The sequence below is a fragment of the Kogia breviceps genome, chromosome 11 (assembly GCF_026419965.1).
Source record: "Kogia breviceps isolate mKogBre1 chromosome 11, mKogBre1 haplotype 1, whole genome shotgun sequence".
NCBI lineage: Eukaryota > Metazoa > Chordata > Mammalia > Artiodactyla > Physeteridae > Kogia > Kogia breviceps.
This window is the reverse complement of record NC_081320.1, coordinates 64,107,469-64,395,826: the sequence shown is the minus strand read 5'-3', so window position 1 is coordinate 64,395,826 and position 288,358 is coordinate 64,107,469. Positions and strand designations below refer to the sequence as shown.

The window sequence follows — 288,358 nt, the reverse complement described above, 5'->3', positions numbered from 1 at the left end:
CTTTGCGACGGTGGGAGCTGGTTTGTGAAGACGGGAGGGAGGAATGACTTGTGTTACTGTCTTCACAGCAGCCTGCTCTTCCCCAGGGTTTCAGGCTGCTCTCATTCCCTTCCCTTGTGTGACCCTTAGCCCATACAGGAGGTCTTCTGGCCAGAGAGGTGGTCTTTTCTAATGTTCTGAGATGAACATCCAGGCCCTCACCCTGGAAAGGTAGCACCTGAAAAGCTACTCGTTGCTGGGTGGCATTGCCAGACACCATGTCCTGCAAGAAGGGCCAGGACCGCTCCAGCTGAGGACAGACACTTCCCTCTGGGACCCACTTTCAAGGAGCCGGAGGCCAGAATCAGAGTCTCCCCCTGCCCTTTCCCATCCTCCTGGTACCGAGTACTAGAATTAGTGTCCCTTTTAAATCTCCACTCTGTGTTCTGCGGCCTCCTAGGTCACAACCTCACCCCCGCCCAGCCCAGCCCCCTCTCCCTCACTTACTTAGGTCTGTGCCTACCCCCTGCTCTACGCCTGGCCTCAGGTGGGTCTGGAGCTTAGGGCCAGTGTCATAGGCTTTAGCCTTGCTGGGGGCAGCCTGGGTGGGAGCTGAATTCGGGAGTCTTTTGGCAACCTCGGCAGAGAAAGGCTGAATCTGAAGTAGCTGAAGGCCAATATTCTGCCCGTGTGAGGGATTTTTATTCCCAGGGATCCTGCTGGACCACTAGGGTGGCCTTGTTAGGCGAGCTGAAAGTTCATCTTTTTTTTCACACCTGGATGTTTACAGTGTCTATGTACTTGCCTTTTAAAAATGTCATCATCTAGATGAGTTTTATTTTATTTTATGTCTGGTCTTCCTTTTTATCTTTTAAGTGGGAAATGGAGAGCATGTGAGGGAGGAATTGAGAGGCTTGCTCCAAACAAGGGACACGAGATCCCTTCCCCCAGTTTGCCCCTGCACATTCCTTCCACAGCTCCAGAGCAGAGCTCGTGTTCCAGCCACAGATGGACCCCTTGACCTTGAACCAGGCAAGGCTGACAGCCCTGGAACAGGTGAGGCTACTGTGAAATAACACAGAGACATCTCAGAGCAGAGACCGCCCTCCTTCTCAGAGCAGAGAAGAGCTGGAAGGAGACAGGATGCTTCACATCCACAGCTTCTGGCGTACTAAACACCCAGACCTCCCCTGGGATAGGAAAAAGCCGCCGTTTCATTGAGCGTGGGCCCCTTGGTGAGCTGCCTCCATCCCAGCCTTGAGATGATAATTGATAACTTGAGATTTTTGCTAGGGTTGGTTGGAGATTCTCGCTATGCAATATGGCAGTCAGAGCCATGTGAAGGTATTTTAACCTACATTTACATAAATTAAAGTTTAAAAATCAGTTCCTGTTGCGCTAGCCACATTTCAAGTTCTCCATAGCCACACGTAGCTAGTGGCTACCTCAGTGCACAGCACAGATACAGCATGTTTCCGTCATCACAGAAGGCTCTCTTGGAGAGCACTGCAGGTGTCTGGGAGAGATGCTTGACAAAACTGATCAAATCCCCTTTACATGGACCTGTCCATTCCATCGATGTTGCATACATGCTTCTTTGACCTTTTGGTGGACATTCAGAGGCTTCATTACCACTGTTGACTCCCCCAAGCTTCTTTCTCAGCCCAGAGACCTGGCTGCCCTGGCCTTGTGAGGCCTCCGTTCTAAAAAGAACAGGTAGCCTGCCTCTGATACAGGCTGGCTAGGCAAGCCCCAAGCATTCCCAGGATCAACTAACGACCTGACATGTACTGCCCACATGAATACCACTAGGTGTCTGGCAGTGACAGTTCTCACTAGGCTATCCTCCTGTCTCACTACTAGTTAGTAACTGAATGGATGATGAAACCCGTCAGACACTCCCACGTCGGAAGATATTACCTTCCTGGCTCCTCAACGCCACCCCTCCCTTCCCCCAAGCATTACCATCTCCCCCAATAAAAATGTCTGTTAACATCCTAGGTACAGCCTGCCAAACTCCTGTATTAGGATTACTTGGTGGGAGGGGCTTGTTTAAAATGCAGGTTTCTTGGCCCTGCACCAAGCCAAGGGAATCAGGATCTCTGCAGGGAGGGGGCGTGGGTACTGAATCTGGGAACCACTGCCAGTGAGGAAGTAGCTCAGGAACCATCCTTGGAGTCCCTGGAAACTAGAAATCAACCACCTTTGTATTCTGGGGTCTCTGGTACGTTGCAGAGCACACCACCCCGGGGGCTGAAAGCTGGACGGTGGGAGCTGCTGGTGGTAGTGAGATGACCGATGTTTCCCATGCCCTCTCGTTTCTCCCCCTACCCGTCCCCCGTGCACACACGCAGGTGAGTATATGCACACTCACATGCCCCCTACTCGCCCATAAAGTCTGCTGGGTAACTAACAGACCTTAAGAAAATCCTGTTCCGGGCCCTGCCTGTGAGGCAGGAAGGAGTTCTGGGCCTTCTCTCACAGGCCCTACTGCGTGGACCTCCAGGAACTGAGCCTTCAGGGCCTGCCTTGGAGAGACCTTCTTTCTTTTCTCTAAATCAGGGTTTCATGACCTTAGCCCTGCCCCACTTTGGTGAACATAAAACTCTACCTCTGGGATTCTAATGTGCCATTGTGTCCCCTCTTCTTGTCCCTCCAAAATATCCTGTAGTTTGTGTTATAAAAATAAGGTTTCCCCCTTGCTTCCCAAACATAAAATTATATGCACATAACACCTAACAGAGCATGAAGATATAGTTCGTTACTGGTAAGAAAGTCACACCACTAGAGCAGTTTCTCTAGCATGACCATGCTCCAGAATCCCTGTAGGGCTTGTTAAACTAATCACCAGCCCCCACCCCTAGAGGCTCTGATATAGGAGGTCTGGGGTGGTGCCCAATAATTTGCACTGCTAACAAGTTTCCAGGTGATACTGCTGCTGGGTGTTGGAACCACACTTTGAGAAGCATGGCTCTAGAAAGACTATCCTCATACTCCCTCCCTTGAGCCCAAGGAAAGGCCAAGCTTTTCTTTAAAACACTGAGATCATCATATGGTCTGGTCTTTCTCTGGTCTCGCCCCGTCTTCAGATTGGAGTGTCTGAAAGACAAACCAACCCTGGTCTCAATAACGCTGATGGCCTTTCCCGGGGAATCTTTGCAGTGTTATTAGCCCAAGTCTCTGTCCCCACAAAGACTCCATCCGCCTGGGGTAGCTGTGAAGAAAGGAAAGGAAGTGAGGAATGAAGAACACTTTGTTGCCGAAGTTATACTGAGCACAGGTTTCCAAACACCACATCCAGGGGTCTGGGGGGAGTGTGGTATGGTGTGGTGTGTGTGTGTGTGTGTGTGTGTGTGCGCGCGCGCACGCGTGCATGTGTGTACACACGTGTGCACACACGTTTATCGTTCCTTATCTGTAAGTTGTCGTAACCACAGCAGAAAACTCACATGGTGAATGTGAATGGTATTGGTGGAGAATACAGGCCTCCTGTTCCAGCCAGGACTTGGAACAATTGCTCTGCTTGTGTATTTATTTGGGCCTTGGCGTCTCAGCAATGAAAAAGTTTGTGGAGTAAATGAGGAAAAGATGGAGAACTTTTCTGCTCTGTGTTTATAGGTTTTGGCTTTTCCCAAACAATCCATCTTGAGGTCTTGCTATCAAGCAGGCAAGCAGCCCGCTGATGGTCTTGTTAGAAGTTTTCCACTATTTATTTTTTGCCCAGGGAAACAATCTAGTTGTCTGCCACTGAGGCTGTCAGGCGGTAACAGTGCCTGGGCTCACTCCGTTGTTTATGGGGCTTTCTCTGACTCTCCAGCCCTTTCCCACAGATGGGAATATCAATGGAAAATCCCTCAGCAACAACCCCGAGTGGCCCATCTGTCCTCAGCTGTCCCCTAGTCGCTCTTTGTTTAGTGTCTCTCACATTGATCAGCTAGTCTCTTTCCCCTCTGGGCTGCTCAGTCTCACCTGGACATTTACACTCAGTTAAAGGAACTTTGAGAGGAGGATGGCACAGTTGGTGATGGACTTACATGCATGCCTTCCCAGGAAAGACACAGGGAACTTGGAGGATGTCACCTAGAGGAGGGTCCTCGGGGGACACCACCCCCTCTTCAAATATCCAAGCAGCTACAAGGCAGAAACATCTTGATCTTGCTTCCTGCACTCCAAAGGGAAGTCCCAAGTTGTCAGTCAGGCTCTTTGCTGGGGTTTCCTGTCCCTTGGAGCTTTTCTCTCTCTCCCCCTCCCTCTCTAGGAAATCTCACTTCTTCTTAGAGCTTTAAATGTCATCTGTAGGCTGATGACTCCCAAAAGTATATCCCTGGCCCAGATCACTTTTCGAAAATGTAAACTTATATATTCAACTGCTGACACACATCTCCACTTGATATCTCCCTGACATTTCCAACGTAAAGTGTGCAAAAGCGAACTCTTGATCGGCACCCCTAACCCAAATCTCGTCCTCCCACAGTTTTCCCCATCTCGGTAAATGGCACCAGCCTCCGCCTAGTTGTCAAGTCAGGGATCTGGGAGTCATTTTTGGCACTTCCATCTCATTCATACGCCACATCCAATCCATCACCGAGTTCTGTTTATTCTCCCTCCAAAATGTGCACTGAGCTCCTCTACTTCTCCCACCTTCATTTCTACCACCCTCAGTCAGGCCTCCACTGCCTCTCATAGGGACTGCTATAGGCATTCCAACTGGTCTTTCCTGCTTTCCCATCGCCTGCCTCTAATCAGTCCCCCCTCCCACACAACACCCAGGGAGACATCTGAAAACTCCACATCAGATCATGTCGTCCCCCACCTTAAAACACTTCAGCGGCGTCCGAGGCAGTTAGAATAAAGCCCAGGCTCCTTCCAAGACCTTCAGGGCCCTGCGTGATCAGGTCCCACCTCTCCGTCTCACCTCATCTGGTACCACGCTCTCCATCACCAGGCACTTGAGCCACGCTGACCTCTTATAGCTCCTCAAATGCACCAGGCTCTTTCCTGATCCCTCTGCTTTGGCTGGCCTTCCCCCAGGGTCCCCCTCTCCATTGCCCTCAATCTTTTAGTTCTCATCTTACACACCACCTTTCCAGAGAAGCCGTCTATTTTAGTTATCCATCGCTGCGTAACAAATCATCCTCAACCCTAGTAGCTTGAAACAACCATCTTCTTATTTCTCGCTGTGTGGTGAGGTGTCTCAGGCTTAGTGGGGTGACCCCTGTGCTGGTCTTGCTTGGGGCTCTCTCTCTCTCTCTCTCTCTTTTTTTTTGCATGATGCAATCTCGTTGTTGTTTTTTTTTTTTGGTAAAGTCATAACACATTTATGTGCCAATGTGTACACATATATACATATATATGCATTTATACATGCTTGTATATGATTACGTGTAAGTGGAGAAAAATACAGATGACACACTCTAGGTTGTTCACATATGTTAATTCAGAATAAGGTTAAGTGGGAAAAGACTGGTTTTTTGTTTATTTTTTTTAAAGTGGCCACGGTCACACGGCAGCTGGGGCTGAAACATTCAACATGGTTTCATTCACATGTCTGGCGCCTTGGCAGGAACATCTCAGCAGGCACACTGGGGTGGCTGGGCCTCTCTATATCATCCCAGGGGTTTGTCCTCTCCACATGGTCTTTCCAGGGGAATGGCCAGAGTAATTTGGGCCTGGAATGATCCCACTAAAAGCCTTTGTAGAACAGAGAGCTGTGGACAGGTATATTTGTTAGTATGACTAAATGGTTTCCAGGGGTCATGGTGTCATATAGTAGAAAAGAGCAGGACTTTGGAGCCTAAAATTCAAATTCCACCTCTGATTCTTGCTTATTAAGTAAGGCTCTTTTGGTTGCAGCAATAGAAACGGCTTGTGGCCAGCTTAAGGCAAAAGGGGAATTTGTTGGAAGGATCACATTGCAGGGCTGACAACCACAGCTCAACTGTAGAAGTCAGTGGCCTTTCTCCAGAGTGTAGCTCCTAACCTGTCTCGACCTCAGTGATTCCTTATCTTTGTGTCTCTCATTCTTTCATTTCAAGTCTCATGTCTCTCAATATTCTGTTTGACCCAGTTTGTTTTCAGTATCACATTCCTGGTCAATCAATCAGCTAAGGCCAGAGGACAGTCACATGGTACAGACAAGGCTGCTGGGGCCCCTGAGAATGGGGTGCATGGCCAGAAAAGGAAATCAGTGGGAGGCAGTTGGGGACCCTAAGAGGGGTCAATGATGCTTGGTCAAGTTTCTGGTAAGCCTCAGTTTTCCTTACAAACAAGGTAGGATAATCTACTGCTCAAAACAATGTCCAGGAACTTCCTTGGCAGTCCAGTTTATTAAGACTCTGTGCTCCCAATGCAGGGGTTGCGGGTTCTATCTCTGGTCGGGGAACTATGATCCCACATGCTGCATGGTGCAGCCAAAACAAAAAAGAAAAAAAGAAAAGAAAAAAGAAAAAAATTAAAACAAAACAAAACAGGGACTTCCCTGGTGGTCCAGTGGTTAAGAATCCGCCTTCCAATGCAGGGGACGCAGGTTTGATCCCTGGTTGGGGAACTAAGATCCCACATACCACGGGACGACTAAGCCCGCACCACGACTACTGAGCCCGTGCACTCGAGAGCCAGTGTGCCACAACTAGAGAGAAATCTCCATGCCATAATGAAGAGTACCACCGTAAAAGATCCCGCATGCCACAACGAAGATCCCACGTGACACAATTAAGACCCTACGCAGCCAAAAAAAAAAAGAAAGAAAATAAATAATAAAATAAAGTAAATTTTTTTTTAAAAGAGCCTATGCATTCCTAATTGTAATGAATATCGCCCATATCCCGCTCCACGTTGGCTTTACCGATTATAGACACTCCCACCTCAGGGAATGGTGTCCCTAAGTCAGTGTTTTATCAAACTTTCTTTTTTTTTTTTTTAATAATTCATTTGATGAAAACTGTTCTCTTATGTGGTTTTTTTAAAATATATTTATTTATTTATTTTTGGCTACGTTGGGTCCTCATTGCTGCGAAGGCTTTCTCTAATTGCAGTGAACAGGGGCTACTCTTCATTGTGGTGTGTGGGCTCCTCATTGGGGTGGCTTCTCTTGTTGAGGAGCATGGGCTCTAGGCACGCAGGCTTCAGTAGTTGTGGCACGTGAGCTCAGTAGTTGTGGCTCGTGAGCTCTAGAGCGCAGGCTCAGTAGTTGTGTTGCACAGGCTTAGTTGCTCCACGGCATGTGGGATCTTCCCAGACCAGGGCTCTAACCCATGTCCCCTGCATCGGCAGGCAGATTCTTAACCATTGCGCCACCAGGGAAGTCCCTCTTATGTAGTTTTAATTTGCATTTCTCTTATCCTTAGTGAGTCTGAACGTCTTTCAGAGAGACTCAGAAGCCAGCTGTATTGTCCTTTTCTTGGGTGGTTGGTGCACAATCTTTACGCATGTTTTTATTGGTTATCGTTCTTTTATTATTGTTATTAATTTTTATTTAAGACCTCTACAACGATGGAAATTAGCCCTAAATGAATAGTAAATATTTTTTCCAACTTGTCACTTGACTTTTTAAAGATGGTTTTCGTATAGTTTTTATTATTATGTAGGCACATTTATGAGCCTTTTTTTTAGAGCTTTTTTGGTTTTGTCTTACACCAACAAAGGATTATTCAAAAATCTTTTCCCTGTGATTTCTTCTACTATATTTTTAACTTTTATTTATTTGTACATTTCAATATTAGACACATTTGAAACTTATCCTGATCCAACTTCATTTTTTTCTCCAACTTCCTTTATTGAATAATTCCTTTTCCCCCACTGGTTTGAAATGCTGCCTTTACTGTACACTGAATTTCTCCAAGTACTGGTGTCGATGTGTGGGGTTTCTGTTCTGGCCCATGGGTCTGCTGCAAGCACCCTCTGGAGACACAGCTGGAGACACAGCCCCTCTCTTGTTTCTCACCTGTGTCTCTGGCCCCTCCTTCTCTGCCTGCTTTTCTGGCTCTTCCTTCTCTCCCCTCCTCTGTTTCATGGCACCCATCCTGTGCTATCCTAGTACATTTTCCCTTCTCTCTGCCAAACAGATCTCATCTGGCTTCACAGCTTTAAGTATCAGCTGTGCATTGATGGTATATGGTGTTATTTCTCTGGCCCAGATCTCTCCTCTGAACTCCAGACCCATGTAGCCAGCTGTCCCCTCAGTCTCCACTTGGAGGCTTCATCTGAATTTCAAACTTAACATTTCTGAATTCAAGCTCCTTATCTTTTCCAGAAGCTGCTTCTCCCACAACGTTTCCCACTCAAGAAACAGCAGCTCCACTTTTTCTATAACTCAAGTCAAAATCTTCAAGTCTTGGGCTTCCCCGGTGGCGCAGTGGTTGAGAGTCCGCCTGCCTATTTAGGGGACGTGGGTTCGTGCCCCAGTCCGGGAAGATCCCATGTGCTGTGAAGTGGCTGGGCCCGTGAGCCATGGGCTCTGAGCCTGCACTTCCGGAGCCTGTGCTCTGCAACGGGAGAGGCCAGAGCAGTGAGAGACCCACGTACAGCAAAAAAAAAAAAAAAAAAAAAAAACTTCAAGTCTTGACTTCTCTCTTCTCTACATTCACTCTGTCAAGACCTGTCAGCTCCAGAATCCAATCAGCTCCCACCACCTCCAACATGCCCATCATCCCTCACCTGAGTTATGGCAATGGCTTCCTCACCAATCTTTCTGTGACAGCCCTGATTCCACCCTGCTCTCCAAGACCATTCTCCCTTCAGCAGCCAGAGTGATCCTTTTAAAATGTAGTCATCCTGTTCTCCTCTGCTCAGAACTTTCCAGTGGCTCCCAAGTCCCACAGAAGTCTCCAAGGTCCACCTAATCTGGCCCCCAGCTACCTCTCAGAACTTTATTCTCTTCCATGCACCCACCCGCTTGCTGAACTCCAACCACACTGGTCCCCCTTCTGTTCCTTGACTAAACCAAGAGGACTCCTGCCTCAGGGCCTTACCACATGCTGTCTCCTCTACTTACAATGCTCTTTCTCCAGCTACACCTGAGGCTCTCTCCTTCACCTCCTCCATGTCTGTACTCAAATGCCACCTTCTTGGAAGGTCTTCCCTGACATCTTTATATAAAATAGAAATCCTACCCTGTACCCTGACTTTCTATTCTCTTACCCTGTACTTACCAACCTTGAAATATTATATACTTGTTTGTGCGTCCATTTATTGTCTATCTACTCTTGCACGAAAGCTCCCACGAGGGCAGAAACTTATTATTTTCTTTTCTGACACTCTTGCATCTAGAAGGGGCATATACTAAGTACTCCATAGATACTTGTTGACTAAAAGAATGAATGAATGAATCTGTTATGCTCTAGTAGCACATTTTATTTATTGTTGCTTTATAATACCTATTTTTCATTTAATCCAAGATGCCATTGATTGTAAAGTCCACCGCTATTTTACGTACTGCTGTCAAACCATAACACAATGCTTTCTTACCACTTAAAACTTTAATTTATACTTATGGAAAGAGCACTTTTAGACTTACGTGGACACAGAAGTTTATCATATATCACACTTGGACATATATAAGAAAGAAAATTTGTATGAGCAAAATAAATTGACTAAAGTAGTTCTAAAAGGTCTTCACATTCATATTTTGATTCTGACCATTGATGTCCTTGTTTTTCCAACCAATATTGTCCTCTGTGCCTTCAAGAGTCCCACTTTGATGATGCAGCATTTCTTAAAAGAATACCCCCCTACTGTCTCCAGGACTTTCTTCCAAGTTGCTGACAATCTTGGCCAGTGTTTTTGTGTATGGACAGGTGATGACAATTACCGCCTGACCGCACCTCAATGACACACCTCAATTTCAGAGATGTTAAATTGTAAAAACAACAACAAACAGAGAGCAGAATCAATGAATTATGGTACTTATCTAGTAGGACTAATTCCCCCACTTCCTCTTCTTGTCCAACTTTTTTTCTAATTTTTCTCATTTTTTCCTTATGAGTAAAGTTAGGAAATCTTATTTATACAAATAAATGACAAATAAATGATAACAGCACAAGCAGAACCAGATCTAATCACTTGGTTAATTATTTTATGCATTGGTTGTAAGGGCTGTTTGTGTTAGAGTGGAATCAACACATACTGGGTAGTCACTCGCACCCCATGTTCTTGGCAGACACTGTCAATTCATCAAGGTTCTATTTCTCATGGATCCCAGAGGAGGCCTTAAAGTCCTTTTCAACAAAGCATTCCAGGCAGCCGTTAGCAGTTGATTAGAGTCTGTACATAGATTAAACCCCTGCCAAGCCAACAGTCACCCAGGTGAAAGGGCAAAAAAGTCTCAATCTGTTATCATTTCTTCAACAAGACAAGATATGCCATTCTAAATACCACTTACCTCTCCTTTGGGAAAAATTGTGTCCCTGGATCAGTTGAAGGCTATTTAAAGACTTCCCCGTTGCACCTCCAGGCTAGCTGAGTTCAGAGCCCCAGATCAGACCACCCATGAATGGAGTTGTATAAGACTGCCTTGGGCAAATCTGACAGGCCAGCAGCTATGTTTAGTTTTGAAGTGTTCTCTTTTCCCACCCTAAGGTATTTGGCAGTTTCCAGTTAGGATCCCTCATTCATACTCAGGAGTAAATCACTGCTAGCCCGAGGGACCAACACCTTGTTCTAAGCTGTGTTTTTGAATCACCTGGGCATCCTGCTACAATACAGGCTCTGGCTGGGTGGGCCTGGGGTTGGGCTGGGAGCTGCTGGTTAGCTCAGGCTGCCGTAACAGAACACCACAGACTGAGCAGCTCAAACAGCAGAAATTTATTTCTCACGGTTCTGGGGGCTGAGGAGTCCAAGTTCAAGGTGCCAGCAAGGTAGGTTTCATTCTGAGGCCCCTTCTCTGCGCTTGTAGGCTGCCACCATCTCACCGTGGTTTGCTCACGTGACCCCTTCCTGTGAGCGCAGAGAGGGAGCCTCTGGTGTCCCTTCTGATAAGGACAATAATCCTACGGAATCAGGCCCCACCCTTATGTCCTCATTTAACCTTTGTTTTTTTGGCCTCACTGCTTGTATGCGGGATCTTAGTTCTCTGACCAGGGTTTGAACCCACGCCCCCTGCAGTGGAAGTGCAGAGTCTTAGCCACTGGACCACCAGGGAAGTCCCTGTCCTCATTTAACCTTAATCACGTCCTTAGAGGTCCCACCTTCAAAGAAAGCCTGAGGATTAGGGCTTCAGCATATGAATTTTAGGGGGACACACTCACTGGGTCCATAGCACTAAGGATCAGAACACTCAGGGGAAAACATCCTTTGTCGGGTCACCATGGAGAGCAAGTATGCCCCTGACACCTACACAGCCCTGACCTCAACACTTGAGATCATCAAGCTGAAGGATTTATCAGTGACTAAATCCAGCAATACTGTCTTGCTGGCAGGAAAAAAAATCCATTGTCTAATTATGAACCTCCACATCCCAGATTTGTGGGGCAAAGCCTTTTTTCAACTCCTTTTAACAGAGCTTCTCTTTGTGGCAATTCCAGCCAATTAAGCCTACTCTGCAGGTCCCAGGCAGAGAGGGCTCTGTGTATGGGCTATATTTAGTGCCCAGGTGGCAGATGGATATCTGCCACGCTGAGCCCAGCAGCGTCAGGATGGCTCCCGGGGCTTCTGTGGCAACACGGATCTTCCCCGCGCCTGTGTTAACCCAGGCCTCCAGCCCAGCCCCGAATGGCTTCAGAAAAGCTGACTTAGGTGGTGCAGTGCCTCTTTATGGGAACCATGCCCTGGGCCTGCTGGCTTTTTTTTTTTTTTTTTTTGGCTGCGTTGGGTCTTCATTGCTGCGCGCGGGCTCTCTCTAGTTGCAGCAAGCGGGGGCTACTCTTCGTTGCGGTGCGTGGGCTTCTCATTGCGGTGGCTTCTCTTGTTGCGGAGCACGGGCTTAGTTGCTCCACGGCATGTGGGATCTTCGCGGACCAGTGCTCGAACCCGTGTCCCCTGCATTGGCAGATGGATTCTTAGCCACTGCGCCACCAGGGAAGTCCCAGGCCTGCTGGCTTTTTAAGGGCCCCTGGAAAATACTTGAAACCTGCGTTTAAAATGCATTGGTTCCAAGAGACAAAAGTTTCTAATTTGAAATCAGTAAATGTTAATTAAATGCCCAGAATATGTCAATGGTTACCTGCAGTTCAACACTACTGTCATATAAATGGCTAATCAATAAGTAGTTATATTATTATATAATGTATTTATATTTGATAATAAGAACAATAAGATAATTTATTTTAAAAAGCTGAAAAGTATAAAAGTCCTTTCAAATTTTCTAGAGCAAAGAGATATTTAGAATGGGGTATGGGTGCCTTTTAATGTTTGCTATGATGTGGGAGTTCCCCTAAGGTCAGCAGGCCCAGGGCCTGGCCCAGGTGTTTCCTCTAATGACCAAGAGGACCCTGACATTTGGGCAAAGCTGGATTCCCAGCCCACCCGTTGCCATGTTTCTGAGGTTGCTTAGTTTGGCCCAGTTTGATCTGGGCATCACCCAGGCCCCAACACTCTACAACGAGTTTCTCACAGTGTCATCCAGGAACCACCTGCAACATTTGGGGCACTTGTGAAAATTGCAGTTTCCTGGGCCTCAGGACCTATTGGATCAGATTATCTGAGCAACGGCCCCAGGAAGCTGTACTTTGAACCAGCTCCCAGGTGATTCTGATATATGGTAAACTATAAGAACCGGAGCTCGATAAGGCCTGCTTCCTGTTTGGCAAAGAGCTGAGCAGAGCTGGTGAGAAGCAGGTCTCAGGATATGAACCAGGACTCTCGGAGGTTCATGGCAGACAACTGGGGCCAGAGCCAGGACCCAGGGAAGAGGTCTAGGACTGGAAGGGAGTTCAGGTAAGACCAACAGACTGGGACTTGTGCCCCTTCTGGCTCCTGAATTCTCCCACTTGCCCCAAGCCAGCCTGTAAGGCTCAGGGCTCAGAGCTCAGGCTCTGGCAGGAGTTCTTTGGGGCTGGATCAAAGGGAAAGGTGGGAGGAGGACCGACATGCACTCATTTATTCATTTATTCAGTGTACATTCACTCATCCAATATTAATTGAGCACCTGTTCTGCACCAGACACTGGGCTAGGCCCTGGCCATACAACAATGAACAAAAATGGATATTGTTATCTGCCTTGTGGGGCACACAGATCTGACACAGCTGCTGGGCAGATCTAACAGGGCTACTTGGGCCTGGCAAGAGCTGCTGGGAAGTGAAAATGAGATCATGTGCCCGAGGAAGGTGTCCCATTTTATTCCAGGTAGGAAAGGGCTCCAGCCAAGGCAGCCTCTGTGGAATGTCAGCTGAGGGATTCTGCATCATTAACCACTCAACCTGTAAATCTTAACCCCTGCCTTTCCCCCTTCGTCCATCCACCTCCAGTTCCTGTCCATTCTACTTTCAAAATATCTCTTGCAACTGTGTCCACTTCTCTTCATTCCCTCTGCCACTGTCCCACCCCAAGCCACTGTCCTCTCCCTCCAGGGTGATGGCAGGAGCCACTGACCATTGTCATTACACTATTTTTTTTTTATTTTATTTTTTGATTGACTGATTTTTGGCTGCATTGGGTCTTCGTTGCTGTGTGCGGGCTTTCTCTAGTTGCAGCGAGAGGGAGCTACACTTCGCTGCAGTGCATGGGCTTCTTATTGCTGTAACTTCTCTTGTTGCAGAGCACAGGTGCACGGGCTTCAGTAGTTGCAGCATGCGGGCTCAGGAGCTGTGGCTCGCGGGCTCTAGAGTGCAGGCTCAGTAGCTGTGGCGCACGGGCTTAGTTGCTCTGCAGCACGTGGGATCTTCCCTGACCAGGGATCGAACCTGTGTCCCCTGCATTGGCAGGCGGATTCTTAACCCCTGCGCCACCAGGGAAGTCCCGTCGTTACACCATTCTTAACCATCTCCAAAACATTATCCTCATAACTTCCTCCCAATGATGTGGATCCCCTGCTTGTAGACCCTCTAGTGACTGCCCAGTGCACTTAGAATAAAATCCAAGCTACCTAACATGATTCATAGAACCCCTGATGGCTGGCCCCAGGCTTCCTCGTCAGCCTTGTCACATGCCGATGTCCCCCTGGCTGGCTCTGCTTCCCACCAAAGTCTTTCAACTCCGAGGACACTCATACACCTGGAATGCCTTTCCCTGCTTCCTTTCCTGTTGCCCGAGTGATTGCTATTCATCCTTTAGGCTTCTACTTAAACATCACTTCCACAGAGAAGCCTTCCTTGACTACTCCCCACCCCCAGTGTAAATGTGGTCCCCCTGTCCGTTTTACCTTTCCTTTGTATTCATAGCATGTTCATAGTAATTACATATTTTCTTGTGATTATTATTATTTTTTTTTGGTAGGAGTTTATTAATTTTATTTATTTATCTTTGCTGTGTTGGGTCTTCGTTTCTGTGCGAGGGCTTTCTCTAGTTGTAGCAAGCGGGGACCACTCCTCATCGCGGTGTGCGGGCCTCTCTTGTTGCGGAGCACAGGCTCCAGATGTGCAGGCTCAGTAGTTGTGGCTCACGGGCCTAGTTGCTCCGCGGCATGTGGGATCTTCCCAGACCAGGGCTCGAACCCGTGTCCCCTGCATTAGCAGGCAGATTCTCAACCGCTGCGCCACCAGGGAAGCCCTCTTGTGATTATTTAATGACTGAGTCATAGGCTCCTCTAGGTAGAAAGCTGATCTATTTTGCCCCTTTTGGTACACACAGTACCTAGCACGTTGGTACTCAATAAATATTTGTTGAATGAGTGAATGAATGAACAAGTACATCCTCATGCTGTACTTGTTCCAAAGTGTCCATCTTTATGGCAAGAGTCATGGGAAATGCAAGGAGGAGGAACAAATCACAGTCCCTGCATTTTAATAGATTTGAGAAGATATTTCATGAACAAGACATTTATATTAGTTATCAGTTACTGAATAACAAATTACCCCAAAACTTAGCAACTTAAAACAATAAACATTTATAATCTCACACTGTTTCAGTAGGTCAGGTATTTGGAAGCAGTTCACTTGGGTGGTTCTGGCTCTGGGTCTCTCATGAGATTTCAGTCAGCATGTCGGCCAAGGCCACAGTCATCTGAAGGCTTGACTGGGACAGGAAGATCCACTTCCAAGGTGGCTCACTCACATGCCTGCCATTAGTACTGGTTGTTGCCTAGTAACCTCAGCTCATCACCACATGAACCTTTTCACAGGGCTGCTTAAGCATCCTCCTGACCTTGACATGGCGTTTGAATTCCTCCAGAGTAGGTGATCTAAGAGAGCACAAACCAGAATTCACACTGTCTTTTATGACCTAGCCTTGGAATTCACACTGTCATTTCTGCCACATCCTATTGGCTACACAGGTCAGCTCTACTCATGGAAGGAGAAGACTGCACAGGAGTTGAGGATCACTGGGGGCCACTGGAGAGGCCAGCTACCAAGTGCTGAAGTGTGGTCCCCTGCATATAAGTGTGAATTCAGAGAAGGGAACAATCTCTGTGATAATTAGATTTGGTTTGATGAAAGAGGTTGCTTCACTCTGTATCCTGAAGAATGACTAGCCACTGGAGAGCCCTCCATGGGTAGAGGGAAGGCAGGCCAGGTGGGAGCACAGCATGAGCAAAGGCACTGAGGCAGGGAATGGGCATCATTGTTAGAGAGTGGTCTGGCTGGAGCAGAGTGTGTGTGTAGTGAAGTAGAGGTAATAAGACAAAGTAGCTGGATGACACTGAATTAAAGAGCCTTTGGATGGTTGTAAATAGGGAACACTGTGAAGTGCTGTGATGACTGACTATGCTGACCCAGAGCTTTAAGAAGCATCACTGAAGGTCAGCATGTAGGACAGCTTGGTCTGGGGAGAGACTAAAGCAGACACAGCCTTGGCCCGGTGAGAACCTGAATTAAGATATTGGCATTAGGAGAAAAAAGGAGGAAGAATTTTAAGTATTATTACAAAGAAAGAATCAATGCTACCCAGAGAGCCCGGGAAATGGAGGATGAGGTAAGGAGATGGGTCTGGACCTCAATTTCTCCTTGTACACAATGGGACTGGGGGGTACGTGTTAGCACTTGCTCCACCCACCTGCCAGGGCTGAGATGAGCATTATGTGATATGATGGATATGAAACTACTTTGATAGGAGAGAGGTTGTAGACACTGAAGGGATTACGATTGTAGGAACACTTCACATGGTGAGCAGTGTTTATTTTAGGTCAGAGGGAGGTAAGTTTGGGAAAAGAATAGGGACTATTTGGGGCCGTGTCTGTCCAGCAAGCCATCCTTCTATCCCTTCCAGCCTGATGGATCCAAAACCCAACACATCTCTCTTCTCCTCTCTTTGTGCCCCACTGTTCTCCCAGTTACCCATCTGTAGTCTGAGCACTGACTCCATGGGTCCTGGGGAACCTGCAATCTTCCCCTTTACCTCTGCCACACTACAAGCACACAGTAGCGAGGAGACTGTGCCAGGGGAGCATAGCCACTGCTAGTGGCTGGGCAACGTGAGAGACTGCGTCTTCTGGAGCCCGAAGCTGTACCCAAAGTGGTCAGCTCAGAGGAGACGCTGACCCAGCCAGCAGACTCTGACCTGCAGTGTCAACCTCCGTGTCTAATCTCTCCTGGTCCACTTAGTTCCTTGCCCCCAAAGCGATTTGGGGAGAAAACAAAGCGGTTTCCTCTTTGCTGTGCTTATTGTACACACAGCCCTGTAGTTACTGATCCTCATTGTATTAGTAATAATGAGTTTCTGGATTTGTATTGCCATTTCCAAGGACTTTCACAAACATCATCACTAAGGGGCATATAACGAAAGATAGAGCTATTGTGGGTTAAGTATCCAGCCTCGCAAATTACCACCTGGTTACTTTCATTCCGTAGGCCTCAGTCTTCTCATCTGTTAAATGGGATAGCAGTAGAACCTACCTCCTCCAGTGACTGGGAGCATTAAATGAGGCTCAGCGCAGTGGCTGGCAGGTCCTGGTGAGAGGGCAGAAACCTCACAGGGTGCCTGCAGGCTGGTTGGAGAGACATGTGGGGAGAAAAAAAGTCTGCTTTTTTTGGGCTGCCTGGGCTTTTGTTAATAAATTTCCAGCAGGACGTTTCCGCCACTTGCCTTTTTTTAGAGACATGAAGAGAGGAGAATTGAAAACATTTCCTATGTTGAAATGAAAGGCACTATTTAATCTTGTCACCATCTGCCTGCGCTCCAGGCTGGGAGCCCACAGGCCCGGCTCCCTGTTTCCTAGCGACAGGCAGGCACACCTTCCCCATCAGAGAAAAACGCCCACTGCAAGGAATGCTTCTGCCCCAGGGAACTGGGAAAGAGGTGCCCCAGACCAGAAGGGGGCCCAGCCTTCCCTGGACGTTTGTCTTCAAACAGGCCACCCCGTTCTTCTTTCCCAGGGTCACACAGCAGCAGGGCCAGCCCTTAATTTGCGAAGTCCTTGAGGGACCCTTGGTGCCCTGAGCCCCCTCGTCGTCCTCAGCAACACTCTAAGGCTGTCTTCATTTCCAAGGGCTGCCGTAACAAAATACCACAAATTGGGTGGCTTACAACAAAAGAAATTTACTTCCTCACCGTTCTGGAGGTCAGAAGTCCAAAATGAAGGTGTGGTTAGGGTTGGTCCCTTCCAGAGGCTTCCATGCCTGCGTCTACGTTCCAGTGGCTCCCGTAAGCCATGACATTTCTTGGCTTGTAGATGCATCACTCTCCTCACGTGGCTGTCCTCTCTCTGTCTCTTATAAGGACACTTGTCATTGGGTTTAGGGCCCATCCTAATCCAGGATGATCACATCTTTCTATTTTTACCTTAATTACATCTGCAGAGACCCTCTTTTGAAATACGATCACCTCAGAAGATCTGAGGTTCCAGGTGGACATATCTTTTGGGGGGAACCACTATTCAACCCACTGCAGAAACTGTTTAGTCACCTGGGCTCCTCCTGTCCAGGTGAAAAAGTTTGATAAACTACTGTTAGAACAGTGTGTTGGGTGCCCCTTGATCCCACAGCGAAGGTGTGTATATTTTGAAAATGGAGCTTGGGACAAGGCAACACCTAAACCAAAGAGGATGAAGCCCTCTTGGTGACATAACAGGTGTAATGATTCCCCTAGGGAAATGCTTTCTGAGAAGGTGTCTTCCTGGTGACCCTGCTCAGCCCAGGGCAGCAGCCATGCCTGTGCAGCTGTACAAACGGGAGAGGCACACCTGCCCTGTCCTCCAGTTCACCAAATATCCCCCTCTGATGTTGAAACTGATGGCTGAAAACTGTCCATCTGAAACCCATCCTTTTAGCTCTTTTCCTTTTTAAAAAACATATGCAACAACCAAAAACTATCACATGCACTTTTTTTTTGAATAGGTGATGCATTCTCATAGTTTCAGCCTCCAAAGGAACAAAAGGATATTCTGTGAAGATTCTCTCCCTCCCACTCCTGTCTCCCAACCACCCAGTTCACCTCTCCAGAAGCCACTGATATTTCAGTCTCATGTATTCTCCAGAGATGCATAAATAGAGATTTTCTTTTTCCCTTTACTGCATAAGTGGTAGCTACTACACCCACTTTTGTAACTTGCTCTTTTCACCTTGCAATACATTCTGGGGATCTCTCCATAGCAGTCATACAGAGCCTGCTCATACTTTTTTAAGTGGCAGAAGTAGCCACTGTGTGGAAATACTGCAGGGCACTACCCAGTGCCCTGCTGATGGACACGGGCTGTTGCCTATGTTTCCTGCTGCTAGAAACAGCTGCCGTGAATAACTTTGCATGTGCTTCGTGTCCTACACGGGTGGGAATAAATCTCTAGGGTAAAGTGCTAGGAGTTGCCAGGCTCCCCCTCCTTCTATCACAAACCTTCTGGACTCGCAGGCCCTGGGCTGAATGGCACAGCCTCCCGAGGGCCTGGCTGGTTTATTTTAAGATGGCAAGTGCTCTGCAGGTGGAAATGTGCCATGAGCTGAAGCTTCGCCTCCAGGCACAGTCTGTGTCGAGGTCCATGGACCCAGGGTGGACTGGAGACTGCAGGCCTGCTCTCAGCCCCAGTTCTGCTCTGTGTGACTTTGGCAAATCATTCACCCTCTCTGGGACAGTGGTTACCTTAATCCCTGTCACTCCCTCTTTCCCAGGTTTGAGGATGAGATAGGCAAATGTGTTCCAGGGCTCACAGCGAGCTGCTCCAACAGCAATCACGTCCTATTTATTACTAATAACAGTGGCTGTGAAATAGAGCAAACTCCATTTCACCCCTCCTGCTTGTATGTTTCTTTCCAATCTTATGTCCTTGGATCTCTGGAAAGAAGGATAAGGTTCAGGGAACATCTTCCATTTTGGAATTACCTGGCCTGCCGGGGCAGTGTGGACCACAGACAGGCGGATCTGGGGGGTCTGGCCCCGCAGGCCCCAAGGGCAGAGGAGTGTCATGTGGGAGTTGCTATGGCCAGGTGAGGAGTGGGTGTCTGGGAGAACTTTCTGCCTGGAGGCCTTGAATACTGACAGCTAACATTTTCCTGGTACTTTACACTTTACAAAGTGCTTTCTCATATGCTTTCTCAGTTAATGTGTGATTCAGCCAGATTCTTAGTAACAGCGGATTTAAGCAGAAAAAGAATCTAGTGAATATTTTGAGTGGGAGCTCACAGAATTGCCTTCAATTTGAAGCATGCAGCTCAGAAGTCAGGTGGGAACCAGGAAAGAGGAGGTGAGGACCCCATGGCCTCAGACACTAGATGCCACCCAGGCTGGACACAGGCCACCAGAGGCTGAGGTGACCTGTTAGCACAAATTGTCACCCCTGTTGCCCAGCTCAGACACTGTCGTGGGCCCACTGGGAGTGACCTCTGTGCTGCCCTTTCAAGTCACTCCAGGATGAGCGCCCCCTTCTGCCCTGGATGCCTGATGAGTGAACCCCGGGGCAGAGCCTGTACCCTGACTACCCTGGAGGCGGAAGTGGATGGCGTTTTCAACTTTTCCAGTGGAAAGCCAGACGCTCCCATAAAGAGTTACAGAGGGGGATCCTCAGTCCTAAGGGGGGTGGGTCAGATGTAGGGCAGCAGAAGGGCGAGTGTTTATGAGTATTTGTACAACAATCTTGGGGTTTGGATTACTCTATGCATATCTTATTTATTGAGGGATGCTGGGGGCGGGGTCTTTACCTGAATCAGGGCTACTGGGATTTTTTTTTTTTTTTTTTTTTTTTTTTTGCGGTACGCAGACCTGTCACTGCTGTGGCCTCTCCCGTTGCGGAGCACAGGCTCCGGATGCTCAGGCTCAGTGGCCATGGCTCATGGGCCCAGCCGCTCCGCAGCATGTGGGATCTTCCCAGACCGGGGCACGAACCCGTGTCCCCTGCATCGGCAGGTGGACTCTCAACCACTGCGCCACCAGGGAAGCCCTACTGGGATCTTTATATCAAAATCTCTGCAAATGATCTGTCCTGACATCGTAGCTTACTGCTCACAATCAACATCCCGTTAGGGATGCAGTCCAGAGAGCCCTTCTAGAGCTTTCCTCCCCTAGAGAATTCAGAGGGATCATGACCCAGCCATCACCTTGGTTTTGGACTTCCAGCTTTCAGAACCGTGAGGCATATTTCTGTTGTTTTAAGCTGTGTTTGTAGTGATTTGTTGACAGCCTTAGGAATCTAGAGGACGGTTACTTGGTCACCCTAAAAGGTTTCCTGGCCACCACCTTTCTGGGCTCCAGCCTCATAGAGTCCCCCCCATCCGCCCCCTAACTTATGATACCTCTGCCCTCAAGGGCCTGGATCTTGCAGCCCTCTCAGGGGCCCCCTCCTGGTTGGGAGGCCCAGACTTCCCCTCTCCCAGCAGAATCTCCTCACTAAGCTGCCCCGTCAGGTAGGGGGGCCAGCAGCTGGTCCAGGCGAGACCACCTGGGTCCCTTCCTTTCCCTCTGGGCCCCTGGGTCCCTAGCGCCCATGCTAAGAGTGATGTCTGTGGCTGGCACTGCTGGTGGAGAACACAGATCTTGGAAAAAAGGGCCCTTTGTGACTCTTGGGGCATTGCTGTGGCTTCTATGAGCTGTGGAAAAAAATCGAAGAACCTGCCAGCCTAGCCTAGAAATGGTCTTCACAGGCTATGGGGCAGGGATTTCCTCCATCCGCTGGCTACTGGAGTTCTGCAGGCTGCGGTGCCCCAGGGGGTCTGCCTGGATATGGTGCCTGGGGGTTGGTTAGGGAAGGAGGCTCTGAATGAATCCTAGGGCTCCAGGAGCCAGGACACCTGTGTGACCACTAGCACATTGTTGAACTTTTCTATGCCTCAGTTGAGCCCTGCAAAATGAGAGCTTTGCCTTTGGTCACCCCTAAGTTCTCTTCTGGTAACAAAAGTCTGTAAGACCAAACCAGGTGCTGGGCTTTGGGGGTGGGGATGGCATTCATAGGGGAACAAAATTTGTCACCCCAAAATGTTTCTCTTTGGCATGAGGATTAATTTAGGCTGATTACTTTAAGGCCCAAAAGACCCAGGAAGAACCTTCGACCTTCCCCCTAACTGCCTAAAGAATGCACCTTTTGAAGGAAGGGAACTGTCCCCATGGACGACTAGGGTATGAACTAGGCGTGTAGACAGGGAGGAGCCCAGCAAATCTGTCTGTTAAAATTCCTCTCTGGGTCCTGTTGTCTCTGCAGGGCTCAGCAAACATTTGTTTACCAAACACTTGCTTTTCCTCTTTATGTCAGTTGCCTTCCTCCCCTTTGAGGTTTCGAATCACTACCCCCAACATCCTCTTTTGTCTTTAGCTGAAGATGGTATTTGAGGTGAGGGTTTCAGCAAGTTACTTAGTTTTCCTGGGTCTCTCTCATGTATACATGTTATTAAACTTTTGTTTGATTTTGCTCCTGTTAATCTGTCTCGTATCAAGTTAATTCTGAGACTAGCCACAACTTCTAAGGGTAGAGGAAAATGTCTTCCTCCCCAACAGTTTCAAAGGTAAATGAAAATCAAACCTGCCTGGAAGTACGTGCAGTCTAGTGAGGAAAGACAGACAGACAGACAGACACTCAGCTGCAAAAGACGTCCTCACAAGATGACAGGGAGAATAGGGACCCTCTCCAGCATTGGCTGTGCATCAGGATCAGCAGCCTAGACCCCAGACAAATCACTAGGGACCCTGGAGTAGAACCCGGGGGGGTCCCAGCACGCAGCCAGGGTGGAGTACCTCTCCTGGGGAGCAGGGTGCTGGAGGGCAGGGGACGGGCCTCCCAGAGGGTGGGGAAATGGTACCTAGGGGAAGACAGACTTAGCTCCACCTCGTACCTAGGTGTCTGGGCTTTTATGGTATAAATTGGAATAAAGAAGAAGTGGACACTTGGAGAGTGGCTGGATGTGATTTATATTGGAAAGGGCAGGAAGTAAGCTGGTTGAGAGCACGAAGGAGCAGGGCTGAGCCGCGGTGGACAGTGTCATCAAGCCGTCCTCTCTGCTATTATTATAATCTGCCTTTGGTATCTTATCAGATGACTGTAGTAAAGAGTTATACTGTTTTTCAGTTACTTGGGATGCCAGACTGAGGATTCCTTCAATGCTGAGACTGATGTCAAGGTAAGCAGAAGCCAGCTGAGCCTGGAGGTTGCAGGTGGGTGGAGCCTGCGTACACGGCAATGTGGGGGGCCCCAGGTGGGGAACTGGAGTAAAGGCAAAGCGATGGGCAAACACTTCGTGTTCAGGGCTGAGAAAGAGCAATCTGGCCCAAGGTGCCAGTTTGTGGTGGTGAGGAGGGGGAGGGGAGGGTGGAGGTAGCTTGGCGGCTACCTTCTGGAGCTGTTTCAATGCCAGGCTAAGGGGTGTCTACTTGGCTTTGAAGCGTGAGGAGACACTGCACGTGGAGGCACATGATGTCATCAGTGTGGCAGAAGGTTCTTCAGGTCTGTGTGCCTCCTTCCCTCCCTCCTTTCGTTGCTTCTTTCCACTGAGAATGAAACCGCCCTTCTCCTCAGATGAAACTCAAGCCCAGCCACATCTCAGACTGGGACTTGAACCCAGGGGATGGGACTCAAACCCACTGTCTTTTTAATTAAAACCGCTCACCTGGTCTGAAACTGCAGAACTCATCTCAGGACTTAATAAAGCTCAGGTTCTTTTGTCTCAGCACAGAAAGTATTCAGCGAGAGGCAAAGCCACAGGCAAGACATGATTTATTAGTACAGGATGCTTGTGAGAGATACAAGTGGGCAGGCAAGGGAGTGCCACCCTGAGAACTTAGTGGGCTACAGTTTTGTAATCAAAGGAACGTGGGGAGGGGGAGAAGACCACCTTCCTCCTCGTTCTTTGCGTCTTCCATCATTAACTCCTCCTACACATCGGGAGGGGGAGTTTTTGACCCTATGTGGCCCTGTCATGGTACTATGGAAATGAACAAAAAGGTGATGACATATATTAAAATATGGTAGATTATCTCAGGTTTCAGTATACTGTTATCTTTTCCTTATATTTTTGTTTTTAGTGCATGCAGAGAACCATGTCCTAGGAATCATTAACTTACGGACCTCATTGGGCAGGATGTGGGTCTCATTCCACCATTGTTTTGTTTGGGGACATGTCTCATGCTTCTACTGGTGGTTTTGTTGCTAAGCAAGCCCGCTTGGTTTAGCTGTTGAGCAAGCCTACTTTCTTGAGTGATCGTTAACTTCCAGGGGACTCCCATACTTTTTTCTCTACTTATAATCCCTTAGTGGGTTTAACTATTTAATCACCTACTTTGTCTCTTTACCCTGTCCCTGTCAAGAACACCTATGGGAAATCAGTCTTGATGGAGGGTGCAAGAATCACAGTGAGATCCAGCCCCACCTTCTAGGAGCTCGCCTCTGGCTGGGGAGACCAATAGACAAGAAACATCCTTTAATGTGGTCTAATGGGTGCACAGAACAAGTTGCCTGGGAGCACAGAGGAGGGATCCCCAAACACAGCCTGGCTTCTCAGAGCTGGGGTCACTTGAACTGAGTCTTAAAGAATGAGTCATTATTCCAGGCAAAGAAAGGAACAGAAAACACATCTGATGTGGGGAACGGTCATTGTTTGGGGTTGGGAGTCTGGAGTATGTGTGTGTATGTGGGGAAGAGGAGGGGGGCGGTGAGCCTAGAAATACAGAGCATGACCAGATGGAAAAGGGCCTTGAATGCCCCACAAAGGACTCTACCCTTACCTTAGAACCCTGGTAAAGGTCAAACACAGACAGAACTTTTCCCTTTTGCCCCTCACCAACTTCCAAGCTCTTTATCTCAGAATAATCAGCTAAGATTAGAACTGTTTGTCCCCCTGAAACTAGCTAGACACAGATGAGCATTACCTGTTCAGCTGATTGATACTTCTACTGATTACAAACACAAATCTAACTGTAAATCACCCCACCTTTAACTCATAGTTACAACTTGTAATGACCTCACTTGTAACGCCTCCCTATCAAAGTCTAAGGCAAACCACTGAGACACTCTGATCTTTGCATCTGGGGAGCGCTAACTTATTGTAATATCCTGAATAAGCTAATCTCCTTACAGGTTCAGTTTTTGTCTTTGACACCATGATACGCTTGCTTTTTCCAACTTCCTATCCCCTAGAAGTGTCTTCTAGGGGATAGGTGAGAAAAATATTCTTTATTCCTATTTTGTGCTTGGGGGAGAAAAATGACACTCTAGGATGTTAAAAGCAACTTTCACAAGATCACAAAACAGGAGTGGACCCGAGTCTAGAGCCTGGGTTTCCTGATTCCTGTGACGTCTAAGGCTGATGTCTGCTTCCAGCCCTGAAATCAGAGCCAGCCCAAGCCAGACTGGTAGCTTCTGCTCTTGAGATCAGGGTCTGTCAAACTGTGGCAGGGTCCTCTCCTCATCTTCCATAATCCCAAGACTGGACCATGTGTGATGATCCTAAAGCCCTGGTGCTAAAAGGGCTCCTGAGAGATGATGTGGTCCAGGCTCCATTTTTCAGAAGTGGCAACAGACTCGTGAGGTTTAGTGACTTGTCCAAGGTCACACAGCAAAACAGGTCCTCCATAGAGCAGGGGTGAGTGGTGTGAGTGGGAAAGACACTTCAGGAGGAGGTGTGACCTCTGACCTTGCAAGTTACCTCCTGGCACCTGGATCAGCAGCTGGGATACACCCTTCTTTGGGCCATGACTCAACCCATTCCTCCCAACCAGTTCTCAGGGTTTGGAGGGAAGCGTTCCCTCAAGTTTGATAGTTCAGCCCATTCAAATAAGGTGCCTAGCATCTCCCAGCCCCACAACTGCAAAGTAGAGTCTGTACATACACTGACCCCTGAGCTAGTTGATGAGATTTTGAAGGGCCAGAAATGGGTTGTTTCTAGGAAGGGGATCTGTGGTCAGCTGATAAATGGCCCCCAAAGATATCCAAAGATGTCCTCATTCCTGAAACCTGTGAATGTATTACTTTAAATGGCAGAGGGACTTTGCAGGTGTGATTTAAAGATTTTGAGACGGGGAGATTATCCTGGATGATCTGAGTGTGCCCTGAATACAATCACAAGGGTCCATGTAAGAGGAAGGACGAGGGAGATATGATGATGGAAGAGGTGGAAGAGATGTGATGGCAAAACCAAGAGGTCAGAGTAATACAAGGAAGGGGTCATGAGCCAAGGAATACAAGTAGCTTCCAGAAGCTGGAAGATGCCAGGAAACAGATTCTCCCCTTGAGCCTCTAGAAGGAACCAATCCTGCTGACATCTTCATTTTAGCCCTAAAAGGATCATTCTGGACTTTCAGCCTCCAGAACTGTAAGAGAATAAGCTGTGGTATTTTAAACCACCAAGTTTGTGGTTATTTGTTACAACAGCAGTAGGAAACTAGGGGTGCTCCAACCACATAGCACAGCTCAGAAAAGCTGGGGAGGAGAAGATGCCCCTGGCTTCCTCTACCAAGCCAGCCCTGGGGGCTCAGCAGAGGCTCAAATAGGAGCAAAGCTGTCTTTCTCCCAATCACTGGGTATTTCAGGCCTCCTGGCGTATTCCTGTATGCCAGTAATCCAGGGCATCCACCCCTGCCCAGGCCCCCTTTATACCACTCTCCTCCTTCCCAGTCCCCTGAAATCCTCTTCCCCAGCCTGTCTATCTTCTCCTTGGCCTCTGTCAGGGAGCTCCTCCTTTCTCCTCTAATGTTCAATCCCCCAAAACCCAGATTCCAATCTCATCCTTCTTGAGTTTGTAGCAGGGTGAGAAAACAGCGTGGACCATCTTAACACCACCAGAACCCTGCTTAGGGAGGAAATTGTCTTTGTGTAGGAAAATATGTCAGGGGCCATTTGGCTGTGAGAAGATAGACCCCTGGGCAGGAACTGGAAGGATGGAACTGAAGGAAGTGAGGGCCGAATTACTTTCCACAGGACGTGGCATTTGCTCACGAAAAGGAAAGAATAGAGACCCAGTGACATGGCAGGAGCCAGTTGGTAGATGCACCATTGGGACTTTTACTTTTGAACACAGGCTCTCTAAATTTAAGTTGTTTTTGTGTATATTCACCTCTTCCTGTACTTCAGTGAAGTTTTCTATGACCAAAACAGCCTTGAAGTGCTTGTGCCTTTTGCTTTTATGTTTGCCTTTGTTTTAAAATAAGCCAAGGAGAGGGGTCAGGTTCTGTGGTTGGCACAGGGTAGGACCAGCCCATTTGAGCTGGAGAGAGAATCTCTAAACGGAACCTCTGTTTAGGGAAGCTTAGAGCACTTTGCCCATAACTTCATTTAGTCCGGTCAAAGAAAAACCAGAGCTGGACAGTAGTTGAAGCAGTAAAAACACGTTTGCATTCAGAACTATTGCAATAGAGAAAAAGAGACCTCAGTATAAAACTGGCCTCAATTGTGAATACAACATAGGCAAATGGGAATTTATAGCCAAGGAGCTATGGGGTGAGGGTGGGTGTTGGAGGGGGAGTGAGTGGAAAATTACTAAGAGAAACATCAGGGGTAAGGGGGATTCTGGCTAAACTGCGACTTAAAAGTATCCTTGCAGAAGGAGGGCAGGGTGATCGCATATTACCTGGGAGATGGTGGAGGATGAGGATCCTGATCAGCTCTTGAGGGGGTTCGGATATCGAGGTAGGGGTTCTGATTAAACTGACTTAGCAGCATTCTTGCTAAAATTGGATTTTATAGGCAAGTGCACAGATGGACCTGTAAGAAGGTTCAGGAGCCTGACTAAAGTTGGGTCTCAGAAAGAATCTTTGTCAATTTTCACAATAATTCAGTGAGGTACTTGCCATTATCCTCACTTTACAGATGAGGAAACCAAGGCACAGGGAGCTTACATAACCTGCCCAAGGTCACATACTGGCAAATTAACACTCCAACCCAGACAGACTCCAAAGTCCCTGTTCCTAACCACTGGGCAATACTGCCTACTAACCCACCTCCGCCACTGCCTTGCGATTGTAAACTCTACCCCTCCCCCAAGAATACAGAGAAAGCCTGGGCAGGGTGACCCCAATTCACACTTGGGCTCACACTGTCCTTTCTGTGTCCTGAGACCTCTCCCCAACCATGTTGGGACTCCTGGAGCGTGGAGTGGCGCAATATATGGCTTTGCTAAATAATACTATACCCCACATTTGTAGAGGACTCTACTTTCTCTGTGTACTTTCCCAGGCGCAATCTAATTTTTGTTGTTGTTGTTGCATTGGGTCTTCATTGCTGCGCCTGGGCTTTCTCTAGTTGTGGCGAGCGGGGGCTACTCTTTGTTGCAGTGCGCGGGCTTCTCATTGCGGTGGCTTCTGTTGTTGCGGAGCACGGGCTCTAGGTGCGATGGCTTCAGTAGTTGTGGCTCGCAGGCTCTAGAGTGCAGGCTCGGTAGTTGTGGCGCACTGGCTTAGTTGTTCCGTGCCGTATGGAATCTTCCCGGACCAGGGATCGAACCCGTGTCCCCTGCATCGGCAGGCGGATTCAAAACCACTGCGCCACCAGGGAAGTCCCCAGTCTAATTTGATTGACACCATTGTCCCAGAAGGTAGGCAGAAATCATTGCCACCATTTAGAGACAAGGAAATTGAGATTCACAGAAGCCACGTGGCTTGCGTGGGTCACACAGCCCATAAGAGGCAGGATTCTGCACTGGAACATGAGATTTTTTCTTTCTATCTCACTGTGCTCCCTCATCGGGTTAACAACTTTTAAAAACAATACCACCACCCCTTCCAAAAGGAGCCCACTCTCTAATTTTCTTTCCATTTTGAAAGCGCAGGGCCCCATTTGCAGACAATCTTGAGCTGGAAATAGCACAGTATCAGAATGATGGTATTGGGACGATTTCCTCAGGCTTCAGGGTGGGTTCCTGGGATTCAGGACTCGCATTAACCACTAATCTTGAGCTTGTCCTTCCTGAAAAGGACTCTGGTAAGGATAATTGTTGCACATTCATCCCCAAGGCCAGTTTTATATAAATGCAGAGCCTGAAGGCCCAGCTCTCACTATTCTGATTAACACTGCTCCTTGCAAAGAAAGAAAAACGGGGCTTCCCTGGTGGCGCAGTGGTTGAGAGTCCGCCTGCCGAGGCAGGGGACACGGGTTCGTGCCTCTGTCCGGGAAGATCCCACGTGCCGCGGAGCGGCTGGGCCCGTGAGCCATGGCCTCTGAGCCTGCGCGTCCGGAGCCTGTGCTCCGCAACGGGAGAGGGCACCACAGTGAGAGGCCCGCGTACCTCAAAAAAAAAAAAAAAAAGAAAGAAAAACGGCCTTTGATTAGCTTCTGCCCCAACTCGGAGAGAGGCCAGTCCAATCCAAAACCACTTCAGCTAAGGGAGAAATGGATGTAACAGAGCCATGGTCTCCCGATCCTAATTGACTTTTCCTTTTCAATTTCTCTTTTATTTAATAACCTCTTCTTCTAAAATGACTGATGTCACTGTCCTGCATCCAGGGGCTTTCTCAGCAAAAGTATCCAAGGCTTAGAGCGAAGAGCAACTGTCCATCTATCACAAGGCGTGCCGTACCTTCCCCCAAAACCTGAATTGAGCACTTCCTGGGTACCAACGGCATGCTTCAAGCCTATCTTGATGCCCGGGGAAGCGAAGACAAGGTCCCTGCCCTCGAGGAGCTCACAGGCCTGGGGAAGAAGGGGGAACGAGAACACACAAGAAGAAATACAAGAAAAACAAATGTCTAGGCCTCCAGTACGCTCCACGTGTCAGGGCCCGGGGAAATAGCAGTATATGGACAGATCAAAATTCCTGCATCCTGGAAGTAAGAGAGATATAAGTAAACTATAGAGTCAGTTAGAAGGCAGTGAGCGTTATTGTGGGGGGCTGGGGGGCCAGATCAAGCAATGGGCAGGGTAAGGAAGTGTTGTAATTTTAAATGGGATGCTTGAGTCAAGGTCAAAGGGAGGTGAGGGAGCAAGCCCTGAAGGTACCTGGGGAAGGTGTCCTGGGAAAAGGGAACGGAGGAATGGAAGGATCTGAGCCAAGGGCAGGTGTGGAATTTCTGAGAAACAGCAAGTTTAGAAAGTGGGCACTTTTTTGGCCAGGGGTAGTGAGATGGGAAGGGCCCTTTTTAAAAGGAGTTACTCTAGGCAGCAGTACAGGTAAGCATCTCTGAACCTCCATTTCAGTTCTCTGTTCGGTGCCTGTGAGGCTGGAAGTTTGCTTGGGGAGGAGCGTGGGAGGTGGTAGGTCACAGAGGTGAGGAGGAGGGGCAAGTCACCTGGGGGTCTTAGCAGCCATTTTGCTCTTCAAGGGACACAAGTGAAAGGTTAGGCACAGGGGAGAAATGTGATCACATGTTGGTTCTAAAGGGATTACTCTGTATTAAGAATAGTCTGGACTATTCTAAGGGTAGAAGCAGGGGGAGAAGTTAGTATTGATACAATAGAGTTGATAAGTATATGCGTAATGTTCCTAGTTTCCAAAGTGGCTGTGCATTTTGCATTCCCACCAGCAATGTATGAGAGTTCACTTGTCAACATTTGGTGTTGTCAGTCTTTAATTTTAGTCATTTGAGTGGGTGTATAGTATTACCTCGTGATTTTAATTTTTTTTCCTGGATGACTAATAACATTGAGCATCTTTTCGTGTGTTTGCAGTGTAGAGTTGCTGGTGGTTTGGAGCAGGGTGGTGGCAGCAGAGATGACGGGAAGGGTCTGAGTCTGGATATGAGAGGTCTGGAAAGAATGGGGTGATGTACTTCAGATGGGAGAACCAAGGGGCTCAAGAGCTGGCATCCTTCCTGAGTCCTGTAGGAGAAGGAACCACATCCAGACAAATTATATCTCTGCTAGAATTTTTGTCCCCAATATCCCTCTTCCCCTTCTTCTGAGGTGACAGAGCCCTGATTTTGGCTGGGCACATGGCTATCCAGAATGTACTTCCCAGCCTCCCTTGCAGCTAGGAGAGGCCAGGTGACTAAGTTTTGGTCCATAAGATGTGAACAAAGCAGTTGAGGGCAGCTTCCAGAGCCTTCTTTAAAGGGCAGCTGGCAGGTACTCTTCCCTTAATGTCCTCTCCCTTCGGCCTTTTGCCTTGAACGTGAAAACCACTATAGGCCCTACCTTCAAGATGGTAGATTCCAGAACTAGAAGGACGCTGAGCCCCGGGCACCATGGAGTGCTCTGTCAGCCATAGACCACCACCTACTGACCTCTTGAATGGGAGAGACAGAGAGGAAAATACATTTCTAGTTGGTTTCAACCATCTTTATTTTATTGTTGGTGATGCTCTCAGTGAACCTAATCTAAACTGGTGTGACAGGCAACCAACAGTGCCTGTTGTCAAGAGCTTCTTGGAGGAAGGGGTACATACACTTAGCCTCCAGATGGGTAGGAGTTAGAGAATCAGTGGCCAAGGTGGTGAACACTCTAGCCTGAGGCAGGCTGAGAAGTGAGCCTGGCTTGGGGGTGAGACTACAAAGGACTTAGCAGGCGCAGAAGGCTTGGATCACCCCACTGAGACCGAGCTGGTGCTTCTAAGCCGGGAGAATCTGCACTGTGTTAAATGGCTCCTGGAGAAAGGCTATCCCCGTGTTTAACTTAAATGTATCACGTTGCAGATTAAACCCCCTTCCCTTATTCACAGGGAATGAGCCTGGCTTCACTGTTGGAAAGCTGAGCCTCTGTGTACCCTTAGACGTGATTAAATGCCACTCCATCTCTCCACACAGCCAGACAGGCAGGCAGAGCTCAGTCCTAACCTTCCTCAGTCCTAACCATCTGGTTCTCTAAATACGTTATGTTCATCCCCAAAGTCCAGCTCCCAGACCAGACAGAGTGAGCTGGCCAGGGCAGGAAGCCCATCTCCTCCCTCAGCATCCTCCTGGGCCTGGCCTGCTGGGCTCTCGCTGGTAGAATAGCTCTGTCCTTCTCCAGGCCACCTCCCAGACTCTCCCTGTTACTCTGCACCAGAGGAGCCGGGCACCAAGCACGGGACCCTCTGGCAGCTGAGCCAGGCTGAGTATGTGGCAGAGCTGCCCGGCGGGGGCCTCCTGTCTTCTCCTCCTTCCTGCCTCCCAGAAGCCTCCCTGATGTCAGTTATCTGAGATGCAGGACCACACACCACCAGAACGCCCAGTCCCAGAGCCCAGAGAACATCTTTGTTTTCTCAGACACCCAGCCTCCTGAGGCCAGATGCTGAGGATTTTCTGCACCCAGACATGCAAAACAAAAAAGTGTTCTTATTTTCATGTGGACTCCATCAGAGCGCTGTGCCGGCATTGTAGCGGGAAGAGAGGGACAGAGCTTTTCTCTCGAGGTCGATCGAGGTGCCTTGGACCCTGGTCAGGGGCGCCTGGGTGCTGGTTCTGTTCACTGTGGAGACAGTGGGAGTCAGACAGGGAGGAAGGAAGGAGGCGGAAACGAGAGGCACTGCCCTCCGCCTGGTATCTGTGGGTTCCTGTGATGAGTGTGGTTCCTTTCTTCCATCAAGGATGCCTCTAGAAGGCAAATTGGATTCTTTTCTAATAATCAAATTTTGATTACTCAGAAGTCAGTCTAGCCTCCTCTCCAAGCTTCTGGTGAGTATGAGATGAGCAAGATTGTTGCACAGATGATATAAGTCCAGCTGAAAATGAAGAAACTGGGGCTTTAGCTAGCAGTACGGCCTCGTCTCAGAGACTTTGAAGCTTTTACTTGGGCTTTTTGAAATACTGTCAGTAACCCATAACACCCCCTACCCTCACTCCCTCCCTGACTCTTGCTCAGGGCCCAGCTTGAGAACCTTCGCCAAGTCCAACAAATGCCTCTGGGACGGCAGCTCTTCGAGCAGGTGTTTCAGGGCCTCACTTGGGTCCTAGGGTCCCCCAACCATCTGCTGTGCATCGGGGTGAGTCCTGATCTGGGGCTTCCCATTCCTAGAAATTCCAGCAAAGTTCTTCGTATGCCCAGAGATGCTGATTGTGGGAAAAGTATGTGTATGTGCAGTGGAGGGTGAGGGGAGGAGCTTGGGTTTCTTGAGGAAGCTAATTTTATGACTAATTAAATCTGAGAAGATGTGGAGAATCCTAGCACTGATTTGCAACACTCCTCATGGTGCTCTTCACACCTTCAGTTTACCCAAAGGGCTGTTTTTATAGGCGGAGGAGCAAGGCAGGCATCTCAAGATTTTCTCCTTCAGTGAGAGGGACTAAGGATGCTTGGGTTTCGAGTCCCTGTCTCTCCCTTACTTACTGTGTGACCTTGGGCACATGACGCAACCTCTCAGAGCCTCATTTCCTTACCTGAAAAACAGTGTTGTTGTGAAAATCAGATGAAAAATTCACATCACGCATTTAATGTCTCTGACATATAGCAAGTGCTCAAGCCACGGTAGCTGTTGCTGCATTGTTCATCGCACATAATATTCTTTGCCCTTTTTGCATCCTCCCGCCCGCATCTCCTCCTAAGAGGTTGACTTGTGACTCCTGGGTCTGGCCAGGAACTTCCTCAACGTGGAGACAGCACCTTCCCCACTGGAGTGGGGGCTCCTGGAGGGCCAAGGGGATGTCCTCTCCTTCCTCTGGGCCACCCATCCCCCTTCCTCCCACTCCAGGCCCAGTGCCAGTCTCAGCTTGATGATGAAAGGTCCAGAAGATACCACCATTAGAGAAGAAAGAAAATTTGTCTCTTTACCCTTCTGAGTTCTTGCCTGAGACCCTTGTAATAAAAGATTAATCAGAGAGAAACAGACAGAAGTTTATGTACATGTATGCTTCATGTGTACTTGGACGATACCCAGGCCCCCCAAGATGGCTTAGTATTCAGGATTAAATACCACCTTACTAGGGAAAGGGGAGAGGGGATGTAGGCCTCTTAGAGGAGAGTAAATTTTTAGGGAAGATGAATGGGCCTCCAGAAGAGTAAATGGGAGGTATGATAATCTGTGACAAAGTTTGTCTGGGTGTGTTGTTAACTTCTAGTTTCCTCTCCTGTGATGGTTGATGAAATTCCCTGGAAGGGGATTTATGACAATTGAGTTCTTTCTGGAGGATCTGTCTTTAGGTAGATAAGGGGAGGAGTTCAGAGAAAATCCCTCCCTGCCTTTGCTGGTTTTCAAGTGCCTACAGCTCAAAATAACCAATATACCAAACCAGCATATTTTAGGGTAGCATATTCTGCTACCCATCACCACAGTGTCATAAGGATTATTTTGAGCTGAAGACATTTGAGAATTAACTGCTTCTGGAAGAAGCCTTTTTCTGAACTTCCTTTATCTTCCTAAAAGTATAGTCTCCCCAAAGAATCCCACCGTCCTAAATTCCCTCCCCAGTAGTTTCCCAATAGGGAAGACTGACTTATTACTCAAGAAGTCAGCACAGGTCAGCACCTAGATAAGAAATCACCTAAATGGACATTGTCATAAAACTATCATATCTCCCATCTATGCTCCTGAGGGCCCACTTACTTTTCGTAGAAGTCATTTGTTCTCCCAGAAGTGTCCTTATACCCCTCCCCATCCCCTATTAAGATGGTATATAAGCTCCAGATTCTACCTACCTCTTGAGTCACACTTTTCTATGAACTCCCTGATACCGGTGAGTAAAAATGTGTCTCCTTTTGCTAATCTATCTTTTGTCCATTTAACTTACAGGACCCCAATACTGAACTTAAGAGGGTAGAGGAAGAGTTTTTCCTCTCTCACCATGAGGACTCACTCACTGACTGACTGACTTACTGCCCAATATCTTATCTAAACTGCATTGAAGTTGTGAGGTTTCCCTCTAGGAACCTTAAGACAGATGGCGAGTTGAGGAAGGTCAATGCAGTTCCAACTGAGAAAAGTCCCCCAGGGACAGGGCAATGGGTGGCAAGACCTTAGTGAAGGCATCACTTTCCCATTTGGTGCTTGATTTCCTAGGCTCAGAAATTCATTGCTTGTTCACCCAGAAGTGATCAGTTTCCACAGAACGTTTCACAGTAGCCAAGCCCACAAAGATCAATGGAGAAGTCGAGCACAGTGGTCCCCAGAGGTTCCTTGGTGAGTGTTTGATGATCCTAATCGCTGGGATCAGCTGATAGCCCAATAAAAGGCCATGACATTACACAGCCCGAGGGGACGCCATTCCCATAGAGTAGCAAAGGGATCCCTCCTCCTCCCAAGTTGTGCAGTGCATCCATTCCTGGACCAGTCTAGGAGATATGTCTGTCACAATTGTGAATTTCTGGGCACCAATTCAGATCTAAGAATTGACCATCTCTGGCATTGGGCCCAGGTTATCTACAGGTTTAATTAAGTCCCCAGGTGATTCTTATAAGGCTCAGGGAAGTCTAAGGACCTCAGCTGCAGGGACACACCTGCAGGAAACATGCAGCCAGTGATTGCTTTTGCAGTTCACTCTTTGCACACAGCCCTTCCGACCTGTGGATTCCTTCTTTTGATGCGTTAATTCTTTCAATTAGGGCATTTTGGGGAAACAGGGAGCTATTTGATCTCTATAACACTTTGTATAACTCTGTTCTGATAAATATTTTATAGTTTAGCTTCAGAGGTCAATTTGATTTAGGTATATCTGGTGAAGACATTCAATTTTTTTTTTTTATCCTTTTAGCTAGAAAGGCTGCCACGGTAAAGTTGCCCCGTGCCCCTCTGTCGGTCACCCCTGCAGACCCCCACTGCCCCCTGCGCCCAAGCAGATGTAGTATGGCTGGTGCCCTTTGTTCTGGGTGAAAGGTGTATGCCGGTGTGTTTTGGTTTTTCTCTTTTTTGTTTTGCAAGACAAGAGTTTGCGCCGCCCTGTGCTTAGAGCTCTAAATCTGACTGCAGGTGAGGATGGAACGAGAGCGTACATATATATATACATATATATGTATACAATACATATATATATATATATATATAAAATTTTTTTTTAAAAAAAAGGAAGATGACACGGGGCACCCCAGGGAACTCCTTGGAAGGGAATGGGAAGGCTGCATGCAGGCCCAACGCTGGCGTGGAGCGGACCGGTTCTGGGTATTACATGGCCCTGGGGCTGCAAACCTCTCCCAGCACCCCAGCCCCACTGGCTCTGTGTGCCTGTGTGTCCTCGCTCCGTGCTCCCACTCATTCATTCATTCGTTCAGGCATGTTTACTGCACCTGTCCTGTGTCAGGCTCTGATCGCTCTGAGGGACACAGCAATGAAAAATAAATACCTTACCTTATTGGAGATTGTTTTCTAGTGAGAGTCGTAGGACATTTTTTAAAGAAGAAAGTAAAATACTGTGTCATACGGTATTAAGTGTGATCGAGGAAAACGAATCAGAGTAAAGGGGGGTGGGCAGTTATTTTACATGAAGTGGTCAGGGGAGGCCTAAGGGAAGGGAAGCTGCGGGGAGAGTTCCAGGCAGGAGGCGCAGCAGTGCAGGGGCAGGACAGGCTTCTCCGGTCACAGTGTAGCTGGAGACTGGGGGGATGCGGGCCGGGCCGGGCCTTGTAAGCAGTCGGAGAGGGAGGCAGGAAGGTAATGAAATGCTCCTTTTTATACTGTCAGGGAGGAAAAATATCTTTTTCCTCTATCCTTTGAAGTTTTTGGCTGGAACCCCTGTAATAAAAGACAGATTGAGAAAAGTATATACATTTATCTAATGTAAGTTCTACACGACTCTGGAGCCTTCTTAAGGAAATGGGAAACTGAAGAAGCAGTTAAACCTGAGTGTTTTAATGCCAGGTTTGGTGAAGAGTACAAAGTCGTGAGAAAACACGATGGGACTGATGGGGTTTAGGACACACTCCCCCAAAATATGGCACCTTGGCATCTTACATCTCTTAAGCTCAAGGAGTTTGAGAAATCGCAGGAGGAAGAAGGTCACTTTGACACCCACCCCTTCGCCCTTCTTCCCTGAGAGCAGCAAAAGGTACATGTGAAAGTTACCCTCCCTGTACCAGCGGGAAGGAAGGCATCCTTACCACCAGAGTCAGGGAATTTAGGGCTTAGAAGCTTATATAAATAAACCTTGTTTCTTCTTCACCATTACCTGCCCCCAGTCCAAGCCCCTTTGTCTTGTCAACTCTTTACAAATGTATCGTTTCCTTGTCTAAAAGGTATAAACGCTCTCTGCTCTGGTCACTTCTTTGAGTCTCCTATCTTTGTGGGGCTCTCCTATGTACACACCTAGTTAACTTTGCATTTCTCCTGTTACTCTGTCTTTTTGTTATAAGAGGGTCTCAGCTGAGAACTTAGAAAGGTAGAGGGAAAATGACTGCTCCTCCCTCACAGGACAAAGCAGGTATAAGCTCAGGGTAGTAACTGGGGGAAACTCAACAGGGCTTGTTCATTAGGATTCTTCGGGTGTCCCTCTGTCTTGGAGATTAAGCTGCTCTTTCCTCTGGGTACAGGGAGGGCACCTCACATGCAGGTCTTATGACCTGCTTCAGAAGGGAAGGGTGGGGGAAAGTCAGAGTGAACTTCCTGCATCTGCCATTTTCTCAAATTCCTTCAGCTTAAAATATTCAATACATATACCAACATGCTGTATTTTGGGGTAGCATGTTCTAAACCCTGTCAGTACTTAGGAGAAGTTTGTATACAGAAATAACATAATCTAACATGTTAAGATTTCAAAGTGGGCTTCCCTGGTGGCGCAGTGGTTGAGAGTCCGCCTGCCGATGCAGGGGACATGGGTTTGTGCCCCCGTCCGGGAAGATCCCACATGCCGCGGAGCGGCTGGGCCCGTGAGCCATGGCTGCTGAGGCTGTGCGTCTGCAGCCTGTGCCCCACAACGGGAGAGGCCACAACAGTGAGAGGCCCGCGTACCACAAAAAATAAATAAAATAAATTAATTTTTTAAAAAAGAAAGATTTCAAAGTACTTCAAAAGTAGAGAAAAAATAGTAAAATTAATTCCCATATGCTATTACCCAGATTCAACAGTTAACAGTTTCTTTGTCAGTTTCTTTGTCTCTTTCTTTTCTTTGCTGAAGTATTTTAAAGGAAATTTCAGACCTCACATTGTTTTACTCCTACTTACTTCAATGTGCATCTCAAAAAAACCACCTCATTTTCTTATAAAACCACAATGCCATTATTTCACCTGTATCAAAAGTAACGGTGATCCCTTGGTATCATATAATAGCCAGTTTGTAATAAAATCTCGCAGATTGTCTTAAACACACATTTATTTGTTTGTTTCACATTTGATGTGTTTTCATCAGTATCCAAATGAGATTCACCCAGTAGATTTGGTGGTTCTCTGACAAGTTTGAAACACTGAGTTTAACCGCTGAGTTGAGAATAAATTGCAGCAGGGCCAGAAGACTAGTTCAGAGGCCATGCTCTGATCCAATGTAGAGATGGTGGGACTCGGACCAGGGTAATAGAGGAGAAGGTAAAGAGTGGTGGATTCTGTGTACGTTTTCACCGCGGAGCACAGGCTCCAGACGCGCAGGCCCATTAGCCATGGCTCACGGCAGCTTTGAGAGCCGTGGTCCAGGTGGGCAGACTTGAGAGCCTCCGGGCACAGGCTTTTATGTCTGTATTGCTACCAGCAATCCCTCCATGACAGTCTAGGCTTTTTCTTGCATACACCTCAAAACTCTTCTGGTCTCTGCCTCTGACCAAGTTCCAAAGCTGCTTCTACAGTTTTAGGTATTTGTTACAACAGCACCCCACTTCTTTGTACCAAAGCTTGGGCTGCCATAACAATAGACCGGGCAGCTCAAACAACAGAAATTTATTTTCTCACAGTTCTGGAGGCTGGAAGTCCCAGATCAAGGTGTCAGCCAATTCTGTTCCTGGTAAGAGCTCTCTTGCTGGCCTGTAGACAGCTGCCTTCTTGTTTATCCTCACATAGCCTTTCTTCAGTATGTGGCCATGGAGAGATCTCTCTTCGTCTTGTAAGACCACCAGTCGTATCACCACCCTTATTTAACCTAAATTACCTCCTGAAGAACCTTTCTCCAAGTATAGTCATGTTGGGGGGTCAGGGCTTCAACATATGCATTTTAGAGAGGCCATAATTCAGTCCATAGCATAGGGAATCCAGAATAAAATTTTCAGGAGCCATTGGGGGTGACCTGGGTGCCAGGAACCCAGAAGGGCCCCTTCCTGGTCCTCCTCCCGCAAGCCCTCATCCCCATTCATTAGCTTAGTATTTATAGGGTATATCCCAGACATTTCCCTTGTTTGCATGCCCCTGCTCGGCTCAGAAAATTGCTTAGAAAAAGACACACAGGGACCTGGAAGAAGCGACTTGAGAACTGAGATGGCCTCATTCTGTTAAAGCTGGACTGGGGGAGGTGGGGCTCTGGGAGGCCCCATTCCACCAGCCTTAGCCCTGTGTGCATTTGTGCACTTACTGTATCTTTAGGTCAGCTGGGGATTGGGCAACCCAAAGGTACTAAAAGATACATTCTTAGGAACTCACAGTCACACCATTCGCTACCAGCAGTGCTGCCTGTGTTGGGAGAGGGGAGCAAGTGCCGAAGTAATAGGGCTTTTATTTCTTGGACAAAGAATTAGGTGGCTGAGTCCAGAGAGTGGGAGGGACTTCCAGCTCAATGATGGAACACTAAGATTCGAGAGACAGATTTTTAATTCAAAATGGGGCATGGGCTTCAATATCAAAGAAAAACCATAGGACTTGGATCTATGGCCAGGTAAAGAGTTCTTAGACTTAACACTAATAGCATGATCCATAAAGGAAAAATTGAGAAATTGGACCTCATTAAAATTTAAAAGTTTTTCTCTGTGAAAAGCCTGTTAAGAAGAAAAACATGTTAAAAAGACAAGCTACAAAGAGAAAATATGTGCAAAGCATGTGCCCCACAAAGGGCTAGTATCTAAAATATATAAAGAACTCTTGAAACTCGGTTATAAAAAAAAATACACAATCCAAGTAGAAAATGAGCACAAGACATAAAGAGACATTTCACCAAAGAGAACAGACAGATGGCAAATAAGCACATGAACAGAAGTTCAACATTATTAGTCCTTAGGGAAATGCAAACCAAGACCACAATGAGACAGCATTGCTCACCTATCTGAATGGCTAAAATAAAAAATAGTTATCACCAAATGCCAGCAAAAATGAGGAGAAAGCAAATTACTGATACATCGCTGGTGGGAATGCAAAATGGTACCAGCACTCTGGGAAAACAGTTCAGCAGTTTCTTATAAAATTAAATATGCAACTACCATACATTGCAGCGTTTGTACTTTATTTCAGAGAAACGAAAACTGACATTCGCACTAAAACCTGTACAAACTTTTAAAAATTTATTTCCTTAGTTATTTTATTTTATTTTTGGCTGCATTGGCTCTTTGTTGCTTTGCTCAGGCTTTCTCTCGTTGTGGCAAGCAGGGGCTTCTCTTCGTTGCGGTGTGCAGGCTTCTCATTGTGGTGGCTTCTCTTGTTGCAGAGCACAGGCTCTAGGTGTGTGGTCTCAGTAGTCGTGGCTCGCAGGCTCTAGAGCGCAGGCTCAGTAGTTGTGGCACATGGGCTTAGTTGCTCCTTGGCATGTGGGATCTTCCAGGACCAGGGATCGAACTCGTGTCCCCTGCATTGGCAGGCGGATTCTTAACCACTGCACCACCAGGGAAACCCCTGTACAAACTTTTATAGCAGCTTTATTTGTAGTAGTGAAAAGCTATAAGCAACTCAGATAACCTTCAAAACGTGAATGTTTAAACAAACTGGTATATCCACACCATGGACTAATACTTTGTGATAAAAAGGAACAGACTGTTAATACACGCAACAGCTTGGATGAATCTCCAGGGAATGATGCTGGTTGAAAAAAGCCAATCCCCAAGAGCTATATACTATAATTCAGATAACATTCAAAATGACAAAATTATATAGACAGAGAAGAGATTATTGGTTGCCGAAGACAAGGGTGTGGATGAGTGTGGGCGTGGCTGTAGAAGGGCAACAAGTGAGATCCTTGTGGTGACGGACAGAACTATTCTGCCTCTTGACTGTACCAGTATCAGTATCCTGGGTGTGATATTGTATCAGAGCTTTGCAAGGTGTTACCATTGGTGGAAACTGGATAAAGTACACGTGTATATCTCATGGGATCTCTCCATATTACTTATGACTACACATAAAACTATCTCAAGGGCTTCCCAGGTGGCGCAGTGGTTAAGAATCCGCCTGCCAATGCAGGGAACACGGGTTTGAGGCCTGGTCGGGAAGATCCCACGTGCTGCGGAGCAACTAACCCCTTACGCCACAACTAGTGAGCCCACATGCCACAACTACTGAAGCCCGCGCGCCTAGTGTGTGTGCTCTGCAACAAGATAAGCCACCGCAATGAGAAGCCCGCGCACCACAACGAAGAGTAGTCTCTGCTCCCTGCAACTAGAGAAAGCCTGTGTGTGTCAATGAAGACCCAATACAGGTAAAAATAAATAAAATAAATGAATTTATTAAAAAAAATTTTTTTAATGATTTTAGAAAAATCATTTTTTAAAAATTACAACCTCTTCTCTGTGTAGGGTCATCCAAACCACCTTGGAACTGTTCTGTGAAGCCACGTCATTGACTCCCTTTGTTATATAAATGTGAAACTTCTAGGCCTCTCTGACACTCTTGATTGGCTCCTGTCACCTTTTGTATGCAGAGAAATAGGAGATAATTTGCATAAGGAGCCCCAGGGCATTCTAGTAGGGAAGGTGGTAGTACCCTAACTCCTACTGTCTGATGTGACCATAGACCAAAGTCTACAGACTGCAAGGAACCCCAAGTCTCCATGAGGGTCAACAGGACCCACAGAGACTGAGGCTGGAAGGCCCTCTGGACTCAGCCACACCAGTGCAGTGATGGGCTCCAGGAACCATGAAAAGATTCGTTGGGGAGATTCTGTAATGGAGAGAGCCTGACCCGGGAGGCCAGGTGTGGGACCCTGCAAAGGCCAGCAGAGGTATGAGCCTGAGTCAGTGGACAAGTTTAGTTCTCTGTTGGTATGGGCAGGCCTGCCTTCAACAGCAAACCCCAAGTAGCATTTGTAATAATTTGAGAGAGAGAAGCCTCTAGAGGAAGATAATGGACTTTCCACTGATAAGGGCAAGTGAGAGCTGGGAAAATCAAAGAGGTATCGTTGTATTTGCACCTCATGCTCATAGAACAGATCATATTTGTTTCAAAGGAGACTGAAATTGGACCTATGAGGGATAGTCTCCATTTACCACAGCCCTGAGTTCAGCATTTCTTGACCATTGCGATTAATTTTAAACAGTCCCAACACAGAAGCCTCTCTTTTCCTCCCTGACCTTCTTCAGGGTGTTGCCTCTGTCCATTATTCTCTCTCCAACTTGCTCAGAATTCCAGGTGGAATCGATTCAGGAGCAGTCAAGGTTGCAAGCAGGCACGAAATGATCATTCTGGACCAGAATCTGCCATGCCCACCACCCCAAACCATCTAGTTACCTTAGGTCTGTGAGTTTGGAACAGTTAGGGAAGCTCTCATAGACACCAGACAGCTGTGTTCTAGATGAGCGAGGCATATAAGACATGTTTACTCTTTAGGAGACAGAAGCCTACTCTGAATGGTAAGTGCGTGGTGGTTCCCTATAAGGAGAGGGCTGTCAATCTCACAGGCATCATGGGACTAGAAAGCATGCAGCCAGGAAATCCTCATGGGGCCCCCGAACAGGGAAGCTAGGAACCATCAGGGAGGGGGAAATTTCCCCCTCTGCCCCTCTTGAGTTCCTGTGGCTGGACTAATAATAAAATCAACACAAGACAGATTAACAGGAGAAAAAGAAACACATTTTAATTCATGTGCACGGAGGTCTCACAGAAATAGGACCTAAGAAGTGGCCGAAGCAGGCAGCTTTTATACTTTTTAGACAAAAAAGACAGTAACTTCGTAAGGAGTTGACAGGACAAGGAAATGTAGGTTTTGGTGCTTAATTAGTGAAGAATCTAAACAGTTGGGGCTTGGGGTAGTAAATTAAAGTTACAAGGTTTGTTTATTCACGCTGTTGGAAGACAGAGGAAATGAAAAGTGCCCACTGAAATAAGAAGGCATCTTGAGACTGAAAAAACAAGGCAGGCAGCTCCATACCCTCATTGGATCAATTTATTATAGGGTAACTTAGAGGGTGGGGTCAGGTGGATGACAGTACAGAAGCATTTGCAGCTGCACTCCGCACTGCCGAGGGGCCATAGGGACAATTTTATAGTTAACTTAGGGTATGGGGGTACAGTCTTGGAAACAGGATGTGCATTCCTAAGTCAAGATTTATGAATGGGTAACTAACCTCGTGAGTACCGGCAATACATCAACAAAGGTCTTCATCATTGTTTGGGGACAAAAAGAGCATAGAGGCCACATGGTCCTAATGATTGTTGAACAATATCTATTAACTACAAAGCCCTTGGTACCGATAAGTGATTTACTGTACAGTCCTGAGCAGCGTCGGTAGAAGGACAGGACGAGCCATCCGGGCCCCAGACAGCATCAGTTACGCTAACAGACACACAAGGGCTTCTTGGCCCAATAAGTCCTTCTACCTTCAGGTGCAGGGAGTGCACCTTTCATGTGAGAGAGGTATTTCCTACTTCCAGGGAGACAGAGAGAAGGGTTAGTGTTCATTTTTGTTTTTTCTTCTTTTTTTGGCTGTGTTGGGTCTTCGTTGCTGTGGGGGGGCTTTCCCTAGTTGTGGCGAGCGGGGGCTACTCCTCATTGCGGTACGCAGGCTTCTCACTGCAGTGGCTTCTCTTTGCTGTGGAGCACAGGCTCTAGGTGCGCGGGCTTCAGTAATTGTGGCACGTGGGCTCTAGAGCGCAGGCTCAGTAGCTGTGGCACACAGGCTTAGTTGCTCTGCGGCATGTGGGATCTTCCCAGACCAGGGCTCGAACCCATGTCCCCTGCATTGGCAGGCAGATTTGTAACCACTGTGCCACCAGGGAAGTCCCTGTTCTTCTTGTATTGGCTGTTTTTTAAACAACTTTAATGCAGAATAATCAATACGCCGCTGAGGCATATTTTGGGGTGGCCTGCCCTGGGCCCCAACAGAACCAAAGCTTTCCCTGTCATCTCCCAGGGAGCCGCGGGGACTGGAAAAGCCTGCACCATCCTCCTGCTCTCAGCTTCTCTATGGTTTCTCTGCCCCTCAGTGACCTCACATTGTACATGACTTTGACTTAACCATAGATTGTGAAGGGGAAAATTCCAAGGAAGAAGCATGTGCTGGGTGATCACCTTGAAATCTTCCTTCTGCAGTTGAAGCCCTTTATCCACAGGCAGATTCTCTCTCTAGGGCAGGTAATCTGGATCAGGTCCTGTGCCTGCTCCAGGCTGGCCATCTCTGATGTGTATTTTGAGGGCATTGGGAAACTCACAGTTTTTCCACCTCCCTGCTCCAGAAATACTACTGTCAGAGCCTCTTTTGTGTTAAGGCCTCTCCAGGCAAGGCCTTGGTGCTGGGGAGGAGCAGGGATAGAAGACACGTCTCAGGCCCAGCTCCCTAGGTACCTATTCCCTGAAGAACTGCAATAAAAGGCAGTTTGTGATAAGTCACAGAAGAGAATCTCACTCTACAAATGTGTTTGTGTAGGGAGGTGAGTTGACAAATGTTCAGGCTGGGATGAGGGCCATCTGAACTGTAGTCTAAGAACTTTGACCACTGGGCTGGGGAGGTCAGATAAGTTGAGTTCCTGGAAGAAGTTGAACTAGAGCTCGCAGGTCGATGATGGGGCCGACTTGAGGATGCTTAGGAAGAAAGGGGGCCATTGAAGAGGGGAAATAATCCCAAAGATGTTTAAGACCCAGCTTCAAAACTTCGACTCTTCCCAGTGTCAAAGCAACTCTCAAAACAAGATTTAAAGAATTAAAAACAAGGTTCATTCAAATATAAAATGGACATGTACCAAATATTTTATTCAACTCTTTAATTAATGAGGGAAGAAGTAAGGTGGTAAGGCTGATTAAAAGAACATTTTAGGGGTCTGGGTGAGCGAGTTAGAGAGAGGAGAGGGAAATAGGTGTAAGACGGCAAGATGAGGGATTCTTATGGTGATGCTGACCATGTCAGCATCAGTATCCTGATTTGTGACAGGGTACTATAGTTTTGCAAGAAGAAGAAGGAAAATTTTTCCTCCATCCCTCTTAGGTTCAATCCTTAGGGGCCTGTGAGTTAAAGTAACAAACAACAGATTAGGAAGAAAAAAGACATTTTTATTCACGTGTGTATGTGGGAGTTCACAGAAAAATGTGACTCAAAGTGGCAGTTAGAATTTGGGGCTTATGTACCATCTTAATAGGCAAGAGTATGGGGAGAAAGGGTACTGATGGGAAAATAAATGACTTTTAGGAACGATAAATGGGCCCTCAAGAGAACAGATGGGAGATATGATAGTTTTGTGACAATGTGTGTTTAGGTGACTTCTTATCCCGGTGATATCTGGTGATAGGAACCAATCTTCCCTGATCATAAAACTCACAGAGGGGCTTCCCTGGTGGCGCAGTGGTTGAGAGTCCGCCTGCCGATGCAGGGGACGAGGGTTCGTGCCCCGGTCCGGGAAGATCCCACATGCCGCGGAGTGGCTGGGCCCGTGAGCCATGGCCACTGAGCCTGCGCGTCCGGAACCTGTGCTCCGCAACGGAAGAGGCCACAACAGTGAGAGGCCCGCGTACAGGAAAAAAAAAAAAAAAAAAAAAACAACAGAAGAGGGGATTTATGACAATTGAATTCTTTTGAGAGACTCTGCTTTTAGGCAAATAAGGGGAGTTCAGAGGGAAAAAAAACCTCTTCACAGTGATATATTCTGGATCCCTTCACAGACATCCTCTTGAACCTATTTACAGTTAAATACAGTCAGCCCTCTGTATCTGAGTGTTCCACATCCACAGATTCAACAAACCACGGATCAAAATATTTGGAAAAAAAATTCCAGAAAGTTTCAAAAGGCAAAACTCGAATTTGCCGCTCACTGGCAACTATTTCCATAGCATTTACATTGTACTCGGTATTATAAGTAATCTGGAGATGATTTAAAGAATATGGGAGGATATGTGTAAGTTATATGCAAATACTACACAATTTTATATAAAGAACTTGAGCATCCGAGGATTTTGGTATCCTTGGGGGTCCTGGAACCAGTCTCCCACCAATACAGAGGGACGACTGTATCTACACACAGTATATATACACACACACTTGGATTCCCTGTAATTCCAGCCTCCAGGACTGCCCGCCTCCTCTCTTTGCCTAGTTATTGTACGGCTACCCCTGGCCCCCAAGATGTCCAACACTCCCTTCCCACCACCATTCACCCAACCCCTGGGTTCTCATCCTATTATCTTCACTCACAGGTAACCCTCCTCATCTGAGGTTTATCTGGAGGTGGGGCTGGGGACCAGTGGCCCTTCTCACCAGAGACACCTTGGATGCTCAAGAAAGAGAAACTGAAACATTTTCCTCTTCACTTTGTCTCTCAAAAAGAAGGTAACACCAAGCCAGCAAGATATCATGCATTGCTCAGCTTCCACAGGGAAGATTATCTACACAAAAATCATTCCCTCGTTCTGCCCCCTCCCTCCAACCCTCCCTCCCCCGCTGTTTTCAGGAAAACCCAATGAGCTCTCCGTCATTGCCCCACTGGACCCTGGCATCCTCTTCCCTTCTTCCCAGACTTGCCCATGCACGGTTGACTCTACCAAACATTCATGTCCATGCCGGCAACCTTAGCCTCTGGGGCAGAGCAACAAAGGCCTAGTCTTGAAATCGAAGAGAAGCTGTTAGGGATATTAATGTGTGCAGTAACCACGGCCTCTATTTTCATTAGAACACCCTTGCTCAGGAGTGAGGAAGCTGTCCCTGTGGACAGCTTTTCTGGACAAGCATACCATCTCCGTCTTGTTTCTGAGATTAAAACTGCCTTTTTATTGGAAAAAGGGTGATTCCAGGAGAGGCTTTCTTCCTCCAGCACCACTGATATCCAAAAGGTCCCAGTTACCCCACATCTGACTCCCTTAGGCTTTGGAAGGAGGAGAGGACTCAAGGGCTGGCCTCCTGCTGGTGAGTCCTGAGCCATGGGCCTGGGTTTTGCATACCCAGGGATACAGCATCCTCCCTAGATTTTGCTCAGGGACTGGTAAGCAGTAGGTACTCACTAACGAATGAATATTTACATTTATCTGACTTGGGCCCAATCCATTTCTGGATTCTCTTCCCCACTTAAGTCTCTCAGCGTCTACCTTCTATGTGGTTCCCCCCAAAATAAATGACCACTGTCTTGTGGAGGCTCTATTACTGGTACAAGGAAACAAGACTATGTTCATTATCTTGATTATGAGGATGGCAAAGGAGAGGAAAAGTTTTCCTCAACTGTTTTAGGTCCCAGGCAGGGTCTAAACTTTTCACTGACAAAGACAGGAGAAAAAGCATACACATTTATTTAATATAAGTTTTATGTCACATGCGAGCCTTCATAAGGATGGAGACCTGAAGAAACAGTTCCATCCAAGTATTTTTATGCTGTCCACTCTTCACCCCTTAGACTTTGGAAGGAGGAGAGGGCTCAAGGGAAGGAAGAGTGGACAGTTGGGGGGGAATATGATAGGTCACATGGTATGAACTAAGTATAGTAACTGGGGGAAACTTAGCAAGGCCTGTGTGTCAGGATTCTTCTCAGCAACGCTTTGTCTTTGGGGATAAGGATGTTCCTTTACTGCAGCATAGGAAGTGCACCCTTCACCTGAGTGTTTCTGATCTGTTTCAGGGCAGAAGGGTGCTTACGCTGTTTTCTTCAACTCCTTCAGCTTAAAATATCCAATGTGCCAGGGTGTCATATTTTAGGATAGCATGTCCTGTTCTGTTCTGGTTTTTGTTCTCTCATTAAACTTTGTTTTGATGGGTCTCAAAATTCTGTGACAGATTTTTGGTCAAGCTATTTCCATTAAAAAGTACTGATATTAAAACAAATAACTTAAAACTGTAACACACACACCCCAGAAAAATGGCCCACAAAACATTCTCCTTTCCTTCTGAAGTTTCTAGAAAACATTGTTATCATAACCAGTCTTTTACTATTAAACTTTAATGGCAATTGAGACAAACACTTTTGAGACCTTTCTTCCACCACTGATTAAGCCTGGGGCAGCAGGTTTGGGGATGATATTCATTTAGCGTTCTGAGCTTTCTGGGCAGGCTTGGTGATAGCTTCAGGGGGGGATACATATGAAACTTATCAATTTGAACACTTTAAACAGACGCAGATTATTGTATGTCAATTTTACCTGAGCAAAGCAGTTAATAAAAAAGGGAGGTTTGTTGTTTTTTTTTTCTAAAAAAGAAGGGTGTTTGAGGGAGAATTCCCTGGCAGTCCAGTCGTTAGGACTCTGTGCTTCCAAGGGAGCTAAGATCCTGCATGCTGCATGGGCACAGCCAAAAAAAAAGGGGGGGCAGGTTGCGTTCGTTAGCCACCCTCAAAGGAGCCAACCACTTTGATTATACCCTTTTAAATATTGTTCCTCAACCCCCATTATAGCTTTCTTACCTTTTGGTATTAAATATTTTTACGTTTATGAATATAGTAGACGGTATACATTTTCTCTTTCCATTTTTATTTAACGTAATAAAATTTGCCAACTTTACTGAGAAAGTATAATTTTCTTTTTTTAAAAAATAAATTTATTTATTTATTTTTGGCTGCATTGGGTTTTTGTTGCTGCATGCGGGCTTGTTGCGGTACGCAGGCTTCTCATTGCAGTGGCTTCTCTTGTTGCGGAGCACAGGCTCTAGGCCTGCGGGCTTCAGTAGTTGTGGCACTCAGGCTCAGTAGTTGTGGCTTGTGGGCTCTAGAGCACAGGCTCAGTAGTTGCAGCGCATGGGCTTAGTTGCTCCACGGCATGTGGGATCTTCCCAGACCAGGGATTGAACCCGTGTCCCCTGCATTGGCAGGAAGATTCTTAACCACTGCACCACCAGGGAAGTCCCAAAAGTATAATTTTCAAAAAATTAAAAACATGAGTCTCATGCAAATAAAAAAATGAGCACATGTTAAAATCTAACTCTTTATGAGGCAACCAACAGGGTAGTAAAGCTAGTTCCCAGATAATTGGAGAGAGTGAGGTCTTTACAGTGGCAAAAAAGAAAGAATATTTACAAAAGTTTGCTAACTTAGATACAAAACTGATTTTTATCCTACATTAGCCCAGCATAACCCTAAAAGGAAAGATAGTAATAATCCCTTTTTCCTATTTCCAAGTTTTGGAACATTTTTCTTAACACAGCTTTGGTCACCTAAAGTTTTTATATATTTTAAAATTCTACTGGCCCACCTCCAAACTTTGGAACTGTTGGCTCTGGGTAATCTTTTTTTTTTTTTTTAACATAATTGGTAATTCAAGAAAAATTAAATTGTTTACAAGAGGCATTTTCCACTCATTCAACATGAAAATAACTGTACTGTATCCCAACTTCTCATAACTTTGAAAACCTGCTTCTTGGGATAGAGAGATAGTAATGAGGAAATGAGCTCTGCTTTTAACAGCTGAGTGTTTTCAAGAAGCTGCTTTTTCTAGTCTTCATCTTGAGCTGAAATCTCCAGCCCGACTTTATCCTTCTCAGCTCATGCTGGCTTGGACCCCAGTTTAAGGGATTTACTGGCAAAATTCTAGAGAAATGGGATCCCAGAGGCTGGGGTTGGGATAAGATTTGGGGAGTTAGTGGGGAAAAGGGTCCAGAAAGGAAGGTGGGATTTGGGGCATTGTAATTCTGCAGAGGTCCAGGCTAAAAGTCCAAGACTGCTTAATCAAGATCCTTAAGAGGGCAGGGGAAATTTTTTACTGAACCAGAAGCATGGAGCTTTCAAAGCAACCAGTTGGGCTTAGGGAATTTAAAAGTAAAGCATTTCATTTAAGGATCTTGTCCTTCCTAGATAACTGAGGCTAGGGAGTAAAAGGTCATAGCACCCCTTCCTCTGACTTCAAGATTTTATGGATCCAAGTGGATGGTACTAATGGTGTAGTCTCCTGGATCAATATTTTTTCCCTCTCAGATGGCACAGGTACAGGTACCTAGGGTCTTCTGAAGATAATGCTTCCATCCATAAGAGTGGCTCACAGTGGGATTTCAGACACTACATCAGGCCAGTGGTACTGATATTACTGGATAGGACAGCGAATAGCCTACCACTATTTTTACGCTGTCCGATATTTCAGCCACTCACCACGTGTCTACTGAGCATTTGAAATGCGGCTAGTCCAAAATGAATTGTGCCCTACATGTAAAATACACATCAGATTTTAAAGACTTACTGAGGAAAAAAAAAGCATGTGAAATATCTCATCAATTTTTTTATATTGATCACATGTTGAAATGATATTTTAGATATATTGAGTTTAAAATGTTATTAAGAATAAATTCCCTTGTTTCTTTTTACTTTTTAAAAAGTGTCTACCAGAAAATTTAAAAATATACCTGTGGCTTGTATCACATTTCTACTAGACAGTGCTGTCCTACCCTGTCGTTTGCCTTCCCACACAGTTCCAGAGAGGCGGCAACTCCCTAGGCTGTCATCACTTCCACCTCTCTTTTTCTTCTTTTTTTTTTTCTTTTGTGGTACGCGGGCCTCTCACTGCTGTGGCCTCTCCCGTTGCGGAGCACAGGCTCCGGACGCGCAGGCTCAGCGGCCATGGCTCACGGGCCCAGCCGCTCCGCGGCATGTGGGATCTTCCCGGAGCAGGGCACGAACCCGCGTCCCCTGCATCGGCAGGCGGGCTCTCAACCACTGCGCCACCAGGGAAGCCCAACTTCCACCTCTCTTGACAGGAGTTTGCTTTTGAGTTGCAACTCCTTTCTTCTGGTGCTCATTCATGGGATAGATGTCTCTTGTCCCCAGGTAGCAGTTACTCTATTCATGCTCCCTGAAATCAATGAAGCAGGGGCCACTGTACAGGACTGGGGAATTAGGAGACTTGCAATTTAGTCCCAGTGTTGCCCCTGATGGGTAGCAGACTATGCCACCCCAAAATATGCTACTTTGGCATAAAGATTGTTTGAGCTCAAGGCAATTGAGAAGAAGCAGATACAAGAAAAACTCTGCCCTCCCACTATCTGCCTAAAACCAGGACATAAATTTGTAGAGATGTCCTCCTCTCTTCTCTACCAGGAAGAATGGAAGTTAATCACGGGGGTTGACTCTAGACCTTTATCATCCCAGAGATGGCACCAGAGGAATGGACCTAATAAATTTTACTAACTAGCCCTTATCTTCTATTAGTTCCCACATATATTTACCTTCCCCAAATTTGCCATGCCTAGAAATTCAAAAAGTTGTTTTTTCCTCTGTCTTGTCACTCCTCTATAAATGTATTACTCTTTGGTTAAGATGCAACATAAGCCCAGTTCTAACCACCCCTTTGAGTTACTCATCACTGAGGTTTCTCTCCAGTGATGTGTTAATAAACTGCTCATTTCCTCTTGTGAATCTATCTTTTGTCAGTCTAATTTACAAGGCCACAGCCAATGAACCTACTAAGATGGGTAGAGGAAGAAGAGAATATTTCCTCCCTGATATCACTGACTTCCTGTGGGACCAGGGCAACTCCCTTAACCTCCCTGGACCCTCCCTTCCTCACTTTCTGAATGACACAGCCTGAGTGAGAGCAACACAGAAGTCCCTTCCAGCTCTATCTGCTTGAGGATGTAGGAAGATAAAGGGGCTTTTATTATATTGTTATTGTTATTTGGTGACCTTGTAGCTTTTGTTTAGAAAAACCACCACAGCAGGTGCACCAAGCCTGACCCTCTCACCCTGGTCCAGAATTGTGACTTCTAACCTTGCTGTGTTTCATCCAGGAGAAGTATTGATAGTTCCTGCCACCATGTCTTTGTCTACATTATTCCTTCTCTATTAACATTAATTCACCCAGCTTATACTGAGTGTCTAATATGTGCCAGGTACTGGGATACAAAGATGAGGACACTCGGGTCCGCTTGAGCACTTATCTTTCCATGGGATATGACCCATCCATCCACAGACGATTGTAATCCAAAGTGGATAATTTAGTGAGTGATCTGCACCTGGGAAATAGGGCAGAGAAACAAAGCGTGGGCTCGGGGGTGGGAAGGTTTCCTGGAGGAAGGACTGCCTGCTCTGGGTCTTGTGGGGTAGGTGGGAATCAGCCAGCTGAAGAGATGTGGGAGAAAGAAGGCATTCCAGGCGGTGGCAACAGCTTGAGCAAACACAGAGAAGCAAGGCGCAGCTTGGCGTGGGATGGAATTACAAATCGGCTAGTCGTTGGAGCTTAAAACTCAGTAGTGGGAGAGGAAGCTGGAGAGGTGGGTGGGAGGCTGCACCCCAGGACAGCACTAAGAATTCCTTAAGGCATCTAGGTCCCTTTCCTGTTCATTTTCCTGGCTTCCTCCCTTCCGTTTTCCTGGTTTAGTAAAGGTGCTAATTCCTCTTTGGAGCCTATTTTGGACTCCAGCTTCTGTCCTCTTGCCAAACCCCACCCATACCTCCCTAATGTCATCAGGGGTGATTCACCTGTAGGTTCTGGAATGCTGGCCGCTTCCAAAATGAGCCAGGAAGTGAGTTCTGAGTGGCTGGGAACAGTCCCCTGCTTTGAGATTTGGAGCAGGGAGCATCCATGCTGTTCTGGTGGCCCCATTCATTGTTGCTTCCTTTGGACTTGTAAGTTATTCTAGCAAACCCAGCTGCTCTGCAGTGAAATGTTCCAAATAATTAGTAGTTTTGCAGGAATTACCTTTTTAAAATATACATGCCTTTAAAAGATTGGTTACTGTGCAAGTGTTTTTGACTGCCTTTTGTAGCCCATTTTCTCCCCCAGTAGGACCCATGTATAATTTTAGGTAAAAGTAGAAAGGAAATTATGATTCTATTATCATAGTCTAGTTTTAGCAATACACCTCCTTCAGAGAATCTCAACCTCTCTGAAGCACTCCTGGGCGCAAAGAGCTCAGACATTGAATTCTGGCAGGATTTGGGCAGGATCCTCACAGGATCTGGCAGGTGACTGTCTCAGGCCTGAGACAGGTTCCACTGCTTGGAAAAGTGGAGCTGTGGACAGATCTGCTGATGTTGAAAGTGTAAGACAGGTGGGGTGCAACTAGCATAATCACTCAGACATTATTAGCCCATGACTATTCCATTTTCTGTAGCAATTCACCTCCCTTCTGTTTCTTCTCACCTGAGATACTGCTATGTCGGCTGCCAAGGCCTCAAAATGTCCAGAAACCACAAAACCATCAATATTCACAGAAACAGGTTGGTGGTCCCCCCCCCTCAGTGGTTTCCCATGATGGCAAAGGAAATGACCTGACAGTCATTCTCAACGACCATAGATTGACCTTCAGTTTCCTTTCCTTTGCTCAAGAGAAGGGAAAAGGACCTACTATGTACAGTGGGTCCTCAGTATTAGTGGGTTCCACATGCATGGAGTCAACCAACTGGGGACCAAAAATATTCATGGAAAAAAAATTCCAGAAAGCTCCAAAAAGCAAAACTTGAATTTGCTGTGTGCCATCAACTATTCACATTTATATTGTATTAGGTATTATAAGTAATCAAGAGATGATTTAAAGTATAAGGGAGGATCTGGGTTAAGTCCTGTAAGGGAGGAAGATAACTTTTTCTCTACCCTCTTAGGTTCTGTAGCTAAAGCCCTGGAACTCAAACTGACAAAAGACAATTTAACAAGAGAAAAACAGAGTTTAGTAATGCATGCAGCATGAATATGCATGGGAGAAACTCAGTGATGAGTAACTCAAAGGGATGGTTAGAACTTGCTTAGAACTTGGAATTCCCTGTCGCTCCAGTGGTTAGGACTCAGCGCTTTCACTGCTAGGGCCTGGGTTCAGTCCCTGGTCAGGGAACTAAGATCCTACAAGCTACATGGCAGGACCCAAAAGAAAGGAAAAACCAAAAAAGAACTTGGAGCTTATTTGGCATCTTAACAAAGAACAACAAATCTGTAGAGAAGGGATAAGACAAAAGAAAAGGAGTTGAGGCTTTTCGGGGTGGCAAACTGTAGGAAGGTAAATATATCAGAGGAAACTAACAGAAGACGAGTGTATTTTATTTAGTAAGGTTTGGTTTCGTAGATTCCTCTTGATGCCACGTCTGGCCTGAGTCTAGAGTTGTCTCTGGTGATTGAGTCCAATATTTGTCCTCCTCTTCCTGGCATAGAAGAGGGAGACAATTTTACAAATGAAAATTAATATCCTGCTTTTAGCCGGCTGGGGGAGGGCAGATAGCTTTTTTTCTGCATCTGCTGCTTTGTAATTGCCTTCAGCACAAAATGATCCTTATGCCAAAGTGGCATGTTTTGGGTGGCTTATTCTGGTCCCCTTCATTGCTGACTCCACCAGTTAAGTGACCTTCATCAGTTTACCCAGCCTCTCGAAGCCTCAGAGAGGCTTATAAAATGTGTTCAATAAGAGTATTTTCTTCTTCACAGAGCCGTAATGAGGATTAAATGGAATATAGCACATAAACTCTTTTTTTAATGTGCAAGTATTTATTTTAAGTACTCCTAATTGAAGGTTCTTATTTTGGGAGAACAGCAAGGCATTTTATTATTCACTTTTTCCACTCTTTTTTTTTTCTTTTTTTATGAAGTATACAGCAAAGTATTCAGTTATGTATGTGTGTGTGTGTATATGTGTGTGTGTGTGTGTGTGTGTGTGTATTCTTTTTCAGATTCTTTTCCATTATAGTTTATTACAAGAACACTCTTTCCATTCTTTAAAGGCTTCCACTGGTTATGGCAAATTCACATTTTTTTTTTTTTTTGGCTGCACTGCTTGGCTTGGAGGATCTTAGTTCCCCGACGAGGGACTGAACCCTGGGTCCTCAGCTGTGAAAGCGTGGAGTCCTAACCACTGGACCGCCAGGGAATTCCCAGCAAATTCCCATTATCCTCATGACTAAGTTTCAGAGTAATTCCAGGTGTGTCAGATTCATCATCAATCCACTTTGTATCTTTCTGTATTATTGAAGCAAATAGCACTCTGCAACTTGCATAAACAGATAGGGCAAACGTTGAGGCTCTGGCCAGCTTCTTCCAAGTGGTTGGAGCCTTGCATTGGGCAGGTCAAAGTCCAAATATGTGTCCAGTCTCATGGGTTAAAGTCTTATAGGACTGAAGCAACAAAATGCCACTTCAGAAGTGTAATAGTTAGCAAAAACCGAAAAGCCACTTGGAAGATATTTTCTGCAGCGCTTCTTCACTTTGCCTTCACAGAGTGAGATATAAAATCACTGCCATACCTGGCAAAACTAAATATCCCCACACCATCTGTCAAAGAGGCCTGTCCAGGGGCTTCCCTGGTGGCACAGTGGTTAAGAATCCACCTGCCAAGGCAGGAGACACGAGTTCGAGCCCTGGTCTGGGAAGATCCCACATGCTGCAAAGCAGCTAGGCCCGCGAGCCACAACTACTGAGCCTGTGCACCACAACTACTGAAGCCCACGTGCCTAGAGCCCATGCTTCACAACAAGAGAAGCCACCGCAGTGAGAAACCCACGCACTGCAACGAAGAGTAGCCCCTGCTGGCCACAGCTAGAGAAAGCCCGTGCGCAGCAACAAAGACCCAGCACAGCCAAAAATAAAATAAAATAAATACATTTAAAAGAAAAAAAGCAGCCTGTCCAAAGACAAAATTCCAGGAGTCTCTTGAGTAAAGATCAATCATTGTTACATCCACAGCACAGAAGGCATCTTCAGGTCCCTTCTCTTTTAAGAACTTCAGGATGTGTCCTGCATGACTTGTAGGTTTTATTTTTATTTTTATTTTGCGGTACGCGGGCCTCTCACTGCTGAGGCCTCTCTCGTTGCGGAGCACAGGCTCCAGACGCGCAGGCCCAGCGGCCATGGCTCATGGGCCCAGCCGCTCCGCGGCACGTGGGATCCTCCCGGACCGGGGCACGAACCCGTGTCCCCTGCATCGGCAGGTGGACTCTCAATCACTGTGCCACCAGGAAAGCCCGACTTGTAGGTTTTGTGTGTTCATATTGACTCTAAAGGAACACCTCATTGCAGAGATAGGAACTGGTTCTAGGGGCTTTACTCTCAAGCCATAGAAAAATGCTTTACAGTAGCCCTTGAGCCATTTAATATATTCTTCACTGATAATTCTGGTGTTTTCTAGAGATCCAATGCACTGTATATAAATACTACATTTCTCAGGAGATGGTATCTTTCTGTAAGGGTCATTGGAAAAACTCTTTAAAGTCTTGGGGAGCCTCAGGATGGGAGGTGATCCAATCTGATTGCAAATGCAAAGTAATGGGTCCAAAGAGATCACTGTCTGGCTGGAAGTCTTCTTGCATCAAATGCTGTTACACCAGCATCTAGCTTCTACTACTGTGACACAAGTGCTGGGTTCTTTGAGATGAGAGCTGTTTTTAGTTTCTGTTCAGAGTGCTGTACTGTTTGCATCTTTAGGGAGGAAGGCTCCCACTGAAGTTTTTACCTTTCAAGGACAGGCATGTCTGGGCCTGGTTGGAAAACAATTGTGTGGGGTGTCTTCACCTCTCACCCTTGGCATCAACCACAGCCTGTCGCCCGTGGCAGCCCCCGAGCCCGTGCACATAAACTCTTAGAACAGAGCCTAACATAGTTTGTTATTCTGAGGGGAAGTATGGTGCAGAAGGTAAGAGCTTGGACTTTGGAGACATGTTGCCTGGCCTTGAATCTCAGCTCTGTCACTGTGTGATCTTGGGTATATTACTTAACCTCTCTGGTCCTCAGTTTCTTCACCCATAAAATAGAAAGTATACTTCATAGGGTGTTAAGTTATTTTTAAAAATGAATGTATGTAAAGCTCTTCAAATGGGACCAGGAGTACAGGACGCTTTGTGTAAGTTTTAGCTGCTCGCGTTATCCTGGGCTCAGGAAAGGGAAAGTTAGCCAGCAGCAATGGCAGGTTGACAGATCTTCTCTGGCTGAAATCGGTGGATGGGATGAAGCCCCCTGCTGTGAGTCAGGATCCCTAAATGTATTCCCACCCACCGTGCAGGATGACCTTGAGCCGTCCCTCTATCTCCCTGGTCTCATTTCCCCTTCTGTAAAGTGTGACGGCTGGATGTGGAGGTCTCAGAGTTACGGCCCTCGCATTCAACAAGTGGGACAGAAGCAGAGGCATGGACTAACATGACAAAGCAGACATCCAGGGTGATCTTTTGGAGCACCTGAAGGTGGACCACTGAGCAGGAATACTGCTGGCCTGGAGGCAGACACCCATTCACACTGCAGGGGAAGGTTGGGTGCTCAAGTGAGGACCTAATTTCTGCTTGGATTGGAAGAAATGAGAAACCCCATCCTCTCCCATCATCTACCCACCCCAAACTCCTTGCCATCATGCAGCAGCGTGGCACCGACCATTCCTTCTTGAGCTAACACTCTAGTTTACTGCAGAAGTGTAAAATATTCATGCTTAGAAAGGCCTGGGAAGCTTCAGTAAATGCTTCCCAGGCGTTTATCTGTGCCAGGGGCTGGAATTCAGGGAGAAAATGAACTGTTTCTCCCTGCTGGGGAGCAATGCTGGAGGAGCAGGACACGGCTCTCAAGAGGACATGATGCCTCGAGAGGACAGTGAGCGGTGGTTCCCCAAAGGAGGGGCTTGGGGAAACCCTACTGAACGTCACAGTGAGGGGCTGTGGCCCCTGGGAGAAGGCTCTTCTGAGCCCACATATCCATGCTGACCCGGAGGATCCAGGAGATGAGAGGGAGGTCTCGGCTGCCTCTGAAGGGATTAACCTGCCAGTTGAATGAGGAGGAGGCGAGGATTAAGGGTCCGGGGTCACCAGCTTTCTTTGCTGGTGACCCCTTTGGGGAAGGGTCTTGGGCTAGGCCTTCCTAGGAGCAACCCTGTGGAACGGAATCCAGTTCATGACTTTTACAACATGCCAAGGACAGTGCCAGGTGCTGGATATAAAACTCAAACTAAAATGCAGCCCCTGCCCTTTCCTCCATTGAAAACATGGACACAGACAGACTATTGAAATACAAATTAGCTCAGTGGTGAAAAGCAACAAACCACACCAAACTAAAACATCCAGCTAGGGAGGAACATCCATATGGAGGAACACCAAGCAACTGTTGGAAAATGAGGCACTACCTCATTTACTCATCTGCAGAGATGTACAAGGACCACGAAGTGGAAAAAGCATTGGACACAACAGTTTGTAGAGCAGAGTCCCATCATGTAAAACCAAAAAAATATGCATGTGGTGTGTATGTGTGTGTGCACACATGCACATGCTTGCCTATGCATACAATATTTCTTGGAAAAATACTCAAGAAAATTAAAATGTCTATCTCTGGGATGGCATTAGGCTGGTGAGGGAAGAGGAGAAGTATTACTTCTCACTTGTACCCTTTTTCATTGCTTGGATATTTTAATTATATATATATTATCTTAGTCTGTTTGAGCTGCTATAAGAGAACACCCTAGACTGGATGGCTTATAAACAACAGAAATTTATTTCCCACCATTTTGGAGGCTGGGAAGTCCAAGATGAAGGCACCAGCAGATTTGGCATCTGGTGAAAGCCTGCTTCCTGGTTCATAAATGACTGTCTTCTCGGTGTGCCTTTACATGGCAGAAGGGGGAAGGCAGCCCCCTGTGATCTCTTTTATTAAGGGCACTAATCCCATTCATGAAGGCTCCACCCTCATGACATAATTACCTCCTAAAGACCCCACCTCCTAATGCCATCACACTGGAGGTTAGGATTTCTACATGGGAATTTTGAGGGGACACATTCAGTCTATAACACATGTATTGCTTTAATAATTTAAAAATAGTTTAAAAAGTTAAAGGAATGTAAATACAATCACAGAAATATACAGAGAGCACATTTTGGGGGTGCAGAAGTGGGATGTAGAGGAAGTACGAAGCTTTAGAAGAATTCTTCTATGAAATTGAAGGGGTTGGGTGAGAGCTTAAGGTGAAGAAGTTTTGTGGGGTTTTTCTATGATGTTGAAGAGGTCGGGCAGGCAATGAAGTTTTAAGAAGTCAGGGGAGGGGAGATGGAATAGGTAACCAACCCCATCAAGTAAAAGAATTCTTAAAGGCCCTAAAGCCGCAACTGAATGAGAGCAGCAGATATTTGTAGAAGCGTCAATATGCTGGGTTACAGTTAGAGTCATAGGTAAGGACCTGGAATGCTAGAGCTTTTCCCTTTAATCCTTACAACAGCCCTTAGAGATAGGTAGCACTTTTTTTTTTTTTTTTAACAGATGAGAAAACTGAGGCACAAATAAGTAATTTGCTGGTGGGTGGTAAAACTGAGTACCCCAATCAAATATGACTTCAAAACACATGCTTTTCCCAAAAAGCTCTACAGAGATGCATTGGAACCCTTCCTCTGACCATGTATACGCACAAATCCCCGATAAACAGTGACCTAGCCTCTGCTTCACTACCAGCACTACGTGTTCAGGCAGAAGTTCTGATGCACAGAGAATTCTTCTTAATATCTCTTCTGACACCTGTGCTGCTGTCCTTTCCTTTCTTGCCTTAGTTCTACCCTCTGAAGCAGCTGCCCTTCAGTATGAAAGATACCCATTGTAACCTGCCTGTATCTTCTCCAGAAAAATATCTCTACTTCTTTAAAATTTTGATATGACATAATTTTCAAATGCTTCATCATCCTGGTCTCTCATACACAATGTTCAACATACAACAAAATATTATTAGACATTCAAAGAAGGAAAATGTGAACCATAATTTAGAGGAAAATCAGTCAATAGAAATAAACCTCGAGGTGACAGAGATGATGGAATTATTAAATGTACAAACCAAGGGTCCAATCAGGAGACAGAAAGCACAGAGTAATTTGAACAGAAAATGTTTCATGTAAAGAATTATTAACTATAACAGGAGAGTAACTATAAAGGAAAAAAACGTTGGGTAGCACTCTAAAGAATACCCTAAGGCCGAGGGAGAAGGACCAAGGAAGTAACAACTTAGGAGGGAGATCTCTTCCCAAGATAGAGATCCAGACCTAATTTCAACCCACTCAAGGGTAGAAAAGTTCTCTGGGTTGCCCAGGTCAGAGCTGGTCTACAGTTGGTGGGAAAGTAGAAAACACTTGCTTCCAGGGTAGAGGTGGGCCAAAGTCTGATGGGTGGGGATGCAGAGAGAGTCAAGGCATCAGGAGCCAGCTTAGCAGCAGGGCAGTGTGAGGCCTGGGTTGTATGGTGTCCATATCAAGAGGGCCATGGGAAGCAACCACCTAGGGTACAGGGCTGAGGCTAGTAGGTGGGTGCACAAGGGAGTTGAGGTGCTGCGGGCCAGTTGCCGGTAGGGCGGCCTCAGGCCTGGGATTCATGTTGTCTACATTAGGAAGACTCTAGTGAGGAGTTACTCGGCTGGAGCCTGTCTTGCAAGCTTGCCGAGGAACTGTGTGCTTTGGACATGAGGTTGGCAGACATGCAACAGAGCAAACAAACAAAAACAGAAGCACTGGAACCAGGAGAAAACTCCCTCCTCCTGCAAAGTCTCTCCAGCTTCCTCTACTGGAGGAATTGATTTTTGACAAAGGATCCAAAGAAATTCAATAAGGAAAGGAAACTTTTTCAACATATTGTACTGAAACAACTGGATAAACATATGGGGGAGAATAAATTTACCACCACACACAAAAATTAATTTGAGCTGGTTTATGGTCCTAAAGAGAAAAGGTTAAAATACAAAAGCTTCAAGAAGAAAGCATAGGAGGACTTCCCTGGTGGAGCAGTGGTTAAGAATCCACCTGCCAATACAGGGAAGACAGTTTCGAGCCCTGATCCTTGAAGATCCCACATGCTGCGGAGCAACTAAGCACGTGCGCCACAGCTACTGAGCCCCCATGCCACAACTACTGAAGCCTACGCCCTAGAGCCCATGCTCCGCAACAAGAGAAGCCACTGCAATGAGAAGCCTGCGCACTGCAGCGAAGAGTAACCCCCGCTAGCCACAACTAGAGAAAGCCCGCGTGCAGCAACAAAGACCCAATACAGCCAATAAATAAATAAATAAATTTATAAAAAAAAAGAAGAAAGCACAGGAGAAACTCTTCATGAACTTGAGCTAGGCAAAGATTTTTTAGACTGGACTCAGAAAGCAATAACCATAAAGATTGATAAATTGGACTTCATCAAAATTTAAAACACCTGTTCATCAGAAGACACCATTAAGAAAATGAAAAGGCAGAACTTCCCTGGTGGTCCAGTGGTTGGTACTCTGAGCTCCCAATGCAGGGAGTGTGGGTTCAATTGCTGGTCGAGGAATTAGGACTCGGCATGCCACACAGCACAGCCAGAAAACAAAAAAAGAAAAGAAAATGAAAAGGCAAGCCATGGGCTAGGATATGTCTAGATCCTACTCTATGTTTGTAACTCATATTCTGCAAAGGATTTGTATCCAGATTATATAAAAATTTACACATCAATTAAAAAACAATAAATAGTGAAAGAACTTGAACAAACACTTCACAAAGAGAGATATACAAATGGCCATAAGCATGTGAAAAGCTATGTTGTGTCATTAATCATCAGAGAAATGCAAATTAAAACCAAATGATGTATATAATTTCACCACTAGAATGACTAAAACTTAAAAAACTGACAGTAACACTTGTTAGCAAAGATGTAGAGCAACTGGAATTCTCATAACTGCTCGTGGGAATGTAAAATGGTATAACCACTTTGGAAAACAGCTTGGAAGTTTCTTATACAGTTAAACATATATCTACTCTATGATCCAACAATTCCACTCCTAGGGATTTACCCAAAATAAATGAAATTTATCCAAATTTATTTATTTATTTATTTAGTTGCACCAAGTCTTAGTTGCGGCACATGGGATCTTCATTGCCGCATGTGGGATCTTCATTGTGACATGCAGGATCTTTAGTTGCAGCATGTGGGCTCTTAGTTGCAGCATACAGGATCTAGTTCCCTGACCAGGGACTGAACCCAGGCCCCCTGCTTTGGGAGCACGGAGTCTTAACTACTGAACCACCAGGGAAGTCCTTATTTATCCAAATTTGTGACCAAATGTTCATAGCTACTTTATTCCTATGAGCTAAAATCTGGAAACAACCAGCTGTCCTCCAACAGATAAACAGATTAAAAAAAAACTGTGGCATGTCCATAAAATGGAATATTATTCAACATTAAAAAGGACCAAAATGTTAATTCAAGCGACAACATGGGTAAATCTCAGAAACATTATGTTGAGTAAAAGAAGTGAGAGACAAAAGAGGACATATTGCACAATTCCATTTCTATGAAAGTCTAAAAGAGGCAAAATTAAGCCAGATGATTGAAATCATATCAGTAATTATCTGGAGGGAGTGGTCATAGATTGACCACAAAGAGGCAGGGAATAACTTTCCAGGGTGATAAAGTTCTCTACCTTGACTGGGGTAGTGATGACATGGGATTATGCATTTATCAGAATTCAATGAGTTATATACTTGAAATGCCCATTTCATTTGTAAATTATACCAGAATAAATTTGATTTTATAAAGAGATTTATTGAGCATCTACTAGATGCCAGGTTTGTGAACTGTGAAGAAAGAGTGAACATAAGTTTTCTAGAAAAAAAAAAAAAGAATGAACAAAGGGGAAGTAGTTGAAGATATACAAGAAAGGAATAAGGGAGAGGGTCCTTAAGGAGAAAGAGGGAAACTTGGAGCCCAGCTGGCCTGTGGTCAGCATGGTGGACACTGAGACACGAGAAGGAGGACAATGGAAGGAAGAACTGGTGAGAAACAAGTGGAAGGACTGTGAGGCCATGCCATTGTCCCAGCTGAGCCTGGCAATCTCAAATCTCTGATCTCCCCAAGGGTAGGATTTCTCTAGCATTGCTGGCTAACCTAGTGGAAGGGGAGGGAGAGGGTACAAATGTTGGGGCGTTTAAGAGCACGTGGCATGGAAGGGGAAAATGATAAGAGTTGGAGGCATTAAGTGGTTGAAATGATACCCAGGGGCTAAGCTGGGAGGGGAAGGAAGTGAAGCCAGGAGGGGAGCAGACGGAGAAAATTGAAGACTTGGGGGCAAGTGGAACAGGTAAGAGGGCTAGAGGCAGGGTCAGGCTGGGACTGGAGCTGACGAGTTCTGGTCTGCTCCTCTCCTACAGACAAAACACTTAGGATTTCTTTGGCACTCATCATTTCAGTGATTTCCACACTTTTGTTGAAGGCCTATTGTATAGTAGTCCAAACTGTCAAGAAAAGGAAGGTTTGTGTAGGTTGCCTCCACCTAGTAGAAGACACATTCTCCTGAGGCTGTGTTCCTACAGAGTTCTGTCTGCCCACCTCGGCAGCATACTGAACACTGTGTTTTTAAATGGAGAGCGTAAATATCTATCCAACATTAAAGTTCTCATACCCTGTAGGCAGAAATTTCACTTCTAAGAATTTATTCTTACTGGTGTGCCTGTACACGCACAGGCTATTTGTTTTAATGCCATCTGTAATGCCATTTGCAACTGTAGAAGGAATAAGGTCACCAGGAGGCTGGTTAAATGAACAAGAGTACTTCCATGTAATGAAAATGCATCCATTACAAGAAAAAGAAAGTTCTTTCAGTATCAATATGAACTGGTTTCAAATATGTATTGTTTAAAGTGAAAATGAAAATAAGGTACTGAACAGCGCGTATGATGTTTTATCATTTGTGTAAAAATAAAAGCACATGTACATCTAGAAACTGGACACAAGTCACACCTGGAACAGTTCTGCAGCTTAAGCGTGGGAGGAAGACTTACTTTTTACTGTACACCCTTTGTTCCTTTATGATTTTGTGTTATTTTACCTTTAGAATTTTGAGAATAAGAGAGAAAGAGAGATTGAGAAATGGAGAGGGAGAGAGAGGGGGGACAGGGAGAGAAATGAGAATGTGAATGAATTACTTGTTAGTGTCTGGAGGACAGAGGGAAAGTTCAACATAAGAATGAAGCCCTAAAGATGGACTTTTAGGACTTGACCGCCCAGGGTCCCTCAGTAATCACTGTGCTGCCGACCTTTCAAGCACCTCCCCAGCTCCAAACAACTGCACTTCAGAGGGCCGGCCTCTGGAAATGGGATCCACCGCTTACCTCTGTACAGACACCTCTCCATTACTCAGCTACCTGGCAACCTCACCTGCCCAGAGCACAGCTAAGAAACAGAACATATTTTTAAATGACTCTGAAGTGTCACCATAGAAGTCACTAAAGCTCATACATTTTGTTGATCCTCACTTAGAGCCCATTTCCCTTTGTAGGGACCCACTCTGGGAAGGCAGAAACAACTGTGTGTCTATATATATATATATATATATATATATATATCCTCAGAGAAGCGCAGGTCATCTGCTACTTCATATGTCTTGATGTCATGAGGGCATCTGGAGTTATCCCACAGCTCAGCCACTGGTGTCTGTAATCAAGGTCCTTGTTTTAGCACAAAGAGATAAATTCTTGTTGGGTTCTCTGATGGAGAAGACAGACAAGAGCAGTGCCTGTCAGGAAGATTTCTATATAAACCTTTTAAAACTCTCTGAGGGTTAAAGGGATAGACTCCATCACCTAGACATCTTGGCTTTTACAGAATGACTCATTCCCCCAAGGTTTCACTTCAGAGCAATGGGAGGGGGCAGGGGGAAGGTATGTTCAATGTTTAGAAGATTATAAAATCACAGAATTCAAATAGACAAAGGAAAATCGGCAGCAGTTGCCTCCGTGGGGCTCTTGAATGAGCTCAGGAGGGGAGGAGTCTGTCCTGCCCAAGAGGCAGAGGGGCTCAAAAACAGGATCCAAATTCTTACTCTGCAAAAACCTCTAGATAAACAGTCACTTAACTCTCTGAGCCTCTGTTTTATCTTCTGTACAATGGGAATAACAATCTCTAAGCTCCCAGTATTACCAAATCATTGTGATGATTTAATTCAACTCAACTCATTTCAAAAAGCATCTGTTGAGAAACTACTACATGCGCTGGCTGGTGCTAGGTAAGCCCTGTAGGGAACAGAAAAATGAATAAAACGTAATCTTTAACTTCAAAGAGCTTGTAATCTGGCAGGTCCAAATTAACTAACATATGGTGTGAGATAATAGAAAATATATGTTGGTCTCTGTTCCCCATTTTTGACACAGAGCTCCTGAAACTCTTGTAATTTCCTGGGTGATAGCAGTGAATTGTGTTCTAATGAGGAGACCCTGCTGGGTGGACTCCTACATGGCTCCTGGATGGAAGGACCAAACCATTATTAGAAGATTGGAATTTTCAGCCCTGCCTCCCATTCTCTTGAGAAGGGAGAAGGGCTGAAAATAGAGTTATTGGTGGATCGTTCAGGTGTGATGAAACCTCCATAAAAATCCCAACTGTATGGTATTTGGATCACTTCCGGGTTGGTGAACCCATGCAGATTGGGGAAGAGAGATGCACCTGGAGAGGGCATGGAAGCTCCACATCTTTTCCCCGTATCTTGTGTTATTCATCTCTTCCATCTGTCCATTCCTGAGTTACATTCTTTCATAATAAACCAGTAATCTAGTAAGTAATATGCTTCTCTGAGTTCTGTAAGCCTCTCTAGCAAATTATTAAACCCAAGGAGAGGGTCGTGGAACCTCTGATTTATAGCCAGTCAGTCAGATGTACAGGTAACAGCTGATGTCCGAAGTCCAAGGAGGTGGGCATTGGAACCTCCAATCTATAGCCAGTCGGTCAGAAACACTGGTGATAATCTGGGGATGGGGGTGGGGAATGGGGGGTGGCAGTCTTGTGGGCCTGTGGGATCTGATGCCGTCTCCAGGTAGATAGTGTCAGGATTGAAGTTGAACTGTAGGACATGCAGGTGGTGTCTCAAGAACTGCTTGTTGGTGTGGAAAGACACCCCGCTCCACACATCGAAAATTGGCCCCCGGAAAATAATTTACATAGGAAAGTGCTTCAGAAAGGAAACCCTCGTCCACAAAAGAGAAGTGTCAATACTTTTTCTGGAAGCTTGGAATTTGTAGTGACACTCTTAGGAAAGGAGCAGCATAGCATAAAACCAAGTTTAACATACAGAGGCCTGGGAGTAGCACGCTGCCCAAGCTCCAGCACCCAAGAATCCATCTTTCTTGTAAACCTTTCCAAGGAAGAGATGCAAGTCCACCCTCCAAACCAAGAGACCACTTGGTCCTGCTGATCTATCCTCTTAAAGCCTCCGGAATCAGCCCCCTGGCAAAACCGGAGTCCTGCTCACAAGTTGTTCCTATGGATAAGGTCTTAGTGGAACACAGCTATGCCCATTCATATTGTCCGTGGCTACTTCACACTTGTAACAGCAGGACCGAGTAGTTGGTAAGAGACTGGATGGTGCAAAGAGCCCAAACCATTTTCTATCTGGCCCTTTACAGTGTGGATATAAACAAGAGTTAGCCACTATCACCTGTGGTTGGCAGAGATATAAAGGCAGGATGGGAAAAGTTTATGGTGGAAAAGGTGCAGGCTTCAGGTGTGTCCTGACTGGAGGCTGCTGGCCTGGGGAAGCTGAAAATGAGGGGCTAGAAGCCGGGGGACCTATGGGACTACTTAGAGGCCCATACTGGCTTCCTCTGCTTGGTCCTAAGTTGGAAGCAGGGACAAAAATTAGGGAAACTGTCAGTTATTAATCAAATCCTAGCTGTTTGGGGCCAGTTGTTGCCAGGGTTATTTTTTGGCTCCCTGAGCTGGTGGCTATGACAGATGATGGTCTGACGCCCTGCAAGGCTTAAAGATAGCAAGCTGGCTTCCAGGGCTGGTTACTGCAGATAATGGATTGCTTTCCTGGACTGAATGCTGTAGATTATGGGTCTGGGTCCTATTTTTACACAGGGTCTGTCCATTTTCCATTTGTATATTCAGTCTCTCAACAGAAGTTTGCTTATTCCAGTGGTGATCATTTTGTAATGTATAAAGATATCAAATCACTATGTTGTATACCTGAAACTAATATAATTTTGTAAGTCAATTATGCTTCAATAAAAATAAATATAAATTTATATATCTTAAAGTTTGCCTATTCCACTATTTAAGGTGAAGTGGGTCCTAGATACCTGGGTAAGTTACTTTAGGTCTCTGTGCCTCAGTTTCTTCATCTATAAATTGGGAATCATGACAGTTCTTGCCTCATGGGGTTTTGGAAAAATTAAGTCCACATAAAATACATCCAGCAGAGTGCCTGATACACAGTGCATCTCAATGAATATTATTCACTGTATTATAATCATCCCACGAAACTCCTTCAAGGCAAGGTCTGTGCCTTTTGTCCCAATAGTCCCAGCTTCTATCAGAGGGTTTGACATATAGTAGTTATTCGATAAATATATGATAAGTAAATGAGTGAATCATAAGAAACCAGGGATGGAGGGAATCTTGGCCGCCCGTCTCAGAGAGAGGATAAACTCTTTGATTACTTTATATTTAAAAAGGCCTAAGCTTGGGGACCCCCATTCCCACCCTGAAGCTAAGGGAAGCCTGCCTTCCACCCACTCTACCCAGGGAGGCCCAGTGAGGGGGCAGTCTCTAACTCTCAATGATACTTTGACTTTACTAAATAATTCAGGTGTTTTCTGAATTACCAAAGGCTTTAAACTGCCTCTCTGTCTTTTGGGGAGCCTTCCCACTCCTGCAGTTGGTACTGTGGAAGTGGTATCAGTATTTACAATCTGACTCAGTAGTTTTCAAGGCTGCCCTGATCCTTCAATTTACTAAGAAACAACAGCCAAGCAAGGTATCTCTTCCCCCTACATCTGTAACCTTGACAGAGACTGCCTTGCAAGGAAGTGGGGCCTTGGAATCCAGTAGCTGCCACAGGTCCTCTCCCAACCTCCAGTCCCTCTGCCTGGGAGCAGCACCCTGTCCAAGCTCCACCACCCAAGAATCCATCTTTCTTGTAAACCTTTCCAAGAAAGAGATGCAACTCCACCCTCCAAAACCAAGAGACCACTTGGTCCTGCTGATCTATCCCCTTAAAGCCTCTGGAATCAGTCCCCTCCCCACCAGCCCTTCTGTATTTACCGTGCTTCAGACTCTCCTTACTCCTCCCTTGAGCTACAGCAATGTCCTTCTAACTCCAGTCTTCCTCTGCTCCATCCCAGCCCCTGGTCTAGTGAGATGACCCATGTCACTTTTCAGTTTGCAACCCTCCAAAGATTTCCCATCACCCACAGGTTAAAGTCAATGCCCTTCAAATGGCATCCATGGCTCTTCCCTGTGCTCTCCTGGCCTGCCTTGTCTCCTGTCATGTCTGCCTTGCACTTAACTGCCTAGAGCCGCCGAGCTGTCCAAGACGGTAGTCACCAGCTTCATGCAGCTCTTTAAATTTTAATTAAAATGAAATCAAATTAAAAATTTAGCTTCTTAGTTGCACTAGCCACATTTCAAGTGTTTAATCACTGGAGGCTACGAAATGGACAGCATAGAGATAGAACATTTCCATCAACACAGAAAGTTTTACTGGATTCCTCTAGAAAAAGGATTTGTGTTCCTCTGCACACATCATGAGGTTTCATCCTGCCAGGTCTTTGTTCATGCCTCTGACCAAACACCCACCCTCCCCCCTTTCCACCTGGGTGATTCTTCAAGACTCAGTTCAGGGGTCATTTCCAAGAAGGCTTATTTGAAGCCCTAAGCTAGGGTGAGTCCTAGGCTTCTGAGTTCTTCATGTTAGCTAATGCTTATCTGACCACTTACCATTTGCTGACACATCTGTCTCCTGCATGAAACTGTGAGTTCCTCCAGGGCAAAAACCATGTCTTCATGGGCCCAGTGTCCCCAGTGCCCGGCACGAAGCAGGTGTCCATTACTTTTGGCTGAACTCAGATGAACGGAACTCTCAGCAGTGCGGGACCGCGGGACAGGATTCAGCTGTGTGTCAGTGAAGACCCTCAGGTAGAAGGAAATTAGTCAAGAGGAAAGGGGACTTAATGGTTCAGTAATTGGGAAGTTTAGGGGCAGTTCTTACTCCCCACATGACCGGATCCAGGGGCTCAGAGCATGTTATCAGAGCCCTGGCCCACTTCCCAGATCTCAGCTCTATTGATTACCCTCTCTAGGCAAGATGACCACCAGTAGCCTTGGTTCTAAAATTCCCAATTTTCTAATCTCCAGGAGGAAGGAAATTCTGTCTCCCAACATCTATCTAGCGGTCTCCAGTAAGATGCTCTTTGGCCTTGCTTGGGTCGTGTGCCTTCCCTGAATGAATCACAGTGGCCTGGAGTAGTCCCCTGGCTATATCACCCTGACTCATGTGTTTGTCCTAGGGTGGGGGGTGGGATGGGATACAAGGTCATCATGATTGTGACAGCTCCCCAGGCCACTTGGAAAAGGAGGAAGTCACCCAAAGGAACCAGAAGAGGGGGGTTGAGAAATGCTGGGAGACAGGAGGGTCAGGTGGCTGGGCCGCTCACTCTAGGAGCTGGACTCCCGCTTGCTTTATGCTTCCTTTTGCACTTTCCCCGTGTAGACCAGAGCCTCAGGGGAGTCCAGCCACCCTCAGGTTTCAAGCCACCTATCAGCATCCAGCAAAGGGTCTTGAGTTTAGGTTTTTCTGGCCTGGAAATACATAGTTGATGGAGCTTCTAAGGGCATATTTCCATATTCTGGAAAGATCCCTTGTAGAATTCACCAACTCTGGTCAGCTGCTGAAACTTTCCTATTTTTTTTCCCCCATTAAAAATATTAAGGGATAATTTACATACAGTAAAATTCAGCCTTTTTAGTGCATAGTATTGTGGGTTTTGACTATAGTCATCTACCACAGTCAAGATATGGAATAGTTCCATCAGCCACAAAAAAATTCCCTGGGTCCACTTTACAGTCAACCTTTCCCCCATCCCAGTCCCTGGCAATCATTGATATGTTTTTCTGTCCCTATAGTTTTGCCTTTTCCCAAATGTCATATAAATGAAAACATGTAGTATGTAGCCTTGAATCTGGCTTCTTTCACTTAGCATAAGGCAATTGATATTCATCCGTGCTGTTCTGTATATCAATAGTTCATTCATTTTTATTACTGAATTTCGTTGTATGAATGCACCACATTTTATTTACCTATGCTCTACTTGAGGGCCATTTGGGTTGTTTCCAGTTTGGGGCAATTATGAATAAAGCTGCTATAAACAGATTTTCATTTCTCTTGGATAAACACCTAGGAGTGGGTTTTCTGGGTTGAATGGTAAATGTTTAATTTTGTACAAAACTGCCAAATTGTTTTCCAAAGAGACTATCATTTTGCATTCCTGCTAGCAATATATGAGCACTCCAGTTGCTTTGCATTTTCACCGGAACTTGGGTTTGTTGGGTTTTTAATTTTAGCCATTCTAATAGGTGTATTCTGTATCTCATTGTGGTTTAAGAATGCATTTCCCTGATAACTAATTAATTTGGACATTTTTGTATGTGCTTTTTTGCAATCTATATATCATCTTGGGGAAAGTGTCTGTTCAAATATTTTACCCATTTAGTTGAGTTGATTATTTTTATTATTATTGAGTTTTGTGAGTTCTTTATATATTCTAGATTCAGGTCCTTTATCAGATATACATTTTGCAAACATTCTCTCCCAGTTTGTGGTTTGTCTTTTCATTTTTTCAAGTGTCTTTTGAATAGCAGTTCTTAATTTTGAAGAAATGCCAGTTATTACTTTTTTCTTTTATAGGTTATGCTTTTAGTGTCATATCTAAGAAATCTCAGCCTAACCCAAAACCATAATGTTTTCCCCTAGAAGTTTTACAATTTAAGTTTTACATTTATGTCTATGACCCACTTGGAGTTCATTTTTTATAGGGTATGGAGTATGGATTGAGGTTATTTTTTTGCATATGGATATTTAATTATTCCAACACCATTCCTTGAAAAGCCTTCTCCATTGAATTATCTCTGCATCTTTGCCAAAAATCAACTGATCAAATATGTGAGGATCTATTTCTGGACTCTATTCTTTTCCACTGAAGTCTCTCCTTCCTTCTCCACCACACTGTCTTGACTACTGCAGCTTATGGTAAATCTGGAAATCAGGTAGTGTGAGTTCTCCAACACTGTTCTTTTTCAGAATTGTTTTGGCTAGTCTAGCGCTTTTGGTTGTCCATAAAATTTTAGAATCAGCTTGCTGGCTCCCCGTTTCTCTGAGGAATCCATAGGCTCACAGGGGCTGCCTGGTCAGAATCCATACCATTGTTCATGATTTATCATGAGATGGTTCTAGGGCAGGATGATGGTTAGTTGGACCAGATTGCTCAGACACGAATCCTAGCTCCAGTTCTTACTAGAACTTGGGGAAGTTACTTGATATTCCTGTGGCTCAATCTCCTCTTCTGTAAAATGAAGAAAATGGCCACACTTTATTTTATGGGATTTTTGTGAGGATGGCAATAACAGGTGGAAAACAAAACAGTACCTGGCACATAGTAAACCCCTGATAAGTGTTAGCTATTATTTATCTTATCTGTACTCATCTCAGTCTTTCCCCTTCTCTCCACACTCCCGCTAACTTTCCACAGCTGCTGAACTACTGATTTTTCTTTCAAGGACGTTTCTCAGGCTTTTAAACCACTTAATAGTCAGCTTATCACGTCGCCATGGCCCTCCTAGAAGTTCAATATATCGATATTTGCTGTTTCACCTTAGCTGTTCCTTCTCATTGTGACATTTATAGAAAATCCGCTTTGCGGGCCATATGATTTGGCTGGTAGTGAAAGGCCAGGCTGAGCTCTGCCTATTGTGTCCCTAAGGCTGAAGGCCAAGCACAATTATGACATCTGCACCTGCCAGCAAGCAAGGCCTGTGCCTCTCCTACTGAACTGGTCCATTCTTCCTCCATCAGCCTGGCATATCCCAGGGGCAGGGACTTGATCTGTCTGGTTCCAGCAGACTCTCTCAACAGTGGAATCTAATTCCCCTGTAGGACCGGGAGCTGTGCAAGAGTAAAGTCCCAGGGTCTCTGATCTACCAGGGATGCCCAGAAGTGTGCTTACCTTTCCTAGTGGAAAGGCTGGGGGCTATGTCTACTCCAATGCTGAATAACGTTTTTCTAAATATTTTAATAATTTTTACAGTTATAGTTCTAAAATGGATTGCTTTTTCACTGTCTCTTTAAAGGAAGTCACTGAGTATCATTTAACTTTTCCTTGATAATTCAAAGTCATAAGCACATACATCAATGTCTACATTGGAACTGTAGCCAAAATTCAGCCTCTGTACACTGGTACGGAATTGAATCTCAGAGGCAGAGTTTTGGGTGAAGCAGAAAAGAATAGCTTTATTGCTTTGCCAGGCAAAGGGGTCACAGCAGGCTAATGCCCTCAAAACTCACCTGGAGGGGGTAGTGAGAAGTTTTATAGTAATGATTCAGAGGAGGGTGTGATCAGCTCGTGGACATTCTTTTGATTGGTTGATGGTGAGGTAATTGGGAGTCAGCATCAACAACCTTCTGGTTCAACCGGTCTGGGGTCTAGTGCTTGTGAGAAGCGTGCAGTTAACCTCTTCCTCCTGGTGGGGTTTCAGTATCTGCAAAACAGCTCAAGGATACAGTTGTGTATATCCTTTGAGGGGGAACAAGCACCCTGCCCCAAGGCTGCACTATTGTTTCTTGACTGCTCCTCCCTTGTCTCTGCATCCCCTCCCTTCCCTGATTAGCAAACTGTTCGAACCTGCCCTTTGGAACTCAGGGAAAGTCATGGAGGCTGAATGAAGCACATTTCCTACAAACAAGAAAGGGAGGGGGACACAGAAAGGTTTTGTGGACTTCCTTGGTGGCGCAGTGGTTAAGAATCCGCCTGCCAATGCAGGGTACGTGGGTTCAAGCCCTGGTCCAGGAAGATCCCACATGATGCAGAGCAACGAAGCCCAAGCGCCACAACTACTGAAGCCCGTGCGCCTAGAGCCCGTGCTCCGCAACAAAAGAAGCCACCACAATGAGAAGCCCGGGAGCCACAACAAAAAGTAGCACCCGCTCTCCGCAACTAGAGAAAACCGCGAGCAGCAACGAAGACCCAATGCAGCCAAAAATGAAGGAAGGAAGGAAGGAAAGACTTTTGTGCCCAGGAGCCCCACAGGGTCCTGTTCAGTTTCAGGATGTCATGACTGAGGCCATTTGAGGTACATAGGCTGTTTCCACCCTGTTCTAATGTCTCTCAGACCTTCCCACATATTAAGTGCATGGGCTTCTGCCTCAGATGGTGCTTATCTGTTTCAGAGCCCATCCCTTTGGTTGTCTAAACTGAGAAATGAACCTGAACACTAGCGATGTTCCATTAGTAATGACAGAAATAATGAGAAAGAGAAAAGCAGCCCCTGGGAGCCGGGAGCTGGTGGGGCAGCTGGAGCTGGGCTGTAGTGTCCTGCTGTTGAATGTGACGGCCCCCACGTGGCATCAACACCCAACAAGACCACTGCGGGAGCCGAGTCAGAACAAGATAATGTTGGGGCCCAGGGCAGGCTGCCCCAAAATGTGCCTTGTTGGCATAGTGATTATTTTGTTTTTTGTTTTCTGGTTTTTTGTTTTGCGGTACGCGGGCCTCTCACTGTTGTAGCCTCTCCCGTTGCGGAGCACAGGCTCCGGACGCGCAGGCTCAGCGGCCATGGCTCACGGGCCCAGCCGCTCCGCGGCATGTGGGATCTTCTCGGACTGGGGCACGAACCCGTGTCGCCTGCATCGGCAGGCGGGCTCTCAACCACTGCGCCACCAGGGAAGCCCCATAGTGATTATTTTGAATTAAAGTTACCTAAGAAACAGCTAATGCAACAGAGACACCCTGACCCTCCTCTCTGTCTCCCTGGAAGCAGGAAATAAACCTTTCATGTGAAAAGTGCACTTCCTGCATCTGGAGGTAGGAGGACACCCTTATAGCCAGAGACAGGGATTATGAGAAGCCTTATGTAAACACCTTGTTACTTTTTCAGCTCACTACCCCAAGTCCAAATTCTGTTTAGGTTCTTCACTAATTAAGCACCCAAAGCCCACGTTTCTTTGTCCTGTCAATTCCTCACAAATTTATTTTTTGTCTAAAAAGTATAAAAGCTGCCTGCTTCTGCCACTTCTTAGGTCTCATTTCTTTTTTTAAAAAATAAATTTATTTATTTATTTTATTTATTTTTGGCTGCATTGAGTCTTCGTTGCTGTGAGCAGGCCTTCTCTAGTTGCGGTTGAGCAGGCTTCTCATTGCAGTGGCTTCTCTTGTTGCAGAGCAGGGGCTCTAGGCGCCTGGGCTTCAGTAGTTGTGGCACACAGGCTCAGTAGTTGTAGCTCACAGGCTCTAGAGCGTAGGCTCTGTAGTTGTGGTGCACGGGCTTTGTTGCTCTGCAGCATGTGGGCTCTTCCCGGATCAGGGCTCGAACCCGTGTACCTCTGCATTGGCAGGCGGATTCTTAACCACTGTGCCACCAGGGAAGCCTTTAGGTCTCATTTCTATGAGACCTCCATGAATGTGAATTAAAATTTGTTTCTTTTCCTCCTGTTAGTCTGTCTTGCATCAATTTTATTATTAGTCCAGAACTCAAGATGGGGAGAAGGGGGAAATTTCCCCCTCCCTGACAACATCATGGACTACTCACCCATCATCATGCCTGAACACAGACCAAACGAGAACATTGTCCAAACCACAAAAGCGACCAAACATCCCTCTTATTTATTTGTCTAATAGGAGTGACAGCTGCTTTCCTACCAATTACAGCTTTAGCCTCACTTCATTCCCCTGTCTTCTAGAGAAGAAATATTAAGATCCCCAGCGATAGAATCACCCCCACTTTCTGATACTGCTCAGTTCAGAGCAACGCCCTCCGTCTTTGAACTCTCCTCAAAATCACCTGCCACAAGCCCAAATCCTTAATAAGTCCTTAATTCAAAGAGGAGGCTCTCAGTGGAATTAAGGAAGGATGGTAGGGCCGTTGGGAAGTTTTGTGTGTCCCTCAGATCCCAAACCTTTGTAGAAACCTGGTTATGCTTAAAATGTGGGTGAAGAGTTATCCATGAATCTGTTATACATTTTGGACCAACACAAAAATCCAATTAGGAAAGTGATGTCCCCTGTTGCCCACCCACCCCTGCCCCACTCCTGACTATCCTGAGAGGGACGTGCTCAGTTCTATTGAATTAAAGAGAAGAAAAAAATTTAACCGCTCAAAAAATTATTGGTAGAGCAATGTTTGCCAACAGAGTTTGCTTCGATAATGGAGCCCAAAATAGAGTGAACAAATAAAGCTGTCGAGACGTCTGTGGGTTTAGTTTCAGCGAGTGTTCCCCGCTATTTAGAAGATATAAAAATGATCTTTGCAATGAGCAAGTAGCCTTTTTATTTCCATAGAGGAAGTATTTCTCATCTAACCCATTTCATTTCCTTTATGAAACAGGAAGCAAACGTCTCAGTCTTTTGGAAGGTGGTAGCATATTAAAATGCATCTAAGTAGTAATGTGAGGCTACTTGGTCCATTGCAATTAAAAGTTTGATGAAATCTGGGCTAATGTTTTAAATGTGAGAAAAGAGAATACATAGTCCAGATAATGTGCTTCATTTCAGTCTTCTGCTCCCAGGGTTGTTTAAGAAAGAATTTAGGGCCCTAATTTAAGCAGAAGGGAAGCTGGCGTTGCATCTCAAGTTGGAGACGGGAGCAAGTCAGGACCCACGGAAGAGGGCACTGCCCCCCTTCTCCTTCTCTTATGTTCTAAGGAACTCAGTGGATCAGGAAGAAGCCCCAGACCAGAAGCGAAGGGTAATTTTCCATTCTCCTGCAGACTGTATTCCTAGCCACTGTGCCTCTAGAGTGCCCCGTATCTGCCTACGAGCAGGAGGAAATAATTGTTTTCTCCAACATGGCAGTGTTTTCTTTTTCATTCCTTATTGAGCCGTCATTAAATCGTGGAATTCTCTGGGGAAATCACTTTAATCTCTTTGGGGTTGGCTTACAAGACCCTGAAGGTGATTCAAGTACATCCAGGCAATATTTCATGACTGAATCAGAGAATGAGCTGTTAGAAAAACTCATTTGGTATTTCACGCAGATGGCCCTCTCTCCAGAGGTGGCCCTCCACCGAATGGCCTCCTGCCACAAGCTGTTCCCCTCTGGCTGCCTTTTCAACAGCTGCATTCCCCACTTTTGCTCTCCGCTAGCTGACCCCTAGCCCCCCTGCTGTCTCAACTGCTGACTGCCTAAGGCTCTGAAAGACCACAGTGGGAGCAGGAGACCCCTTTCAGGAGGTTCTGCAATTAAAGACACAAGAAAAAACTTAAAGAATCAAAGTTACTGGGGCTTCCTTGGTGGCGTAGTGGTTAAGAATCTGCCTGCCAGTGCAGGGGACGTGGGTTCGAGCCCTCGTCCGGGAAGATCCCACATGCCGCGGAGCAACTAAGCCCGTGCGCCACAACTACTGAGCCTGCACTTTAGAGCCCATGTACCACAACTACTGAAGCCCGCGCGCCTAGAGCCCGTGCTCCCAACACAAGAAGTCACCACAATGAGAGGCGTGTGCTCCACAACGAAGAGTAGCCCCCGCTCGCCGCAAATAGAGAAAGCCCACATGCAGCAACAAAGACCCAATGCAGCCAAAAATAAAATAAAATACACAAGTTTATTAGAAAAAAGAATCAAAGTTATTGTGTTGGGATCGTAGGGGGAAAAATATCTTTTACTTTCTACCCTTCTTGGTTCTCTGCTGGAGCTCTTGTAACAAAAGACAGATTAACAGGAGAAAGGCATACACATTTATTTAATGTAAGTTTTACATGATGCGGGAGCCCTGGAGCCCTCGTAAGGAAATGACCCCAAAAAGCAGTCAAACCAGAGCATTTTGATGCTAGGTTTCATGAGGAGTGGGAAATCGTGGAAATATGTGATAGGGTATGAGCTAATGTATTAAGCTGAGGGAAACTTAGCAAGGCCTGTTCAGATTCCTCCCAGTCATCCCCCCATCTCTGGAGATAAGGATGCTCCTTTCCTTGTCTTTATCCTTATCCTTATTCCCTCATGTGAGAGGGAGGGCACCTCTCACATGAGGGTTTTATGACCTGCTTCAGGGGAAGGTCAGAGAGTCCTTCCCACAATTGCTCTTTCTCAAGTTCCTTCAACTTAAAATAGTCAATAGGCCAACGCGCCACATTTTGGAGTAGCTTGACCTGAACCCCGTCAGGATTACTGGCAGTGGGGCTGATATTCTGCAGCAGGGGACACTGCTCCAGACATTGGGGCAGTCTTTCTCTCTCTGTCTCTCTCTCTTTGGTGTCTTTTCTCTGCTTCCAATCCTGATGAGCTCACCGTTAACTTTCTGGATACACAAGGCTACCAAACACTTCTTTTAAACTTGCAGGTTTCCCACCCATCTCCACCTTCCAGAAATTTCTTCTACACAGAAGACATTTACTGAACAGAATTGTTAAAAACACTAGGCTCCCTACTACAGATTCTGTCAACAGCCAGACTTGATTGTCTTCAGGACTTTTCCTACTCTCATCTGTGAAATGGAATAAACATGGACTAGCCCGGAGTCCTTTTAGGACCATTAACTGGAGGGGGTAATGGGAGCCAGGATATTTCCAGAAGGCGGAGAAAAACTCTTTATAATTTTTTTTCTTTGAGGTCCGAGAGTTTAACTGTATACTCCTGGAAATAATTATTATATACTCTGTTTTCTCAAAGCAATATAATGGCATCTCTACCTCATTAACTTGACCCAATCAAGGTTCACAGATCATGAGAAGTGGAAGGGACCTCAAGGACTGTTTAATTCAGGGGTTCTCAACTGTGGCTGCTTTTATAATCACTGAACTTTTTAAAAAGTACTGAGCCTGGGCCTCACCCCCAGATCTATTATATCAGACTCTCCAGAGGCAGGGCCAGCGCCGCCTTCTCTTAAAACTCCCAAGGTGACTTCAGCGTCCAGCCAGAATCGAGCATCAATGATTTGTCTCTACACAAGGAAAAGACAACGTGGAGAGGTGATGTGAGTCAAACCAAAGTCTCACAGGAATGGGATCATATGGCTTGTGGGTGCTAAATGGAGGCAAAGGTCACCCAAGGACAAGGAGGATAGAGAATTGCAGGAGAGCCTTGTCACCATCAGCCAGTCAGTCACCCAGTTTTGAACCTGCTGTGTGCCAAACTCTGGACCAAGTACTGGGGTAAAAGGGTATAAAAATGAATTCCTCACACTGTTCTCAAGGAGCAATCTATTTTCTGATGGATTTCCTCCAATAACTGATGGAAGGGGACAGTGGGCATTGTGCTCAAAGATATTCATTGCACTATTATTTACAATAGTAAAAACAGGTGTCCAGTCATAGGAGAATTCTTAAGTAAACACTAGGTTATATCTACCTGGTGCAATATTTTGATGCCTTTAAGCTCAGTTTTCCAAGGAGACTTTAAGATCACAAGGAAATATCCTCATTATAAGTGGAAAAAGTAAGATATAACGTCATATATAGGCTATATGCCTGTGATTATAGGTTATATACATAAGTGAAAGGCTAAGAGGAAACACACCAAAAGTTAACAGGTGCTGGTAACAGAGTGCTTCCTCTTTTTCACTTCTTCCTTCCTTTTCTCTATTTTTTCAATTATTATTATTTTTAAATTTAGTTATTTTGGGCTGGGTTGGGTCTTCATTGCTGCATACGGGCTTTCTCTAGCTGCGGCGAACGGGGGGCTACTCTTCGTTGTGGTGCGCGGCTTCTCATTGCATTGGCTTCTCATTGCAGAGCACGGGCTCTAGGAGTGTGGGCTTCAGTAGTTGCGGCTCGTGGGCTCTAGAGTGCAGGCTCAGTAGTTGTGGCTCACGGGCTTAGTTGCTCTGCGGCATGTGGGATCTTCCCGGACCAGGAATCGAACCTGTGTCCCCTGCACTGGCAGGCAGATTCTTATCCACTGAGCCACCAGGGAAGCCCTATTTTTCAATTATTTTTAAATGAGCTGGACCAGGGTGTTGGAACTCACTGGGTGAATGGTGGGGGCCATTCCTTGCCTCTGTAATCTTCAGAGTGCCCTGCAGTTTGTATGTCATCCATGCAGGGATCCTCATCTGTGGGCATGGGCTCAGAGAGACCTGCCAGGGATCTCCCGGTGGACTATCTGGAAAGTCAGAGATAGAACCCAAGTCTCCTGCTTTGTAGTCTGGATCTTGGTGGAGCTGCACAGTCTGAACATGTGGGCAGGCCTGAGGGGTAGAAGAGAGGCTGTGATGAAGGGAGTGCCCATTCTGAGGGGATGGGCCTGTTCCCGGAGTTCTCTGGGGCTCACTCCCCAACCCCCTCACTCTCCCACACAGGAACAAAGGCCTGTGGGCAGCAGACCCTACAACCAGACCATGCAGGAAAGGCACCTGTGTGACACTGGCTCCTTGGAATGATCACCAAAACGATCCTTCAGACCAGTTGTTCTCATCATGGTGAGGCAAACCAGTCCTAGGAGCATCTTGGAGGAGGAACGGCAAAGGCTGGTTGAAGGTGGGTATTTTAATGCCGAGACTTGATTAGAATTGAGTGAGGGGACTTCCCTGGTGGCGTAGTGAATAAGAATCCGCCTGCCAATGCAGGGGACACAGGTTCGAGCCCTGGTCCGGAAAGATCCCCATGCCGTGGAGCAACTAAGCCCGTGCGCTGCAACTACTAAGCCTGCGCTCTAGAGCCTGCGAGCCACAACTACTGAAGCCCACGTGCCACAACTACTGAAGCCCGCCCGCCTAGAGCCTGTGCTCCACAACAAGAGAAGCCACTGCAATGAGAAGCCCGTGCACCACAACGAAGAGTAGCCCCCGCTTGCCGCAAGTAGGGAAAGCCTGCACACAGCAACAAAAACCCAACACAGCCAAAAATAAATAAGTCTTTTAAAAAAATAAAGAATTGGGGCTTCCCTGGTGGCGCAGTGGTTGAGAGTCCACCTGCTGATGCAGGGGACACGGGTTCGTGCCCTGGTCCGGGAAGATCCCACATGCCGCGGAGCGGCTGGGCCCGTGAGCCATGGCCGCTGAGCCTGTGCATCCAGAGCCTGTGCTCCGCAACGGGAGAGGCCACAGCAGTGAGAGGCCCGCGTACCGCAAAAAATAAAAATAAAAAATAAAAATAAAAATAAAGAATTGAGTGAGGATTGTACTATAATAGTTTAGGATTGACGGATGTATGACCAGGCCACCAAAGATGGCTGTTCTCTTGCTCTCTGCTCATCCCCTGCTCAACCAGTGCCTGCTTCACCTACATCCTACTCACCTGACAGACCTTCTCTCTTAATCACAGAGCCTAATCAGTAAATGCCTATGTACTGGCCCTTGGCCCCAGCTAGTGATTGTTCTAATCTTTAGCTCAGAACTATCTCTACTATGATAGAGTATCAAAGGGGCCGTGAGTGGCAGGGCCCTCTGCTGGTTTCCCTGGCAACCGATGAGCTAACCTGATGTCATCAATTCCCCCTATAACTGGTAACCTCCCTCTCCCCTGGGAGCGGAGACTGCCACCATGTCCTGCCTGCCTACACGGTGGGGTGTGGCTCCAGGACCTTGCTTCGACGTGTGAGCTCCCCCATCCATGAAACCACTGAATCGGGGTCACTGACTCCGGGCTCCTTCTTCAGTCTCCAGGCTGCGCAAGTACAGAGCTTGCAGGCCTACAGGGTGTAACCCAACAATGGACACAGCAAGGCAAAGGTTTGGAGACAAAGATTTTCAAGACTCTTGGAGAGTAAACTGTCTTTTGATGGTTTTGAACTGTTAAAAGATAAAATGAGGCCTATTAAAAATTTAAGAACTTATTTGAGCAAAATTCATTCCAATTATGCAGCACCAAGGCAGACTGGTTAGAAGCAAGCACTCCATGGATGGGAGCTGGAGGTGAACTTTTACAGAGGAAAAAAAAAAAAAGAAGCAAAGTAAAGAATTTACTTATTGGCTTAAAGCCTAGTTAGCTGTGATTGGTTGTCCTTAGGTTTTGGTTTGTAACCGTGAGGCATTTGCAGGCTTAGATTTTGGTTTGCTTGTGTTGAACGCCCGCAGCATTAGAGCCACTTCAGCCTAAGGGTCTCCTTGTCTAATTAATTTAACAATATTGAAGAGCTGAACAGTTTGATGTTCATTTAAGTCAAAGATTCTCAACCTCAGCACTTTGGACATTTGGGGCTGAATCATTCTTTGTGGTTGTCCTGTGTCTTGCAGGATGTTTAACAGTATCCCTTCCTCTACGCACTAGATGCCAGTAGCCTTCCCTATACAGTTGTGAAAACCAAAAATGTCTCCGTGCATTGCCAAGTGTCTGGGGGGGCATTTAAATGTAAACAAGTCTTTCAGAAAGTTCCTGGAATGGACAACAAAGTTATTTGTAACTTGTATATCTTTGGCAAGTTTCCTATAGTGGTGTTGTAGGGTTGATAAAGACAGTGGAAGAGAGCTCATCAAGTTAATGCAGTAGACTATAAGAGGTGGGAGGGTAGATGGTCTCCATTCTCACCCTTAGCCTCTAGCCTCACCTCTCCTGCCTCTTGCAGTCTCCTGTTGATAGTCAACTTTTAGCTAGAAGATATGACATCTCTGAAGTCAAAAATCAGTAGCTTCTGAGGAATGAAAAGAAAACCTGCTAAGGTTTATTGAGCTCTTGCCTGAACATGATAGACTTCATGTAACTCCATGAAGTATCATTACCCATTTTATAGATAAGGAAATCGAGGCCCAGAAAAGCAGAGAATTGCTCCTATCACTCAGTGAACGATGAGGTTGGAATCTGAATGCAAGGGTCTGTCTCCATGCTAGGATGCCAAATCTAGCAATACTATTGTGTGGGACATATTTATACTCAAAAAGTATTTGTTGTTTATCTGAAATTCAAATTTAATTACGCATCCTGTATTTTATCGGTAACTCTACTTCAATAACGCTTCTCTGACCCCACGGGACCAATTCAAGGGGTGTTGGTTGCTGACCACTAAACTGTTGCACGGGGGACAGACCCAGGAGCCCTGGGAGCATTGGCGAGAGAGGAGGGGGGTGAAAAGCCCGGCCCACCGGTCTCTGCTTTGAGAGCCTAGTGAGGAGTGACCCCTGGTGGCCAGGCGGCACCCTGCAGCCACAGGCAGTCCGGCCCCTGCGCGGAGCATTGAGCTTCAGGGGCAGACATCTGTTCTCCCCTGAGAGCTGACATCCACCCAGGGACTGTAGGAAAGGAAGCCAGGCCCAGAGCCACCTAGGAGCTTTTTCAAACCATTCAGCTGGACTGGAAGTTCATTCCCACGCTGGGTCAACCAATCTGTCGCCCCCAGGTGGCTGATCTGCAAAAAGCAGGTCCTTAAGCACCTAAAACTTCAAGGACCAAAGGAGGTGGTACCGAACCAAAGTTGGGTCCGCTCCTCGACGCGCAGCAAAGCCAATCTCTTGACAGCGGGCTGCCGGGAAGAAAAGTGCAGCGCTTATTGTAAAGCTATACGATAGTGCGGGACAGCTAGCTCTCAAAAAGCCTGAACTCCCCGAAGGGTTTCAGGAAAGCATTTTTAAAGGCCAGGTGAGGGACGGGGGGCTCTCAGGGTGTGTGATCAGCTCCTGCACGATTCTCTGATTGGTTGATGGTGAGGTGACTGGGCGGTGTCGTAGGGGTTAATACTGTGTTATCAATCCTTAGGCTCCAGTAGGCCTGGGAACTATGTGCTCAAGGTCATCAGGTAGTTACCTTCTTCCATTTGAAGAGGGTTTTCACATAAAACAACTCAGGAAATGTGCATCAGAAACAATTGACTAGGCACTTCTGAGAGGAGCTAAAGCAGAGAATAGAGGGGAGGGGTCTGTCCCAGGAAGGCCCCCTAGGGTCCTGCTCAGCTACAGGACTGCTGAGATTTGTGTCCCCCTACCCAGTGCTGCCCACAGGGCCTCCTGGGCCCTCTGCCCACTCCAGCGTCTGGGGGGTGGGGTGTCACATGCCAACTGACGGCAGCACTGGAAGGGAGGTCATTATTAAAAGTAGCATCGGGGCTTCCCTGGTGGCACAGTGGTTGAGAGTCCACCTGCCGATGCAGGGGATGCGGGTTCGTGCCTCGGTCCGGGAAGATCCCACATGCCGCGGAGCGGCTGGGCCCGTGAGCCGTGGCCGCTGGGCCTGCGCGTCCGGAGCCTGTGCTCTGCAACGGGAGAGACCACAACGGTGAGAGGCCCGTGTACCGCAAACAACAACAACAACAAAAAAAAAAACAACTAGCATCAGGAGTCCATTTCTAGCATGGAGTCTCACAAATTACCTTTGTGTAAATCTGCTCATGAGTAGAAGCCTTTGTTGTTTAAAGGTTCCATATGGCCCACTGCGAACTCTTACCTTCCCCAGACGTTTGCTGTGCCCTAACCTGTGCCAGGATATATCAAGTGCTGAAGGTCAAAAACATGATCCACGTGGGGCCCTGCTTTCTCCGGCTGTTGAGGCAACGGGCCTGGACTCAGTCCCACAGCTCAGAGAGTGCCCCCCGCCCGAGGCCCCAAGGAAACCCCCCTGCTGCCCTTTCCTCTGAGAATCCTTGGGGAGGTGGAGGGGATGTCTCCTCAGGGCCCCTTCTCCATATGGACCCAGCTGACCTTTCACACTCTCTTTCTGTGTATTTGGCCCCTCGTGTTACCCAATGAATCGGGTGATTCGGTCCTGCTGCTCTCCACTTACAAAATCAATTACAAACTCACAGATGGTAGAGGAAAAGGTGCCTTTAATCCGAACGCCGGCAATCTGGGGAGACAGTGGACTCAGCGTCCCCCAGAAACCACCTCCGAAGATTCTGCTCGGCCATGAAAGTTTTAAAGGGAAACGTAGAAGTCATCTCAGTTGATCACTGAGACAGAGGGTCAGAGTCGGCGGCATCCACCACTGTGTGCAGGCTTGTCGACTCCTCCTGAGCATCCTCCGGGTGTAATCTTGTTCAGAGTTTGGTCACACAGTTTGTTCGGAAGATTACTGAGCAAGAAGCTAGGGAAGAGATCTGGTCATCTGTTAATTACTTATTCTTCATTTCTACTTCTGTGATCTACGGAAAGAACCGACAAGTTAGGCAAGGTATTGTGTGATTAAAAGATCTGAAAGACGTGGTTGGGCCAGAGGTGAGTAGAGCATGGAGATGCCTGGGTTAAAAGTTAGTTACAATATAGCTTTGCTAAAGTGACAGGAAAAGGGGCTTCTGGCTGAGGGCAGTTTCCTGTAAAGAGTTGCTTACACTGAGGCCTCACTGAGTTTGGAAGAGGACTCAGAAGGGCACAGGTGAGATTGCAGCCCTAGCTGACACCTTGACTTCCGACGGGTGAGATCCTGCCCAGGGGACACAGCTATCCTGTACCCAGACTCCTCACAAAAACTGTGAGCTAATACATTGGTATTATTTTGAACTGCTAAGGGTGCGGTAATGTTACGCAGCAACAGGAGACTAATATACGCAGTATCTACAGGCTTCACCCTAGCCCTGGGTGCCTCCATTCTGGAACATTCCCACTACCCCCTGGCTTCCTTCATAACCAGAAAGCACAGCTAACTGAACCCACAGAAAGGCCCCCATATGGGATGTGCTAAAAGGGAGGTCCCTTTGAAACTGTACTTCTCCTGGGATGGGCCTTGAACCCAGCCACACAGCAGATAGGGACTTGAACCCACGGGATGGGATGTGAACCCACTGTCTTTTTTTTTTTTTTTTTTTTAATCTATTTATTTATTTATTTATTTATTTTATTTTTGGCTGCGTTGGGTCTTCCTTGCTGTGTGCGGGCTTTCTCTAATTGTGGTGAGCGGGTGCTACTCTTCGTTGTGGTGCACAGTCTTCTTATTGCGGTGGCTTCTCTTGTTGCGGAGCACGGGCTCTAGGCGCATAGGCTTCAGTAGTTGTGGCTCGCGGGCTCTAGAGGGCAGTCTCAGTAGTTGTGGAGCCCAGGCTTAGTTGCTCTGTAGCATGTGGGATCTTCCGGGCCCAGGGCGCGAACCCTTGTCCCCTGTATTGGCAGGCGTATTCTTAACCACTGCGCCGCCAGGGAAGCCCCCATCATCTTGTTAATTAAAATCGCTCATCTGGTCTGAAACCATAGACCTCATCTCAGGACTTAGTGAAGCTCAGGTTCTTTTGTCTTGATGCAGAAAGAATTCAGTGAGAGGCAAAGCGTGGGGCAAGAAGTGATTTATTAGTATAGGACGCTTGTGAGAGATATAGGCAGGCAGGCAAGGGAGTGCTGCCCTGAAAGCTAGGTAGGCCACATTTTTATAGTCAAAGGAGAAGTGGGGAGGGGAGAAGACCACCTTCTTCCTCATTCTTGAGTAGACATCAAACTTCCATCATGGGCTTCCCTGGTGGTGCAGTGGTTAAGAATCCGCCTGCCAGTGCAGGGGACACGGGTTCGAGCCTTGGTCCAGGAAGATCCCACATGCCGCAGAGCAGCTAAGCCCGTGCACCACAACTACTGAGCCTGTGCTCTAGAGCCCGCGAGCCACAACTACCGAAGCCAGCATGCCTAGAGCCCGTGCTCCACAACAAGAGAAGCCACCGCAATAAGAAGCCTGTGCACCACAACAAAGAGTAGCAACCGCTCACCACAATAGAGAAATCCCGCACGCAGCAACAAAGACCCAAATGCAGCCAAAAATAAATAAATTTATTTTAAAAATACAAAATTCCATTATCAGTTCCTCCTCCACATCAGGCGGGAGAGTTTTTTTGTCCCCACGTGATCAAACTGGGACTTTCATAGCACTATGGAAATGGGCAAAAAGCAGTAACATATATACTAACATATGGTAAATCATCTCAGGTTTCAGTATAACATCACCTTTCCCTATATTTTTATTTTTAGTGTGCACAGAGGAGCATGTCCTAAGAATCATTAACTTACAGACCTCACTGGGCAGGATGCAGGTCTCATTCCACCATCATTTTATAGTTTGGGGGCGTGTCTCTTGCTTCTGCTGCACAGTTTTGTTGCTAAGCAAGCCCACTTGGTTTTGCTGTTAAGCAAGCCTGCTTTCTTGAGTGATCATTAACTTACAGGAGTCTCCCATACTTTTTTTACTATTTATGATCCCCTAGTAGGATTAACTATTTAATCACCTACTTTGTCCCTTCACTCTGTCCCTATCACCTTAAGTCCAAAGAAATCTGCCATATCTCCTGCCCTGCTCTAGTGTCTAAAATTCACTAATACTCATCTAGCCAACAAATATTTGAGTGCTATATCAGTTACATTGTCACAATAATGCTGTATTACACAAAAATATAGTGAGCTAAGATAATCATTGTTGCTCATGGGTCTATAGGTTGGTTTTTTGGTTTTTCTGGTCTCAGGTGGCTTGATTAAGAGTCTACAGTCAGCTATGGGTCAGGTACGTGGCTCTACTGATCTTAGCTGGCTCTGTGGCACATCTGAGGGTCCGCTGGCTATGAATGGCCTCAGCTAGGCTGGCGTAGATCTTCTCTACTTCTTCTCACATCCCTTCAGCAGAATAGCAGGGAATATTCTCTTGGCAGTGGCAGGACCCAAAAAAGAACAAGCCCAATTGTGCAGGAGGGCAAGTGGAACTGCATGTGTGCTTTTCAAGCCTCTGCTTACAGTCATGTTTGCTAACATCTCATTGGCCAAAGCCACACAGTGAGCCCAGAGACAAAGTGGGAGGGACCTACAAAAATACAGGAAGAAAGAAGGGCATTAATGCAATCAGCTTGCCACAAGGGCCAAATATAAACACGCATTGTTCTGGGTGTTCACTGTACAGCGGTGAACAAGCTTTTAGAGCTTGGGGTACAGTGGAGAAGAAAAGCAATAAATAAATAAATAGAAAGTGTGATTGGTGCTTTGGATGAGAATAGTCAGTAGGACCTACTTTATATTATTGAAGATCTGAAGGATAAGAAGGAGCCAGCGATGGAAAGACCAGCCAATGTAGAAGCTCCGACATGGATGCTGAAGTATAGTGAGCAAGGAAAGTGATGGCATAAAATAAGATCAGAGGGAGTTCCCTGGTGGAGCAGTGGTTAAGAATCTGCCTGCCAATGCAGGGGACATGGGTTCGAGCCCTGGTCCAGGAAGGTCCCACATGCCACGGAGCAACTAAGCCAGTGCACCACAACTACTGAGCCTGCACTCTAGAGCCTGTAAGCCACAACTACTGAGCCTGTGTGTCACAACTACTGAAGCCCAACCGCCTAGAGCCCATGCTCCGCAACAAGAGAAGCCATCGCAATAAGAAGCCCACGCGCCACAACGAAGAGTAGCCCCTGCTCACAGCAACTAGAAAAAGCCCGCATGCGGCAATGAATATCCAACACAGCCATAAATAAATAAATAAATTAATTAATTAATTAATTAATTTTTAAAAAAAGATTGGAGAAGTGGCAGGACCAGGGATATGGAGTTTGGATTGTAATATAAGGGTGATGGGAACTCACTGGAAAGTTCTAATGGGGGAAGGTGACATGATGTGATATGTGCTTTTATTTTTTTTCTGGCCACACCGCGCAGCATGCAGAATCTTTTTTTTTTTCTTTTTTACTATTTATTTATTTGTTTGTTTATTTGGCTGCAGCAGATCTCAGATGCGGCATGCAGAATCTTTAGGTGCAGTATGCAAACTCTTACTTGAGGCATGTGGATCTAGCTCCTTGACCAGGGATCGAACCTGGGCCCCCTGCATTGGGAGCGTGGAGTCTTAGCCACTAGACCACCAGGGAAGTCCCGGCATGCGGAATCTTGGTTTCCCAACCAGGGATCAAACCCTCACCCCCTGCGGTGGAAATGCAGTCTTAACCACTGGACCGCCAGGGAAGTCCTGACTTGTGTTTTCAAAAGGTCACTCTGGGGCTTCCCTGGTGGCGCAGTGGTTGAGAGTTCGCCTGCCGATGCAGGGGACATGGGTTCGTGTTCCGGTCCGGGAGGATCCCACATGCCGCAGAGCGGCTGGGCCCGTGAGCCATGGCCGCTGAGCCTGTGCGTCAGGAGCCTGTGCTCCGCAATGGGAGACGCCACAACAGTGAGAGGCCTGCATACCACAAAAAAAAAAAAAAAAAAAAAAGGTCACTCTGGCTATTGCATGGAGAATGAATGAATGTTAGGGAGATAAGAGCATGTTAGGGAGATAAGAGCAAAAGCAGGGAGACAAGTTAGCAGGAGGTGTAGGGGTTCAGAATGAACCCCGCCACCCCCAACATGTGTCTGTTTTGCATGAGGATTATTTTGAGCTAAAGGCAATTGAGACCCTGTGGGTTCAAGAGAAAATACTGCCCCTCCCTTAACTACCTAGAAGCATTTAAATTGGGGATTTTTCCCAGAAAATGAGTTATTCCCAGAGATAAATTTTATCTAAGTGGCCCCATCTATATGGCAAGACAAACGTCTAATTACCAAACACTTACTCTGTTTATCGTCCTGTGAATGACCCTTGCTGTCCTTGGAAGCCTCAGGCCCCTGTCCCATTCCTTAGCTCAGGATGGAATACAGACCTCATTTTATGTTTCTTGTATGTGGGGTTCCCGTACATTTTAAATTAAGTCTGATTTTCTCCTTTTAATCTGTCTCATGTCAATTTAATTCTTAGACAAGCCAGAAGAACCTAGAAGGGTAGGGGAAAGTTTTCTTCATTCTTGACAGAGGATACTAGGAGTAGTAGAGAGATGGGAGGGGACAGTTTGTGCTGTGTTTGGAGTAGAGCTGGCAGAAGTTGCTGAGGCTTTGGATGTGGAGAGGAGGAGATATCAGGGTTTCTTTTTTAAAAAAATATTTATTTATTTATGGCTGCTTTGGGTCTTTGTTGCCGCACACAGGCTTTCTCTAGTTGTGGCGAGCGGGGGCTACTCTTTGTTGAGGTGTGCGGCCTTCTCATTGCGGTAGCTTCTCTTGTTGCGGAGCATGGACTCTAGGAGCGCAGGTTTCAGTAGTTGAGGCATGTGGGCTCAGCAGTTGTGGCTCGTGGGCTCTAGAGCGCAGGCCCAGTAGTTGTGGCACACGGGCTTAGTTGCTCCGCAACTTGTGGGATCTTCCCGGACCAGGGCTCGAACCCGTGTCCCCTGCATTGGCAGGCAGATTCTTAACCACTGTGCCACCAGGGCAGCCCCTATCAGGGTTTCCGACTTGAGCAACTGAATGACCAGAGAGGCGCCACTTGCTAAGATGGAGAAGAGGCAGAGAACAGGTTGGAAGGAGGGATCAAGAGTTCAGCTTTCAATATATTAGGAGATGCCCGTGAGACAACCAGGCAGTTGGATATATGAGGCTAGATCTCCAGAAGGAAGTCTTCTGAGGTTGGGTCCTACAAAGGAGGAAACTGGTTGGTTGGGCAGAATTTATGACTTAATGGATTGGTGGGTCCTAGAGGCAGGGGTGCTGAAAGAGTCTTAATGAGCCAGCTGTTAGTCTTGATAAGTCATCTGCTTTGTTTACAATCTTATCTTTCAGGAGCAGATATTTCCTGGAACAAGCAGCAAAATTATTTTTGCTTGGTCCTAGTATTTTTTAACACAGGGACAGGAAAATATATTCATTTCAGTTCTAATCAGAAAATTGTCCTCAGGCAAGTGCCTTAAAATAATAATCATAATAAAATAATAATAACTACTGGGGCTTCCCTGGTGGCGCAGTGGTTAAGAATCTGCCTGCCGGTGCAGGGGACGCGGGTTCGAGCCCTGGTCTGGGAAGGTCCCACATGCCACGGAGCAACTAAGCCTGTGCGCCACAACTACTGAGCCTGCACTCTAGAGCCCATGAGACACAACTACTGAGCCTGCATGCCACAACTACTGAAACCCCCATGCCTCGAGCCCGTGCTCCACAACAAGAGAAGCCACCGCAGTGAGAAGCCCGTGCGCCACAATGAAGAGTAGCCCCCCGCTCGCCGCAGCTAGAGAAAGCCCGCGCGTAGCAACGAAGACCCAACACAGCCAAAAATAAAAATTAATTAATTAATTAAAATAATAATAGCTACTATACAGTGCTTACTGTGCTGGCGAGTTCTGAGCACTTTATGGGTATTAATTCATTTAATTCTCACAACCCAGTAAGAGTACTGTTATTTGCCCCATGTTATAGATGTGCCTCTTTTAAACAAAGACAGGTTTATTAAGCTGTCTGATGTCACAGGGCTGATAAGTGGTAAATCTGGATCCCAGAGTCCAAACTCTTAATCCCTCCCCGGTTTGGCTGATTAACTTCAGTTTCTCCATATAAACAGTGAGAGGTCAGCCTAGATAAGAGCTCGGTGGGGAGGGGTGGGGAGATGTTAAAAGAAGAATCATTCATGACACTTGTTAAAGATGATAAGGCAGGGACTTCCCTGGTGGTCCAGTGGGTAAGACTCCGTGCTCCCAAGCAGGCGGCCTGGGTTTGATCCCTGGTTGGGGAACTAGATTCCACATGCATGCTGCAACTAAGAAGTCATCAGGCTGCAACTAAAAGATCCCACATGCCACAATGGAAGATCCTGCGTGCCGCAACTAAGACCCAGTGCAGACAAAGTAAATTAATCAATTAATTGAAAAAAGAAAAGATGATAAGGCAGACTTCATTCAAGAGGGACCTTTACAATGGGGTTTTGTCGTAGGGAAGAGAGAGAGTGTTCAGCTCAGAGTATAATAAGGAAAAGTGGCAATTTATAGCCAAGGAGCAAGACAGCAGGTCAGGCGATAGAAAAATACTAAGAGGTAGGGTAATTCTATGCTAAACTGACCTAATAGCATTTTTGCTGAAGGCAGGCCAGGGTGAAAAGATACCAAAGATCAGACCAACAGTGAGGGATTTTCGGTAAACTGACTCAGCAGGAATCTTGCTAAAAGTGGACAATGCAGAGAGGAACAGGAAGCCCAAAAGTCAGGGCCTAGTTGAGAAGAGAGTTCAGAGGAACCTGACTTCATGGTTTGGTCAAGCATAGAATCTTGGTCAGGAGGGAAAACTTGTCCTCTACCATCTTACATTAAGTAAATGGGGCCTGAAAATTAAACTGCCTAAAGACTGAGTAGCAAGAGAAAAAAAAGAGTTTATTTATGCATACACCATGCATACACATGGGAGTGTTCAGTGAGTAACTAAAAGGGGTGGTTAGGATTTGAGGTTGATATATTGTTGAAAACAAAATTCAACTGAATAAATTGAAAGATCTTATTGGCTTCACTCAATGATTCATGAATCAGGCAGCACCCCATTGTGGGGACTCAGAGCACGCTGCCCCCAAATACGCCAAAGTGATTATTTTGAATTACAGTTACTTTAAAAATAGCCTGTACAAGCAGGACACTCTGACTTTCCTCTCTGTCTCCCTGAAAACAGGAAATAAATCTCCCATGTAAAATGTACCCTCCCTGTACCAGGAGGTAGAGAGACCTCCTGGTCTCTCTACCTGATCACCAGAGATTTTAGGGAATTTAGGGCCAAGAAGCCTGTGTATGTCTGTTAGCATAATTGATGCCATTTTGGGCCCATAAAACAAAGACAGTTGCTTTTAATTATCCAAATAACTGGTCTGCCACCTAAAAGATATCAAATTTTGATTTGCCCAATTACATTTTCTTTAATTTTCTCTTTTATATCAGTGAGAAAATTTCCAAATAGACTGGAAATTGAGCTGTATGTTCTAGAACTTTAGAGTTCAATTTATCATGCCTTCAAAATTTGTGCAAGGCATTCAACAAAGGTCTTCTTTCTGAGTGCACAAGTCAAACCTAGACCACCCTAGGGGCAGAAAAAACCCTCCATTATTGCTTTTATTAGCCCCTGAGTATTAGCCCCCAGTTTTTATTTCATGTTGTGTAGAGGCACAGGTAAACTTATTGGTTTCCTTTAATATTAATTTAATTAATATTGCCTTAGGGGAAGATTTGTATGCCCTGTCTTATAATACAAGGCAGGGGAAGCATTCCCCAGTGAAACATACTGTCTATCTCACAATATAATCAAGCAAAAGAGATGTAACCATCTTACATAAGGCCCATTCAAATACACTAATTTTTTAAAATAAACTTTTATCTCAATTCTATCAACTATGATACCTTTAAGTTTAGCTCCCATTAGGATCCCATCAACAAACCTTGGTCTTACAAAGAGTCCCAGAAACTTTCCTTTTATCCCCCGGCCATTTTATCTATTTTTGTATAAAAGGCTTTGGGGTTCCCAGTGAGGGGTAGAACCAAGGGACTCGGGTCCTTTTCTCAATCTTTAACTTGATTAATTAACCTAACTGTAGCCCCCAAAAATTGCTTGTCAGGTATCTCACTGTAATTTTCTTTTAGCCTTTAACTTATTTTTCCAAACTGGGGTAAATAGAGCAGACTCATTTGGGACCCTTTAATGCTGGGGGGAGAGTAGAGGGTCACTTTGGCCCTACCAACCTTAGGTAGTTTTGTATCAAAACTTTTTTTAATCCTATCAACATCCATTTTATTTATCTCATTTTTCTTTTGAATTTTATTTTATCTTTTTATACAGCAGATTCTTATTAGTCATCCATTTTATACACATCAGTGTATACATGTCAATCCCAATTTCCCAGTTCATACCATCACCACCTCCGCCCCTCCACCACTTTCTCCCTTTGGTGTCCATATGTTAGTTCTCTATATCTGTGTCTCCATTTCTGCCCTGCAGACCAGTTCTTCTGTACCATTTTTTTTGTTTTTTAATTCTAGTTGTATTGTATTGTGAGATGTTTGTTTGTTTGTTTTTGGCCGTGTTGGGTCTTTGTTGCTGCGCGCGGGCTTTCTCTAGTTGCGGCGAGCAGGGGCTACTCGTTGCGGTGTGCGAGCTTCTCATTGCGGTGGCTTCTCTTGTTGCAGAGCATGGGCTCTAGGCACGTGGGCTTCAGTAGTTGTGGTATGCGGGCTCAGTAATTGCGGCACACGGGCTCTAGAGCGCAGGCTCAGTTGTGGCACACGGGCTTAGTTGCTCTGCGGCATGTGGGATCTTCCCGGACCAAGGCTTGAACCCCTGTCCCCTACATTGGAGGCGGATTCTTATCCACTGCACCACCAGGGAAGCCCTGCAAGTTTTAAATTAATGAGTGGGTTTCCCAATGGGACTGCTGCACAGTATGCAGAATCTGTCTCCACCACTCCCATAAGTTTCTGAGTTGCTTAAGAAAGCCATAACCAGCTAAGAGGAGCCTTGTCTCTTTTCTTCACAACAAAGCTCTCATGTGGTAGCTTCACTTTATCCTGACAACTTCTGTTAAGGTAGCTGAATTGAGAAAAGACATCAGGTCAGCCTCCTACCTAATCAGCCAATCCAAGCCTCCTCAGTATCTTTCAGCTGAGCAAAATCATTCCAGTGTTTTACAGCTGGGGGTAACTGCAGTGTCTTTCAACTAAGCAAATATAGGAAACTCTTCTATTTAAAAAAAAAAATTTAAGCATTTTAAATTGAAGTATAGTTGATTTACAATCTTGTGTTAATTTCAGCTTTACAGCAAAGTGATTCCGATTATATATATATATTCTTTTTCATTATGGTTTCTCATAGGATACTGAATATAGTTCTCTGTGTTATACAGTAGGACCTTGTTTATCCATTCATCCATCCATATATAATATATAATAGCTTACAACTGTTAACCCCAAACTCCCATTCCATCCCTCCCCCAATCCCCCCCACTCTGGCAACCACAAGTCTATTATCTTTGTTTCTGAGTCTGTTTCTGTTCCATAGGTAGGTTCATTTGTGTCATATTTTAGATTCCACATATAAGTGTTATCATATGGTATTTGTCTTTCTCTTTCTGACTTACTTCACTTGGTATGATAATCTCTAGTTGCATCCATGTTGCTGCAAGTGGCATTATTTCATCCCTTTTATGACTGAGTAGTATTCCACTGTATATATGTACTGCATCTTCTTTATCCATTCATCTGTTGATGGACATTTAGGTTGTTTCCATGCCTTGGTTATGGTGAATAGTGCTGCTATGAACACAGGGGTACATATATCTTTTTGGATTCGAGTTTTGTCTGGAGTGGGATTGCTGGATCATATGGTAATTCTATTTTTAGTTTTCCGAGGAGCTTCCATACTGTTTTCCATAGTGGCTGTACCAACTTACATTCCCACCAACAGTGTAGGAGAGTTCCCTTTTCTCCACATCTTCTCCAGCCTTTGTTATTTGTAGAGTTTTTAATGATGGCCATTCTGACCAGTGTGAGGTGGTACCTCATTGTAGTTTTGATTTGTATTTCTCTAATAATTAGTGATGTTGAGCATCTTTTCATGTGCCTAATGGCCATTTGTATTTCTTCTTTGGAGAAATGTCTATTTAGGTCTTCTGCCCATTTTTTGATTGGGCTGTTTGATTTTTTGTTGTTGAGGTGTATGAGCTGTTTGTATATTTTGGAAATGAAGCCTTTGTGGGTTGCCTCGTTTGCAAACATTTTCTCCCATTCTGTAGGTTGTCTTTTAGTTTTGTTTATGGTTTCCTTTGCTGTGCAAAACTTGTAAGTTTGATTAGGTCCCATTTGTTTATTTTTGTTTTCATTTCTATCGCCTTGGGAGACTGACCTAAGAAAACATTGGTACAATGTATGTATAGGTACCTCTTCTTGAACCTAAGTTCAAGAATGACCTACTCCTTATAGCGAGGAATTTAACAACCTCTGAATAAACTCAGGATCTTCAACCAGGAGTGGGAGATCAGGTATCAGGGGAGATTCACCCAAATTAATCTGGACTCACTGAGGAAGTGAACAGGCACAAGGGGTCCTGCTGGTACCAAGGCTCCAGAGTTGAGGCAAAGGAGAGAAGTCTGCTCTGGGTCCCTGAATTGTTGCCAAAACTGTCAACTTGAAAAAAAGCATACAACATTAAGGGTTCTGAGTTGAGTTTATTCAGCATCTTACTAAGGACTATAGCCCAGGAGAAAGCCTCTCAGATAGCTCTGAGAAACTGTTCTGAAGAGGTAAGGGTGGAGCCAGGACATATATAAACCTTTTTTTATTGGGGGGGGGGGGGGTGCTGGGAAAAAGTATAGTCAAGCATAAAAAGATTACTGCTAATCACAAAGAACAGACATCTCAAGTTAATGATTTTAGTGCTTTCCTATGTATGGGAAGATGCAAGAATCTGGGGTAACTGACATTTTTCCTTAGATATGTATCTTAACTATCTAGGGGCTGGTATATCCAAAGCACAGAATGCTTCTTGTTTTCTCCATCCTGGATTCCCTCAGGCACATGGTTGGTGGGCAACTGCAGTGGCTAATGGCTTCATCCTTGTAGAACTGGAATGGCAGGCAACATCTTTTTCTTTACAGTATTGTCTTGGTTTGCTGACGTCAGGGAGGAAGAATTTTTCCTTCTAGGTTCTCTGGCTATCTAAGAACTCAACTGACATGAGACAGATTAACAGGAGAAAATCAAACAAGTTTAATAACATGTATGCATGGGACAGTCCCAGGAAAACTGAGTAACTTACAACAATGGCTGAAATCACCATCTTCAGCTAATGCCAAAAGAGGATGTTGGGGTAGTGGTTTTTTTTTTTTTTTTTTTTTTTTTTTGCGGTATGCGGGCCTCTCACTGTTGTGGCCTCTCCCGTTGCGGAGCACAGGCTCCGGACGCGCAGGCCTAGCGGCCATGGCTCACGGGCTTAGTTGCTCCGCGGCATGTGGGATCTTCCCGGACCAGGGCACGAACCCGTGTCTCCTGCATCGGCAGGCGGATTCTCAACCACTGCGCCACCAGGGAAGCCCTGGGGTAGTGGTTTGGGACTTCAAAGGGGAGGAAGGCAATTCACATGACGATGCAAAAGCAAATGTTCGGTAAATAAATGTTTGCTGGGCCATGCAGAGACAACAGGACACAGAGTGGACTCTAATCTCTAGGCCCTGCAGATTTTCCCCGACCAAACCTAGCCCATATTCTTTGCAGATATCTCTGGTGACAGCCCTATTCCAGGGACAGGCCCTCTATCTAAAAAAATTTTAGGCAGTTAGGGGGAAGGTCATATTTTCTTCCTGAGTCTTTTGGACCTTGATTGTTTTCAGCTTGAAATAATCCACATGCCAAAGAGACATTTGGGGTTGGTAACTTTTGTTCCCTACACTGATGTGGGGCTTAGCACAAGTGACTCCTTTTTTTTTTTTTTTTTTTTTTTTTGCCACATCTCATGGCTTGTGGGATCCTAGTTCCCCAAACAGGGATTGAACATGAGCCCTCAGCAGTGAAAGTGATGAGTCCCAACCACTGAAGTGCCAGTGAATTCTCGTGACTCCATTTTGAGCTGGTTGTTTCTTTTTTAACAATATCTAACTTAGTAGGTGAAGGGAAGAAATATATACCACCCTAAAATGTACCTCTTTGGCATATTGATTATTTTAGGCTGATTATTTCAAAGAAACAGCAGACAAAGGAAAAGCTCCAAGAACTGAGTAGAAGTTATCCTTTTGTAAGAAACATTTACATTTTTAAGGTAAATCTATATTTGTGATGGTGTCTCCCTCCCTCTACCATGAAGAGAAGGATGACCAAATCTCTAGAAACTGTTAACAATGAAGAAGGCATACACTTAAACTTGCATAACAACCTTACCCTTGTTTACTGTGCTTTGCCTGATAACCTTCCATAATTGATATCCCTGCCCCCCACCATCTTCTTTTGTCTTTAGCTGAAGATGTATTTAAGGTGATGGCTTTGTGCATTTCAGAGACTTACTCAGTTTTCCTGGGATTCTCCCATGTATATATAAAGGAAGTATACATGTTATTAAACTTTTGTTTTTCTCTTCTTAATCTGTTTTATATCAATTTAGTTACTAGACCAGCCAAAGAACGTATAAGAGTAGAAGGGAAACCCACCCCTACACAGGGAAAAGGGAGGGATAGGAGAGGCTCCTATGAGAAAACCAGATTTCTTTTGGAAAGACAAATGGGTTTTTAGGAGAGCAAACGAGAGATAAGAAAGTCTGTGATAATGTTTGTTTATGTAGGTACCCCTGGTCTGCAGGGCCATAAAATTTCCCAGGAGAGGGGATTTATGGTACATTTCCTCTTGGTCTTTCTCCTGGGAGCAGACTCACCCCAAAGAGGGAATTTACGATGGTCCTCATTTCTCAGAAGTTCCTGCTTTTTAGATGAGAGACACTCTGAGATGGCTTTGTCTGCATCTATTGAATCTCAAATGTCTTCAGCTTAAAATAATCTTTATACCAAGTTTCGGGTTCTGGGTGGGTCCCAACAGGGCTTAGACAGTTCAATCATTGTTTGGCTCACCATGAAATGGCAAATGACAACCTGAGATGTGTCACAGGACCAAATACATACCATAGCTGTTGGGGCCGAAACCGTGTATCTCAGATTGGGACTTGAACCCAGGTGGCCGGGACTCAAACCCAGCCAAAACCCTGATTGGGACTTGAACCCACACAGCTGGGACTTGAACCCGGCCAAAACCCACAGTCTTCCAATTGAGATCACACACCTGATTTTAGGACTTAATGAAGCTCAGGTTCTTGATGTCTCATTGCAGAAAGAATTCAGTGAGAGGCAAAGTGGTAGGTAAGAAGTGGATTTATTTAGAGAGAAACACACGCCACAGACTGAGTGTAGGCCATCTCAGAAGATGAGAAAGGCACCAGGGTCTGGGGTTGTCAGTTTTTATAGTGGTGGGTAATTTCATAGGCTAATGAGAGAGAGGAGTATTCCAGCTATTTCGAGAAGGGGTGGGGATCTCCAGGAATTGGGCTACTACCCACTTTTTTTTTTTTTTTTTGGTGGTACGCGGGCCTCTCACTGTCGTGGCCTCTCCCATCGCGGAGCACAGGCTCCGGACGTGCAGGCTCAGTGGCCATGGCTCACGGGCCCAGCCGCTCCACGGCATGTGGGATCTTCCTGGACCGGGGCACGAACCCGTGTCCCCTGCATCGGCAGGCGGATTCTCAACCACTGCGCCACCAGGGAAGCCCTACCCACTTTTTGATCCTTCCGGTCGCCTTAGAATTGTCATGGAGCCTGTGGGTGTGTCAGTTAGCTTGCTGATGTGATACAATTAGTGTATTCTGAGGCTCTGAGTTCTAGTGGAAGTCGACTTGTCCACCATTTTGGACCTATTTGGTTCTAATCTATTTATGTCATGTCCTCGGGCTATGTCATCCTTTCAAAGGTTGTGCCCTGCCTCCTTCCCTCCTGTTTCAGGGCCACAGCTCTCAAATCACAGCTTTATATCTGGGAACTTAAGAGGCCACTCTTTGAAACTAAAGCTACCTGATTAGGGGATGGTGTGTTCAGAGGAGGGACTTGGCTGGGCAGGTACTTCAACTGAGCTGGCAAAGGCTTTTTGTGTTACCGAACTCAGGTCCACCTGAAAATCAGGTCCACTAACCACCTGAAAAATCAACACTCAAGAGGCAAATATTGGTAGAAACTGAAAGTGTTGCTTTCAATCAGAAAGCTGACATTCTGGAGAAAAGGTGGACTTGCATCCCAAATCCAACTCCAAAGATTCTGCTCAGCCCTGAGAGTTTTTAAACGGAAAAGGGGAAGTAATCTCAGTTAATCACAGAAATAGGGGCTCAGACTCATTTCCATCTTCCACTGCATGCAGGTTTGTGACTCCTAGTCATCTTTCTTTAGATGGTATCTCGTTTACACAGTTTGTGAGATTACTGAAGGGGAACTTAAGGAAGAGAGCTGGTCATTGGTTAATTACTTATTCTTCATTTCTATTTCTTTGATCTATGGAAAGAACCAACAGTTCAGGCAAGGTATTGTGTGATCAAAAGATTTGAAAGGTGTGCTTGGGCCAGAGGTGAATAGAGCATGGGGATGCCTGGTTTAAGGTTAGTTACAGTACAGCTTTGCTAAAGTGACAGAACAAAAGAGGCCTCCTGCAGAGAGCTCTTTCTTGCAAAGAGCTCTCTCCTGCCAAGAGCTGCTTACAAATCCCCACTTGTCAGAACATCATTCCACTTCTATGGGATTAGGGGTGAAGATCCATCTTCTATAACTTCTTCATGCTGACCTAGGGTACTGTATTCTCAGGATGGAAGATGTCAACTTGGAACGGTAGCATCTCTTTGCTGACAATTTCAGTTGCCCGCTTACATATACGGGCAGAGCAAGCTATAATTATTTTGATGTCCACCACAAAGATATAGATTATTATGAGCAATAGTGTTAATTCCATTCTCTTAAGGCCAGTTCTTAGAATTGTGCATGCCATAGATTCAGTACTGCTCAAAACGTAGCATCTTATGTCATGGCTATAGTCTGGTCATCATGCAGTTAGCTTTTTCCTCTGGTGGTAGTTACAGTATTTGTAAAACAACTCAGGAATGTGCATCAGACACTGAAAGATTCTGGGACTTTAATGTCCTAACCATTAGCTGCTTGAGCCTGCTCCTTCGTGACTCAGGGAGGCCTGGAGACTTCAGCTTCTCTCCAAACAAGAGGCAGGGGACACGGAGGTGCCTTTGTACGTGGCGGGGCAGGGGGCGCAGGGTTCTGCTGAGTTCCGTTTCTGTTGGGATTAGCGAAGGAAAAGTGAGCAATAGCATTGCGGGGGGGCAGAAACAGCATGTGGAAAGGAAGGGACTTCTCTTTACGGGGCACAGATTAAATTCTTGATAACTGTCTTCATCTCATTCCATTCTCCCAATAGCCCTGTGAGGTAGATATTAGTCCACCCCATTTATCTGATTGGGAGATCAGGGCTTCAGTGCAAATAATTTACCCAGGCTGCCATCATTTGTATGTGAGTTCTCTGGGACTGAACGCAGGTCTGTATGGCTTCAGGGGAGAAGATGATGCCAGAAGAGAAGGCAGAGGGTAGGAATGGCAGTCAGATGGGAAGGGAGACTGGGGCCAGACTTGAGAGATCAGAAGCTGAAACCACATTCAGTGCCAAAGGGTTGCTCTCGTCATTAGAAAAGTATCTGGCAATTCTACCTAGGACGGCTCTGGGAATCAGAGAAATGCCTGGGCTTGTCCTCCCCCTTGGTAGTCTGAGATAACAGGGAAGCTTCCAAGAAAGAGGAATGGTGGGATGGGGCCGGGTGGGGGGTGGGATGGGGAGTGCTCCAGGCTGTGTGCAAGGCCTCCGCCCTGTCTCCCCCTCTCTCCAGGTGGTCTAGGCCCCATCTCCTCCCTAAGCCAGTCACTCAGCCTCCACCATACCCCAGGGCGGGCGGTAGGCAATGCACAGACGCCTTTGATTTCAGTCCGCTTGCTGCCCGAAAGGCAGGATGCAGCTATTGTCTCCTTTACCTAGCCACCGCAAAGTTCTCCTCCTCCTCCTTTCCAAGACTGAGAAAGCAAAAATTAGCAATGAGAAGGAATGAGAAGTTAAAAATGTGTCCTGCCATTCATCCGGCTGGGATAACAAAGATAAAGCCAGTTGCAAAGTTGAACAGGAAACACTATTTCTCTCAAGGACAAGCTGCAGTGGCAAAAGGACTCCTGCTTTCTTACTCACTGAGAAGTCTTGTCCTCTAAAGCCAGAGACCATCAGAAACTTTGCTGTTTGAAATTTTGTCAGCAGGAATGAAACACCCGATTCTTGCCTGCACGTTCTAATTCACCCTGACACAGAAAAGCAGCTTCTATTTACAACCCAGGTGCACCTCATTAGATAAGGGATTTGGGGACACACCATGCCACATCTGTCCTAACTTTGTAGTTTCCACCTTTTAGTCTAGGTTTGACTTTACACCCTGCTCTGCTTTGAGCCTATCCAAACATGGCTTCAGGTAAATTTCTCCTAAACTCCACCCTCCCCCAAAGCACATAACTGTAGGTTTTCTTTTGTTTCCTTTGTTCGGTCCCTCCTATGCTATGGAGTCTCCTTCTGTGCAACTGGCCAAAAAAACCTGACTTTGTCAGACTATAGGCTTGTCCCTGGTGATCAAGGGCTGATTGGGCTAGGACAGGACCTCACAAAACGCTCCCTTCCTTTTCCAGACTTTATCTCCCGAGGCCTAAGACAAAGGCAAGGGCTGTTTGGTCAGTCTGATCCCGAGATGGGCGGAGCGGGAACACAGAGCCCTGCATTCTTCTGGAAAACGTTCAGAGCTTTCTTTCTTTTCCTTTTTTTTTTTTTTTTTTTGCGGTACGAGGGCCTCTCACTGCTGTGGCCTCTCCCGTTGTGGAGCACAGGCTCCGGATGCGCAGGCCCAGAGGCCACGGCTCACGGGCCCAGCCGCTCCACGGCACGTGGGATCTTTCCGGACCGGGGCGCGAACCCGCGTCCCCTGCATCGGCAGGCGGACTCTCAACCACTGCGCCACCAGGGAAGCCCCCAGAGCTTTCTTTATGTAACTGTGTCCCATTAATTGGTGTGCAGGCACTGGACTGAGGGCTTTACAAAGCCATTCCACTCAATCCTCACCACAACCCTATGAAGTAGGTCCTGTTATCATCATTCCCAATTTATAGGTGAAGAAACTGAGGCAAGGAGAGAAGTTAAGTAAATTGCCCAAAAAGTCATGCAGTCAATAAGCAGTTCAGCTGGGATTTGAACACAGGAAGTTTGAATGCAGAACCCTTAACCACTAGGCCAGAGGTTTATAAAACTAAACCCTGGTGCTTTTAATATCTCATTACCTTCTGAACCAAGCCTCCTAGGCCAAAAGAAATACTTAACAGTTCCATGTATTAAGTTTTATGCCCGTACAACTTTTTAAAAAAATACATTTATTTATTTATTTTTGGCTGCATTGGGTCTTCGTTGCTGCGCGCAGCTTTCTCTAGTTGCGGCGAGCTGGGGCTGCTCTTCGTTGCGGTGTGCAGGTTCTTCATTGCAGTGTATGCCCATACAAATTAATAAGCATTTATGTCCTAATAATTTAGTAGCTGTTTGGGAAAAAAATACGGATAAATTAAAAGGAAAAATAATATTTTTATTTCATTCTTAAATAACCTATACATAGTATTGAAATGTGTGTGCTGGTTGGGCACTGCACAACTTCCCAAACTTTAAAATCAGATTCGGACACCACCACACTCATTCTACACGGTACTTGCTTTTTACCAAAGAAAACACCAAAAACTCGGTGTCACAAAGATATGTTGTTGTGGGGACCTACTCAGAATACCAGAGTTTGTATAAAGATTATTTTAAGCTGAAGGCATTTGAGATTCACCAGATGCAGAAAGAAGACTTCTTGGAGTTTACTTTGACTAAAAGAAGCAACTTCTGAGAAATGAGTCTGCCATTAATCCTCTCTCTAGAGGGAATTCCATGGCGGTACGGTGGTTAGGACTCTGTGCTTCCACTGCAGGGGACACAGGTTCGATTCCTGGTCGATCCCACATGCTGTGGGGTGGGGCGGGGGTGGGATGGGAGAGAAAATCCTCTCTCCAGGGGAGTTTCATGGGCATGAAGAAGATAGAAAAAGAACTGGTACCTGCATAATCTATTATCACAAACTTTCTTGTCTTCTATTCTAAAAAACCCATTTGTCTTTCCTAAAGAAACTGATTTGTTCTCACTATAGAAGTCTTTTCTTTCCCCACTCTTTCCCCCAGTAAGTTAGATATATAAGCTCCCAGTTCTAACCACCCCTTTGAGTTACTCATCATGGAGCATGTCTGCATGTATTCACATTGCATGCAAAAGTAAACTCTTTCTTTTGCTAATCTCTTTTGTCAGCTTAATTTGCATACACCCAAAACTGAACCTAAGAGAGTAGAGGAAATGCTGTTTTTTTCTTCCTCAACGATATCATTAAAAGCATGAGTTTGTGTTAAAACTGCGAACTAACTGCAGTTAGTTGTCTTGTACAATGCCTGACAGGTGTTGCTGAATTTCCCTTGAAACTTAAAAATACCCCATGGTGCCCCTGTGAATTTGCTCTCATTCCCTGGGGTGCCTTGGTGTCCAGTTTGGGAACCATGGTACTAGCTTAAATTCCTTTCAAAGTGATCTAACATGATCTATGAGCCCACTGGGAATGGCATATTGTAACTGCTTGTTTTTTCAGCAGTGTCAGGGAGCAAGATATTTTCCTCTACCCTTCTAAATTCTGGCTGGTCTAAGAATTAAGTTGATGTGAGTAAGATTAACAGGAGATAATCCAATAAAAGTTAAGTAACATATATACCTGGAAGAGACCCAGGAAAACCGAGTACCTCACCAAAATGGCAGAAATTCTCACCTTAAATACCATGTTCAGCTAAAGACAAAAGAGGATGTTGGGGGTAGTGTTTTGGGACCTCAAAGGGGAGGAAGGCAATGCAAGTGGAGATGGATAATCAAATGTTTGATAAATGTTTGCTAGTCCATGCAGAGGGTGGGACAGAGTGGACTCTGATCTCTAGGCCCTGCTGAGTTTCCCCCACTACACCTAGCCTATATTCTTTGCAGACATCTCTGGTAATAGCTCTATTCCAGGAATAGGCCCTTTATCTAAATTCTTTTAGGCAGTTAAGGGGGAGGTAACAAGGAAAACTTTCCAAGTCTTCTGTTTCTTAAAAGTAATCAGGCTAAATTAATCCTCATGTCAAAGAGACACATTTTGGGGTAGAAATTTTCTCCCCTACAGCAATCTCCATACATCTCTGGATGTATCTGTCTGGTTCACAGCTGTATCTTTTGTACCAACATCAGTGCCTGGCACAAAGTAAGAATGCAGTTGAAGGAGGTGTCACATAAGTGGGGAGCACAGGTGCAGAGCACACATGGTTAACTCTTGAGGGGTATTTCACCCCCTTCTATTCATGAGTCATCGCAGAGTGAATGTGTCCAGAATTTTGGATATAAATACCACGGATGCCTGCTCTTCTGGCTCTTTCCCCCCCTAGACTTTATGCTTCCTATTTCCACACTCTTTCTTCTGTAGAGAACAATATAGCTCAATTAGGTTGCTGTTTATTAAATACAATTTATTCTCAATCTAGCAGTCTGTGTCAGATCAGGTCATTCGTCTACTCAAGACCTGCAGTGGCTCCCCAGCTCACTCAGAGTCAAAGCCAAAAGTCCCATAAGGCCTTGGATCATCTGCCCTTGCCTTTCTTCCCTGACCACACGTCCTACCGCTCCCCAACCCCAGCCCATTTCATTCTCCTCCAACCATTCGGGCCACCTTGCTATTCCCAAACTCAAAAGGTGTTGCTTTTCACTTAGAGGCTGTTGACCTCTGCCTGGAAGGCTCTGCTCTCAGACATGTGGAAATAGTTAAGACCACCCAAATGAGAACAAGCAAAGGCTATTTGCTCAGAGCTTGCTACAGCAAGGGAATCAGCTATCATTATTTGCATTTGGCAGTGAGTTGACAGGCATTGCTACAGGGGTTGTTGTTTGGCTCCCTGGACTGGTTGCTGCAGCTACGGTTGACTTCCTGAGCTCTGAGCTCGTTGCTTCAGATTGAAGCCAAATCACAACCTCTGCAGCAACCAGTCCAGAAGACAAAGACCTCTGCAGCAACCGCTCCAGAACTGTCAGTACTTGGTTGATAGCTGGTCAGCTTCTCTCTCTCTTTTTTTAAAATTTTTGGCTGTGTTGGGTCTTCGTTGCTGTGTGCGGGCTTTCTCTAGTTGCGGTGAGCGGAGGCTACTCTTTGTTGTGGTGCGTGGGCTTCTCATTTTAGTGGCTTCTCTTGTTGTGGAGCACGGGCTCTAGGTGCGCAGGCTTCAGTAGTTGTGGCACATGGGCTTAATTGCTCCGTGGCATGTGTGATCTTCCCAGACCAGGGATCCAACCTGTGTCCCCTGCGTTGGCAGGCGGATTCTTTTTTTTAAAATTAATTAATTAATTAATTAATTTAATTTTTGGCTGTGTTGGGTTTTTGTTGCTGTGCACGGGCTTTCTCTAGATGTGGCGAGCGGGGGCTGCTCTTCGTTGAGGTGCACGGCTTCTCACTGCAGTGGCTTCTCTTGTGGCAGAGCACGGGCTCTAGGACTGCGGACTTCAGTAGTTGTGGCATGTGGACTCAGTAGTTGTGGCGCCTGGGCTTAGTTGCTCCGTGGCATGTGGGATCTTCCTGGACCAGGGCTCGAACCTGAATACCCTGCGTTAGCAGGCAGATTCTTAACCACTGTGCCATCAGGGAAGTCCCCAGCTTTTCTATTTGTTTAATCCCCACTTCCAACTCAGGACCAATCAGAGGAAGCTAAGTATGCTTCCCCAAACCAATCACAGAGGATGCTCTACTTCTAGTTAGCCCACCTCCAGCTATCCCACGGCCAATCACAGCACACCCGATGCCTCTGCTTTTTCACTATGAAGCTTTTCTACTCCTCTGCCTGCCTTTAAGTCTCTGCCAGACACAAGTGGTGGTAGCAAACTCTGAACAAGTAGCTTGTTCTGTTTGTTCTGAGTTGGGTGTTCTGCATGCACAGTATGTGCCTTCTGCATGGAGAAGGCTGGGTGACTTTAAGGGATTGTGTGTTTGATGATTCTCAGTTGTGTGACTTCTTACTCGTTTTACTTGTTTGTGGGAAGCATCTAACGGGCCTCCAAAATTTGGCCCAAAGTTATTATTGTTCTCATTAATGATGAGGAAACAAGTTGAGAGAAGTAAAATTGCTGTTACCTGCCTGGTGAGTTAGGGTCAGAGGCCAGGTCTCGAGTTACCCCAAGCACTGGCTCTTAACCTCTGTCCTATAACTGGCTCATTCCCCCTGAGCCTACATTTCCTCTCTGTAAAACAAGAATAATAACATCATATTAAGTTGAACAAAATGAAACAGAATTTTTGTACTTTGAAAAAGTTTGAATATGGAATTCCCTGGTGGTCCAGTGGTTAGGACTCCATGCTCTTACTGTTGAGGGCCCTGGTTTAATCCCTGGTGGGGGAACTAAGATCCCACAAGCTGTGCAGCGTGGCCAAAAAAAAAAAAGAGATTGATTATTGGCAATTTTATACAGTTCAACCTAATATAATGTTGTGAGGATGAAATAAAATAAAACGATGTTAAACTGAAGGCAATATAACATTTCTATTAGTAACACAGGACTCCAGAAACACTTCCTAGGATTTAAATTCCTACTCCACCCTTTTCTGGCTGTTCGGTCTTGGGCCATCGGTGCCTCAGTTTCTTCAGCCATAAAAAGGAGATATAAGACAGGTCAACAAATGCCTTACTTGCAATTCTGAAATCCAAAAAGCTTTGAAAAACAAGTTTTGTGCAAACTCATTTGGTAGCAAATTTTGACCTGAGCTGACCCGAGGCTATTTATAGTCTATATTTATCCCAATTAGTGTGAAAAAGCATATGTTCTGCTGAAGGAATATTACGTTTGATTTTAGGGTGTTGCCCCAGACTCTCTGAGGGTGTCATGTATTATACTCATGTAGGGAAGAGTATTATTTCAAATACTGCTTCTGAAACAAAGCTGATTTTATTACTTGCCTAGCACAGGAGAACGGTGTGGCAGAACACAGCCTCCTGAACAAAGCAAAGAGCTGATCTTTATATGTTTGTACCAAAGCACAGCTGTTGCTGATTGGGGCTGGTTTCTGGGATTCTGGATTCCATAGTTACTTATTCACAGTTTGGGATTAGGGCCAAAGAGCTGTCAGTCTTCCAACTTGTTTCTTGAATTTGGAGAATAGGAACTTTTTATTCACACCTTGTGACTTTTCTAAAATATGAAAAATCCTGCATTCTGAGACACACCTGGCCCAAGAGGTTCAGATAAGGAACAGTGGACCTGAAGTATTGATGCTTACCTCACAGGTTATTGCGAGGATTTAATGAGTTAATCTATGTGAAATGCCTGGATTGCTTCTCGGCAGAGGAAAGCTGTGTGGTTGACAATTTTTTTTTTTTTAAATCATAAACTCATACAGGGCCAAAAACTTAGCGTTCAGTTGTAAAGTATTTATCAAGTGCCTATTACGTGCAACGCTTTGGGAATACAAAGAACAGAAGACTTGATCTTCTGCTGATTTAAGTCTGGATCCCTTTTTTCTTTTCCGTTTCCTTGGGGTAAGCGTTCTAACAGCAGGATTGTTCATGCAGGCTCTGGAAGGCGTTTCTCCGCCAGGGCTTCTTTCTGTGGCCGTTCGGTTTACCCCTTGCACCGCGGCCACTCATGCCTACGCGGTGCACGCACTCGGCACACGCCTGCCCCGCGTGATCGCACCCCCGCGACCACCAGATTCCCTTCCAAAGAGGAACGCCTTTCCGAGGGGGCCAGCCCCGCAGCAGCGCTCAGCTTCACTCGGGCCGAGGTGTTCCAGTCCTAACCAGCCCCGGGCCATTCCTGCCGCGGGGCTGGGGGGAAAAGCTGGAGGCGCCACGGGCGGAAACGCTGGAGGCGCCACGGGCAGCTACCCCGCGCGGCGTGCTGACCGCGCCCCGCCCCTCCCCTCCCCTTCCTCTCCCTTTCCCCTCCCCACGTCTCCTGGCGCCCGAGGGGGCGGGGCCGGACGCGCGCAGCCCGGGACTCTGCCCGCGAACGGCTTGCCGATTGGCCGATGGGGCCAGTGTTCCTCCGGCAGAGCGCGCCTCCCCCCCGATTTCCCGCCAGGAGGCCCCTCGCGGTACTTGCCGTGCCTCTAGTGGCTCGGTCCGACAAAGCGCTTGGGCCTCGGCGACCGTGGCCATGTCGCGACAGAGCACGCTGTACAGCTTCTTCCCCAAGTCTCCAGCCCTGAATAATGCCAGCAAAGGCCCGGTGAGGGCCTCAAGTGAAAGCGCCGCCGCCGCCGCCACCGGGGCCTCCCCTTCCCCAGGCGGGGATGCGGCCTGGAGCGAGGCCGAGCCTGGGCCGGGGCCCCTGGCGGGCTCCACTTCGCGGGCCGAGGCGAGGAACCTCAACGGAGGGCTGCGGAAGTCGGCAGCCCCTGCGGTCCCCGCCAGGTAGCGGGGTGTCGGGGCGCAGGGAGGTCGCGTCAGGGGCCTGGGGGGTGCGCGACCAGGCCCTGGACTCGGAGGTGGTGGTGCAGTGGGGGGGGGGCGCAGGGAGCCCAAGGAAGGAAGGCTCGCCTCGGGGTGGGGGGCTGGGGTGCTCGGCCAGCGCCTGGGCTCGGAGGAGGTCGGGTTGCATATTTGGCTTGAAAGAGCGCAGGGAGCCTTGGGGGGGTGTAGCTTGTAAACAGGGTAGGAGAAAATCGGCTGTGTACGAAGGGTTGAAAGGGAAAGGGAGGGTGCGCTTAGTTCGGAGGTAGAGGAGGACACGCGGTCCCGTCAGGTGGGGGAGGAGGAGTGGAAGGTGCTCGGGGCAGGGAGGAGAAATGAGAGACGGGAGCACTGAGGGTGCGGTGGGAAGAGAAAAGAGCTTGCCTGCTCGGCGTGGGGTGCGCCCCCAGGGCGAGAGAGGGGGTGGTGCCTGCCCGGGGCGGGGGAGGGGTGGCGAGAAGGAGGAAATGCCCGCCGGGGGGATGACCGCCGGCCACCTGCAGGTTGTGGGGCGCGGCGTGCTGCGAGTGGGATTCCCGGGGAACGTTTCTCCTTCACTGCTGGGACGGCGAATTACCGGTCCAGTAGTCGTTGGAGGAATATGCTCGATGTTTGGCTGAGAGCCTCGGGTTCGAAGCCTCTGGCGGGGTGGGTGGGCGGGCCCTCGGCCTGGGTATGGGGGTTGGGGGTGGACGACGAGTTTAGAGCGCGAGGGGTGTGTCCACTCGTAGATGGAGGGGCCTGATTGGTGATAGTAAGGATTGCAGGGGCGGGGGAGCAGCAAGTGCAGGGATCCAGTTGGCTCATCCTGTAGGTAGACAGCATATGCCCCCAAACAGATGAAAGTTTAGGAACAGTGTTAATTTTGACACCTGGAAGTATTGTGCCAGTTGAAAATAATGTTAGTTTAAGGAACAGTGCATCTTATTTTTTTTTTTTTTGGCCGCCCCCCTCCCCCAGGCTTTTGAGATCTCAGGCCCCGACCAGAGATTGAACCCAGGCCCCGACCAGGGATTGAACCCCGGCCCCAGCAGTGACGGCCAGTATCCTAACCACTAGACCACCAGGGAAATCCCTGATATAGTGCATCTTTTGTTGGCGATTTCAGGAGAGGTTGGGGCTGTGTAATTTTTCCGGAATTGAGAGTGAGCCTCCAAATGCCTTGATCTGACTATGGGCGGGGACGTGTGGACGCGATTATGGGGAAGCCTGCCCAGAGGTGTCTTCCTCGCTTTCTCGGCAGTTCAGTGCTGTTCCAGGGCTTGGCTGGCCTTTGTTGGAGCAGCGGGCGACATTTTGAAAAGCTCGCATTTACTGTATTCCAGGTATTGTATTAGGCATAGTTTGTAATGGTAGCCATTTGAAAGGATGAAGAAATAGTGGTACAGAAAAATAAAGAACGCATTCAAGATCAGAAACTTGAGTAGTTGATTTACAGTGTCCAGCGTTTTAGGTGTTATATAGATTTTTTCAAAGTCTACGTGGAATTACAGTGTTATTCTCCTTTAAGCGACCCTCTCAAGCAGTTTCTGTAGTTGTGTGAAGAGTAGCAGGATACGCCACCCCAGAATGTGCCTCTGGCATAGAGGTTATTTTGAACTGATAATTTTTGAGAAACGGGGGACACAGAAACTGGGGGACACTGCAGAAGCTCTGAGAGCTATAGAAGTTACTCTTCTGTAAGGGAAATTTACATTTAAAAAGGAAATCTCCATTTGTAAGGATGTCTCCGTCTCTGTACTAGGAAGAGAAGAGTGACTCTAAATCACCAGAAACTTATTAAATGGAGAAGGCACTGACTGAAATCTGCATAACAACCATACCCTTGTTTTTTGTTCTTTTCCTGGTAACCTCCCTTATTTGTCCCCTGTCCCCGCCACCCCATCTTTCTTTTGTCTTTATAAAGCTGCAGATGATGTTTTAAGTTGGTGACTCGGGCCATCTCCAGGAGTTACTTAGTTTTCCTTAGTATTTCCCACGTTTATGGGGAGGTATGGTATACATGTTAATAAACTTTTGTCTATCTTTTTCTTGTTAATCTTTTATTACGGGGCTCTTAGCCAAGAACTCAGAAGGGTAAAGGGGAAAATATTTTTCCTTCCCTACATGTGCATCCTCTGTAACAGACTATTTTTCATGGCGAGAGATGCACAATGTGTTAATAATGTTTACTTAAACATGAATTTGATTCTTCCTGCATCCATTCTAAACGGATGGAAGTATTTATTGTATGGTTGTGCTTTATGTGTTGAATAGCGTATGCTCTTTGTTGTTTTGAGGTCTGAATTTAGGAGACTTGTAAAAGCATAACATTGTTTACACTTGACCACCTACTATGGGGACTACTTCCAAAGTATTCAGGAAAAATGGGCATTTGATATTAGGCTTCTAAAGAAACCCTCCATTCAGTATATAGATTTGGTTTTCTTTTTTTCTTAATTTTTGAATTTTACTTTATTTTTTTATACATAGATTTGGCTTTCATTCAGCAAATGTTAACGTTATCTACTCTGGCAGGCACAGTATTGGGCATTGTAGATCCTCAATATAACAGTGAACGGGACAAGCAAAAAGGCAATTCTAGAGCAGGAGCAGAGTCAGTGAGCTCCGTGTGCTTTGTGGGGAGGATGGGGTATGTGTGGGTCTGGGTAGGCTTTCAGCTCTCTAGGCTGAGACGAGAGGACAAGAAGAAGTTAGCCAGGCTACTGTGGAGGTGAGGGAGTTTTAGAAGCTGGTGCAGGAAGAGGAAGGTCCTGCAAATTGAGAATGAAGAGGAGGCAGGAGCCTTAGGTATGCAGAGATCCAGTCACCAACAGGCTGATGGGCTACAAAGACACTTGGACTTTTTCTGAGGGTCGTTGAACTCTTTAAAAGAAGTTGAGCATCTTTTAATGGTCATTTGTCATTTAGTTTTTCTCTTGTGCTCCAGTGTTAAAGTGTTTTGCCTGTTATTTTCTTTTTTTCCCCCTTACTTTGTCAGTCAGGTGTGATGCAAAAGTATTTTTCCACTTGTGTTGATGAGAGAAAGGAAGGAGTCGAGGTGACATCAGTTTCAATAAATGGCTACAGGATGTATGTTTATGCACCCTAGGCCTCCTTCTCAATGCTTTATTTCTTCTGTAGTTTATTAAGACCATAATTGAAAGAGCTGTGAGCAAGGCTTCTGACAACTAAATCTGGGTTTTCTAAGCAAGTCTTAGCTAGTTTATTTTTCAGTCTTATTTCAGTGATAATTATCTGTTGATTATGAGAAATGAGGGCAGTAAAAAATTTTAAGTGTATGCCTTGTACTCATTTATAGGAGTGGTGTGTCAGACATTGACAAGTTTTTTTTTCCTAAGAGCCTTTAGTTAAAGGTAATTATCTGCCCTAGTTGTAGGTGCCTTTCTTGAGAATTTTCATACAATTAAATCTATAGTAATATATTTTCCAAATAATATCACACCTAATATAATACTACTGTAAGAAAAGTATTCAGGCTTTTAAAAAAGTATCATTGTGGACTCAGTTTCACAGACCTAATTTGATTTAATCGATATAATTAAAACTGGTATTTAAAAAGATGCTGAACTTACAATTTGGTCAGTGGAAGCCTCTTTTAAGCTGGCTTTTATGACTTTTTAACATTGCCCTCAGAACTTATTTTTTATTTTTGGCTGTGTTGGGTCTTTGTTGCTGCACACGGGCTTTCTCTAGTTGCGGCAGCGAGCAGGGGCTACTCTTTGTTGCAGTGCGTGGGCTTCTTATTGTGGTGGCTTCTCTTGTTGCAGAGCACAGGCTGTAGGCGGGTGGGCTTCAGTAGTTGTGGCGCACGGGCTTAGTTGCTCCGTGGCATGTGGGATCCTCCCGCACCAAGGCTCGAACCTGTGTCCCCTGCATCGGCAGGCGGATTCTTAACCACTGCGCCACCAGGGAAGTCCCTGCCCTCAAAACTTTTGAAAACATCTTTTCATTCTGATGACGATGGTCAATGTCCCTGCTTCTTAAGCTGCTCTCCGAACAACCCTGGTTTCTTTTAGTTTTTTATGTAGACTTCCTTTCTAATAATATTTAGGAAACAGTTTCAGAGGCCAGTTTGGATGATAATTTATTTAGGAAATAGTTTGAGAGGCCAGTTTGGATGATAATTTATATGGTCACTGTAGACCTAATGCATAAGTGATGGGTGCCATAGTTATGCAAGCTGAAGGAAAGAAAGCCAGGTATGTGGGCAGAGGTATGGGTAGATGGGCAGGTATGATGGGAGCCTTTGTTATTAATTGCTCTGATTACTCCTCTTTTCTCATTAGCTGTTTGAAGGTAAGGGAATTCTGCTCTAATGGTCCACCTTAAAGAGGTAGTTAAAAACACTGATAGTTTGATTTCTAAAGTTGGCTTGAGAGCATGTTTCACATTTGTGAAACTTGTATTTACATACACAAGTTTTTGTTAGACATACCCAGTCTATCTTTTATTGTTTATAGGAGCAAATTCTAGCAGTACATTGCTATCTACTGATTCCTTTTTAAAAAGTAGATAGCCAAAAATTTTGCTTACAAATTTGGGGCACAACTAGTAATCGACACCAAGGTAATGGGCTGAAGAGGGAGCAAAAATAATGTGATTTTTAAAGCAAAAGCTTAAAGATCTGTTCCCTGTATATTTAGTTTAAGTCATTTCTTTTTTCTTTCTTTTTCTTTCTTTTTTTTTTTTTTTTCGGTACGCGGGCCTCTCACTGTTGTGGCCTCTCCCATTGCGGAGCACAGGCTCCGGACGCGCAGGCTCAGAGGCCATGGCTCATGGGCCCAGCCGCTTTGCGGCATGTGGGATCCTCCCGGACCGGGGCACGAACCCGTGTCCCCAGCATCAGCAGGCGGACTCTCAACCACTGTGCCACCAGGGAAGCCCGCTTAAGTCATTTCTTATTTTTAGTTGTATGAAGGCTTTTACACTTGTTTTTCTGAGCTGTCACCTTTTCCTCTTACTTTTTTAAAACTGTCCTTAAAATCCCAAGAATATCAAACATTTGAGATATATTATCGTTTTTTAAAATTTATTTTTAATAACTTTATTTATTTATTTTTGGCTGCGTTGGGTCTTTGTGGCTGCACGCGGGCTTCCTCTAGTTCCAGAGAGCAGTGGCCTCTCTTGTGGAGCATGGGCTCTAGGTGCGCCGCTCAGTAGTTGTGGTGCACAACAACTCAGTAGTTGTGGGCTTAATTGCTCCGCTGCATGTGGGATCTTCCTGGACCAGGGCTTGAACCCATGTCCTGTGCATTGGCAGGTGGATTCTGAAACCGCTGTGCCGCCAGGGAAGTCCCAGCTTGTGGTTTTCTGATACCAGTGTGTGGTAGACTTTGTGGTTGAGTGGCTACCTTCCTAAGTTAAGGGAAAGCCTGCTTGACAGTTCCACACCAAGATAAGGGTCTTTGTCTCCTGTTAATTAATGGATATGTTAGGTAGGGTGAAGCACTTAAGGTAAGAAGTCTGAATGGTGCAGACACAGCTCCCTGTTTGAAGATGAGCCTTGTGTTTGACAGCAATAATTACAAAGTTGTGCAGGTCGCTATAGATTTCTAAGTTGAAAGAAGAATGTACCGTAAGGGCCCTTGATATAAGCACCAGCTGAAGCTATGCTCCTGTTCTGGTTTCTTTTCTAACTGTCCAGCATAGGGATTTCCATATTCACATTTTTTGAAGAAAGAATTTTATGATTGGGCCTGATTTTATAAGGTGGACTCAATTGATGATTCAAAAATGTCTAAAATATTCTTTTTGTAATGTGCTTATTTTATACTTGTAGTTATTCAACAAAAACCTGTAAACAGGCTTAGAAAATCTTGGTATATAGTACTTGAGCAGGGTTTATCAGTTGTTGTGCCCTCTCCGTCACTGAGGGACTCTTGTAGTCTGTTACTGGACACTGCTACCCTTCTCCCTCTCTTTTCCCCTCCTCTCCCTTTCTCAGGAAACCTTTAGGGCTAAATCAGCTTTTGTGAAGATTGAATCTTCTGTTGATTCTGTAGGCATTATGTACTCAACTGTTTGGGGTACTAGGCACTTATCTCTTAAGTTTTTCCATAAAGCTAGATTTTTAGGGTGAGGGTGGGGGTAGTAGTGTGCTATAGGTAGCTTTTGGAGTATTTGGAATACATTGGAGCAAAGTCAATAATATTGAATATAAGTAGCGAATTTACACAGTCGGTATGTTTGGTATTCATACTTTGGGTCAGATCCTGTTCCTAATTTATACCATATTTGTAGTACAGGTGTTACTCATTATAATTTGGATCACAAGTACAATGAGTTTGTCTTTTTCCTGCTATCAGTAGTCTATCAGAATTCTGCCACAGTTTTTAAACCTTGAATAATTCTGAGATAGTCTCTAACCTTAATACCATTATATTTCTGTTTGTCTTAATAAACATTGTGATATTTGCTTAAGTTTTTAAAAATAACTTGAAAATGTTTTAAAAAAATCATTAATTCTAGAATTTCTGTTCCTGAATATTAATGCCAGAAAATTTCAAAGGAGTCTTAAAGATACCTTCCTTAAAATTGCTTATTTGTAGGTAATTGCCTTTAATGTAGCTTAACAAAATATTAACCAAATTATGTATTTCCTTTTGGCAACAGTTCTTGTGACTTCTCACCAGGTGATTTGGTTTGGGCCAAGATGGAGGGTTACCCTTGGTGGCCTTGCCTGGTTTACAACCACCCTTTTGATGGAACATTCATCCGTGAGAAAGGAAAGTCTGCCCGAGTTCATGTACAGTTTTTTGATGACAGCCCAACAAGGGGCTGGGTTAGAAGAAGGCTATTAAAGCCATATACAGGTAAAAGATTCACTCTGCAGATTGTGTATGTGAGAGAGAGAGCATGCACGCACACATGAGTCTGAGTGTTAGTGTCTCCCATACAGTGGAATTAAGCATATTTTACTCGAATAAATTGCAGGAGTGGTGTGGTGAAAGCTTCTAGCATGGGAAAAGGGTAAGATGCAGCTGGTCTTAAGCCAGTTTGTTGTGCGGAGTGGAATTTTTATTTCTGTCCTTCTGAGAGACTTATAGCAATATCGTATCATTAAAGGAAAAATGATTTCATGATTGGATCTCGTGATTTGGACCAAAATGCGATACTCAGACATGAAAAGAGTAAATTAAAGTGTTCCCATCTTAAAGGTTCCAAAAGAAAATGCAGCCAACATGCATAGAATATAAATCAGTGACATTCTTTAGGACAGATGGAGATGCATGCTACCTGGCCTTCAAATTCCTCACCTTATGAGCACATCTGCGTTGAGTTTCACATCAGAAATCAGACTTCTGGAACCTTAACTTTCTCTTCCCAGGCCCAGCCTTATTTATCACAGACATCAGCAGTCCTGCATTTATAGCTTCACTTGGGCTGGGTGCACCCTATCAGTCTCTTGGATTGTACAGTGCATGTACAGTATGACTGCAGGATGCAGTGCCTGAACAGTCCAGCATGTACAGGTTTTTCTCCACTATCTTCAGACTCTCCTGGCTAGGACATTGTTGAACTCAGTGTTTTGGAATCAGAACAATGTTCAGTTTCCCAGAAGCCTCTGGGAATCATGCCTTTTGGTCATAGTGCTCCTCATCCTGTAGGGCAGGGACGGCACACTGAAGAAGGTTAAGTCCACACAGAAATCTGACATGCAGGATGGAAAGAAAATAAAGAAAACTGGTTCAGTCTTCTCCACTAATTTGCTATATAATCTTATTTTCTGATTCTGTCTGCATATATATAAAATGAGAGAGAGAGTTGGACCAGATGATAAATGAGGTCTTTTTCCAGGACTAATGTTGAGATTCTAAACAAAGCTTTGGCAAAAAAGGACTTTAAAAAGAGATCAAAAAAGTTTACATTTATGTTGTAATTATTTTATAAAACAACCCGTGTGTGTACTGCTCTCTGCCCTTTAGATATCCAAATTGTTGCAATACATGTATGTGACTAAATCAGGCATGCATGAAAAACAGGCCTTCTTTGGGGGGCAAGGTCTTAGAGCCGTAGTTTGCATCAAAGGGTTTCAAACCCCCTTTACATCTCATGCCTCACCTGAAGAGGTGTGCCTAGGTGTTTAGGGTCACAGTCCCAGGTCATTATAGAAGAGAGACTATAAGCGGTCCTGGGTGACCAACAGTTAAGGCAGCTTAAAGGAGGTAAAACAGGTAATTTCAGTTTCACTGGTAGTTTTTCCCTGAAAATTCCTTCCTTGTAGGCTTTATTGATCTATCTGTATCAATCAGAAATAATGGGAGATTAAAAATTATACTTGATTGTTGTCACTTTTGTTCCTTAGGGCAAGTGTTAAACATTGAGCCAAATATCCAGCCAACAGTTCCTATTTATAAATAAATAAATATATATGTTTTTTAGGTTCAAAGTCAAAGGAAGCCCAGAAAGGAGGTCATTTCTACAGTTCAAAGCCTGAAATACTCAGAGCAATGCAGCGTGCAGATGAAGCCTTGAATAAAGACAAGATTAAGAGGCTTGAATTGGCAGTGTGTGATGAGCCCTCAGAACCAGAGGAGGAAGAAGAGACGGAGGTGGGACAGTGCTAACAGACGGTTTTTACTTCTGTTAGGAGAGTGATGAAAAAGGGTCAGGGGCATATTAGAGGGGTATTTTCCACATATCTATTTAGTATTCATACATGCATACTTCTATACATTCCTGGACTATAGGTCATGTTATATTATTTAGAATCTCAGCAGCCTAACACCCCTTTTTACTTAAGTTCTCAAGCCTGCTAGAAAGACACATGCTGTAAAAGGCAGCACCATTTTGGTAACCAGTATATAGAGCTAGGGACAGTAAGGACATGGTGATAAAATTGGTCATGGTGTGTGGTAATAAGCTTCTGTATGAGGGTGTGGAAATTAATTATCCAGTTTTATGCTCTAATACTTTTGTTGTATTTTGGATTGGTAAGAATAGAGGTTGAGTAACCTTGAAATACAACCTTGGTTTCAAATATTAATGGTCATTTTTTTTTTTTTTTTTTAAAACGGTACGCGGGCCTCTCACCGCTGCGGCCCCTGCCGCTGCGGAGCATAGGCTCCGGACGTGCAGGCTCAGCGGCCATGGCTCACGGGCCCAGCCGCTCCCAGACCGGGGCACGAACCCGCATCCCCTGCATCGGCAGGTGGACTCTCAACCACTGCGCCACCAGGGAAGCCCGATGGTCACTATTTGAGCGAATTAAGTCTTGTTAAGGAAATGAACAAATAATTGGTATATTTAAAACAAACATAGTCATCATCCTCTAATTTAGTTAAATTAATGCCATGTGCTTAAGATTCACCTATAACTAAGCTTGATTTTGTTTTATTCTATTCTAGATGAGATAGGCAATATGTAAGTTAATATAATGAGTACTTTAAGAGAAATGAAAGAAGAGTTTCTAATCTTATTTTTGAGGTTGAGACCAGAGATCATAACGTTACTCAGATGTTTAGACCTGGATGGTAACTACAGAAATCATTTAACCTACTTTACGTATGAGGGAGGCCCATGATAATAAGTGAATGTGCCTTGCCCAAGAAGATACAGTGGTTTGTGGGAAGCAAGGATAGAACTAGGTTGATTTACTGCTTTTTTATACTAAAGAATTTATAAAATGGTAAACTTCATAACTTGTCCAAATGTAAGAGGAGAGGTGACCCTGGAAGAAGGAAAGCAGAAGACTGAAAGTTTTTTCCACAGCTATGACTGTTAATGAGGAGGACATCACCAATGGGTATTTGTGATGTGTGGTCATCCTAAGGACTTCATCAGTATTGAATAGGATAGAACTCTCATGACAGAATCACTTAATCCTATATTGTGATACTTGTTTTAATGTTAGGTGAAACTGAAATTGATATCCCTTGAGAAAGAAAATAGTTTATTTCTGGAGGTGGGTTCTTTTCTTGATAGATGAAGTTGCAGCATATTGAGAGATTCCACACCAATATTGTCATTTTCCAAATTCCACTTTGTTTTAAAATACTTTTCTTTGCCTTCCAGGCAGGTGCCACTTACGCATCAGATAAGAGTGAAGAAGAAAATGAAATTGAGAGTGAAGAGGAAGTGAGGCCAAAGGTGCAAGGATCTAGGCGAAGTAGCCGCCAGATAAAAAAACGAAGGGTCATATCAGACTCTGAGAGTGACATCGGTGGCTCTGATGTGGAATTTAAGCCAGATGCTAAGGAGGAAGGAAGCAGTGATGAAATAAGCAGTGGAGTAGGGGATAGTGACAGTGAAGGCCTGGACAGCCCTGTCAAAGTTGCTCCAAAGAGGAAGAGAATGGTAACTGGAAATGGCTCCCTCAAAAGGAAAAGTTCAAGGAAGGAAATGCCCTCAGCCACCAAACGAGCATCTGGCATTTCATCAGAAACCAAGAATACTTTGAGTGCTTTCTCTGCCCCTCAAAATTCTGAATCCCAAGCCCACATTAGTGGAGGATGTGATGACAGTAGTCGGCCCACCATCTGGTATCATGAAACTTTAGAGTGGCTTAAGGAAGAGAAGAGAAGAGATACGCACAGGAGGCGACCTGATCACCCTGATTTTGATGCATCCACACTCTATGTGCCTGAGGATTTCCTTAATTCCTGTACTCCTGGGATGAGGAAGTGGTGGCAGATTAAGTCTCAGAACTTTGATCTTGTCATATTTTATAAGGTGGGGAAGTTTTATGAGCTGTACCACATGGATGCTCTTATTGGAGTCAGTGAACTAGGGCTGGTATTCATGAAAGGCAACTGGGCCCATTCTGGTTTCCCTGAAATTGCATTTGGCAGATATTCAGATTCCCTGGTCCAGAAGGGCTATAAAGTAGCACGGGTGGAACAGACCGAGACCCCGGAAATGATGGAGGCACGATGCCGAAAGATGGCACATATATCTAAGTTTGATAGAGTGGTGAGGAGGGAGATCTGTAGGGTCATTACCAAGGGTACACAGACCTACAGTGTGCTGGAAGGTGATCCCTCAGAGAACTACAGTAAGTACCTTCTTAGCCTCAAAGAGAAAGATGATGATTCTTCTGGCCACGCTCGAGTGTATGGAGTATGTTTTGTTGATACCTCGATAGGGAAGTTCTTCATAGGTCAGTTTTCAGATGATCGCCATTGTTCCAGGTTTAGGACTTTAGTGGCACACTATTCTCCAGTACAAGTCTTGTTTGAGAAAGGAAATCTCTCAGTGGAAACTAAGATGATTCTCAAGGGTTCATTATCCTCTTCTCTTCAGGAAGGTCTGATACCAGGTTCCCAGTTTTGGGATGCAGCCAAAACTTTGAGAACTCTCCTTGAAGAAGGATATTTTACGGACAAGTTAAATGAGGACAGTGGGGTGATGTTACCCCAGGTGCTTAAAGATATGACCTCAGAGTCTGATTCTGTTGGGTTGACACCGGGAGAGAAGAGTGAATTGGCCCTCTCTGCTCTTGGTGGCTGTGTCTTCTACCTCAAAAAATGCCTTATTGATCAGGAGCTTTTATCAATGGCTAATTTTGAAGAATATATTCCCTTGGATTCTGACACGGTCCGTGCTACAAGACCTGGTGCTGTCTTTGCTAAAGCCAATCAGCGAATGGTGCTAGATGCTGTGACATTAAACAACTTGGAGATTTTTCTGAATGGAACAAATGGTTCTACTGAAGGGACCCTGTTAGAGAAGATTGATACTTGCCATACTCCCTTCGGTAAGCGGCTCCTAAAGCAATGGCTTTGTGCCCCACTCTGTAACCCTTATGTTATCAGTGATCGTCTAGATGCCATAGAGGACCTAATGGCTGTGCCTGACAAAATCTCTGAGGTTGTAGACCTTCTAAAGAAGCTTCCAGACCTTGAGAGGCTACTGAGTAAAATTCATAATGTTGGCTCTCCCCTGAAGAGCCAGAACCACCCAGATAGCAGGGCTATAATGTATGAAGAAACCACATATAGCAAAAAAAAGATTATTGATTTTCTTTCTGCTCTGGAAGGATTCAAAGTACTATGTAAAATAATAGGGGTTATGGAAGAAGTCATTGACGACTTTAAGTCTAAAATCCTTAAGCAGGTCCTTACTCTGCAGACAAAAAATCCTGAAGGCCGCTTTCCTGATTTGACTTTAGAACTAAACCGATGGGATACAGCCTTTGACCATGAAAAGGCTCGAAAGACTGGACTGATTACTCCCAAAGCAGGATTTGACTCTGATTATGATCAAGCTCTTGCTGACATAAGAGAAAATGAACAGAGCCTCCTGGAATACTTGGAGAAACAGCGTAGTCGAATTGGCTGTAGGACCATAGTCTACTGGGGAATTGGTAGGAATCGTTACCAGTTGGAAATTCCCGAGAATTTCATCACCCGTAATTTGCCAGAAGAATATGAGTTGAAATCTACCAAGAAGGGCTGTAAACGATATTGGACCAAAACAATTGAGAAAAAGTTGGCTAATCTGATAAATGCTGAAGAACGGAGAGATGTATCATTAAAGGACTGCATGCGGCGACTGTTCTATAACTTTGATAAAAATTACAAGGACTGGCAGGCTGCTGTGGAGTGCATCGCAGTGTTGGGTAAGATTTTTAGGAGGCTTGTTCCTAAAGCTTTGGTTAGTAACGTCCTGTGTTCCAATTGTATATTAAGATTGGAAAGTCCTCATTGACTCGTATCCCTAAACTCAAGTGACACATATTATTTTGATCAAATTTCATTTGAATTTATAGTATTCAATAAATGCTGTTTAAGCTATTTTTTGTCACACTAATTTAAAGCTATCCCTTGACCTATCACTCAGTTTTCGTTTACACACACACACACACACACACACACACACACACACACACACACACACACACACACACACACACACACACACACACACACACACCCTTGCATTCTTTTTTGTATTTCAGTGAATCTCTTTACATGAACGTTTCAAAAGATTTTAATCTTCCTTTTCTTTTCTTTTTTTTTTTTTTTTTTTTTTTGCGGTACGCAGGCCTCTCACTGTTGTGGCCTCTCCTGTTGCGGAGCACAGGCTCTGGACGTGCAGGCCCAGCAGCCATGGCTCAAGGGCCCAGCTGCTCTGCAGCACGTGGGATCCTCCCGGACCGGGACACGAACACGTGCCCCCTGCATTGGCAGGCAGACTCCCAACCACTACGCCACCTGGGAAAGCCCTCTTCCCTTTTTCTTTTAGCCCAAGGTGTCACACTTTCTTTTCTACAGTTGATTTCTAAGAGCCCTGATTTACGTATTTGGAATTTGGTAACCTTTTCAGCTTCATAAGTAATTTCCTTTTTCTTTAAATTTCATGGCCAGGTCATTTGGAGCCTTTGGTTGTTTTACAGTTTTGGGTTTTTTCTGTTGTAAAAATGCAGCAACCATAGTTTACCCAAATTTGTAACAAAACTATTTTAGTCTGAACACAACTGTCCAGAATAAAATGGCATCCTATTGTTTTTTTTTTTTTTTTTAATTATTTTTTATTTTTTGGCTGTGTTGGGTCTTCGTTACTGTGCGTGGGTTTTCTCTAGTTGCGGTAAGTGGGGGCTACTCGTCGTTGTAGTGCGCGGGCTTCTCGTTGTGGCTTCTCTTGTTGCGGAGCACGGGCTCTAGGCGCACAGGCTTCAGTAGCTGTGGCACGTGGGCTCAGTAGTTGTGGCTTGTAGGCTCTGGAGCTCAGGCTCAGTAGTGTGGCACATGGGCTTAGCTACTCCATGGCATGTGGGATCTTCCCGGACCAGGGCTCGAACCCATGTCCTCTGCATTGGCAGGGAGATTCTTAACCACTGTGCCACCAGGGAAGCCCCTATTTTGTTTTTGAGTTTGTATCTATCGTGGTTTTTGCGTGTGCCACATTTATTCCTTAAGCCAATACAGTTTTAAACAATTTGGTAGGTAATGTAAAATCATCCCTCAGCTCAGGTGTTCAAAATTGGTGAATATATTTTCCTCTTAAGATTGTGCCTATTGTCAGAATGTTCTGCTTCTAAGAAGTGTTAGCTCCATGATTATATCAAGGAGAGACCACTACAGCATCTCTCTGTTGTATCTTAGCTTTCCTTTGGCATACCTCTGGTTTAGATATTAGAGGACTTAAAATCTACTTTGAGGGGAAATTTTCTTGGGCTTGAAATTGGAAGTTATTTCTCATTTCAGTACAAGTGCTATAAGACATGTAAAACATTTAGGCTGATGACTTATTTTTGTGCATTTAAAACAATGTCACTAGCGTGCTTACTTTTAGAAAAAAAGCTGCCATGTCTAAAGAGCAAGTAGAGCATGCCACCTCCACTAAAAAAACATTTCTGGAAGACTTCTTATAGAAGTTGGGCCTTTGTGCTTATCAAGATACCTCAAAAATGATGAAGCTTCACTTTTGACCTCTCTTTAACAGATGTCTTATTGTGCCTGGCTAACTACAGTCGAGGGGGTGATGGTCCTATGTGTCGTCCAGTAATTCTGTTGCCAGAAGAAGATACTCCTCCCTTTCTAGACCTTAAAGGATCACGCCACCCCTGCATTACGAAGACTTTTTTTGGTGATGACTTTATTCCAAATGACATTCTAATAGGCTGTGAGGAAGAGGAAGAAAATGGCAAAGCTTACTGTGTACTTGTTACTGGACCAAATATGGGGGGCAAGTCTACACTCATGAGACAGGTAAACTTGAAGTTTTGTTACACCAAATTATTTGTAACAAAGAGTGAATATAGTACATATTTAAGCCACCGTTTCCCAAGGAGCATATGATATAATTCAGTCATTGACTTATTAGGAAGCAAAGGGAAACTCCTTGAGTCATGAAACTAAGAACTGTATTCTAATTGGTCAAATATTTGCCTGATGTTAAGTGAAGTATATTATTAAGGTGAAGGTGGTTTCAGGCCATGAGTTTTTTTTATGAACTCTTTGATTGAATTCATTCATTTCCTGTGAATGCAGAGGTATTCATAATGAATGAAAATTATACAAATGTTTTATGTTTGTTCTTAAATTAGGATCATTTCTAGGAATGCTTATACAGAACCATTGCACTTGTTATACAGGAAAGTGATTCATGACCTCTAGTTAACTGTTGGGAACTGCTTTTAGGGAAGACAATTAAGTATATTTTTCTGACCTTCTGCCAGGGGTTAGCTAGCTACTGAGCTAAATATGATTTAGATTTTAAAGGGTTGTAGAAAAAAAACAATGTGTAACAGACATTGGGCCTTTGACAAAAAATGTTTGCTGACCCCCTAACTCTGCTGTGCTGTATTATATTTCTGTACAAATTTGCTAACTAGAGAGGAGCAATAGTGTAGTAAGGTGGTTTTCAACCTCCTTTTCATTTTTAAGTCAAAAATCATCTAGAGAGCACAACAAAAAAGTACCTGGGAGTTGGGGTGTGTTCATCCTCTGAAACTGATTGTTTGGTCTGGAATTGGTTCTAGGCATCAGTAGTTTTAGGTTGAGAATCACTAATGTAGTAGGTTAGCATATAGGTGTTGAGGTTTCAAATAAAGCCAGTTAGGCCCTAAGCCTCATGCCTTCCTAAGCCTCACTTTTCCTACTTAGGTTTGTGAAGATTTTTTTTTAGAGTGCCTAACTACTAGTTAATAAATATTTATTAGGGCTTATTATCTCTGTCTTCTGGATATACATAGATATCTCTGTTCTCTAACACCAGTCATAAAAGACCTTTTTCTCCCTCATTCACAGGCTGGCCTACTAGTTGTAATGGCCCAGATGGGTTGTTACGTACCAGCTGAAGTGTGTAGGCTCACAGCAATCGATAGAGTGTTTACTAGACTTGGTGCCTCAGACAGAATAATGTCAGGTGAGTTCTTTTTCCTACCTAAGGCTCTGTTATTTGACAGTTCATTTCTATATTTTAGGTGTTAAACACATCTACCTTTAAATAGGATGTTTTATTTTTTTCCGGTGTTACGCAAGGCAGAATGCTTTCAGACACTTGAAAGCATTACTCTTAGTACCACGGTAGTTCATAATAGATTCAAAGGATATGAACCTAAAAGATGAATCTACTGTTACAATAGGATTCTTAAAATGATGACCTATTTGTGATTTTTTTTTTTTTTTTAGGTGAAAGTACATTTTTTGTTGAATTGAGTGAAACTGCCAGTATACTTACACATGCAACAGCACATTCTCTGGTGCTTGTGGATGAATTAGGTAAGATATTAAAATTTCCAAAACATTAGTACAAAGAATTATTTTTCTGGAAAATGGTCTGAAGGACACATCTCAAAGAAAAAGACTATGAATACACTCACCTTTGTCCATAGACCCCACAGTTGGCCCTAAGGAGGCAGTTTTACAGGGATAATTAGAATATTTTTATTGGATAATGAGGCTATTTAAAGAGAACTAAAAGGAAGTTTCTGAAGTACAGTGGTACTCGAGTAGTATTCCTGAACTCCAAGCAGACCTACTTAGCTAGAGAGGGCCTGTTTACAGAATGCTTTTGGATATACTAAACTGATTTTTTTCGTATATAATATGGCAGGTTGTGTAATACATATTCATGTATATTTTATTTTCATAGGAAGAGGTACTGCAACGTTTGATGGGACAGCAATAGCGAATGCAGTTGTTAAAGAACTTGCCGAGAATATAAAGTGTCGTACATTGTTTTCTACCCACTACCATTCATTAGTTGAAGACTATTCTCAAAATGTTGCAGTGCGCCTAGGACACATGGTATGTACAAGTTGTTTATTCAAAAGTTGTGTTTTTGAACGGGTACTTGTATTGCCAGCATGTAATTTTTCTTTTTTAGGCATGCATGGTAGAAAATGAATGTGAAGATCCCAGCCAGGAGACTATTACCTTCCTGTATAAATTCATTAAAGGGGCCTGTCCTAAAAGCTATGGCTTTAATGCAGCAAGGCTTGCTAATCTTCCAGAGGAGGTTATTCAAAAGGGACATAGAAAAGCAAGAGAATTTGAGAAGATGACTCAGTCACTGCGATTATTTCGGTAATTATAACTGGATATAATTATACCATGTAGTTGATTACCAAAACAGTAAAGGGATGGATGATGCACTGTGAAAACGTAAACTAAAACTTGTTCTTTTTTTTTAAATTTATTTTAAGGGAAGTTTGTCTGGCTAGTGAAAGGTCGACTGTAGATGCTGAAGCTGTCCATAAGTTGCTGACTTTGATTGAGGAACTATAGACTACATTGGAAGCTTTGAATTCACTTTTGACAAAGGTGGTAAATTCAGACAACATTATGATCTAATAAACTTTATTTTTTAAAAATGACCATTTTTCCATTTTCTTTCTAGGAAATTAAACCCTTTTAATTCTTACCTACCTTCTACATAATGGTTATTGAATACTCCACAATATATTAAGTCTAGATGTTATGGTACATGCATACACTTTCAGGCTGTTTATACCCACTGTCACCAATACACATAAATGGGGTGGGGGGGGAAGCTATGAAACTGTATAGGGCTGTATATATACTTGTCTCAGCTTAATGCGGGAAATTCTTTTAATTTCCAGCAATTTGTCTAAACTGTTCAAAAAAAAACTATGAACAGAGTTCAAATACAGGACTGTTTTGAAGAGACTTTCTAAAGTGTACTTTTAAAACATAGTAGTTTTTACCTTTCACAAAACTGAGTTACAAGAATACTTCTGTTTTATAGTGCATCCCTTCCTAGGAAGTCTCATTAAAACACTCACTTTGTCTAGGGGTGATTTTGAATGCTGCACAGGGAAGGGAAGGAAATAATAGTCTTAACTTTTCTTAAAGGATACCAGAAACATTGCTGGATATAATTTAAGATTAGTGTTTTCTCTTTCATAGAAAGAACGTACATACTGGGACATGAGTACAGTTACAGCAAGTCTAGGTGTGCTAACAAAACAGGGCACATTCAAGTACAATAAGATTTTGCTTGAAATTAAAAACAAACTACATGAGATTAAAGCATTAAAATCATATTTCTCAATCTGAATACATGTTAAAAAAATCAAAAGAAATGCAGAAGTGCTAGCTCACATTTTTACCATATTACAAAAGCAATTGGTACCCACGTCCATAAAGGCAGCAACAAAGCTGCTTGTCTATTGAAGAGTACTACTGCAAATTGGACTGCATTCAATGCTAGTTGTAAAAACACCAGCTTTTTTCAGAAGTTGGTATCTGTACAAAATTGCAGCTTATTTTCTTCACTTCTGTCCCTTCGAAAGTCTTTACACAGTAATGCTAAAACACCCAGCTTTGAGATCCTGAGTCAATATATTGCCACTTTCTTTTTGGTAGCTTGAGCTTCATAGTGTCAACTGACCTTGTGTATCCACTTTTAATACAGTCTCTTCCTGTAGCATGGGCAAATATTTTAAATCTTCTTCCAAAAAAAAAAAAATGTTTTAAGTTATGATGTTAGAATGGCAGGACTTTTTCTTTAGGGAAGGAATTCAGTTGTGCTGCAATGTGTTAGATTCTATAGGTGGAGCAGAGTCATATAGTGTATCTGTATCATGTGTAGGCTCACCAGCTAATGTACAAGGATTAGACAGTGTTCCAGCACCACAGTCACAGAAAAACCTGAAGCAAAATGAAAACCCAAAGATTAGGAAAGTGAGGGGAGGAAAATAATTGGGTAATACAGCAAGCAAGTGTGCTACATACATACCTATCATGTCTAATAAATTCTACATCATGTCCCTGATGGCACTTCTTAATGCAGTTCACACATATGGCATTTCGATCTGTGGTGTTACAAGTGTGACATCTAAAAAGCAAAAGCTTACATTATTTTCCTTGATCATGTTATTTATTCAAAATACTGCAATTTGTTTATATATTACCCTATGGCCTTTGGCTTATAAGAAAAGAGGCCCCCAATTTTTTTGGTTCTAATCTAGTCTAATTCTGAAAAGGGACTTTAATGGAATATGTGAATTTCCTATTTTGTGTCTTCTGAGGAAAACAAGTTCCTATCAAGCCTTCACTGAATCAGTATGGGGGAGAGGGAGTCAAAACCCACTTATGGTGGCTGGGATATAAGGAACACTTAATGACAGCTTTACCTTGAAACTCCTAGGAAAACCATGTTTCACATTTTCAGTGGTATCAGTAGTTACTGCAGTATTACAGTCTCAAACAGGATCCTCAAAGTAGATTGATCACAGAACTCAATGTGGCCAATTAATAAAATTTTCAGTTATATTTTTCCATTAGCAAATACCCAATTTACTTTCTTCATACATTTAAGCGAAAGCTAAATTTGTGAGTTCTTGTCAGTTTAGACAAGTAAATCTTACTACTCTCTCCCATTTCAAGACTCACAAATAATTTAGAAATATACCTGTAGAAATCATGCATGGGGTAGCTGGTGTAACTTGATATTTTATATAAACATTGGCCTCTACTAACAGCCTTTTCTATGGCGTCTTGATTGTTCATTATTTTGTTATCTGTAATAAAAAAAAGAAATTCTAGAGTATAAAGACAAGATAACAAATTACAAGATTATTTTAATAGAGTTTTTAAGAACTTTAAAAGAGGCTAACCAATGAAGTAAAAAAATCAGCTAAGAATAGAAATGAGTTTTCCTTGTACAAGATACTCCAACTATTTAGGACAAGTTGAAACAAAACTCTTTCAAAATAGTTCTCTTGAATTGCTGGTTAACTACAGTGACAGAAGGTATTAAATTACTGAATAACAATGGCTTCTATCATCTTTTCATGGCATATTTAGTGCATTATAGGCAGAACACAGACTCCAACATACCTTTCATTGTCACATTAACACCAGATGCTAAAAATAAGCCTCCAAACCGGTTGTTAAAAATCTGATTGCCTTCTAGTGTTGCAGTTGCATGATTTGTAATTTCAATACCTGAAGCAAAATTTACAAACAGCAGATGCATCACTTTATATATAGTTTCTTAAAAGAAACCTGAAATATAGCAAATATAGTGAACTACTTCTTTTACATAAAAAGTATATTAACTGTTAACATCGAAAGAAAGAAATGCAAATGTTTATTTGAATTGTTCATAGTTAACATTCAATTCACTTTCCACTGTTGATAATCCTCTATCCCTGCTAAAGAAATGATACAGATGGTTTGTAATTTACTTTTATTAATAATGACATTTAAAAATTTTGCAAACTAAGAAGAAGATAGGGCCCAGAAATATGTGTAGGTAGGAGGTAGATGGTTATTTGGAATAATTAAGAGAAATCATCTTCAGTGGCAAAAAGTTGAAATATATGCATGATACTTGGATTTCACTTACCAAGATCTTTAAAAAACATTGTTTGTGAGGCCAGAGGGCTTGCATTTATCTGAATTTATTTCTAATGGTAGTACTAGCCTGTATTTACTCTGCAATTAATGATTCATAACTACTACTGAACTACAAGAGCAATATTATAAAGTTGGCTTAGAGTGGAAGAATCCAAAACTTGGATTATTAGGTGCTCTTAATAAGCAATTGTTAACAGGCATTCAGCCAACTTCTGCAGCATACTTTTGCACACCTTAGTTATTAAGCAAAAGAGATAATATACCAAGAATCAATTTTATGTACAGAAAACAAGCTACAGGTAACAAAGGAAAATACAAACCTGCAGCAAATCCATCAAATATTCTGTTTTTCCTCAAGACTGGATGACTATTAGTGCTGATGAGAACACCTGCTTGAGCATTCCTGAAAATATCATTTTCTTCAAGGAGACCTATAATAAAATATTTCCCCAGATTAAGGCTAATGCATATAGCAAATTTTACTAGCCTTTTTGGTGGTATTTAGGTTTTCTTTTAGTTTCTTATTAACTGGATTGTGAAATTCACAGGACTAATTTTTCAACTGAAAAGAAATTTTATTAGTAATTCATAGATATTTAAAGTAGAATTTAACCAAAAATTGCTAAAATTGGCAGGTAACCATTCTAACCAAGAAACTGAAGTTCCATGGTTGCAAGGACCATTTCTAGCTTATGAATCCCTAGTGCCCTGGCACAACGCTGATTCTTACTGAACACTGCTGAATTAAAATCAATTCCTTTGAAATATTTTTAGAACCTTTGCACTCTCCATGTTTTAGTTCAAGCCCTGATTCTTTCTGGCCCGTATCGGCATTCCTTGATCCGTTTCTTTCACTCCAACCTCTCTTCTGCTGTTTTGTTTCCCACCACTCTTATCACATCCCTTATCTGTATGAAAAACTACTACCAGAATAAAGTTTGAAATTAACTTGCTATTTACAAAAAACTTGGGGACTTCCCTGGTGGCGCAGTGGTTAAGAATCTGCCTGCCAACGCAGGGGACACAGGTTCCATCCCTGGTCCAGGAAGATCCCACACACCACAGAGCAACTAAGCCAGTGCGCCCCAACTACTGAGCCTGCGCTCTAGAGCCTGCGAGCCACAACTACTGAAGCCTGCATGCCTACAAGCCCGCGCTCCACAACGAGAGAAGCCACTGTGATAAGAAGCCCATGCACCGCAACGAAGAGTAGCCCCCGCTCGCCGCAACCAGAGAAAGCCCGCGCACAGCAACGGAAGACCCAACACAGCCTGCATGCATGCATGCATGCATAAATAAATTTATAAAAAAGAAAAAAAATTCCCCCAACCTACTCCTCTGTTTCACTATATTACCTACACTCTGAATACGCTATACAGTTTTATCCCTTATGCCTTTGGTTTATATTATTTCCTCTTTCTGCAATGTCCTGTACTCTTTCTTCTTAATGACACTTCCTCTGGGAGGTTTTCAGTTTTCCTCCATCAAATTAATTATTAATTCTCTTCTGGCAGGATAACATAATGATTAAGAGTGGGCTGAGGAATGAGACTTCATGCCTTCAAATACTGACTTCACCACTTCCAAACTCTGAATGGGCAAATTACTTACCTTCTCTTTGTCTCAATTTCCTTATCTGTAAAATGGGCATAATAGCACCTACCACATAGGGATATTATGAGGGTTAAATTAGTTAACACATGCAAAAGTACACAGTACTAAATAAGTATTAGTTAATATTACTCCTATAAAATCTACTTATGTATAGTGAATCATATTTAGTTGTGTACTAGTGTTTCTCTGCTCCCTGAAGACATGAAAAATGTTTTTATTTCTGTACATATTTGATCCATCTGTAGTTCACAGTATTGACCTCTAAATTCCCTTTCCCCTAGAAAACACTATTCCAAGACCCTGCCTCTAATCTTGCATATGTCCACTATAACCTCCTCAAATGCTATTGCTAAGATCTAGTCCAAACTATACTGCATGTATACAAAGCCTTTTCATTATACTGTATATATAAACAAAGCCTCTTACAATTTGGGCGCTGCCCCCTTTTCCGGCCTCGACTTTCAGTATCCCTTGCCTTACTAAACCACTTTGTTTCCTTTAGACTTTTGCTTACAATGTGCCACTCCATTAGACTATAAACTTTCTGGATGTAGTACTGTTTTATTCACCATTTTATTTTTAGCATCTGTATCACAGTGTTTGGTACAGTGATGTTCAATTAGTAAGTATGTACAGAACAAACGAAAGAATGAAATAACTATACTTTCTACACTTGGGATGGCCTTCAACCCCCTACCCCCACAACTTACCAGTAAATACTCATTTTTCAAGACACAGCTCAAGATTTTACTCCAGAACCCTTCCCAACACCTTACAAATAAAACCAACCATTCTGTACTGTTTCCTCATTATATCTTACAAAGAATCCTATTAGAGATAATGTCACTGAATTACTAGATTATAAGCTCCTTGAGAGTCTATGTCATTAATGGAATCATCACTGTTTGGTGGTAGTAGTAAATTTTGTTGATTAAATCTTGGTATATTAAGAGTAATGACTAGCTAACCTCTACAAGATATGTATAATGCTGGGTTACTGATGTTTCAGGAATGGTGACAATTTGCATTTGACAGTCTCTCCCAGTCTCTCTTTATGAATGCCTTTGCAAGGGGCAGGGACTGTGAACTTTTGCCTCAATGTAAAGTGACTTGACCTTTATGGATACCAAACTGAGCACATCTTGGCTTAATTAATTCAATTCTCCAACGAACACAGTTGTGAACAGGTACAAAGCAATCCTTATTTACTACAGACATTTTATATATATTCACAGACCAATTAATTTTCCACACCTCGTTCTATAACTTGACTTTGAAGTTTATTATAATCATATCACTATTCTGAATAATAAAAGGTCCAGAGAGAGGGTGTAAACAAATTCTGCTACCTTAAAAAAGCCTCGCTGGGACTTCCCTGGTGGTCCAGTGGATAAGACTCTGCACTCCCAATGCAGGGGACACGGGTCTGATTCCTGGTCAGGGAACTAAGATCCCACATCCCACATGCCGCATGTCACACGGCGTGGGGAAAAAAAAAAAAAAAAAAAAAAGCCTCGCTAACAAGTGGCACCCTCAAGGTGGCTTGAAGGAAAAGGAAAATTCTGTAAACATCTGTCTCCTTTAACTCTAGGCACTAACCTCCTAAACCATCTTGAGACTTAATAAGGAAAAAGACTGTGATTCCCTCATTTATAACATATTAAATGGCAATGTCACTGATCATTAAGGATATGGAAGAATAATGGAAAACTGGGTTTTTTACTAATGCAAAATTAACAACAATACCTCGACCCCCATTAAATATACAGATGCCACCATCTCTTCCATCATGGATTTTATTTCTTCTTAGTGTAGGATTACTATCTGTCTTAATCCAGACTCCAGCCATTGCATTGTCAAATATTTCATTGTCTTCTATACAACCTAGACCTACAAATGCAAAAATTTAGGTTTTGTTATTTAGAAAGTATATTTCTAAAGACTAATAGCACCAAGAAAAAAAAAATTAAAAGATTAAACATACCAGAATTATAAACTAGAATTCCACCATTTTGTCCTCCCCAGATTTTGTTGCGTCTAATTTTGGGGTTGCTTCCAGTCCTATGGATAGAATAGAAAATAATATCATTTCAATTGCTTCTACTCCCACATTCCATGTTAGATAACAGTAGGAAAACCCACATTAAACATAGTACGAATTAGCTAAATAATTAAGCATCACCTTCAAGATGCTCTGAGAAGTCTGTCAGTAAAGAAACTGGTTTAATTTTGCTTAATTCTATTTCTCACAGAACACACTTAGCTATAGACTATGTTATTACTATAGAGTCTCCTAATATGTAAACTAAACTGAGGAGGTTAGATTAAGTAACTTTTATTATTATATGCTCCCCACATATATAAAATAAAGGACTGAATTATATGATCAGGAGTACGACAGTTCCAAACCAAAAACTGTTAAGATAAAAGAAAGAGGGGTGTAAGAACTATTAATTTTGCAGAAATAGCATAAAAACAGAAGCTCCCATTTAATAAGCCAGGTACAGCATGTCAGGTGCCATTGGCTGCTGTCCTCAGCCAGTCTAAGAAAAGTTATATTCTGACAATTTAAGCCATGCTTAATTGCTTAGCTTTGACTCTTACTGTTTTTCCTAGACACCTGACTACTATAATGGGGTACACCATGCCTACCCCACATACAACTCACTCTCCAAAGAAAGCCAAATATGAAAACATTTACCTTATCTGAACCCCTGAATACATATGATTATAGATATCATTGTCCTCTAGTACTCCATGTCCATTGTCATAAAAATAAACACCAACCTAAAATTTAAAAAAGAATTTTTCAAATTAAAAAAAGTGTTTACAAAACAATATATTTCCCGAGAGTCTAACATAATCTTACCTGCTTGCCACTGTGTATCCTGTTTCTTCTCAGTACTGGAGTGCTGCCAGTTGTCACCCAGACCCCAGCCAGAGTATTACTGTAGACTTCATTCTCTTCTATTACGCCTTGTCCTTTCTCATGCTAAATAAAAGTTACATTGATTTACAATATGTATCTTGTATAAGCCAAGTAGTTTATAGTGTATCCCCTCTTTTAAGATGGTTGTGACCAAAAAAATCTCAATTTTTGTTTTTTAATCTGAATAAGGAGATAAATGGATAGATAACTTTCTTTCACATAGCCTCTACCTAAATTTAAGCTCTCAGAGCTTTTATACTGTTCTTTATGTGGTTTTGTACTTTTAAATCTTATAGTAAGAGTAGTAGCATTCAATTTTGTTTAACAAAAAAACTTACTTTATTCTAAGATATATAACAAACTGAAGATCTCTCACTAGGAAATTAATAGTTATTTCAACTTATCACTGGTGAATCACTTCAAAACAAGGTTCAAGTTACTAAAATTTTTATTTTTAGAAGATTTAAGACATGAATATTTCTAGCACTGTGAATAAAAATTAAGAGTCACACCTGGCATTACACAAGGACCTTTCTGAAATTCCCTTACGTTTTCTTACTTGAGTAACAGTTTCAGATACCATGATGACAGAAGACATAGGACTAATACATAGGTTTTTAAACTTTGCAAGATGCTTAAATTATGTTTCAATATAAATTCAAATGTTTGGCTTTTTCAGAAAAAAATATTCAAGTCTAGTATTATTAATACTCAGTGATATTATGATTTTACTTAATACTTCTGGAAAATTTCAGAGACTCTTACAGTAGTCACATTGGCAAAATCCCAGTGTAACAAATATAACTCAGACTACCAACCAGTTGTTGTTATGAGTTCAGCCCATATTGCCAATTATAATTAGAAGCTTTTAAGTCATTCACACACTGGCAGAGAGAAAAAATTGAATATGGCCTACATAAAGATAGACATAATTCTGCCTTCACCCCCTTTTCTACCCTGATTTTGATGAATGAGATTCTAGAACTGTATTCATTAACTTACCACATAAATTCCACCATGCTGGCCATCATGAATTTTGTTATGTCGAACAATCGGACAACTGTTTGTCCTAATCTGAATTCCTGCTAATGCATTGCCTATTTAAAAATAAAAGTTACAATATCAACATATGGAGCCTAATGGAACATAGTAAGAGCACAATTCTGTGAAATATGTCATATTCAGAAAGATACTTATGATCCATGAGCATTCCAAGACAAAACTAAGGGAACTAGGAGTGTAAGAAGATGCAGAAGGACTGCAGGCAGTAATAGTTATAGTGGTTAAGACCAAAGACTCTAGAGCCAGGCTGTTAAATTTTGAATCCTGTGTAACTCTGAATAAGTTGCTTAACCTCTTGGTGCCTTTGTTTCCTGATCAGTAAGTGGGGATATTTAATAGTGTCTACTTCACAGGGTTGATGTAAATATTACATGACTTAATTCAGGTAAGGTGCTCAAACAAGTGCCTGGCGCTGAGTACGCTTTATATAAGTTATTATCCAGTAAGTATTAGCAAAAGAGGAAGCCTGGGAACATTCAGTGTCTAGCACATAGATACCTAATAACTGTTTGCTGAATTAATACCTCAGAAGTTTTAATGCGGAATAAGGGTTTTCCCTTTCTAATTAGTACTGAAGTGTGTGTATTAAACTACCACAGAAATAATTTATTAACTGTTAAACAATGGAGTGAATCTAAGGGAATTGTAGATACTCTGTGAGACTAGGGTCTTAAGTTTTATTTTTATCCCTGGTATGTAGAATACTGCTTAGTACTTAGAAGGTACTCAGTAAATGTTTGTTAAGTGAACAAATGTCACAGAATAATCTTTATTGAGAATTTAAAGAAACTGGATCAGTTCTCCTACTCAGAACGTTTCCAAGTCGTCCTTTTGCTAATGTCAGGAACACAGGCCAAGCTCTAAAATTTTATAGAACAAAACCACATGCTTACCATAAATGTCATTTCCTTCAATAAGGCCTCGTCCATCACCAAAGATGTAAACTCCACCTTGATTTCCATTAAATATAGAATTGCCCCTATAATTATGTGGAAAAAACCCCAAAACACAAAAAAGCATCTATTCAGAAAAGCTTGCTTGTTTTACACAATAATCGTAAGGCCACTCATGTTTATGTGACCTTAGAAAATTATTTAACTTCTATGGGCCTCAGTTTCCTAATCTATGAAATGAGGGACTAGGTGATTTCCCTTCCAGTTCTTTCTAAGACTTAAAGCTTTGGAAAAGCCACCTAGTATTTGAGACGAAATAGCATTCTTTAACTCGGGCTTCCCTGGTGGCACAGTGGTTGAGAAACTGCCTGCCAATGCAGGGGACATGGGTTCGAGCCCTGGTGTGGGAAGCTCCCACATGCTGCGGAGCAACTAGGCCAGTGAGCCACAACTACTGAGCCTGTGCGTCTGGAGCCTGTGCTCCGCAACAAGAGACGCCGCGATAGTGGGAGGCCCGCGCACCACGATGAAGAGTGGCCTCCTCTTGCCGCTAATAGAGAAAGCCCTTGCACAGAAACGAAGACCCAACACAGCCAAAAATAAAAATAATTTTTTTTTAAAAAAAGGTCTTCCCTGGTGGCGCAGTGGTTGAGAGTCCACCTGCCGATGCAGGGGACACGGGTTCGTGCCCCGGTCCGGGAAGATCCCACATGCCACGGAGCGGCTAGGCCCGTGAGTCATGGCCGCTGAGGCTGCGCGTCCGGAGCCTGTGCTCCGCAACGGGAGAGGCCACAAGAGTGTGAGGCCCGCGTATGGGGGTGGAAAAAAAATCCCACATCTTCCCCCAACATTGGCAAAAAAAAAAATCACCTCAAAAGAGCTAATCCAGGGAACTCCCTGGTGGTCCAGTGGTTAGGACTCTGCGCTTCCACTGCAGGGGGTCTGGATCCAATCCCTGGTCAGGGAACTAAGATCCCACAAGCTGTGCAGTCAAAAAAAAAAAAAAAAAAACAACAACAAAAACAACAACAAAAAATCCCAAACCTATTAAGATTAAAAAAAAAAAGCTAATCCATTTAAAAGAACTTTCCTTAGCTCATCTATAAACATTTGCTGTATAGTAATTAAGATGGCAATCACATAATCAACTTTTATAAAGCTAGTGGAAAAAAATTTGACAAAAATAATTCACGGTCTTTGATTAAATTATAATAGCTCTGTTCAACAGTCTCAGCCAATGCCTTTAAGACTGGATCTGTTTGTTTCCTTACTGTGGCCAGAGGACGTGGTAGGAACTATTAAAGAAAGGTGACAGCTTGAAGTTTTGACTCTGTTATTCTTGGTCTCTCTAAGTATCTTTGAGATAATTAATTTCCTGGGTTATTCTATCTGCTGACTCTCGGGGGGGAAAAAAAAAAAGGTCATTCAGATTTCAAGGGAAGATCACAGCCTTATTTACTCATCTATAATGCAGTTTGATGAATTTAAAATAAAAATCACAGCATTTTCAATTTTTCATAAAAAGTATCTTACATGGCTTAGATCACGAATAAAAAACAAACAGAACACCCCAAAATAAATGCAATAGCTATGCTCATTCAGATGCACAAACTTTTACTAGGAAAATCTATTTTATAGTAGTCACGTGTCTAGGAAAAACAGTAAGAATTAAAGCTAAGTACCTTAACTTTTCTTATAGCACAAAACAAAGTGAAAACATAATTTCCATCCATAATTATATATAAATACCTTATTGTTGGGTCACTATTTGAGGTAATCCATACACCTGCAAAGTTGTTTGCATAGATTTTATTTTCAATGAACTGTCCTCTTCCTTTTTCATGAACATATATTCCTCCAGTCTGCCCATGATGAATTTCACATCGAACCACTGTGGGGTTAGCATAAGCTTTTACTTCAAAGCCTGCTATCCTGTTTCTGTGTATGTTGCAACTTTCAAAATAACCCTGGAAAATACAGAAATTAAACCTGTAGGTAAAACTCTTTCCAAAAAGAAATGACATTAAAAAACCTTTTTAATGTATACCTCAAAATTATCAGAAATGTTCAAGAGTTAAGAATGAAACATAGACAGATATATACTAAATTTCAAATGATACATATTTTAAATGTTTTAGTAAAACAGAGAACTATAAATTCTCTAATTAATTTGAGTATATTCAAGCCCAGGAAAGAAAAATAGAGAAAGATTTGATAAATGGAAATAGCAACACCATTACCAGTAAGAATATATATCCTTCAACAAAAAGTTTAAGTACTAAAGAAAATAAACTCTCATAGCCTTAAAAATGCTCCAAGAAATCAACTTCTAAAAAGTTGACCCAAGGACATAATCAGGGACTACAGAAAAAGACACACAAAATCATGTTCATCTTAGCCCAATAATAGGGAACTAGCTCAATAAAATGTTGTGAAGGCTTATGTTCATGTTACACATACTATCAAGTTAAATGAAAAGAACAGTATATACTTCAAGATAGACGACATTCAGTATGATGTCAATTGTATTTGAAGAAAAACAACTTGAAGGATGAAACAAGAATATGAGCATGATTGAGTAGTGGTATTATGGATGCTTACTGTATCCTTTATACTACTCTAAATTTCTTAAATTTTCTATAACAGATAAATTTACTTATTTTCTAGTGAGGATAAATGTCACTGTCATACTGATATCCTAAATTCTAAGACTCAATCAGACTGAATGTTAGAGGAAAAAAATGAGACAGTTATAAGACGGCACTTCTAAAAGCCATTTTCATCCTCCTTGTCTATCTCCCTTCAAAAAGTGAACGTGTTCTCTCTTTAAATTCCCTTTAGCAGTGAGTATTTTCTTATGCTACTTCCAGGTACTGCCTTGTACTGTATTTGCCATATCCATTTTTACCTGATCATAAGCTCCTGAAGAGAAAGGACTACACTAACTTCTAGAGCATCTATATAAAACTTTACACATGGTAAGCACTCAAGTAGGACTTTTTGCCAAATTTAGTAGAGTTAAAACAGGATATAATTCTGAGTATTCTAATACACTACATAATTAACTCTTTAAGAAAATGGCTCTCTGAGAATAACATTTAGAAGTAGTTTTCAGGTTTCATTTTCCACAAATAAAGTACAAATCACTTATAACTTACCTGTTAACATATGGGTTATAATCTTATTCTTCTAAAAAAAACTGGGGGATTGCATCAAAAATGGCTTCTTTGATTTTATTCCAAATAAAAATGGACGGACACCAGGTGTATGTATATAGACTACTATGTCAAAACTGAGCATCAAAGAAAGAAAAAAATTAAAAGAGGCTAGACTGAAAGAGCTTAATGTCAGACTGGAACAATTCAACATTTCTGGTATTTTCATCATTGAGAAGGGAGTGCAACTTGTCTCTCTCTGCCAGGAGTTGCATGACATGTCTGAATGGTAAACGTGGGAAAGAATAAACTGAGTATGCTCAATACAGCTTCACCCTTTTCCTCATGGAAATGCGCTGCCCTTAGGCAGCATGCCTTCTGTTACTACCCCATGAACACTGCCTGTGAAATAAGCCTATTTCATTTTGGGATCCAGTTAAAGACTTATTTGGTTCTCATTCTATGTTGTATCTTCCGATTTAACCTCTAAGAGTAATGAAATTGATATTTCAGCCTCTTCATGGCTTTTTTTTTTTTTTTTTTAAAGAAATCCAGTTGGGATTTTTTAAAAAATTTAATTAATTAATTAATTTTTGGCTGTGTTCGGTCTTCACTGCTATTCGTGGGCTTTCTCTAGTTGTGGCAAGCGGGGGCCACTCTTCGTTGCAGTGTGTGGGCTTTTCACTGTCGTGGCTTCTCTTGTTGCAGGGCACGGGCTCTAGGCTTGCGGGCTTCGGTAGTTGTGGCACACAGGCTCAGCAGTTGTGGCTCATGGGCTCTAGAGCACAGGCTCAGTAGTTGTGGCACACAGGCTTAGTTGTTCTGCGGCATGTGGGATCTTCCTGGCCCAGGGCTCGGACACGTGTCCCCTGCATTGGCAGGCCAATTCTTAACCACTGCGCCACCAGGGAAGTCCCTTTGATTTCTTAATTTGTTCAGAATACGGCAGGAAAAGGTATGCTATCTACTGGGCTTCCATGAAGATGGCAGTAACAGGCACTGTCATGTCCTGGCTATACTAGCTCAACATAGAGTACTGCAAGTATACTTTGCTACAGTATACCTACTAAAAATTTTTCAAATGCATGGATGCTCTTTCTGTTCTCTTTCTTTTTTTTTCTTTTTTGGCCACACTGCACGGCTTGCAGGATCTTAGTTCCCTGACCAGGGACTGAACCCTCGCCCTCAGCAGTGAAAGCACAGAGTCCTTAACACTGGACCACCAGGGAATGCCCTCTCTGTTTTCTTTAGGTTTCAATTTTGCACACCTAGGAGAGTCAAATAGATCCACAAGTTTACTAAGGCAAACAGCAGTCCCCTCCTCTTCATTTTCCCTTGTGCAGAGGCCCCCATTATAAAACCTGCTCTAATCTGAACTGGTTGCTATGGTCATAGGCACATGGTCATTTTACCATACTGTAATTTAGATTAGAGGTTAAAAATGTCCCCTAGTTCCATCAGAGATGGGAGTTTTAATCCGTAATTTTTGTTTTAAGGTAACTTTCAAGAAAAGAGTAGCAAAATTTTTTCGAAAAGAAAAAAATTCTTTCCTTCATGCTCTTAAAACCAGAAGCCTCTTACATTGCTACAATGGTGATTTTATTACATTCAGAAAGGGAACAATTGATTGACTTATACAGTTTTATAATATCAGAAAAAAACCTATCTATTATGGATTAAAGGATTCAGTTAATGTAATTTTGCTTTAAAGCACATTTAATGAAATGCACCTATTTTGTTAAGAAATGCCTTTAGTGCAAAATGGTCTAATAATACAGGACTGTAAGTAGAAAACAAAACTCTACTTTGCCTTTTAAGATGCAAACCACAAAAGCTCCAACACAAATATAAAATTCCAAAGGCACAGACATTTTACTGGACTACCCCATATTATAAAATGATTTATTTCCCTACCAGAAGATACCAGATTGCTAAGAGCTTCTTCTATATTTTAAAATAAGAGGTTGTTAACTTTTCAGCACAAGCATTTCTAAATCTCTGCCATATACATTAAGTCCTTGAAAGTTATCATTCTCTCAAGTTACAAACTTCACAGTGATATAAAAATAAAAGGTGAGATTAAGTATTTTTTCATTAAGATTTTTTTGAAGTGAAATAATCTTTATTAAATACGATAGGGTGAAAGGAATTCAAGAGTTTCTCTTAAAACTCTCCAAATAAAACAAACAAACAAAACGAATGAAAAAGAGGAAAAAAATATGCTACCTTCATTGAGATAAATGTCTACAACCCCAAACTATAATCAATCAAACACTTGCCAAATACTGTGATACATGGATAAGGAAGAATAAGGTGCTGAGAACAAATGTTACCATACACCTTTAGCAGCGTATGTTTCCCCAAGTAACTGTTCTTTTTTCTTTTTAAAATAAATTTATTTTATATATTTATTTTTGGCTGCGTTGAATCTTCGTTGCTATACATGGGCTTTTCTCTAGTTGTGGAGAGCGGGGGCTACTCTTCGTTAAAGTGCGTAGGCTCGGGCTTCCCTGGTGGCGCAGTGGTTGAGAATCCGCCTGCCGATGCAGGGGACACGGGTTCATGCCCTGGTCCGGGAAGATCCCACATGCCGCGGAGCGGCTGGGCCCGTGAGCCATGGCCGCTGAGCCTGCGCGTCCGGAGCCTGTGCTCTGCAATGGGAGAGGCCACAACAGTGAGAGGCCCGCGTATCGCAAAAAAAAAAAAAAAAAAAAAAGTGCGTAGGCTCTAGGTGCACGCGCTTCAGTAGTTGTGCTTCGTGGGCTCTAGAGCACAGGCTCAGTAGTTGTGGCACACGGGCTTAGTTGCTCCGCAGCATGTGGATCTTCCTGGACCAGGGCTCGAACCCGTGTCCCTTGCATTGGCAGGCAGATTCTTTTTTTTTTTTTTTTAAATCTTTATTGGAGTATAATTGCTTTACAATGCTGTGTTAGTTTCTGCTTTATAACAAAGTGAATCAGTTATACATATACATATGTCCCCATATCTCTTCCCTCTTACGTCTCCCTCCCTCCCTGGCAGGCAGATTCTTAACCACTGCGCCACCAGGGAAGCCCGCAAGTAACTGTTGTAATAAGCAAGCCTAGCCAATGATCTTTTACTAAAGTAGTGAGATCTAGTGTCCCAAAAAGAACACAGGAGAGGAAGGAAATACTCCCATAGTAATATTTTAATAAAAATAATTTAGGCACAAGAAGTATATCTGAAGAAGAAACACACTAATGTGCAATTTCTATCATCTAAAACTTGTATTTCCTATCTAAGGGGGACTATCTGAAGTAAAGTGAAATGAAAGGAGAGGAAAACCATATTTCTACAGAGTCTGTCAACTGTCAATCTATCATGAGTTAAGCTCATAAACTTAGAATAAAGGTCTCAAAAATTTTATAGCAATTTGGCACTGCTATATTTTAATTTTACTTTATGAAAATAACGCTCTGCAATAGATTGAACATTAAACAACAAAAAACAAAGAACTGGGGAACTGTAAATACTGATAGAAAAATTACTTTTAACAGTGAGACTGGCATTGTTATGTAAAAGAAAAAGAAGGAATCCCATCTTTTTTTTTTTTTGCGGTACGCGGGCCTCTCACTGTTGTGGCCTCTCCGGTTGTGGAGCACAGGCTCTGGACGCGCAAGCTCAGCAGCCATGGCTCACGGGCCCAGCCGCTCCGCGGCATGTGGGATCCTCCCAGACCGGGACACAAACCTGCGTCCCCTGCATCGGCAGGCGGACTCTCAACCACTGCGCCACCAGGGAAGACCCCATCTTTTAAAGAAAGACATATATGCTGAAATATTTACAGATGAGATGATGATGTCTTGGATTTGCTTCAAATAATTCAGAGTAAAGAACAAAGTAAGCAATGTATGAGGAGGTACAGATGAAACAAAACTGACCATGAGCTGAAAGTTTCTGAACGTGGAGGATGGATTCATTATACTATTGTCTCTAATTTTATATATGCTAGAAGGATTCCATAAAACAAAAATGCATTAAAGAAATCAGAGATGAAAACCACATTGGAAACAGAACAGAAAAGAGACAAAACTATATAGACATAGTAAGAGACACAGATTTGAGGAAATCACACAAAATTTAAAGGAAAAGAACAAAGCAATACAAAGCAATGTAAGTAATAGAGAAAATAGCCAAGTTTCTAAAGAAACATACAGACAGAAAAACAGTAACAATTAAAACAACACAACATTAACAACAACATATGGATACTGAAGTAGAAACGCAAATCCCACCAGAAAGAAAAAAAAAAAAAACCCAGAATGATCTCAGACTTCTCAGTCACACTCAATTAAAATGACTACACAATTCTGAGGGAAAGAAAGTATAATAAAAAACTGTATACTCAGTCAAGTTAAAAGGTGAATAAATGGTAGGCATTCTCAAATGGCAAGAATTCAAGCTACAATACCCATAAGACTTTCTTTTAAAAATAAAATCAAAACGGCTAGATGACAAAGTAGCCATACCAAGAATGAACCAAAATTTAAAAATTCAGGAATGGAACAACTGTGATAAAAGGACTGAAGGTAAATAAATATAAATACAGACCAATAACTGTAGGAATGTAAATGTTATGAAGCTTTACAAAAGAAAAATAAGAATACAAATGATGGAGTAGAAATGGGTTGAAATATAAAGTATTTTCATCATTTTTCAAAGGGGGAGTTCATACTGTATTCAAAGTTTAAACATGCAGTTAACAATGACAAACTCTAGTCATACCCTTTAAAATTCTAGGGATATCTTTTATACTGGGCATATAATATTTTAACAAAAACATTAATTTCTTTAAAATAAAAAAAGTAAAAATTCTTTCATGATTCATTCTTGCCAATACAGGAGTTTATATTCTAAGTAGGTCATAGACAAGGAAAAGGAAAGACAATTTCAGAGAACAAACAATAAATATGAATATACATAAAGATAGAGAACAGTACAGAAACTAGTTTAAATGTATATTCTGACGTTCTCTGAAATTCTATAAAAAACAAAGTCAAACTTTAAAAAAGTTAACCTTAGTGATGTCATCCTACCAACCATGGGCAGCTGACACAAAGAATACTTGGAATGAAAGAACATTCTACCAAAGGATTTTAAAGGATTGTATCACAATACTAAAACAGATGAGAGGCCCAAGGTATGCTTTATTTCCATCCTTCCTTTATAAATCTATAATACCTTACAAATCTCATCAATCCTTAACATATATATATATATATATATATATATATATATATCTACAGGATTGGCTAAGATTTGCTTTTTAAAACAGTTATAAAATTTATAAACCTAAATCTATAAAAAGTAAACTGCATTGGGGGGGTGTGAAGAGTAAATTATTATAATGAATTTTAGTAACTGACCATTAGCATTAGGTCTTTTAAAAATGCAGAAATTTACTCAGGTTAGTTATTTTGGTACCTCAAATCATTTGTGAATGAGATCAGAGGCATGCATAAATATGATACTTGAATTGTAGGTAACTCTGGGGCAAAGTCTGAAGGCAACACAGGCAAAGAAATATTAGTACAGTATAGTTCCATTACAAAAATATGAGCTCCATTTAGAATTCCACTTAAGAATTATTATTATTATTATTTTTAAAATAAATTTATTTATTTTATTTATTTATTACTTTTGGCTGCGTTGGGTCTTCATTGCTGTGTGCGGGCTTTTCTCTAGTTGCGGCGAGTGGGGGCTACTCTTCTTTGCGGTGTGCGGGCTTCTCATTGCAGTGGCTTCTCTTGTTGCGGAGCACGGGCTCTAGGCACGTGGGCTTCAGTAATTGTGGCGCACAGGCTCTAGAGTGCAGGCTCAAGTAGTTGTGGCACACAGGCTTAGTTGCTCTGTGGCACGTGGGATCTTCCTGGACCAGGGCTTGAACCCATGTCCCCTTCATTGGCAGGCAGATTCTTAACCACTGTGCCACCAGGGAAGCCCCCACTTAAGAATTATTGCCAGAACTTCTCTGGTGGTCCCAGTGATTAAGACTCTGTGCTCTCAACACAGGGGCACAGGTTCAATCCCTGGTTGGGGAACTAAGATCTTGCATGCCACACAACGTGGCCAAAAAATAAATTAAAAATTAAAAAAAATTTGAAAAAGAATTATTGCCAACGTGGGCGGCCCTCAAAGGGGTAGGGAGGCAGATTCTCAAGACTCTTATGTTTTGATAACCTCCATACCTTTGCCAGACTCCCCAATTCCCCAATTCCCCTCTTCCCCACTCCTTGGAAAAAAGAGCTAACATTTGCAAAAAAATTTCAATTTTAAAATTCTAACTGGAGAAGGGCAAGTAGTCATCTCCACTGTGCTTTCTTATCTACAGGCCCAAACTATATAGCCTTAGTTTTAAGTGAACTGTTTTTCTCAGGTTACGGTTACCACAGGAATATAATAAGCTGGACAGTCTGAAACATTTACATCTAATCAGAACTTGATAAAAGGGTACTCCTCATGATCTAGTTCAGTTTAAAAAAAAAAAAAGAGTTCTGCATTAGGGTTTTAGACGCAAAAAATGAAAACAAAAAACTTCCTTCGCCAACTGACAATTTGTATATGTCAATTCAACGTTCCAAAGTTGCGTGATTAATATCATGTAATAGCAATAAAACTTCACCATACCCTTGTTTGTCACCACCTCAAACCTCCTCTCCTAGCTCTGACTTAATAAAAAATGTTGCGAATGCTGTACTAGGACTTGAAAATTACTTCAACAAAAATTAGACATAAGGGAATTCCCTGGCGGTCGAGTGGTTAGGACACTGTGCTCTCACTGCCGAGGGCCCGGGTTCAGTCCTTAGTGGGGTAACTGAGATCCCACAAGCCGTGCAGAGCGGCAAAAAAATAAAAATTAGACATTAAATGAAAAGAATACCTGAATAGGCACCGAAGAATGTTAGTTTTGGCCTAAGAGAGCTCAAAAAGTCATGTCTCTATAAAATTGTGTAAAATGACACAGTAGTAACTAAAACATAATATCATCCATATAAAGATGCCTAATTAACTGCTGCGTAAGAATTTTAGAACTGATATATTAGCATCACTGTATTTCTTATTAAAGTTCTACCAGTTAAAAAAAATTTTTTTTTTAAATTGTAAGAGGAATGAAATGGAAGTCAAACTAATGATGAAACTATTGTTTCTCCAAGTGTAGTCTCCAAACAACCGGCATTAAACTCACTTATGGTGCTTATTAAAAAATGCATATCCTGGGCACCGTCCTTAAAAATTCTGATTTATTGTATCTGGGTGATTTTTATGCACAGTTACATTTGAGAACTTCTGGATTAGACCTTACTCCCCTCAAAGATCACATCAATTCCCTAAGGACTCCATCTTCCGTACGTGTATATAATGTTGGATTCAAGAATTTATAGAAGTGATACTGCATACTGACTTTAGAATATAATGCTGAGATCTTTTAAACCTACACTTTTCAATTCAGCATTTTGGTGATGATAAAATGCTGACACCTATTTGAAATTTTAACTGATATGACATCAGTTTTTCTATTAAGAATAAATGTTCTTACCATGCCATGATCAAATGTGAACACACCAACGTCACGTCCATGATGAATATGATTCCGTCTAATAATTGGGTTTCCATGATTTTTAACCCAAATCCCAGCTAAAGCATTATTGGAAATTTCATTATCTTCGTATATTCCCTACAACAATTAACCAGAAATAAACATCAGCAGAGCTAAAAAAAGAAAAAAGAAAAAAACCCACAAAATTAAAAAATACCTGTGCATGATCTGTTATATAAAGTCCAACATTTTCACAGTCACTGATGTTACAGTGCTTGATAGTGGGACATGCTCCTTGACCACTAACACATACTGCAGAGCCAACTGTAAGACAAATAATTTATTTAAAAACCTACTGGGCAACACAGTGACTCATTTTATAATAAAACGTAACAGGAACACTAACCTGTACATGTACTTCGGATGATACAGTGATCAATAATAGGGCTACAATTTACTGTAATCTCTAAGCAGTGGTGTGCATTGTGGTGTTGAGCAGATTTGTCATCAGGGTTAAACTGAAAAGTAGAAATTTTGTTTGAAATAAACCACCACTGCCTTAATGATTTCCGTATACATCTTAAAAATTAAAAAATGCCTTACCCTTATTGTCATATATCCAACATAAGCATCCTCGGAACCTTCCATAAAAACGAAGGTTGAATCTCTAGTGTTTTCAATTATAACTTTGTCTGCTACTTTCCCAGGTGCTACAAAGAAAATATTTTAAAGCATATTAGCTTTATCAGACAGACAAAATGGATATTTAAAAATTACTTTTTTAATCAGTAAAAATACTCTGCCATAAAACTAATAATTCAGTACTGCCCTTTTTACGGTTTTTAAATTGGGTACTTTTTTTTGGAGAGGGAACTTTTAAAGAACATTAATATTGAGTAGATAGGACTAATATTCATTTTATCAGATAGATAACTATGTTTCAGTGGCCTTCATACAGGCAGTCATACTTAACATGGACATTATCTGAGTACCATTATACACAAATCCATGTAGAGTAATACTTCTAATAAGATTCAACTACAAATAGTATTTAATATCAAATGCAATGGCAAATTAAAAAGTGGGTTTCTTGTGGAAACCAAATCACAACCAGCAGCACCAGAAAACGAGGCTCAGGGAGAAGAAAGAAAGGGATGATGAGCAGGGAGAGAAAGAGAGAAATGTCTTTATTTAAACTTATTTCCAGTACTGGCTTTGACTTGGAAAGTAATGGAAATCAGTAGGCAAAATTTTTCTATACTCTCTCCTACTTTTCGTTGAGGTGGAAATGGGGGAGGGAAGAAGAAAGAGCAGTAAATGCAAATTTCATTAACTAGTAATAATTAACTAGCTATCTTAAAATGGTCTCGTACTACAGTATCCTTAAAAAAATCAGGTATACCATAAATCTTCAAATAACTGATCAGTGCTCAACAAATACTACGTTTATTCTTAGAAACCTGACCATAAAAACAGCTTTGAAACAGTACAGAAAGTATTTTAAAAGTACATTTGTTTCATTAAAAATACAGCAATAAAAACATTATCCTCTGTATTTTCAAATAAAAGATAAAATTAACCAATATTTTTCTCACCTTAATAAACAACTAAAGCAGCTGGACAAAGTACTGACATCAAGAAATATACACATCCCTCCCAAAAAGAAATAGGTATATTTCTAATTTCTAAACTCTAAAGTTTTCATTTCCATCATATAAAGTATACATGGTATTTACTATTTTTTCCTTCAATTAAAATATTATCAAGGTTCATCTAGATTTTAAGTAACTAGCATTTAAAAAACCCATCATGTGGGCTTCCCTGGTGGCGCAGTGGTTGAGAGTCCACCTGCCGATGCAGGGGACGCGAATTCGTGTCCCGGTCCGGGAAGATCCCACATGCCGCGGAGCGGCTGGGCCCGTGAGCCATGGCCGCTGAGCCTGCGCGTCCGGAGCCTGTGCTCCGCAACGGGAGAGGCCACAACAGTGAGAGGCCCAAGTAACGCAAAAAAAAAAAAAAAACAAAAAACCATCATGTAAATAAAATATTAAAATTCTAATGACAATGCATTTACACGTACCTGCACCAATCATGGTGATTGGAGATTCAATATATATCCATTCATCAGTATATATTCCAGAATGAACAAAGATAAGTCCATCAAAATGAGCTTCTTGTACCCCACCAAGAGCATCTTCAATTGTATCGTAATACTAAAAAAAAAAAAAAAAAAAAAAAAAGTCAGTATAGAACTGTAAGATCATCATTTTAAATATTAGAAAAAGACAAATCAAACATACCAACATATTTTCTCTTCCTTTGTATCTTGCAGGGTTACTGTAGAAATGTTCAGCAAATCCTGGCTTTACATGTGCACCTTTATACTAAAACATCAAAAAAACAAAAACAAATAGTGACTATTAACATAAACACTAAAGTCTAAATTAATTTAGTACTATATGAATTTTTCATTAATTATCAAAAACAATTATCAGTCCAACAAATTTTCTGTTGTATAATGCAATGTAAAATCTAGAACAGTTTATGACTCAGTAATATCCAGTAAATAGGACATGGTTTTTCAACCTCAGCACTACTGATATTTTGGAACAGATAATTCTTTGTTGTGAGGGCTATCCTGTGTAGGATATTTAGTAGCATCCCTGGACTCTAACCACCAGGTATCAGTAGCCTCTTCTCTAGCTGTGACAACCAAAAATGTCTTCAGAGATTGCCAAACATCCCCCGTGGAGCAAAATCACCCCTAGCTGGGAACCATTCATAAAGGACCATATGAAAATTAAGCTAAATGTGAAACTTTAAATAACTACTCAACAGTAATAATTTAAATGTAAGTTCAAACACATCCAGAGAAGTATAACTGCTCTCAGGCTACTGATACTTACTGCTACCGTTTAGCTACTGTTTACATGATTAATAAACATGTCAATAGTGAAAAGAATTGTTGACTTTTTTTTGGTTGATAAATGTCCACTGACTTGAAACCTATTCTATTTTTTTTTTTTTTTGCAGTGCCACGAGTCTTCTGGGATCTTAGTTCCATGACCAGGGACTGAACCCAGGCCCTCAGCAGTGAAAGCGTGGAGTCCTAACCACTGGACTGCCAGGGAATTCCCTTGAAACCTATTCTTGAGTTTAAATTTTTAAAAAGGAACTTTTATTTAAAATATATAATATAAATCAGTGTTTTCCATTTATACTTCATACCAACTGCTGGAAACTCTCTTTCCAAGGATTTGGATGTTCATATTCTTCTGGATTAATCTGGTAGAATTTGCCAGGTTCAGGATGCATCATAGGGCGGGTATATTCAAATACTTCCATGTATAATCGTTTCCTGAAGGGGGAAAGGAATGAAAGATTTCTTCATAAAATGTCCTTTAAACAACTATAAAAATTATTTGAGCCCTCAAAAACTTATAAGAATATGAAAAAGCAGAATTTTAAATGTAAAAATAAAATTGTCTAAAACAATGTAACTGCATATAAAATACAGTCCACCCAAAAGAGTAAGTGTCAATCCTTTAAAATCTGACTGTTTAGTCAGGGGAAAATAAAAGCCACCCTTACTGTAAAAGCCACATACAGTTTCAATTTAAAAGGATTATTTTAAATAATGATGAAAAATAATGAGGATGCTTCATTTATGTCCTATCAAGAACCATCAAATCTTAGAAATGGAGTGATAATAACTATTATAACTTCTTGTACAAAGCAAAATGTTTCTTCTGCTCTTCGTTCTCTTTTTCCTTTCTAACACAAATATAATTTTTTCTTAAATTTAAGGTGTACCTTATTTTTAGCATCATAGAAGTAACACATATAAGCTGTTGCAAAATACAGAAAAGTATAAAGAGATAACCTATACTTTCAATATATTCACTATTAAACAGTTTACTGTATTTCCTTACAGTCTTTTTAGGTACAGATATTTTCACTTACAACAGTTGTGACTGTAACACATAAAATTTTGTATTCTGCTTTTTACTTTTTATAACATAGCATATTCCCATGTTATTAAAAGCTGTAAAAAATCACTGTTAATGACTATATCACAACCCCCTAAGTAGACATTACATTGTTTACTTTTAGTCCCACCCCTTATTGCTAGACTTCTCCATTATTTCTAATTTCCCCCCACTGTTAACTATGCTATTATGAAAAATTTGTAAATTGGGTAAACAAATTATCAGAAGTGGGTCAAAGGGCAGGCATTTTTTTTTTTTGGCTGCACTGGGTCTTCGTTGCTGTGTGCGAGCTTTCTCTAGCTGCAGTGAGTGGGGGTTACTCTTCGTTGTGGTGCACGGGCTTCTCATTGCAGTGGCTTCTCTTGCTGCAGAGCACCGGCTCTAGGTGCGTGGGCTTCAGTCGTTGTGGCTCGCGGGCTCTAGAGCACAGGCTCAGTAGTTGTGGGACGCAGGCTTAGGTGCTCTGCGGCATGTGGGATCTTCCTGGACCAGGGATCGAACCTGTGTCCTCTGAATTGGCAGGCAGATTCTTAACCACTGCGCCACTAGGGAAGTCCCAGGGTATGCCTATTTTATGGTTCAAAAATACAAATGTCCAAACTATTTTCCAAAAGTGACATACAAAATCTACAGTCTTACCTATCAGATTTAATTAGCTGTTTTAAATTAGACTTCTTACTGTTTCTAAAAAGCAATGGAATGAAAAAAATTTCCCATAATCATTGTTGCTTTTAACTGACAAGTAGCAGGAAAAGTACTTCTTTTATTATTTTAAAAACACTGCTGGGCTTCCCTGGTGGCACAGTGGTTAAGAATCCGCCTGCCAATGCAGGGGACACGGGTTTGAGCCCTGGTCCAGGAAGATCCCACATGCTGCGGAGCAACTAAGCCCATGTGCCACAACTACCGGGCCTGCACTCTAGAGCCCGTGTGCCACAACTACTGAAGCCTATGTACCTAGAGCCCGTGCTCCCCAACAAGAGAAGCCACCGCAATGAGAAGCCTGCACATCACAACGAAGAGCAGCCCCCGCTCGCCACAACTAGAGAAAGCCCGCGCACAGCAACGAAGACCCAACGCAGCCAAAATAAATAAATAAAGTAAATAAATTTATAAAAAATATATTAAAAAAACAAAACAAAAAACACTGCCTGGACTGACAACCAACATTTGTGATAAACAACTTGGAATTTATAAGCATTCTAATTATCTTCTGACTATTTAATTGTAACCATCAACTCACACTCCAACTTTCCTACCATCTTCAGCATTTTGGGCAGCAAGTAATATATCTCAAGATAATAAGAAAATAAATTTTCACTTACCACAAAATTGGATCATTAGCAAGCTCACTGAAGCGTTTACACACACAAGCTGCTCTACAAAGATCCTGTTCCAGCAAGTAAGAGAAGATTTTTAGAACCACTTCATCTGGCAGTTTCTCCTGAAGATACTGTTCAGCAGGTGCTGCTATAAAGAGATTAACAAACAGAATATAAACAAACTATCATGCTAGCAAAGACATTCTCATTATTTAAAAAGCACAATTTCCATTTTGTCTAATGAACAGCTTTTATTTTTTATGACAATCATTTTATAAGCATTTGCTTTCATAGATGACACACATTTATTTTCTTTTATCTTGACAGTATTTTTTATTTTAGCTAGCTAGTATGCACCATTTCAAAAACTGGTTACACTAAATATACAAAAAGGATTTTTATACAACAATTACAGTCAGAGATGAGAAGGTGATGGTTCTCATGTTTATTCTGTAATAATCACTTTCTCAATCTCAAATGTACAAATAAAACTACATTTAATTTGATTTTAATTTTTTGGTATCAAAAAATAAAAATTATTTGACCCTATTTCTTAGCTTTCCCATAGGAAATACCTGATAGATCTTGTGATTTTCCAGAGACTCTGGCACGTTTTGCACGATGTCCAAAAAAGTTTTCTGTAGCTGAAGTTGAAGCACCCTTTAAAAACAAAATGAAAACTAGTTAAGCAAATATTTTTACCATAATCATTACTTCTAAAAAATGATGACGGTCTCCTTTCTGTTTGTTTCCTAACAATTCCTTCATTACACACACAAAAAAAACAGTTACACTGAACTTACCTCCATACTGCTCTTTGTAGGACACGCTGTTCTTTTTGGCAAAAGAGTTTTCCTACGAAGTTGGTATGGACTATTTTGTGCACCAGGACCCGATTCTTCTGCAACCATATCTGCAGGTACATCATCATCTGTTATAAACAAAAACAATATGAAAAATGATACCCATTTTTAAGAAAAAGCTCTATGGATTCAGTAACTTTTAAAAAACTTTATAGATTTTTTGGGGGGGAGATACAGTTTTTATACAAAATTCCAGTCAACTGGATAACCATCTGAGAAGTGCTGGATTTCTACTTCAAAATAAATTCCACAATAGACCATAGGCTTACATACAATATAAATAAATAAAAATCACTAGAAGAAAACAAAATTATTTTTTATAATGTTAAAGTGGAGAAGCTCTTTCAAGGTATGACACAAAATTGGAAGGCATTTAAAAAAAGGTGAGGAGGATGTTCACTTGATGAGTGAGTACAAGTGAGTACTGCATGGTTAGAGTCCAAATGGGGTGAGAAAGGTGTCAAAAGAGAGGGATAGTTCAGTATAGGGTATCAGATGCCAAGTAGGATAAAAAGGGAATCCATGCAGAGAGTGGTCTGGCATACAGTGTTGGAGCTCAAGAGGGGTTAAGAAGGAAGTCCATGTGGGGGAAGATGTCCTGGAATGGAGAGTCAGAGCCAGAGCAGGGAGAGAAGGGCATTGCACAGGAGAGGGGATGGTGGAACTGGAAGCTTGGTAAACAAACAACAGAGGGACTGATCAAATGGAAGTCAGGCTTCTGAAAGAGAAGAGTTAAAATATAAAAAAAGAGAAAGCTAGAGTATATCTTACAGTGTCAGACTGGAATTATCAATGTGAACTCATTGTTTTTAAAAGATAGATACAGAAATAGGTATAGATACAGACGTTTGGAAATGTGTGGATTATACACGCGTATATTCCTTAGCTCTGTTCACTGACAAAGCCTGGAAGCAATGCCACTCCAACAGCAATGAGCATGACTAGCATTTGGATCTTTGCTTCTGAATACTTCTCTATAAAGGAGTAAGGGCTCCTCGGAGAAATGGCTGATTCTAGGTTGAGGGAAATACAGAATGAGCCTGGAGTATCTTGTGGCAGAAACAAGAAAGCGCTCAGTAATGAGGACATGTCAAAAGAACACTGAAGTCAGCCTGAATGGCCACCCACTAGCAAAATTATGCTGAAGTACCAAAACTCATGATAGTAAAGGGATTATAACCCACTGAATGGACAACAACCCATAAATTCATTCTACTATAAATAAATGAATAAATGGAAAGTTTGATAAGGAGATGTTTAAAGTATCTCCCCCACAAAATACTGATTAAGTAGAAAGGGAAAAACCATTACTCTACAGTAGGGATGCCAATCAGATGCTGTCTTAATTAAAGGATCAAAGTGAACATCATCATTCATAGGACAAACTGAAACTGTGTGTCACCTGATAGCATACAAGATCACAGAATCACTTCTATGATATTCCTGACAAAGATGCATAACCTAAATCTAATTATGAGTAAACATTAGAACAAATTCTTGTTCTAATTTGTTTTGAATAATCTTCAAACTGTCAGTTATGAAAGTCAAGGAAAGCCTGAGGAACTGTTCCAGATTGAGGGACACTGAAAAGATATGTCAACTCAATGCAACATGTGGTTCTGAACTGAATCCTTTTGCTAAATGGTTGTTATTAAGACAACAGTGAAATAATTCATTCAATCAGTGAAACTTGAATGGGGTTCTAAAGACAGTAACGTGTCAATGTTAACTCTCTGATTTTAACAGGTGTAGTATGGTTATTTAAGGGAATATCCTTGTTTGTAGGAAATACACACTAAAGTATTAGGAGGTGACAGGACAAAGGCTGGGAACTTATTCTTGAAGGGTTCAGGGAGAAAAAAAAACCCACTTCTTTGTACTGTACTTCTAAACTCTTTCCTAAGTTTGGATTGTTAAAAATGAACTAATAAATTTGAGTAATATTTTAACATTTAAAAATTCTGCTTGGAAAATTAAAATCATAAACATAGTCAAAAGAAGCAACACAATTAGGAAAAAGTATTTGCAACACATGTCACGAAAGGGCAATTTCCTTATTATATCTGAGTGCTACAAATCAATATGGAAAAGGCTAACAATTCAATAGAAAATTGGACCAAGGACACGAACAGACAATTCATAATTTAGGAAATACAAATGAAATACTAATAAAAACTATAATGAGATTTTTTTTATCAAAGCAGATTATCAAAGATCAAAAAGTTTGATCACAGGACTTCCCCGGTGGTGCAGTGGTTAAGAATCCGCCTGCCAATGTAGGGGACATGGGTTCAAGCCGTGGTCCGGGAAGATCCCACATGCCTTGGAGCAACTAAGCCTGTGTGCCACAACTACTGAAGCCCACGCACCTAGAGCCCATGCTCCCACAACAAGAGAAGCCACTGCAATGAGAAGCCCGCGCACCGTAACGAAGAGCAGCCCCTGCTCGCCACAACTAGAGAAAGCCCGCATGTAACAACGAAGACCCAATGCAGCCAAAAATAAAGAAATTAATTTATATACATAAAAAAGTTTGATCACATACTAGTATTATATATCAAAGGATAGTATGAGGCAAAAAACCAGTTCTTAATTGCTTTAAGGTGAGCAATTTGACAATAGCTATTATTACTTAACAATTCCATTTCTGGGAACTGATTCTGCAGCTATATTCACACACATGGGCAAAGTAGTTAAGTACTAGGATATTCACTGCAGTACCATTTATAATACTGCTGGGTAACAATCAAAATGTTCATCAGTAAGTATTTGTTAAAAAAACTATGGTATAGCTATACTATCGATGTGGCCATTACAAAATATAAAGCAGTTCTATACAGAACAGATAAGGAACTATTTCCAATATACAGGAAGTATAAAACCCAAAATATACAGAACAATGTGTTTAGTATATGTGTGTGTTTCAAGGAAATACATACACATATGCTTATACACGCACATATTTACTAAAATATAAACTCCATGATGGAAGAGAGCCAACTTGAAGAAGCTCCCACTAGCCAAAGATGGGACAATTTGAGCATCAGTAAGAATAACTGAAAAGAACCAAAAGAAATATATTTAAATCTGTGAGTTTATGACACTTAAACAAAAGGGGGAGAAAGGTTACTTTGAAAGATGCTAGTGAAAAGCAACTCATCATTTTGAAAACTGCTGTACAACAGGAAATAACAAAACATTTACTCTTCCTCTCTTATATAAACTAAACTACCAGGTAACCAAGTATTAGATGAGGGGAAGCTTCTTTACAGAAACATTCCAGCAATAAATGAAGAAGAAATAATAAGACTAGAAAAAACAAAAATCTGCAATCTTTAAAGAGTTAATGGATTTAACCACTGAGTATCAACAGTTCTAATATCACAAAAAGAAAAACCACCAGATATTATATATCTCCTGATGAAAGAACACACCACCACCTACAAAATTTTGCCAAAACCATCAAATCTCAAGTTGATCAAACCTGTTAAAAATTCTAAAAGATCAAACTATACCAGTTTCTTCGACAAATTATATGGGAAAAAATGGGGGAAAAAATAAGCAAAACTAAAGCATACTGTAAAAATGTACACTACAGTATTAAAATTACAAAGAAAAAAGCCAGAAAATGATTATCATAAAAATGCTTTCTGTGGGGAAGGAATGGGGCACATAAAAGCCTTCTGCAGTGGCTGGTAAAGTTCTACTTCTTCATCTATTGGTATTACAATAACAACCTTAACAGTAATTCAATAAACTATATATTTGTTTTATGTGAGCTTCTCTGTCTATATTTTCTGATAATAAAGGTGTTTTTAAAAGATGGGGGGTTGTAACAGTGTATTTAAAAACAGAGGTTTTATCCCAACCACAGACCTTGGACAGATAAACTTTTAAAAATCAATCAATCAATAAATCATCTTTTTGGCCACAACCTGCAGCATGCCGGATGTTAGTTCCCCAACCAGGGATAGAACCCATGCCCCCTGCAGTGGAAGCTCGGAGTCTTAACCACTGGACTGCCAGGGAAGTCCTAGGCAGATAAACATTTTTTACACCTAAATATTCTCACTAGTAAAGATGGTAACACTATCTTATAATTCACTGGGATGCTGAAAATGTTTAAATAGAATAACATGTGCAAAACACTCAGCAGTATGCCTGGCTCACACTGTGTTCAATAATATTTTAGCTATTATTATTCCATGTAAATATTATTCAAATGAAACCTGGAAAACCTAGTAAGTTTTCTATGTACTATATATGCTGTAGTCAGAAAATATGGTCTGACTACAGGTGTTATACGCTTGGGTATTTGTGAGTCATCCCACTGTAGGTTAATATGTGGTTAATTTCTACGTTTCATGTGTGATTGAAAGGAACATCTACATTCTATTTTTTGAGAGTAAAGTTTAAACACATCTAAAATATCAAGTTTGTTAACTGTATTGATCAAATATTCTATGCCTTTACTTTTGTTGGAGGGTGGTGGTAGCAGAGGTCTGATTTATCTGTCGGCTTCTGAAGGAAATGTGCTGAAATTTCCCACTACCTGTAGGTAGTAGTCCATTTTTAGTATGTAAAATTTTGCTTTATATACTTTGACATGATATTACTTGGACATAAAGGTTCAAGATTATTATTTCTTCCTAGTGAATTATTCCTTTCCATCATTATGCAATGGCTCTCTTTATCCTTAATAATACTTTTGCCTTTAAAATCTATTTTTGCCTGATACTATTTTTCTTAGAGCTTTTTGTTTTGTTTTGTATCACCTAGCATTTTGCCAATCCTGTATTTTAAACTTTTTACTTTTGGGTCATTATATTTTATTTTAGATTTAGTTCTTCTTAACCATTTATTGCTATATTTCTTTCCTTTTCAGCCAAGCAAGAATATCTAATATGCTATTTAATCCATCTAAAGCCAAATTCCAAGATTATATTTTTAATTTCTGAATGTGATTTGATTTTCTTTTTTGAGTCTGTTTCTTTTTCATATTGGCTTGTTACTTCATCATGCTTCATTTCCTTTTTTTATCCTTTTAATCATTTCATACACACTTATTTTATATTCTCATTTAGATTGTTCTATCATTATTGGTCACTTAAAAAAAATCTATGTACAATTAGGAAAGCTCTTTCAGGTTTTAGGCTGCATGCCTGGGTCTCAGAGCTAGCTCTATTTTGAAAAGGCCCAATCTCCATTCTCCACTAAAATTCCACCCCAAATTTCTTAGGACATATATCCAGAACCAAAAGGGGCCTGTACTATTTTATACAGCAGCACCAGTTTCCACTTAAGGTTTTGATTTGATTTCTTTCATACCTGGCACCTGGGAATTTCCTTCTCTTCTTCCCTTCCTCAGAGTTTCGCTATGCATTTACTGTTTTGCATTACATTCCTATATGTTTGCAGTGTGTATGCATGTGCGGGTGATACTTCTATCATCTTGGTTTATCGTGCAGCTAGTAGTCAGTCAGTTTCTACAACACTCAGAAGAACATGCTCAAACTTTTCATCCTATACAGCCCTCTCTCTACTCCCACTCCTGTTTAAAATCTATAGATCTTACTATTACAGATACCCACCCAGACACCACCATCTTTCCTTTTCACCATCAACACAGCAAATGTTAAGGACTGAAAAGTAAGGAATGCAGAGGTAATAACAGGAAAGAGAAGGTGCTTGTTAATTCAGGTGCAAGCTTTAGTTCACATCGAATACATGAAGCTACATGATTTGAATCATGTAATGCCACAGTAACCTCAACTTCTTATTCAGAACACTATCCTGTTGTAAAGCACTCAAAGCTCAGTTCTAAAGCAACTGTATTAAACTCTTACTTGTGCTGAGATAAAGAATCTGTGCCAAATTCTATACAGCTCTCATAATAAATTACCACTGACTGTTCTGAAAATTACATACAGCGCCAGAAGGTATTTTTACAAAGGGGTCATACTGAAAAGATCACTTGGCTACTATTTTAAATACAAAGCAAAAGGAGAAAGCTTAGAAGAAACAAAAACCCAAAACACACACACAAAAAACAATCTCTAGTCACTAGTGTTCTCTTCATCTTTTGAACTCCTATAGTACTGTATATACACCATATATTCTTTACCTTATCTGTTTTTTTACTTTTTTGGCATACACCATTATTTTCCTAACAAAATTTAAGCTCTGAGGACAAGGTCCCTATTTTATATTTTTCCTCCATGTTCAGCTTAGTGCCCAATAACGCTGAATAGTTGTTGATTCTTATCCATCAAGAACTCTTTAATTTTACTCATTTCAAGGAGTTTTTCCCAGAAACCACCACTAGTGGTAGACTAAGATGACCTTACATACTACTTTACAGAAAATAAAAAGCCAGATAGGAACAGCTCACTTCTTCCTACCTCCAACTTTGCAATCTCATTTACACGCATATCCATTATTTTTTGTTCTCTCCTGAAATTATGATAGATTTGGCACATATAAAGCAAACAAAAAAATGTTAAATAAATTATACAATGACTAAAGTAAAGATCTATGATAGCTGCCAAACTGTGTCCAATCCGGGAACCAAGAAATCATGAAGGACTGGTTATGGTATTGTTCTAACAACAAAGTCTAAAAACAAGACCTCAAAATAATATTTTGTTAAAAATTTTTTAACTTTATAGCTTTTACTTTTACATCTAACATTGGAATACCAGTATTCAAATGTAAAATTGTAATCTAAGACTAATAAAAAATAACTCTCAATACCAAAAATGTTCAACTTCAACCATAAGTTACAGAAAACGTAGTTTTCAATTAGAAAAACAATTAGAAAAAAGGTTCTTGACCTGAGATGCCCAATAGAAACAGCATGTGATCCAATTTTCTAGTAGCTATATTTTTAAAAAATCAGTGAAATTAATTTTAATATAAATTTAACCCACTTGTCTAAAATTTATTATCTCAACATGTAATCAATATAAAATTGAGATATTTTACATTCTCTTTTTTCATACTAAAGCTCTGTATTTTTAATACTTACAGTATGCCTCAAATTCAGATAAGCCATACTTCAAGTGCTCAATAGCCCCATGTGGCTAGTGGCTACCCTAATTGGATAGTACACACACCTACATACAGTTTTATTAAATTCTTATCAGTTCTCTTAAAGGATAAATAGTATCATGCAGTTTAAAGGGATGCTATACCCACATATACATAATGTCAAAATTTATTTTATAATTTTTAGATTTTACTACAAATATATAAATATACTAGAGTCTTCACTATCAATAGGAACCACAGGGATAAATAAAAGCTTCTGGAGAATAAGCATGCTTATTTAACTAAAAAATAATCTTTGAAATCTTTGATAATAAGTAGCACTGAAAATTTATATTAAGATGCACCTCAACAAAAGAAGAGACTTAAGTCTATACCCCTTAAGCAGAATACCTTAATTTTTACATACCTTTTTAACTATCTCAAAGATGTACAAAAAATTATACTATTGATTGGCTGGGGTTTAAAGTCTATACGCTTTAGGTTTAAACACTAACCTAAAGATAAAGGGTAGTTTATGGAATTTAATTTCCAGAAGTGTTTTCCCCCACAAATACTATATGAGTTCCACATTACTTACCCATAGCCAGATCAGATTGGAAACTCAGGCAAATCTGTGCTAGTAACTGTGTGTTTAGAAACAGCTCCCAGTCTCACAGTGTAAAGAACCACACTTGACAACTGTTTCTAACACAGTTGGGAACTACCACAGCTTTTTTCCAACTACTAAAAAAATCCATGAATAAACTGAAATCAAGACAAAAATTTATCTTAAATGCATTTTAATTTAAATATTTTACTTAAAACTTAAATATTTTACTTTAAAAACTTAAATATTTTAAGGGAGGGAGCCCAGAAGTAAAGCTATTATAAAAAACTACTTTTTAAAAGTCTGACTTGCAATAATCAGATATTTATAATTGTATTTTATATACAGTTACAAACTAAAATATTTAACTATTCAGGATACTGTTCTATACTTCCATTAACATAGTTATTATTTATACACACACACACACACACACACACACACACACACAATTCTGCTGAATTTTCACCACAACATGAACTATAGGGATTATCTAAGACTGGTCAGAGAAAATATACTTGACCACTGAATAAATCTTTAGAAGCCACATCTTTGATATTATAAAGAACTACTGAAAACTCAAACAAGGCTTCATTTCAACAGAAGAAATTTAGACCACTCTTCATTCCAAGCTGACATAAAGTATGTTCAACAAATATTTGCTGAACGAGTGAAGAATAAATGAATGGGACTTCCCTGGTGGCACAGTGGTTAAGAATCTGGCTGCCAATGCAGGGAACACGGGTTCAAGCCCTGATCTGGGAAGATCCACATGCCACAGAGCAACTAAGCAACTGAGCCCACACACTGCAACTACTGAAGCCCATGCTCCGCAACAGAGTAACCCCCATTCGCCACAAGTAGAGAAAGCCTGCATGCAACAAAGAAGACCCAATGCAGCCAAAAAAGAAAAAAAAGAATAAATGAATGAATGTGCCATGCACTATGTGAGGTACTGGTAAAACAGAGCAACCAAACAGAATATTGTACTTACCCTCCAAGAGCTTAGACGAGACATAAATAACTAAGCAGGCAATAATAATACAGTATGTCATATGCTGTAAAAAGGATAAGCAGAAGGTACTATGGGAACACACAAGAATATCTAATCCAATTTTAGATGATGTTAGGGTATGATGCTGGAGTATTAGTGAAGGTTTCTTGAAGAAGGTCCAAGGTGAAATGATAACTACTGGGAGTTAGTTAAGCAGAAGGAACAGTGTTTGTGAAGACCTAAAGGTGCTCACCTCCAGAAGTCTCAAAGAATTGCACGTTGGTCCATATAGCTGTATCACATAGCAGGGTCCAGATTATGAAGGGTGCTACAAACACTTTAAAGAATTTAGAATTTGGGCTTCCCTGGTGGCGCAGTGGTTGAGAATCTGCCTGCCGATTGCAGGGGACACGGGTTCGTGCCCCAGTCCGGGAAGATCCCACATGCAGCGGAGTGGCTGGGCCCGTGAGCCATGGCCGCTGAGCCTGTGCATCTGGAGCCTCTGCTCCGCAACGGGAGAGGCCACAACAGTGAGAGGCCCGCGTACCACAAAAAAAAAAAAAAAAAAAATTTAGATTTTATCTCAAAGGCCAAGGATAGCCACTAAAGGGTTTTAAATATAGAACAGTGACATGTTCTGATTTGTGTTTTAGGGAGATTACCTGAACAATGTATAGATAGATAATTGGATGGCACTGGTGGCAAGAGGCCAATTAAGAAACTGTGGAGTAATACAATGGAGAGATGAACATAGCTTGAACTATGGTAATAAAAATGAAAGAACTGAATAGATTTGTGATATATGCACAAGGTAAATTCATAAAACTTGGTGACTGAATGGATATGCGTGGGGTGGAGGAGAGGATGGTGCCAAGAATAATATTGATTTGGGCAATCCAATGGATGGTGGTGCCATGTACTAATAAGGAAGGAACCTTTGTAGGTAGACACGGATGTGGAGGGAAAAAAAAAGGTTTGGATTTTTCTTTTTAATGAGAAAGTTTTTTGTTTTGTTTTGTTTTGCTGCGTTGGGTCTTTGTTGCTGCACGCAGGCTTCGTCTAGTTGTGGCGAGCAGGGGCTATTCGTCGTTCCGGTGTGTGGGTTTTTCTTTGCAGCGGCTTCTCTTGTTGCAGAGCAGGGACTCTAGGTGTGTGGGCTTCAGTAGTTGCAGCACATGGGCTCAGGAGCTGTGGCTCACGGGCTCTAGAGCACAGGCTCAGTAGTTGTGGCACATGGACTTAGTTGTTCTGCAGCATGTGGGATCTTCCCAGACCAGGGCTCGAACCTGTGTCCCCTTCATTGGCAGGCGGATTCTTAACCCCTGTGCCACCAGGGAAGTCCCCAGGTTTGGACTTTGAGTTTTGAGGAAGCTGTGGGACATTCAAGTGGATACTCTCAACAAAACTAATTGATCTCAGGCTCCAGTGAGTGATTTGGGTTGGAGATAAAAAAATTAGAGAATTTTGCCATTTTGAAAATATACTCTGGTACGAGTGAAGATTCAGAAAGTGTAGATTAGCTGTCATTATTTATATATGGTACAATACTGGTGTTTCATGGCAGATGTGTCATCCAACTCTTGAGAATTAGCCATATGATGTAAGTGGATAGTTAGCAATGTCAAAATTATCATTACTGTATATATAAAAATGTATCTGTGGGTCCTGAATTGACAAGAATTCATACTCTAGCTTGATAAAAAAATAAAAGAAAATCAACTGACAACTACTAATTCAAGGATTAATATCCTTTGGGAGTAGCTTAGCTTTATTTTCATTCTTTCCTGTTACATATTACATTTTGTTCTCCCAAGACATTTTCTCCCACTGCTTTCAGGGAAAGGAGTATTGAATAGCCTCCCCCACAAATGGAACATTTTAAAACTCTTTCTTCTAGTCTCGTTTCTTACCTCCAGTTTTGCATTTTCAATATTTCCTAAAGTGACAAAATTCATAAAATACAATCATTCTTTTCTATTTTATCAAACAAGAAAAACTATTTTAAAGTAACTTTCATAAATTTTAAGTATTTTTAAAGTTCAACTGGAAAACAACATAATTCAAAAGTATCATTACATCCAAAGTAGAAGCTGATATGACAAGAATATCAAGTGCATCATTAATTCAAGATCAGAATGACCATGGTCCCAAATCAATAATTAAGACAAACCTAATTCTAAGGCTAACATAAGATTCATGTAAGTTATTAATTAAAAGCTATTAATTTTCATCTATTTGCTAGTCACTATGAATATAAAAATCTGCCATTGAGGGACTTGATCTAGTAGGGAAGCTAGACATGTAAACAACTGAAGCAATACAATAAGTGTCATACTAAAAGCACACAAGGTGTTAGTAAAGTATAAAATAGGATACACAAATCACCATATGCACACAGCTTAAAAGGAAACAATTTAGCCTGTCCCTAGTTTTATTTTCACATGAAATTTAGACAATTTTAGAAATGCCTTTTATTAGTTTAATTTTATAGAAAAGGAGTAGGGAAAGCCAGGAGAGTAAAGTATGAAGGTCAAAATGAGAATAAGGCTATTATATTCTTACAAGCATTAAATGCTTAACCTTTGTTGTAAATTCACACAACAAACTACTTAAATGAAAGAAGGAAAATGGACCAAGAGACTAAGCATCATCAGTTCTCTTTCTTTCACAGTTCCATAGTTAGACCACAATTCTGAGACTGCATGATTTCTAGCAATATTTCACAGATCAAAAGATCAGATGACAGGAAAGGTATTATATTAGTGGTCATCTGAGGTCCACTAAGGTTCAGTGAAATGCTGAAGGTTAGAAAGCTAGTAAGTGGTAGCAAAATAATTTTTAGCTCAGTGGACTGCAAGTACAATGTTTTTATTTGTTTTCACAAAATGTAACTTGCATGTCTCAAAAAAGCTTATTATATAATCAATACAGATGATGATGATAATGATAGTAAATGGAATAATAATAGTACTATTACAAACTAGTGTACCCAGCACTGAAAACTTCCATGTGCAGGCACTATTATTTCAAGTGTTTTCTATATGAATTAACTCACTAAATTCTTATATCGACTCTTTGAGGAACATATTATTATTCCTATTTTACAAATGAGAAAACTAGGCAGAGAGAGGTTAAACATCTTGCCCAAGGCCACAAAATATTAAGAAGCAGAGACAGAATGTGAACTCAGTCTAGCTCCAGAGCCCCATACTCTTTACCACTGTGCTATCTAAATACACATTAGTCATGCGAAATACTACTGGATATACTTATCACTAGGCATATATTAGCATATAAAAGAATACCATGAAATGGAACATATACTTTTGGAAATGTTAAAGAATTTTAAAAAATGAAATCATAATTTTTCATGTCTCATTTTATTTGAAGTGTTAATGAGTTAACACTTTATATATAAAAATACCACAACATATACATCAGACCCTTTATTTTCATAATGAGTATCTCCTTAGATCTTTTTGTATTGTAAATATCAATAACATTTTGATATTTTATTTTACATATTTGACGGCATAGCACAATGTTTTACGAATACAGGCTCTGGCAAGATTGTTTAGATCTTTGTTAGAATACTGGCTTAGTGGTTGTGCAATCTTGGACAAGTTCCTTAACCTGTTTGATTTTCAGTGCATCTATAAAATGGAGATAATGGTGCGTACCTCATAAAATTTTTGTGAAGATTAATACTTAACACAGTCCCTGGCAGAGATAACATTCCAATGTTAGCTATTATCATAATTGAGATGGGATGCTGAAAGTTAGCAAGATGCACTCAAAATATATTTCAAATTCTAGCTAGAGGCCTTTATATTATCCAATTCAATCTTCAGAAAAACCTTTAAAATGTAGAAATAATGATTCTTATCACAAAATATTTTTCACGATGAGTGATCAGAATAGTTCTTGACTTGCAGAAAACACAATGTGAAATCCACAATTGCCAAGGCTGACCACTGATAAAAATGAATACTGATCATTTCATTTTAGGAGGCTATATTATTCCAACGATCCTGCCACAAATTTAAGGTATGTGTCACAATTTTTTCCCTAATTTTAAAAATGTTCACAATTGCCAAGATATGGAAGCAACCTAAGTGTCTGACAGATAAATGAATAAAGAAGATATCATCTGTGTACACACACACACACACACACACACACACACAATGGAATACTACTCAGCCATAAAAAAAGAATGAAATCTTGCCATTTGTAACAACATGGATGGACTTGGAGGGTATTATGCTAAGTGAAATGAGTCAGAGAGAGGAAGAAAAATACTGTATGCTATCACTTATATGTGAAACCTAAAAAATAAAACAAACTAGTGAATATAATAAAAAAGAAACAGACTTAGAGACAGAGAAGTAATGGTTACCAGTGGGGAGAGGGAAGGGGTGAGTGAGGGGCAAGATAAGGGTGAGGGTTTAAGAAGTATAAACTACTATGTATAAAATAAGCTACAAGGATATACAGTACAACACAGGGAATATAGCCAATATTTTATAATAACTATAAATGGAATAAAACCTTTCAAAATTGTGAATCACTATGTTGTACACCTGAAACATGTAATACTGTACATCAACTATATCCTAATTTTTAAAAAGTTCACTTAGAAAATGTGAACAAGAAAAACACAAAAGGAAAAAGTTACTAAAATCTCATCACCCAGTTTATTACCATTAATATTTTAGAATATTCAAGTTATTTTTCTCTATACAAATTACATAACTGAAACACTGTATGCACTGTTTGTATTTTGCTTTTTAATTTTCATTATATCATGAGCATATATCATGAACATATAGTTCATGATACAGGTCACAAATTTTCTTTCTGAAACATGTTTTCCAACAGCTACAGAATAAAAATGTTCCATAATTTATGTAATCAGCCCCTTATTAAATTTATTTAACCAGTCCCCTCTTATTTAAAGTTTCCTTTTCTTTTCTTGGTCATATTTGTGAACTGCTTTAATCATGACAACAATTTACCCTTTCAGGACAGATGATTTTTGACAAAGCTTTATGTCGTTCAGAGTCAAACAAGATGACTTACCAAGCTAGGAAGTAATAACAGTTATTAGTTAAATAATAAATAACTAGACTTTTATTAAAGTACCTATTATGAAGCAGGCACGTCATCAACAAACATTATTTCATCATTATTACTATCCTATAAGGTTGATACTATTATTCCCATTTTAGAAATGTGGAAACTGAGGTTTAGAGAGAGTAACTTTCTAGAAGTCAAAAAGTCAGTAAGTATTAGGGCTGGGATTTGATTCAGGAACCCAGTCTTAACTTCTGTTCCATACTACCTTCCTAACAACAACAACAAAATCAATAATACAACCAACAATACCAGCCCAACAACAACGAAGTGCAGCTAACATTTTATCAATATGCCAAGCACTGTGATCACTGTTTTACATACATTATTCTCTATATTCCTATAAAGGAGACCGAATGATTATGAGTCCAACTTGTCTATTTTGTTCTCAGAATATGTTTGTATACCCAGTTAACCCTGGAACACATGGGGTTAGGGGCACTGATCCTCCTTGCAAGGTTGAAAATCCACCTATAACTTACAGTTGGCCTTCCACATGGGCAGTTCCTGATCTGTGGATTCAACCAAGCACAAATCGTGTAGTACTGTAGTATTTACTATTTTTAAAAAACCACGTACAAATGGACACATGCAGTTCAAACCTGTTTAAGGGTCAACTGTATGTTTTTATCTTCATGCCTTTATTCACATGGTCTTCTTAGTTACAATATCCATCTCTTTTGTTTCTACATAAAGTTATATAGTTCAGTGTTCTGTCAAGTCCCTTATTCTCTATGAAGCCTTTCCTACTTTCCCATCTCGGACTGCTTTCTGATTGCAACTCATAAAAAGTCAATCAATGGGCTTCCCTGGTGGTGCAGTGGTTGAGAATCCGCCTGCCGATGCAGGGGACACGGGTTCGTGCCCCAGTCCGGGAAGATCCCACATGCTGCAGAGCGGCTGGGCCCATGAGCCATGGCCACTGAGCCTGTGCATCCAGAGCCTGTGCTCCGCAACGGGAGAGGCCACAACAGTGAGAGGGCCGCATACAGCAAAAAAAAAAAAAAAAAAAAAAAAAGTCAATCAAGTATAGAGTATTAGAAAGAAAACTCTACCTAGTTGTATGAGTTTGCACAAGCCAATTAACCTCTCTCTATATACCTCAATTCTTTGCCTGCAAAATGAAAAGGGATGGACTAGACCAGCAGTCCTCAAACTTCAGCATCAGAATCATGTGTTGGTCTTCTTAAAACACCTTGTTGAGCTGTACCCCCAATGTTTCTGAATCAGACAGAGGGGAGGGGGATTTAGAGTTTACATTGCTAACAAGTTCCCAGGGATGCTACTGCTGGGAAAGGGATGACACTTTGAGAACTACTGGGACTAAACAAAGAAAAGTCCTCAAATGCCAAGGTAAAGGGTTCGGTCTTTATTCTGTTAAGAAAACATGGAAAATTTAAATTAGTGTTGTAGCATATAAAAACTTTTGTCAAGAGGTGGCTAAAGCAGCAATAGGGCACAATAAAAAGACTCCTTCAATAATGGCAACATATCCGAAAGCCCCGGATTAGGGTGGTGGTAGCAAGAATAGGAAAAAAAAAAACCCCAAAAAGCCTCAAAACGTATGGCTCAGTCGCTCTTCCCTGCTAACGTTTTTGCCATTATCCACTGGAAAGCTACATGTATACATACTACTGTTATCTATAAAACACAACATGAAATCAGGAATCACTTTCTGGCATAGCAAAGTCACTATAATGTAATTGTTAGGGATCTAATGTTCAAGTTACTTTCTAAGTATATTTCAATTCCAAACTTAAAAAAATAAAAACCTAGGGGAAAATGACAGTATAGGTAGATTCATTTTATCTCCAAGACTCCTTAACATTATTAGTAGGGAAATAAAAAGATATAAACCCTTACAACAAAGAGAACAGGATAAAGCCATCAATACATGAGATTTCAATGGATTTCTAGAAGACACAAAAATAAAGGAATGTTGACTAGTGAGTCAAAGTAGAGGAAGCTACTGCCTAGTAAAGCATGTTAGAGGCTACAAGAGGAGGGAACTGTCAAGATCTCTCAAAACCTCAGAGAAGCTTTGAACTCTGAAAATGCAAGTACAAAAGAAAGGACAACAGTGATATGTGGATCTGAAAAACAATGGCATTCACTGCAGATCAGTAAAAGTAAGTCAAAGTCTCATCAAACTACCAAATAAGAGTGAAGGTAGAATAAAGAAATTTCCAGAATGCAGAGACTTAACAAAGTTTTTCTCCTGTACAGGAACTTACTTGAGGACATATCTCAACTGAAGCAGGGAGTGAACCCAGAAAAGGGGAAGACTTGGGATGCAGTAATTAATGAGGTAATCACAGAAAAGCAAAAAAGGGAAGATAGTCTAAGGTAAAGGGAGTCAAGGAGGCCCAAAGAAACTAAGTATAGATTGGACCAGGGCTCCAAAGAGCTATAGGAATGAAATTTCCCGGAAAAGGGGGAATTAATAGGTTAGATAGTAGGGAACTTAGAAAAAATCGAGGCTGTGATAAAGGCAATAGGTGAAATATTAAAAAGAGTCCATCAGAACAGTTAGGCATGATTTCTTTTGAATGGCCTAAGAATATATCAGATAGTAGAGAAACAGAATCTAGCATATGCTTGGCTTGACAGAGAAAATATCCCCATAAGTATAATAAGATGAACACTTATTTTTTTTCAATTTCTAGAATCAACCTACATACAAATCAATAATATTCCATTAACAATATGATAAATGTTATCAACCCTGATAATGAAAATGTAGAGCCATTAATATTCTCATCTTACAAAGGAGTCTACAGACACTGTCCATAGTTAAGGAAAAATAAAATTAAACTTTAAGTATGTTGTTTAAAGTTATATTGGGATGAGGTGGGTGGAGGGAATGCTGTAAGTAAACCATCATAGCAGAAATCAACAAGCAATGTTTAAATTTGATAGAGACAAAGCAGGATAAGCTTTGAGCAACCAAAATAAACCTCATGCTATTTATGCACAGAAATTCATCCAATTACTCAAAGTTCACTGCTCAGGATCCATCTATTTTTACTCTGCACACAATTCTCTTAATTAAGGCATCAGATTTCCAAGTCTTCACACCTAATTGTGCAGGCAGAACTGTTATTTAAAGACTACAAAATCAGTATATAAATTGTCCCAGTCAACAAAGAACATGCCATTTGTTTAGAGAGAAAAGACATACATGGCAATTAATGAGCACAACAGTGTGTGTGTGTGTGTGTGTGTGTGTGTGTGTGTGTGTGTCGCTGTACCAGAGCACCACCATATCACATGACAATTAGAGACTATGAATATGGGGAATTCCCTGGCAGTTCAGTGGTTAGGACTCATGCTTCCACTGCAGGGGTCCAGGGTTCCAGCCCTGGTAGGGGAACTAAGAATCCTGCAAGCCGTGAGGCAGGAATAAAAAATGTTATCTCTGTAGAGCAAATAATTTACATAAAAGAAAAGCAATAAAAATAAATGTAGTTCAAAATCTTAGGGGAAGATTTCACAGAATGAACAGAGGCTAGGTTTGAGGATAAGATACCGGCAGGCAATGAAACATAAAAAACAAGGTGTTCAGAAAGGAAAAGGGATACTAAAAACACAAGCAAAGATAGGAGTCCAGTGAACCTGTGTTACTAAGGAGCTTTCAAGGCAAGACAGGGAGCTGAGAGAAGGAAATCTTGAGGAATGCAGAGGCATTGAATAAAAATGCAAGTGGCAGAGGTAAGAGCATGGAAATGTTTTTAAGACAACCCTATTTCTTACCACCAAAATTACGAGCTGGAAATACAGGAATCATAAGGCAGCTCTAGCAAATTAAAAAAAAACACTCCATTATTTTTGTGCTTTATATGGATAAATATAGAAAAAACATTTGAATCCACCTACAAGTTTTACTGAAGTAGATGAAATATCACACTAATGAACAGCAGATGGCGCCAAAATATTATTTTTTCCACAACTGCCTTCCTTGGGTCACATAAACGATTAACTGAAATTAAAAACTCTTCATACCAGAACTGAAGAGTTTTTTTTAAAAAAGACAAATTATCCAGGTTTTCATGTGGTATACTAACAGATTGATTGTTAATAACAATGTCCTAGAGCGTGAATACATACAGAAAAACAAGGTTGCACCAAATGCAAAAAACTTTATCAGTTGTAAACACTTGCTTTTAACTAAAAATTTAACTATACTTCTTACAAAGGAGTTACTAGTCCAGAAAAAGTACTGATATCTACAAAACCAAAGGGATTCAGAGCAACATTTTCATAATAAACCTTTAATTAATGGCACTAACGGAACTGATCAGCAATATGGCTAATTTAAAGCTACCCTTCACAGAAATGTATTTCCTTTCTGATTCTAAGATGTGTAAGGGGGAACATTACCACAATAAAATATACCCACCAATCTCGAGATTACCCAGAGTTCAAAGTATTAAATGTAGATAAAAAAATAAATGGCGGGGGGGGGACACACTCCCCTGGTGGCATAGTGGTGAAGAATCCACCTGCCAATGCAGGGGACATGGGTTTGATTCCCGGTCCAGGAAGATCCCACATGCCTCGGAGCAACTAAGCCTGTGTGTGTGCCACAACTACTGAGCCCGCGAGCCACAACTACTGAGCCCACGTGCCACAACTACTGAAGCCCCCGCGCCTAGAGTCCTTGCTATGCAACAAGAGAAGCCACTGCAATGAGAAGCCCATGCACTGCAATGAAGAGTAGCCCCCGCTCGCTGCAACTAGAGAAAGCCTGCACGCAACGAAGACCAGATGCAACCCCAAAATAAATATAAATAAATAAATGGGGGATTTGGGAAACAATTGTGTCAACATCAGTGGTTCACTTTTATGATGTATGGGTTATGTTAAGATAAAACTAGTTTGCACTGATTGGGGTGGGGGGAGAGGGAGGAAAACTTGGTAAGACTTTAATAGGTGCTGGATGACTTACACAGAGAAAAACAGTACATTTTCACAAATTCATTAACGGATGAGACTTCAAGAAAGATTCCAGTCTGATCCCTCGCATACAAATAGCTAAACCTTTTACTGTGTCTTTCTTTTCTGTAAGCTACTTTTTCAGGATGTCTGAGGTTTTACAAACCTCTCAAGCACCAAAAATTTTTTTTAAATTTTAATCATTTTGATTGAAAATATTTCTAAAGTAAATTACCTTATTTTGCTTTTAAAGCAATATCTTAAAATATAATATAACACTTTCTTGGTTTTTATAAGATAATCATTACGATCATGAAATAAGTCTACTGTTTTATAATATGATGAGACCCTGAGGACCCACTTATCAGTACAAAGCAATTTTTTTCTTCTAGTTATTTAGTTATAATTGATACATAGCACTGTATATGTTTAAGGCGTACAGCATAATGATTTGACTTACATGCATCATGAAATGACCACCCCAATAAGTTTAGTGAACATCCAACATCTCATAGAGATACAAAGTAAAAAAGTATTTTTTCTTGTGATGAGAACTCAGGATTTATTCTCTTAACAACTTTCATAAATAATGTACAGCAGTGTTAATCAAATTAATCATGTTGTACATTACATCTCTAGTACTTATTTATCCTGTAACTGAAATTTTGTACCTTTGGACCACCTTCACCTAATTCCGCCATCCCTAAATCCCTGCTTCTGATAACCACAAATCTGATCTTTTTCTAAGAGTTTGTTTTTTGATGTATAATTGACCTACCATGTTAGTTCCTGGTGTACAGCACAGTGATTCAGTGTTTCTGTACATTACAAAATGATCTCCACAACGCTATTTTTAAAATAAGTTGTCCTAAACTGCTGGGTTTCTTGTGTTATTCCTGCAGTTTATCAATTTTTTTCTTCTTTTCTTGCTGTCATGTTGTTAGATGCCACTTCTTTTAGCTGTTCCTGAGACTAACTATAGACTCCTCTTTTCTCTGATAAACCAAAGAAATATCTTGCTAAACATATAGTTTTAGAAGTATTTAGGAGCTTAGAAGACTTTTCCAAGAATAAAGTGATGGGCTTTAGAACTATGTCAGGCTGCTCAGAAGTCATTACTGCTCCTGTTTCTTAGCGTTGTTTAAGATAAATGAGATTGCTGGACAGCTTTATTCCAAACAGTTAAAACATTTCTTTTTATCATTGTGTCCTGACTGGTTAATAACTCCTTTGCCAGACAGCACACAGCCAAAAGATCTCTAACTACAGCCACCTTATTTAAAAATTGGCTCTATTTCACGACTGATTAATACATTTAAACGACAAATATGAATATAGCTTTCAACCCTTATCCTTAACAATTATTTTACCCTGGAGCTTTAACCAAGGCTAACCAAAACTTTAGCCTCTTCAGCAGAAATCAAGAAGATAAGTTAAACCAAACTGTCCTCCTTTTGTTCCATCGGAAAAAGAAAAAGTATCTTTTTTCCTTTCCCTATTATTTTTTGAACTGGGAAGTACAGCAGTGCTCAAATTTAGTTGTGCACTGAATCACCTGCAGACCTTGTAAAAACATATATGTTTTTACTTCTTATGGACATTGTAATTGACTTTATAATATCCACTCCACCACATATGAACATGGCTATTTATGGTAATTCCATACTCCTCAAGGGTGAGCAGGCCTGAGCTAATATGGCCTAGTGAGACAGAAGCAGCTTGCTTTTTTTTTTCTTTTTAAAATTAATTAATTAATTTTTGGCTGTGCTGGGTCTTGGTTGCTGTGCATGGACTTTCTCTAGTAGCGGCGAGCAGGGGCTACTCTTTGTTGCGTTGTGTGGGTTTCTCACTGCAGTGGCTGCTCTTGTTGCGGAGCACGGGCTCTAGGTGCAGGGGCTTCAGTAGTTGTGGCACACGGGCTCAGTAGTTGTGGCTCGCGGGCTCTACAGTGCAGGCTCAGTAGTTGTGGCACACGGGCTTAGTTGCTCCGCAGCATGTGGGATCTTCCCAGACCAGCGATCCAACCCATGTCCCCTGCATCGGCAGGCGGATTCTTAACCACTGTGCCACCAGGGGAGTCCTGAAGCTTGCTGTTTTGACTTCTGGGTAAGAGAGGTCCTTCTCTCTTTTCTCCTAGTAGATACTAACAAGGATAAATGTTTCATTATTATTGTAGGCAGTCATCCTACATCCTTGAGGGGAACAAACTTGAGACAAAACATCTTGTCATGTAGGATAAGTTTTCTTGTAAGTTTTCATGTAAGCCCGTTTGAGTCAGATTTAAGTTACCTCACATCTAAAAGCATCTAGAATTTTGAATAAGCTCCACTGTTCATGATAAACAACCAGGGTTGAAAGCCACTGGACTAGAAAAGTAATAATCTGAAATTCAAAAGGAATTTAACAAACCAGACTGATTTGAAGAACTGGGAAGAAAAGGGAAAAATTAGAATCAAAATCCAATATATGGGGCAACTTCTTCATAGTAAAAATGTATGTGCAAATCTCAAAATATGCACATATGTATAATTTTTTCTTTGGATCATACTTTAACAGTGATTATCACAGCACCAAGCATACCAATGCTGTTTAATAACTGTAACAAATATAAAATAATTAATTCAACATTTATATTAGCTTTACAATGTTATCCCCCTTTGCCTTCAAATATGTTTCAATATAGAAAATAAAACCAAAACACCATTGTTAAATTAGCTCAATATGAAACTTGAGCAATATGAAACACTTTAAATGTCTCAAGTTTAAAATGTTGTAGATCTGTTGACACCATAGGAAAGCCAATGAGCTAATTATTAAATGATAATTTTATTCACACATTTTTGTCAAGAACAATCACTACCATAGTTGCTTTTATAGACAGTGTTCTGCTCTAAGGCTAATAGAGAACAGAATTAAAGAAAATATACTTTAATTTCCACAAATGTTCTTAAATAGCTCATTTGCATGGCTCTGAAATAATCCAGTTACAGAAAACTTAAGTGAAGCCTATAATCAAATCATATGAGTATTAGTTTAATAAATTGTTCAAAACTAAGGGTCTATGAACAGCTCCTACTTTATGAAGTACCTAAGTAAAAGTTATAACTTTATTTCCAAAGTTTCACACAATTTTCTACCTAGTATATTTTGGGATTGTGGTACAAAAATGTTCAAAGGTATTGGCTGACTTTGAAGAAATGCAGCGTCTTCTACGAGAACATAAAGATAAACCTAAAGCTGGATTTATGATTTTGCTTGCTGTTTTGAACAAATGGTAACCAATTTATACATTAGCATATTTGTTGGAATTTTTCATTTATTTAAATTTAAAAGTTGGTAATTTGGTCGCGTTTACAAAGGCATGTGACTGTGCTGATTTTCAGTTTGTAAGACCACTACCACAACTAAGATGGCTAAACAGAATCCATCTTAAATAAATGTTCATATTCATTTAATTTAAAAAAATTTCTTATGTACTAGTACTACCTCATGAGAAATGACATAAAGATAGTGAGACGGAGATAGAAACTACCTTTGAACTCCTCATAATTAAAGACAGTGACAGCATAAATATTAAATAAGTACCTGGATTTTCATACATCGTTTATGTAATATATAAGCAATAGGGTCTTCCGTCAAGATGAATAAAAGTTCTTCCTCATATTCACTAGGGAAATAACATGCATATCAATTAGGTGTTTTGACCCACAAGTAGAGGAAGTGAAAAGTAAAAGAGGCAAAGCCTCAAAATTTAATTCTACTTTTTAGATCCCCAAATGAATCTGCATATATTATTAATCATACTCTATTTGCTACATGAGACAAGAATGCTCTTTTCTCATTTATTTTGTCAACATTTTAAAGTAAAATATTAAGCTAACACTTTCAGACTTTTCTTCTATATGTACAAACAAAACACTGGGTACTGTTTATTTTAACCTATTCAGAGCACAATTTTTCTAACCTGTAAATGAACACAAGAATTAATAGTTTTCCATTGTATAAATTAATAAACCGCAGTGTGTGGTACATAATAAATGTTCAGTAAATACCTATGAATAAACAATTTGACACAAAACTGATTAAAATTGTGACAGAAATTTCTGTTACTCCAAATCTGTTCACCTCTTCTGTGACAGACCCTAGATTTTTAGCTGAGCAGATGACCATCTAGAATACAGCCCACATTTCTCAGCCACCCTTACTGTTGAGCTGACCATCTGACTAGGTTTTGGCCAATGGGATATAAGCATAAGTAGCTTGTATGACTTCTGGGATAGATTCTAAAGGAAAGAAAGAGGGCCCTTTCTGCTTCCTGCTAGGCAGACTGTTGGAACATGAGCAGATATTTTGAACTATAAAGTAATCTGTTTATGGATAATGGAATAATAAAATAGGAGCCTAATGTCATGGTGGAGCCTTCATACTGACCTTAGATGCTTACCTCTAGACTTTTACCACATCAGAGAATAAACTTCTTTTTAAACAACTATTGCTTTGGGCTTCCTGTCTTTCTGACAAATCCAATTTTAATTAATAATCACACAAAGTAAAAATATTCTCTACGTTTGTACAAGAATCTTAAATACATTTAAGACATAGGTGGAAACAACATGGCCTACTAGAGTCAAAAGAACTTGTTCAAATCCCAGCTCTGCAATTTAGCAATACGTCTTGGGCAGATTACTTCACCTCACTAAGCCCGTCTCCACAACTGTAAAATGACAGAAAAATATCCACTTCTTAGAATTATTGTAAGGATTAAATATAATGAAGAAGGGGGAAAATGAGGAAGCAAGAGGAAAACAAATGTCAGCAAAGAGAGCTAAGAAAAATATAAGCTGGGAAAGGGAACTCAAAAGGGTATTTCAAAACCTAAGAATAATGTACAAAGTGGGTTATTCAAACATATTCTTTATTTCATCTTTTGTAACATACAACATCTATAAAATAAGGGTGTTGTATTACATGATATCTAAGGGTTCTTCCAGCTCTAAAATTATATCACAAAATTATGTGTTATGTCACAAATATCTATAATCATCCAGCAAGGTTGTTTAAAAACTTTCAGCTCCATGCTACTCTTGAGAGAAAACACACACACACACACACACATACACACACACACCCATTGATGGCGAGCAGGATTCTCTATGATAAACCTTGATGATCATCTTCTGACTATTTTTATGTACATAACACTGTGCTGACTCTGCAAAATGTTCCATGATCTCTGACATCTCTTGTGTGTACTCCAAGTTGCAATTTCTAAGAATTCAAGCCTTTGATGACACAACTTACAAATAAAAATCACCCTAGAGACTAAAAACAATTTTCTAATAGTTGCAACTTACAGATTTTGTTTAACATAGCTGCCTTTAATTAACTGCTTTAACTAATTAATTACATCATTCTTTCTTCACTTTATTGGTACAGTGTTGTATCAGACAGGCTTGCTTAAAAGCTGCAGTAATGAACTCCAAAAATCTCTAGCTTAAAAGAACAAAGATTTATTTCTCACTCACTTTACATGTCTATCACTGGTTGGTGAAGAACTCTGCTCTGTATAGCTGTTCTCCTCTAGACTTATGGAGCACCCACTCCCTGAAACACTGCTAGTAGCAGGAGCAGCAGCAGAAGGAAAGAGCTCTGGAAGGTCTCATACTGGCAATTAAATGATTGGCCTGGAAGTGACACACTCATTTCCATACACAACTCTTTGGCTAGAACTGTTCACACGGCCCAATGACAGAGGGGTCAGAAAGTGTCAGATGGCACAGAGCCAAAAATATTTAGTAACGAGTATAAATGACTACCCCAAATGCCCAGGCTAATGACACAGAAAGATGTTAAACAAATGTTTTCTAGTGATACAGATTTGAAAAATTATTAATTTTAAAAGTCATATAATCACTTAACAAAACTAAAACCTTAACGAACCTCAGAGAATTCACCAACATTCTTCCTATAGAAACTCCCAGACTCCAGGGGAATCAACATCAAATGCTTTGAGTAAGTCAATAAAGAATGGATGTACATATCTATAAATCTGTACCTATAAAGGCAGTTATAAATATATACAAACACATATTCTCCTGAAGACAGTACAGTTCAGGGAAAAAGAGATGGCAATGCTTGCCCAAATTCAAGGCTTTAAAAAAAAAAGGCCATTTAATTTATCCCAATTAGTGTTAGTTTCCCATGCCACTTAGAAAAAAACAAAATTTTTAAAAAGACTGCCTGTATGAGTCAATAAGTTACCAACGGTTATATATATATATATATATATATATATATATATATGCATGCATTTATTTAATTTTTTTATACAGCAGGTTCGTATTAGTTATCCATTTTATACATATTAGTGTATATATGTTGATCCCAATCTCCCAATTCATCACACCACCAACCCACCCCCCACCACTTTCCCCCCTTGGTGTCCATACGTTTGTTCTCTACATCTGTGTCTCTATTTCTGCCCTGCAAACTGGTTCACCTGTACCATTTTTCTAGGTTCCACATATATACGTTAACATACGATATTTGTTTTTCTCTTTCTGACTTACTTCACTCTGTTTGACAGTCTCTAGATCCATCAACATCTCTACAAATGACCCAATTTTGTTCCTTTTTACGGCTGAGTAATATTCCATTGTATATATGTACCACATCTTCTTTACCCATTCATCTGTCGATGGGCATTTAGGTTGCGTCCATGACCTGGCTATTGTAAACAGTGCTGCAGTGAACATTGGGGTGCATGTGTCTTTTTGAATTACGGTTTTCTCTGGGTATATGCCCAGTAGTGGGATTGCTGGGTCACATGGTAATTCTATTTTTAGTTTTTTAAGGAACCTCCATACTGCTCTCCATAGTGGCTGTATCAATTTACATTCCCACCAACAGCGCAAGAGGGTTCCCTTTTCTCCACACTTTCTCTAGCAGTTCTTGTTCGTAGATTTTCTGATGATGCCCATTCTAACTGGTGTGAGGTGATACTTCCTTGTACTTTTGATTTGCATTTCTCTAATAATTAGTGATGTTGAGCAGCTTTTCATGTACCTCTTGGCCATCTGTATGTCTTCTTTGGAGAACTGTCTATTTAGGTCTTCTGCCCATTTGTTTTTCTAATATTGAGCTGCATGAGCTGTTTTGGAGATTAATCCTTCGACCATTGATTCGTTTGCAAATATTTTCTCCCATTCTGAGGGATGTCTTTTCGTCTTATCATTTCCTTTGCTGTGCAAAAGCTTTTAAGTTTCATTAGCTCCCATTTGTTTATTTTTGTTTTTATTTCCATTACTCTAAGAGGTGGATCAAACGAGATCTTGCTGTGATTTATGTCAGAGTGTTCTTCCTATGTTTTTCTGTAAGAGTTTTATAGTGTTCAGTCTTACATTTAGGTCTCTAATCCATTTTGAGTTTATTTTTGTGTATGGTGTTAGGGAGTGTTCTAATTTCATTCTTTTACATGTAGCTGTCCAGCTTTCCCAGCACCACTTATTGAAGAGAATGTCTTTTCTCCATTGCTCCCTTTACCTCCTTCTCCCTGCCTCCTTTGTCATAGATTAGTTGACCATAGGTGCGTGGGTTTATCTCTGGGCTTTCTAACCTGTTCCACTGATCTATATTTCTGTTTTTGTGCCAGTACCATATTGTCTTGATTACTGTAGCTTTGTAGTATAGTCTGAAGTCAGGGAGTCTGATTCCTCCAGCTCCGTTTTCTTACTTTAAGACTGCTTTGGCTACTCGGGGTCTTTTGTGTCTCCATACAAATGTTAAGATTTTTTTGTTCTAGTTCTGTAAAAAATGCCATTGGTAATTTGATAGGGATTGCACTGAATCTGTAGATTGCTTTGGGTAGTAGAGTCATTTTCACAATATTGATTCCTCCAATCCAAGAACATGATATATATATATCTCCATCTGTTTGTATCACCTTTAATTTCTTTCAACAGCATCTTATAGTTTTCTGCATACAGGTCTTTTGTCTCCTTAGGTAGGTTTATTCCTAGGTATTTTATTCTTTTTGTTGCAATGGTAAATGGGAGTGTTTCCGTAATTTCTCTTTCAGATTTTTCATCATTAGTGTATAGGAATGCAAGAGATTTCTGTGCATTAATTTTGTATCCTGCAACTTTACCAAATTCATTGATTAGCTCTAGTAGTTTTCTGATGGCATTTTTAGGATTCTCGATGTATAGTATCATGTCACCTGCAAACAGTGACAGTTTTACTACTTCTTTTCCAATTTGTATTGCTTTTATTTCTTTTTTTTCTCTGATTGCCTTGGCTAGGACTTCCAAATCTATGTTGAATAAGAGTGGCAAGAGTGGACAACCTTGTCTTGTTCCTGATCTTAGTGGAAATGCTTTCAGTTTTTCACCATTGAGAATGATGCTTGCTGTGGGTTTGTCATATATGGCCTTTATTATGTTGAGGTAGGTTCTCTCTATGCTCACTTTCTGGAGAATTTTTATCATAAATGGGTGTTGAATTTGGTCAAAAGCTTTTTATGCATCTTTTGAGATGATCACATGGTTTTTCTTCTTCAATTTGTTATTATGGTGCATCACATTAACTGATTTGCGTATATTGAAGAATCCTTGCATCACTGGGATAAATCCCACTTGATCATGGTATATGATCCTTTTAATGTGTTGTTGGAATCTGATTGCTAGTATTTTGTTGAGGATTTTTACATCTATATTCATCAGTGATACTTGTCTGTAATGTTCTTTTTTTGTAGTATCTTTGTCTGGTTTTGGTATCAGGGTGATGGTGGTCCCATAGAATGAGTTTGGGAGTGTTCCTTCCTCTGCAATTTTTTGCAAGAGTTTGAGAAAGACAGGTGTTAGCTCTTCTCTAAATGTTTGATAGAATTCACCTGTGAAGCCATCTATCTGGTCCTGGACTTCTGTTTGTTGGAAGATTTTTAATCATAGTTTCAATTTCATTACTTGTGATTGGTCTGTTCATATTTTCTATTTCTTCCTGGTTCACTCTTGGAAGATTATACCTTTCTAAGAATTTGTCCATTTCTTCCAGGTTGTCCATTTTATTGGCATAGAAGTTGCTCATAGTAGTTTCTTAGGATGCTCTGTATTTCTGCGGTGTCTGTTGTAACTTCTCCTTTTCCATTTCTAATTTTATTGATTTGAGTCCTCTCCCTCTTTTTCTTCATGAGTCTGGCTAATGGCTTATCAATTTAGTTTATCTTCTCAAAGAACCAGCTTTTAGTTTTATTGATCTTTGCTATTGTTTTCTTTGTTTCAATTTCATTTATTTCTGCTCTGATCTTTATTTCTTTCCTTCTACTAATTTTGGGTTTTGTTTGTTGTTCTTTCTCTAGTTCCTTTAGCTGTAAGGTTAGATTATTTCAGGTTTTTCATGTTTCTTGAGGTAGGCTTGCACTGCTATAAACCTCTCTTAGAATGGCTTTTGCTGCATCCCATAGGTTTTAGGTCATGGTGTTTTTTTCCATTGTAATTTGTGTCTAGGTATTTTTTGATGTCCTCTTTGTTTTCTTCAGTGATCTCTTGGTTATTCAGTAACTTATTGTTTAGCCTCCATGTGTCTGTGTTTTTTACATTTTTTCCCCTGTAACTGATTTATAATCTCATAGCATTGTGGTCAGAAGAGATTCCTGATACAATTTCAGTTTTCTTATATTTACTGAGGCTTGATTTGTGACCAAATCTTGATCTTTCCTGGAGAAGGTTCTGTGTGCACTTGAGAAGAAAAGTGTAATCTGCTGTTTTTGGATGGGATATCCTATAAATATCAATTAAATCTATCTTGTCTACTGTGTCATTTAAAGCTTGTGTGTCCTTATTAATTTTCTGTTTGGATGATCTGTCCATTGGTGTAAGTGAGGTGTTAAAGTCCCCCACTATTACTGTGTTACTGTCGATTTCCTCTTTTACAGCTCTTAGCAGTTGCCTTATGTATTGAGGTGCTCCTATGTTGGGTACATATATATTTATAATTGTTATATCTTCTTGGATTGATCCCTTGATCATTATGTAGTGTCCTTCCTTGTCTCTTGTAACATTCTTTATTTTAAAGGCTATTTTATCTGATATGAGTATTGCTACTCCAGCTTTCTTCTGATTTCCATTTGCATGGAATATCTTTTCCATCCCCTCACTTTCAGTCTGTATGTGTCCCTAGGTCTGAAGTGGATCTCTTGTAGACAGCATATATATGGGTCTTGTTTTTGTATCCATTCAGCAAGCCTTTGACTTTTGGTTGGAGCATTTAATCCATTCACATTTAAGGTAGTTATCGATACATATGTTCCTATTATCATTTTCTTAATTGTTATGGGTTTGTTTTTGTAGGTCCTTTTCTTCTCTCATGTTTCCCACTTAGAGAAGTTCCTTTAGCCTTTGTTGTAGAGCTGGTTTGGTGGTGCCGAATTCTCTTCGCTTTTGCTTGTCTGTAAAGCTTTTGATTTCTCTGTCGAATCTGAATGAGATCCTTGCCGGGTAGAGTAGTCTTGGGTGTAGGTTCTTCCCTTTCATCACTTTAAATATATCATGACACTCCCTTCTGGCTTGTAGAGTTTCTGCTGAGAAATCACCTGTTAACCTTATGGGAGTTTTGTATGTTATTTGTCATCTTTCCCTTGTTGCTTTCAGTAATTTTTCTTTGTCTTTAATTTTTGTTAATTTGATTATTATGTGTCTCGGTGTGTTTCTCCTTGGGTTTATCCTGCGTGGGACTCTCTGCACTTCCTGGACTTTGGTGGCTATTCCCTTTCCCACGTTAGGGAAGTTTTCTACCATAATCTCCTGAAATATTTTCTCGGGTCCTTTCTCTCTCTTCTCCTTCTGGGACCCGTATAATGCGAATATAGTTGTGTTTAATGTTGTCCCAGAGGTCTCAGGCTGTATTCATTTCTTTTCATTCTTTTTTCTTTATTGTGTTCTGAGGCAGTAAATTCCAGCATTCTGTCTCCCAGGTTACTTATGCATTACTCTGCCTCAGTTATTCTGCTATTGATTTCTTCTAGTGTATTTTTCATTTCATTTATTGTATTGTTCATCTCTGTTTCTTCTTTAATTCTTCTAGGTGTTTGTTCTTTAATTCTTCTAGGTCTTTGTTAAACTTAATTTCTTGCATCTTCTTGATCTGTGCCTCCATTCTGTTTCCGAGGTCCTGGATCATCTTCACTATCATCATTCTGAATTCTTTTTCTTGAAGGCTGCCTATCTCCACTTCATTTAGTTGTTTTTCTGGGGGTTTATCTTGTTCCTTCATCTGGTATATAGCCCCTCTGCCTTTTCATCTTGTCTGTTTTTCTGTGTATGCGGTTTTTGTTCCACAGGCTGCAGGACTTAGTTCTTCTTGCTTCTGCTGTCTGCCCTTTGCTAGGGTTATATATTTAAATGCTTATAAAGGTTGGAAGTAAAAAAGGTAGTGAAATGAAACACTAAGAAATGGGGGATACAGAGAACTGTGGAGAGTTTATGGCTCATGCAATCCTTACCGAGTGCTAAAACCCTGACCAACTGTTGCCATATTGGAATTCAAGCCAGTGATATCAAGTGATCTGAAATGCTGAAGGAACCAGAGAAACAAGATTATGTGGAATCTCACGTTTAAAATGTTGGAAACCGATATCCTGGGAGGGGCCTGAACATGAGCGCCCCTCGTGCTGGGAGGGGGCCGTGTATATGAGCGTCCTCTCTGTGCAGCGGCACAGAGTTGCTTAGCAACTTCCCTGTGGGCAGTGCTGAGATGGAATGAGCACCAGGAGATGCCACGGACCCCCTGAACCCCTGTCCATCCCGAGTGATGAGGTGGTGAGTGTGATCCAGGAAAGCTGCCCTGGTGACGTGAGGCTGAACGTGCTTCAGTGACAAGCCTTCCAGATGATTCCAGAACAGGATAGTGAGACGGATACTGTTAGAAGAACTGTGACAAACGACCACAAAGGGAGGCTCAGAGCAACAGAAACCTGTCCTCTCTCAGTCCTGGAGACCAGACGTCTGAGATCAAGGTGTCCCAGGGCCGTGCTCCCTCCGGAGGCTCCAGGGGAGGGTCCTGCCTGCCTCTTCCAGCTCCTGGGGGCTCCAGGCATCCCTGGGCTTGTGGCTGCATCCCTCCCGTCTCTGCCTCTGTCTTCAGATGGTGTCTCCTGTGTGTCTGTGTCTCTCCTCTGGTCTCTTAGAAGGACACTGTCACTGATTTAGGGCCACCCTGATCCAAGATGACCTCATCTTCAGACCTGTAACTAATTATACCTGCAACGACCCTACTTCCAAAAAATAAATAAATTTTTAAAAAAGTAAAATAAAATAAAATGTTGGAAACTAACTGAATTTATTTTTTAGGAACATTGTTTAGAACAAATAAGACATTCCATTGACCAGATAAGTCTGCTGGCTGCAAATCTGAACCCTCTAGGATAGGGTGAAGTGAAAAATTTTTTGTTCACACATCTTTCTGGAAGCATCTTTCTGCCCAATTCCTGACTGTTGTCTTAGACATCTTAAAAAAAAAATAAACCCTTATTTTATGGGGGTGAGGAAAGAATCTTCAGGTAAACTAGGAGTCTGACAGAACAGGCCTAAAATACATTTTACAATTCTGCTTTTTAAGTTATTTAAAATATATAAATATAAAAATTACCTTAGGAAGAAGCACTTTTAGCAGAAGTTCCTAGTTAAAGCAGTATTTTAATGAAGTCAAGGCAGGAGAGTTTAGTTCTTTTACAGGGATTAAACAAAGGGATCCAACAGGCATATCCAAGAAGATCTCCCAAAATCCAATTAAATAGTTCAGATTTTTCTGAAATAACTGTTGTGCTTTATATCATATACAGTGTTACCCATAAACAAGATGAAAAGACAACCCTCAGAATGGGAGAAAATATTTGCAAATGAAGCAACTGACAAAGGATTAATCTCCAAAATATACAAGCAGCTCATGCAGCTCAATATCAAAGAAGCAAACAACCCAATCCAAAAATGGGCAGAAAACCTAAATAGACACTTCTCTGGAGAAGATATACAGATTGCCAACAAACACATGAAAGAATGCTCAACATCATTAATCAATAGAGAAATGCAAATCAAAACTACAATGAGGTATCACCTCACACCAGTCAGAATGGCCATCATCAAAAATTCTACAAACAATAAATGCTGGAGAGGGTGTGGAGAAAGGGAACCCTCTTGCACTGTTGGTGGGAATGTAAATTGATACAGCCACTATGGAGAACAATATGGAGGTTCCTCAAAAAACTACAAATAGAACTACCATACGACCCAGCAATCCCACTACTGGGCATATACCGTGAGAAAACCATAATTCAAAAAGAGTCATGTACCACAATGTTCACTGCAGCTCTATTTACAATAGCCAGGACATGGAAGCAACCTAAGTGTCCACTGACAGATGAATGGATAAAGAAGATGTGGCACATATATACAATGGAATATTACTCAGCCATAAAAAGAAATGAAATTGAGTTATTTGTAGTGAGGTGGATGGACCTAGACAGTCATACAGAGTGAAGTCAGAAAGAGCAAAACAAATACCGTATGCTAACACATATACATGAAATCTAAAAAAAAAAAAAAAAAACAAAACATAAAATGGTTCTGAAGAATCTAGGGGCAGGACAGGAATAAAGACACAGACATAGAGAATGGACCTGGGGACACGGGGAGGGGGAAGGGTAAGCTGGGACAAAGTGACAGAGTGGCATGGACATATATACACTACCAAATGTAAAATAGATAGCTAGTGGGAAGCAGCCGCATAGCACAGGGAGATCAGCTTGGTGCTTTGTGTCCACCTAAAAGGGTGGGATAGGGAGGGTGAGATAGGGAGACTCAGAGGGAGGGGATATGGGGATATATGTATATGTATAGCTGATTCACTTTGTTATAAAGCAGAAACTAACACACCATTGTAAAGCAATTATACTCCAATAAAAATGTTTTTTTAAAAACCCAAAAAAACAAATAAAGTGCTAGACTACGGAACCCTAATACACCTTAGGGTTGTTTTGGGAGTATATAAAAATTTTTAATAAAGCAATAGATATTCACCTAATAATGACCTATAGGGATGCATTTGTGAGACTGCTTATCTGGAACTAAAAATAGATCTTTTTGTGAAATTAATTTATATGGCTTTTGCTTCATTTAGCACTGTGTTCAAATTAAACTTAACTCCCAGATGTATGCTTATCACAACTTTAAAACTATGCTAAAAACACTGTGCTACTGTATTTAATTAATAAACTAGGGAAACAGCTTTTTTTCCCTTTAATCCTTCCATGAGAAATAAGTAAAACTGTTCTATGCAAAAAAAATTACATATATGGGCAGTCTTTGAATGTCAAGTTTATAACTAAGAAACACAACTCCCATGTCTTTATATCATTCCCTAGACAGGTATTTCAAACTCTGAAACTTCAACTGATAAAGACAGAGTTACCTGCTTTATCTGCTGGCCAGTAGTCATTTTCAGCAATTGTCACAATATCTTCTGTACAGGAGTATTTACTTAATTATCTGATTATTTTATTTTATTTTTATTATTATTATTTTTTTGTTTATTTTAGAGTAGAGGTCTTCAAATTGTGCTGAGGGAAATGTAAATACCAAAGAGATTAAAGCAGAACAGAGAAGGAAAGAAAGAGGAGACTGAGGGTTTATATTTAATGTGTGAATGAATATTATTAAAAATTATCACTCTCTGCCCCTGTTACCTGATACTTGTTTCTTTATAGCATTTACCATATCATCTATTGTCATTTGTCTTACACTAGACTTTAAGTTCCACTAAAACAGGACTCCTGGTTTGTACATTGCTACAAACTATTGACAATGCGCCTAGTTTCTGGCAGATGCTCAATATCTGCTCAATGAATATATATTTTTTTCTCTTTTAATTTGTTAGAAGTGACAGGTTACATTAAGAGGTTTTCTGTAAATAAACAAACTTTGCATTTCTGGGATTAACCCCACTTGACTGTGATGTATTCTTTTTTTGTGTGTGTGTGATGTATTCTTTTGTTAATGTAAGTTGAGTTTACCTGCTAATGTCTTAAGATTTTTGCATCCCTGCTCATAAGATTGTTACATCTTTCCTTGTACTATCATAACTTGCTTTAGGTATCAAATAGTTTTATATTATTTAACTAATGTACATAGTACAGATAGATGCTCATGAAATGATCACCCTAATAAGTTTAGTGAACACCCATCATCTCATGTAGGTACAAAAATAAAAGAAAAAAAATGTTTTCCTTGTAATGAAAACTCTCAGGATTTACTCTTAACAACTTTCATATGTAAGGTACAGCAATATTTATCAAATTAATCATGTTGTAAATTGCATCCCTAATACTTATTTGCCTTATAACTGGGAAGTTTGTACCTTTTGACCACATTCATCCAATTCCCCATTCCCCCAATACCTGCCTCTTATAACCATAAATCTGATCTGTTTTTCTTGAAGTTTGCTTGTTTTAAGTATCACTGACCTACAACACTATGTTAGTTTCTGGTGCACAGCATAGTGATTTGATATTTCTGTACATAACAAAATGATCACGACGATTACTCTAGTTACCATCTGTCACCATACAAAGATATTATTATTGACTAAGTATCCTTAAAATTCTTACCCTATCTGTGATCATATTCCTTTCTGTCTTAATATTGCTTATTTGTACCTTTTTCCCTTAATACCTCTTGTTGGAAATTTGCTTACTTGTCCATATATTGATCTCATTATTTGTCTTGTCATTAATTTCTACTTTATATTCAGTCTTTAAAAATTCAGTATTTTTAAGCTAACAAACATCCATTCACCACATTAGCTGCAACCTACAAGTTCTGACATGTGGTGTTTCTGTGTCAAAGAGTTTCAAATATTTTGTAATTTCATATGTGATATTCTCTTATCTCATAAGCTATCTACATTTAGTTTCCAAATGTAATTTTTAAAACTCACTATTGCTGTTCAAAAGTTGTTTAAATATAATTTTTAAACTCACTATTAATTTCTCAATTAAACTGAGGTCCAAGAATATGCCCTATAACACTGACTGCATGAAATCTGATGAAATTTCCACTGTGAGTTACACAAATTTTACTTTCGTAACTTGAAATTTGTGTACTGAAAAATAATTCATATGCTCTACTAGTGTGTCGATGTTTATGTATGTATACAGGGTTCTATAACTTTTAAATCAAGCTTGTCAATTGTATTGTTTAATCTTCTATATCCTAAGTTTGTGAGGTATGGTTATAACTGTAGACTTGTCCATTTTTCTGTACTTTTAGGCTTTATATTTTTCTTTATACATTTCAAGGGTATTACTTTATTCTATTCCATATCTGATTGACAGTGTGCCTAAGTAATGAATTCTAAGGTAGAAATCATTTTTCCTCATAAATGTGAAGACATGATGCTCAGATGTCTTTCAGGTTTGTTTTTGAGAGTTCAGTGATATTCTGGCTGAAGATCATTGGTATGTGAGTCTCTCCTCCCCTCTCCAGAAGCTTTTAGGTTTTTCTCTTTATCTTTGGATGCCCTGTAACTTCATCATGATATTCCACAACGTGGGCCTTTTATCATTCACTGTCATGAATGTTTGATGAACCCTTCCAATCTGCAAATTCATGTTATTTTTGAGAAAAATTTTTGAAATATTTGTTTGAATTACTTCCTCTCAATTTTATATATCTGAAACTTCTAGTATTTGAGAGCTGAGCCTCCCAGACGGATAATTCTTTTCTTTTCTTACCCATCTTCCATATTATTGATCTTCTGATTCTAGATTCTGGGAGACTTCGACTTTAACAATTTTATTTGTATACCTTAAGTTCTATTTGTATTTATTTTACCCTCATTTTCATTCCCCTCCTTATACTAACGCAACTATTCTAAAACATTTAATATGACTATTGCCAAATACGGATTAGTCTGTATACATGGTGTGATGAGAGACCATTTTTTCCTTTTTAATTTTTAAAATAATTTTAAAATAATTTAAAAATAAATTTTATTTTAAAATAAAAACTATTACAAGAGGGCTTCCCTGGTGGCGCAGTGGTTGAGAATCCGCCTGCCGATGCAGGAGACACGGGTTCGTGCCCTGGTCCGGGAAGATCCCACATGCCGCGGACCGCGGAGCAACTAAGCCCGTGAGCCATGGCCGCTAGGCCTGCGTGTCCGGAGCCTGTGCTCCGCAACGGGAGAGGCCACAACAGTGAGAGGCCCGCATACCGCAAAAAAAAAAAAAAAAAAAAAAAAAAAAAAAACTATTACAAGAGACAAAGAAGGACACTACATAATGATCAAGGGATCGATCCATGAAGAAGATATAACAATTGTAACTATTTATGCACCAAACATAGGAGCACCTCAATACATAAGGCAAATACTAACAGCCTTAAAGGGGGATATCGACAGTAACACAATCATAGTAGGGGACATTAACACCCCACTTTCAACAATGGACAGATCATCCAAAATGAAAATAAATAAGGAAACACAAGCTTTATCTTTTTTTTTTTTCTTTTGCGGTACGCGGGCCTCTCGCTGTTGTGGCCTCTCCCGTTGTGGAGCACAGGCTCCGGGCGCACAGGCTGAGTGGCCATGGCTCACGGGCCTAGCCGCTCCGCGGCATGTGGGATCTTCCCGCACCGGGGCACAAACCTGTGTCCCCTGCATCGGAAGGCAGATTCTCAACCACTGCGCCACCAGGGAAGCCCAGGAAACACAAGCTTTAAATGATACATTACACAAGATGGATTTAATTGATATTTATAGGACATTCCATCCAAAAACAACAGAATACACATTTTTCTCAAGTGCTCATGGAACATTCTCCAGGATCGATCATATATTGGGTCACAAATCTAGCCTTGGCAAATTTAAGAAAATTGAAATCGTATCAAGTATCTTTTCTGACCACAACGCTATGAGACTAGATATCAATTACAGGAAAAGATCTGTAAAAAATACAAACACATGGAGGCTAAACAATACACTACTTAATAACGAAGTGATCACTGAAGAAATCAAAGAGGAAATCAAAAATACTTAGAAACAAATGACAATGGAGACACGACGACCCAAAACCTATGGGATACAGCAAAAGCAGTTCTAAGAGGGAAGTTTATAGCAATACAATCATACCTTAAGAAACAGGAAACATCTCGAATAAACAACCTAACTTCGCACTTAAAGCAATTAGAGAAAGAAGAACAAAAAACCCCCAAATTTAGCAGAAGGAAAGAAATCATAAAGATCAGATCAGAAATAAAGGAATAAGAAATGAAGGAAACAATAGCAAAGATCAATAAAACTAAAAGCTGGTTCTTTGAGAAGATAAATAAAATTGATAAACCATTAGCCAGACTCATCAAGAATAAAAGGGAGAAGACTCAAATCAATAGAATTAGAAATGAAAAAGGAGAAGTAACAACTGACACTGCAGAAATACAAAAGATTATGAGAGATTACTACAAGTAACTCTATGCCAATAAAATGGACAACCTGGAAGAAATGGACAAATTCTTAGAAATGCACAACCTGCTGAGACTGAGCCAGGAAGAAATAGAAAATATAAACAGACCAATCACAAGCACTGAAATTGAAACTGTGATTAAAAATCTTCCAACAAACAAAAGCCCAGGACCAGATGGCTTCACAGGCGAATTCTATCAAATATTTAGAGGAGAGCTAACACCTATCCTTCTCAAACAAAAGATAGCAGAGGGAGGAACACCCCCAAACTCATTCTATGAGGCCACCATCACCCTGATACCAAAACGAGACAAAGACGTCACAAAGAAAGAAAACTACAGGCCAATATCACTGATGAACATAGATGCAAAAATCCTCAACAAAATATTAGCAAACAGAATCCAACAGCACATTAAAAGGATCATACACCATGATGAAGTGGGGTTTATTCCAGGAATGCAAGGATTCTCCAATATACGCAAATCAATCAATGTGATACACCATATCAACAAACTGAAGGAGAAAAACCATATGATCATCTCAATAGATGCAGAGAAAGCTTCTGACAAAATTCAACACCCATTTATTATAAAAACCCTGCAGCAAGTAGGCATAGAGGGAACTTTCCTCAACATAATAAAGGCCATATATGACAAACCCACAGCCAGCATCATTCTCAATGGTGAAAAACTGAAACCATTTCTACTAAGATCAGAAACAAGACAAGATTGCCCACTCTCACCACTCTTATTCAACATAGTTTTGGAAGTTCTAGCCACAACAATCAGAGAAGAAAAATAAAAGGAATCCAAATAGGAAAAGAAGAAGTAAAGCTGTCACTGTTTGCAGATGACATGATACTATACATAGAGAATCCTAAGGATGCTACCAGAAAACTACTAGAGCTAATCAATGAATTTGGTAAAGCTGCAGGATACAAAATTAATGCACAGAAATCTCTGGCATTCTTATACACTAATGATGAAAAATCTGAGAGTGAAATTAAGAAAACACTCGCATTTACCATTGTAACAAAAAGAATAAAATATCTAGGAATAAACCTACCTAAGGACACAAAAGACTTGTATGCAGAAAACTATAAGACACTGATGAAAGAAATTAAAGATGATACAAATAGGTGGAGAAATATACCATGTTCTTGGATTGGAAGCATCAACATTGTGAAAATGACTCTACTACCCAAAGCAATCTACAGATTCAATGCTATCCCTATCAAATTACCACTGGCATTTTTTACAGAACTAGAACAAAACATTTCACAATTTGTATGGAAACACAAAAGACCCCGAATAGCCAAAGCAATCTTGAGAACGAAAAATGGAGCTGGAGGAATCAGGCTCTCTGACTTCAGACTATACTACAAGGCTACAGTAATCAAGACAGTATGGTACTGGCACAAAAACAGAAATATAGATCAATGGAACAGGATAGAAAGCCCAGAGATAAACCCACACACATATGGTCACCTTATCTTTGATAAAGGAGGGAAGGATATACAGTGGAGAAAAGACAGCCTCTTCAGTAAGTGGTGCTGGGAAAACTGGACAGCTACATGTAAAAGTAGGAAATTAGAACACTCCCTAACACCACACACAAAAATAAACTCAAAATGGGTTAAAGACCTAAATGTAAGGCCAGACACTATCAAACTCTTAGAGGAAAACATAGGCAGAACACTCTATGACATAAATCACAGCAAGATCCTTTTTGACCCACCTCGTAAAGAAATGGAAATAAAAACAAAAATAAACAAATGGGACCTAATGAAACTTAAAAGCTCTTGCACAGCAAAGGATACCATAAACAAGACCAAAAGACAACCCTCAGAATGGGAGAAAATATTTGCAAATGAAGCAACTGACAAAGGATTAATCTCCAAAATTTATAAGCAACTCATGCAGCTCAGTAACAAAAAAACGAACAACCCAATCCAAAAATGGGCAGAAGAACTAAATAGACATTTCTCCAAAGAAGATATACAGATTGCCAACAAACACATGAAAGAATGCTCAACATCATTAATCATTAGAGAAATGCAAATCAAAACTACAATGAGATATCATCTCACACCAGTCAGATTGGCCATATGTATAACTGATTCACTTTGTTGTAAAGGAGAAACTAACACACACTATTGTAAAACAGTTATACTCAAATAAAGATGTTAAAAAAAAAAACAAAACTCTAGAAACATTAAATGCTGGAGAGGGTGTGGAGAAAAGGGAACCCTCTTGCACTGTTGGTGGGAATGTAAATTGATACAGTCACTATGGAGAACAGTATGGGGGTTCCTTAAAAAACTACAAATAGAACTACCATATGACCCAGCAATCCCACTACTGGGCATATACCCTGAGAAAACCATAATTCAAAAAGAGTCATGTACCAAAATGTTCATTGCAGCTCTATTTACGATAGCCAGGACATGGAAGCAACCTAAGTGTCCACTGACAGATGAATGGATAAAGAAGATGTGGCACATATATACAATGGAATATTACTCAGCCATCAAAAGAAATGAAACTGAGTTATTTGTAATGAGGTGGATAGACCTGGAGTCTGTCATACAGAGTGAAGTAAGTCAGAAGGAGAAAAACAAGTACCATATGCTAACACATATATATGCATCTAAGGAAAAAAAAATGTCATGAAGAGATTAGTGGTAGGATGGGAATAAAACACAGACCTACTAGACCATGGACTTGAGGATATTGGGAGGGGGAAGGGTAAGCTGTGACGATATGAGAGAGTGGCAGGGACATATACACACTACCAAAAGTAAATTAGATAGCTAGTGGGAAGCTGCAGCATAGCACAGGGAGTTCACCTCTGTGCTTTGTGATCACCTAGAGGGGTGGGATAGGGAGGGTGGGAGGGAGGGTAACGCAAGAGGGAAGAGATATGGGAACATATGTATATGTATAACTGATTCACTTTGTTGTAAAGGAAAAACTAACACACTATTGTAAAACAGTTATATTCCAATAAAGATGTTTAAAAAAATTTCTCAATTGAAGTATAGTTGACTTACAATGTTGTGTTAATTTCTGGTGTACAGCAAAGTGATTCAGTTTTACATACATACATACATGTTCTTTTCCATTATGGTTTATTACAGGATACTGAATATAGTTCCCTGTGCTATACAGTAGGACCTTGTTGTTTATCTACTTTATATATAGTATAGGTTGTTAATCCCAAACTCCTAATTTATCCTCCCCCATCACCTTTCCCCTTTGGGAAACCATAAATTTGCTTTTTATGTCTGAGAGTCTGTTTCAGTTTTGTCAATATTAAGTTCATTTGTGTCATAGATTCCACATATAAGTGTGATAGCATAGTATTTATCCTTCTCTGACTTACTTCACTTAGTATGATAATCTCTAGGTCCATCCATGTTGTTGCAAATGACATTATTTCATTCCTGTTTTATGGCTGAGTAGTATTCCACTGTGTATATATGCCACATCTTCTTTACCCATTCATCTGTTGATGGACATGGACATGCAGGTTGTTTCCAAGTCTTGGTTACTGTAAATAGTGCTTCTATGAACACTGGGGCACATATATCTTTTAGAATTGGAGTGTTCTCCAGATATAGGCCCAGGAGTAGGATTGCTGAATCATATGGCAACTCTACTTTTAGTTTTTTAAGGAACCTCTATACTGTTTTCCATAGTGGCTGCACCAATTTACATTCCCACCAATAGTGTAGGAGGGTCCCCTTTTCTCCACACCCTCTCCAACTTTTGTTATATGTAGACTTTTAAATTATGGCCATTTTGACTGGTGTGAGATAACACCTCACCGTAGTTTTGATTTGCATTTCTCTAATAATTAGTGATGTTGAGCATCTTTTCATGTTCCTGCTGGCCAGCTGTACATCTTCTTTGGAGAAATGTCTGTTTAGGTCTTCTGCACATTTTTTGATTGGGTTTTTGTTTTTTTTGTTATTGAGTTGTATGAACTTTTTGTATATTTTGGAAATTAAGCCCTTTCAATGTTTGCAAACATTTTCTCCCAGTCTGTAGGATGTCTTTTCGTTTTGTTTATGGTTTCCTCTGCTGTGCAAAAGCTTCTAAGTTTGATTAGGTTCCGTTTGTTTATTTTTGCTTTTATTTTTATTGCCTTGGAAGACTGACCTAAGAAAACATTGGTACAATTTATGTTGGAAAATGTTTTGCCTATGATCTCTTCTAGGAGTTTTATGGTGTCATGTTTTTTTTTTTAAATTAATTAATTTATGGCTGCATTGGGTCTTCACTGCCACACATGGGCATTTCTCTAGTTGTGTCGAGCGGGGGCTACTCTTCGTCACAGAACTCAGGCTTCTCATTGTGGTGGCTTCACTTGTTGTGGAGCACAGGCTCTAGGCATGCGGGTTTCAGTAGCTGTGGCACGTGGGCTCAGTAGTTATGGCTTGCGGGCTCTAGAGTGCAGGCCCAGTAGTTGTGGTGCACGGGCTTAGTTGCTCTGCAGCATGCAGGATCCTCCCGGACCAGGGATCAAACCTGTGTCCCCTGCACTGGCAGGTGATTATTAACCACTGTGCCACCTGGGAAGTCCCTATGGTGTCATATCTTATATTTAAGTCTTTAAGCCATTTTGAGTTTCGTGTATGATGTGAGGGAGTGTTCTAACTTCACTGACTTACATGCAGCTGTCCAGCTTTCCCAACACCACTTGCTGAAGGTGACAAGGGATCCTGACCACTTTTCTCTTTCGAAAGATATCAGACTGGCCCATTACATTGGTGATATATCACTTGATTGCACCTGGTGAGTAAGAAGTAGCAACTACTCTAGACTTACTGATAAGACATTTACATACCAGGAAGTGGGAACTAATCCAACAAAAATTCAGGGAACTTTTTCAGTGAAATTTCTATAGGTCCAGTGATGTGGGACATGTTGAGATATGCCCAAGGTGAAAGATAAGTTGTTGCATCTGGCCCTTCCCACAATTAAAAAAGAAAAACAAAAAAGCCCAATGCCTAGTAACACAACACCTTTGGATTCCGGCAGTAACATATTCCTCATCTGGGTGTGTTATTCTGGTCCATTTACTGAGTGACCCCCAAACCTGCTAATTTTGAGTGGGGCCCAGAAAATAGATGTCTCTGCAATAGATCCAAGCTGCCGTGTAAGCTGCTCTGATGCAAACCATATGAACCAGCAGATGCAATGGTGCTTGAAATGCCAGTGGCAGACAGGGATGCTGTTTGGAACTTTTGGCAGGCCACTATGGAAGAACTGCAGCACAGGCCCTTAGGCATTTGGAGTGAAGCCCCACCATCCTCTGCACCTAAGTATTCCCCTTTAAGAAACAGCTCTTGGCCCACTACTGGGCTTCAGTAGAGACTAAATGCTTAACCATGGGCCATCAGGTTACCATGCTACCTGAGCTGCTGTTCATCATGAACTGGGCATTATCTGACCCACAAAGCCATGAAGTTGGGCATGCACGGCCGCACTTCATCATCAAATGGAAGCTGTACATAGGAGATGGTGCCGAGCAGGTCCTGAAGGCATAAGTAAGCATCCAATATATGGTACAATTTCTTCTATAACCAGGACTCACAGATCTAGGAATCATGGGGTGGAAATGGAAGCAGCATCACTATTACCCCCAGTGAGTCACTAGGAAAATTTTTGCTTCCTGTCCCCATGACCTTATGCTCCTTACTGACCTACAGGTCTTAGTTCCAAAGGAAGGAATGCTTCCACAGGGAGACATAACAATGATTCCACTGAACTGGAAGTTAAAACTGCCACCTAGACATTTTGTACTCTTCACACTTCTGAACCAACAAGCCAAGAAGGAAGTCACTATGCTGCTGAAATGATTAGATCAAGGAGAAACTGGACTGCTACTCCACAATGGAGGTAAAGAAGAGTATGTCTGGAATACTAGAGATCCCTAGGGGCATCATTTAGTATTACTATGCCCTGTCATTAAAATCAATAGAAAACGACAATAACCCAAGTCAGGCAGGACTACAAATAGCCCAGACCCTTCAGGAATGCAGGTTTTGGGTTACCACACCAGGTAAAGAACGATGACCAGCTGAGTTTCTTGCTGAAGGCAAATGTAATACGGAATGGGTAGTGCACAAAAGTAGTGCACTTTTGCCATATGACCAGTTACAGAAATGAGGACTCTGTCCTGACTATTTCTTCCTTATTTTGTTATGAATATGCTTGTGTGTGTATAAAGTAAACATCTTTGTTTTTCTTCCCTCTCTTATCCCTTCTTCATTCAACATAACATATACTGACTTTATATTATAGTATATAAAGTATATATACAAATAACATCACAGTATTTAAATTATGAGAAATCAGGGAGAAGAGTAAACATCATCCAAATAATTTGTATACTCCTCTGGGGAAAGGATTAGTGTGTTTTTGGTTGCATGCAGGATAGCTGTATCATGTCAGGTGGTAGTATGACCTCGTAATTGTCTTTATTTGGAGACTCAGTGTGGTTTAAGGAGACGTCTACAGGTGTCAGTTTGACAAGAGGGGGACTTGCAATGGTTTATTCTAAGTATTAACTTGGAGGGTGTTTTGGACAAGATCAACATTAAATCAGCTAACTTTGTATAAGCAGAATGCCCTCCATAATGTTGGTGGGACTCTTCCAATCAATTGAAGGTTTGATTAGAACAAAAAGAACAGCTTCACCAAGCAAGAGGAAATTCTCCAGCATACTATCTTTGGACTTCATCTACACCATCTGCTCCCCTGAGTCTGGCTGCTGGCCTTCATACTGAAACCGTAATCATCAGCTCTCCTTGATCTCCACCCTGCCAGACGACACTGCAGACTTTGACTTCCCAGACTCCATAATCATGTAAGCCAAGCCCCTAAAATTTTTGAATCTCTCTTCCAGTGTGTGCGCGTGTATCTCCACTGGTTTTCTCTGCAGAACCCTGATGAAAACACATAGATTTTTCATTTACATAAATGTTTTTGTTACTACCTCCTCGTTCTAGTTTCTTACATTTTCCACTACTTTTTTAAAAAAATTTATTTTAATTTATTTATTTTGGGCTGTTTTGGGTCTTCGTTGCTGCACATGGGCTTTTTCTAGTTGTGGCAAGTGGTGCATGGGCTTCAGGAGTTGTGGCTCGTGGGCTCTAGGGCGCAGGCTCAGTAGTTGTGGCACAAGGGCTTAGTTGTTCCATAGCATGCAGGATCTTCCCGGACCAGGGATCGAACCCATGTCCCCTGCATTGGCAGGCGGGTTCTTAACCACTGTACCACCATGGAAGTCCCTGTATATTTTTAAAGAAAAAACTTTTTTTCTCCTTTAAATTTATCTACCTACCTACCTACCAACATACCTATCTATCTTGCTGTGTTGGGTCTTAGTTGAGGCACATGAAATCTTTGTTGCGGCATGGGGGATCTTTAGTTGATCCATGCAGGATCTTTAGTTGTGGCATGCAGGATTTTTGGTTGCAGCATACAAACTCTTAGTTGCAGTATGTGGTATCTAGTTCCCTGACCAGGGATGGAACCAGGGCCCCCTCCACTGGGAGCACAGTGTTTTAGCCACTGGAGCAGCAGGGAAGTCCCTCCACTATGTATTATGTGCATGTGTACAACTAATCAATTGCTTCTGACTGCTGTATAAAATGTGTGTATGGGTTGACCTGTGTCCCTTAAAGATATGCTAAAGTTCAAACCTCTGGTACCTGTAAATGTGACCTTATTTGGAAATAGAGTCTTTATAGATGTAATCAAGTTAAGATGAGGTCAACAGGGTGGGCCCAACTCCAATATGACTGATATCCTTATAAGAAGAGGAAAACACCATGTAAAAACATATAGGGAGATACTCAAAAACAAACTCAAAATGGATCAAAGACCTAAATGTAAGGCCAGACACTACAAAACTCTTAGAGGAAAACATAGGAAAACACTCTTTAACATAAATCACATCTTTTTGGATCTATCTCCTATAGTAATGAAAATAAAAACAAAAATAAACAAATGGGACCTGTTAAACTTAAAAGCTTCTGCACAGCAAAGGAAACCATAAACAAAAGGAAAAGATAACTCACAGAATGGGAGAAAATATTTGCAAATGAAGCAACTGACGAGGGATTAATCTCCAAAATATACAAACAGCTCATGTAGCTCTATGTCAAAAAAATAAACAACCCCATCAAAAAATGGGCAGAAGATATAAATAGACATGGCCTAAAAGCACATGAAAAGATGCTCAACTCATTAATTATCAGAGAAACGCAAAGCAAAACTACAATTAGGTATCACCTCACACTGGTCAGAATGGCTATCATCAAAAAGTCTACAAAAAATAAATGCTGGAGATGGTGTAGAGAAAAGGGAACCCTCCTACACTGTTTGTGAGAATGTAAATTGGTATAACCACTATGGAGAACAGTATGGAAGTTCCTTAAAAAACTAAAAATAGAACTACCATATATGGTCCAGCAATCCCACTCCTGGGCAAATATCCAGAGAAAACCATTATCCAAAAAGATACATGCACCCCCAAAGTTCACTGCAGCACTATTTATGATAGCCAAGACATGGAAACAACCTAAGTGTCCATTGAAAGAGAAATGGATAAAGATATGGTACATACATACAATGGAATATTACTCAGCCATAAAAAATAATGAAATAATGCCATTTGCAGCAACATGGATAGACCTGGAGATTACCATACTAAGTGAAGTAAGTCAGACAGAGAAAGACAAATATCATATGATATTACTCTCATGTGGAATCTAACTTTAAAAAGATACAAATGAACTTATTTATAAAAGAGAAACAGACTTAGAGATACTTAAAACAAACCTAAGGTTACCAAAGGGGAAACATGGGGGTGGAATGAGGGATAAATCAGAAGCTTGGGACGAACACACACACACACACACACACACACACACACACACACACACACACTACTATATGTAAGACAGATAACCAACAAGGACCTACTATATAGCACAAGGAACTCTACTCAATATTCTGTGATAACCTATGTTAGAAAAGAATCTAAAAAGAAAGAATATGTGTATAACTGAATCACTTTGCTATATACCTGGAACTAATACAGCACTGTAAATTAACTATACTCCAATACAAACACACACACAAAAACCGACATAGAGGGAGAATGCCATGACAATGGAGGCAAAGATTGGAGTGACATACCTGTAAGACAAAGGGTGCCAAGGATAAACAGCCACCACCATAATCTAGCAATGGGTAAGGAGGATTCTACCCAGAGTCATGGGGGGAGCATAATCCTGCTCACATCTTGATTTGGGAATTCTAACCTCCAGAACTGTAAGAAATTTATTTTAAGCCACCTGGTTTGTAGTACTTGGTACTTGGTTATGGCAGTCCTAGGAAACTAATACAATGTGCATTCACAAATTTCACCTATCTACATTCAGATGGTAAATGGGATACCTAGACTGCCTCCAACTTCCTGCTGCTACAAATAATACAGCAATTAACATCCGTGTACATATCCCCTATGAAACTCTTACAAAAGTCTACACTCCTATTAACACACTTGGCATTATCCAGTGTAGTAATTTTAGAAAGTCCACAAATGTCTCCCTTTATAAGTGGAGCCTTATTGCTCTCCCTCTAAGTATTGGCTGGACTTAGTGACTTACCTCTAATGAATAGAAACGTGATAGTACGTAATTTGGGAGAAGAGATCATAAAAGGCATAGTGGCTTCTTGTCTGCTCCCTCTTAGATTACTTGCTCTGGGGGAAGCCAGATGCCATGTATCTTAGCTAAGGCTTATATAACAAAATACTATAAACTGAGTGGCTTATCAACAAAAGAAATTTATTTCTTACAGTTCTGTAGGCTGGAAGTCCAAGATCATTAATGTCAGCATAGTTGTGTTCTGGTGAGGACCTTCTTCTGGGTTGCAGATGGCTGACTTCTCTTTGTATTCTTACATGGTGGAAAAAAGAGTGAGCAAACTCTCTGGCCTCTTCTTCTAATCCCAATCATGAGGGCTCCACTCTTGTGAGGTAATCATCTCCCAAAGGCCCCACCGCCAAATAGCATCACATTGGGGATTAGATTTCAACATATAAGCTTTCAACATATAAACTGGGGGACGGGGGGCGGGAGCACAACATTCAGTCTATAATACCATGTCATTAGGAGCAAGAAGTCTTATGGATCCACTCAAGCAGCCCTGTGGATAGGCCCATGCGGTAGAGAACTAAGACCTTTTGCCAGCAACCAGCAAGAAACTGAGTCTTTCTGCCAACAGCTGTGTGAATGAACCATCCCGGAAGCAAATATTCCAGCCCCAGTCAAACCTTCAAATGACTGTGCCCTGGGCTGACAGCTTGACTACAACCTCATGAGAGATGCTGAGCTAGAACCATCCAGCTACAATGCTACCAGATTCCTGATCCTTGGCATCTGTGAGAAAATGTTTATTGTTTTAAGATGCTAAATTTGGGGGATAAACTGTTATGAGGAAATAGATAACTAATGCATTCAGTTTTCTAGTTTTGTCCAAATTAATATGTATAAAGTGACAGCTCATTTGTTTTAATTTACACTTTCTGACAAGTAATTTTGAGCATCTCTTTATAGTCTTATTAGCTTTGGGGTTCCTCCTATAAATTGCCTCTTTAGAAACTGTATGTATTTTTATATTAGGGTGGTTGTCTTTTTCCTTTTGATTTTTAGGAGTTCCTTGCATTTTCTAGATGTTAGATCCCTTGTTAGTTTTACATTTTACAAATATCTTCTCCTATCCTATCATGATGCCCCTTCAATACACAGAACTCTTTAATCCTGATGTAAACAAATTCATTCCACTTTTTGACTTATGCAGTGTACTTTTAAGTTTTGTATACAAAGTCCTTCCCCATTCCTATGTTAAAAACAAAACCTGTCATCATTTCCTTCTATTACTTTAGAGTTATATCTTTCATATTTCATATCTGCTCATATTTTAAATTTAGAGCTCATTTTTGCTCTATGATGCTCCTTATTTATAACCTCTAGTTATGGTTTCACAAATAGAATAGCTTCTTTTAGCCTTCTGAAGCTATAACTGTCTTTCAAGTTTTCTTCCTCCCAGTACCATTGCTGATTCTTCCAACTTACTTGTTTCCATCCTTCTACTTTGGCTTCCATCTTTCATGTTACAGGTTTTCCTCAACTGTCTGGTAAATCTCTAGTTGTCCATTCATATATTAGAGCTAAGGCATTAAATGCTGTTTAGAAACTCAGTGTGGGGTTATGACTGGTGAGTTTAGTGTAGAGCAGTTGTTCTCAGAGTGTGGTCTAGGAATTATTGGGAGTCATCAAACAATGACTTTCAAGGAGTCTTAAGGTCAAAACTATCTTCATTATTAATACTGAGACATTATATGCCTTTTCCACTCTTATTTTCTCACCAGTACACAGTGTTTTTTGCAGAGGCTACATACATGACATGGAATATCACATCTGGTCAAATACGGAAGCTGATATTAAAATCCAGCTGATTTTTTATTAAGCTGGACATCAGACTTGCAAAAAAGTGAAACAATGCTACACTATGATTTTTGTTTTGGAAAATAGTTATTTTTCATACATGTATATGATGTTAACATATAATGGGTTTATCATTTTTTAAAGGAGTATCTAAAAATTTTGTTTTAATTTATATAATAAATAGCTATAACTCACATTTTAAAAAGTTCTTATGGAGTCCTCAAACCAAAATATTTGAGAACCACTGCTTCAGAGTAATAAAGTAGGAACATAAGTTTCAGTGTCAGTGCTGGTCAAGTCCATAATTTTAGACAGGATAGTTTTCCAAGACAGTACCCTTCTAACCTCTTCCCTGAAGGGCATATATCTACAAATCAAGGAGTCAGAGTGTTACAGCACTGAGATTTTCAACTTTGCATACGCAGACTTACCATTTAATCACCATTTCAGGTTTGATGGCCCCACTTTCACCTGTATCTGGTATATTTTCTCCCATTAACAGCTTTTTGCCTTGATGATAAAGAGGCAAATATCTAATTGTACAGGATACAAGAAGAGAGGTGAAGTCTAACTGCACTTTTTAAGGCTTTAAAACCAGCACTGAGTACTCTGGGTTTTAGCCTTGTCCTACACTCAGCCTTCACAGATACCATTGCTGCTAATTCCTGAGTCTTTGGGAAGGGGTGGGTGTTGGCATGATTTGGCTTGTCTCTTATAGCTTCCATTCCTGCAGACTTACTTTCAACTTCAGTGGGTATGCTAGGTTGGTTACACACCCATTCACTTATTTTTCAGTTTCCAAAATATTAATTTCTTTTGTCTCTTTTCCCCTTTTCTGTTTTTGAAGGTTTATGCCTTTTAAAAATTATTTTGCTGTAACATCACAGTGTTTTGAGAGGAAACAAAGATAATCCATGGGTTCAATTCACCACATTTCCATCCCTTTACCTGTAATCTATGTTCCTTGGCTTTAAGTCTATCTCTTGTATGTAGCAGTTAACTTGATTGGTTTTTAAACACATATAGCACTTAAACACATATACTCCATCCATTAATTGTAAATTAACTATATTTCTACTTTTTCTAGTTATCATATTTATTCTTTTTCTTTACTTCCCACCTTGCCCTTTCCTGCCTTTTCTCACACTTTAACCTTCAGTATACCATTTCAACCTGGGTACAACGGACTCCTTTAAAAAAATTTTTTAAGGCCATTTCACAAATAATTTATAGAATTAATGGATAATGAAAGGTAACTTTATTAGAAATTTTAATAAGAATTTAGGGAGGGTGGGAGGGAGGGAGACGCAAGAAGGAAGAGATATGGGAATATGTGTATATGTATAACTGATTCACTTTGTTGTAAAGCAGAAACTAACACACCATTGTAAGGCAATTATACTCCAATAAAGATGTTAAAAAAAAGAAATTTTAATAAGAATTTAAACATCACAAGACTCTTTGTTCTAAGTAATTTTTTACACACAAACGTAAGAGATGAAAGAACACTACCACAGGACCTTTTTTTTAGCAAAAGGGAATGGTCCATGTTTGTGCTGCAAAATATTCCTACTGAATGACTAACTGGAAGAGAATACCCTATTTCGTTTTGTCCTTAGACATATACTGTGCATTCATCAGAAATATATTGTGTGTGTCAGGAGTTCCCTGGTGGCCTTGTGCTTAGGATTACGGGCTTTCACTGCCATGGCTCAGGTTCAATCCCTGGTCAGGGAACTGAGATCCTGCAAGCTGCATGGTGTGGCCAAAAAAAAGAGAACTATATTGTGTGTTCATCAATTCTTGAGTTTGAAATAATTTGAAATATATTTTCATATAGGATATGATCATCTCAAGTCTCATAATCTGAGATTTCATGTACATGATCAATTTCACTAATACATATGATCAATTTCACTATCGTAGTAGAGTTCAGAGAAGTGATATCCAACAGAACTTTCTGCAATGATGAAAATGTTCTATATCTCTGCAGTCCAATATGGTAGCCAGAGAGAAATGAGGCTAACAGTTACATTCTCTCTACATAACCACTTCATGATTAGTGTGACTGAGAAACTGAATTTTAAATTCTATTAATCTTAGTATAAATATGGTAGCCATGTGGCAAGTGGCTACCATACTGGACAACTCAGGTCTAGAGTGCTATTTCTCTTTCTGCACTGATCTTTTTTTTTGGGGGGGGGGCATGCCTTGCAGCTTGTGGGATCTTAGTTCCCTGACCAGGGATTGAACCTGGGCCCTGGGCACTGAGAGCACGGAGTCCTAACCACTGGACCACCAGGGAATTCCCTGCACTTATCTTTTGATCTGTATGTCTCCTTTTTTTTTTTTTTTTTTTTTTTTTGCGGTATGCAGGCCTCTCACCGTTGTGGAGCACAGGCTCCGGACGCGCAGGCCCAGCGGCCATGGCTCACGGGCCCAGCCGCTCTGCGGCACGTGGGATCCTCCCGGACCAGGGCACGAACCCGAGTCTCCTGCATCGGCAGGCGGACTCCCAACCACCGCGCCACCAGGGAAGCCCCTGTATGTCTCCCATTTTATTTTATGCCTTTCCGAAGGAGGATGCAATTCTTGACCAATGTAATAAAAAAAAACTGAAAAGTGATGATTTCACTATTGCATCTTCTATTCAGGACATTCCACCATCCTTGCTTTATTATTGTTTTAGTCTACTTTAGCACAGTAGGAAATAATTAATGGTAATGATGAAATCCTAGATTTAAGTAGCAAAATATTTCAAGATACAGGAACAGTAAGATAACCTGATGTCCCATAATGTACCTTAGATTTATACAAAGGGTCTGATGGACCCAAATGGTAACTGCAAGACAGAATGATATTTTAAAAAACAAGTAAAACTTCTCTGTTCTTTGGAAGATCTTGAAGAAAGAATAAAAGTCATAAAATACCAACCCTGATAAGTAGTTAGAACTGCTCAAAAAAGAAAATAAAAAACTAAAATTAGGACCCCTAATCCTGATGGTATACTGAAGGTTAAGCTTTCTTCATTCTCTTATTTTAGTTCTGCTGGCCTGGAAGCCATGGATTTTATTTTTCTTTACATGGGTACTCCTAAGTTAAAAAAGAAATAAAAGCAGCAGCAGCAGCAGCAGCAAACATGTATTAAGGGCTTATATGTACTAAGTAGTGTTCTAATGGCTTTATATGTATTTCACTTAACCCTCCCTGCAACATTATGAGCAAGTGTAACTGTCATTTTCACTTACAGATGAGAAAATTTAGGCACAGGAATGTGAAGTAACCTTAATATCATACAGCCAGTGAAGGATAAGCTAGAATTTCATCCGGGTAGTCTGGCGGCAGAACCACAAAAATAGCTATTCATTTTTGTAAGATGCCCTAAAGTTTGTCAGTATCTCTGTACTCACTTCTTGAGAACAAGATAACAATAGTAGCATTCTTGACTCAATGTAATCCCCCTTCTTCCAACTTTCTTGTTATTGTCTAGTATTTTGGTCCTACTTTAAAAAATATTATACATATTTACAATCAATACTCAACTTGATTAACATTTTACTAATTCATTGCTCACAACGTATTCTTTTATTCAATTCCTCCCTCTAGTTTACTATTCTTCCTGCTCAACTACATCCTTCAGTTCTTGCATCAAGTTTTTTGTTTTTGTTTTTGTTTTTTTTTTGCGGTATGCGGGCCTCTCACTGTTGTGGCCTCTCCCGTTGCGGAGCACGCTCCAGATGCGCAAGCTCAGCGGCCATGGCTCACGGGCCCCGTCGCTCCGCGGCATGTGTGATTTTCCCTACTGAGGCACGAAACCGTGTCCCCTGCATCGGCAGGCGGACTCTCAACCACCGTGCCACCAGGGAAGCCCCCTTGCATCAAGTTTTTATAAGTGATGAACTCTTAGGGGTCTCATTCTTGCTGATACTTTAGATGGGTACAGAAGTCAAGATTAACAGTTATATTCCCTGTACATTTTGAGGAAAAAGTATCCCGAAAGTATCATTTTCTTCTGGAAATTATTGTTCTGATAAATATACCGTTAGTATGACTGATATTTTGGTGCAGGTACTCTGGCTTTTTTCATCATTTTAAAGAACTCCTTATTTTTTATGTTCTGTAATTTCACTATTGAGCATTTAGAAGTAAATTTTTTGCAGTATTTATCCTGCTAAGCCATTGTTAATTAATGTACAATTTCAATATGGAAACTTAGGTTTTACTTCAATTCTAAAAACTGTCTCATTAAATATTGTTTCTCTACTACTTTATCTAATCTCTCCTAAAATTTCTTTTGGACAGATGTTTAAACCTTTCTATCAATCCTCTTATTTTTTTTTTTTTTTTTTTAGTATGCGGGCCTCTCACTATTGTGGCCTCTCCCTTTGCGGAGCACAGGCTCCGGACGCACAGGCTCAGCAGTCACGGCTCACGGGCCCAGCCGCTCTGCGGCATGTGGGATCTTCCCGGACCGGGGCGCGAACCCGTGTTCCCTGCTTCGGCAGGCGGATTCTCAACCACTGCGCCACCAGGGAAGCCCCCAATCCTCTTAATTAAAAAAAAAATTTTCACTTTGCTACCTTCTGGGTGAATTCTTATGTTCCAAGATTATGTGATTATGTTCCAAATCACTAATTATTTTATTGATTGTATTCAGTATAATACATCTTATCTACTGAGTTTAGTTAAATGATTTCTATAGCGTTCTCTTTTTATATCTATTTGTTAATTGGTATGTATTTAATTTTGGTTTTCTTTTATGGGTATTACTCATTCCTTTATCTCCTTGAGGATCTTTCTTCACAGACTAAGGATTTACTTGAAAGAGAATATCAATTATTCCCCTACTCTAGCACAAAAGGAAACATACTATAAACACTGTACTATGATTTCCTTTTTTCCCACTAAGCAAACAAATCTTGAAAATAATTCTTTATCAGTATACAAAGAGTATTTTCTTTTCTTTTTTAGTAAAGATGTTGACCTGTTTTGTTTCTTTTTTAGGGTTAACTTTTCTTGTGTGTTTTTGAATTTTTGTTTGCAGGTTTATCACAAGTCAAAGCTGCATGTGTGTGTGGTAGTGGTGGGGGGCGGTGTTGGATATGTTTATGTGCTTACCTCACCTTAACAGCTTTTCATGTGCCGCCACCTCTCACTCAAGACTCCCATCCCAGAATGAGGTTTGTAACTGCTACAGTTGGCTCTTCCTGAAGATGCAGTCACTACATCATGGGCAGGCTAGCTCAGATCTTATCTAGGAGGTTTCATTGTTTCCTTCCACCACTGTGGATGTGCAATTTACATAAGCCCTATCCCTAAGCAGTCCTTTTCAACTCTTTCTTGACTAAACCCCCTAGTTTCTTGAGTAGTGAACAAGCAAGTACTGCACCTCCCTTATCCAATCTGTCCACCAATATAGTTTTGGTCTCTATCCTGAAAAAAAAAAAAAAAACTTTCAGGGCATCAGCCTGCTTCTAAATCAGATTCAGGTAGACCCACGTATTTAGTTCCCTACTTAACACATTGTTTTTTATTCTTTTAAGTCCAAAGATGTTTACTTTTATTTTGTTATTAAGCACAAGTATATTTTCATTCTGAGGCAGTGCCCAACTGAATTCCACAGAGGGTATCTCAATTGTATCCTAAATAGCCATGTATGAGAAAGCACCATGAGTATGTTATCCAACTTTTAGGTTTTTGCCTAATAGGTGAACAATATCATTTTGCTTTGATTTGGATTTCTCTTACTTTGAGGTTAGCAACTTCTCATATGCTTACAAGCTATTTGCATTTAATTTTCTGTGAATTATCTATTCACATCTTTGCCCACTTTTTATTAGGTTGCAGGAGCTTTTAAAATTGAGTTTGCTGGCTTCCCTGGTGGCACAGTGGTTAAGAATCCGCCTGCCAATGCAGGGGACACGGGTTCAAGCCCTTGTCCAGGAAGATCCCACATGCCACAGAGCAACTAAGCCCGTGCACAACTACTGAGCCTGTGCTCTAGAGCCCGCGAACCACAACAACTGAAGCCTGTGTGCCTAGAGCCCGTTCTCAGCAACAAGGGAAGCCACCACAATGATAAGCCCGCACACCGCAATGAAGAGTAGCCCCTGCTCGACACAACTAGAGAAAGCCCACGCAGCAACTAAGACCCAACACAGCCAAAAATAAATAAATTACTTTTTAAAAATTGAGTTTGCAGGGTTTATATATAAGAAAGACCACCCTTTGTGATATGAAGTGCAGATAAGTTTTGCTAGTTATTAATCTGTATTCTGATTGTCGTATTATGATGTTTTTTGGCATTCAGAGTGCTTTTTTAAAATTGTAGTAAAGAAAACACACAACATAAAACATCTTAATCATTTTTTAAGTGTACAGTATAATTGTGTTAACTATACGGATCTTGTTGTGCAACGGATCTCTAGAACTTTTTAATCTTGCAATACTGAAACTCTATAACCACTGAACAACTCCCCCTTTCCCGCTCCCCTTAGCCCCCATTCTGGCAACCACCATTTTGACTAGTTTAAGATACCTCATATAAGTAGGATTATGCAGTATTTGTGACTGGTTTATTTCATCTAGCATAATGTCCTCAAGGTTTATCCATGTTGTAACATACGACAGGATTTCCTTTCCTATTTTTTTTTAAGGCTGAACAGTATTTCATTGTATGTATATATCACATTTTTCTTTATCCATTCAGAGAATGCTTTTTTAATGCAGTAAAAATTAACCATTATTTTATGAATTCTGGATTCAATTTAAAGACTTCCCCACACCAAAATTATAAAAAGACTTCTTTAATCTTTTCTTCTATTACTTTCATGGCTTTATTTTTCATTGATTCATTTGATATATGTGTGAAATACAGATGCAAGTTCTTTCATATGACTATACAGCTGTCCCTAGTTAACTGAACAGTTTAGCTTTTCCCACAGATTTGAGATGACACCTTTATGATATTCTTACCTGGACTTCCTATTCTGTTCCACTGATCCATGTGTTTGTTGGCTGGTACTGTGCCTGTTTTGTGTATTTTACCTTTATATCTTAATTTCTGGAAAGGTGAGTTCTCCCTCAGTTCTCTTTATTTTTTCCATTCTCCTGGCTATTCTTGCTTATTTTTCCTTACTAACTTTGGAATCAGCACGTCTAGTTTAAAAAATTTTTAATTAATTTTACCTCAGTGGGAATTGTTACTGTTATTCTTTCTATCCAAAAACATGATGTCTTTTTATTTGTTCAAGGTTTGTTTTGTGTCTTTCAATTAAATATTTCCTACTACTGACATGTTACCACTTTTCCTCATATTTTCTATAATTTCCGCTTAACCTAGGTTGCTATTTTAGTTGATATACAGATATTCACAACTATTAAACTTTCACTGTACTGTTTAAGAATACATACTCTTTACCTATTGCTTTTTAGTATGAACTCCACCTTGTATGTTAAGATCATGATGCCCCTAAATTCCTTTCACTTTGCCATCTTTTATTTATTTTTTAAAATTAATTTTTATCAGAGTATAGTTGCTTTACAATGTTGTGTTAGTTTCTACTGTACAGCAAAATGAATCAGCCATACATATATGTATATCCCCTCCCTTTTGGACTTCCTTCCCATTCAGGTCACAACAGTGCATTAAATAGAGTTTCCTGTGCTATACGGTATGTTGTCATTAGTTATCTATCTTATACTCAATAGCGTATATGTGTCAATCCCAATCTCCCAATTCCTCCCACACCCCATCCCCCTTGGTATCCATACATTTCTTCTCTACGTCAGTGTCTCTATTTCTGCTTTGCAAATAGGATCATCTATACCATTTTTCTAGATTCCACATACATGCATTAATATACAATATTTGTTTTTCTCTTTCTAACTTACTTCACTCTGTATGACAGTCTCTAGGTCCATCCACACCCCTACAAATGACCCAATTTCGTTCCTGTTTATGGCTGAGTAATATGCCATTGTATATATGTACCACATATATGAACACTGGGGTGCATGTAACTTTTTTTTTTAATAAAGGAAATTTAAAAAATTAACTAATGAATTTTATTTTTGGCTGCATTGGGTCTTTGTTACTGCACAGGTTTCCTCTAGTTGCAGTGAGCAGGGGCTACTCTTTGTTGCAGTGCTTGGGTTTCTCATTGTGGTGGCTTCTCTTGTTGCGGAGCACGGGCTCTAGGTGTCCAGGCTTCAGTAGTTGTGGTACACGGGCTCAGTAGTTGAAGCTCGTGGGCTTTACAGCACAGGGTCAGTAGTTGTGGTACATGGGCTTAGCTGCTCTGTGGCATGTGGGATCTTCCTGGACAAGGGCTCAAACCCGTGTCCCCTACATTGGCAGGCGGATTCTTAACCACTGAGCCACCAGGGAAGTCCCTGCATGTATCTTTTAAAAAAAATTTATTTATTTATTTATTTTTGGCTGTGTTGGGTCGTTTCTGTGCGAGGGCTTTCTCTAGTTGCAGCAAGTAGGGGCCACTCTTCATGGCAGTGCGCAGGCCTCTCACTATCGCGGTCTCTCTTGCTGCAGAGCACAGGCTCCAGATGTGCAGGCTCAGTAGCTGTGGCTCACGGGCCTAGTTGCTCTGTGGCATGTGGGATGTTCCCAGACCAGGGCTCGAACCCATGTCCCCTGCATTGGCAGGAAGATTCTCAACCACTGCACCACCAGGGAAGTCCGTGAATGTATCTTTTTGAATTATGGTTTTCTCTGGGTATATGCCCAGTAGTGGGATTGCTGGGTCATACAGTAGTTCTATTTTTAGTTTTTTAAGGAACCTCCATCTTTTAAAATGTTAACCTTTCACAATCATTTTCTTGTAAGTATATACCTTGTATAAGCTACAGAATTCGTTTTGCCTCAAATCCAATCTGAAAATCTTTTTAAGGTGAGTTAAGCCTATCTATCTATCTATCTATTTATTTATTTTACACAGGCCTCTCACTGTTGTGGCCTCTCCCGTTGCAGAGCACAGGCTCTGGACGCACAGGCTCAGTGGCCACGGCTCAGGGGCCCAGCCGCTCTGCAGCATGAGTGATCTTCCCGGACTGGGGCACGAACCCGTGTCCCCTGCATTGGAAGGCGGATTCTCAACCACTGCGCCACCAGGGAAGCCCTATTTATATATTTTTTAATATAAAAGATATGTTTGGTCTTAGTACTGCCATGTTTTGTTACATGTGTGGCTGTATGTGGCTGTATATGAATATCCTTTCAACAGATGATGTTTTCTTTTTGATAGGTTTGTAGTTCTTTCAGTATTTAGTAAGGTTTTATTTTTGTTCTAAGGGTTAACTTTCATATTATGACTTAGAATTCCACTAGATTTTTATATTTTTAAGGTAATACCTATTAGTTCCTTAATAAGAACAATGTTAAACATGTTTCCTCTTCCTCCCCTTACCTAATTCAATCAATAGTATTATCTTTAGCATTTCCTTTGAAGTGTTAAACATGTTTATACTTCTACTTGATTTATGATCTTTAAATACTGTTTTGACTACCAGTAATTACAATGAGGTAATCTATAAACTTCCTTCTCTCAAATTTTATTAGTTTTTATCATTTCTACATCATCAAGGTATATAACATTAACATTATGTTCTGTCATCATAATCTCCACATTTGTAGTCTTTAGGGTTATTTTATATATATATATATATATATATATATATATATATATATATATATATATATATTTAATGGTTACAACCAATCCTTTCCCCAGATGTCTCTTGGCTGGCTGAAGTTTATGCTTTAACAGTTTTCTCAAGAAGGGCTCATGTATATACACTATTCCCTGAGTTCTGTTTACACCTTTCATACTTGATGAATGGCATAACTGGATATGAAATCTTTGGCTCTCACTCTGCTTCCTTATCTTGTAAACGTTGCTCTACCATCTTCTGGTATTGAATGTTGTACAGAAATCTGAGGCCAGCCTAACATCAAACCCTTGTAAAGAACTTTGTAGGGGGGATGAGGAGGGTAGTTGGCTGTCCAAAGGAATCTTTATCTTTATGACCATTCTGATCAGTTTTCCCTGGCACAGGTGCCCTTTCAATAGGTACATTTCAGTTCAGCTACGTTTTAACTGTACCTATAACAATTTGTTCCATTGCACTGTTTTGGTTTTCTTATATAGGAGTTTTAATTTAAGTGTGTTGGATCTATTGTCTTTTCTGTCATTTTCTGAAAATTTCTCTCACATTTAATCACCTCCTGTTGCCTTCCTGTCTTTTTTCCCTGAGTTCCTGCATTTCTGATTTGTGGTTTTTTTTTTTTTTTGTAGAAGAACTTTTAAACGTTTTTCCAGCTCTAGAAAAGTATGGTTAAATGGTGGGTCACAATTTTCATGTGCTCTGTAGCAATATTTTTCTAGTGAGGGTCCTTTGTTCTTTGGAAGTTCTGCTGCCATGTCAGCCTCTTTTGTATTTGTTATCAAAAGATAAATTGGATTTTTCCTTAACCAGCTATTTACATAGCTTCCAGGAGTAACAGTGGGGAGAGGGTGTGTGGAGTGAAGGACAGACCTCAAAGTCCATAGACTCTCTCCTCCTTTGATGCTAGAGAGAATAGGGAGAAAAGCTGGTTCCTGTACATACTGCTCTGTGTAAATGTAGCTCTACCTTTTCTTCTTTTCTGAATCAAACCAGGTATTTCTGTCACCAACCCTGTCATCACAAGAGATTTAGCTTTTGAACTTCAAGGTGAACCCTTAACTTCAATAAATATATGTAAGCTCGCATCTTCTGCTCCTTCTCAAGATACTTTTGATAGCCTTTAAACATAATTTGGAGTCTACATTTTATGTCTTTCAGTTCACTGAAAATAAAAGTCGAAGCATTTTTAAATTCTTTTTCTCCTTCTTATTCTTAATTTTTATGACTTCTAGAGGGAAAAAATGTAGAGTTATGCAGCTATAATCATGCCAGAAGTCTGACTATTAACTATGTGTGCATGTTTAATCTATCACTGGTGTCTTTGGAAAGATGGGGAATCTCAATGCTGGAACTCATAGGGCCGATCCTGATGATTTCTCCTTACAGTGTAACTTATAATAGAAAAAAATTAGAAGTAACCTGCCTGTCTAATAGTAGAGGAATGATCAAATAAATTCAAGTATACATAAAATACAGCCTGTAGCCATTAAAGAATATATACATACATGCAGACATATTCATAGTGGGAAAATAATGATATGTTGAGGGCTTCCCTGGTGGCGCAGTGGTTGAGAATCCGCCTGCCAATGCAGGGGACACGGGTTCGTGCCCTGATCTGGGAACATCCCACATGCCGCGGAGCAGCCAGGCCCACGAGCCATGGCCGCTGAGCCTGCGCGTCCAGAGCGTGCTCCGCAACGGGAGAGGCCACAACAGTGAGAGGCCCACGTACCACAAAAAAAATAAAATTAAAAACAAAATGCAAGCAAATATTCTTTTGACTCAGTAACCCACTTTTACAAAACTACTGAAATTGTGACATAAACATATAAAGACATTTGTACAACACTGAAATCCTATAATAGCAAAAAAAAGTACCTAAATGTTAATCAATAGAGGTACATTTAATATAAATTGTGGTACATTCACATAATGGACTATTCAACGAAAAAAGAATGAGGTAACTCTTTACATTGTTATTTTAAAAGAAATAAAAGCTCAGGATATATTTAAGTAAAAAGAAAAAATTTAGGGCTTCCCTGGTGGCGCAGTGGTTTAAAGTCCGCCTGCTGATGCAGGGGATATGGGTTCGTGCCCTGGTCTGGGAGGATCCCACATGCCGCAGAGCGGCTGGGCCCGTGAGCCATGGCCGCTGAGCCTGCGCATCCGGAGCCTGTGCTCCACTACGCGAGAGGCCATAACAGTGAGAGGCCTGCGTACCGCGAAAAAAAAAAAAGAAAGAAAAAAATTACAAGTTAACACATACAGTGTCGTTTCTTTTTAATGAAAAAAGTATGTGGGGCTCCCCTGGTGGCACAGTGGTTGAGAATCTGCCTGCCAATGCAGGGGTTCTGGGTTTGAGCCTTGGTCCAGGAAGATCCCACATGCCGTGGAGCAAGTAAGCCTGTGCACCACAACTACTGAGCCTGCACTCTAGAGCCCGCGAACCACAACTACTGAGCCCACGTGCCACAACTACTGAAGCCCGTGCCTAGGACCGTGCTCTGCAACAAGAGAAATCACCGCAATGAGAAGCTTGCATAATGCAACAGAGTAGCCCCTGCTCGCCGCAACTAGAGAAAACCTGCACACAGTAACAAAGACCCAATGTAGCCAAAAATAAATAAATAAATTTATTTTTTTTAAAGTACGTGTATTTATATACACATGCATTAAACAAACTCAAAAGTAAACACAAACACACACACAAACACAATTAACAGTTACCTCTGGGGAGTAGGATAGAGGAAGAGAAAAGAACTGACTTCTCCTTTAAGTTTCAAATACTTCTGTATTCATTAATTCATTTAGCAACCATTTAAAAATTTCTAGAGTGCCAGGCACTCATGATTTATACCACTCACTTGGCACACATTAAATGTCTTTTGAGAGAATATTTCATATTTGTGTTTATCCACTGAGCCATAAACATCCTGAAGGCAAGCTCTTACTTTCCCACAGCAACAACCATAACCATGAATGTTTACAGATGCACACATACATGTAAAAATATTTTTAAAAAGGAATGAACAAGTTCTTATCAAATTCATGACAGTGGTTTCTAAGAAGGGTGACAGTGAGGAGGGGAATGGGATGGCACATAGTTTTTAAAAGAGGATTCAGGGGCTTCCCTGGTGGCACAGTGGTTGAGAATCTGCCTGCCGATGCAGGGGATTACAGGTTCGTGCCCCGGTCCGGGAAGATCCCACATGCCGCGGAGCGGCTGGGCCCGTGAGCCATGGCCGCTGAGCCTGTGCGTCTGGAGCCTGTGCTCCGCAACGGGAGAGGCCACAACAGTGAGAGGCCCGCGTACCACCAAAAAAAAAAAAAAAAAAAAAAAAAAAAGAGGATTCAGCTCAATAAGTTATATTTTATCTCTAAATTTTTTTTCATAAAGATTCATATATATTAATTATTTGTATGTTGGATAGGTATAGATTTTTTTTTTCCCAGTCTTTCCTTTGCCTTAACTTTGTTTTTTCACCTTTTTTTTTTTTTTTTTTTTTTTTGCGGTATGCAGGCTGCTCACTGTTGTGGCCTCTCCCGCTGCGGAGCACAGGCTCTGGATGCGGCCGCGCAGGCTTAGCGGCCATGGCTCACAGGCCCAGCCGCTCCGCGGCATGTGGGATCTTTCCCGGACCAGGGCACGAACCTGTGTCCCCTGCATTGGCAGGCGGACTCTCAACCACTGTGCCACCAGGGAAGCCCTTTTTCACCTTTCTTGCATAGACCTTTCAATTTATTTTGTATAGTCAATTTCCTGATGTTTCTTTAATGACTTTTGGATTTTTTTTGGCCTACTTTCTTCTCAGATTTTTAAAAAACACTGAGCTCTTACTAGGAGAACATAATCCTAAGTGAAATAAGCCTGTTACAGAAGGACAAATACTATATGATTCCACTTATATGAAGTATCTAAAATAGTCAAACTCACAGAAGCAGAGAGTAGAATCGTGGTTGCCAAGGCCTAGGGGGAAGGGGAAATGAAGAGTTGCTATTCAATGCATATAGAGTTTCAGTTATGAAAGATAAATAAGTTCTCGAGATCTGATGTACAACATCTTGCCTATAGTTAACAATACTGTATTGTACACTTAAAAATTTGTTAAAAGAGTAGATCTCACGTTAGATGTTTTTACTACAAAAAATTTTTTTAATTAAAAAAAATTTTGAGCTCTTTAATCATTTGGAATGTATTTCTTGTTATTGTACAAACTAGGAAATTAACTGAATGTTTTTCCAAATGAATAATCAATGGTCTCAGTATCATTTAGTGAATAGTAAATCACTTCCTTATTGACTGAAATACCACCAGTATCATAAATGGACACTTTAATTCATAGTGGAAAAAAAAATGCTTTACCTCTTCAAAAGCATTAACCAGTTTTTAATAATCTGAAATCAGTTACACTGGGAATCACCATATTAATCTATTGTCAAACATGGTTTACCTTACACTGAATAATATCAATATAATTGCCTTTTTTTCCAACCAGTCACAGCCAAAACAAAACAACAACAAAAAAATTAAGTCAACCAATAAATGAAAAACTATAATCTTACTTGCATATTCTTTTTAAGTTACTAAGAGAAGTAGTCTAAAAAAATTAATTTTGTTTAGTTCAACTAAGGAATTACAGAGAAGTTTATCAGATCAATAGGTTTAACAAATCTCTAAACTGAAAAATGAACAGAATGATAATGAAACTCCAGAACAAGAATAACACTGGGACTTCCCTGGTGGTGCAGTGGTTGAGAATCTGCCTGCCAATGCAGGGGACACAGGTTTGAGCCCTGGTCTGGGAAGATCCCACATGCCGCAGAGCAACTAAGCCCGTGTGCCACAACTACTGAGCCTGTGTGCCACAACTGCTGAAGCCCACACCCTAGAGCCTGTGCTCCACAAGAAGAAAAGCCACTGCAATGAGAAGCCTGCCCACCACAAAAAAGAGTATCCCCTGCTCACCACAACTAGAGAAAGCCCACGCGCAGCAACAAAGACCCAACGCAGCCAATAAATAAATAAATAAAAAATCTATATTAAAAAAAAAAAAACAGATAACACCATCATCACTGATTGGGAGTGGGAAACCTGTGTTCTAATTCCAACCTGAGCAAGTGAATAAACCTCAAGAACTGGCACTATGGTTCTATTTCCAACATTCTATAATTTCTAATTTACTATCTCTAAGATAATTAAAAGATCTAATAATAATAGCTGCCACCAAAGAAAAGTACATAGTCTTCTTTAGTAAGATGTTTTTTCCACCAGTATAGATAATCAATCTAATGTAAATTCATTTTCTCTAGCCATCTTCTGAAAATATAGAAAAATAACTGAGCAACATTTTTCTTTTAAGGCTTACTTTCAACAAGGTGAAAGTAATTTTTTTTTAACTGAAGTATAGTTGATTTACAATGTTTTGCTAGTTTCTGGTGTACAACAAAGTGATTCAGTTATACATGTATATATTCTTTTTCATATTCTTTTCCATTATGGTTTACAATAGGATATTGAATATAGTTAGTTCCCTGTGCTCTACAGTAGGACCTTGCTGTTTGTGTATTTTATATATAGTAGTTTGTATCTGCTAATCCTAAACTCCTGATTTATCCCTCCCCACCGTCTTTCCCCTTTGGTAACCATAAAATTGTTTTCTATGTCTGTGAGTCTGTTTCTGTTTTGTAAATAAGCTCATTTGTGTCATACTTCAGATTCCACATGTAAGTGATAACATAGGATATTTACCTTTTTCTCTTACTTCACTTAGTATGATAATCTCTAAGTCTATCCATGTTGCTGCAAATGACATTATTTCATTCTTTTTAGTCTGAATAGTATTCCATTGTGTATACATGCCACAACTTCTTTATTTGTTCATCTGCTGATGGACATTTAGGTTGCTTCCAAGTCTTAGCTATTGAGAATAGTGCTGCTATGAACACTGGGGTGCATGTATCTTTTCGAATTAGAGTTTTCTCTAGATATATGCCCATGAGTGGGATTACTGAATCATATGGCAACTCTATTTTTAGTTTTTTTAAGGAACTTCCGTACTGTTTTCCATAGTGGCTGCACCAATTTACATTCCCACCAACAGTGTAGGAGGGTTCCCTTTTCTCCACATCCTCTCCAGCTTTTATTTGTAGACTTTTAAATGATGGCCATTCTGACCGGTGTGAGGTGGTACTTCATTGTAGTTCTGATTTGTATTTCTCTAATAATTAGTGATGTTGAGCATCTTTTCATGTGCCTGTTGGCCTTCTTTCTGTATGTCTTCTTTGGAGAAACGCCTATTTAGGTCTTCTCCCCATTTTCTGACTGGCCTGTTTTTTTTAATTGAGTTTTATGAGCTGTTTGTGTAGTTCAGAAATTAAGCCCTGTGGGTCATTTGAAAATATTCTCTCCCAGTCTGTAGGCTGTCTTTTCATTTTATAGTTTCTTTTGCTGTGCAAAAGCTTCTAAGTTTGATTAGGTCCCATTTATTTATTTTTGCTTTTATTTCTATCACCTTGGGAGACTGACCTAAGAAAACATTGGTACAATTTATGTCAGAGAATGTTTGCCTATGTCCTTCCTCTTCTAGGAGTTTTATGGCATCATGCCTTATATTTAAGTCTTTAAGCCATTTTGAGTTTATTTTTGTGTATGATATAAGGGAGTGTTCTAACTTCAGTGATTTACATGCAGCTGTCCAGTTTTCCCAACACCACTTTCTGAACAGACTGTCTTTTCTCCATTGTATATTCTTGCCCCCTTTGTCGAAGATTGACTGTAGATATGTGGGTTTATTTCTGGGCTCTCTATTCTGTTCCACTAATCCATATGTCTGTTTTTGTGCCAATACCACTCTGTTTTGATTACTGTAGCTTTGTAGTATCATCTGATGTCTGGGAGAGTTATGCCTCCAGCTTTGTTCTTTTTCCTCAGGATTGCTTTGGCAATTCTGGGTCCCTTTACAGTTCCATATAAATTTTAGGATTACTTGTTCTAGTTCTGTGAAAAAGGTCATGGGTAATTTGATAGAGATCACATTAAATCTGTAGACTGCTTTGGGAAGTAGGGCCATTTTAACAAAATTCATTCTTCCAATTGGAGAATATGAGATATCTTTCCATTTCTTTGAATCATTTTCAATTCCTTTATCAATGTTACACAGTTCTCAGCATAGAAGTTTTTCACCTCCTTGATCAGGTTTATTCCTAATTTTTTTTTTGATGCAATTTTAAAAGTGACTGTTTTTTTACTTGCCCTGCAAGTTCTTAATTTGCCCTTTAGCTTATTACTCTTTAGAATAACACTTAAATTTTTCTAATAGACATATCTTTTTTTCAACCACTCCAACATCGCTACGATACAAGTTCATGTGTTTACACGCACACACACTCTTTAGGATGATTCAATCAACTACAAACCAAATCACTTTCTGCTATAGTTACTTCTGGCTCAACATTTCTAAGCTACTGCTCATTTTTTGGTTATTTCTACAAAGATTAAAGCACGTTTGTTTGTTCATTTTTTCTTAACAGACTATTCAAAGTAATTTGATGTCTATTTTTGGTTTTTCAAGTACTCAACCTCATCACATTTTAAAAAATTATCAATGAAGTTAATATGCTCGGTCATTTAAATCAGTGATTATGTGAACAAATTTGAGTCCAGGAAAGGAAGGTGAAAGTTAAAAGAAACAACCATTTAGTAAATATCTATTTGCAAATGTCTAGCACTATTTTTACAAGTTGTAGCTTCCATATAATACAACTTAAAAGTTCCCCCAACTGTCACAACATCAGTATGACTGCTTCATAAAAGAATAAAATGTTTTATTTAAACCTGGCTCTGTTGTTCTTGTTCCCTCTTCAGCTACCAAGTCACTACTTCAGAAAAACACTTTAAATATATCTGTAATCAGTTCTTCATAAAACTATGTTGATCACTATCTAGAATCTACATTTAATGACTGATTTGCCCTAAACCATATTAATAGCCCCTACTTAAAAAAAAAAAAAAAAAAAAAAAAAAAGCCTAACAGTTCACCTCATTCAATGAAAGTTTTAGTGTATTTTGTAAGAGGAAATGATTGTTTTCTCCTGGTTTGGGTTTATAAAGATAATGAGAAGACTAGTCAGGTGAGTGTGAGATAAGTTAATTCTCAATCTTATTACTAAATTTAACTTCAAAGGCCCCTATTTTTTGAAAGACATTGCCAGGTTCTTATTTATTTCCAAACACTTTAGATCCCACAGTCCAAAACTTCGTAGAATATAATATCTTAGAAAGGGAGGAATGTGGCTTTTTAAAAAACTGATAATGATGAAACAGCTTCCCTTAGCAACCCCTGTCTGAACTTAATAAACTGATAGCCATTAATTTCTTCAGAGCTAACACCAGTTTTATGAAAAGAAAATAGTCCCCCCATACAAAATTATCAAATAGACATGAATTCATACCACCAGGGTACAGAGGAAGTAGCCATCTGTTGTGAACAATAATAAATCTTTTTTCCCCTAATTATCCAGTTCATTTGCAACACTAAATTTCCATCTTCAATCATTCAGCCAGGAATGTAATTAAAATATTATTTGTATGTATTTACTACCATAATCTATAGTCAGAAACTTATCCTGGGAAGACAGTATCACTAGCTCAAAGTTTCAAATATCAAATTTTGTTTCTAATTCTGAATTCCTGATCATCAGTTACCCTCATTTCCTATATATGATGTTAGCCACTTACTATCCTAAAGTTATAATGAATACAAAACCCAAAAATGTCCATAAATTAGTAAGTACTTAAAACACACTTACAGCATTGAAAAATGTAGAGTTTTAAGCTTTTATTCATATTTAAAATGACCCACGTGGGGACTATGTCATCAAACCAAGCAGAATGAGTTCACATCACAATCAGAACTATTATATTCTTTAAAATAAATACAAACCTCCCTCCTTCCAGATTCCATATACAGTCTTCGAAAAACAAAGAATTATAGAAAGAATTTAAAAAATCATCTCACCTCCACCATCCTAAGGCACTACTGTTAAGATTTTACCAAAAAATTTTAGACACTTCACAATATCAAGAGTGCCTATTCCCAGTTTCACTGTGTGTATGTGTGTGTTATCGAAGTATGTCTATGATTGGTATGTGAACTTTACAGACCCTGGACAAGTTCACTACATCCAGATCTCCCAGCTCAGTTTTTCAGCTTTAAAGACTTCAGCTAAGAGGTTCTCAAACCAAGTAACTCAGAAATAGAGAACAGGTTCCCCATGAGATGTGGCAATAGAGATACTAAGACAGAATCAGAAAAATCTATGAAGGCATCTTGAGAGTTACGACTACTAGTTACGTGGGATTACAGTCGCTATGAAGAACCCAAAAGTGTTGTTTTATTTCTGCAGTTGAACTTAAATTCTAGCAACATAATCTAACTTTAACCTACTCTCAGTTTCTGCATATACGGGCAAAACAATGAATGTAATGAGGAAGGACGAATACTATGAAAACAAGATGAATGATCCCAACTCTGTGGGTAATTTCCTTCACTAGGCCCATGTTTCTTTCTCAGTTACGTAGAAACGCTATAACTTGGCTTAATGTTTGAGCTGCAACAACTTTCTAAGTGTGGCACAAAGGTAATTCAATGAGTGATTAAACGGTAAAACATATACCGAAGAGTAGGGAGTCATAACAAAACTTCATCTTAATAGCATTTAACTGAAAACTCTAAGAGAGTATGGTCTCGGCAAACAGTCTAAAGATAAGGTTACAAATGAAACTCCAGATACACACACCTACACACACACACACACACACACACACACACACACACACACACTCATTCTTAAAAAATATGTACCAGAAGACAATGAAAATGATACCAACACGCTTATTTCAAGTCATCTTGATCGCAGATGTTATTTATATTCAGGCTCTAGCTCAACTTTAAGTTCCATCAAGGCAAGAAATATATATGTATAGTAATACCCAAATTCAGACCTCACTTATTTATACTGGTTAACTCAAATGACACAGAAAGAGTTTCACACCATCTCAAAAGTCAGCTTATTTAAACTCTCCTAATTTAGAAATGAGATTAGGAAACAACTGCAGAAAAAAGAATAAGCAACTTTGAAAAAGCTCAGGCTCCTTATCCCTCCCAAACCTAACAAGCAACATTTACTGACTGTGGCTATGGTTAAAAATAATAATAATTTTAAAAATGTAAAGGAAGGTGACAGTCTTCTCCACAGTGCTTGTTGTAGACAAGAAAGAACAACTGTTAGTACTAACACTGGACTGTTAAGTGCTGAAAGAGCAGACATGAAATAATGAAATCTTACTCCTTTGGTATCTGAGGCTACTGTATCATCAGTTTCAAGCAAGTAGTTCTTTACGAACAGAGCCCATCTGTCATTCTCAGGGGATACTTGTATCTTAGGGTATACAAGCTTATACATCACTAGCACTTCAGCACAAGCTTTCACTTGAGGAAGAACTTATCCATGATGCTGGCAGAGGCACTTTTACACCTTCTTCCTATATGAAAAGAACGAAGAGATGTAGACAAGGACTAAGAAAACAACTCTGAGAGCAAAATGTGCCCCAATTTTTCTGTGAAAGTTTTATAATTTATAAATAAGCTGAATGTAAGATAACAAAGGATAATCAATATATGCAGAAAAACAAGAAATAAAATGAAACTGGACCAAACAATAGCAAAATATTTTCACAGGAGTTAAAAGGATAAGTTTAAAAAAGTAGTAAGAAACAGGGTCCCAAACAAAAAAGGATGAACAAAATATGGCAGCAGCAGAAAGAAACAACAGTTTTTGGACTTAAGAGTCAGAATTACATATTAAGGTCCACAATAGTTTTAAAAATCCCTGAATATAAAAAAGATTTCCCCTCTCCTCAAAATAACCCAACCTATGATCTCTGGGGAAAATTAAAGCATATTAAGTTGATGGGTAAACTGCCTAACACCAGACTGTTAAAGGATACATAAGTGGAAATATTAAAAAATTTAAGAAAAACACTAATATTTGAAATAAAATAGTTTCAACAACATAATTATAAGAGGCCATATTCATATGTCTTAAAGCTGTTTTATCTTCCATTTCTTGCAAAGTAAATGGAAGTTTTGCCCTTGGAAAAGATAAGCAATGGCATATGCTGAGGTATAAAACTTAAAGGGAACGTGTATATGTGCTCATGAAGATAAATATAAAATGCTCATAGCAGCACTATTCCTGACAGCCAAATACAGAAACAACTCTACTATATCCATCAGTTGTAGAATGGATAAATTGTAGTTTATTCATATAATGTAATCTTATTCAGCAACAAGAATGAACTATTGCTACAAGCAACAACATGGATGAAACTGACATACAAATATTAAGCAAAATAAGTCAAACAGGAATACATACTAGATGATTACTTTTTTGGTATTTTATTTTATTATTACTTTTTAAAACATTTTCATTGGAGTATAACTGCTTTACAATGGTGTGTTAGTTTCCGCTTTATAACAAAATGAATCAGCTATACATATACATATATTAGATGATTACATTTAAAGTTCAAAAACAGGTAAAACTAATTCAAGCAGTTAGAAAGACAGGGTTGGGGGTAGTGACTGGGAAGGCACTGGTGGGGGTGGGGGATACTTCTGGGATGCAGGTAGTATTTTATTTCTTGATCTAGGTATTACTGATTACACAGATATGTTCACTTTGTGAAAAGTCATCAAGCTGTACATCAGTGATTTGTGTGCACTTGTATACTTCCACCAAAACCTTAAGTTGGAAAAAACTAATAGAGTCTTCCCTGGTGGTCCAGTGGTAAATGCAGGGGACGTGGTTCGATCCCTGGTCAGGGAACTAAGAGCCCACGTACCACAACTACTGAGCTCACACGCCTCAACTAGAGAGCCTGCATGCCGAAAACTACAGTCTGTGCACCCTGAAGTCCGGGCGCAACAACTAGAGAGAGAAAACCCACACACCACAACTAGAGAGAGAAGCCTGCATGCTGCAACTAAAGAGCCCGTGTGCCTCAAAGAAGATTCCGCATGCCTCAACGAAGACCCAATGCAGCCAAAAAACATCAATCAATCTTAAAAAAAACTAATAAAAATTATTTCTACAATTTAAATAACTATATGTAGTTATATATATATAGTACATACACATATAAAGTTACATATAAACGGTTTCTAGTCAAATGACCATTGTTAATGTAAATGACCCATACATACTGTCAATTGTACCTGCTCAAATTCTTTCTCTTCTCTCCAAACCATCAACTCAAAATTACTCTTTTGGGGGGAAGAAAAAGTGAAACTTTAAGACAAATTTTAGGTTCAGAAGTAGTAGATTAGGAAAAATAAATATGTAAGGTAAGTGATTCTTGCAATAATCTTCCACTCTCCCCCTCCTCTGATGTGCTCATTTTGCCTCTGAGGGAGCACTCCTCCCCAAAAAGTATTTCTCCAAATTGCTTATTTCTCCTACTTTTACTGAGCTTAAAATACGACAATTTGACCAAATATAAAATGCAAATACATTTCAAAGGATTACAAAGATATCAGTCATTCGCACACAACTGTGAATTAGTTCTGTGTCTACGTTTTTAAATTGAGGCATAGTTGATGTACAGTATTATATAAGTTTCAAGTGTACACCATAGTGATTCAAAGTTCTGTGTCTACTTTTAACAAATAACTGTAAATAAGAAATTTCTTCTATATAAAGAAGGAAAATGAGCAATTCCACAATTTCTTTTATAATACAATTGGTTTGCCAAAAATACTAGATTTCAAAATATAGTGTCTTCACCCATCCCCATTTATTTTATTTTATTTTTATTTTTATTTTTTTTGCGGTACGCGGGCCTCTCACTGTTGTGGCCTCTCCCATTGCGGAGCAGGCTCAGCGGCCATGGCTCATGGGCCCAGCCGCTCCACGGCCTGTGGGATCTTCCCGGACCAGGGCAAGAACTCGTGTCCCCGGCATCGGCAGGCGGACTCTCAACCACTGCGCCACCAGGGAAGCCCCCCATTTATTTTGAACAAGTCTTCTTTGATCTTCTCTGCCATTATACAAACTTGAGTGACTCCTACTTACCATTGTTGAATTCTACTCACTTCTAATTTTCCTTAAAGCCTGTTACTTTTTTTCTTTTTTCAAAAAAGTAGATCAATTACTAATGACATATATATACACACCAACCCTCAAAACTGTAACAGGTGACTATGCCTTTCCTTTTCCCCACTCCTTTCCTAAGTGTTAAGAGTCATAAAGCCACGTGTTCTTACGCATACATACATATGTGTGTATACACACATTATATATATATTTATATATTATGGATGCAAGATACAAAATCAATACTTGAGTGCAAAAAGAATTCTCATATCTAAACCCAAGTAGAGTCAGCAAATCAGTAAAGGCGAAACTCTTGCAAGTCAGTTATCAACACATGGTACTAAAGAAACCAATGCCAAAGGTTGAATCCACATAGTAGCCAGTTAATTCCACACAAACTTGCAGCAAAGATTCTGACACAACCCAACTCAACCATCTGAGTGCTGAATGTACACTATGGAAAAACTGTGAAACTAAGATTTTCACTGTTACCAGAAAAATAATTTTAAAGCACAGTTTCTTACTCCATTTCTATCACTAGAATTATTTCTAAGTTTTGAGAAAAAAGTAGGCTCTCTTCACAAAAAAGATGAATGGCACCTCATCTCTAATGATACTTGAAAGTATACATTAATGTTTTTTGGATTTGGGGCCACACCACGTAGTATGCGGAACTTCCCAGACCAGGGATCGAACCCATGCCACCTGCCCTGGAAGCGCAGTCTTAACCGCTGGACCACCAGGGAATTCCCATTAATGCCTTTTAAGGTTTAGCCACCAGTTGAGAGAATAATGTTTTCTCCTTTTTTGAACAGTCATACAATTTTCCATCTGTTAGAAGGGCAGAACATTTGACAACTAGATTTTTAAAAATTGGGAGAATAAACAACTAACTTAAATGATTTGCATTTGCTTTTAACTATGCTATCTTATTTGGGGTGTTTTAAAATAAAAAAATATACAGCGCATTCATTTTCAAAGTAAAGTAAATATTTTCAATATTTGCCTTCAATTAAAATAAATTATGTAAAGGAAGTCACTTAGTTTCATTTTTCTATTTTCTAAGGATTAAGTTTAAGCACATTTTTTTTGTGTTAACCAAACTTATATAAAAACCCAAAGCTATGCATGTAAAGACACCAAGCTATGGTAAGAAAAGGACATTTAGTCTACAAACCTGTTGAAATTCCTACTGAAGTCTAATTTAACTTACATTTTTTTCCTTCCTGAAACAGTCCAGTCTATAACTATGAACTAAAAAATGACTTAACACCCTTTATTCATAACTTATGTGTAATTCAAGGGAAATCTACCCTTCTATGCACAATGAGTGCTTAGTGATCTCATCAACAAACTGGAAAAACATGTGGGCCAATCAGTGCAATCTCATCTGGAGACAAATCTACATGAGGTAAAATTATGATCAGAAAGCTACTCAGAAAACGTGAAACCAAATGATTTAACAATCATTGGCATCGTACTACCGTATCTGCCTCTGACAGGAAAGATGGGATAGGACAGGGGACTGACGTGCTGCAAGGGCTAGGTTATTCCTTTCTGTAAAAGTGATGGAGATATTTTGCCAAATGTATTTCAGTATCTTTCTTCCCTGTTTATGGAAACACTAGGTGATATAAATCAATTTTGAAATTCTTCTCTGCTGCTTACCAAGCATATTCACTGCTATGTTAACAGCCATCATACAGAATTGCTAAGAGGGACAGTATATAAGAAAACTGTCTGGCACAGACTCTAGTACATAAGAAACAGAGTCAATGTTTATTATTATTCCAAATACCCATTTCTTCCATTTTCTTATTCTTTTTTCAAAGAATATTTCAATTCATTAGATATAAGATTAGTGATTTATAATTGCAGATCAGTTTCTCTGAGGTGATACCACATCACCCAGACCGCATTTTGGGATATGACGGAAACTCTTTAGTGACTCATACACATTTTATCTCTTAGGTTTAGTTTTATAAATGGCTGCTTCAATTCCTTACTATTATTTTTAATATTTAAAAGAGCTGCCATTTATTGAGCATCTACCAGATGCTAGGTAGTTTACTAGGTACTTTACTATCTCTTATCTTTACAATTACTGTTAAGACAAGTGTTACCGTCCCTATTTTAAAGATAATAAAGTAAGGCTCAGAGAGGTTCCATTGTTTGCCCCATATCAAATAGCTCACTAGTAGTATAGCTAGGATTAGAACCCACATTTAGCTAGCTTTAACTCTGAACTGTAGCCATCATACCACCCCCAACTGTCTCATCCCTTATATTTTGCTTCTTTATAATTTTATTTTCAGAGGGTAACAACTGCAATTTGGGGGTACCTTGCTTACAACCTCACATATTAACCAGAGTTCTCTGGAAGACAAGAATGTAATTTAAATGAATGATAAATCTGAGAAATGGAAGGTCTGAAACAGAGTAACCCTTCAGAGACCAATGGGACAAGATAGATACAAAATAAGGTAACTTGTTAGGAATAAAAGAGGGAACAATAAGAGACCTCAAGCTGAAATAACTCATTACTATAGATTGTTTATTTTCAAAATTAAAACAAATAGAAAAAAAAGACTGAGAAAATATTCACTAGCCTTGAATTCTGCCAAATTTAAGTTCAAGGTCCTCACTAACTGGGTCTTTCTTGCCTTACCTGGTAGATCTCCAAGCTGGTTGGCCTTTCCTTGGGTTTGCCAGAATTTCCAGTAATGAAAGAGACAATCAGTATAGGGACAACCCTTAGGCCTTATCAGCAGAACTCTAACAACAGTATTGTCACTATCCCATTTCTATTCCTCAAATAATTTCTAAGTGTTGAGAAACAGGCCACACACACACATGCACACACGCATACAGACACAGTTGAGTGGCATCTCTCTTCTCAGGCCATGTAAATATTTTGAAGGTTTAGCCACAAGATGGGAGAGCAGTGACCCACAGTACATAATTCCTAAAAGGAAAAATCAGGTTCCTTGTCCAGAACTCTTCTATCTAAAAAGGTTGCAGCAATTTCCTTATTCTGTAAGCAGTAGGAAGAACCCGAAGGTAAAATATAATGGGCTAAAACCCCACAGAAAAGTATAATTAGCATGCATGAATAGAACACTAAGGAGTTTCCTGACTGCTGCATATAATAGATATGTAGCTACATCAGGAATATTTTATGTAATACTATATATACTGAACTACTTCAAAAGTTCACTTAAAAAAACAACAACAACAACTATAATTCCAGGATAATAGGTGAGATTTTAATCCCACAAATATGGGATTAAAGAGACTGATTACATTTTTACTCTATATAATTATTTCAGACTAGAAGTTAATAGCAAAATCCATTAATATATTGTATTCATTGACTTTCTCGAACTATAAACGATCACATAGTTAAAATTCAGCACTTCAATCTTATGAATTTCCCAATAACTAGAAAATTACACTTATTTTCCAAAACTTCCATATCAAGATTTTCAGAAGTCAAATTTCATCCTTTATTAAAACATAATAAATGAGAAATTAATAGCAAACATAATAATCAATCAATAGACTGATTCCAGGTAGAATTTGGTAGCTGAAGGCAGGTTTAGGAAAGGGACTTTTGAATTTTAAATCACGTGCATTTAATACCTATTCAAAGTAATCAATTTTAACAACTAGAAACTGAAAATGCTCAGAATACATAGCACTTCTGCAGACTTGTAAGCTTTCCTCATACATACTTCTAAAAAAAGACTACCAAATAGATTTCAAGATAAATTCAGCAGAACAAGATGCAAAAACTAAATCCTTTTAGGATTTTAAAAGAAAACGAATATATAAAATCCAACCCCACACTACTTTCAGTTTCACTGAATCTGCAATATATTATCAAAGGGTCCCTATGTGGAACACAAATTATTTTCTACCAGCTTAAAGTGGTACGTGAAACCCTAAACGCAGGATTTTAAACTAACAGCCTAAAAATGCTCATGATTTGTATTCCTTCTTTAGACAGTGGACCATTTCGGGTAAAATGAATGAAGAAAGCATTCCATGAAACACGGAGACTGATTATTTCTCAATGTGGGGTGTAAGAAAATCTCCCTCAAGAAAGGCTTTGAAAAGTCCTCATAAGATTTCACTCCATAAGGCTGTTTCTTTCTTCTTTAAACATTGGTCATTACAAACATTCAAATACAAAGGAGGTGTCAAAGAAGTTTTTAGACTAATTAACACGAGGGCAAAGAAGCAACTAAAAACCAGTTCTGACAGAATTTTTGCTTGAAAAAAAACACTATCCTATAACTTTTATTACTATAAAAGCCTTAAGTCCACCCTTTACATTAAATAAGTGATTCTTTTATATAGATTGAATTAACTTGCCTTGAAACAGTCTCACTTCAATTCCCTACTTGGAAAGCTGTCTGATCCACTATTATGTAACTCTATCCAAGACTCTACTGCAAGAGTTACATATCCATTAAAAGTTAGTAAAAAGTAAAACATGCACACGCACAACGTTAGCTGTAGTTCCTTCATTACCTTGACAAAATTATGAAACCCAGCATATTTTCAAACAAACAAAAAACCTTTCCTATTTAAACCAGAAATAGTGATACTTTGCATACTCCATAAAACTGTTAAAATGAAAAGCATTCTTCTTGGCTAGCTTCTGATCATTATGCGAACTGTACATTTAAAATATAATCAAAATGCCAATTTTCAAAGAATGACATATCTTTTACATAAAACTAGCAAAATCTTTTTAATTTTAGTCTTTTAATTCATCTTAATGTTTCATTCATTTTGAGGCCATTTGCCTTCCAAAAGACCCATAGCATTTTCCCTGAAGGCTAATCAGCAAGTTCTTTCCCCCTCTGTGCCAACATAGAATCTCCAGAACAGTTCCTACTAGCAACAGCAAAGTAACAACTCTACAGTGAATATGATTTACCATTTGGTTGGGTACATACTGAAATTCTGATTCATGAACATCTTAGTCAGTTTATGGATATCAATGAAAAGAAAAATGACACTCCGGCATGTGACTGCCAACTACGAAGTCACTTTGTTTCAAAAGGAAATAGACTTTAGTAGCTAATAATTTCAAACAAATGAAGAAAAGTGACCACGATATAAGGATCTCAACTAAGTTTGAAAACACACACAAATCGTGAAAAGGAGATTCAGAATTAACATTTAAAAATACACAATGGGACTAAGTTTGGCTGAAAGGATCTGAACCACTGTTAATGCAATTAACAAATCAGTACATCTTGGAAAAGCTTACTTCTAGCAATAGAATCCTTATTATGATTTCAATCCAGTGTCATCGTTTTCTCAAAAAACAGTCAACTCTATTACATATAGCACCAATTCTGGAAGGAGACTTGAATATTGTTTGAATGGAACACAGGAGAACCCTGATATGCAAATGTAAAAGGAAATGTTGAAACTACAAATATTTTTAGTTTACAAAAAATCTGTAAATATATCCAAGAATCATTAAAATACATTACCAATAATGTTGCACAAGACCTCTAATTGACTTGAAACATCACATTCTTTCAAGCAACATATAGACAACTGCTTTCACAAGGACTATCCGTAGCAGTGACTAGTGAAAACCCTTTAAACTATTTTTCAGATTATCATCTCGCTCTTTCATTTGCTAAGTATTCTGATCAAGTACAACAATAAAACAATTTTTAAGGAAAGAATGTATAATTTTAAAAAGGCATTTAATCTTAATTCCCTTAATCAAAGGAGGTGTGACAACCAACGCATATAAAATTAACCTTAATCCGCCAACGAAAACACGCAAAATGTCTCCTAACAATTCCCCTCCTCCTTAAAACAACCGTATACATAAATATGGTACTGACCTCCACCCCCACTGAGAGCAGCTAATAAAGAGAATAGTTGCATTTGGAGACCAAGGTCCAACACCCCACCTCCTGAACCTCCCCAAATAACCACATCTTCAAAGTAGAACTGAACATTATTTTTGCTAAAGCAAGAATCCAACCCTACGGAGCCTCAGCCCTTAGACAATGGTGGTTACCAGACAGAGCTGCACAGTTGAGTCCAAATGACACATTTCACTAGGCCTTGGACACAACACACACACACACAAACACACACACACTCTCTCCCAAGGGGCCAGTTCTAAGGAAAGGGAGTTTAAATCCCACTGGGAGATGGAGGGGTAGCACAGTGGCCTGGGGGTACGCCGCGGGGGGGGACAGGCGAGAGGGGTGTAGATAGAGCGGAAGGGTAACTGCACTGCACGCGAGGGAGGGGGCTGGAAATGGCCGATGGATTCTACATTTACTTAAAGGTCTTGATTTAACGGGTCCTTCCCGGGGGTTCTGTAACTAAAGCCAAACTGCGCAGCAAACATCGTGGGGTTGGGAGAAGAGAAGCTGCTCCCCCTACCCCGTGACTTAGGGAGGGGGGCGGGGGAAACAAGTTCCCCGGCCAACACCACCGACCACTCCGAGTCCCCCTCTCCCCTCCTCCACAGGAAGGGGGAGGCTAACAGAGAAAAGGGGGAAAAACAAGTTCCCCAGCCAGCCCCAACCACCCGATCACTCCCAGCCGCTCCCCCCACCTCCTATTAGAAACGAGAGATCAAACCGTGGAAGACTGCCGAGAAGGGGGAAATCCCACCCTTCGCTCTTCCCCCACCCACCAACAGACTCCTGCGGGGTCCGTGAGCGAGCCGAGAAGCCAGAAGGATGGGTGGGGGGAGAGGGTGCCGAGCCCCCGAAACCAAACAAAGCGCGGCCTGAGCTAGAGCCCGGGCGAGTCGGGAAGCCGCGGCTTTTCCTGCCGGCCAGGGCCCAAGCCGGGCTTGACACTGCGGCACCGGGGGACCCGCCTCCGCTCAGCCTCCGTCTCCCACCCCCGGGCGCACAAGCCGCCCCCGCCCCAGCTTCCCTTCCCGCAGGTCCCGGCCGGCCGGGAGGCGGAGAGGGAACGCGGCCTTACCCCGCTCGCCGGCGTTGTTCCGCTCCTGGGGCAGCGGCGGAGGCGGCGGTGGCGGCGGCGGAGGCTGCTGCTGCTGCTGCGGCGGCGGCGGAGGCTGCTGCTGCGGCGGCTGCTGCTGGGGCGGCTGCGGCGGCGGCTGCTGCGGGGGTTGCTGCTGCTGCTGCTGCTGCTGTTGCTGCACCGGGCGCGGCCGCGACACTCGCCTGGGTCTCCGGTTGGCGGCTCGGACGGAGTTCATTTGCCGGGCTGAGGTGGCGGCGTCGGCGGAGGGACACACACACGCACACGCACCGCGAGCTCCGGGGCAGGAGAAGGGGGTGGGGAGAGGGGGGAGGAAGGAAAAGGGGTGAGAGGAAGGGGAGATGGTAAGGGCGGAGGAGCGAGCGAGACCCCGAGTCAAGAGAAAGGCCCGCGGAGACAGACAGAGACCGAGCGAGGCCCGGCGGGCGGGCCTGACGCACGGGGAAGGCCGAGGCCGCCGGGCGGGGCGGCGGCGAGGGACAGAGACAGAAAGACGGGCAGAGCGAGAGAAAGAAAGGGCGTCCGCCCGCCTGGGGATCCCGAGGCGAAGCGCGGCGTCGGCGGCTGAGGAGACAGACCCCGGTCCCGCCGACTCCCGAGCGGCGTCTCCGGCGGCGGGGGGAGTGGGCGGGCGGGTGAGGAAGGGGGAAGGAGAAGAAGAGAGGGAGAGAAGGGAGGGAGGGAGCAGGGGGCGCCCGGCTCTTTTTTTTTTTTCCTCTTCCTCCCCCCCACACCCCCAGAAAGAGATTTCTGAGAGGAATTTTTTCTCTCTTTCTTCGGCCTCTTCTCTCTCCTCCCCCCCTTCTCTCCTCGGCGAAGGGGAAATGAGTGTGAAGGGAGGAGATAGGGGGAAAAAGAGGCGTCGTCGTAACTCCTCCTTAAAGGAGCCTTTCCTTCTCCTCCTCAGCTCCGTCGCCGCTGCTTCTGCTGCTGCTCCGTGGCAGGAGGAGCCATTGACACCGCCGGAGCCGCCACTCGCCCAGTCGGTCCCTCCCCGCCGCGGGGCTGGCTAGGGGCGCGGGGGAGGGCCGCGGGGCGTCGGGGGAGGGGCGAATGGGCGGGGAAGTAGATGGGCGGGGATTTCGGCAAAGCAGCCAATGGAAGGCGCTCATACAACCTTCGGGCCAATGGAGCCCCTGCTCTTATCGCCAAGTCCCTTCCTTCAACGCCCTGTTTCCTCTCTCGGGTTTCCTCCCTCCCCAGCCAAGGAGGGGGGAAGGAGGAGATGGGGAGTGTGGTGGGGCGGGTGATAATGGGGAGGTATCAGGGCATATAATAGAGCGGGGGTTGGGTGAAGAGAGCGCTGGTGCGTAGCGACGATTCTGGGAGAGGAGGTGCTCGGAGGAAAGGGCGGGGGTTGCTGATGTAATGGGGAGAAGTGATTAATCCTTCGGTTCGCCGTTTCAACCTCGCCCCCCCCGCCCCCCGCTCGATTTTTTAAAGCGGAAAAAAGAAGTAGAGCGAGGTAGCCAATCTTTGTAACTTGGGTTTTTGTGGTAGGTAGGTCCAAAGTCTGAGCTGTAGGGAGCGCTAGAGATTCTGTGCCCTTTAGTCCAGCTGAGGGTATTTGAAAACCTTGGAGATCCACTTTACCGAGCTTGGAGCTTGGTAACCGAAGTTTGGAGTCGGTTCCTAATCGTAGTCTAAGAGGAGTCACCTAAATCTTGAAAAGGTTTTGGTCAATAGGCAATAGACCTTTGGTCAGTTTACTTTGGAGACGTGGTCTATATAATTGTTTGGGAAAATAATATGTGAGAAAAGGAGAGAAGTAAATGTGTTGAGGTTGTGTTTGGTTTTTGTGTTTTTTTTTTTTTTTTTTTTTTTTTAGATCTCACAAACTCAGAAAAAGAAGAAACCCCAAGGGGAATTATCTTTTGTATCTGTATCTGGTCCCCTCAGCATAATCTCTCCCCAAGGAAAACGTGTTTTTATTCCCTAGCTGCTGTTGTGATGACTGAAAAAGTATCATTTCTTAATTCTCTCCGCTCTCTTTTGTTTATCACTTTATGGAAATGATAAAACCGGTAGTTTACTGATTTTCGACCTTTGGGTGATTTCTCTGTCGTTTGAGTTTGATCAGTTGCTGTCTTAGGTTTGAGATGGACGGCTAAGTGGTTACAAAGTACGATAAGCGAAGTAAGGGTGAGGGGGGAAAGTGTGTATTTTGGGAGTGGGGAGAGGGGTTAGGGAGAGCCAGTATTATTGTGTAGGATGTTTGAGTTCCGGATTTGACATGTGCCTCTAGGCAAAATACTTTACCTTTCTAGGTATCGGGGTCCCCTCACCTTTTAATAAGAATTTACTTTGGATTACATAATCCTGTTTTCAATTTTTTTTAATTCTGTAATTTTGAGATGAGCTCTCTTTGGTGCTGAAAATGGAGAAACTTAGATCTAAGTTTCCTTCTCAAGAAAGAGTTCGAGGAGGGAGACTTAGAAAACAACTGAAGAACACATTTTTATGGTTGTTAGCAAGGTGCAAATGGGTAAAATTTTAGATTTGGTTCAAATACCTGTAGGGGAAGAAAGGAAAATTACATGCTATCATACGTATTATAAATGGATCCATAATTCTGATTTTTTCTAAAAATTTACTTTTTTATCAGAAAGCATTTAGTAGTTCCTTATGTGTATCCATTGCTATATAAGGTGCTATGGGAGATAGCAAAAAGTAAAATAAAATAAAATAAAATAAAATGCAAAATTTGGGGCGTAGTTTGTATTTTGGTATGGCAGAGTTGATTTAGTTAATTCAGATGTACAAAGAAAACATAGCTTATTTTCTGTAATTTTTATCCTTCTTGAGTCCCCAGCATCTACCTATAAAAGAAAAGAGATATCTTTTCTTTTATAGGTAGGTGCTGAATCTTACAGATTTTGTTTCCCCACCTCTCTCCCATTCCAAGATTTATGTGGGAGTTGAGGGATGCTGTATAAGGTATACAGAGATGGAGTGTCTTTCACATCTTTGGCATCCTAGATTTCTAAGTTTATTACGACAGTTCTTAGGCATGTGGCAGTAGGATGCCTTATTTTAACAAAACCAGTATATTATGACAATTTTCTGATAGGTGGAAGTAAAGTGTCAGGATAAAAGGAGTGCCTTTTTCTAATTCACACAGTAACTAGGGGGCTGGTAGAAGCCTGAGCGATGGGAAAGCTGACATGACCTCAGGGAAAGGCCCTGCGCCATGCATGCCAGTCCTTGTGTTGTCCTTTGGTATGGAGTGTCTGGTATACTCTAAAAGCAGAACTGTTAGCCTCAGAGATAAAACTGCTCATTTTGTCCTTTTGAGAAGTTGTGCTGCTTCCTTTACTGAAGTCCACACTGAACCATTTGCCTTATACACTGTAACCTCTGTACTGACCCCAGGCCTCTGCAGGTCCATTGATCCTCATGATGCTATTCCGTCTTCTCACTGAGACATAATGGGAACTTCTGGATTCCCAGAATATCCCATGTAGGCCTTGATGAGCCAGGAGCTTTGCTTCAGGCTCATCTGTTGAGCCACCGCCCCCCACCAATGTTGCATTATTCTCCCTATGTCATGTTGAACATCCCATAAGCTGAAAGCAGAGTACCTGGAAGACTCAGCCTCTCACAGGCATCCCCGGAGAAGCAAACCACTATCCCCATTTTTCTTGAATTACCCTATGTCTATAATATGTGAATACTTCAACTGTATACCTCCAATTCTAGTTTTCACGCTGAGAAGGGACAGGAAGTAAGCACACCGGATCTGATTACCTTTTTCTGTCCTCCTTTCCATCATTTTTTAGGGCTGCAAGAGATGGATTTTTCTAACCCAACATTGTAAATCAACTATACTTCAATAAAAACGTTTTAAAAAAGAGGTGGATTTTTATTCTTGTATGACAAGAGCTTTCCTTATGTACCATATCTTCTTCATTCTTGTGATGGCATCTGCTCTGCTCCCTTTTTCGGAGCTGTGATAGCTGATGGAGTGCAACAGAGAAGCTAGTTTAACAATAGTGGAATATCTATTGGGAGATATTAAATATCCTATCCCCATATCACTGGTTCCTCCATATTTTTAGTTTATCTTACAGGATTAAATGTTAAAGACTTCTTTGTGAAAAAGTGTTCAAAGCCATCTTAAAATTGTGGAACTTGGGAGTTGTTAGAACAGGCCTTGGAGATCATTTAATTCTCATTTTTGTATTTGATAGATTAGGAAACAAATTCAAAGAAATGAGGTGACAGAACCAAATCCCATAACTACTTGGTGGCAAAGTTAATACCTGCCAGTCTAGTGCCCTTTCCATTCACAGATATTATAGACTCTTAATTCTTCCAGTGAAAACCTAAAATATTCCGGATGGTTTTAGCCATCGCCTGGTCCACCTGTGTTAGCAGATAATCCTGTCAATTAGCTGACACAGAAATTATGTGTGAGAGAGAAAACAGGAGAAAAACTTAAAAGGGATTTTTATTTAGGGTAGGAGTCTTCCAGAATGATTTCAATATACACTTAGCATAATTTCAGGGGACTAAACTTCCTCAGGGTTTTCTCTCTCTTCAAGAATATTTGTGTTTGTTTTTTCTCAACTAATTACTGGTGCTTAACAGGTTAGTGTACTTAAAATTATGTTTATAAAACCTATCACAATAGGAGTGTGGAAAAAATAAGCCCTTTCATCATTTTAATACCTGGCAGGTGATATTTACTGTGATTTTTAAATGATAATTTTTACCATTTCAAAGATTCAGCTTCCCCTTTCTCTGTCATTCCGTCATCTAGTCCTAAGCCATCAGCTCTCAGTCAGTTACATAAGACACCTGAAAACTGCTCACTCCTTTTATGTCATTTAGGAAATTAGTCTGATCTGAATATAGTTTTCCTGGAGGAATAACCAGCTGTTTAAAATATCCTTGTTAGAGTATGAATGACTTATCTCACTAAGCTGCAAAAATTCATTCTTTAGTACATGCTCAGATAATATTTTATCAGGAAGTGAAAATTAACTTGGAACTAAGGATTTAAATGTAATGTATATGTGGGAAAACCTGGTAAGCATGCAATCAAATGATCCTCATAATAGAGGTTATCTTTAAAAAAAATTATAGAATCTAACTTTAATACCTTTCCCTGTGGAATAATAGAGACGTAGCCCTATTAAAAGAAATTAATTATGTTCAAGATTTAGGATGGGCTGTGATAGACTGTTGTAAATCTTTATTTTTGCTTTTTAAAAGGAGAACCCAATTTCAAAGCATTGAGAGATGACTAGGCCAAACAATAAAAGGGTTGTATTATGAAAGGACTGGTAAGTGACTGAAGGGTGGGCAGATATGAGTGAAAGACCGTGACGGGGCTCTGCCACTTACTGGCTGTCTGATCTTGGGCAAATTACTTAACCTCTCTGTGCTTCAGTTTCTACATCTGAAAAATGGGTGTGATAATAGTCTTCATCTCATGGAATTGTTGTGAGGATTATCAGATGCTTAGAACAGTGCTTGGTGTGTAGTAGGAGCTCAGTAAACTATTAGCTGTTATTGTCATTGCTGTTGGTATTGATGTTATTTCAGGCCCTACTTGATGATTTTCAAGATTACACAGACATTATATGTAGGGAAGTAGGTATGGCTCTTGTTATAAGAAAGTATGTCTAGAAAATGACTGGTATTAGAAAAATATTTTAAAGGTACAGGGAAGACAACACCAAAAGGAAAGAGTCAGGCAGAGCAACAATAGGTAGAGATCAGGCATGGGTGGAAACTGATGGAAGAAGACCTATGCAGGATTGTCTCCACTCAAGCAATATTTGAACTGAGGATCTTGCGGCAGATGCAGAATATTCTGACATTTTTTCACTACAGGAGCCTCTCAAGAGAGAGTCTATGGAGTATGTCAGGAAACAAATGCATGGGCCTAGAAAGAGAAAGAAAGGAAGGAAAGGAGGGAGGGAGGGAGGAGGGAAGGAAGCAAAGATAAAAGAATGCAGCTGGAGGTTTATCTGTGTTACTGAAAGAACTGGACCCATTTAAGTAGTATGTTAAAATTTAAAAACTCAGGCCTCGGGACTTCCCTGGTGGTACAGTGGTTAAGAATCCACCTTCCAGTGCAGGGGACACGGGTTCGATCCCTGGAGCCCACACGCCACAACTTAGAGAGAAGCCTGCGCGGCAACGAAAGATCCTGCGTGCTGCAATGAAGATCCTGCGTGCCACAACTAAGACTCAATGCAGCCAAATAAATAAATATTTAAAAAACACAAACAAACCAGCAACTCAGGCCTCCATGAGAGGAGTAGGAATTATAGAAAGAAATGGAACAGAAGTGGAAAAAGAAATGGCAGAAAGTAATACATGAAGTGGCACAAGTCACTCAAGGACTAAAGAATTTGAAAGGTAAGGGAAGAGGGCTTTAGAGGAGCACATGTCAGAGGATATATTAGACCCTCTATGATCCTGAGATTATGGCCTATGCAGGCATCAATAGAAGCTTCGGATTCAGGACTTTGTTGAGTGATAATCCAGCTAAGATACATTTCAGGAAAGAGGATCTTGGAAGCAAGGTTAATACACCTAAGGGGTTCTAGAACAGGATACAGTGACAGCAGCTGTGTCATACAGTTTAAAAAGACTTGGGGTCCTACTGGAGATGGACAAATACCCTGAGAAGATCAGATATAAGGCTATAAGCATGGACTGCAGGGATGCCTATTATCAAATGTGCCATGCTGCATTCACTATGGAAAAGGAAGCTATGTCACTCAGCAGAGACCAGGCTCAATGTAACACTGGACTTCCAGGCCAGAAACACCAGATTCCAAAGGGAAATGGAAACAGAAGTGTTCAAAACATGGGAAGGATATCAAGAGAAAGAAAGAAGGTTTGGGTGTGATCTAGTAGACACTGAAGATGCTACCACTATAAACCTCCCCATGTCTCTGTACCCAGTTGGACCCTATGCCCATTCTTGAGTTAATCTCTGACAAGCATAAGGGGATTACTCTTAGGCCAATCAGAATTGCCCCTGAAGCTTCAGATGTGGTCAGCTGGACAGAGGAGATGTGGGTCCCTTTTTGGGAGAAGGAGGAAGATGTTATGTAGAAAGTCAACCCTGTCCTTATTAAAAGCAGCTATGTCCTATGTCACGGTTAACCTTTTGATGGGAAATTTATCCCATCTGAATTTAAATTCACATGTAGTAGTTGGAAAATTGACGTGATCTAATAGGCATCCTGGCATGGCAAAAACCAAAATGATGTTCTCCATTTTTTGTTCCCTGTGAGTTATTCCCCTTCTCCCAGATAACACGAAGTCTGCTGCAATCTCTAACAGGCAACAGCAACGAGGGTCCATACGCTGGGTTCTAGGAATATCATTTTGTTTGCAAAATGCTGTTACTGCAAGAGTCACATTTGCATTTACATTTATGGGATACAAGATATTCGGGTGGATTACATTAATTTTGATGGTACTGAAGGTGCTACACCCATGGTAATGGAAGAAGGCTCAGAGTGCAGTGGCTGCTGAGGGAATCCAAACCCTAAGGCATTTGAGGGAGAAACTTCTGACAGAAACTGAAAAGATCAGGAAACTAGGGAGAAGAGTAATTGCACTTTACAGTCTTTGGAGTTTAATTTACACTAGGAAGAAGAATTCATTTGGGGCTTGACTTTCTGTGGTAATTTAATAATGGGGAGGGCTTCACATTATTCCATTTTCAACCATTCTTTGTTGTTTTATTTGGACTTTTAAAAGTATCTTCTCTGTTGACCAGTTTTGGACAATATTATTAGGCAGAATTTCAGATGGGAAATAAACTAGGGAGTGAATTTTTTATTTTTGATAGGGAAGAAGTGGATTTATTTACAGAGAAACACACTCCACAGAGAGTGTGGGCCATCTCAGAAGGTGAGAAACACTGGGAGTGAGTATTTAGCCTCGGGTACGGGACAGCCCTGAAGCTAAATTGATAAATGACCTGTTATGACCCATTACAGAAACTCTTTGGAGAACTAACTTAGCTGTGCATCTCATTGGTCCCAGGAAGTCACAGAGAGGAGCAGTGGTAGTAAATGAAGGAGCTGCTAATCTCTCCTAGTTGGACAATCCTGGCTGAACTGCGGTTTGATTATTAAGGCCCTTTGTTAAGGAGAGAATAAATAATGGGGTATGCGGGGTGTTGTGTAGCATCTCTCCTTGCATTTCTGCCAGAGCTCATGAAGGAGGAAACTTCCATCTAAGCTTCTGCCTCTGTCTACCTTCTTTTTTTTTTTTTTTTTTCCCGGTATGCGGGCCTCTCACTGTTGTGGCCTCTCCCGTTGCGGAGCACAGGCTCCGGACGCGCAGGCCTAGCGGCCATGGCTCACGGGCTTAGTTGCTCCGCGGCATGTGGGATCTTCCCGGACCGGGGCACGAACCCGTGTCCCCTGCATCGGCAGGCGGATTCTCAACCACTGCGCCACCAGGGAAGCCCTGTCTACCTTCTTATTAGATGTTCCATAATGGAAGAAGTGACTAGTCTGGTCAGAGACTCTGGGGACACTTCCCTAGAGGGAGGGATCGTGACACTGAAAGACACTTTCCTTTCGTATAGATCCTAATGCCTGCTATTTCATTTCCTACCCCAGGAGCAGCAGGCTGTTTTGCATATACTTTCTCCATGTAGTAAGCAAATCAAAAGGCGGGGTGGGGGCAAAGGAGTGAGGGTGGACTACTCTGCTAAGGAGGCTTAATCTTCCTCCTTTTCCCTCTTGATTCCTAAGTTCGTGGGTCTGGCAGTCCAATCTCATCCTGGCACCTGGTCAGGTAGGTGGACTTAAGCTCAGCTATTAATACCTAAGAACTTGAGTCTTATTCTTATCCTTAGTCTTACTCTTCTCTCTTCTGGCACACTTGAGGAGGTCACAGGACTTAGATTTGGGATTGGAAAAGCAAGAGGCCTCACTTAGATCTCTTGGCCTCCACCCAGCCTTGACTCAAGCTTCACTTTAAGTTGCATACTTCCTGCTTACTAATAAAATGGTTCTGGGGTTCTCACTGGGACATAGTACAGATGTGCATACTCCCTCAGGTAAGCCAGCCAGAAGAAAGGGTGGGGGTAGGATTTGAGTTTGGTATTCTACTCCAAATTTCTAACACAATTTTTGGGGACAGATGGTTATTTTCTACATTTTAAAGCCATGGACATGTCTTACAAGAGGTTGTCTAGCTCAGAAATTCCCAAAAGAAAAATGAAGAAAGAATAAGAACTTCAGAAAAGTTAGAACTGTTTTTCTGATATATAAACTAGAAAAAAAAGCAAAAACAAAAGAACTTGTAAATATTCAGTATATTTTGAGTAAGACGTTGTGGCTGTAATTTACCTCTATGCTTGATGAGTAATATTGCTATTCAAGTTCCAGGTGATGTAAAAAATGTAAAATGAAAGACAATTCCAAATAAGTGGAAATATTATTATATTCAATGCATGTAATAAGTTCTTTATTTTAACCATAATGAGCTCTACATTTTATATTAATAGAAAATGAAATTTTTTCTGCCCTCAGCTATTTAAAGAATATTAGCTTGGGCTTCCCTGGTGGCGCAGTGGTTGAGAATCCGCCTGCCGATGCAGGGGACACGGGTTCGTGCCCCGGTCCGGGAAGATCCCACATGCCGCAGAGCGGCTGGGCCCGTGAGCCATGGCCGCTGAGCCTGTGCGTCCGGAGCCTGTGCTCCGCAACGGGAGAGGCCACAACAGTGAGAGGCCCACGTACCACACAAAATAATAATAATAATAATAAATAAATAAATAAATAAATAAAGAATATTAGCTTGAGGGGGTGCCAGCTTGCTCCTTTTCCCAGGTCTCCCACATGACTTGAGCCAGTCCTTTCTCAGTCTTTCCCTCTATCATGTGTCTAGTGTTGCTTAGTTTGTGCCACCTACTGCCCAGCTCTCAAATTCCATGGCTCTTTCTGAAAAACATAAGCTATTGTAAGGAATAATGAGGGTGGAGAGGTGGAAAAGGGTAAAACCTGCAAAGATAAGTAGACCCACTACATACCTATGAGAATGGCCAAAATGCAGAACACTGTCAGCACCAAATGCTGGTGAGGATGTGGAGCAAAAGGAATTCTTATTCATTGCTGGTGGGAATGCAAAATGGTACAGCTTCTTTGAAAGACGGTTTCGCAGTTTTTTACAAAACTAACTATACTGTTACCATATATATGATCCAGCAATCACACTCCTTGGTATTTACCCAAGGGAATTGAAAACCTATGTCCACACAAAAACCTGCACACAGATGTTTATAGCAGCTTTACCCATAATTGACAATACTTGGAAGCAATCAAGATATCCTTCAGTAGGTGAACGCATAAATATGTGGTATATCCAGGTAATGGAATATTATTCAGCACTAAAAAGAAATGACCTATCAAGCTGTGAAAAGACATAGAGGAACTTTAAATGTACATTAGTAAGTGAAAGAAGCCAATATGGGGACTTCCCTGGCGGTCCAGTGGTTAAGACTCCGTGCTTCCAATGCAGGGGGCATGGGTTCGATCCCTCGTCAGAGAACCAAGATCCCACATGCTGTGTGGTGCAGACAAAAAGAAAAAAATAAAAGAAGCCAATATGAAAAGACTACACACTATGTGATTCCAACTTTATAACATTCTGAAAAAGTTAAAACTATGGCGATGGTAAGAAGATTAATGGTTGCCAGGAGATAGGGTGGAGGGAGGGATGAATGGGCAGAGCACATATGATTTTTAGGGCAGTGAAACTACTCTGTATGATACTGTGATGGTGGATTCATGTCATTATATATTTGTCCAAACACATAGAATGTGCAATACCAAGAGTGAACCCTAATGTAAACTATGGACTTTGGGTGATAATGATGGGTCAATGTAGGTTCATCACTTGTAACAAATGTATCACTCTGATGGGGAGTGTTAATAATGGAGGAGGCTATGCACGTGTGGAGATGGGGGTAATGGGAAATAGCTATACTTTTTGTTCAATTTTGCTGTGAATCCAAAACCACTCTAAAGAAGTAAAGTACTAGAAAAAACTGCAAAAAGCAATCTTTTTTTCTAAAGGAGAAAAAAAAATTCAGTTTTCTGTTTTATTTTCCAAAAAAGCTATATTGCCAAACAGATTATCCACACATATGATGGACATTCACACTCCAAATGCTGCTCTAGAGAGAAAAGGGTGATAAGCCTCATACATGTGTCAATAATGTCTCCTGCCACTGTCATTTCTATTTAGTGAATCATTAAGGTCAGCACTTAGATTTATTTATAAAATAACTGTTGAGAAAATGTTAGTGTTTTTGTTTACTACCCAGCTGGAGAAGGGGCCTTGGTGTGGAGGTCAAAGTTTGGGGATATGAAAACATTGGGGAGTCTTACCCAATCCATTCTCATAACTTCCCCACCCCCATTTCAAGACAGTCTCTGACACTAGAAATTTACACTTACAGAAATTGAAAATTAGTGAACTGATCTTTTTGCATAAGTAAAACCCTCCAAGCTACTACTTACCTAGGATCACAAATGAAAGGAGTCAGACTTTTGAAAACAAAGAGATCAACAGATTAAACACCCTCTGGAGTTCTAATAGCCCTAGTTAAAAACCCTTAGTTAAAAAGTAAACAATTAAGAGATACTCATCAAAGGTGGATAGCTTTTAGCATAGAAGCTTGTAATTTGGGGGGGCGGGGTGAGAGGCTGCGGAACACTACTTGCAATCCCTCTTGTCCTAACAAGAAGGTAATAGAGCTCTCCAGTCATTTCAGAACTCATTTAAAGGGCCACGCTTCACCACAGGCTATGTATTCTTTTGATACAGATCATCTTTATTATGTGACTTATTTTAACGGACGCTTAACATAAAATTGAGGGTATTTTTGTTTTAAAATATAGTTCGTTATATTCATTAAAGGTCAGAATCCTTTTGGGAAGTAGGCAGGGCAAGGATTGCTCACCTACAAACCAGGTTAGGGTGAATAAATACAACCAGATATTCTTGAAGTCTCCACTGATAAGCCTCTTTTCAAACGCTACTTCTTGCACCTAAATGTTTTCCCCTATTCCCTTTGACTCCAACCTCTAGTGTCCTACCTTTGATGACTTGGGTTCTGATCTCTTTTTGTTCCTTACCTGGTTTCCTGTTTGCTGGATCTGCTTCTCCCAAGGTCCTAATCTCTATGTTGTGGACCCTGGGCCGGAAATTTGGCCAAGATTTCCTGTTTCCTTGATTGATAATTTATTTTGGCACTGTAATGAAGTAGAAAAAAACATGAACTTTGCAGTCCAGAAGACGTGGGTTTAAATCCTGACTATACCACTAACAGGTGGTCTGCTTTGGGTAATGCACCTCTCTGAGGATCAGTTTCCTTTTCGGTAAAATGAGGATATTAATGCCCACCTTAAACTATGGTTGTGATTGGAAGTAGATAGTGGAGATGGTTGCACAACATTATGTCACTGAATTGTGCAGTTAAAAATGGTTAAAATGTGATATTTCATGTTATGTATATTTTACCACAATTTTTAAAAAAGAAAAAAACATGGTTGTGAGTATTAGTCTCTGTGGAACCTCCATTACAATGCCTGGCACATAGTGGGCTCTCAACCAGTAACAGCTGTACAGCATAGAATATTTTACGTTGCAAGTAACAAAAAAGCACAACTCAAACTGTTTTAAACAATAAAGAAATGTACTGATTCATGAAATTGAAAGTCCAGAGGTAAGGTAGGCTTTTGGGTTAGTTTGTCATTCAGGACCGTTTCTCTAGGTCTTCAGTCACTACAGGCGCAGCTGTATCACTAAGGGCTCAGATTCTTTCCATCTTTCTCTGTCTTCCACAGTGACAGCTTTATCCTAAAGCCAGCAACTCTCCTGATCACAAGATGGCTGCAAACAGACCCCCAAAGTACATGTTCCCTCATCCACATCTAGAGAGAATGATTCCCATCAGTCCAGCAAGTAGCCTGATATTCACTTGTTTAAATCTGAAAGATGTGCATGGGAAGATGGAATGTGATGGTTGGCTTGAACTAACCAGGGAGTAGGTCAGCTTCTCTGGAAGCACATAGGCTGCATGGGGAGGGGTGGATTCCTCAAATGAAGATCAAGGTACCGTGGAGGAAAAAAAGGCAGGGGTAAGACACTGAGCAGGCAACCAACAAAAGTCCACTTTCATAACTATTATTATTATTGGCTTTCTTGGCCCATAGCCCTTGGCTCTTGGCTATTTCTTTAAAAATCATTACAAAACCAAAAACTAAGAGAGCTCTTATTTTGAGTAAGTGTATTCTTTCTAGCAAAGGAAAATCAATACATATAAAACTAAGTTTCATTTAACTGGGTGTTAGGCATCTGGAACACTAGCAAACAAGCAGCAAAATGCACTGAATGAAAGGGTTTAACAGGAATGAACGTCAGGGATAGAAAGTAGAAGGGAGCTAAAAAGATGGTGACTTGTCAAAGTGTCAAACCCAGAAGGGTGAGGTTAATTATTGGAGCCAGGTTAGAAGCCATGACCTGGGTCAGGACAAAGGGGACCAATTAACAAGGGGCGGGGGCATTACCCAAAGCAGAGTTGACAGAAGAAAAATCTGATGGAAACTTGATTTTGACTGCTCTGCCTACACCTTTGTGGCTTCTACCTGCCCATCTATGAGATTCTTCTTTCTCTTTTTGATCCAGTCCCCATCCAATGACTTGCCAATTTCTGCCAATTTTATTTCTGTGCCTTCTGCCAAGAAGGTTCTTCAGTATTCCTTTGCTGCACTTCATCTGGCTAATTCCTGCTCTTTGGTTGAGACTTTACATTCTAGTACACCATTGCTGTCCTACCTCCCACCCCCAAGACACACACCACAGGCTGATTTAAATAATCCTGTTTGGTATCTAACAATACCCATAATCAATACCAAGTAGCCTACTGATTTGTTTCCTTGTCTGGTCTCAATCCCTGACTGCTGTCCCCCCATCACATGAAAGCTTCTGAAGAGCAGGAACTTTACCTTAGTTACCTTTGGTTCCATGACACCCAGAACAGTGTCTGACACATAGTAGGAGCTCAATGAATGAAGGAGGCAATTCCTTTGTTTACCATCTGACATCCTCTTACCCGGGGCTTAAGAAATAGACCAACACATAAAAACCAAAATGTTCTCTACCTAGAAAAGAGGTGGGAATGAGGAAGACAGACGTTAAAGATGTTTTGTAGCAGTCTGTCCCTCTTAGATTTTGGAAGTGCTGAAGACAGGTTCAAAACTGCCAAGAAGGTCCAGAATGCCTCTTTTCCTTTTCTAGTCTCCATTTTCAAACACTGTTCCTATTCCCAAACTGTTAAAGAATATTTATTTTCCCTATTTAGTCACAGAGAATTCATGATTTTTATGTTGGTTTTTCCAGCTAGAGAATCAGGATGCGATTATTACATGAAAGTGACCATTATAATAGTTCAGACTTACAAACACTAGTTATTGGCATTTACAGAGTGAAGCAATCCACCTGGACTAAATACCAGGTGCTCAGTAAATGTGCTATAATACCTCATTCCTGGTTACAAAGAGCTCATATGACCTTTATGTAGGGAATTTGTTTTTTGTTTAATTTATTTTTTCATTCTGAAAACAGAGATTCATCTATTATAGGAAAGGAGCCAATTACTGGGTAAACGCAATAACACCTAATGACTATACCCGCTGGTATTTAGTCTCAAAACATTTTGCATTTCTTAGCACATAAAATTAACAATATTTTAATATTCCACTATAATGAGATTAAATATAATTTTAAATGTTCCAGGAGATAGAATACTCAGCCCTGTTTCTCAAGAAGGCTAACTGAAAGGCCCTGTGTTGCCTGGTGGTTAGGTTTCGATAATAAGCTAAGGGAAGGAAGTTACAGAAGTGAGGGCTCACCTTAATCACCTTCTGTAGTTTTCTGGTTTTTTATGATTATTTGGAAGCAGAGCCAGCCGCAGGCAAATTTCCTGATGTAATGTGTCTTTAAGGCCAACCCCTGCCAGACCCTTGATGACTGCTCTCAAGCTCCTTTCTCCCCACTTTTGGTGTCCTTCCTGTTAGGTCCTCATCCTCTCATGCTATGCCTTTATGACCAGAGCTGGGGCCACCATGCTGTTTCTACATAATGACCCACATGTACACCTTTCTCTGGCTCCTGTCGCTCCCCACAGCCTCCCATGAGAATTGTAATAACTTTCTTAATTCTAAAGTGCTCTTTCAGAAAATCCTAGTTAAGTGTTTTCTCAATTCCAAGACATACTCCTCACCTCCCCCCCACACACCCATTTCAATGTTTCTGAAATTTGAATTAATTTTACAGTCTTTTTTTTTTTTCTCCTAAAAAAGTACTTACTACATTTTTGGTTAATCCTAAATCAAAAGTGTCTTAGAATTGGAGAGATGTAGTATGAATGTACCTTACTGGAAAGAAGTTTTTTCAAGAGTCTGAAAATATTGCTACAAGTGGAGATTTGAGCTATCACACAGTTAATTCAAACAGACAAAGGGCTTTGGGGTAGGAATATATGAATAGTTTAGACAAAACAAACTAATTGTTAGTTGGTTATGTGGACTAACTCTTCTTGACCAGATAGTTATTCCCTCACCTTTTTACATTTTCTAGTTTGGGGATTGGATGTAAAGGAAATAGGAAGCTAAATGTCTCCATCATATAAAAGATAGAGGATCTTAAACTTCCTTTCTACACAAGTTGTCCTAAAGCCTAATATTTGTATTGAACAAAAAACTAGGCTTATAAACAGAAGTCTATACAGAATAAACTTGATATGGATGACCAATTATCTCCAACCACCCCTAAGGTTTTCCCTGAAAAGATTGTAACTTGATCTCGTCTATTCTTGCTAAAGAGATGATGGCTGTTTTGGTCACTGGTCTGTGGAGAGGGGAAGAGTGTCAATACAATCATGAATGCACGGGGTTCCTGCTTTGGGTAAAATGTTCTGAGATATTTGAGCTCCATTTGTGATGTCCAGCATAATTATACAATGTTTTTCTAAAATATATGGGGAAAGACAATTACAAGTTGAATCAAAGCAGTATTCCAGTTATCCCCATCTAAACACTTAGTTGTTAAAATTAAGAATAAAATGGAAATTTTGAGAACATGCTTGTCCCTAACATTTCTAGTACCAGGAGTACAAGTAGAGGGCTACAAATAATAGGTCTAAATCATTAAAAATTATAAATCAAGCTAAAAATAAATAAATTAAATAATTTAATAAATGTGTTCTATCCACTTTCCTTGACAAAAAAATTTTAATGTATAAAGCAATGTTTTTTATATGACTGAAAATTAAACAGCAAAAATGACTGGACTTAATATTGTGTATTTGCATGTTCTATTGATGGACTGGTGACGTCTGGATGAGGTATAAGATAAAGATGTACATAATTATAAATTATCCTACACTTATTCTATATTTTTTTTTCAGGAAAATCATTAATTATAATGTTATAATGTATTTAATTTGTATTCTGTTGACACGAATAGCAAAAGAGACAAATTCTCTTGAATCAATGTATTTAGTTTTTTGTTTAAATTTTTATCATGGAAAAACCCAAATGTTTACAAATGCAAATATAAAGAATACCATGGGGCTTCCCTGGTGGCGCAGTGGTTGAGAATCCGCCTGCCGATGCAGGGGACACGGGTTCGTGCCCTGGTCCAGGAAGATCCCACATGCCGCGGAGCAGCTGGGCCCGTGAGCCATGGCCGCTGAGCTTGCGCGTCCGGAGCCTGTGCTCTGCAACGGGAGAGGCCACAACAGTGAGAGGCCCGCGTACCGCAAAAAAAAAAAAAAAAAAAAAAAAGAATACCATGTACCTATCATCCAGCTTCAACAAGTATTAACTCTTGGTCACTGTTGATTTATCTATACTCCCCAACTCTATCCAATTATATTGAAGCAAATCCTAGACATATCACTTTATTCATGAATGTATCAATATGTATCTTTAGAAAAGAGGACATCTTAAAAATTAACCTTAATACTATTTTCATGTGAAAAATAGTTCCTTAATAGTAGATGTTTTTAAAATTTGGTTCAGTAGAATTGGAGAAATTTTATTCTGCTGAGGTAGTAGCAACTGAAATTGTCAATAAAATTTCTAAATCAATATTTATATTTGGAAATGAACCATGAATTTTACATATTACGTTCAAACATTTCAATGCGGTTGCAATGATAATCATTATTACAGAAGATAATAGAAATTTTTAATTTTATCGATAAATCTTATTACATGATTTTCTTCACCAGCCTTTAAGCAATATCTATATCCATAAAGTGCTAAGTTCCTCTTTCAAATTTTTAAATGTTGGGATATAATTTAAAAAACAGAAAGAAAAATATGTGGTTCAATTTGTTCAAATCTCTCTTCATAGGAGACTATACCTCACTTAGAATGTTTAGGAAGTAGTATATATATGCGTATATATACACACACATATAAACTTATATATTTATACATGTGATTATTATATAGATATATATATATTTGAATTTGAATGTCTTCATAATCATGTAAACATTTTTATTTCCATGTTCCAATTTTCTTTTATTTTACTGGATTATCACTTCTGTTGTATGTGTCACAATTAGTATCTTTCTATTTAGGAAAATCATTTTCCCTAAAATTTTTTTTTTTTTTTTTTTTCCTGTACGCAGGCCTCTCACTGTTGTGGCCTCTCCCGTTGCAGAGCACAGGCTCCGGACACGCAGGCTCAGCGGCCATGGCTCACAGGCCCAGCCGCTCCGCGGCATGTGGGATCTTCCCGGACCGGGGCACGAACCCATGTCTCCTGCATCGACAGGCAGACTCTCAACCACTGCGCCACCAGGGAAGCCCCTTAAAAATTTTTTAAGTATTTTAAATTATTTAAAAAGTAAAGTAGGCAAACTTAGATCTGTTTGTATCTTTTGTAAATGTTTGCTAACATCATTAATAGCAAGCAACAGTCCATACCAAATAACTGTGGTTAGCACAAAATAAAAAATATTTTCCACCATAAACCATAAATCCTTATTTATCTGAGGAACTTCTGTTGTTTCACTTAGCTATCCTAGTACAGCTCACTCTCTTGTCTAAATTAAATCTAACTGCTCTAACAGTATTTAAATGGCATCTCCATTTTTAACTCAGAGCGGCTGTGAGGTCAAATTTGATATGTTTAATCAGGATGATCCATTTTGGTTCAGATCCAGAAAATATTGTATTTAATCTCTGAATCACTCCGAAGAATGTTGTTGCTATTGTCAGAGATGAGGCCATATCTTCTAGGAACATGTTGATAGATATTTAATAAACTTGTATGCATTTGTGTTTATGATATGCAGGGCCCTCTGAAGCAAGGGCTCCTCTTGCTTGAGTCTAATATTGGCATTGCAGACTAATAATAAATGTATGTATTAGTATGTTATAATATGCATGTGCTAGATTTTTTGAAGTGCTTTCACATTTATGATGTCTTTTGATCTGCACAATAACCTATGGACTAGATAGAGCAATTAGAGATGAGAAACAGAAGTCTGGAGAGGTTAAGTGATTTATCTAAAATTACACATCTAATTAGTGGTAGAGCTAGAGCTAAGAGTAGCACCTAGGTCTCCATGCACAGGTCTTTCTATTGCACTATGTTATACCATGTTGCCTCCTTAATGTTTCTAAAACAAAGAGACCTGGCAGTTGGACAAGTTACACTGCAACACTTTTCATTCCTTAAAACCCTTTGGATTTTAGAAGAGAAAACAAATATAGGACGATAAATGAAAAAAAAGCCATGTGCTCTTTCATATCTGATAAGTCCATGTGGGATCAATATATATTTATTGACCAATGTTTCAGAAACTAGAGATTTATCTTCTTCCAGGCAAACGTTCGCTTGAGTAATACACACTAAATCTTTGGAAGGGTGAGGATCATATTCCTTAACCTACCCATAAGGTACTAAGGACAGCTCGGAGAACATAAACTTTGGGAACATCTTCTGAGAGCCAGGAATTTTTGGAATGCTACTTCTTAATGCAATATACAGCACCTAGAGGTACAAAACATTAGTAGAAAAATGAACGTAATCCTCTTTTAATCATGCAAGCCAGATTTCCTGCTGATTTTCCTGTACAGTTTGCTTAGGACTGCCTTGGTGCCTCTGCCCTCTGCTCATATTGACCCAAGACTTCAAGTGCTTTAAAAAAAAAAAAAAATTATTTATTTATTTAATTTTGGCTGCTTTGGGTCTTCATTGCTGTGTGTGGGCTTTCTCTTGTTGTGGCAGGCGGGGGTTATTCTTTGTGGCGGTGCATGGGCTTCTCATTGTGGTGGCTTCTCTTGTTGCGGAGCACGGGCTCTAGGCGCACGGGCTTCAGTAGTTGCAGCATATGGGTTCAGTAGTTGTGGCTCGCCGACATTAGAGTACAGGCTCAGTAGTTGTGGCGCACTGGCTTAGTTGTTCCATAGCATGTGGGATCTTCCCAGACCAGGGCTCAAACCTGTGTTCCCTGCATTGGCAGGTGAATTCTTAACCACTGTGCCAACAGGGAAGTCCTTGAAATCCTTTTTTTCTCTCTAATTCTTAGCACTTTTGAATTTAGGATGCATCTTACAGTCAATAGCATCTTTTTTTTTTTTTTTGCGGTATGCGGGCCTCTCACTGTTGTGGCCTCTCCCATTGCGGAGCGCAGGCTCAGTGGCCAAGGCTCACGGGCCCAGCCGCTGCACGGCATGTGGGATCTTCCCGGACCGGTGCACGAACCCGTGTCCCCTGCATTGGCAGGCGGATTCTCAACCACTGCGCCACCAGGGAAGCCCCAATAGCATCTTTGATGAAATAGAACATAGCGAACTGTTAATGATGGTTACCTCTGGTGAGTTCTGTATTGTTTGCACTCCCTACAATAAGAATGCATAATTTTTATAATGAAAACAAATTAAAAAAATTTTAGACCCCAAATCCTATGTGGTTTATACACCCTATCTCTAATACTTAAAAAATACCAAGGATGTAATAACAGTAATTAACATTTCTAAGGTTTTATATTCATAATGGATTTTGTAAGCCCTTACATGTGAGCAGTGGGCTTGACACTTCTGAGATATTCCTCACAGCAGTCAACTGTGAATTATCCACGATGCAAACACTCCTTAGAGCTCCCTGGGACTCACCATACTGTATTGTAGTTGTCTGTTTCTTGGTCATTTTTTCCACCCAGGTGAGAGCTCCTTGAGGGCAAGAACAGTGTCCATTCATTTTTGTGTCTCCAGCACCTAACACAGAGCTGAGACTATCAAGTTAGTAAAAAACATGATTGAATGAAAGACCTGTATGTACTCAATATTTTTTTGAATGTTATTTCCACCTACACAATTTTACAGTTTACCTCTGGAGATGGTAATGATTCTCTGCTAGGATATGGCTTGTTCTTTTTTCCTTTGTGGCTGGTGAATGCAAGGCACAAGCAGGAAGTGTTGTTTTTTAAAAGTGTCTCTATATTCTCTCCTCAGGCATATACAGCTTTAGCTTTCTGTTATCAAATTTGTTAATCTACCTAATTCTTGTGTAAGCAAGTAAAGAAAATTACTTTCCAACTTGCTACTAAATTAAATATATTACTGAGACAGGTTGTGAGTAGGGGAAGTTTACAATATTTTTTCTTATTACTTAAATAAGAAAAAAAAAATTTACCAATGAAAATTTCCTATCTGGTCTCTAAATTATGGTATCATGTTTATATAGAGGAAGTCTATTTGGGAGAGCGTTCTCAGTTCCTAAAGCTCAGTAATGAAGGACTGAGCATTTTTTTAATATAAAATTTGGTACATGAATAAAAATAAAAATATTTGGCAACTCATGCAATGGGAGAAAACATGCAAATCATATCTTTGACAGGGATTTACTTCCAGAATATATAAAGAACACATACAGCTCAATACTATCAAAAACCCAGACAACCCAATTAAAAAATGGGCAAAGGACTTGAATAAACATTTTTCTAAAGAGGATAAAACAGATGGCCAATAGGCACATAAAAAATGCTCATTATCACTAATAGCAGGAAAATACGAATCAAAACCACAATGAGATACCACTTCACAACCATTAGAATGGTTCTTATATACGTATAGTATATAAGAAAATAAAAAGTGTTGGTGAGCATGTAAGAGAAATTAGAACGTTTTTGCACTGTTGGTAGGAATGTAAAATGGTGCAGCCTCTGTGGTAAAAAGTATGGAAATCCCTCAAAAAATTAAACATGGAATTACAATATGATCCAGGAATTCCACTACTCGGTGTATACCCAGAAGAATTGAAAGGGGGGGACTTGAACAGATATTTGTACACCAATGTTCATAGCAGCATTATTTACAATAGCCAAATGTCCACTAACAGATGAATGGATAAACAAAATATGGTTTATATATACAATGAAATATTATTCAGTCTTAAAAAGGAAGGAGATTCCAATACATGCTACCAAATGGATGAACCTTGAAAATGTCATGCTAAGTAAAATAAGCCAGACACAAAAGGACAAATATTGTGTGAGTCACTTGTATCACTATTTAGAGTAGACAAATTCATAGAGACAGAAAATAGACTGGTGGTTGCCAGGGGTGGAGAAGAGGGAGGTATGAGGAGTTATTATTTAATGGGTAGAGTTTAAATTTTGGGAAGATGAAAAAATTCTGGAGGATCATGTTGATGGTTGCACAACATTGTGAATGTACTTAATGCCACTGAACTGTATACCTAAATTGGTTGAAATGGTAAATTATTATATATTTTTATACATAATATATATTTATATATATAACAACACACACAAAAACTTGACATTTACTTAGCATTTTTTAAAAAGCACTTTCACTTGCAGTAACCTCACAACAACCTTGAGAGATAGGCAGGGCAGTTATTATTCTCATTTTACAGATAAGGAAATAAACTTTATTTGGTTTAAGTAAATAGCTAAGGGACACAAAACTAATAGGTGTCAGAGTCAGAATTAGGACCTGGAACCCCAGTCCCTTGTTCTTTCTTCTATACAAAACTGCCTTTCACAGAAGTGTTCTTGAACCCTGGTAATTGACACTGACATTGAATTCACTGGCAAAGGCCCAACTTTCACTTGGAATGCACATATAAAGCCTGATTCCAAAGAACAGTCTCGAAAGGGCTTTCTGGAGAATGTGGGCAAAACAACAGGCACAGAAATCCTTAACAACATGTACCTTTCCCCCATCATAACAATAATATTGTGAAGGGAAAGACAGAAATATGAGAACTGAAACAACAGCCAGGAAATGCTCAATTGTTAATTTATTATCATAGCTACGGTTCCTTTCTAAACAATTCTTAAGGGGCAATGCCTTGTTAGACTGGGATTTTTATTTTGTCAAATATTCTTTAAAGTCATTTGTAGGCTGTAAGATAATTCTTGAGAATGTTTTTAGTGTGGTTAAAAGGAGTTTTATAGTTGTCACGTAATATAATTTGACCTGTATCTGATAGCCTCTTTGAAAAATAGTAATGATTTAAAAAAATACAGACGTGAAGAATAACAGACTTTTATTATACAACTGTGTGTTTGCACTGTTAATTCAGTCCCATTCAATCTTTCCAGTAAATTAATTACGGCTAAGAATCAGAAGGGACCGCAAAGCAAAAACTGCAGAGGAGTCACAGCCAGCTGTTCTTTAAAAATGGAATGCTGGGGGCTTCCCTGGTGGCGCAGTGGTCGAGAATCTGCCTGCCAATGCAGGGGACATGGGTTCGAGCCCTGGTCTGAGAAGATCCCACATGCCGCGGAGCAACTGGGCCCGCGAGCCACACTTACTGAGCCTGCGCGCCTGGAGCCTGTGCTCCGCAACAAGAGAGGCCAGGATAATGAGAGGCCCGCGCACCGCGATGAAGAGTGGACCCCACTTGCCACAACTAGAGAAAGCCCTCGCACAGAAACGAAGACCCAACACAACCATAAATAAGTAATAAAATGAATTTTTTAAAAAATGGAATGCTGACTTTTATTTTTAAGTATTCAACAAAGAGTCCTGAAGCACATCCTCAAGAATCTTAATCATAGGGACTTCCCTGGTGGTGCAATGGTTAAGAATCCGCCTGCCAATGCAGGGGACGAGGGTTCAAGCCCTGGTCTGGGTAGATCCCACATGCCGCAGAGCAACTAAACCCATGTGCCACAACTACTGAGCCTGCACTTTAGAGCCTGCGAACCACAACTACTGAAGCCCAGGCACCTAGTGCCCGTGCTCCGCAAGAAGAGAAGCCACCGCAATGAGAAGCCCGTGCACCACAATGAAGAGTAGCACCCGCTAGCTGCAACTAGAGAAAGCCCGCGCACAGCAATGAAGACCCAACTGCAGCCAAAAAATAAATTAATTAAAATAAATAAATTAAAACAAAACAAAATAATGTGAATGTTCTTAATGCCACTGAACTGTACACTTAAAAATTATTTGAAGAAAAAAAGAATCTTAATCATATATTGTTGGTGGACTATGAAGTTTTGTGTACTGGAGAAGAAAAATGTCTCATAATATTAATATATTCTAGTGTTTTCAGGTTGTTTTTATGGCAGGCTGAGAGCTGAAATTCTGTGGTGGAAAAAAAGTTTGGAAATTTTAAATATAATAATAATTATAGAAAGACACTCCCCCACAAATTCAAAATTTTAATAGTGATTTCCATGGAATATAGGGGTGATTCTCCACTCCCATGTGACCATACTACTCCTTCTCAGTATTTTCCATATTGTCTACTATGAAGATGTCTTATATCTATAGTGGAGTAAAATAAAATTTATTTTAAAATAATGGTAATCTTGCAGGCCAGGTGACTGGGCAGTTGTCTTTTTGATTAAAATTAACTGAAAGGAATCAAGAGTTAAACATGTGTTCCCTGGCTTTCAAAGGGACAAATATAATATTAGAAGAGAAGAGTGAGGCCCAATAGAGTTAAGGGCTTGGGTTTAAGTTCACCCAACTGGCCAGGAACAGAACAACAAATAAACCCAACCTGCCCTGCTAGTAGGGAGGTGGTTTAGTGGAGAGGATTGGTAGTTCTACACAGCCTATATTCTGCCTGGGGTTTCTGATATACTGGTACACCATATTTATCTATGGTTTGATAAGCTTGCTTGTAATTAAAGAAACTCCTATATCACAGAAATATAGTTCATTCACTCTGAAGCATCTTTTGCACTAATGATTTAAGATCTTAATTCATGGACTGCAAATGAATCATGGCTGCAACCACAATGAGTTTCCACAAGCATTTTGTAAAATTAAAGTATCATTACATCTTATCATCCATGTGTGCGTTTTCACAGTACCTATCACCAAGGATGTCTTACTGGTACATTTGGGACCCCTCCACTCATCCCCAATTGCATTTCAGTTATGGCCTCATTTAGCCTCTTCCTTCTCTTGGTTTAGTTATTGCTAAATCCTGTGATTGTAGGTCTTAGTTTTGACTGTAACTCTCACTTCCTTAAAGTTGGCTGCTAGTTCCCTTTACATGACACATCAGATCAATAACGATATCTACCATTTATTGAGTTCATACCATGTACCAGTCACTTTATACCTAATATTTCTCATCCATGACGTAAATTCTGACTACTTCTGCAATTTCATTGTCAACTGTCCCCTGATTGCACCCTATATTGTAACTCAGAAGTCGATAAACTATAGTATGAGGACTAAATCTGGCCTGCTACCTGTTTTTGTATGGTCTGTGAGCTAAGAATGTTTTTTACGTATTTAAATGGGTGAAAAGAATAAAAAGATGAGTAATACTTTGTGACTCATGAAAATTATGTTAAGTTCAACTTCTAGTGTCCATAAATAAATTTTCATTTGAACCCAGCCACTCTCATTCATTTAGGTGTTGTCTATGGCTGCTTTTGTGCTATGATGGCAGAGTTGAGTAGTTGTGACAGAGACCATATGACCCACAAAATATTTATCTAAATATATGTCTAAATGTTTAAAATATTTATCTGGCTCTTTACAGAAAAGTTTGTCAACTCCTGTCTAACTTAACCAAACTACTTTCTGTCCTTACCTTCTTGTCCTCATGTATGTTTTCCCCTCCATCTGGAATGTTTTCTTTTATTTCTTTATTCCTCTTTAGTCCCTTTTATATCCTCATTCTCTTTGGGTGATTTTATCCAGACTCATGGTGTTAAATTCAATCTATATGTTGACAGTGCCCAAATTTATGCCTCCATACCCAACCTCTGTCCTGAACTCCAGACCCAAATATGCAACTGTTTGATATCTCTAGTTAGATAGCATAAACATCTCAAACCAAACATGTTCAAAGTTGAATTCTAGATCTATTCTCCTAAACCAACTCCTTCTAGTCTGCCCCATTTCAGTTGATGGCAACTCCATCTTTGGAGTTGGTCAGGCCAAAAACTTTCGTGCTTTTCTGATTTCTTTGTTTGTCTCACATTTCACATCCAATCTATCAACAAATCATGTTGGCTGTACCTTCAAAATATATCCAGAATTTGACTATTTCTCGCCTCCCCACTTGCCAGCATGCTGGTCCACACTACCACCTTTCATCTGGACTACTGCAGTGACCTCCAATTGATCTTGTCTGCTCTTGCCCCTGTGATCATTATCATGCAGTGTCACCTTCTCAGTTCCTTGTTCAGAACCTTCCAATCACTTCCTGTTCCAAGTCAGCCCTCTTTCTCACCGGTTGTCTCTCAAATCTCATTTCCCACTACTCTTCCTCTCACTCACTCTACTCTAGAGACACTGGCCTTGCTCTTCCTTAAAAGATCCAGAGACTTGGCTACTTCAGGGCCTTTGTGCTTACTGTTCTCTCTGCCTTATCATTGCATGGTATCCGTAGGGCTTGTTCTTACACCTTAGTTGCTTTCTCAGTGAGACCTTCCATGGCGTTCTCATCTACAATTTCAAATTTGCATTTGTGGTTTAATTTTTCTTCCTTAGCACTTTTCATTAGTTAGATAAAGAAGTCATGTATTTACTTGTCTTCATTATTGTCTACACAAGAATGTAAGTTCATGAGGGTAGGGATTTTTAGCTGTTTTGTTCAGTACTGTATTCCCAGTACCTAGAACAATGCCTGACACATAGAGAGTGCAGTAAGTATCTGTGGCATGAGTGCATGAATGAAAACTTCCACCTCAAGGGCCGCTTCCATGAAATCTTACCTGCAGCACCCATCTTGAGTGCTCTGGGTCCTCCTTCCCTTTGGCCAGTGAAGATCTATGATTTACTTACTTATAGTGTAGAACAATTGTTTGACACATCTGTTTCCCCTACTAAACTGAGCTTGATTCATTTTTGTATCCCAGGACCTAGCACAGCTCCTGGCACATAACAAATATTTCTTAATGTTTCCTAACTGAAAGAATAATTGTTCAACATTTTAAAATAGTCCTTACTTTTCAAGAAGATACTTCTCAGAGATCTGTATAAATAGTGAATGGTACTTAAATTGGAATTTGATTTAAAAAAACAACAACAAAGAATTATTCAGGATCATGCTTGCTTTAGATTCTAAAACCACTGGAGGCAAAGCTGGGGGTTTCTTGAGGATCCAGAACCATATACCACATAACACAGGACATGACACTGGAGGCCTCCTGGTCATGAATCAAGGTGCAGTGCCTTGCCTGGTGAAGTCCTGGCTACACAGCTTACTTAGGCTATTAGTTAAGACTATTGGTGGGCTTCCCTGGTGGTGCAGTGGTTAAGAATCTGCCTGCCAATGCAGGGGACATGGGTTCGAGCTCTGGTCCAGGAAGATCCCACATGCAGCGGAGCAACAAAGCCTGTGTGCTACAACTACTGAGCCTGCACTATAGAGCCCACAAGCCACAACTACTGAACCTGCATGCTGCAACTACTGAGGCCCGCACTCCTAGAGACTGTGCTCTGCAACAAGAGAAGCCACCTCAATGAGAAGCCTGCGTACCACAACGAAGAGTAGCCCTCTCTCACCACAACCAAAGAAAGCCCATGCACAGCAACGAAGACCCAATGCAGCCAAAAATAAATAAAATAAAATAAATTTAGAAAAAGAAAATGCATGGTATTAAAAGAAAAAAAGACTATTGGTGTGTGGAGAAAATCCTTACTCTTACTTGTGTGTTTTCAGTCAAGACCTGTAAGACCTGCTAATTGGTGAAGTGGAAAGAATTAACGATCTTTAATCACTGTTAGAATAAAAAATGCCCTTATCATTTTCCTGTCTCTAAATAACTTTTTCCATCTGTGTCCAGGAAACAGTCACTAGTCAGCTAAGTAAAAATCTTTCAGGGCTTCCTTGGTGGCGCAGTGGTTGAGAGTCCGCCTGCCAATGCGGGGGATACGGGTTCGTGCCCCAGTCCGGGAAGATCCCACATGCCGCGGAGCGGCTGGCCCGTGAGCCATGGCCGCTGAGCCTGTGCTCCGCAACGGGAGAGGCCACAACAATGAGAGGCCCGCGTACCCAAAAAAAACCCCCCGAAAACAGGTATTTACCGGGAGATCGACTCCAGTTTGGCTCCTGCAGTCAGAGAACATCCAATGGCGGTGGGGGTAAGGGGTAAGGGGTAAGGGGTAGGGGGTAGGGGGGAACGCCACTGCAGCAATGGATTTGGAGGCAGGTAGTGGGAGGAGACAAGCCAGCAAAGAAAGCCTTATCTCAGGCACTTTGGTATTCTAGTCCGTGGTCACTAGTAAAATCAGATTTGGATTAAACGTTGTATTTTATCATTTTGCATTCTCTTCCTAGCGGTTAAGTGTACATTTCTTTATTTGAGTCTCATACATGCATGTAAAGTAGTGAAGGCATTATCTCCCATTTAGGGTTTAAAGGTGGAGAAAATGAGGGCAAGAAGTAAAGTGACTTGCCTAGTCAGTGACTGATCAGGACAGGATCTCAGATAGTCGTTCAATGCTCTTCCTACTGGCCCTTTCTTCTAAACTATCTCTTGCTTCACGATTTTTTTTTTTAATTGCATGCCTGTAGGGACAGACTAGAAGTGTTTTAGGTTGGCAGTGACATGGAGTGTCTGCTTTTTGCTCAGCACTGAGGTAGATACAAAGAAATAAAAAACAACATTCTGTCCTCAAGCTATTTATAGCTACCTGGGGGAAAGAAAATGTAATAAACAACAAAAAACCCTAATATTGTAAAGTGAAAAACATCAGGTTACAAAAGCATGTATGCTAAACATACTTACAGACTTTTATTCATTTTCAATCATTCCATTTTGCCTAACATATTTATAAGATCTAGAGTGGGAACACTGCTCTACTCAGAGGCATGTGGCTTCTTTACTTTTCTTAACGAATCTAATCTCACACACTCCCACCCTTCCAATTAAAGTTATCTCAGCCTCCTCCAGATTAAATAGTCTCTTGTGTTTTAAGTCTATTTTGATGTAAAATGCTCTCTATCAGGTAAATATTCATTAATTCAAAGTTCAATTCCCTAACAAGGCTGGTTGGTTCCCTCCTACCCTCCGCCAGGCCAAGATGGCATCTATGCATGGGGATACTCACCCATCCTTACGGCATTGGGTGGGGTTTGTTTTCCACTGCAGGACAGCTGGTCTGGTCGTTGCACACTAGCGGCTCCTCAATTAATGTCCTGCTAATTTTTGGATTCCCCCTGGGAGAGGTCCCTTCCGCATCACAGTGGAGCCAAGATCAGTTTGAGTTTGCCATTCTGCAGCTAGTCACTGTTGTTCTGCTATTGCTTACCCCCGACCAATACTAGTGTGGGATATCCCTGAGCTGCAATCTCCTCCTAGGTTTTTTTGCTGGGGGCAGGGCAAAGGCTCCTTTGCCTTTCACTTACCACTCAATCTGTCCAACATGCTTTCCCCTCCAGGGATTCAGTCCAGAAAGTAGCAATCAGAATACACCTGTCTCACTGCCTACTTCCCCTTCCCCTAGTTTCTTCTTTTTTCCTCTGTAATGCTCTGAGCTAAAGTTCCCCTCCCACCCCCCTCCCCCTGCGCCATAGGTACACTTCCCTCATTCTGAGATTTCTCTATTCCTGGCTTTTAGTAAAACTCTATGATTTAGTTGATTGGCTCTGTCTCTTCTTGTGTTAATGAGAAATAAAATCATTAAAAAAACTTTTTCTCTGTTGTCAAAGTTCAGCTTTCAAAACTCTTAATGTTGGGGCTTCCCTGGTGGTGCAGTGGTTAAGAATCCGCCTGCCAATGCAGGGGACAAGGGTTCGAGCCCTGGTCCAGGAAGATCCCACATGCTGTGGAGCAGCTAGGCCCGCGAGCCACAACTACTGAGCCTGTGAGCCACAGCTACTGAAGCCCGTGAGCCACAACTACTGAAGCCTGCGCACCTAGAGCCCATGCTCGGCAACAAGAGAAGGCACCACAGGGAGAAGCCTGCGCACTGCAACAAAGAGTAGCCTCCTCTTGCCACAACTAGAGAAAGCCCATGCACAGCAACAGCAATGAAGACCCAACACAGCCAAAAATGAAAATAAATAAATTGAAAAAAACCACAAAACTCTTCATGTCTGATCAGAAATCTTATTTTACAGATAAAAAAACTGAACATTGACTCTTTTTCCACTTTTTGCATTCCTGCTGCAAGAATCCTAATGATTTAGAGAAAAGGATGCTTCACACAGAATGAGGGGTGGTGACATACAAGGAAGTGCAAAAGAGAAAAACACACTGATATACTTCTAAAATCCTGTTACATATGCATGGAAAAATATACACCAAAATGTTAGTAGTGACACACTTTGGGTGGTGGTTTTTCAAGTTATCTTATTCTTTATGTCCTCTTGTATTTTCAGAATTTTAAATAGTGCATATGTATTGTTTTTGTAAACAGAAAAGCCAATAAAAAGATTTCCATTGGGATGAGGGAGAGGTTAAACAGCATAGAACTATACATATAATAAATATCTCAAGACTATGCCTCCAAATTAATTGTCAAATAAGTGATTTAGTCATAGTTGTGATGAATCTTTACTGAGTCACATCTTTTCTTTTTTCTTCTTTTTAAAATTGGGATATAATTTATATACCATAAAATCCACTCTTTTAATGTGTGCAACTCAGTGGTTTTAGTATATTCACAAAGTTGTGCAACTATCACAACTATCTAATCCCAAAAACATTTTTATCACCCCTGAAAGAACCTCCATACCCATTAGCAGTCACTCCCCATTCCCCCTTCCCTCAGCCCCTGGCAACCACTGATCTATTTTCTGTTTCTGTGGATTTGCCTATTCTCAACATTTCATGTAAATAGAACCATACAAAATGTGGCCTTTTGTGTTTGGTTTCTTTCACTTAGCATGTTTTCAATGTTCACCCATGTTGAGTCATATTTTTCTTGGTCTCCTTTTCTGAAAAATTTTTCCCTCAGTGTTGCAGTGATACTCATACTGGTCCCTCAATTCTTGCTGTACAGTCTATACAATGCAAAAAAGTCAGACTACCTTTTGTTCCAAAGTTGCATTACCTACTTTATGGATAGACTCAGTGGTGTAGAAAAATTGATCACAGTTAACCATCAAAAAATTATATTTGACTTTGGAATACATTTTAATATGAGAGTGGAATGTGGGTTGGGGAGGGGGAAGCAGGGATAGGGTTAGGCTCACTTTTCCTCGGAATCTAAGGTAATATTATTAAAAGCTTATAGAAAAAGTAGTCCAAGGCCTTCCCTGGTGGTTCAATGGTTAAGAATCTGCCTGCCAATGCAGGGGACAGGGGTTCAAGCCCTGGTCCAGGAAGATCCCACATGCCATGGAGCAACTAAGCCTGCAAGCCAAAACTACTGAGCCTGCAAGCCACAACTACTGAGCCCGTATGCCACAACTACTGAAGCCCGTGTGCCTAGAGCCCATACTCCGCAACAAGAGAAGCCACTGCAATGAGAAGCCCGCGCACAGCAACGAAGAGTAGCCCCCTCTTGCCACAACTAAAGAAAGTCCACATGCAGCAACAAAGACCCAACGCAGCCATAAATAAATAAATAAATTTATTAATTAAAAAAAAAAGAAAAAGTAGCCCAAGTATATGTTAATGATTGCAAACAGATTTGACTCTATGTTTTATTGTGAATAATAAACTTTCTCAGGTGGACATTAACAATATTGGATAAAGAAAGTGTGTGTGTATTCCCTTGAGCTTTCTCATTTTATCATATTTGTTAGTACTCCTGAGTACTGGTCATGCCTTCAAGTTGGAATGAAGGCCAAGACTGAGAACCCAATCCTGAAGTTTCCTATAATTGTACAGGATCAAAACAAGGGACACTCTAAGTCAGTAGACTTTAATCTTTTGGGGCTCACAGATTTAGTCCTTTGAATCTCTGGTAAAAGGTAGACCCTTTTCTTTTATTTTTTTCTTTTTGAATTTTCTTTTATTTATTTTTTATACAGCAGGTTATTAGTTATCTATTTTATACATATTAGTGTATATATGTCAATCCCAATCTACCAATTCATCCTACCACCACCCCCACCCCCTCCCCCACCACCACTTTCCCCCCTTGGTGTCCATACGTTTGTTTCTCTACAACTGTGTCTCTATTTCTGCCCTGCAAACCGGTTCATCTGTACCATTTTTCTAGGCTCCACATGTATGCTTTAATATATGATATTTGTTTTTCTCTTTCTGACTTACTTCACTCTGTATGACAGTCTCTAGATCCATCCACGTCTCAACAAATGACCCAATTTTGTTCCTTTTTATGGCTGAGTAATATTCCATTGTATATATGTACCACATCTTCTTTACCCATTTGTCTGTTGATGGGCATTTAGGTTGCTTCCATGTCCCAGCTATTGTAAAGAGTGCTGCACTGAACATTGGCATGCATGTGTCTTTTTGAATTATGGTTTTCTCTGGGTATATGCCCAGTAGTGGGATTGCTGGGTCACATGGTAATTCTATTTTTAGTTTTTTAAGGAACGTCCATACTGTTCTCCATAGAGGCTGTATCAATTTACATTCCCACCAACAGTGCAAAAGGGTTCCCTTTTCTCCACACCCTCTCCAGCATTTGTTGTTTGTAGATTTTCTGATGATGCCCATTCTAACTGGTGTGAGGTGATACCTCATTGTAGTTTTGATTTGCATTTCTCTAATAATTAGTGATGTTAAGCAGCTTTTCATGTGCTTCTTGGCCATCTGTATGTCTTCTTTGGAGAAATGGGGTAGACCCTTTTCTGAGAACTGTTACTTATAATTTCGAAGGGTGTGTGAGTCCCATGAACCATCCAAGGTATTCAGTTTCTTGGTCAGCTCAGGATACTATCACAAAATACCTCAGACTGGGTGGCTTAAACAACAAATATTTATTTCTCATTGTTCTGGAGGCTGGAAAGTCCAAGGTCAAGGTGCGGCAGATTTGGTGTCTGATAAAGGCCTTCTTCCTATTTTGCAGATGGCCACCATCTTTCTGTGTCTGCATATTGGGAGGAGAAAGCTCTCTTGTGTCTCTTCTTATAAGGTCACTAATCCAATCATGAGGGCTCCACTACCATGACCTAATCTAATTCTAATTACTGTACCTCCCAAAGTCTCCATCTCCAAATACCATCCCACTAGGGATTAGAGCTGCAACATATGAATTTTGGAAGGACACAAACATTTAGTCCATACCACAGAGATAGTCCCCAGATTGAGAATATCTGGTCTAGGAAAATTCCCCTCTTCATTACCCACTAAGGTTTCAGCCCCAAGTCCAAACCTTTATTATTTTTATTTTTTAAATTTATTTATTTTTGGTTGCATTGGGTCTTCGTTGCTGCGCACAGACTTTCTCTAGTTGTGTCGAGCACGGGCTACTCTTCATTGCGGTGTGCGGGCTTCTTATTGCGGTGGCTTCTCTTGTTGTGGAGCATGAGCCCTAGGTGTGCGGACTTCAGTATTTGTGGCACACGGGCTCAGTAGCTGTGGCTTGCAGACTCTAGAGTGCAGGCTCAGTAGTTGTGGCACACGGACTTAGTTGCTCCGTGGCACGTGGGATCTTCCTGGACCAGGGATTGAGCCCATGTCCACTGCATTGGCAGGCGGATTCTTAACCACTGTGCCACGAGGGAAGTCCCCCAGGTCCCAATCCTATCTCCTGTTTTGATGAACTGGGTGGGGCAGAATCGCTGTTGAAGACCTCTTGACCCTATAGAGAAGTCTATATGTCTCCTCCTGAATCCTATTCCAGAAGCAGGAAGCACCCCTAGGTGCCTGTTTGATATACAGCATGCAGATGAGGTAAAGAAGAAGTGAGTGAATAACACAGAGGATAAGAATTTTGACATCACCTCCTTATATGGTCCCCACATTATGTTCTACATGTATCATTGATTTCATCCCTGTTCCTCATCAGAGCTTCTGTCCCTTGGGAATGGAAGTAAGGTGGGAAGAAGCATTAGCTCCTTAGCATGGGTTGGAGAAAGGCTCTTGATAATTGGTGGATGCCTCCAACCAGATTCATGAATAAATTGAGGGCAGATTCAGGGTCAGCAAGAAGGAAGTGACTCTGGAGGACAGGAGGAAACATCTGGAAGACATGGACTTGAGCTTGAGCAGCAGATATTTCTCAATGGACAGCTCAAGTCTTTGAATTCTTTTTGTTTCAGAGTCTGTCATAGCTCAAATTAGTTAACTTTTAAAGCATTATGTAAGTTAAGCATTTGTTTGGTGTTGTTGAGGGAAGAGATGAGGGAATTTTCTCAAATAAAAAAAGAGGAAGTGCTCTGTTTTCTTAGTGACTGTTTTGGTTTGTCCTATTTATACTTAGTACTCTTTTGCCTTACTTTGGCTTGGCTCCTAGGAGTGGCTGGGTGAGTTTTTTATCCCATCTCTTTGGTAATCAAGTTGAAGGATTCCTTTTTCATTCTAGCTCAGAGAATATGCTGGTCCATATCATCTGCAGGAGACTCAGACTGGGACCAAATTACCAACTGACCCTGTCCTGACTATTAAGTCATGGGTGAAGCATGAGCAAGACATATCAGGGTTGAAAACTTCTAATGGGCTTTGATGTCAAAAGGTGCTATTTTCAACTACCAGACATTATTTTTAATATAAATAAATATGATATGATGGTGCCTATCAGTATAAAATCTCCCTTTAACTCACCCCAAGAGGAGTTATCAAGGAAAATGGTTATCTACATTTTGCTAAGTTTAAAGATTTTTCTTCAGTTCTCATATTATTTTTGACCTATCAGTAGTGCCTGGCACAGTTTATCATTACCATCTTCTTCTTTTTTAAAAAAATCAATCAATTAATTAATTTTTGGCTGTGTTGGGTCTTCATTGCTGTGCGCGGGCTTTCTCTAGTTGCGGCGAGAGGGGGCTACTCTTTGTTGCGGTGTGTGGGCTTCTCATTGCGGTGGCTTTTCTTGCTGCGGAGCACAAGCTCTATAGGTGTGTAGGCTTCAGTAGTTGTGGCACATGGGCTCAGTAGTTGTGGCTTGTGGGCTCTAGAGAGCAGTCTCAGTAGTTGTGGCACACGGGCTTAGTTGCTCCGAGGCACCTGGGATCTTCCTAGGCTAGGGCTCGAACTCATGTCCCCTGCATTGGCAGATGGATTCTTAACCACTGCACCACCAGGGAAGTTCCTCATTACCATTTTCTTGAAATACTTTTTGTACTTGACTTTGAGGACATATCCACTTGCCTGGTTTGCTCCCATTTCATAGGTTGTTCCTTTTCTATTTCCTTTATGGTTTCTTCTTATTTTCCCAAGTCTAAACACTTGGTATACTTGTTAAAAATATGGTAGCCAGTCCCTTCCCCAAGAAATTTTCATTCCATTGATCTGGGTTGGAGTCTAGGTATTTTTTTAAAAAGATGGTTAATGTGATGAATTTTATGTTACATGCATTTTACCATAATTAAAACAATTTTTAAAAAAGACTCCTTGGGTGATTCTCTCTCTCTTTTTTAAACATCTTTATTGGAGTATAATTGCTTTACAATGTTGTGCTAGTTTCTGCTGTATAACAAAGTGAATCCTCTATACATATACATATATCCCCATATCCCCTCCCTTTTGCATCTCCCTCCCACCCTCCCTATTCCACCCCTCTAGGTGGTCACAAAGCACCAAGCTGATCTCCCTGTGCTTATGCGGCTGCTTCCCACTAGCTATCCTTGGTTGATTCTTATTAGCAGCCTGGACAGAAACTTCTGACTTATCTGTTGACAATACTCAAATTTATATCTCTAGCCTGTACATCTCCCATGAATGCTAGAATTGTCTATCCCACTTACAGCTTGACATCTCTCCTTGGATGTCAAGTAGGCTTCTCAAATTTAACTGGACCAAAAGCAAATTTGTGATTCCAGCATCCTATACCTGCTCCTCCCACATTTCTCCCCCCAATCCTTGGAGTCATCATTGACTCTTCTTTTCCCCTCACATTCCCCACCCAAACATCAGCAAATCTTGTTGGCTATGTCTTCAAAACATATTCAGAATCTGACAATCTTTTACCACCTCTGTTACTACTAATCTGGCCTTAGCCACCATCATCTCCCACCTGGATTACTTCAGTAGCCTCCTAACTGGTCTCTCTGCCTCTGTTCTTGCCCTTAAGCAGTCTTTGTAAAACTTAAAACAGATGTTATTCCTTTATATCATACCCTCTGATTGACTTCTCATTCAGAGCAAAACTCAATCCTTAAAATATCTCACCAAGCCTACACAATCTGCCCGTCAACTTTTATCTGTCTAATTTCTTACCATGTTCTGCCTTCTCTCTGTGCTGCACTATGCTGGCCACCCTGCCTTGACTAGCAAGCTCCAATCTCAGGACTGTTGCTCTTCCTGCAGCCTCTGAGTCTTCAAGTGGTTAGCTTGTCCAAGGTCACACATCTAGTAAGTGGCTGAGCTGGGATTCCAACCCACCTCTGATTCTAAATCTAATGCTTTTACTATTGTACCATGTGGCCTTTCTACTGCAAACAGTATTCATTCAGCCATTCAACAAGAGCTGTTCTAGGTGCTGAGGATAGAGTAGCAAACACAACAAAGCACCTAACTTTGTGGCACTTACATCCTAACTGGGGGAGATAAAAAATAAATACATTCAACATATAGTATGTAAGATGGTGTTAAATGCAGTGGAGAAAAATAAAGCAAGGCAAGAGACATAGGAAATGCTGGGCAGGTATTGCTATTTTATTAATCTATTGGTGGTCAGGAAGGCTTCACAATAAAGCAACAATTGTGCAGAGACCTGAAGGGAGAAGGAAGTGTGGGAATAAGCCATAGGGATAGAAAAAGGGAAAGTTTCAAGTTACAGGGAAGCCAAAGGAATTCACATTTCCTTTTGATTTAAGTTATTCTCAATGTAACAATTAACGTACTGAAATATTTCTAAAGAACTATGCTCACCTGTGTTTTGAATATTTTTGGAAACCGTATGAATGGATTTCCCTTGCCAGACATGCTGTGACTAAGAAATTGGAAAAGATTGCAACTTTCAGTTTCACTGAAAGTCCCTCTGGCCTGTAGAAGCATATATCAAGTGTGGTTTCTGGAGTCAGATCACATGTAAGAAAACCCTAGCTCTACTATGTGTACTGTTTGTATAATCTAGGACAATTTACTACCCTTTTCTAAGCCCCAGTTCCCAAATCTCTAATGTAAGGGTGATCATAGCAGGTGGGTTTTCAACTAGTATACACCAATGCTCTGTCTGTTCTGACTGGCTGGCCATATCAGTTGTTAATTGTTTTCAATATCATCCTTAGATAAAATTATTTACCTTATGGGAGTCATTGTGATAAGGAAATGAGGTAAGCACTCATCCTTGTTATATTTATTATTATTATATTTATCATTATTATAGCCTAAATCAAGGGTCAGCAAAATGTGACCTGTAGGCCAAACCTAGGCCTTCCATCTTTATAATCTTTGTAAATAAAGTTTTACTGGGACACGACCATACCCACTTATTTATGTATTGTCTATGGCTGTTTTCACACTACAAAGTCAGAGTTTATTAGTGGAGATGGACTGGTCCTTTCCAGAACAAATTTGGTGACTCCTGGCCTAAATGGGGATGGAATCCTACTTTAGCTTTTTCAAAACTTGGTCTAAACAGCTCTGCTTTGTACCAAGATATTAACATTTACAACCAGTTCTTTATAGTCAAGAAAGGAGTTGTGTTTTGCCAAACTTATCAGGACAAGTTGCTAGGGATCTACTTGGAAGTGAAGCAACTTCCCTCCCAATCCCGAGATGAGGGTGTTGAGGATAGGGGTCCCCAATGAGTTCTGAGATCAAATTCCCAGAAAGAGAAAGTTACATATGGCCCCATGATGTTCAGGTATGCAATGTTATGTACTAGTCCGTCCACTTTCTCTTTTCTTTTTTCCCTCTAGTCTCCTATCCTGAGTGTCAGCCTTTTCCTTGCAATACTGGATCAAGGCAGGGGACAGAGCTGTGTTTCCTGGGAAGGCAGATGGAGAAGACATTTTCTTTGTTAACTTGAGTGGGGCTCAGTGTCAGATTTACTCTTCAAAGCATCCTGATTCTTCAAAAAGTTATTTGAAAGTTAGTTTTGTCTTTAGAACCAGTAAGTACTTCAGGAATTTTAGTCTTTTTAGAAAGAGTTAATTTATTTCATTTCGTCCTCATTTCTTTAAAAAGTGGGCATAGTTCCAAGTCCTTGAATAAATCAGACTTGGTCACAAAGGAAGTCAGGCAGGGGTCAGAATAGAAATCAAAACCCCCAAATGCTAGAGGTTTACATACTCCTTTCTGTTCTTCTTTAGTTTGAGTTGATTCTTGTGGGGACTGTGTCTCTGGGAAAGCTGAGGCTGTAACAGTGCTTGGTAATGGTCACATTTGACTTCAGAAACACACAGCAAAATAAGAGGGAATGGAGCAATAGATGTGTTTAATTGATTAAGGCTGAGTGAATACATACTACGCACAAAGCATTGTGTTCATCTAGGTATTTTATATGGACTCAAGGAGTTTCTGAACCTACATGCAAAACTGTATTGACTTTGTGTCCATAATTCAGCTTTAAAAAAAAATCATGAATTTAGTGTTTTGTTTTGTTTTGTGGTACGCGGGCCTCTCATTGTTGTGGCCTCTCCCGTTGCGGAGCACAGGCTCCGGACGCGCAGGCTCAGCAGCCATGGCTCACGGGCCCAGCCGCTCCGAGGCATGTAGGATCCTTCCGGACCGGGGCACGAACCCAGGTCCCCTGAATCGGCAGGCGGACTCTCAAACACTGCACCACCAGGGAAGCCCCGAATTTACTGTTTTGAAAAGAGAATCTTGAAACGTTTCTTAGTTCATTAATATTTATTTGGTTTCAGGAGAAGAACAAATGTATTTTCCTCTTATTTAGGATATAATTAACTAAACACCTTTAACCTAGTTTATAAATATTCTTGTAATCTGGGTTTTCTAGGAAAGATCCGATTAGAAATCAGTTGTTTCTTACAGAAGATCAATTGTTTCATAGAAGTTCAGAGTGAGTCAGATGTATGAAAACTTCTCTCATATCTGTAGAAGTGATATGACTTTTCCCTTTGCCTAGATCCAAAGATGAACTAGGTCCAAACACTTGAAGAGCTGACTGGCTGAGCAGCTGGGTAGAGTGAGGTCTTAACACAATCTCTGAAAGCCTTTGGCTCCCTCTGTAGAGCCAGCGCAAGATGACTTCTCAGTCTTGAGGTACCCTGAGTGTGTTACTCCTCCCCAGGAGATGCCTCCTTGTCTCCCATTTTCCTAGTCTTTCCCTTTCCAAAATATGGTTTTCAATCCTTACCCCAACTTTATCCTTACTGAGAAAAAGTTCACTTATCTTGTTAGAAAAAGAAAGGAAGCATAAAACAAAGGTGTGTTTTTGAAGGGGTGTGCGTTAGGCTGCATTGTGCCTGTTTTCTGGTTGCGTGAAAGTTCTTTCTGTACCTTCTCCCTGCTCCTTCCATCTCCCTCCTCAGCCCACCTCAGTTGAGACTGGCTCCTGGCAGAGCATGTAACTTCTTCCTGTGAAACCTAGCTCTGGAGAGAAGGTAAAGTCATTTGTGCTGAGGTAATAATTAGTATCAACCTTTAAGAGTAATCGTATTTTGTCCCAGGAAAATCTCATTAAAAGGTGAAACTCCAGTATGAACTTTGAGGTTTTAGACAGTAGATGGGGAGCTCACCTAAGGGCAGTAGAGCTCCCTCTGTACAGTGCAAACAACAGTCTATAGAGGCTGCAGTTTATTGCAGTTAATCTCAAATATGAGATTGTAGGTGAATACAGGAACATAATTTAATATCATTTTAAAAAGAAGGAAAAAAGCTGTCACCATCTAAACTGGTTTATTCTAGCTTTTTCGAAAGCTAGAGATTTAAAGTCAAACAGGAGAGCCAAAGAAGATAATCATCTTTTAGTGTTTCAGAAGATTTTAATCCCTTTTGGCTTTCCTCCAAGGATATCTGAACAGAACATTAAGTAGCTGAAAAGCAAAAGTTTTCAATGTTTCATAACTGCAATCAGTCCTATGCATTAATTTTGAGGAAGGACAAATTATAAAAAATTAATTATAGTAAGGCAAGCAGCTCTATGGCTCTGCGGGTTTTTCATTTTATTTTTCCCTTCTTCTTCTTCTTCTTGTTCTTCTTGTTCTTGTTCTTGTTTTGTTCTTGTTCTTGTTCTTCTCCTTCTCCTTCTCCTTCTTCTTTTTGTGGGAGGAGATGAGAGATTTTGTTTTAGTTAATGTTTTTGTTTTTTAAATGATGAAAGAGAAAATGCTTCACTGGCCCACAGCAAACTTTCCCATAAAACTCTGTTTGGCCACAGACTAAGTACAACACACATAGTGCCAAGAGGGATTTTATGGCTTCCCCTTTTTTCCCCTGCAGACAAAAAAATGAGCACAGGATCAAAATAAAGCTAGAATGAAAACCATATTTCCACCTCATTGGTTGGGCTTCTACTCTCTCTTAATAATCACTACAATGGTTTGGTTTTGTCAAAAAGAAATCAAATAACCAGACTACCTTCTTTCTCCTTGTGCTTCCAGAAGAGACAGTAAACACAGGGAATTCTGTGAGCTGATCTGCCATTGCTGTTTTGGTCAGGCATATTTACAAACCTCGCTGATTTGGCCAGTAGCTCCCAGTCAGCCTCCTGTGAGCCATAGGGTTGAGACTGTCCTTCTGAAGGCAAGGATAGTGCCTGTCCAGCAAGCTCTTAATTATGAGGGCCGATCACTTCTGGAGCAGGGTGATCCTGGCTAGCAGTCAGCTTCAGCTCCAGCCCTTGGAACCCAGACCCACCAGCTCCTCATAACACTAACATAGCAATCCACTCTGCTGATTGGGTCAGTAACCTGCCCAGAGAAATCAGATGAAATAGGAGCAACAGTTTTTTTCTACCAAGGGTAACTGACCCATGCAGATGCGATTCAGGGAAGTAAGCCAATGCTTTCTTGGAATTCTCATTTTCTAATTTTAAGCAGTACTGACTCCCCTCTTTCCCTCCTTGAACCTCATCTTCCTACTCTAGAAAGTAAAGAGGACAACTGATTATTTTAAGCAGAAGATATTTGTTTTTGTGTAGTCACACATGCTCCATATTTTGAATATAAATGTTACATTTAAATTTCATGGGGATTGGGGAAAAACTTTGTAAGTGTAAAAATAGTTGGGGGGTAAAAACCACAAACTATCAATAGACTTTAGTTTGTAAGAATTTAATACTACACTATGGCAAGAGAAACTATAAATAAAATCAAAAGTCAAATGACAACTGGGAAGATATTTATATTATATATAACAGGCAAGGATGAACACATTTTATAAGTAAGAAATTTTTACATAGCAATAAGAAAAAATTCCCTAGTATCCCATTATAAAAGTGGGCAAACAAGGCAATCTTGAAAACAAGCTGAAGAACTTAAACTGCCAGATATTCTAGTAATTAAGACATTATTATGTTGGTTCAAGAATACACAAACCGGGCTTCCCTGGTGGCGCAGTGGTTGAGAGTCCGCCTGCCGATGCAGGAGACACGGGTTCGTGCCCTGGTCCGGGAGGATCCCACATGCCGCGGAGCGGCTAAGCCCGTGAGCCATGGCCGCTGAGCCTGTGCGTCCGGAGCCTGTGCTCCGCGACGGGAGAGGCCGCAACGGTGAGAGGCCCGCATACCACAAAAAAAAAAAAAAAAAAAAAAAAGAATACACAAACCAATCAACCACTGGAACAGAATGGACAAAGAGAACCACATATGCATGGTCACCTGATTTATAACAAAGGCAATAAATAATGTAAGGCAGAGGGTAAAAGACGGTTTTTCAATTAAATGGTGCTGAGTGAATTGACAATTTGTATGGAATAAAATGTATCTGAACCCTTACCTCACACCATACATATTAAACAACTCCAGATGGATTCCAAATCTAAATATGAAGGAGAAAAAAAAAAAAAAAACGTTCAGAGGAAAATATAGAAGAATATCTTCATGATCTTGGAATGGGCAAAGATTATTTAAATAGTCACGAAAAGCACTAACCATTAAAGAAAAAATTGATAAATTAACCATATTAAAATTAAAAACTTCTGTTCATGCAAAGATACCATTGAGAAAGCAAAAGGAGAACCCATAGAGTGGGAAAAGATATTTGCATGCATGTATCCAACTTACTGGATAGAAAAAAAAGAGCAAAAATTTGAACAATTACTTCACAAGAATATATCTAAATGGCTAATAAACATATGAAAAGGCACTCAATATTAGTCACCAGGAAAACTCAAATTAAAACCACAATGAGATAGTGTTACATACCCACCAGAATGAGGTATCACTTCACACTGGTCAGAATGGCCATCATCAAAAATTCTACAAAAAATAAATGCTGGAGAGGGTGTGGAGAAAAGGGAACCCTCTTGCACTGTTGGTGGGCATGTAAATTGATACAGCCACTATGGAGAACAGTATGGAGGTTCCTTAAAATACTACAAATAGAACTACCATATGACCCAGCAATCCCACTACTGGGCATATACCCTGAGAAAAACATAATTCAAAAAGAGTCATGTACCACAATGTTCACTGCAGCACTATTTATAATAGCCAGGACATGGAAGCAATCTAAGTGTCCATCAACAGATGAATGGATAAAGAAGATGTGGCACATATATACAATGGAATATTACTCAGCCATAAAAAGAAATGAAATTAAGTTATTTTAGTGAGGTGGATGGACCTAGAGTCTGTCATACAGAGTGAAGTAAGTCAGAAAGAGAAAAACAAATACTGTATGCTAGCACATATATATGGAATCTAAAAAAAAAGAAGGTTCTGATGAACCTAGGGGCAGGACAGGAATAGAGACACAGATGTAGAGAATGGACTTGAGGATATGGAGAGGGGGAAGGGTAAGCTGGGACAAAGTGAGAGAGTGGCATGGACATATATACACTACCAAATGTAAAATAGATAGCTAGTGGGAAGCAGCACAGGGAGATCAGCTCGCTGCTTTGTGACCACCTAGAGGTGTGGGATAGGGAGTGTGGGAGTGAGATGCAAGAGGGAGGGGATATATGTATACATATAGCTGATTTTCTTTGTTATACAGAAGAAGCTAACACAATATTGTAAAGAAATTATACTCCAATAAAGATGTTTCAAAAAAAACCCACTAACAATACTAAACATTGTAAGGATGTGAAGCAACTGTAACTCTTGCACCTTGCTGATGGGATGTAAATTGGTTATGACCACTTCAGAAACAATTTTGACACTATCTATTAAAGTTAAATATGTGTATACTCAGCAATTCTACTTCTAGGTAACTAAACACAGAAAAGTGGACATGTATTCTCCAAAAGACACATCAGAGCAGCACTATTCATAATAATGCCGAATGGGAAAATGCCCAAATGCTCGTCAATGGATAAATAAATTGTGGTATAGTCACACAATGGAACTCTAGCAGCAATAAGAAGAAACAATCTGCAACTGTATGCAACAGTATGAATGAATCTCACAAACATGTATTGTGGAAAAGAAACCAGACTCAAAAGAGAACACACCTGTGATTTCATTTATATAAACTACAAAAACAGGTGAAAATAATCTTTCTGTTGTTGTGCTAGTGACAGTGTAAATCACGCACTTTGAAAGGTGTTTTGGCAAAATGGCAGAACAGATCAAGAGTCAAAAAGTTTCATGTTGGGCTTCCCTGGTGGCGCAGTGGTTGAGAATCCACCTGCCGATGCAGGGGACACGGGTTCGTGCCCTGGTCTGGGAAGATCCCACATGCTGCGGAGCGGGTGGGCCCGTGAGCCATGGCCGCTGAGCCTGCGCGTCCGGAGCCTGTGCTTCGCAACGGGAGAGGCCACAACAGTGAGAGGCCCGCATATCACCAAAAAAAAAAAAAAAGTTTCATGCCCTTTGACTGGCTAAACTAGACCCTAAGGAAAGAATTATAGATGCCCATGTAGATTTACATGAAAAGATATTCATGCTAGAGTTCTTGTAATAATAAAAAGTTGGAAACTGATAAATATCTATAATAGAGATGTAATGAAATAACTTTGGTATATCTGTATTGATGAACTCTTATGCAGGCACTAAATATCATGTTTTTGAAGAATATTTAATAATATTCAATAGTTATGATTTAATGTAAGGTAAAAACTGTAGAACAGAAAACTATTTATACAATGCAGTCCCAATTTTATTGCATATGTATACTCACAAACATATATATACATACATATGCAAAAGAAGGTAAGAAACATACCACAAGGTCAATAAAGGTCATTGTTGTGAAGTGGAATTAGAGCATTTACATTTTCTTCTTCTAAGATTTTTCCGTGTTAGTCCCTATGGCTAATATGGTTCTGTCATAGCCTGCAACCTATTGCTAAATAGGACTCAATATATCTTTTGTTCCCCAGGAGGAATCCATTAGGACCAAGTGTTGATTTGTACTCAAGATTTTATAAGAAGATAGAGGAGAGTTTTACACTGTACAGTTCACAACCCTTCATATATTTCCTTCAGGTGTGCCTTGTGATGGCTAATTTTATGTGTCAACTTGACTGGGCCATGGGATGTCCAGATATCCAGTTAAAATTATTTCTAGGTGTGTCTGCGAAGGTGTTTCTGGAAGAGATTAGCATTTGAATCCCTAGACTGAATAAAGCAGATTCCCTTTTCAATTATGTAATCTGTTGAGGGTCTGAATAGAACAAAAAGGTGAAGGAAGAGAGAATTTGCTCTCTCTCCCTGACTACTTGAGCTGGACATAGGTAGTCTCCTGCCCTGGCACTGGAACTTACTCCATTGGCTCTCTGGTTTAGGCCTTTGAGCTGTACTAAAAGGTATACCATCAGTTCTCCTGGTTCTCAGGCCTTTTGACTTGGACTGGAACTACATCACCAGCTTTCCTGGGTCTCCAGCTTACAGATGGCAAATAAGACTTCTCAGCCTCCATAATTGTGTGAGGCAATTCCTCCTAATAAGTCAATTTATATATCTCCCATTGGTTCTGATTTTCTGGAGAACCCTGACTAATATATGCTTCATCTCTCCCTTCTCTCCAGCTACAAGCCAAACAAGGTTTCCTTTTTGTTGTCCTTTCCTGGGTAGCACTTAATCAAGCTGGTACCTAGATAGGCTGATTTCTGGTTTCCTCAATTCCAGATCTTCCCCATCTCAGACCTCAGAATCTCTCTCCTTTTTTATACAGAAAAAATTGCTTCTCCAAATATGCATACATCCACCACCAACTCAGCAAAACAAGCAAAAGTTCTTGTCAATTTTCAAATTTTCTACAGTAAGTTCATATTAGTTTCAGAATCAAAAAAATTTGAATTGGGGCTTCCCTGGTGGCGCAGTGGTTGAGAATCCGCCTGCCGATTCAGGAGACGCGGGTTCGTGCCCCGGTCCGGGAAGATCCCACGTGCCGCGGAGCGGCTGGGTCCGTGAGCCATGGCCGCTGAGCCTGCGCGTCCGGAGCCTGTGCTCCGCAGCGGGAGAGGCCACAACAGTGAGAGGCCCGCGTACCGCAAAAAAAAAAAAAAAAAAAAAAATTTGAATTACTCATAGCAACTCAATAGAGGGAAATTTTTCTCTAGGCAGCAACAGTGTTAATGAAAATATGTAATGTGTAAGACCAAGTCTGACTGCTTAAAATTAACCTTAACGCCAGAAATTCCTCAACCTAAAAACATATGCACATCAGGAACACATTTATCTGATCATTTGAATTATATGTGTAGCAGTTCCCCTTGGTGAGGGCAGAGATTGAAGAATTATTTGTGTTAGCATTAGCTTTTTGTAACATTGATCAATAACTAGATGAAACAGTTAATTCTGGACTCAGAGAAAATAGTGGCATGAGCAAACAAAACAATTAGGTGATTTGAAACTCATTTCTGCTTAGTTTTTTATTAGCAGCATAATTTTCTTCCTAAATTTAGTCACACTGAACTAATGCAGGATGCAGTTGTACCCCATTCATTCACCCGTCCACCCAGGAAACTTGTATGCCCTTCTTATATGCCATGAACTATTTTAGGAGGTCGGGTGCAGAAGTAAAAAAGGTGTACAAGGTCTTTCTTTTATGGAGCGTATGGGGAAGAGAGAGTATAAAACAGGGGAAATATATATATAGATATAGATATTGTCATATACATTTTTATATTCTCTAAATCTTGCTCTCATGGGACTTGCCATCCACTGTAGCAATAGGTTTCAGAGCTTCAGGAGAAGGATGGATACCTGCTTAAAAAAATCATTACTCAGCTATTTTTCCAGTAAAAAAAAATTGTGGTGAAAACCTGGTGTCATGAAAAGATAAAAGACTTTCTAAATTACTTTACACATCAATGACTAACCTGAGGGACTCAGACCATACTATTTCTTTCTTTCTTTTATTATTATTATTTATTTTATCTATTTATTTTTGGCTGCATTGGGTCTTTGTTGCTGTGCCCCGGCTTTCTCTAGTTGCGGCGAGTGGGGGTTACTCTTCGTTGTGGTGCCTGGACTTCTCATTGCGGTGGCTTTTCCTGTTGTGGAACACAGGCTCTAGGCACGCAGGCTTCAGTAGTTGTGGCACGAGGGCTCAGTAGTTGTGGCTCGCAGGCTCAGCAGTTCTGGAGCACAGGCTTAGTTGCTCCGTGGCACGTGGAATCTTCCTGGGCAGGCGGATTCTTAACCACTGCACCACCAGGGAAGTCCAGACTATACTATTTCTTCCATAATGTGAAGTATACTTCTACCCAAAACTTGCTGCCCTAGGTGAAGAAGCCCAGGGACCATCAGTGCCACCATGTTGGGAGGTAAAGGAGAGGGCTAGGGCTAGGAGCTTCAGCGGACTGGGAAAGAATGGGGGATAGAATAAAGAGAAATTCAGAGGTGGGGAACATTAGGACCAAGAACACATAGTTGTGATGTTGGGGTTCCAGTTATGGTCGCCAGCATATCAACCACAATAGTTAGACAGGACTAGCTTTTCTTCAGTTGTCTCCAGTTCAGAAAACTGTCTGATTGAATCACTTTACAACCAAGGCCAGTAAGGAGCCAGAGGACATCATATGGGTCCAAGTGCCTCCACTGCCATGTGGTCATGTAAGTGATACTCCTCCTCTGTAAGTCAGTTCACCATCTCAGAAGAGAACAGAGGGAGGGAGGAAAAAAATATGAAATATTGGACATTTTATCCCCTAAAGAGTGAACACTTACCAAAAGAACACTGGCTAGGAGAGATTTGGCCCTAACGATCTTTCCCCTTCTTGATCTGACCCTGCAAAAGTGGGCCTGGTTGTGTCCATTGTGCTCCTGATGTCCCATCTATCACCTTTCCCATGATATGCCCTCTACCCCAAAATTTCCTCTCTTTTCCACCTGACCTCCATTCTTAAGCAAAATTCTCATTTTATTTTTGCCCTGATGTCAATTAACAGTCAACAGGAAAAATAGCCAACAAGTTAATCCAAAAGTTTATGAATTCTACTAACATAAAAATTATACATATACCTAAAGGCTGGATCATAGTCAAAACTTAATTGGAGTAAAACTAAAAAATCGTAAGTGGAAAGAAGTAACAGAAATTAAAAATTATAAAGAATCCCATGATGGGGCTTCCCTGGTGGTGCAGTGGTTAAGAATCTGCCTGCCAATGCAGGGGACACAGGTTCGAGCCCTGGTCCGGGAAGATCCCACATGCTGCAGAGCAACTAAGCCTGTGTGCCACAACTACTTAGCCTGCGCTCTAGAGCCCATGAGCCACAACTACAGAAGCCCGCATGCCTAGAGCCTGTGCTCTGCAACAAGAGAAGCCACTGCAATGAGAAGCCCGTGCACCACAACGAAGAGTAGCCCCTGCTCGCCACAACTAGAGAAAGCCTGCATGCAGCAACGAAGACCCAACGCAGCCAAATAAATAAATTAATTAATTTAAAAAAGAAGGATCCCATGATGGAAGTGTTCTAAATCTGGATTGTGGTGATGGTTGCACAACTGAATTAACTAAAACTCATCTAATTTTGTGCTCTCCAATATGGTTGCCACTAGGCACATGTGGCTATTTAAAGTTATTAAAATTGTATTATTCAGAGGAATAGAATTGAGTGTCCAGAAATAAATCCATAAACCTATGGTCAATTAAATGGTGCCAAGACCTTTCAATAAGGAAAGAATAATCTCTTCAACAAATCATTCTGGGACAACTGAATAGCCACATGCAAAAGAGTGAAGTTGGATCCCTACCTTACACCATATATGAATATTAACTCAAAATAAACCAAAGACCAACATGTAAGGGCTAAAACTATAAAACTCTTAGAAGAAAATATATGAGTAAATCTTTATAACCTTTGCTTTGGCAATAGAGTTTGCCAAACAATAACATCAAAAGTACAAGTAACAAAAGAAAAAATAGATAAATTTGGCATAAAAATTAAAAATGTTTGTGAACAAAAGGACACCATCAAAAGTGAAAAAACAACAAACAGGATGGGAGAAAATATTTGCAAATCATATATTTGATAAGGAATATCCAGAACACATAAGGAATTCTTACAACTGAATAACAAAAAGACAAACAACCCAATTCCAAAACGGGCAAAGAACCAAATAGACACTTCTCCAAAGATGACATACAACTGGCCAATAAGCACATGAAATGTGCTCAGCATAATTAGTCACCAGAGAAATGCACATTAGAACCACAATGAGATGCTACTTCACACTCACTAGGATAGCTATAATTTAAAAAAAGAAAAGAACAAGTGTTGATGAGGATGCAGAGAAACTGGAATCATTGTACATTGCTCCTGGGAATGTAAAGTAATAGAGCTGCTGAGGAAAACATGTTGGCAGTTTCTTAAAAAAGTTAAACATAGAATTACCACATGTCCAAACAATTCCACTCCTAGATATATACCCAAAAGAACTGAAAACAGATATTCAAACAAAAGTTGGTATGAATTTTCATACCAGCACTATTTACAATAATCAAAAGGTGGAAACAACCCAAATGTCCATCAACTGATGAATGGATAAACAAACTGTGGTACATCTATAAAAAAGAATAGAATACTGGCACACGCTGCAACATGGATGAACCTTGAAAACATTATGCTAAGTGAAAGAAGTCAGATGCAAAGAGTCACACATTGTATGACTCCATTTATATGAAATATCCAGAATAGGCAAATCTAAAGAGACAGAAAGAAGATTACAGGTTGCTAAGGGGTGGGAGAAGGGATAGGAGGAGTTACTGCTTGATGGGTGTGGAGTTTTCTTTTGGGGTGATGAAATATTTTGGAACTAGATAGAGATGGTTATGTAACACTGTGAAAATAATAAATGCCAGTGAATTGTACACTTTAAAATGGCCAATTTTATATAGCATGAATTTTACCTCAATAAAAAAATTTAAAAATATATTTTCTAGGTTACACTAGCCACATTTTGGGTGGCTAGTGCTGCTGATTAGACTTTGCTTATCACAGAACATTTCTACCATGTACAAATTCTATTGGAAGTACTGATATAACTGTACACTTACAATGGGTAAGTTTATGGTATATAAATTGTCCTTTGGTAAAGAGACAGGACCGTTTTAAAAAGAAACATTCCCAAGGCAAATATATTTTTAAACCATTTTAAAAAATTGAATTATAGTTAATTTACAATGTTGTATTAGTTTTAGGTGTACAGCAAAGTGATTCAGTTATATATATAATTGAATATATACATATTCTTTTTCAGATTCTTTTCCATTATAAGTTATTGCAAGATATTGAATATAGTTCCTTGTGCTTTGCAGTAGGTCCTTGTTGTTTATCTATACTATATGTAGTAGTGTGTATACATTAATCCCAAACTCCTAATTTATCTCTCCCCTGCCCCCTGCCAACCCCCCACAACCATATGGTATGGTTTTGTAACCGTAAGTTTGTTTTCTATGTCTGTGAGTCTGTTTCTGTTTTGTAAATTAGTTCATTTATATCACTTTTTAGATTCCACTTGTAAGTGATATTGTATGATTGTCTTTGTCTGACTTACTTCACTTAATATGATAATCTAGGTCCCTCCATGTTGCTGCAAATGGCAAGATTTCCTTCTTTTTTATGGCTAATATTCCAGTGTGTGTGTGTGTGTGTGTGTTTATTTATATATATATATATATTTTAAAATTAATTAATTTATTTTTGGCTGTGTTGGGTCTTCATTGCTGAGCGTGGGCTTTTCTCTAGTTGTGGCGAGTGGGGGCTTCTCTTGTTGCCAGTGCACGGGCTTCTCATTGCGGTGGCTTCTCTTGTTGTGGAGCATGTGCTCTAGGTGCAGGTTTCAGTAGTTGTGGGACGAGGGCTCAGTAGTTCTGGCTTGAGGGCTCTGGAGCGCAGGCTCAGTAGTTGTGGCGCATGGGCTTAGCTGCTCCGCGGCATGTGGGATCTTCCCGGACCAGGGCTGGAATCCGTGTCCCTTGCATTGGCAGGTGGATTCTTAACCACTGCGCCACCAGGGAAGTCCAATTTTTTTTATTGTATTTATTTGGTTACTCCAGGTCTTGGTTGTGCCGGCATGCTCCATAGTTGTGGCATTTGTACTCCTTAGTTGTGGCTCACAGGCTCCTTAGTTGTGGCAGGCTGCTCCTTAGTTGTGACATGCAAACTCTTAGTTGCAGCATGCATGTGGGATCTAGTTCCCTGAGCAGGGATTGAACCTGGGACCCCTGCATTGAGAGTACAGAGTTTTAACCACTGCGCCACCAGGGAAGTCCATATGTATGTGAGTGTGAGTGTGTGTGTGTGTGTGTGTGTGAGTATACCACATCTTCTTTATCCATTTATCTGTTGATGAATACTTAGGTTGCTTCCATGTCTTGGCCATTGTAAATAGTGCTGCTATGAATATTGGGGTATGTGTATCTTTTCGAGTTAGCGTGTTCTCCAGATATAGGCCTAGGAGTGCAGGATCATACAGTAACTCTATCTCTATTTTTAGTTTTTTAAGGAACCTCCATACTGTTTTCCAGAGTGGTTGCACCAATTTACATTCCCACCAACAGTGTAGAAGGGTTCCCTTTTCTCCACACCCTCTCCAGCATTTATTATTTGTAGACTTTTCAATGATGGCAATTCTGACTGGTGTGAAGTGATACCTCATTGTAGTTTTGATTCACATTTCTCTAACAATTAATGATGTTGAGCATTTTTCATGTGCCTATTGTCCATCTGTGTGTCTTCTTAGGAGATCCAAAGGCAAATAGTGATCTTTTCAAAGAACCAGCTTTTGATTTCACTGATTTTCTCTAGTCTGCTTGCTTTAGGTTTATATTGTTTTTCTTTCTCTAACTGTCCTAAATTGGAGGCTTAGATTACTATTTTTAAATCTTTCTCTGTTTCTAATATATGAATTCAATGCTATAAATTTCTCTGTTAGCATTGCTTTCACTGCATCCCACAGATTTTGATAAGTTGTATTTTCATTTAGTTCAAAATATTTAAAACATTTTTTGAGATAGTCTTTGACTGATGTGTTATTTAGAAGTGTGTTGTTTAACCTCCAAATATTTTGGGATTTCTATTTATCTTTCTGTTATTGATTTCTAGCTTAATTCCACTGTGTGAGAGATTTCTATTCTTTTAAATTTGTTAATGTGTGTTTTATGGCACTGAATGTGGGCTATCTTGGTGTATGTCCCATGTAAGCTTGAGAAGAATGTGTATTCTGATGTTTCTGGATAAAGTATTCTATAAATGTCAGTTAAATCCAGTTGATTAATGATGCTGTTCAGTTTAACTGTATCCTTACTGATTTTCTGCCTATTGGATCCATCAGTTACTAATAGAGGGGTGTTCATATCTCCAACTATAATAGTGGCTTCCTCTACTTCTCCTTGCAGTCTATCAGTTTTTGCCTCACATATTTTGATGCCCTGTTGTTAGGCACCCACACATTCAGGATTTTTGTTTCCTTGGAGAATTGACCCCTTTATCATTAATAATTCTCCTTGATATTATTGATATTTATATCAAGAATATTATTGTTAATATTATTGATAGTGCCACGATAATTTTCCTCTTTCTGAAGTCAGCTTTGTCTGAAACTAATACAGCTACTCCAGTTTTCTTTAGATTAGTGTCACCATAGTATATCTTTCTCTACTCCTTTACTTTCAATCTGTATGTGCCTTTACAATTAAAGTGGGCTTCTTAGAGACAACATGGCTTTTATATACCCTCTCAGTCTGTCTTTTAATTGGTGTATTTAGATCATTCATATTTAAAATGATTATTGATATAATTGGATTAATATCTACCATATTTGCAACTGTTTTCTAGTCATTGCACTTGTCCCTTGTTTCTTGTCTTCCCCTTTTTTTCTGCCTTCTCTGTTTGTTTTTTTTTTTTCTAGTTAGACAATGATTTTATTGCTTGAGTACATGGACAAATTTATGCAACCAGGGCAGAGGCTGTGGATAACTAGTATTTCCAAATTGGGAGGAGCGTGAGGGGAGGACTGGTTTGGTCTTACAGTATTGAGCCAACCTGTGAATGAAGCTCTTAATCAGAATCAGAAGGAATTTAGCATCTTTATCCTTTCTGTTTCTCTGAAGATGCTTCCAAACAGCAACAACTTTCTTAATTAAATGCTAGAGGTACTCAGGACTATCAGGAGGAAGTCCTTTGGACTTAAGAATTCTCAAGATTTTATTGCCTGTCATAAAACAACACCATGTGAGACTCTCAGGATCACCCTGAGGCAGGCCCTTCTTGGCCAGTTGGTAGATCTGCTCTTTCTTGTTGTCAGAAGTTAACTTCAGCCAGGTGGGATTGCTGCGGTGGTAGGCCAGAGCTGACTGGGACAGGCCCTTCCCAGGGGCCTGCATGCAACCACGAGGGCAGCCAAAAAGAAAGCAAGGGTGGGAGTGCAGGAAGCCACCCTGCACACAGGAAGTGACCTCACACAGTCCTGCTTCTTCCCATTCTGCCTTCTCTGTTTTTAATTGAGCATTTTATATTATTCCATTTTCTCTTAGCACATTAATTATACTTCTTTAAAATTTTTAAAAATGTTTGCCCTAGGGTTTGCAATACACATTTACAACCAATTTAAGTCTACTTTATTTTTTAAATTTTTTTAAAAGGATTTTATTTATTTATTTATTTATTTAGCTGTGTTGGGTCTTGGTTGCTGTGTGCAGGCTTTCTCTAGTTGCGGTGAGAGGGGGCTACTCTTCCTTGTGGTGCGCGGGCTTCTCATTGCAGTGGCTTCTCTTATTGCGGAGCACGGGTTCTAAGCGTGCGGACTTCAGTAGTTGTGGCACATGGGCTCAGTAGTTGTGGCTCACGGGCTCTAGAGAGCAGGCTCAGTAGCTGAGGTGCATGGGCTTAGTTGCTCCACGGCATGTGGGATCTTCCCGGACCAAGGCTCAAACCCGTGTTCCCTGCACTGGCAGGTGGATTCTTAACAACTGTGCCACCTGGGAAGTCCTTAAGTCTATTTTAAAATAACATTGTACTGCTTCATAGGTAGGACAGGTACCTTATAACAGAGTATTCCCAATTTTTCCCTCTTGTCCCTTATAATATTGCTGTCATTCATTTCACTTATTCATAAGCTATAATCAACCAATACATTATTACTATTGCTATTTTTGAACAAGCAGTTATCTATTAGATCAATTAAGAATAACAAAAATATAAGATTTTATTTTACTTTCATTGATTTCTTCTCTAATATTCTTCTTTCTTCAAATGTAGATCTGAGTTTCTGATCTATATATTCTATAGTTCTGTATATATGATCTATATATTCTTCTCTCTGAAGAGCTTCTTTTAACATTCCTTGAAAGGGCAAGATGACTGGTGATAAATTCCCTTGCTTTTCTTTGTCTGAAAAAGTCTTTATTTCTCCTTCACTTTTTAAAAACATTAATTAATTAATTAATTAATTTTTATTATTTTTTTATTGGGGTACAGTTGTTTTACAATGTTGTGTTAGTTTCTACTTCTTCACTTTTGAAGGATAATTTCACTGGATACAGTATTCTAGTTTGGTGGCTTTTGTTTTTGGTTCAACACTTTAAATATTTCACTCTATTCTCTTCTCACTTGCGTGGTTTTTAAGGAGAAGTCTGATGTAATTCTTATCTTTGTTTCCTATAATTAAGGTGATGTTTTCCTCTGGCTTCTTTCAGGACTTTTTCTTCTAAAGGCAAGTATCAGATAGACTTGTCTTAACCAAAATAAAAAAATTTTATGATCAAGAAAGACAAAGCAAAGTGAATGCCACAATGATAAAGACAAAGGACAGGGGTCTGGCAGAATGGAAGGCCACAGGGTAGGGAAGGTGCCAGGAAGCTTCCAGGACACTGGGAATTGCTGTGTTGGGGCTGGGTGGGACCACAAGGCACTATGGCCTAGCCTGCTCTGGTAATCATAACATTTGATGATGTGGCCTCATATTTTTTGGAGCAAGAGTGAGAGATCTTGGAGACTTAGCAGAAGGAAATATATCAGCAAGTAATGAAGATCCATTACGAGACTCTGATTCTCTGGGTTATGTTTTTCCCAAGCCAGATTTGATCACTTGGTTGGAATAAGGGAGAATGTCATTAATCAGAGACCAGGGGGGAGAAAGAAAGACAAAGGACAAACTGGAAAAATACTTTCACTGGTGGGCAAAGGGTTAATAGTCTTAATATATAAAGAGCTCTTACTGATAAATAAGATAAAGCTAAATGTTGTGAAAGAAAAATAAACAAAGAACAGGAAAAGGAAACTCATAAAAAGAAGAAGTTAAAATGGCAAATAAACATAAGTAACAAAAAAACTTTGGTAACTGAAAATGAAATTAATTCAAAAAGGAGACATATTTTTAACCTTTCAGGATTAGCAAAGATTTGAAAATGTTTGTTGCATATGGAGAAAGGGTACTGTCATAATTGATTGATGGCATGTACATTGTTACATTTCTGGAGGGTAATTTAGCAAATTTTATTAAATTCCTCCAAAACATCAACTTCTTTTGATTCAACAATTTTACTTCCAGGAATTTTTCCTCAGGAAATAGTTAAACAAATATACAAAGATGTATGTATAAAGCTGTTTATCATGGTAGTGTTTATAATAGTAAAAAATTGGCAACAGCCTGACTGTTCAAAAAGTGTTCTTTAAAGTTGATTTTAAAAATAAAAGAATGAGAAATCAGAGACAAGAGGGAAAAAAATAGTTTGAAATAAGCAAACAATCCTTATAATAAAGACTTGTCTTCGAAAGTAGCAGCTCCCTTCACAGATAAAGAATGGAAGGGGCAGAGTACAATGTGACATCCTGTATATATGACACCCTTACCTCTCTGAAGACCCAGAAGTTTGCACTCCTGACAAAATGGGGCCTAGTTCCTTGGTTCCACAAACACACATTACCCTCTCCCTTTCTTTACATAACATTACCTATTGTTCCCTTTGATGACTGGAAATGTAGCTCCTCCATTCAAAAACATCTAGTTGAGACAGTGGGAGAATGTCTCCAGGTGCATCAGTCTGACCCTGGGAAAACTGGTAACAGCAGAATGTTGCTTCTCTGGGAAAGGGAGCTGGGCAAGGGAAATCAGATAGTAGAGTAGGTACTCAATAAATCCGGGGATGCAGCCAAGGCAGCCAGGATTAGACCTCAGTATGCCAGAGTTCTGTCTTGTCCCCCTTTAGTGGAACTGACTACCTACAGAAACAGGGAATAGAAATTCAGGGCAAAGCCTATCCACCTGGAATTTTCTCATATCACTTCTCATTTTGTACTGACTCCACTACTCATGGCTGTCACATTCCCAAATCCTCTGACCTTCAATTATCTCCAGACTTTGGCTCCTAGGCCTCACATCAGGTGCCTGTGGCTATGAAGAACCTTTTCAGATAAGCCACTCCAGCCTGGCTGGACCACTTGGCCTCCTGGCACTCCCTCCACAGCATTAACCAGGGAAACTACAATGTGCCACTCCCATGTTTCTCCCCAGTGTTTGTGGGTCCACATACCCCATCTCAACCTCTCTTCCACCTCAGGATAGAGGGATCAGAAACAAAGGGATACATTTACTAGGTCAAAGAATGTTAGACTTAGAAGGGATAGTGTTCATCATTTAGCAAAATCAACCTTATTTAAAGTGAAATAGGGCTTCCCTGGTGGCGCACTGGTTGAGAGTCCGCCTGCCGATGCAGGGGACACGGGTTCGTGCCCTGGTCCGGGAAGATCCCACATGCCGCGGAGCGGTTGGGCCCGTGAGCCATGGCCGCTGAGCCTGCGCGTCCGGAGCCTGTGCTCCTCAGTGGGAGAGGCCACAGCAGTGAGAGGCCCGCGTACTGCAAAAAAATGAACTAAAATAATAAAATAAAGTGAAATGACTTGCTTACAATCACACAGCTAATTCCAATGTAATATGGTACCTGGGTGCCAGGGTGTTCCTTTTAATTTTAATTTATTAAAAAATTTTAAAGCAATTCCTAATATTCCATAGGAAAGATGACATTCTATTTGATCTATAAGTATACCCAGGTATGATTCACCCTGAATGGAAGTGGACCACAGGACTAGTTCAGGTCTTTGTTCCTCTTATAAGGAGGATGGAAATGTCCCATTTCTTTTTCAAAGCTGTTACATGCTTTTGTGACCCTCCTTTTGGGGAGAATGAAGCAAGTGTAGTGGGGTCCCAGCCTGGAAGCTGATGTCCAGGGTGTCCAGGAGCAGAGAGAGGCAGAATGAAAGTACAAAAACATTTCTGAGAGGACGCTCAGGGTCCAGCCTGCAAAAGCTCCGTCTCTTTGTGAAAGGGAAGCAGAACCCAAAGGGCAAGGGCCAAGTAAACATAGGAGCAGACTGTGGTTATTGGGGTTGGGAGCTGTGGAGAAGAGGGCTGTGACAGATGTAAAAGGGGATTTGAGGTGAGAAGAGCTAGGGTGTAGTTGGATGAATGGGTGAATATTGCTGGAGTACGAACTGCTTCATGGATGCTGACAGAAGGTGTTGGGGGAGCTGACCTAATTAAAAGCTACAAAGGGGGAGATGTAGAAAACAGCCTAGTTGTGAAACTCCCACCTGCAGTCAGAGAACACAGCAAGACCTGGTGACCCAACTGAATGTCTCACAGAGCCCAATATTGTAGATAGTTATATAGAGACTTCAAACAGTGAAAACATTCTCCAGACTTCTTCTTCCCGGTACTGTCCTAGCCACAATGCCCTAAAGTGGTGTAGGCACAACTTTCCCCATAATCCCTAAAGCATTGAACATCTCACCATTCTTTCTGACTCAACCATGGAAAATCCGTCCCATTATTTTTCCTGAAACCAGATTCCCTAAATGTCTGTACGATCAGTGTTAAGTTACCCTACTCAGACCCCTGGGGTCAGCTTTGCCTTTCTCTTTTTCATTCATTCATTCATTCATTCATTCAGTTAATATTATTGAGCCTTTACCACATCAGGTACACTGTGCAAGGTTCTGGGATACATAGTAGTCAGTAAAACAGGCTGATATTTGCCTCATGGGATGTACAGTATAGTCAAGCACTCACCAAATCATATTGATTCCACCTTCATAATGATGGACATGTTGATTCTTTTCTTTCTACCACCATTCCAGTTCAGTGCTGCAGCACCCTGTACCGGAACTTTTCCGGAAACTTCTGTCTTTCTCCCTGTTTACATTATTTCCTGCACTCTAATCTATCCTATATTCCACCCATTCCTAAATATGATAGGCCATCAGAAACACATGAGGTTTATAAATGTAGATTCTTGGACCTTAGCCCAAACCTACTGAATAAGAAAGGTGGTAGGTCCCAGAATCTCTATATTTTTTAAAGCTAACTCTATGATTTTGATGCACAGCCAGGTTTGGGAACCATATCACTACCAAATACAATTCCACTTGGTCAGAATTCTTCAGGAAATCCTCATTGTTTGCAGAATAAACTAAAATATTAGCCTGGCATTCAACATTCCAATCTATCTATTCCAGTTTTCTTTTACTAAAATTCTCGTCTACCTTTAATATGTGACCTTGAGAAAATCACTGAAATAGGCAAGTACAAAATCAAGGCACAGTCTTTATTTGTTATCCTGTGCTACAAAAACTTTTCTGCACTAGTTTTAAAATAATTGAAGTAATAATATATTTACTTCCCTTTCCAAACGCCGTTTTGGAGATGAGTTTTGTCCCCCGTCCTTTGTTCCTTTTCCCTCCTGTTTCCCCTTCCTTCTGCTTAGTGGTTCTCTTCCTGATCTTTTTCTCATTTAAATAGTCATGCTCACATTTGCTAAAGCAAACTAGTTGATTCTTATGTTGTTAATTACAAAGTATTTACATGTATTTACAATGAACAAATACATGTTCCTTGTAAAAAAATTTTAATAACAAGGAAGAAAAATACAATAAAAAGTGACAGTGCCCTCTCTCCTTCCACTCTGAGCCACTCCGCAGAGATAACCTCTATTAGCAGTTCAGTGATGCAAAGCTCTCAAACATTTCTTATATTCCCATTTTCTGTAGGTATTTTGTACCTACTCTCTGCCTTGGTCCTAACTTCCCAATCTCATCTGTCTCTGTGTTGGCTCAGATCAGGTTTTCTCCCTGGCTTCGGCATTCATCCACGTCTTGCAACCCACCTGAGGACATCCAGGACAATTGCTCCTCTCCCTTTACCTTCTTTCTGACTACAAGAAAGAAGCTGACTAGTCATGCACTATTATTTTCCCAACTTCCTCTCAAAAAGTATTTTAACTGCTGTTAAAACTCTTCCTTCTGCTGTCACCTATTTTAAGGTCCCCTGTTGTTTTGGGGAACATGCCTTTCTGCAGTGCACTTTACCAACAGGCAGAGAAGGTAGCTGACTGCTGAGATGATTTTCTGAGTCCTAGAAAGATTCTCCATCACTCTTCTTCCCAAATATTTCCTCTGCCAGAGGCCAAGCTTTGAGATCCTTCCAAATTTTTTTTTTAATAACAGCCTTACTAAGATACAATTCCCATAGCATATCTTTAAAGTGTACAGTTCAATGGTTTTTAGTATATTCACAAACTTGTGCAACTATGACTACAATAAATTTTAGAACACCTTTCTCATCCCCAAAAGAAGCCCCATACCCATTAGCAGCCACACTTCATTTTCCCTCAAACCTCTCTGCCCTAGAAAACCACTGATCAACTTTCTCTCTTTATAGACTTGCGTATTCTGCATATGTGGTTTTTTGGAGACTGGCTGCTTTCAGTTACCATAATGTTTTCAAGGTTTATCCATGCTATAATGTGTATTAGTATTTCGTTCATTTTTATTGTTGAATACTATTCTATTGTATGAATAAATCACTTTGTATTTATCCACTCATCAGTTGATGGACATTTGGGTTTTTTCCACTTTTTGGCTACTATGAATAATGCTGCTATGACCATTCATGTACAAGTTTTTATATGGACATGTTTTCTTTTCTCATGGATATGTACTTAGGAGTGGAATTGCTGGGTCATATGGTAACATTTATGATTAACATTTTGAGGAACTGTACTACAGTCCCACCAGTAGCGTATAAGGGTTCCAATTTCTCCACATT

At 41.2% G+C, this 288,358-nt stretch overlaps 2 protein-coding genes and 2 pseudogenes across 5 annotated transcripts; 1 reads left to right on the top strand and 3 right to left on the bottom strand.

Moving 5' to 3' along the window:
• Positions 1-54,002: 54,002 nt before the first annotated feature.
• Positions 54,003-55,732, bottom strand: LOC131765204 (archaemetzincin-2-like; annotated as a pseudogene).
• A 50,806-nt stretch (positions 55,733-106,538) lies between these two features.
• MSH6 (mutS homolog 6) lies at positions 106,539-124,267 on the top strand. Of its 4 annotated transcripts, XM_067007643.1 has the most exons (12): positions 106,580-106,962; positions 113,617-113,816; positions 115,387-115,556; positions 117,019-117,675; positions 118,246-118,699; positions 119,114-119,563; positions 121,390-121,655; positions 122,697-122,814; positions 123,081-123,170; positions 123,544-123,698; positions 123,778-123,977; positions 124,097-124,267. In XM_067007643.1, the coding sequence occupies exons 1-12, from the start codon at positions 106,706-106,708 to the stop codon at positions 124,176-124,178; spliced, it is 3,099 nt and encodes a 1,032-aa protein (XP_066863744.1). In that variant the 5' UTR covers positions 106,580-106,705; the 3' UTR covers positions 124,179-124,267. The 4 variants fall into 4 exon arrangements, with proteins under 4 accessions (XP_058934275.1, XP_066863744.1, XP_066863743.1 ...); XM_067007642.1 differs by having other exon boundaries at positions 106,613-106,962; positions 118,246-119,563; XM_067007641.1 differs by having other exon boundaries at positions 106,624-106,962; positions 117,019-118,699.
• FBXO11 (F-box protein 11) lies at positions 124,234-230,245 on the bottom strand. Its single transcript, XM_059078296.2, has 23 exons — positions 229,224-230,245; positions 150,603-150,730; positions 150,375-150,459; positions 149,803-149,947; positions 147,717-147,846; positions 146,789-146,872; positions 146,569-146,701; positions 145,092-145,198; positions 144,895-145,006; positions 144,706-144,812; positions 144,489-144,626; positions 135,525-135,742; positions 133,776-133,861; positions 132,823-132,917; positions 131,761-131,883; positions 131,593-131,678; positions 130,876-130,952; positions 130,638-130,781; positions 127,598-127,708; positions 126,756-126,863; positions 126,328-126,436; positions 125,653-125,751; positions 124,234-125,564 (listed from the first exon to the last, which is right to left on the bottom strand). Exons 1-23 carry the CDS (start codon positions 229,459-229,461, stop codon positions 125,435-125,437), a joined length of 2,793 nt encoding a protein of 930 aa, XP_058934279.1. The 5' UTR covers positions 229,462-230,245; the 3' UTR covers positions 124,234-125,434.
• A 50,960-nt stretch (positions 230,246-281,205) lies between these two features.
• On the bottom strand, positions 281,206-281,642 carry LOC131765202 (small ribosomal subunit protein uS15-like; annotated as a pseudogene).
• Positions 281,643-288,358: the final 6,716 nt, after the last annotated feature.

Bases quoted from the DNA above. Each gene is read 5' to 3' on its own strand.
- FBXO11 (XM_059078296.2), bottom strand. From the start codon at position 229,461: ATGAACTCCGTCCGAGCCGCCAACCGGAGACCCAGGCGAGTGTCGCGG. The intron at 132,918-133,775 runs GTAAGCATGTGG...ATTTTTAAATAG, and splicing joins TGAAGGAAATGACATTTATG to GCAATGCATTAGCAGGAATT. The intron at 125,565-125,652 runs GTATGTATGTAG...ATTTTGCTTCAG, and splicing joins GAATTTATTAGACATGATAG to GTTTTTCTGTGACTGTGGTG.
- MSH6 (XM_059078292.2), top strand. From the start codon at position 106,706: ATGTCGCGACAGAGCACGCTGTACAGCTTCTTCCCCAAGTCTCCAGCC. The intron at 122,815-123,080 runs GTGAGTTCTTTT...TTTTTTTTTTAG, and splicing joins CTCAGACAGAATAATGTCAG to GTGAAAGTACATTTTTTGTT. The intron at 123,171-123,543 runs GTAAGATATTAA...TTATTTTCATAG, and splicing joins GGTGCTTGTGGATGAATTAG to GAAGAGGTACTGCAACGTTT.